Below are 263,833 nucleotides of genomic sequence, written 5' to 3'. Positions count from 1 at the left end.
CATCTGTAAAATGAGGGGGTTGAAGTTCAGATTGGGTAGTTCTATACTTTTAAATCCTTATTCACCCAAAGAGAGGAAATCTGACTGGCCAAAAATAGTTTCAGAAATAGTTTGTTGGGTGAGTGGTCATCACAAAACCACAAGCTCTTACAAGTTCAGTTCCCACCAAGTAGGAAGCCGTGGCTCTTCTCAGTCATACCAGAACCTGACAAGTTTGGAAGCTGCCTGAGCAGAAACAAAGCAAAAGCAAGCCCCCTACTCAGAGGGACCTTGGAAACTCTCCCTTCCCAGTCAGGGACTCCAGAGAGAGTCTGCAGACTCAGAACTCTGCATGAAACTCTGGGGTTGGGTGGCCAGATAAGAGTGAAGCTGTCAAAGAAACCCACTCTCCTTTCTCCTAATACCACAAAGATTTCTCAAATGCATCCCTCCCAACCAAAAGTCTTCTTGAACCTTGAGTATCTTGAATCCTTGTAATTCACAGATAATATCAGTTCTTTATCCATTTATATGCACATGGTAATATGATATGTAGGCCTTGCAGAGGAAACTTGGTTATGGAAGATAACTGGTTAACACTCCAAAAATAAACCTGGTCCATGTGATGGCTGCTGAGGGAGGAGGGCAGAGAGCTGGGGATTATCCAAGCTTCTTGGGAAGTTTCCTTGAATTTGGGTGTGGTGCAATTCCTTCTGCTGTTCCTAAGTGTGGTTTATCTAATCTTCCTTGAAACAACTCTGTTGACTGACTGCTTTGTCACTGATAAATTTGCTGAACCTCCTCCCTATAACTTTTGAAGTTGGGTCTGCCTTGTCTGAAGGTAATGTCATAGCAGAAAGATATAATAATATACAAGAATATTTCCCTGAGCATTGTTTAAAGGAGTGAACTATCAGTAAGAACCCCTCAGCAAAGGCACTGGCACATCCATATATTGTAATGGTAAGATTTGACATGCAGCAAAGCAAGTTGCTAAGTAGTATGTAAAACATAATCTCATTTTGGTAAAAATAAATGATCACGATAATAATGTTAATATACACAGGAACAAAATTGGAAGAACATATGTTAAGTGTCCAAGATGCTAACGATGATTACTTGAAGATAGAGTGAACTAGGATGGAATTAGGGGAGATTTTGCTATATGTGTTATGTATCTCTGCAATGTTTGAATTTTATATTTCTTTGTGTTACTTTTGGATCAGAAGGAAAAAAGAAGGGACGACAGAAGGCAGGATAGCCTTAAAAACATTTATTACTGGCTTCCAGGTACTGATGCTATATCCTCTCACCAACCAGCTTGAGGATTTGGTGCTGATTTGCATTCATGATCAAATGCCTTTTCTTGAGACACAGAGACATAGAGACATTTTCCAAAGTTGCAAGTTTTACTTCAAAATACACAATAGCAATTTATTGCCTTCATTCATTTGTAATGGCTCTGTTCTGAACAGGTCATGTTATACCTATAGGCATTTATATATTAAAATACTTGAGGCAGCTTAGTGTAGTACTTTTTAAAAAAATATTTATTTTTTTTAGTTGTAGTTGAACACAATAACTTTATTTTATTTATTTATTTTTTTGTGGTGCTGAGGATCAAACCCAGCGCCTCACACATGCTAGGCGAGCACTCTACTGCTGAGCCACAACCCCAGCCCCAGTGTAGTATTTTTTAAATATTTAAAAAAAATATATTTTCCCGTTGTCGATAGACCTTTATTTTATTTATTTACATGTGGTGCTAAGAATTAAACGCAGTGCCTCACACATGCTAGGCAAGTGCTCCACCACTGTGCCACAATCCCAGCCCCCTTAGTGTAGTACTTGATCACTGAATTAAAAAATTTATTTATATATCATTTTCAATTAAATTGATGAGCCATACTATTTTTTATGTTTTAGCATTTTTTAAAAAAATTACTCAATATGTGAGACTATTGCAACAGGAAGAATGAAGAGTTTCAAGATGCTGAGATTACAGTCTGATGCAGACTACCCATTTAAAACTTGAAGGTTCCTCTGGGTTTAAGTTTTAACATATCTACATATGTGCAACTGAAAATCTTGAACCCTAACACTGGTTTTCTGGATGTTTCTAGGGAGTGTATTTTCTTTAACTTTATATTTAGGGACCTAGACTTACTAATGGTATATTTTCATAGGATTTTGGGTTTGCAATTTATTTCATTCCCCCAGATTCAAAAAACACCATCATTAGTATTATCATCATTATATTAAAAAATAGCTTACAAATTAGTAGATATTGAGGCTGGGGCTGTAGCTCAGTGGTAGGGCACTTACCTTGCACATGTGCGGTACTGAGTTCGATCCTCAGCACCACATAAAAATAAATACATAAAAGATATTGTACAAACTACAATTACAAAAATATTTTTTAAAATAGTAGATATTTACTACTTACTTACAGTTATTACCAATTAACATTTAGTATTCACTGAATACAACTATTATTTAATTAAATGATTTCTTTTTAGTTGGCATTTTGAAGGATATGAAGATAACTTGGACCCTGAAGGCAAACAAATGATATCACTGTGTTCAAAAATCTGTATATGTGTGTGGTTGTGTGTTTGAGGGGGATGTTAGATAGTAGGCTATGTAGTTCTCTATCTGAATAAAGGATTTCCTGCCCAGAAAATTGAGGATGTTTCATGTGGGAGTTGGCATTATATTTAAGTCTTTAGAGAAATTCCAAGTAAAAGAAGGAAGGCAGAGATAGGAATGTTCAGGGTCCTGAATACATTGCTGCTGGAGTATGTGGTACCTAAAGGGAAGACACAAGAAAGTAGGCTATAGGGACAATGCCAAGAATGTTCCATTATAAGGACCAAGAGATTATCCCAACACCTTCATTTTACAATGAAGGTTCTAGGCTCCACAGAGAAAAGGAAGTTCTTCAGTGATGGGGATGGACTTAGACTACAATCTCTTCTTGCTCTAACAGTTGGGCTTTCAGGCAGGCTGAGACAGATCAAGGAATGCCCAGAATGCCAAGTTAGGGCAGTTGGCTCAGTGCACAGGAAAGACATTGGAAGTTTTGAGCAGGATGCAGGTAGCAAAGATGAGGCAGGGACTAAGATAATTTCAAGGTTCCTAGGAGAAATGATTGAGAAGGTAGAAATTATATTTTGGTTAACTAATTGCATATTGCATGGCTTGTGTTAACACACAGAATCAACTCTAGAAAAAAACACACTGATTAGTTTAATTTAAAAAAAAACAGGAGTTGGGGATTGAGCACAATGATACAGCTCATGCTTAGCATGCACTAGACCCTGGGTTAGATCCCCAGCAAAAACAAAAAAGAAAAAATATTAGTTGTTTTGAAAGTAACCATTTGATTGAATGTAATCTCTTAAGCAAGAGGTCTTCTGACATGGACTATAGTTTTAAAGAGTACATTCACTAATGTACTCTTTTTTTTTTTTTTAATATTTATTTATTTTTAGTTCTTGGCGGACACAACATCTTTGTTTGTTTGTGGTGCTGAGGATCGAACCCGGGCCGCATGCATGCCAGGCGAGCGCGCTACCGCTTGAGCCACATCCCCAGCCCCTACTAATGTACTCTTTAAAGGAAGTGAATAGTCTGTAATATGAATCAGATCCTCAGTTTGTCTTTTCTGAATATTTGTTTTTGCCCTCTAGAGACATAAGTCTTTATCACTTGAGTCCAAAACCCTTATATGACCTTGCATTTTCTTCATATTTTAATAAGAAAGTAATGAAATAATGACTCTTTTTTGAGTTCTTACTAGAGAATTGTTGTAGTTGCATTTTTTATACCTTTTTAAAAATTTATTTGTTTTTAATGTGGTGCTGAGGATTGAACCCAGGTCCTCAAATGTGCTAGGGAAGCGCTCTACGGCTGAGCCACAACTTTAGTCCCAAGTTGCATTTATTTTATTCTTACATTTACTTTCCTCACCAGCAGCATCTCTCAGCATACCTTTTAAAGATGTTACTTTTGGGGCTGGGGTTGTGGCTCAGAGGTAGAGTACTTGCCTAGCATGCATGTGGCACTGGATTTGATCCTCCACACCACATAAAAATAAAAATAAAGGTATTGTGTCCACCTACAACTAAAAAGTAAATGTTAAAAAAAAAAAAAAAGCTACCTTTGGTTACAGATATGGAAAGCGGACCAGTCAGCAGCACAAGTCCTATTGCCTTCATCTGTAGATTTTTAGGTCACAGAGTTATCACACAATTACTAGGTTCTCAAGGGAGGGGAAGACATGAGCAGAGAGAGTCTGAGTGTCTGGATTCCAATTCCGGCTTGGCCACTCTTGAGTTGTGAGATTGTAGGCAAGTCTCAAGGTGTTTCTGAAGCTGATTCTCTAAAATGGATAACTCATTCCGGGTTTGTGCTGGTTCTGAGAACTGACAGACGATGTGCCAACAGAGTTGACCACAACGGGCAGGCCCACAGTAAGCACCTTGATCAACTCTGCGTTTTGTGAATTGGTCCATTACAGAATGGCAGCGGGCACGCACGTGAAGTGCTGAGGCTTGAGCCCAGGGCCTCGCACGTGCTAGACAACCGCTGAGCTACATCCCCAGCCCTTTTAATTTTGAGACAAGAGTCTCACTAGATTGCCTAGACTGGCTTTAAATTTGTCATCTTCTGCTTCAGCCTCCTCTTTAGAGCAGTTGGGGTTACAAGTGTGCACCACAATGCCAGGGGAACAGCAGCATTTCTGAGTGGGACTGTCAATGTGCCCTTATTTCAGATGCTCTCTATAATTAAAAAAGCTGTAACAAAACACTTTCGTTTACTTCTCCAGGGTCAACTGTTACGAGAACATTATTAAAAGCCTTTAAGGAAGATGTGTATTTCCACATCTCTGATTTATGTAAAACTACCTGCCCCAAACCAAAACAGACCCTTTCTTTCTCGGTGTCTGGCTCGCTCCCCAGCTGTTCACATTCCCTCTGGGATTGTTAGGCAGCTCCACTCGCTCAGCAGGAGCCCGAGGAAAGTAAACATCTCCGCCAGGCAGGTGCCCCACCCACCATTTTATTTTGCTAAATCACTCCTTTAGCTAATATTTCACGGACAGACACGCGACGCATCTGGCTCCAGCCAAATATTTTCAGTCACAAGGTAAATATTTGCCAGTTCCACTGCAGTAACATAGGTAGCAAGAGAAACAGGAGACCATTCAGCAACTTTCAATCAGGGCCCAAGCAGCTGCCAGGACTGTGGCCCCGCCCCTTTCCCGTGAGCCCCTTTGCGGCCCCGCCCCCGCACTTCCGGTCTCGGTGTTGGGCTCGTGGGTCCGAGTTTCTCTGAGGCTAGTCCAGGCCCGGCCCAGTTTTGCTGAGTTGCAGGCTTGGCGAAACTGATATCTTTTACAGCAAGTGTTGCCTTTGTTCATGCTCCACAACTCCTCGAAAGGGTGTTGGTTGTAGCCATCTGGAGGTATCCCGACACACCAAGAGTTAGGAAGCCTCCAAGGACGCTTGGTGAGGTGTGATTTGAGGGGAAAGGCCTCTTTGAGATACTTCTCAGGGTTCCTGCCCATTACTTTAATTGCTGTTTGAGGAGACTTTCTTTGACTCAAGTGTTTTGAGGTGTAGTTAATAAGCAATGCCCTGGGCTTTGTGTCTTAAAAGGGTGCTTGCGCTTAAGTAGAAGTGAAAATACTAACCTTTTTAAGGTACGTTTTAGGTAGGAAGAAAAGGAAAAGGGGGTGAGGATATAGGGAAAGGGGAGCAGGTTGAGAACTAGTAAAAGCCAAGTTCCTGCCTCACTCTGGCAGTGGTTCCTTTATTTATGTATTTTTATTTTTTATAGTTGTAGATGGACAGCATGTAATTTTTTATGTGGTGCTAAGGATTGAACCCAGTGCCTCACATGCTTGGCAAGCGCTCTGTCACTGAGCTACAGCCCCAGCCCCCGTTATTTATTTTTTAAAAATATTTTTTCAATTGTAGTTGGACAGAATATATTTTTATGTGGTGCTGAGGATCAAACCCAGTACCTCATACATGTGAGACAAATGCTCTATCACTGAAGTACAACCCCAGCCCCTGTTGCAGTGGTTCTTAACCTTCTTGGAGTCCTTTCAGGAATTGGATAAAAACTAAGAACCATTTTCCTGGGAAAAAAATTTGTGAACAAAGCACTTTGCCTGTAATTAAAGGAACTCATTTACAGACTCCTGTGGGGGGGAGGACAAGGACCTTAGGTTAGGAAACTTCTGATGTTCTGTGCCTGAGATCCCAGAATTCCTTGTCTTGCCCAGAGGTAGGGCTAGGGTGAGGAGAATGAGTCATTTTCCTTGGAAGTACTTATGGGAGCATCTAAAAGTACAGAAATAAAAATATATTTCAAATAATCAAATCTGCAATGACAGGCTGTGGTCTGCCACCTTTTATTGTAAACAAAATTTTATTCAAACCGGGGCCAAGGGGCTGGGGTTGTGGCTCAGAGGTAGAGCGTTCACCTAGCGCCTGCCAGGCCCTGGGTTCGATCCTCAGCACCACATAAAAAAATAAAAACAAAGATATTGTGTCCAACTACAACTAAAAATAATAAATATTAAAAAAAAAAAGGCCAAGACTAAGGTGAGATGGGTGAGGCATTACTGTACAAGTGCAGAGGCAGATACTCTCCTTATTTAAATTTTTTATATTTTGTTCAGGGATTTTAAAAAGTTTTAAAATCATGCATTAGAGTATTTGTTTTGAATACTGAGTTTTTGCCCCTTCCCTGCTCCCCATTAGTGTTTGCCTTCTTGGTCTTGCCCTAATAGCTGATGGGATACTGTATGCTAGGCCCTGAGTCCCCACACTTCCATAAAGTGAGGGTGAGAGAGAAAATGTTTGAATTAGTCCTGGATCTGCCACTTTCTGGAGGCATAACCTCCAGACAGGCTGTTTAACCTTTCTGATCCTCTTTACCTTTTCAGTTCTGACAGTCTATGGTTCCGTGACTTTGGAAGAAGCATCTAAGTCATATTGTTCCCTTGAAAACAGAACTCTCAATGAGCACCCAGTTTTACTGAAGGTGGAATTAGATCATAGTTTTATTTAGCCTTCCAGGATTCTCTTTATTTGTCTCCTTGCTGGAGGGGCTTTGCATAATACAGCCTTTTATTTGTGTTAACATGAGGGCCTGAACTGCAAACTATCCCTTGAACTTGAGTGCTGATTGATAAACCCTTAAATATTTTGTGAACTGAAATGAGTAAAGTATGTAGAGATGATATTGTTTTAAGAAAAATGAGGTTCAGATAGATGAAGTCAGCCCAGGTATCAATGGTTATATATATATATTTTTTTCATTCATTCTTTAGTTGTAGTTGGATACAATACCTTTGTTTTATTTTTTTATTTGTTTTTATGTGTCGCTGCAGATCAAACCCAGGGCCTTGCCTGCGCTAGGCAAGTGTTCCACGCTGAGCCACAACCCCTGCCCCAATGGTGACATATTTAGAACCAAAACTCTAGTCTTTGACTCCCATTCATTGTGCTTTCTATCTCATCATGATGAGATATGATGCCTTCCTGCTTCCCTCAAGAGTTTCCTAGAAGTATTTGGTTTCTACCTTATGATGTTCCCTCCAATTCCTATATTTTTTCTAGTTTCCTTTTTATGACCCTATTCCCCAAACAGCTCTGCAATTGACTTAGTCCCAAAGAATTGGAAGTAGAGTTCTTGAGCATTTAAACTTTCATGGAATAAAACAAAACAAAAAACTGCTACAAAGCATATAGTCTCAGAAAACTAATTTCCTTATTTCTTTTGAAAAAATTTAAGTTTGTTTTTGGTGTTTGGGATTGTGCTGAGCATATGCTCTACCATTGAGCTCTCTTCTTGATGCCTTGAAAGTTACATGCAGAGAACAAATGATGGGTAACAACCCCATGAGGTCAGTGCTGTTATTACTGTTTACCAGTGAATAAACTGAGGCACAAAAATGTTAAGTAACTTTGCAAGTATTTTTTTTTTAAAGAGTGAGAAAATGAGAGAGAATTTAAAAAAAATACTTATTTTTCAGTTTTCGGTGCACACAACATCTTTATTTTATTTTATGTGGTGCTGAGGATCGAACCCAGTGCCCCGCGCATGCCAGGCAAACACGTTACCGCTTGAGCCACATCCCCAACCCTACTTTACAAGGTTTTAAATTTTAAAGGATCCTCATAATGGTTCTTACTCTCTGCTCTTGATGTTGGGGAGAGATTGTGGGTGGGGATTGGGAATTGGGAGGGGCAGTCTGAGATGAAAGTTTTACCTCTAACCTCCACCCCCCAAAGAAAAAGTGACTTGCTTAAGGTTTCCCAGCTGAGTATCAGAACCAGAATTCAAATCTAACATCCTTGGGCTGGGGATATAGCTCAGTGGTAGAGTGCTTGCCTAGCATGTTCAGGGCCATAGTTTTTGCAAAAGGGAAAAACAATCCAGGCATCCTGACTCCAGGGTCTGTTTCAACCAGAACACTATGTGGTCTTTCTTGTAGGCCATTTGGCTTCATCTTGAACAGTTCCAGCGATGGGATGCTGACTGTCTGAGAGGATTCCTGGCTCTGTTGCTGAATCATTTCATCAGTTAGAATGCCTTCCCTTCATTATTGGTTCATGCCATAGGCATGTCCAAAGTGTTTCCTATTGTTTAAATGAGAAGAGAGGTACAAAGGAGAGTGAAGACCACAAAGAAAAAAAATCCCTCAGTCTGTCCCTCCTCCATTAAACATTCTTAACCTACTTCTAGTTCTGTGGGCTTCCTGAAAAGACAAAGTTCTCTCTTTCAGTTTTACCTTTTCAAAGTAAAGTTCCAACTCTTTGTGTTCTAGGAAAGATTTAAGGTGGCCTGCATGAGTTATAAAATGTGATTAGCATAAATTAAAAGTATCTGACATGATCCAGTAGTTTCACTTTTAGATATTTGCCTACAGAAATAGTTATAGGAGGGGTTGGGGATTTAGCCCAGTGGCAGAGCGCTTGCCTAGCATGCGTAAGGCCCTGGGTTCGGTCCTCAGCCCTGTAAAAAACAATTACTAAAAAAAAAAAAATAGTTATAGGAGCTTACAAGGACAAATATTCAATATTTTTATTATATAATTTTTGAATTTGTATAAAACAGGCAATTTAAATGTCCATCATTAAGAAAGTGACTAAATAAATAATAAATAATGGAATACTTTCAATTTGCAATAAAAATGTAGCTCTTTATGTACTAACATGGAAAAATGTCAGTAACATCTAAATGTGGAATTTAGAAAGTAATTTTTATAATTATATTTGTAAAAAGAATATTATTGTATGCATTAAAAAAGATTTGGAAGCCTATGCTCCCGATTATTAATAATGATTACCCCTAGGGAGGGAGGTGGTGAAAGGAAAGGATGAGAGAAGAATTCTCAAACAGGGTCATCCCATTATATTTTAGATTTAAAGGGCAAGGGTTTCCTAGGTACCATGGCTCAGAGAGTATGGATCACATCTTCAGTATGTACTTGTAATTTAAACAATTGGTGCAGTAAACAATAATTTTAACAACAAATGAAGAAAAAACAATTCTAAATCAATCTCTCCCCAAAAGGTGTCAACATTGTTTCTTTGCTGTTCAGACTTCTTTTAGCTTACAATGCATAATATTAATATAAACTTGCCATAATTGCTCTAGAGAAAGATCATTGGCATTTTAAAAACTGGTGCTTGATGACATGTTATTTACATTGTCACTGCAGGGTGTTAGAGAATTTAACAGGGTGTGGTGGTACATGTATGTTCATAGTCTCAGCGACTGGGGAGGCTAAGGCAGGAGGATCTCAAGTTCAAAACTAGCCTCAGCAATTTAGCAAATTTAAGTTGTGTTCATTCAGCTTATCCTTCAAAAGTCACCCTGTTTTGGAAGCTTTAGGGACAACTCCTCACTCCTATTCTTTTAGGCCCCTTCACCCTAAGAGGTCTCTTTGTGCTATGTTACAACTGTCTCCTTCTCTAGGAGCTTTGTGAGGATGGGAATTGTGTCTTTGAGATATCTCATGGAGTTGTAGTGAACATCTTCCATTCCATTCACTGGTCAAATCATACCCTAATCTTCCTCTGGAGACCTTTCCACTGCCTTATTACTCTTTTTTTTTTTTTTTTTTTGGTACTGGGGATTGAACTCATAGGCACTTGACCACTGAGCCACATCCCCAGCCCTATTTTTTTTAATATTTATTTTTTAGTTGTAGTTGGACACAATACCTTTATTTTAGGTATTTATTTGTATGTGGTGCTGAGGATTAAACCCAGGGCCTCACACATAGGCGAGTACTCTACTGCTAAGCCACAACCCCAGCCCACCCCCGCCCTGTTTTTTATTTTATTTAGAGATAGGACCTCTCTGAGCTGTTTAGTGCTTCACCATTGCTGAGGCTGGCTTTGAACTTGTGAACCTCCTGCCTCAGCCTCCTGAGCCACTGGTATTACAGGTGTTCACCACCATGCCTGGCCACTGTTTTACTCTTGAGCTAGAGTTTTGGGTGGGACTGATCTAATTCCACCTTCAGGGATGGGTTCCTTCTGCTACTTACCCAGCTATAGTAAATAAGAAGAAAACACATTTTGGAAAGAAAAGCATCCTTTCTTTTTGTGGCAGCAATTAAAATAAATGTGATTCTCTTCCCCTACATGATGTAATGTGAAGATTTGAAGACTAGAATTGTTGATCCATTTTTATAGCACGAGGAGGTACCTGAGGGCTATCTGTGTGGAAGACGAAGCTGGTACCCCCAAAGACAGAACACAGACACAGAGCAAAACAGTTTATGTAAGTATTTACATATGTGGTGGTGTTATTTAACAGCTATTGTATGTTTCTTATATGTCAGGTGCTATTTTTAGTACTTTATAAATATTAACTCATTTAATCATCATATTAATCTTGAGAAGTGGTACTATTATCCCTATTTTACAGTAGGGAAAAGCAGTACAATAGACAGGCTAAATAGTTTGCCTGATGTCACAGAGCTCATAATTGGGGATTTTAAACTGGGTCTAACTGCCAATCTTGGGCTTTTGGGCTCTTTCCTTGCTCAGCCACACCAAAGAAGGGCTTAAAGGGCAGGACTTTCTGTGAAATCAGGTATTAATTCAATGTGTTATCCTCTCATCATTGTGTTTGAAATTTAGGTGACTGTAGGTCCTGTACCTGGGTGTGGATTTAGGGAGCCACTTAAGTAGGCCTTGTACTTTCTTTCCCATGGCTACTTGAACACATAACCTGTAATCTCTGAGCAAGCTTTTATATCAGAAAGCCAGATTTTTAAATGCTCCCCGCTCAAAAAAAAAAAGTTAGGCAAGAGCCTGTTTCTGTGGAGTTGATTGGATCATGGAATGCAGGGATTGGAAGGGGGCCCTTGAAGATGATACCCTCTGACCCTCTTATATACTAATGTGAAAACTGAGGCCAGTAAAGGAACTGTGGCTTGCTCAAGGTCAAACGGTTAGGGATGCATCAGCACTGTACCTTTCCTAGGATTCCTGGGTGTGGTATGTTTGCTATATTGGTGGTTTGTAACCCTTATCATTACAAGGCCAGGCTAAAAGGTTTGGGTCCTGTAGCACTGGGACTAGAAGAGAAAGGATGAAAGTCAGCACAGTCTCTCTCTTTTTTTTAAACGGTGCTGAGATGGACCCCAGGGCCTCAAACACATTAGGCAAGCCCTTTACCACTGAGCTACAACCCCTCCCCCCAGTGCCTGCCCTTCTTTCTTATGATCATTCTCAATGACACCTCCCAGGAAACCTGGAGGTCTTGATATGCATATCCAGATCACTTAGAATCTTTATCTTCCCTGACTACTCAGAAGTATCTGATACTGGTATTCCTTCCCTCTTCCAAGGCACCACAACCTCTTGATTTTCTTCCTACTCCTCTATCTATTCTTCTGTCACCTTCATGGGTTCTTCTACCTAATTTTAATGGTCAGTGTCCATCCCAGAACCTTACTTTTTCTCCCTTGTCATATTCTTCCTGTGTGAGGTCATCTGTCACAATAGTTTTAATGATGTAAATGCTGGTATTTGTCAGATTTATTTCTCCTTCTTGTCCCTCTCCAAAATCAGATTTTCATACTGAAGTTACTTGCTTAAGCACCTCCATTTGGTGTCCCTTGAGCACCTTAGCTCTCTATAGACAAAATAGGTCTTGCTGTTTCTCTACCTCTCTGGCCCTCCTAACCTAGTTCTGTTTTCCCTGATAGTCTCTTGTCTCCTAAACCATCTAATATGAAGTCTGAGCCCCAAAATAACCATCATTTACTCTCTTCCCTGCTTGAGACAATTGCAGCTATTCAACAGTGCCAAGAATCATGCTCTTCTAACATCCATTTTGATTTAAAATCTTTTATGTTTGAGATGGACTTTTCTCTGTTGACAATGGGCTGGGTTTGGCCAACTCATTAGGTGTGGTACTCCTGGCTTGTGGTAAATCCTGATTGGAAAACAATATAAACACATTTCCTGGTTAAGTGTATAAATGCACATGGATATTGGTTGTTCTCCTCCCTACCACTAACATACACTGAAGAAGAAGCAATCTGTAGCAATTCTGACATGCTCAGCATCTGGCCCTCATAAAAAAGCTTGGATGAGTCATAATTCTATGCCAATAGGAGAGGGCTTGTCTTGCTTGTGGAAAGAATTCTATATATCTCTCATTCTGTCTATGATACTTTCCATGGCTTTATGATGATCAGTCTGATTTGTGTACTAAGAGATAGGTAGGATAAGAATTTGGGGGAAGGGATCAGGTGCAGTCGCAACATGCCACATTATCAGCAACTTGGGAGTTGAGACAAGAGGATTGCAAGTTTGAGGCAAGCCTCAGCAAATTAGCAGGGCCCTGTCTCAAAAAATAAAAGGACTGGGGATGTAGCTCAGTGGTAAGTGAGCAACCTATTTTTGCCTTTGAGGAATCAACAACAACAAGTAGTGAAAAGAACTTTGACCCTCTTCTCCTAGTTGTAGGCTATTTAGTCTGTTGGCAACTCACTTTGCTTATCTGACAATTGGAACCAGGAATAACTTTTGCCAGGAGAACTTCTGGGTGCCAGTTCTAGAATGAACTCTTTAAATATGTCATCTCATTCAGTGCCCAAGATACCCCCAGAAGGAGGGGGCATTAACTATTCTTCATCTGAAGAAATTGAACCTTGAAAGGCTAAGAGGTCTGTCCAAGGGCACAGATCCTGTTAGGACTCAAAATCCTTGTCTATCAGGCTTCAAATCATGTATTTTCCCATTAATGTATACTGACATTGATGTCAAAGGGCACATTACAGTTTCCTCTGGGGAAGGGGATAAACAAAGCAGTTTCCCTGTTCCAAAGCCTGGAACATCTCTATGTCCTTGGTCTTGACAAAAGGCCCAATTCTGTTTCCCCAGAACCCTGCTATCTGCTGTGAGAACGGGCAGGTTATTAATCTGATAAACAGCTTCCTATTAAGGTGGAAGAGTGAGCTAAAGAGTCATATTCCCCTCCCTAATGATAGGTAGAAGACCCAGGGACTTTGCCCACAGAAGTACTATAGGACTGTGATCTGTAAAGATGAGGGCTTTGTGGTCAGTTAGCACTGGTCAATCACACTTCTTTTTTTTTTTTTATGGTGCTGGGGATTGAACCCATGGCCTTGTGCATATGAGGCAAGCATGCTATCAACTGAGCTATATCCCCAGCCCTAGTCACACTTATTGCTAGCAGTGTGACATTAAGTTGCCTGACCTTTATTTTCTTCATTGGTTAAATGTGAATAAGAATGCTTACTATAAGCCCAACGTGGCACACGTCTGTAATACCAATGAGTTATGAGTCTGAAGCAGGAGGATTGCAAGTTTGAGTCCAGTGTCAGCAACTTAGTGAGCCCTTAAGCAACTCAGTAGTGAGACCCTGTCTCAAGATTAAAAAAAAAAATTGCTTACTGTGAATGGTGGATGTTTTTTGAATATTAAATGAGATAATATGGGAAATCTACCCAGCACCATTATACACAATCAAGTAAAAGGCAGTTGTTTCCATGAAGGATGTCAGCATACCTCCAAGGAAACTGTCAAGATATTGAGTAGTTTTTGTGTACCATCTCCCAAATCTACATCATGGCTAGTCATTTATTCATTTGTTCAGGAAATGCATTCTAAATATTCACTGTGTTAGCTGTTAGGGACAAGTTCGTATGAGACAGTATACTTGCCTTTCTAGAGCTTATAGTTGAACTGGAACCACATAGCAGGTTAAATTAAATTACCCGTTAAAGTCACAGGTGATAGGGCCTGAGGATATAAGCCTGATGATCTTAGTGGAGCCTGGTAGAGAGTCTAGAATTTGAAAATCCAGGCCTCCTCTATAGAAGGTATAACAGGGGCTCCTGTTGTGGAGTTTGGGGTATACCTTCTTTCTTGGTAGAGGCAGGAAAGGCTAGGCTTACAAATTGCTGGGTGGAGGAAGAGGACAAAAAGAAGTTGTAGAGGATGGGTGGTGGGTGGTGGGTCTGGTGGCCCTGGAGGTGCTTTCCCATCTGGTGTTGGCAAAAACCCACCACCTTTGGCAGAGAAAGACTGATGCCTCCATTCAGAGTTTATAGGATAATTTACTTGTTGTCTGAGACATTTATAGAGTGTTAGGTGTTGCCATATTTTTCAGGGACAGTAAATGTGGCCAGGATCTGTTCCACCTCCTATCCCACTCACCAGTCACCTTGACATTGGTCAGGCCAGTAAAGACTCTTGTCTTCTCCTGGCTAGTAGTAAGATGGGTGCCTGAGTCCAGGCATAGAACTTGGAGAAAGGGCTTAAGGCCAGCTAGCTTGGAAGGAAGCCCAAGGTACCATTATCCTTGACATTAGGCAGGGAGAGGGTACAGTTTCACCTTTTTTGGGATTTTCAGATCTAACTCCCCATGATCTTGCTGGATTCTCAACAACCAATACCCTCACCAAAGCTAGCAGGCAAGTTCATCATGAGCTCCCAAATACACAGGAAGTTAATTTCAACCTTATTGATTGTTTGATACAGGATCTCAACTGTTTCACTTTTCCTTAGCCATAGTTGGTTCATCTCTCAAGACCAGCTTTCATTCTGCCTCCTCCAGGAAGCCACTGTTCTGCAGCACATGCTGATCTTTGTATTCTTGAATCTCCCTATTTTAGTCTCTTCATTAATAATCTCACTAATTCATTAAGTGCATCAGTATGTCTTACCTGTTCTATATGTAAATACTTAATAAGTGCATCAACTTCTCTTCATTTCCACTGATTGCCCCAGTTACCTCCTGCTTGGATTATTAAATACCCTTGTAAATAGTTTCTCTGCCTTTACTCTGCCTCTTTCTAACCTATCCATACTCTGAGTGTCCAGTGGTCTTTTTAAAAGATATTTAATCCCCTTTTACTCCCCTGTTTATAATTACTAGTAGCTTCCCAAACTCTTCATCACAGCCCACAAGGCTGTTGCCCTTGGCTGCATTTCCAGCCTCTTATCGATTCATTCATCTTGCTCTTTCTGTTTCAGGTACCTCAGCTGTTTCTCTGTTCTTCAAAAAGGCCAAGCCTTTATTACTGCTTCAGGGGTTTTGTGTTTATTGGACATTCTACGGAGAATGATCTTAGCTCCCCAGTGCCTGCCTCTGTCTCATCACTTAGTTTTCTATTCAACTGTCATCCACTCAACAAGGTCTTCCTGACTGTTATAGTCTGGATATGAAGTATCCCCATATCCATTTCTGCTTCTATGTTAATGCAGAAATGCTCAGAGGTAAATGATTAGATTATGAGAGCTGTAACCTAACCAGTCTACCCTAGTTTGAATGGACTAACTGGGTGGTAACTGTAGGTAAGTGGGGCATGGCTGGAGGATTTGTGTCTCTGGTACCCTGGAAGGGTGCATCTTCCCTGCCCCCACCCCACTTCCTAGTCAACCAGTCTTGAACTGAGAAGCACTCCTGTACCACACCCTTCTGCCATGTTCTGCCTCACCTTTGGCCCAGAGCAATGGAGTCAGCCAAATATGGACAAAATCTCTGAAACTGAGCCAAAATAAATGTTCCCACCTCTAAACTTTTTTTTTTTCATAGCAGGGTAAAGCTAACAAACTCTGACCATTTGAGTGGTTCCTGTCTTTCTCAAGTAACACTTGATCTCATCTTTCCTTTACATCATGAAGTTTTTCTAAACATTAACCTCTCTCCTTTTTTCTCTGCTTTTCCCCACTATAGAGGAATAGAAACAATGTCTCTTGATATATTCCCAGTTTAGAATAGTGCCTAACATATAAACAAAACCAAAAAAGTTGATTTAATAATTTGTTCCATGAGTATTAAATTCTTTCTATATATTGGGCACTGAAAATCAGAAATTACTCATTAGAGATAAAAACCCTGATCTTGGAACAGGGTTTCTCAAAGGTAGTCCTTAGAATTCTGGTGGTCTGTCACATGATGGTTTCAGAGGAAAAACTGATGGAAAAATTTTGTTCACATACACTTAACTAGTTTGAAATGTAAGGTTAGTTATAATTTCCTTAGAAGTTTTAGTACCTTTTTAATTTATGACATTTACTTCAAAGAATATGTTGGTCAGTTCATTGCAACAAATTTTGGTTATGGATTATAGATTATTTTGTATATGTTTTGTATTACGATAGTCTTAAAAATCTTAGTCATAAGAAATTTACTTTTTTTAGGGGCTGGAGTTGTAGCTCAGTGGCAGAGTGATTGCCTAGCACATGTGAGGCACTGGGTTCAATCCTTAGCACCACATAAAAATAAACAAATAAAATAAATGTATGCTGTCCATTAAAAAAAATAAGAAATTTACTTTTTTTTCTTCAGTACTGGTGATTGAACCAAGGGTTTTGTGCGTGCTAGACAAATGCTGTATCACTGAGCTACACCCCTAGCCACTACATTTTAAATATAATGATTATTTGTTTCATAGACATTATCATTTATTTTGATTCTTAGATTTTGATGTTTGAAAGTTTTAGCATAATTGTACTGTGAAAATATATTAAAAACTTTAATTAACCCTCCTTAATTGGTACATGTCAATTTTACAGAGTTACAGGTTCATTGTAGCATCTTCATATATGCATATAACATAACTTGATAAATTTCATTCCCCAACACTTCTCCTTACCCTTCCCTCCTCCCTCTCCCTGACTACTTTCTTTTTTTTTAATATTTATTTTTTAGTTGTAGTTGGACACAATACCTTTATTTCACTTATTTATTTTTATGTGGTGCCAAGGATTGAACCCAGGATCTCGCGTGTGCAAGGCGAGCGCTCTATCACTGAGCCATAAACCCAGCCCCTGACTACTTTCTTTTACATTAATGGTCTCTCTTCTGCTTTCATGAAATTTTCCTCCACACACACACTTTTTCTTTTCCCGCCTGTAGCTTTCACATATGAAAAAAATATACAACACTTGTCTTTCTGAGTCTGGCTTATTTTGCTTAATATGAAGCTTCCTGTTTCCATCCATTTTCCTGAAAATGTCATAGTTTCATTTTTTTATGGCTGAATAAAACTCTGTTGTGTGTGTGTATGTGTACTTCTTCCTCTTCCTCTTCTAATTTTATTAATTTGGGTCTTCTCTTCCTTTTAGTTAGTTTGGCTAAGGGTTTTTCAATGTTGTTTATCTTTTCAAAGACCTAATTCTTAGTTTCACTGATCCTTTGTATTATTTCTTGATTTCAGTTCTGATTTTTATTTTTTTTTCTTTTCCTAGTTTTGGGATTGGTTTGTTTGTATTTTTTTAAAACCTTGAGATTGTATCATTAGGTTATTTAGCTGAGATCTTTCAAAACTTTTTAAAATGTAGACACTCGTTGCTATAACCTTCCCTCTTAGAACTGCCTTCACTACCTCATAAGTTCTTTTTTAAAAAAATATGTTTTAGCTGTAGATGAACACAGCTATTTATTTATTTATTTATTTATTTATTTATTTATATGTGGTACTGAGGATCAAACCCAGTGCCTCATCCATGCTAGGCAAGTGCTCTACCACTGAGCTACAACAGTAGCCTCTCATAGGTTCTTATGTGTTGTAGTACTAGGGTTTGAATACTGGGAGCTCTTCATTGAGCCACATCTACATCTCTTTCTGTTTTTTATTTTGAGACATGTTTGTACCTAGGCTGGCCTGGAACTTGTGGTTCTCCTTCCTCAGCCTCCTTAGTAACTGGAATTATAGGCATGTGCTACTGCAGTTGACTGTATGTTGTATTTCTATTTTCATTTGATTCTAAAAACTTTTAAATTTCTCTTGATGTCTTTGATGACCTACTGATCATTTGAAAGGATATTATTCAATCTCCATGGCTGTATCATTTCTGTCATTTCCCTTGCTGTTGGCTTCTAATTTTATTCCATTATGATATGATTAGATGCAAGGAATTTTTTTCTGATTTTTTTGTATTTGTTAAGACTTGCTTTGTGGCGTAATATATAATCTGTGTTGGAGAACATTCCATGAGCAAATGAAAAGAAAGTCTGTCCAGTTATTGTTGAGTGAAATATTCTGTAATATCAAAATATTGTTTAATTCTGTATAGTATCTTTGTTGTTTCTTCTGTCTGGATGACCTATTAGTGACAGTGGTGTATTCAAGTCACTGACTATAACTATATTAGGACTGTCTTCCCTTTAAGTTAAGTAGTGTTTGTTTTATAAAATTTTTCAATGATGTGTGGGGCATAAATATTTACAGTCATTATATCTCCTTGGTGGATTGTTCTTTTGACCACTATGTAATGACCTTTGTCTCTTCTAATTTTGGCTTGAAATCTGCTTTGCTGGATATGAGAATAGCTACTCATAATTGCTTTCATATTCCATTTACATGAATATAATTTTCCACTTTTAGTCTTTGGTATCTTTGCTGATAATTCAGTTTGTCAGTCAGTATATTTTTTATAATATATATATATATATATATATATATATATATATATATATATTTAGTTGTTGATGGACTTTATTGTCTTCATTTTTATGTGGTGCTGAGTTTCGAACCCAGTGCTTTATGCATGCTAGTCGAGCACGCTACCACTGAGCCACAACACCAGCCCCTGGTCAGTATATTTTAATTAGAGATTATTTACATTTAATTTTATTATAGAAAAGTATGTATTATTTTCTCATTTTGTTTTATTTCTAATGTTTGATTCATTCTTAATTCTCATTTGCTTATCTACTCGTCTAATGAAGGCACTTTACTCTTTTTCTTATTCTTTCCTGTACTCTTTTGGATGTTTTTATCTTCTTCTGTGGGTAGTATCTTCTTCAGTGTTTGCTTAGTGATTATGATTTACTTGTTTATGTTTTTCTTGGAAGGTTTTTTATTTCTTTATCAATTCTAAAGGATAGGTTTTGGGGATACAGCAATGTAGGTTGGCAGTTCTTTTATTTTAGCGCTTGAAATACATTATTCTAAGCCTTTTTGGCCTTTAGAATTTCTGCTAAGAAATTTGCTGTTTTTTTTTTTTTTTTTTTTTAGTTGTCAATGGACCTTTTATTATTTATGTATATGCAGTGCTGAGAATGGAACCCAGTGCCTCACACATCCTAGGAAGGAGCTCTACCACTGAACCACCACCCCGGCCTCTTTGCTGTTGTTTTGATGGATTTGCCTTTTTAAGTGATATGATGTGTCTTATATGTTTAAATTTTTTTTTAATTTTAGATTTTTGGAATTGTAACTATAATGTGTTATGATCTTGTTATTTTTCCTTGTCTATTTGGGTTTGTGTACACCTTCAGAATCTGAATGTCCATCTCCTTCCTAAGGTTTGGGAAATTTTGTGCCATTATTTCACCAAATAGGTTATCTATACCATTAACATGTATCTCTACTCCTTTTTCAAGACCTATGAGTATTAAGTTAGTTTTCTTTATATTGTCCCAGAGTTCTTATATATTCTGATCATAGTTTCCTGGTTTTTTCTTCATTGATGTCTGGATGCTCAAGTTTAGTTACCTTATATTCAAGTTCTGAAATTCTGTCTTCTGCTTGATATAATCTATTTGTGACACTTTGAACAAGGTTTTTATTTGATTTTTGAGTTTTTCATTCCCAGAATTTGTTTGGTTCTTTTTCAGAATCTCTCTTTATTGAAATGCTCTTTCCTATCTTGAATTTTCTTCCTTAGTCCATTCCTTAGATTTTTAAAATACTCTGATCATTTTAAAAATAAACTTTTTGAATACTTTGTGTGACATTTCCTCTACTTTGATATCTACAGTTTCAGTTATTAGAGGATTGTGAACTTTTTAAAAAAATATTTTTATTAGTTATTGATGGACCTCTATTTTGTGTATTTGTTTACATGTGGTACTGGGAATCGAACCCAGTGCCTCACACATGCTAGGTGTGCTATCACTGAGCCACAACCTCAGTCCACAGGATTATGAACTTTTGGAAGTGTCTTACTACCTTGTTTTCTGTGATTCTATTGAGATTTTTAAATTTTCTGGGATGTATATCTCTTCTGCTGTTATATGAGTTTTTTTTTTTTAAACAGGCATTTTTGTTTTGTTTATTTAGGTGAACCCAGGGCCTCATGCATGCTAAGCATATGCTCTACCACTGACCTATACCACCTACCCTGTGAGGATCTTTTTAATGAGCTATTTTCTCTTACTATGTGCTCTTGGTGTGGGGAGAATGTCTCAGCATCAAAGCAGCCACTCAATGTGTTTGTTCACAGTGTTACGGTCAATCCCTAGCATCCTTTGATAGGACATAATGATCACTAGTAACTGTGACCATTTGTGAGTAAACTATGTACTAATAAACAATAAAAACTTATTATTTTCTCTACAACTTCACTAGTCCAGAAATAGAAAGGGGAGTACTACCCTATAACAGTCTGAAAAACTAGATATTAAAAAAGTAAAATTAACATTAAATGATAAGGGCATGAAAGAAGCAAAAAAAAAAGTTGGGGGAGGAAGGAGGGAAAAAAGGGAAGAGAGAAGAAGAAAAAGCAAAGAGAGAAAAGAGGGTGAGAGTATAAAAAGAGCAAGATTAAGAAGGTAGAATCAATAAATCCAGTTAACACATTTTACCATTAAAAAAAGAGGGGAAAAAAACCTCAACAGGGCGTGGGAAGGAAAGAGTATAAGTGATAAGGAAGAATGATAGAGAAAATAACTAATACATTGCAATGTTAAAAATACATAAAATTGGATTAAGATATGCAGTGTTAAATTGTGGGGGAAACCTATCAAATCAATACAGATGACAATGCCAGTAAAAAATTTTAAAAAGCTAATAGTAGCCAGACGTGGTACTGCATGCTATAATCCCAGCAACTCGGGAAGCTGAGGCAGGAGCCACCCTCAGCAACTTTGCAAGGCCCTACACAACTTAGTGAGACTCTGTCTCAAAGAAAAGAAAAAGAAAACAAACAAACGAAAAAAAAACAACAACGAATAGTAAAGAGTCTAAATACTTCTTGCCAAAATATTTGAGATGGAGAAATTTCTTACTAGGGTTTTCAGTTTTGGACTTTGCCAGATATTGGGAGTTATAGTAAATATTAAAGCTTTGACTACAGTGACCTCTGAATGTCTCTGGGTGTGGAGGTAGTAAGTACACCAGCTGTCTCTGTGTTGGATTGTAGAGCTGTGTATTTAGTTCTTCACCTGCCTAGATCAACCTTCTCCTTTATTTATAAGCTCCCCAGAACTCAGATTATTCTGCCTAACTAAATTGATTTTGACCCACCCACTTCTGGCATGAACCTATCTGGTTGTGGTGTGTCTATGGCATTTCCAAATACTTAAATGTTCTCAGGAGGATTTGAGGGAATACTTCAGTTGTCTGTACCCTGTGGCTAAATATCCCTGGTTAGGAGGGTAATTTGTGTGGCCTGTGGGAATCATTGCTTCTCTGTCTCTAAATGAACTACAAAAAAAAAAAAAAAAAAAAATAGGGCTGGGGATGTGGCTCAGTGGTTAAGTGTCCCTGAGTCCAATCCCTGGTATAAATAGATAGATAGATAAATAAATAACAAACTAACGTCCCTCATGAACATGGGCAAAACCTGTAACAAACTATTAAAATAAACACAACAGTATACAAAAAGGAAGCACATTGTGATCCAATGGGGCTTATACTAGAATGCAAGATTAATTTAACATCTAAATATCAATAAATGAAGAGGAAAAAAAGATCATCTCCATAGATACATTTAGAACTTTTAGCACCTGGGCATGGTGGCTCAGGCCTAGAATCACAGAGACTGAGGAGGCTAAGTCAGGAGGATTACAAGTTCAAGGCCAGCCTGGGCAATTTAGCAAGACCCTGTCTCAAAAAATAAAAAGGACTGGGGATGAAAACCAACCAACCCAAAACCTTTGGTAAAATTCAATGCTCATTATGATTTAAAAATACAAGATTCTTAGTAAACTGTGGATACCAGGGGACTTCAACCTGTTAAAGGAGCTGTATGAAAAGCATAGCTGACCTTATAGTTAATAGTGAAAGGTTGAATACTTTCCCTGTAAAATTAGGGAACAGGGAAGGATATCTGCTTTTACCACTTAATGTTCGGTATGGATCTATAGATCCTTGCAAGGGGAGTAAGACAAGATATAGAGACTGAGAAGTCGTACATAATCTTTATGTATGTAGAAAATCCTGAGGATTCTACAAAAAGTTGCTAGAATTAATAAGTAGTAGGGAAAGTATTCAGTCTTTCTAAAAATGTCCCAAACCTTTATTCTGTAGACATCTTGGCTTCTGTGACCAATATGAGTAACTGACCTTCTTGGTGTTATATTTCACAAAATAAATCAAGGCTTTAACCACAAAGAAAATGAGGTTGTGATAGAACCAGTTTTATTTGCTGGTTTTATTGAATTGGTTCATAGAGAAGTGTGTTAGAAAGGTTTTCATTAGTAGCTCTCTCCCCCATTTGGTAAATATTCCCTAGAGACTTTCCCTGAGAAACTCCTGAAATACATGAGTTCTTTTCCCAGACTCTGAAAAGCCCAAGGGGCTGCTCATTGGCTCCATGGTGCCATAACCTCTAACCAAGCTCAGAGGCTTGAAACAAAAACTCTGGGCCTTAAATCAAAGTGTACTCTGATTCAAACTAGGCCCCCCTCCATAAACTCAGCTTTCCTGTAGCAATGACCCTTGTTCTGAAAGGTTGTGGAGGTGGAGGAAGAGGCCTCTAAGTTTAGCGCATAGATAGGGTGGTTGCCCTAATCCCAGGTGGGTTTTGATTAGAAGAATCCTTTTTTTTTTTTTTTTTTTTGTTTTGGATAGGTGGATGGGTACTGGGGATAGAACTCAGGAACAATTCTCTAAGCTACATCCCCAAACCTTTTTAAAATATTTTAAATTTGGGGCTGGGGATGTGGCTCAAGTGGTAGCATGCTCGCCCTGCATGCGTGCGGCCCGGGTTTCGATCCTCAGCACCACATACAAACAAAGATGTTGTGTCCGCAGAAAACTAAAAAAAAAAAAAAATTAAAATTCTCTCTCTCTCTCTCTCTCTAAATTTATTTATTTATTTTTTTTAAATTTTGAGATGGGGTCTAAATTGCCCAGGCTGGTCTTGAATTTGTAATCCACCTGCCTCAGCCTCCTGAGTCACTAGAATTACAGATGTGAACTTCTGTAAGCTTTATTTTTAATTGATACATAAAAACATAAAAGCATGCATGTTGTTGGGATACTGTGTGATATTTTAAAATGTTATCTATTGTATGTTTAAGTTTCCGTTAAAATATCTATCTCCTCAAATACCATTTCTTCTTTATAAAAACATTCAAATTCCTCTTCCTAGTTTTTTGAGATACATAGTACATCATTGTTATCTAAAATCACCTCAGGACTCCATTATTTTTCTGATATTCCATTGTATATATGTACCACTTTATCTATTTATCCATCAACGGATATGTTGTTTCCATTTATTAGCTATTGTGAATAGTGCTCCAATTAACATGGGAGTGTCTTACTGATTTATTTCCTTTGGTTACATACCCGTTAGTGGATTGATGGATCAAATTGTAGTTTTATTTTAAATTTTTTGAGGCCCCCCATACTGTTTTCCATAGTGGCTGTATTAATTTCCATTCCCACCAATAGTGGGTTCCCTTTTCTCCATATTCTCACCAGTATTTATCATCCTTTGTCTTTTTGATAATAGCCATTCTTACTAGAGTGAGGTAGTATCTCATTGTAGTTTTAATTTGCATTTCCCTGAAAATTAGTGATGTTGAACATTTTTTCATATAGCTGTTCTGTTGGCCATTTGCATGTCTTTTTTTTTTTTTTTTAAAGATGGACACAATATCTTTATTTATTTATTTTTTAAGTGGTGCTGAGGATCAAACCCATTACCTCACAAGTATGAGGCAAGAGTCCTATGGCTGAGCTATAACCCCAGCCCCTTGCATGTCTTTTTTAAAATAATAATTGTTTTTTATTTATTTTTATGTGGTGCTAAGGATCCACCTTAGTGCCTCACACATGCTAGGCAAGTGCTCTGACACTGAGCCCCAGCTCCTATTTGTTTATTTATGCCTATTGCCCATTTTTTATTTGAGTTATTTTTAAAATTTACTTTTTGCTATTGAGTTTTTGGAGTTCCTTATATAAATATTCTAGATATTAACCCCTTGTCAGTCACATAATTTGCAATTTTTTGTTTTTTTTTAATTGATTTAAAAAAATAAATGACAGTGGAAGGCATTACAATTCTTATTACACATATATAGCACAATTTTTCATATCTCTGGTTGTATATAAAGTATGTTGACACCAATTTGTGTCTTTATACATGTACTTTGGATAATGATGTCTATCACACTCCACCGTACTTGCTAACCCCTGCCCCCTCCCTTTCTCTCCCATCCCTCTCCCCTATTTAGAGTTCATATTCCTCCCATGTTCCCCCTCCCTACCCCACTATGAATCAGCCTCCTTATATCAGAGAAAACATTCGGCAGTAGTTTTTCTGGGATTGGCTAACTTCACTTAGCATTATCTTTTCCAGTGCCATCCATTAACCTGCAAATGCCATGATTTTATTCTCTTTTATTGCTGAGTAAAATTCTGTTGTGTATATATGTCACATTTTTTTTTTTTATCCATTCATCTACTGAAGGGCATCTAGGTTGGCTCTACAGTTTAGTTATTGTGAATTGTGCTGCTATAAACATTGATGTGGCTGTGTCCCTGTAGTATGCTGATTTTAAGTCCTTTGGGTATAGACTGAAGAGAGGGTAGCTGGGTCAAATGGTGGTTCCATTCCCAGATTTCCAAGGGGTCTCCATACTGCTTTCCATAATGGCACACAAATTTGCAATCCCACCAGCAATGTATGAGTGTACCTTTTCCCCCACATCCTCGACAACACTTATTGTTGTTTGTCTTCATAATAGTTGCCATTCTGACTGGAGCGAGATGGTATCTTAGAGTAGTTTTGATTTGCATTTCTCTAATTGCTAGAGATGATGAACATTTTTTCATATTTTGTTGATTGATTGTATATCCTCTTCTGAGAAGTGTCTGTTCAGGTCCCTGGCCCATTTATTGATTGGGTTATTTGTTTTTTTAGGTGATTAGCTTTTTGAGTTTTTTATATACCCTAGAGATTAGTGTTCTATCTGATGTGAGAGGGGTAAAAATTTGCTCCCAAGATGTAGGCTCTCTGTTCACCTCACAGATTGTTTCTTTTGCTGAGAAGAAACTTTTTAGTTTGAATCCATCCCATTTGTTGATTTTTGATTTTAATTCTTGTACTATAGGTGTCTTATTAAGTTGGGGCCTAATCCTACATGATGAAGTTTAGGGCCTACTTTTTTTTCTATAAGATGCAGCGTCTCTGGTTTAATTCCTAAGTCCTTGATGCACTTTGAGTTCAGTTTTGTGCATGGTAAGAGATAGGGATTTAATTTCATTTTGTTGCATGTGGATTTCCAGTTTTCCCAGCACCTTTTGTTGAAGAGGCTGTCTTTTCTCCAACACGTGTGTTTGGCACCTTTGTCTAATATAAGATAATTGTAATTATGTGGGTTAGTCTCTGTGTCCTCTATTCTGTACCACTGATTTACCAGTTTGTTTTGGTGCCAATACCATGCTGTTTTTGTTACTGTTGCTCTGTAGTATACTTTAAGGTCTGATATAGTGATGCCACCTGCTTTATTCCTCCTGCTAAGGATTGCTTTAGCTATTCTGGATTTTTAATTTTTCCGGATGAATTTTGTTATTACTTTTTATATTTCTATGAGGAATGCCATTGGGATTTTGATTGGAATTGCATTAAATCTGTATAGTGCTTTTGGTAGTATGGTCCTTTTGATAATATTAATTCTGCCTATCCCAGAGCAAGGTAGATCTTTCCATCTTCTAAGGTCTTGTTTGATTTCTTTCTTTAGGGTTCTGTAGTTTTCATTGTATAAATCTTTCACCTTTTTTGTTGATTCCTAAGTATTTTAATTTTTTTGAGGTTTTTGCAAATGGGGTAGTTTTCCTCCCTTCTCAGAGGATTTGTCACTGATATACAGAGATGCCTTTGATTTACGGGTTTTGATTTTATATCCTGCTACTTTGCTGAATTCATTTACTAGTTCAAGAAGTTTTCTGGTAGAGCTTTTTGGGTCTTCTAGTAATAGAATCATATCATCAACAAATAGTGCTAATTTAAGTTCTTCTTTTCTTATATATTTAATTTCTTTAGTCTATCTAATTGCTCTGGCCAGTGTTTAAAGAACTATGTTGAAAAGAAGTGGTGAAAGAAGGACTGTGACTGTGGCTCAGTGGTAGAGTGCTCACCTGGCAAGTGTGAGGCCCTGGGTTCTATCCTTGGCACCACATAAAAATAAATAAATAAAATAGAGGTATTATGTCCAACTACAACTAAGAAAATTAAAAAAAAAAAAGAAATGGTGAAAGAGGGCATCCATGTCTTATTCCAGATTTTAGAGGGAATGCCTTTAATTTTTCTCCATTTAGAAGATGTTGGCTTAGTGTAGATAGCCTTTACGATGTTGAGATATGTTTCTATTATCCCTAGTTTTTCTAGTGTTTTGAACATGTAAATGTGTTGTATCTTGTCAGATGCTTTTTCTGCATCTATAGAGATGATCATATGATTCTCATCTTCGAGTCTATTGATGTGATGCATTACATTTATTGATTTCCGTATATTGAACCAACCTTGCATCCCTGGGATGAATCCCACTTGATATGTTCTTGTATTTAATTTGCAGGAATTTTATTGAGAATTTTTGCATCTATGTTCATTTGAGATATTTGTCTAAAGTTTTCTGTCTTTGATGTGTCTTTGCTTGGTTTTGGGATCAGGGTGATATTGGCCTCAAAGAATGAGTTTTGAAGTGCTGCCTCTTTTTCTATTTCCTGAAATAAATTGAAGAGTATTGGTATTAGTTCTTCTTTAAAGGTCTTGTAGAACTCGGCTGTGTATCCATCTGGTCCTAGACTTTTCTTGGTTGGTAAGCTTCTGATGGCATCTTCTATTTCATCACTTGATACTGGTCTGTTTAAATTGTGTATATCTTCCTGATTCAATATGGGCAATTTGTATGATTTAAGAAATTTGTTGATGCCTTCAACATCTTCTATTTTGTTGGAGTATAAGTTTTCAAAATAATTTCTAATTATCCTTTGTATTTCTGTAGTGTCTGTTGTGATATTACCTTTTTCATCAATGTGCTGTTAATTTGAGTTTTCTCTCTCCTCTTCATTAACGTAGCTAAGGGTCTGTCAATTTTATTTATTCTTTCAAAGAACTAACTTTTTGTTTTGTCATTTTTTTAATTGTTTCTTTTGTTTCAATTTCTAATTTTAATTATTTCTTGCCTTCTGCTTTTGCTGCTTATTTGTTCTTCTTTTTCTAGGGCTTTGAGATGTAATGTGAGGTCATTTATTTCTTGACTTTTTCTTCTTTTAAGGAATGAACTCCATGCAATGAACTTTACACTTAGTACTGCTTTCATAGTGTTCCCGAGATTTCGATATGTTGTGTCTATGTTCTCATTTACCTCTAAGAATTTTTAAATTTCCTCCTTGATATCTTCTGCAACCCATTGTTCATTTAGTAGCATATTATTTAGTCTCCAGGTGTTGGAGAATTTTTTTTTTTATTTTGTCATTGATTTCCAATTTTATTCCATTATGATATGATAAAATGCATGGTAGTATCTCTACTTTTTTGTATTTGTTAAGAGTCGCTTTGTGGCATATTATATGGTCTGTTTTAGAGAAGGATCCATGTGCTGCTGAGAAGAAAGTGTATCTGCTTGATGCAGGTTGAAATATTTTATATATGTCAATTAAGTATAAGTTACTGATTGTATTATTGAATTCTATAGTTTCTTTAGTCAACTTTTGTTTGGAAGATCTATCCAGTGGTAAAAGAGATGTGTTAAAGTCACCCAAGATTATTGTGTTGTAGTTAATTTGACTCTTGAACTTGAGAAGAATTTGTTTGATGAACACAGCTGTACCATTGTTTGGGGCATATATATTTATGATTGTTATGTCTTGTTGGTGTATGGTTCTCTTGAGCAGTATGTAGTGTTCTTCTTTATCCCTTTTGATTAACTTTGGCTTGAAGTCTATTTTATTTGATATGAGTATGGACACCCCTGCTTGCTTCCGAGGTCCATGTGAGTGGTATGATTTTTCCCAGCCTTTCACCTTCACCTTCAGTTTGTGTATAGCTTTTCCTATCAGATGAGTTTCCTGTAGGCAGCATATTGTTGGGTGTTTTTTTTTTTTTTTAATCCAGTCTGCTAGCCTATGTCTTTTGATTGGTGAGTTTAAGCCATTAACATTCAGGGTTATTATATGGTTTGTATTCCCAGCCATATTTGTTTATTTTTGTTGTTTAACTTAGACTTGATTTTCTTCTTTGATTAGTTTTTCTTTTAGTGTATTACCTCCCTCTGCTGATTTTCATTGTTTTTATTTGTTTCTTCGTCATGGAATATTTTGCCAAGGATGTTTGTAGTGCCAGTTTTCTAGCAATGAATTCTTTTAACTTTTGTTTATTGTGGAAGGTTTTTATTTCATCTTCAAATCTAAAGCTTAATTTTGCTGGATACAAGATTCTTGGTTGGCACACATTTTCTTTCAGAGCTTGATATATGTTTGTTGGAGGCTGCGATCAAGTCAAGATGGCACCTGGCAGTTTGCCAGGAGGAGTGGTTTGTGAGGCAATGCCACCGAGCCATCAAGATGGTGGGGACTCCTTATTGGCTGATTGCTGTATCTGTAGGGGAGCAATGCTGTGATTGGATGATGCTGATTGAGTCAAGCTGTATGTAATCAGATGCTGATTGAGTCAAGCTGTATACCTCTGCTGCTTTGCAATAAAGCAGTTCCCACTTCAACCTTCAAGTTGCTTTTCACCTCCCGGTTATTTTTCCCAGCCGGACTGCGGCAAGTGGTGGCCCATATGGGGAAATCCGGGACGCTCTGGGGTAAGTGACAAGGTAAGCTGCCCATCCCTAGAAATAGATAGGACGGGAGGAAAGCTGCTCGCCCCTGAGGAACAGATAGGGCGAGAGGACAGATGGCCATTTCAAGAAAATAGAAAAATTGATACAATGTGTTTTTGTTTCGTTTTTGTTTTGTGTTATCTTAGTGTGTTGTGTTGTCTTTGTTATGGAAATATGGGATCAGAAGTTAGTAAAAATCAAACTGAAAGGGTGTTAAGTAAATTGCTAAAGGAAGGAGGCACCCCAGTAAAACCAAGAATAGTTAGGGCATACGTTGATACGATACAAAAATGTAGTCCATGGTTCTTAAAGGAGGGGTGGTTAAATATACCACAATGGGACCATCATGGTGAAGATTTAAAAAAGATAGAAAAGAAAATCCCAGGAACTCTGCCAGTTGGCACATTACCATTGTGGACGTTGATACCATCTTGTTTGCTTAGTCCAAACTCTTCAGTTCAGACTATGGTAGAGGAAGGAGAAGACATCTTAGATCAAGTAAAAGAGGAAGTCTCTCCAGCTAGTCAGAAAGGGGAAGAAAGTTTAGAGGAGGAAGGGCTATCAGGGGAGGAGTTACAACAGGAGGCTGCTACTAACCCCTTTCTATCACCAGAGGGCATAAGCATTTGACCAACAGCTCCACCTATGTATATGGGGACAACATATGCTGGGTGGCCCCCACCCCCCAAAGTTGATAGATGGGATCCTGAGACAGGACCTTGAAGATTAGCATGCTCTGTACTTGAGGATGCGAGAGGGCAGTGATATCACCAGGCTTTGGATTTTAAAATTGTAAAGCAGTTAAAAGAAGCTGTAGCAGCCTATGGTCCTCAAGCCCCTTTTACCGTAAGCATGGTTGAATCCATTGCAAGTTTAAAGTTGACACCAGCAGATTGGGCTAGGAAGTGCAAAGCTGTGCTAAATGGAGGACAATATCAATTATGGAAAGTTACCATGTACAAATCTATTTGTTCATTTGATAACCAATTACCATCTAATCCTTTGTTGTCTTTTTGGTCCTCACATCCTGTAGTTTTTCCAAAAATGGTTTCCACAGGGAGAACAGCAGCCAATTTGGATTCCAGAGAGGCTAACTAAAGCAATTTCTACAGACCAAAAAGAAGATGATTTGGCTCAAATCCATAACAGCTGATATCCAGAACTCCAGTTTAGCTATCCTTACATCTGTGACAGTGGTTCTCCCACACCTGGAGGCTAATGAATAATGAGAACTATTGAGGCCTATTTCAAATGTAAAAAACCTTGAGGCTTAATTGTGGGAATACCTTCAAACCCATATGCAAGTTACAGGAAGAAGGATGGGATATCAAAAGAAGAGTCAAACCCAGATTGTAGCCAGGATGCTTTTTTCAATATCTATTTTATTATGCCCTCTCCCACGTCATGGAGTTCTATTTTATTTTTTGAGCTCATACAGACCTAGGTTAATGTTTTTCTGATCAGTTCTATTTTTTGATCAACTGTGGAGTTTTTAAACATTGCAATGGAGATTTCACCTGTGAAAAGCTACAAGGCGTTTACTATTGTGTTATGTGTGCACACTTGTGTTAATGTGTTGTATGTCTGTATGTGAGTATGTCCATATGTCATACATTTGATATGAAAATTGGCAGATATATGAGGAGCGCTCATGAAAAATAAAAAAAAAATGGATCCAAATATCTTTTATTCACATGATTTAAACAGTTTAATTTAAATTGGGTAAGCAAATGAAAGTAAAGATGTCTTTAAAATTAAGCTTACAAGTTTTTCTAGGTGTTAAAAAAAACTAATAAATGTTGATGTCTATGAAATAATCTACCTAAATTCATAAATTTACAAGGAATATTTTAAAATGTGAACAAAACTCCTGTTTGTTTACTTTCACCTTTCCTTTTCATTACATCTAATAATTCTGTTCAGGATAATGTACTAAATTGTTCAGAAAATTGTTTTCTTAGTGCCTTCTGGAATGCTACACAATTTTCTTTAGCCATCATTGCCAGAATTCCTACCTTCATCCCAGTGCCAGTGAAGACAAATATAGAAGAATTTCCAGTATTACTGAGAACCAAACGAGACTTCGGAATTATAGCTGCCATCATCACAGCTGTTTCTGTTTCTGCTGCTGCTGCTGCAGCTTCTGCGATAGGTATCACACAAACTGTACAAACTGCTGCATCAATAAATAATTTAACTCAACAAGTAGTACAAGCTTTACAAACACAAAACATTATTAATGATCATCTTAGAAATGGAATTCTGATGCTCAACCAAAGAGTTGATTTACTTCAAGAAGAAATAGACTTATTAATGGATTCCTCTGCTTTAAGCTGCTTACAGAACTTACCTGGACTGTGTATCACTTAATATTTCTCGAGCAGCAGATCTATCCAGACAACTAGGAGTCATGCTTAATGGCACATGGAATGTAAAGTTTCAAAATTTAACTAATCTATTGAGACAACAAATTGTAACTCTTAATAGTACCAGAGTGTCTTTGCCAACAGTGTCATCAGTGGTACAATTTTTCCAAGGGTTTCTCACTTGGAGCCGTCAATGGCTTGGAATTGTGGCATTTTGTATTCTCCTTCTGCTTGTGGCAGGTTGTTTATGGTGTTTGTGTAAATTACACAGACAACAAAAAGGAACAACTATGGTCGTTAAACAGGTCATGATGGCCCTAGAAACAGGGCAAGATCCACAAGTATGGCTAAATATATTGGGCCGGTAGTCAAAGATGGGTAAGATCCAATTACAACGGTACCAACCTAAGCCAGGAGGCTGACAATTTGAGGTCAGACCATCCAGTGATGGATAAGGACCATATGTAGTATTGGACTACCTAAGACAGACACGGTCCCTAAACCACATACTTGTTGTTTAATAAAACAAAAAGGGGGAGATGTTGGAATCCTCGATCAAGTCAAGATGGCACCTGGCAGTTTGCCAGGAGGAGTGGTTTGTGAGGCAATGCCACCGAGCCATCAAGATGGTGGGGACTCCTTATTGGCTGATTGCTGTATCTGTAGGGGAGCAATGCTATGATTGGATGATGCTGATTGAGTCAAGCTGTATGTAATCAGATATATATACCTCTGCTGTTTTGCAATAAAGCAGTTCCCGCTTCAACCTTCAAGTTGCTTGTCACCTCCTGGTTATTTTGCCCAGCCGGACTGTGGCATATGTTGTTCCAGGATCTTCTAGCTTTCAGGGTCTGTGTTGAAAAATCTGCCGTTATCCTAATTGGTTTCCCCTATATGTAATCTGATTCCTTTCTCTGGTGGCTTTTAAAATTCTCTCCTTATTCTGTAGGTTAGGCATTTTTATTATAATGAGCCTTGGTGTGGATCTAGTGTGATTTTGTACATTTGGCATCCTGTAGTCTTCTTGAATTTGGATTTCCAATTCATTTTTTATGTTTGGAAAGTTTTCTGATATATTTCAATGAATACATTGTTCATTCCTTTGGTTTGGACCTCTATGCCTTCCTCTATCCGAATAACTCTTCAGTTTGGTCTTTTTATGCTATCCCATATTTCTTGAATGTTCTGCTCATGGTTTCTTACCTTTATCACTGTGTGGTCTATGTTCTTTTCAAGATTATATATTTTATCTTCATTGTCTGATGTCCTCCTATCTTCCAAGTGGTCTACTCTGTTGATGATGCTTTTATTTGAGCTTTTAATTTGGTTTGTTGTTTCTTTCCTTTCAAGGATTTCTGGTTTTTGTTTTTTCAGAACCTCTATCTCCCTGTTGAGATCATCTTTTGCCTCCTGGATTTATTTATGTAGCTCCTTGTTGAAGTGATCTTTCACTGCTTATATTTGCTCTCTTATATCTTCCTTGAGTTCACAGAACACTTTAACAATGTATATCCTGAACTCTGGCTCTGTAATTTTTTCTACTGTGGCTGCCATCTAATGATGTAGTGTCTTGATTTGTTTGGGGTGCTTTCTTCCCATGTCTTTTCATGTTGCTTGTGTGTCTTCCTTTCCAGCTCTGTGGGTGTGGAGTGTTACTGTTTTTACCCTATAGGTTTGTAGTGCTCTTGTAGGGTTCCAAGATCCCTCCTTTGTGGGGAAGGACAATGTTAATTAACAGATCCCAATATCAACATATCATCTATGCACAATTTGTTGTTATTAAGACGTTTACAGTTTAGTCTCAATGTACAGAGAAGTTGGATTCAATTATTATCTAAAATATAATCAGTAGTTTTGTAAAAAGGTTTACAGTTTCTGACAGTGGACAATGAACTGGGCATGGGGCGTAGGACGTAGGAGGAAGAATGTAAGGATATAGAGTCAATATATCTTAGGAAATGTGAAGGAGAAATCTAATGAAGAGGGTTAGTAGCAAGAGAATAGACAGGAAGTAATTTAGGGTGGGCAAGTACGTGGTATGACAGTAGAGTACATATGTATTAAGAAAAATACAGGATGTTAAAATTTGGAGGGGGAAAGAAAAATGAAAGAAGAGGGGAAAAAAGGGCATATACAATACTTCTATATTATTTTATTCAGATGACTCAGTCCTCAAAATCCTGTTTCATGAATAGTTCTTGGTTTCCCATATGTTGATGAGGGCTGGAGGAGAGAGGGGTAGAAGAGAAAAAAAAAATACCTCGAAAGATGAAACCAGGGTTGTTGCTAGTTTTAGAGATCCGTATCTTTTCTGTTTCTCTTCTCATCCAGTAGGTGGGGTTATCTGTTTTAAGCTAGTGTCTCTGCCCTCAGGATGGTGTACGTAACCAGGGTGGGAAGACTGGTCCTGGTGTAGGGCATCTGGAAGCAGGGAGTGCCACCCGCCAGTCCCTGCAGAGAATTTGCGCTTCACGTCTCTTTTTGGGACTGCTTGTCTGACTTGAGCGCCCTGTATTATCTCCCTCTCTTGCCTAGAAATTTCCCAGTTCCTAGTCTCTCTGTTAGGCTCCAAACTTTAGTCCTGTCTCCCTCTCTCTTAGCAGTTCCCTACTGCAGGACCTCTCACACCAAGGCTCACACCAGGTGGGCGATGCCCTGATCACACTGCACACCTGCCCAACTAAGAACTTTTTTGTGTTGGGAGGTCACTGTACTGAGTTATCACCTGCTGGGGTGGGGGGTTTTTGGATACCTGGTACCTGACCAGATGGAGATCCGATCTGAGAGCTGCATCCTCCAAATATGGCGAGAAAGGTTATCCAAGATGGTGGCAGTCTGCTTCCAATGATAGAGTGTCTTGTGAGGTGGGGGGAGCCCCGCAATGCTGTTGTGCTTTGCGTAGGTAGTATCCGAGTGACCTGAATGGGAGCGGAGTACAGTCTGGAGGTTTGCAGAGGTGCTGATAGGTGATTCTTAGCAAGCTGTGTGTGGGCTAGAACTGCGGGTTTTGAGTTTAGGGAGCTAGGACTCCGGAGTCCTACTCAAATGCTGAGGCTCTGAGCCCTGCGTGGGGATCACAATGATGGTGATTTCTGTGGAAATCAGCTATATAGGGGTCCTCTTACACTCTCTGAGATGCAGTATTTCGACTAGGTGAGATCTGGGTCACAGATTGAAACAGAATGCTGCCTCCCTTTGGCCCACCATGTTGGAATCTTTCATGTGGCTTAGTTGATATGCACCCATGATTTCAGTGCCATTTCCTGGCTTTGGGTATGCTTAGTTTTCTCCCTATAATTTTTTTTCAGCTCCTGTGTAGTGCAGGAAACTGGGGCTCCTGATCTAGGACTGGGAACATAGAAATGGATCTGCAAATATTTAAAAAAATATTTTTTAGTTGTCAATGGACCTATTTATTTATATTTATTTATACAAGGTTCTCACACATGTCAGGCAAACATTCTACCACTAAGCCACAACTCCAGCTCCAATTTGCAAATATTTTCTACCATTCTGTGGATTGTCTCTTCATTCTGACAATTGTTTTCTTTGCTGCGTCACTGGGATTTTTTGCTGTTGCTTAATATGATAAATCATAAATGAGGAGTTTGAGAATTGGGTTCTAACAATTACTCTGCTTGAACTGGCTGACCTTATATCAGGAAAACTTCTCTAGGTCTTACATTGGTGGTTTTTTAAAGTGAGGGACTTAGATTAGCTTAGTAATTTTCAAACTTTTCGCAGTAGCAAGACTCTTTATTCAAAAGAAATCTTATTTGGATTGTGCAATATGGAAAAGACAGGTTAGAGCCATTCTGGTTGACTTTGAAGGTATATTCCTCCTTTCCTGCTCAATGTGGCCAGAGTGGATGAGGCTCTAAAATTGTGTGTTTAGTTTTCCCCCCAAAGATTGATAATGTGTTAATGGGGCAATGAGAGAATAAGAAAGAGGTAAGGATTTGGGAACAAGAAAGTTATCAGGTCATAGACTATGCTTTTCCATATATAAAAAAAAAGATACAAGGTATTATAGAAGTTATTAGTAAACTGTTTCTCTGAAAAGTCTTATACAATGTGACATGATTATATATAAAGTTATATGTGTGCCAACTTCAAAACATTACAGTACTTAAAGTGGACATTGCCTTGGATGTGATTCTAGCAGGCAGGGTTCTGATGGGTGTATCGGGGCCTGATTTTTCCTGCTCATCTAAATAATAACGTTTTCACTGCTGTTAACACTTCATTTTATTGCTATTTTCTGTCACAGGTCCTGTGTGCTTGGTTGAGCCAAAGGTCAGCCAGAAAAATAACCAGCTTCCACTTTCTATAATTATGCAAACTAGAGCTAGGTGACTGAGAATTTGCTTTTGGTCTGCAAGACATAGGGAGTTTTGCAAACCCTAAGGGAGTGCAGAATTTCCTGAAGATGTTGCAAGGTGGCTGGCTTTCTTCTGAAGTCAAGCAGCATTCTCCTTTGCTTTGGTTATGAGTGCAGAGGTGCTAGAAAACAAATTGAAAACTAGCAGTTTGGAGTGGGCTTTTCTCCATCAGACAGTTCATTCAGAGGGAAGTGTATTTTGATCCAGTGCCATTTCTCAGTTCTTTATCTGTAATCAGATTTTTTTGTTGTTTTTAAAGAGAGAGAGAAATTTCTTTTTAATGTTTATTTTTTAGTTTTTTTGGCGGACACAACATCTTTGTATGTGGTGTTGAGGATCGAACCCGGGCCGCACGCATGCCAGGCGAGCACGCCACCGCTTGAGCCACATCCCCAGCCCCTTGTAATCAGATTTCTAAAAGATAAGTATTTTACCTCAGGGAAAGAAGGCTTGAAAATTTAAGGATGGCCAAAGAGATTTTATGAAAGTTCATATTTTGCTAGTTTAATTTAGAAAAGGTTTACTGGGGAAATAACACATTTCATCAGAACATTTCTTCATGCACACAAGGCATTCTCCAGCAACACTGCCTCATATCTTATTTTCTCTAGGTTGTGCTGCATGAGAGAGGGGCTAGGATTCCCCACTGAGGCTTTGATGACTGCACACATACTGGTGTTTGCCTCCCGGCCCAGATGCCCAAAATTTCAGGAGCCAGTCCCAACCTCAGACTCAGACCTCATGAAGTGCATTTCAGATGAAAGTTACCCCTGCTCCCCTACCCACCATTAGTCCAGCAGAGGTGGGCCATTGCACATGACTTATAAACACAAGATGCTAAATGCCTTAAAGAGACTCCACTAAGTAGGTTAAGCCTAGTAGGTTTTTTTTTTTTTTTTTTTGAGACAGGGTCTCATTAAGTTGCTTAGGGTGCTGCTAAGTTGTTGAGGCTGGCCTCAAACTTATGATTTTCCTGCCTCAGCCTTCCAAGTTGCTGAGATTACAGGCACGTGCAACCACATCCAAGTCTAGCAGGGTTTTTAAGGTTTGAGAATCTCACAAGAATGGAAATAATCAAAGGGCAAGATTTTATTTTTCTTAAAGTCATTTTCTGACTATAACAGCAAATATCCTAGTTCCTGAAGTGTTTAAATGGAAAGTGAAAATCAGTTTACTTTCATAGTAAATGCTACTTAGAATTAAAATCTTCTTCCCTGAAAGAGCAAGAGAGTTTTTTTCAAAATATGTCTTCCCATTCTTTGAAACTTGGGAGTTCACAAGAAAACCTGGAGGTTATGCTTTATTGAAGGTAACACTACTTCAATAATGAAGAATGCCACATGGGTATCAGGACCTGGGGATCTGGAGAGGAGACAGTGCAGGCTCTGAGTCAGCAGAACACATGACTGAACCACAGACTGGGTCAGACACCCAGGGCCTCTGGAACCAGCTACTCAAGTCTTGTCAAGGTTGAGAACTTAGCAGAAGGCAGTATCAGTGTTAGAGGGCTCCACAATATCTTTTGAGAGCTTGGGTGAGCTTGTGCTCAGTGTATTTCAAGGTTCTAGAAAATGTATAGGAAAAGTTAGGGAGAGAATGTTAGTGGGGAAAAGAAAGGATCAAGAAAATTAACTTTGTACATTTTTTTTCTTTGGATACTGGAAATTGAACTCAGGCACACTTGAACACTGAACCACATCCCCATCCCTATTTGTATTTCATTTAGAGAGAGGGTCTCATTGAGTTACTTAGCGCCTTGCTTTTGCTGAGGCTAGCTTTGAACTCATGATTCTCCTGTCTCCTGCTGCACTCAGCTTGTACATTTTTTATTTAGAGTTTTGTACAGGCACTTTTACTCCTGTCTACTTGTAAACATATTATTGCCCAGAGTTCTAGTCTTCTTAGTTAGCTCCTAGCCCTAGTTGCCCGTCTTTTTAATTATGTTTACCACTGTTCTTTTTTTTCCCCCCCAAGTTTAGACTTTTGTCTTAAAAATACTACACCCTGTTACCTTTTCTGCCTTTGGATCTTTACTCTTGAGGATGCCCTACCTGGGCTGTACCCTTCCTTGTCCTCCTGTCTATTCCCACCTGATAACCTCTGACAAATCCTTCCATGCCTTCACAGAAGCCCCCTCCCATCTGACCACCAAAGCAAACTGTGGGCATTTGAGGTGGTGTGACTATATAGTTTGTTGTTCAAACCAGAATACTTTGGAAATAAAAGAGAGTGTTTTAAATTAATAGGTATAAATTAGGAAAATAGGTATAAATAAGGACTGTCCTGGGCATGACTGACTTTCTTGTCTTTGCCATTTCCTGTGGCCAGCCAGGTTTTCTTTCTTCTTTTTTTTTTTTTTTTCTTGCTTGAGCTTGAATCCAGGACCACCTCATGATTGGCAAGCGCTTTGTCTCTGAGCTATATCCCCAGCACTTTTTTTTTATACCTTTATTTATTTATTTTTATGTGGTGCTGAGGGTCAAATCCAGGACCTCGCATGTGCTAGGCGAGCGCTCCACTGCTGAGCCACAACCCCAGCCCCACTTTTTGTTTTTTTCAGTAATGGGGATTGAAACCAGGGGCTCATTACCACTGGGCTACAATCCCAGCCTCCGCCCCACCCCTTTTAAAATAACGTGGTTCCTTTCTCTCTCTCTTTTTTTAACCTTTATTTTATTTATTTTTATGTGGTGCTGAAAACCCAGTGCCTAACACATACTAGGCAAATGCTCTACCATTGAGCTACAACCCCAGCCCTTTTTAATATTTCGAGACATGGTCTTACAAGTTGCACAGGCTGACCTCAAACTTGCAGTCCTCCTGTGTCAGCCTCCCAACTAGCAGATATATACAACCTTGCCAGCTTTTTTTTTTTTTTTTTTTAATTTACAGGAAGTTCCAAAGATCTGTATACCCCTCACTCAATATTCCCCAAAACCAAGGAATGGTATTGGCTTATTACTACTGACAACACTTCTTTGGAATTTCACATTTTTTTCCATTAGTGTCTTTTTTCAGTCCCAACCCAACACCCTTCATACATTTCATTTACATGTCTCCCTAACCTGTGGCAAATTTTCAACCTTGTTTTTTATGATCTTGACAGTCTTGAGGAGTACTGACTAAGTACTGTATATGGAAATAGCCTTCAAAATGGATTTGTTGATTTTCTCATGATTAGACTAAAGTTATGGGTTTGGGGGAACAATTCCACAGAGGTGAAGTGCCCTTCTTATCATATACATCAAGGAGTACATGATAACATATGATATTTCTGGTGATTTAATCTTTATGGTAAAGTGTTTTTCCTTTCTCTGTTCATTGGAAGTAAGTCACTGACCTATCTACAAAGGGTGGACTAAGCCCTACCTCCTGGAAGGAGAAGTATCTACATGTATGATTTATTTAGGAAGGGATGATTCTTTCCCAACAGCATTTCTATTTTCCACTTAAGAGCCTGTGGGAAAGCAGCTTGAGCCACTCACTGGTCTTCCTACCCATCTAGAGGTGTGTGCAGTGGGAGGCTTAGACAAGTCCTTAGTGGCCAGTTGCATGCTTATTTTTAGTTAGGACCTACTGAAGAGGTGCAGAGTGCACCTGCACAACCTGTGACTCAGACTGAGTAGTAGTCAACTGAGAAGCTGGAGCAGTCTATTCTCTTTGAAATTCCCCATAGGCTACAGCCTTTTCAGCAGAGGCCTACTTTCCTTTTTCAGTCTTTTCAGGATCTCTAGAAGTAGAGATCAGGTATGACCTCCCATAGGTGCTCACCAGAGACCACATAGAACTTCTTAGACCAATGTGTCAATCAGTTTTCTATTGCTGTGACCAAAATACCCAAGAACAACAACTTAGGAGGAGAAGTTTATTTTGGCTCACAGTTTCAGAGGTTCAGTCCATGGACTACTGGCTCCACGGCTTTGGGCCTGAGGTGAGGCAGAACATCATGGTAGAAAGGTGTGATAGAGGAAAGCTCTTAGGTCTTGGTAGCCAAGGAACAGAGAGTGGCGAGGAGCCAGGGATAAAATATGTAATTTCCAAGGGTATGCCCCCAGTGACCACTTTCTTCTAGCCACACCCTGTCTTCGTATAGTTACCACCTAAGAAGCCATTCAAATTATTAATCCATTAAATGGATCAGTCCACTAATTAGGTTACAGCCTTTATAATTTATTTACTTTGTTTCTGAACATTCCTGCATTGTTTTATCACATGAACTTATTGGGGGACACCTCATATCCAAACCACAAGAGCCAGAATCTGATAATATCAGACCAATGGAGTGACTCTTTGTTGCTGCATGGATCAAAGTGCTCATGTGTCATGGAGCAGAATCTGTTAGAGCATGTTAGGCATGTTAATGTAAAACCTCAGAGAATGGTGATCAGGCCTGGGATTGGTAACCTCCAAAAGACATGGTTCCTACAAGGCTGCCTGAATTTGGCAAAGTTTTCCATCAACAGGAGTGACTCCAGTAGTATTAGCCAACTTCAGCACAGCCTACTGGCCAATATTCCCCGAAGATATGACATCAACATGAGTTTTCAGTGGTAACAATGGTCTGAGCCACTAGTAGAATTTTCTCCTAGGTCATCTTCAGATTTATGAGGTAGAAGCACTATTCCAGTTTCAAGTTAAGGTTGGTGCCATCTACATGAGTTCCTGTTGCAAGGAATTTGAAGACATCTATAGAACGCCACACTCCACAAAGCAGTTGGCCCTGCAGTGACATGGTACCAGTGGTATATCTGGCCATTGGATCATTTGAATTCCTGATGTTTCTATATAGAGGACATCAAGAATTCTAGATATTCTTTTCCTTTTTCCTTTTTGTAGTGCTGGGGAACAATCTTAGGGCCTCATGCATGCTAGGGGAGTGCTCTGTCATTAAACTATACTCCAGCCTTCAACTTTCCCTATATGATGAGAACCCAGAGCAAAACCATATAGACTCTCTTTCTGGTTAGTGTGGAAGACCCTGCATATATTATTTCAAGTTATTCTTTAAAGTTATGTCTCCTTTCCCTCATTTATTTATTCAGTCTTTTTATAAAATATTTTTTTTAGTTGTTGATGGACCTTTATTTTATTTATTTGTATGTGGTGCTGAGAATGAAACCCAGTGCCTCACGCATGCTAGGCAAGCACACTACCACTGAGCCACAACCCTGGCCCTATTCAGTCTTTTATATCAGTATGGATTCATGTATATTTTATATTTTGGGCATACTGTTATTTTGTTGCTAAAATCATTCCAGAATTGGCCACTGGGACTTCTTTCAGGTTGGCTCCCATGTTCCTTTGACATGATCCTATTCTTTCATATTTTTGGGTACTTTTTAATTTTCTTGTACTACAAGATACTCCAAGCTTATCTTGTAATTTTCCCTGCCCCAACCTTAAACCTAGGCATTTTTCCAAGGAGATTTTAAAAAATATTTAAAAACCAAGATCCAGAACATCACTTTGAACTGAATTCTGCTTTGTTTTCCCAGGCTAACAAACTTAACAGGAGTATGTGAGAGGCAGCTGCCACACTCCCCAAAGCAGCTGCCCCTGCAGTGACATGGTACAGTGGTATATCTGGCCATTGGATCATTTGAATTCCTGATGTTTCTATAGTGAACTACTGGCTTTTCACCTAAGACCCTGCAGGGTGTGGAAGACAAATGAAAAGGTATCTATGGGCACTAAGTTGGATACTTCTTACTACCTTTATCCCTCCTACCTCTGGTGGGTGTCACTAGTAGGTCAGAAAGAGAGGGGCTCTGTCATTATCTAATGATTTTTTGAATTATTTTATTTTTGCACTATTGGAGATTGAACCCAGAGGCTTTGTTCATGCTAGGCTTATACTTTACCACTGAGCTACATCCCCAGCACATAAATAGTATATTATAAAGGTATAGTTTACACATATAAAATTCCCCTGCTTCAAGTACATGTATCAGTTATTATTAATTTTTTGGTACTAGAGGTTAAACCCAGGGGTATTTTACCACTGAACTACACCTTAGTTCTTTTTTTTTTTTTTTTTTGAGACTATGTTCTGCTAAGTTCCTTAAGGCCTCGATAAGTTGTTGAGGCTGGCCTTGAATTTGTGATCCTCTTGCCTCAGCCTCCTGAGTTGTTGGGATTACAGGCATATGCCATGTATCTGGCCAATTGTCTTTTGATGTGTGAAAGTTTGATCCAATCTAGTAATATTTTTATGAATTGTGCTTTTGATGTCTTAAGGATTCTTTTCATAAACCAAAATCATATAAGTTTTCTCCTGTTTAAAAGTTTCCTAATTTTAGCTCTTACTTTTAAGTCTCTGATCCATTGTTTAAAAAACTATTTTTAGTTGTAGATGGACATAATACATTTATTTATTTTATTTATATGTGTTGCTGAGGATTGAACCCAGTGACTCACCTGTGTGAGGCAAATACTCCACCACTGAGCCACAATCCCAGCCCCTCTGGTCCATCTTGAGTTTATTTTTGTATATGGTGCTGTGGGTCTCGGTCGGTCGGTCGGTCTCTCTCTCTGATATCCAAATGCCCAAGTGCTATTTGCTGAAAAGATCTTCTTTTCTCATTGAATTGTCTTGGCATATTTGTTGAAAATCAGTTAACAATAAATGTGAGGGTTTATTCCTAGACTTACTTGTTTCACTAATCTGTCCTGCTATCTTTATATCAATATACACTATCTTGGTTAGAATAATTTCTAATAAGTTTTGAAATCAGGAAATGTTCATTTCCAGAATTGTTTTGATTATTGATTTGGATCCTTTGCATTTCCATATAAATTTTGAAATTAGGTTGTCCATTTTCCAAAAAAGCCTACTGTGACTTTTTTTCTCCCAAATCAGTAACTGCATGTTTACTTGCATTGTTACTTTTTAGTCTTATTCTTTTAATTATATAAATTTATAGAGTGCAGAATGAAACTGTGATACATACATAGAGCGTGCAAAGATCAAATCATAGTAATTACCACCCCCTCCTTTTTTGTTGGTACCCCAGAGATTGAATCCAGGGCCTCGTACATACCAGGCAAACACTCCACCACTTTATCTCCATTTTGAGACAAGGGTTTGCTAAGTTGCACAGGCTGGCCTTAGCCTTTTACAAGCATGCACCACCATGCCTGGTTCCTTAAATATTAAAAAAAAAATTATTATCCCAGTTAGCAGTCAGGTAAATGCAAACAAAATCACAATGAGCAGGCTGGGAAGTGGCAGAGCACTTGCTTAGCATGTGTGAGGTTTCAGGTTTGGTACTCAGCACCACATAGAAATAAATAAATAAATAAAGGCATTGTGTCCATCTACAATTAAAAAAAAAAACAACAATCACAATGAGCTAACATTTCACCCCAAATAGAATAGTTCAGTGGTAGAGTGCTTGCTTAGCATGCACAAGGCCTATTTTCAGTGCCGCAAACTAAACAAAACAAGTGCTGGTGAGGCTGAGGAGAAAAGGGACTCTTTCTTATACACTGCTGGTGGTAACGTGAAATAGTACAGTCATATGGAGAATCATTTGGAGTTTCTTTAAAAAAATAAGAACTACCACTTGATTCAGCTATCCCACTCCTAAGCTAAAGCCAAAGGATATGAAATCAGCATATCAAAGAGACACCTGCATGCCCATGTTTATTGTTACACTATTCATAATAACTAATATATTCAACATGACTGGATAAAGAAAATGTACGTAGTGGCATATTATTCATCCATTAAAAGGAATGATATCCTATCGTTTGCAGCAAAGTGGATGGAACTGGCGGCCATTTAATGTTAGGTGAAATAAGTCAGATACCAGAAAGCAAGTACTGCATGTTCTCACGCATATTTGAGTGTTTAAAAATGTTAATCTTGGGTCAGAGGTATGGTACAGTGGAGTATGGTACAGTGGTAGTGTACTTGCATGCCATGCATGAAGTCCTAGGTTCAAACCCCAGAACCACATATACAAAAAAAGTTTAGTCATTACTAGCAGCTGGAAGGATGCAGGTGATGGAGGATAGCAGGAGGTTGGATAAGGAGCACTAGATAGAGTAAGTTCTAGTGTTCGGTAGGATAGTTGGGTGCCCATAGTTCACAATAATATATATTTTGTGACTAACTAGAAGAGAGGAGTTCTTAGACTCCACAGAAGTAATGATAAGAATATGGTAATGCTTATTACCCTAATTTGATCAGTACCTATCAATATACTGAAATATCGTACTGCTGTGGTTTTCATAGGGACTGCATTGAATTTGTATATTAATTTGGGGAGAATCTATTAACAATACTGGATCTTCAAATTCATGAACATGAAATGCTTTTGTTTTCATTATTCAATCCTCACATTTCTTTAATTCCTTTGGATGTGAATGGAATTTGTTTTCATTTTTGGATTTTTCATTGCTGGTACAAAACAAGTGTTTTTTGTATATTGATCTTGTAATCTGTGAATCTGAACTTGATTAGTTCTAGTACACTGTAATTTTATGTTGTGGTTAGGTCCTCATCCAGTCAGAGGAGATTTTAAAAAAAGGTGCCCAAGAGGGGCTGGAGTTGTGCTCAGTGGTAGAGTGTTTGCCTAGCAGGCATGAGGCACTGGGTTTGATCCCCTGCCCCACCTAAAAATATGTAAATAAAATAAAATAAAGGTATTGTGTCCATCTGCAACTAAAAAAGATATTTAAAAATAATTAGAAATTACAACTTGAAAGGGGGAAACATTAAAAAAAAAAAAAGGTGCCCAAGACCAATGACAGGGTAGCAGCAGCCTATATTTGTGTGCAGAGTTTTAGTTTTTGCAGTCTTTTCAATAGAGACTGTATGGCCTATGGTCTTATTTCACAAAGAACAGAAATCTAGAAAGTTTACGTGACTTGGCTATAGAGCTTATTGGTAGAGCCAGGAAAAGAATTCATCTCTATCTCCTGGCCCTATTCATCTAAGGTGTTTATTGATCCCCTTCCATTGTTTGGCTTTAGTAGCTGTCATTTTCTCCAGTATCCAAGAGTATAGATATGATTATTATCTTTTTTCTTGGCCTTTTAGAAAAGCTCCCCAAACTTTCTGAGTCTTTTACCCAACTGCTGTTGAGGCCTAGCTAACTTCCAGAGCTGGGATTCTCCTGATTTGGACTTGAGAGTTTAACCAATTGGTCAGGACCATTTTACAGTAGAGTTAACTTTCAAAAAAGAATAATGACTAGATTTTTTTTGGTGTGTGTGTGTGTGTGTGTGTTTGGTGAACCCAGGGATCAAAACTTTATCATTGAGCTACATCCCAGTCCTTTTAATTTTTAAATTTTGAGATAGGGTCTCACTAAGTTGCTGAGAGTCTTGCTGAGTTGAGGTTGGCCCTGAACTTGTGATCCTCTTGTCTCAAGTCTCCTGATCACTGGAATTATGGGCATGTTCCACTGCATGCAGAATGACGGGATTTCTAAAAGGTTTCATCTTAGTATCTATATTGACTTAATTATTATTTGCTATTCTTTAATTGGGAGGTCCAAATGGTAACTTTCTCAAAAAATTTTTTTGTCAACTGATGATGATGGCTAGAATTATCTAGAGGCCTCTTTAATATTTATGTTTCACCTTGACTTCTATTTTCTTTTTCTTAAAAATATTTTCTTAGTTATCAATGGACTTTATTTATATGTGATGCTAAGAATCAAACCCAGTGCCTCACACATGCTAGGCAAGTACCGTACCACTTGAGTCACAACTCCAGCCCTATTATTTTTTTTTTTTTCAAATTAAAAAAAACCCAACTATCTCTTGTAGGTAGATTGCAAGGAGTTGGTTAGCCTTGTTGCAGTAATGGTTTCCTGTATCTGGGGAAGTTATCTTCTGCAGTTAGGGACAGGGAGGTGGGAGGTTGGGTGGGATGAAATCTGAGAAAGTAATGCTGTTTGTTAGAACAAAGCTAATTATCAGTCACCACCAACCATCACTATAACTCGAATTCCAGATACGGTAAGTAGAAGTTCATCTTCTAGTCTGTCTTCCTGAATTATACCTGTAAAGCCAAAAAAGATAATTTGAATAAAACACCTCAAGTATTTCACCAAGTATATTGATGCTGTGTTGCCTTCCCAATACACATTGTAATTATGTAGCAATAGTAGTTTGGGTGGAAGAGATCCAGCTATGTACTCAACCCAGGGGTAGCCCCTAACTGAACTACATCAGTTCGAAAATCCTGCTTCTCTCTCTCTCATGTCAGAATTACTGAGTTAGCCCATAGCATTCCCAAGGCCACAAGGATTAATTCAGGCATGTTCTTGATCAGTGTGAACTTCAAGACTCTCACTAGGACCATGTGGTTTGATATATATAAAACTAGGATCTACTGAACAATTTTGCCAACTTCTGGTAGTTTCTAAATTGGCCCTTGAAGATTGCTACCTACTGGTAATCATATCCTTATATAAGACTTTCATCTTGACCTTGGGCATGAGTTACCAAAAGACTGTGTCTTCCATCTTGGGTATCCTCTCATTTGCTTACTGTGAGGGAAGACACATACCATGCTATGAGGTAGGCTACAAAAGCCCACAAGGCAAGGTATTAAGTGGGGTCGTTGGATAACAGTCAGTGAGAAACTGAGGCCCTGGTTCATCAACCTGTGAGGAACTAAATACTGCCAATAGCCACACTAGTGAGCTTGAAAGGAGATCATCTTCTATCTGGGCTTTCACATGATATTGTAGCCACAGTAGACAGCTTAACTGCAACCTCATGAGAGAGCAAAGACTCCAAGCTCAACAGAGCCACTAAGTTTTGGAGTGATTTGTTAAGAAGCAAAAGATAAAACAACATCCTAACAAAAGCTAGTTGGAGCTAGATTCTTTCCCTAGTTATTTGTAACTGAAAGCATATTCACGCACACTAGCTAGCAGTAATCTTGAGGTTCCTAAACATTAAAATCTTTAGACTCAAATTTACCATGGTTTATAAAAATCATGAAAACAGAAAAAAAAAAGGAAAACTGTTCACCTACTTATAAGCATCTCCATTTCTCATATGAAAAATTATGCAATAAGGCCCCATTCATTCATGATCCTTTATAATAGTGCAAAGTTTATGCCAAAATATACCTTTTATTACTTCAGCAAATGAACAATGTAAATAAACAGTGCAGGAACTGTTAAATCCACTGTTGAAAGTCCTTAAAAAACCACTTTAACACCATCTGTTTACATATAAGTTTAAAATATGCTAATTAAAATAATTCTTAATTAGTATCCATTAATTAAAGTCAGTCTAGAAGGACTTCAATAGACTAGGGTGTCATGAACCATGATTAACTGAACTAGCATTCAATATAACAAAACATTACATACAACCTCATCATTCTTTAAAGGTCTTTGAATGCTATAAACTTATAAAAACCAATCTGAGCTTACTCCCTAAATAAAAGCTTTTGCTTTAGGGTCTTCAGGGTAGCAGGATTACTTGAAAAGGCCACTGGAGGCAGTTACAATGCTATTTCCTTATATTCTGTTTTCTAGCAAGTTCAATGAAGGGATGCTGGTCTTCCCTATTCCCCCTCCCCTTTTTTAAAAAGTGATGGGGATCAAACCCAGGGTTTTACACATCCTAAGCAAACACTTGAATACTTTACCACTGAGTTGCACCCCAGCCTCTGTTCTTTTTTACCTGCTAAGATACCTCTCTTAAATATTCTTTCTATGTATTAAAATCACTTCCTGAGAGGGTTTCACTTGTAATTTAGTATGAATTCTTTCAATTAAATTAAATCTAGATTTATCTGAGTACTTGGAAGCATGAGAAATAAGAAGGGTATGAAGAGTTAGGGGACATTCTGATGAGCAATTCTGAAAGAGGCAGGGACTTAGGAAAGGAAAGAGCTATCTATCTGGGAGCAGGATTAAGATTCATCAAAGCCAGACATGTAAATTCAATTGCTTATCTGTACATGAGATGACCAAGTTACTGGCTGGGTAGGGAGTGATTTCATTCAAAGGGGTAGCAGGATGAGGATGTTCACAGTGGATCACTGCAGTAGCTGGTTGAAGTAAATTGATACTTCCTGGGAAGGAACTTATCAGATGGGACATGTGGGATGGCCTGGGCTTTAGTAGTTGATAGTGGAATTTCCTGGAATGAAACAGAACTTCTATGGCCTAGAAAAGAGAAATGGCAATAGTTTGGGGCATAAGGTAAGAAAAGTAGATAGAAGTGACTGATGCAGCTGAAAACTAAGACATACCATGTCCTTCAGTAAGCATCTTGAGGTCTGTACTTGGTTTTTAAAATTTCCAAAATGGGGTTAGAGGAGTGGCTCAGTGGTAGAGCACTTGCCTAGCATGTGTGAGGCCTTGGATGTAATCTCCAACACCATAAAAAAAATTTTCCAATATAAAAAGAATCCACATAGGCAATAAATGAAAAAAAAAAAAAAAGGAAAATAAAACTCACCACTCTGGTTAACAGCTAGTTCTAAATATGATGGTTAAACTTTCAAGGTCTTCATTCTTTAATTGTAATTCTTCAAGCAGGGTGGCTATGAACTGTGTAAACACCACATTTTTTGGAGAATGCTTCTGAATGCCAAGAATTGGGGTCAATCTGAAACAACCAAAAATACTAAATGTATATGTATGAAATGAGAGGTATGAAGGGACTCCCATCTTCAACATAACAAGGAGGATTTTGAGAGGATAATGAGGTTACTCTGATTTAATAACATTCACACAGAGAGAAAAGATCAAACATTGTTAAGTACAGAAAGAAGTCTAAAAGTTTGAATCTACTAATGTCCTCCTGCTTTTCATAATTTAGCAAAAAATATTAAAATTCTGTTTAGGAAAGAAAATGGATTCCATCCATTTGGGGAAGACAGGTTGTGGAGAAGGGTTTAGAGTTGAGTAGGATTTTAAAAACAGTTTATACTGGATTATACCACCTAGAAAAAGGACAATAAATAACGAACAAGTTTACCTTTTGGATGAAACCTGAATATTTTAACTTTTTAAAAAATATATTCTTTTAGATGTAGATGGACACAATACTTTTATTTATTTATTTTCATGTAGTTTTGAGGATCAAACCCAGTGCCTCATACTTGTGAGGCAAGGGCTCTGCCACTGAGCCACAATCCCAGCCCATATTTTAACTTTTAAACATAAAATGGATTAGGTCCCACAAGGCATTTAATATCAACTTCATATGGAACAATATACTTTTTTATCTAACCATTTCTGGTAAATACCCCTAAAGATTGACTTATGTAATAGAATCTTTGAATTAATTTTCATTGCTATATGATCAATAATCAAGATTTTTTTTAAAAAAGCAAGCAATACATGAGATTCAAAATTGTTTGATATACCAGTTCTCATCCCTTCCTCCACAAAGAACCAAAGTAACAGGTGCATAGCTGCATTATGAGGTGAGTGACCATGGCAGAACACTAGAAATTGGTAAGAGACTGGAAGACTGAGAGAGCTGAGAAAACCACAGACTAAGAGAAATGAAATACCCTGGTATCTTCACAGCTGGGAGAGGGGGAGTCTCTTTTGCAGGAATAAGAGTATAAAAGGAACTTCCAGCAGACTGTTTCATTGTGGATGCTGGCAATCCTATGTACTGGAAAGTTTACAATTATCATAGGTTGGCAGCCCACTTAGATAAATAACCTGAAATCTGCCTAGTAGCCTTGCTTTGGAAAAGGATCTCACCTCATCTCCCAGTGATGTCACAGAATGCTGTAGGCAGGAGCCATATTGATTAAGTGAACTATGTCTGAGTCTGAACTGCTATAGGGGTTAGCAACCTCTGTACATTCCCATCCTTGGTGCACTGTTTGGGGCTGAGGGAGAAGGCAGTACTGCCTTGTGAATCCAGTGTGCCTTAACAGAGTGAGTGGGACCTAAGCCTGCTGGATGCTCTGTACTATAATAGAGGATGGGCGTTGTAATGCAGACAATGGAGGGTGCCACTTTTGAGAAGCAGATCCAGGTACTTGCCCTCTGAGACTAAGGGTGGAGTTAGCTGCGTGTGGAGTTGGTGTCTACTTTGTTCCTGCTGCTGCTCCCTACTGTATAACACTTAGATGCCTGTTACTGACAGGACGGGAAGGGAACCTTATGATTTCTACTTCTACCCTGCCCACAGGGGCATGCTGTTGCCCTACTGCCAGGGCACACATGGCAAAAAGGGCACCTGAGAGGAATTTTGCCCAGCTCCATCCACGATTCTGCTCCCTGGTAGGTGCTGTCACCGGAGTGAGTAGAACACCATACTACTGCCACCACCCCTCCTATGTAATTCTTGCCACTGCCCTGTCACCACACCTTATCTATCCATGCACTGTTGTAAGGTCTGGGTCTAAGTGCCACAGAGGGGGCACTGTAGTTCCCACCACTGAGAGGAAGCATCTGGACCTGTACCTATTTGTTGGAGGACAAGTGCTTTAGGCCCCTCACAACTGCTGGGGCTACCAGTGCCAGAGGCCCTTGCTAGCAGCAAACCCAGCATCAGTAGTGCCTGAAGAAACCTCCATCGTCTGATAGAAGCCATTCCCACTGTAGGAATAGACACATAGCACCCCACATCCACCTCTGTCTGCATACCTGCCTGAACTGCCAGAGTATCCCCACTTGCATGGCCAAAGAGACAATGGGTCTCTCTGACTCTGCTGCAGTACATGTTGTGCCCAATGTCATCAATCACAGTCGAGTAAGTTATAGGGACACTATACTATGGTGCCCAGACAAAATCAAAGACAACACTGTGTGACAGATAAACCAATACATATGTTCCAAAGAAAGCCCTTAACTAAGAAGGCTACCCCACAAAATGCTTGGAGATGTCTAATCTACTGTACACACAAATATCAACATAGGAGCATAATAGGAAAAAAACCAGAGTAATGTGACATATTTCAAAGAACCTAACTCTCTAGAAATAGAGCTCAAGAAATTAAAATGGATAAAATGCCTGGTAAAGAATTTAAAAGAGATTGATAGAAGTTGGTGGAATAGTGAAGGTTACTTTCCTAGCTGTTCCATGGCATGAAAACAAGAATGCAGATAGGCAGCTTCTCAGTAAGATGGGTAGGGGAAAATGATGAATCAGCAGAAAGAGAAATTAGGAAAACTATCCCATTCACCACAGCCTCACAAAAAGAAAAAATACTTGGGAATCAATCTAATAAAAGAAGTGAAAGACTTTACAATGAAAACTACATAACACTAAAGAAAGAAATTGAAGAAGACCTAAGAAGATGCAAAGATCTCCCATGTTCTTGGATAGACAGAATTAATATTGTTAAAATGGTCATACTACCAAAAGCATTATACAGATTTAATGCAATCAATCCCCTAATTTGGGGGAAGATACTGACGTTTATATACAGGAAGTTTATAGGACATGAAATAGACATGAACAAAAAGATCTTCACCATATTATAATCAAACTGAAAAAAGTGTAAGACAAATAATTTTAAAATCGGAAAGAGGAAAGTACCAAGTCATATCTAAGGATATCCCCCTTGTGCTAGTCAGCTTTCTTTTACTGTGACAAAATATCTGAGATAATCAATAATGGAAAAGATTTATTTTGACTCATAATTTCTCTTGCTTTGGGATTGTGTAGGTATAGTACATCATGATGGGAGTGCATGGCAGCAGAGGCCATCGTTGGTTGGGAAGCAAACATATGAAGGGCTAGGGGTCTTAATACCCCTTTGGTAATAAATCATTCTATAAAAAACTTAAAGTTAGGGTAATGATGTTGATCTCATTCCACTGTCATTATCCTAAGTACATGTATGAAGACATGGATGGTGTGAATATACTTTGTATACAGCAGAGATATGAAAAATTGTGCTCTACATGTGTAATATGAACTGTAATGCATTCTGCTGTCATATATAACAGATTAAAAAAATTCAAAGTTAAACTATACTATATGGAGAAATATTGGAATTAAATGATACTGTAAAGAAATGGACTTAATAGAACATTTCAGTCCATCTAATAGCTGCAGAATACATATTCTTTTCATTAGCACCTGGAACTTTTTCTAGACCATTTTGTTAGGCTGCAAAATAAGTCTTAACAAATAATAAAAAAAAATCACATCCTCTATCACAATGAAATAAAAAGTTTAACAAAAGAAATTTCAGAAAGTATACACATGCATGGAGAATGAACAATATAATTTTGAATGAACAGTGAGTAACTAAGGAAATCAAAGGGAAATTAAAAATATATATTAAAAAAAAAGGAAATGGAAAATGGAAACAACATACCAAAACTTATGAGGTGGAGCAAAAGCAGTACTAACAGGGAAAAGCTTATAGCAATAAGTGCTTAAAACAACAACAACAAAAGATTTCAAATAAACAACCTAATGATACATCTCAAGGATTTAGAAAAGCAAAACAAACGAAGAATAAAATAATAAAGATCAGAGCAGAAATGAGACTGAAAAACAATAAAACAGATCAATGGACACAAACAGTTGATTTTCTGCAAAGATAAACAGAATTGACAAAACACAACTGACAAACCTTTAAGTAGACTAGCCAAGGGGGAAAAAAAATCTCAAATACTATTAGTGATGAAAAAGGAGAAATTATAAGACATGCCACAGAAATAAGAATTATTATGAAAAATGATATGCTAGTAATCTGAAAAACCTAGAAGAAATGGACAAATTTCTGGACACACATGACTTATCAAAATTGAACCATAGGGCTGAGGTTGTGGCTCAGTGATAGAGCACTTGCCTCACACGTGTGGGGTACTGGGTCTGATCCTTAGCACCACATAAAAATAAATAAATAAAGATACTGTGTCCATCTACAACTAAAAACATATTAAAAAAAAAAACTCAACCATTGGCTGGGTTGTGGCTCAGCAATAGAGCGCTTGCCTAGCACATGCAAGTCCCTGGGTTCGATCCTCAGCACCACATATAAATAAAATAAAATAAAGGTATTGTATCCAACCACAACTAAAAAATAAATATTAAAAAAACTGAACCATAAGCACATATAGAACCTGAATAGATCAATAACACATAATAATATTAAATCAGTAACAAAAAGTCTCTCAACAAAGAGAAGCCCAGGATCAGACTGCTTCACTGCTGAATTTTGCCATAGTTCTTTTCAAACTATTCCATAGAATTGAAAGAGAGGAAACTCATTTTATGAGGTCAGCTTTAGGGTAGGGGTCAGGGATGAGAAATTAGGAAAACTATCCCATTCACCACAGCCTCACAAAAAGAAAAAATACTTGGGAATCAATCTAATAAAAGAAGTGAAAGACTTTACAATGAAAACTACAGAACACTTTTGGAAAGCAGTATGGAGATTCCTGGGAAAGCTGGGAATGGAACCACCATTGACCCAGCAATCGCCCTTCTCGGACTATTCCCTGAGGACCTTAAAAGAGTGTACTATAGGGATACTGCCACATCAATGATCATAGCAGCACAATTCACGATAACAAGATTGTGGAATCAGCCTAGATGCCCTTCAATAGATGAATGGATAAAAAAAATGTGGCATTTATACACAATGGAGTATTATGCAGCACTAAAAAATGACAAAATCATGGAATTTGCAGGGAAATGGATGGCATTAGAGCAGACTATGCTAAGTGAAGCTAGACAATCCTTAAAAAACAAATGCCAAATGTCTTCTTTGATATAAGGAGAGCAACTAAGAACAGAGCAGGGAGGAAGAGCATGAGGAAAAGATTAACATTAAACAGAGATGAGTGGTGGGAGGGAAAGGGAGAGAGAAGAGAAATTGAATGGAAATGGAAGGAGACCCTCATTGTTACACAAAATTACATATAAGAGGTTGTGAGGGGAAAGCGGGGGGGGGGGACAAGGGAGAGAATTGAACAACAGTAGATGGGGTAGAGAGGGAAGATGGGAGGGGAGGGGGGATAGTAGGGAATAGGAAAGGTAGCAGAATACAACTGTCACTAATATGGCATTATGTAAAAATGTATAACCGATGTGATTCTGCACTTTGTATTTGGGGTAAAAATGGGAGTTCATAACCCACTTGAATCAAATGTATGAAAGATGATATGTCATGAGCTTTGTAATGTTTTGAACAACCAATAAAACAAAATAAAATTAAAAAAAAGAATTTGAAGAAGACCTAAGAAGATGCAAAGATCTCCCATGTTCTTGGATAGACAGAATTAATATTGTTAAAATGGTCATACTACCAAAAGCATTATACAGATTTAATGCAATCAATTAAATCTGTATAAGAAAGAAAGAGAATACTATAGACCAGTCTCTGTGATGAACACAGATGCAAAAATTCTCAATGAAGTACTATCAATAGAATTCAGTAGCACATCAAAAAGATTGTTGTCCATGATCAAGTTGATTTCATCTTAGGGTGCAAGAATGGTTCAACATATGTAAATCTATAAATATTAATATATAGTCTTGCCAGAAAGAAAGATAAAAATCATGTGATCATCTCTCAATAGATGCAAAAAATAAGTTAAAAAAATAAAAGCACTTGATAAAATGCAGCATCCTTTCATGACAAAAGTCCTAAATAAATTAGGTACAGAAAGATCACACCTCAACATAAAAAAGGCTGTATATGATAAACTCATAGCCAACATTCATAACGAATGGGGGAAAACTGAAAGCATTTACTCTAAGATCAAGAACAAGATAAGGGTATTCATTCTCCCTGGTTCTTACATTCTATATAGTACTAGAAGTTTTAGCCAGAGCACTTAGGCAAGAAAAAAAAAATAAAAGGCTTACAAATAGGAGGGAAGAAGTCAAATTATCTCTGTTTGGAGATGATATTATTCTATATATGGAAAAACCTAAAGACTCCACCAAAAGATTATTAGAACTGATAAATTAATTCATTAAGGTAATAGGGTACAAAATCAATATACAAAAACTAATAGCTTTTTTATATACCAATAACAATTTTGTTAAGAAACATAAAGGTAATCCCATTTACAATAGCTACAAAAAATCCCAAGCCAAACCAAATCAAACCTAAAGCCTAGGAATAAATTTAACTAAGGACGTGAACGACCTATAAAATGAAAGCTGCAAAACACTGAAAAAAGAAATAAAAAACTAGAATGACCTATGTTCATGGATTGGAGAATTAATATTGTTAAAAATGTCCATACTACCAAAGAAATTCAATGCAATCCCTGTCAAATACACTGACATTATTTACAGAACTATTAAAAAAACAAAACAGCCATGAAGTTCATACAGTGGCACAACAGAACCCAAATAGCCAAATCAGTCTTCAGCAAAAAATAAACTTTGCAAAGCTGGAGGCATCATAATACCTGATTTCAAGACATATTACAGAGCCATAGTAATAACAGCTTGGCATTAGCATAAATAGAAACACATAGACCAATGGAACAGAATGAAGAGCCCAGAAATATACCCACCCATCTATAGCCAACTGATTTTTTGACAAAAGCATCAAAACCCAACACTGGAGAAAAGATAGCTTCTTCAAATGGTACTTGGAAAAACTGGATATCCATATGCAGAAGATTGAAAGTTGCCCTTAATTCTCATTCTGTACAAAAATCAACTCAAAATGGATCAAAGATTAGAAAAACAGGAGAAACATTTTAGTACTTCAGTATAGGCAAATATTTCTGGAAAGCTTTTGGGGAACAAATTCTTTTTTCAGAAAATGATTTAATATTTCAGATGCTTATTTAGCCTTGTTCACTGCCACTGGGCACATCAAATGTAAATAAAACTCAGATTTAAATCAATAAAGATCAAGAAATCAGAGTAGATCAGTTCTGCACTATTAAGTATAGAATTGGAAATGTTTCTAAGAAATAAAATTTCTTCTTTGTTTGGCAATTTTATATAGAAAGCAGAAGTAAAAGGAAAAAATTATTAGTATTATCCAAAAATGGCCAGACTTCCAGGGGAGGAGGTAAGATCTCCACATCTCTAAAAGTATCTTAGTAAGAAGAGGACAGTAAAGTAACTGATTCTTAATAGTCCAGTGAAACAGACTATTCTATTTGGGAAAACCCAGGTAGTGCCTGCCTTCTCTATTTCTCCTGTTTTTCTTTATGGCTAGGGGATGGAGTACCAAGTTCTCACACTTCATGAGCTTTGTATCCCCCACAAGTAGTTCATAATGGGAAATAGGACTCCCCTTTTTCTAATGCCCGGATTAAGACGGGTACTTAGGTGAACCTAGTAAACTGGCCAGCTTTTTCTGAGGCAAAAAGAAGCCAACTCTGACTACCCACACTTAGATTATATAAACAATTTAAAATGTAAATTGTAGCTTACCTACAATAAGACCTAAAATATTGGGGATAGGATAACATTGGCTAAAATAAAAACAAGAAGTCCAGAGCAGGCAGATCAAATGTGCCAGCTCTACAGAAAGTGAGCTTTTTTGTGTATTTAAAATGGTTTTTATTCATGGGCTGGAGTTATGGCTCAGTGGCAGAGTACTTGCCTAGCATATGTGAAGCACTGGGTTCGGTCCTTAGCACCACATAAAAATAAATAAATGTATTGTATATATCTACAACTAAAAAACTTAAAAAAATTATAGAGTTCCACAGCCTACAAAGAATGAAAGCTAGCATATTGGATAATAGCTTGGACATTTTGAGATACATTACTTAGGTTGAAAGTTCTGAACTGCTTCTGTCTTTGTGATCTTGGGGAAGTTACTTTAATTTTTTATACCTTTATTTCCTTGACAGGCATGTATTTACATGATACATCCAAAATAATTTCTTTCAAGTAGACTAGATTTAGCTCACATAAAAATTTCCCAATTACCTCTCAAAATGCCATTAGTACTTACCCCAATTTCCAAAATTAACCCTCAAACTAGAAATAAGAGATGATCACCTGACTTCTCAACCTGCATATCCGTTTTAAGAGCAAAAGAGAAGAGTTATAGAGAAAGCTTATAAGAGAACCCTCTGCCAAATTAGTAAACATTTTAGGTATAGTAACACTTCTTGGCAAACTTACAAGGCTGAAATGATTTTATAAATTAGTAAATTCATCATGAGATATATTCAAATTAACCTAAAAGTTTTGTTTATTAAGAAAAACTAGGGCTGGGCACTGTGGTATAGCCTATAATCCCAATGGCTTGGGAGGCGGACGCAGGAAGATTGCAAGTTCAAAGCCAGCCTCAGCAACTTTGCCATTCCTGTCTTAAAACAAAAGGGCTGGGGATGTGGCTCACTGGTAAAGCACCCCTAGGTTCAATCCCTGGTACAAAAAAAAAAAAAAGTTAATAAGAATCTTTACCTGATTTGGGGGTGGGGGTGCGGGAAGGAAAGCAACTATGTAATCCCACTCCAAACTCCTGAACAATTGGCTAACCCTGCTCATAAATCAAATACTCTTTTTTTTTTTAAATGAGCTTGGATCTGCATTGAGAATTCTGAAAACAGGATTCTCAGCAACCATTTCAATTCTTTAGATCTGGCTCCTGAGATGAAACCCCAGTCTAATGGCAGGCGCTAGGGAACTCTGAACACAAACTTTTTTTTTTTTGTTGTTGTTGTTTGTTTTTTATACTAGAGATTGAATTTAAGGGCAATTGACCACTGAGCTACATCCCCAGCCCTTTCTATTTTTTCAGACAGGGTCTTGTTAGGTTGCTTGCAGCTTTGCTAAGTTGCTGAGGCTGGCTTCAAACCTGTGATCCTCCTGCCTCTGGGTTAACAGGCATGTGTCATTATGCCTGGCATGTGCCATCATGCCCAGCAAACACAATTAGTTCTAATCCTTGCTCTGCCAGGGATGCTTGTATGATTTGGGGAAAGTTGAATCTCAAAATCTTAGGGTCTGTCTATAAAGTGGGTTAATAATACTTAAGTACCTTAAAATTATTATAAAATTCATATAGGTTACAGTAGATGATAACTTTCATTATGACAATGATTATAACACCAATGAACATTTGCCACACACTTCTTATTAGTACTTACCATGTATTATGTACTTGTTCTAAGCATCTTTAACTAGAGTGATGTGGAAGGATTTAGTTATGATGTCCATTTTATGTTAAGGAAATAAAGGTACAAAAATTAAAGTAACTTCCTCAAGATCACAAAGACAGTAGCAGTTCAGAACTTTCAGCCTAAGTGATGTATCTCAAAATGTCCAAGCTATTATCCAATATGCTAGCTTTTATTCTTTGTAGGCTATGGAACTCTATAATTTGATCTTCCAAGTCCTCAATGAACATGTAGAAGGAACAAAATGATTTAAATTTTCTTTAGAGAACTACAAATAAAAAACAATTGCAACTGGCTGGCAGGCAGAAGGAAGTGTTGTTAGATTAATTACACAGGTTTGATGTCTGTTGGAGACAGGAATATCAACTTGAGCCTGGAGATTTCTGCAGCAAGTCATCAAGCAGACAGACAGCAATCCTCAGGCATCTGGAACTAGGATTTCCTGAGTTCTAATATTCGAACTCTATGATTTGGATGTAAGGTATCCCCCCAAAAGCTCATGTGTAAGACAATACAAGAAGGTTTAGAGGATAAATGATTGGGTTATGAGAATCTTAACCCAATCAGTGAATTAATCCCCTAATAGGGATTAACTGAGTGGTAACTGGAGGTGGGTAAGGGTGTTGCTGGAGCAGGTGGGTCCCTGAAAGCATGCCTTTGGGATATATTTTATCTGGCAAGTGGAGTCTCTCTCTGCTTCCTGATCAACATGTGAACAGCTTCCCTCTGCTACACTCTTCTACCATGATGTACTATCTCACCTCAAGCCCCGAGGAATGAAGCCATCTATGAACTGAGACTTCTGAAACCATGAACCCCCAAATAAACTTCTTCCCTTAAAAGTGTTCTTTTTGTTCTTTTTTCACAGCAGTGAAAAAACTGACTAAAACACCTGGAAAGATAGGCAACGATATTTCCTTTCACTGTATTTATTCCCTTTATTTCCCTTTTACTGATAAGAATTCTTCCACACCCCTAGTCCTTAATATAGAATGTAAATGATTACAGAACTATATAAAAACTTGCTGAGAGTTATAAGCTAAGTTTAGGTATAAATGAATATATATATCCTCTATTAGTTCCTGTGTACTTCTTAAATGTTAATAATTCAGTGGGTTATTTTTGAAGTTACATAAAATTACACTTTGTTTAAAAAATTAGAAGCCAGGCTCATGAATATTAAAAATGGAGAATGTTTTGACAAGTTATAATCAAGAAAGATGCTGAGCCCTGAAAAAATTTATATATATATATATATATTTTAGTTTTAGGTTGACACAATATCTTTATTTTATATTTATGTGGTGCTGAGGATCGAACCCAGTGCCTCATATATACTAGGCGAGCACTCTATCACTGAGCCACAACCCTAGCCCCCCCTTGAAAATTTCTGAATTTTAAGGAGAATTTAATTATGATTTACAAAAGCACACCTTTTAAAAATTGGTGCATTATAATTATACATAAGTGGGATTCATTATGTCATATTTGCATATAACATAGTTTGATCAATTTCATTCCCTAATACCTACCCTTTCCCTCCTCTCCATGGATTTGCTTCTTTCCAAAGTAATTTACATTAACTTTTTTTTTTTTGTAATTGCAAATGGACAGCATGCCTTCATTTATTTATTTTTTATTTATTTATTTTTTTTTATTGGTCTTTTCATAACATTACATAGTTCTTAATACATCATATTACACGGTTGATTCACGTGGATTATGAACTCCCGCTTTTACCCCGTATACAAATTGCTGTATCACATCAGTTTCCCTTCCATTGATTGACATATTGCCTTTCTAGTGTCTGATGTATTCTGCTGTCTGTATTATTCTCTACTATCCCCCCTCCCCTCCCCTCCCCTCCCCTTTTCTCTCTCTACCCCTTCTACTGTAAATCATTTCTTCCATTTGTATTATCTTGTCTTGCCCCTCCTTTCCTCTTATATGACATTTTGTATAACCCTGAGGATCGCCTTCCATTTCCATGCAATTTCCCTTCTCACTCCCTTTCCCTCCCACCTCTCATCCCTGTTTAATGTAAATCTTCTTCTCAAGCTCTTCGTCCCTACCCTGTCCTTGTTTACTCCCCTTATATCAAAGGAGTCATTTGGTATTTGTTTTTTAAAGATTGACTAGCTTCACTTAGCATAATCTGCTCTAATGCCATCCATTTCCCTCCAAATTCTATGATTTTGTCATTTTTTAATGCAGAGTAATACTCCATAGTATATAAATGCCACATTTTTTTTTTTATCCATTCATCTATTGAAGGGCATCTAGGCTGGTTCCACAGTCTTGCTATCGTGAATTGAGCTGCTATGAACATCGATGTAGCAGTGTCCCTGTAGCATGCTCTTGTTAGGGCTTTAGGGAATAGACAGAGAAGGGGAATAGCTGGGTCAAATGGTGGTTCCATTCCCAGCTTTCCAAGAAATCTCCATACTGCTTTCCAAATTGGTTGCACCAATTTGCAGTCCCACCAGCAATGAACAAGAGTGCCCTTTTCCCCACATCCTCTCCAGCACTTATTGTTGTTTGACTTCCTAATGGCTGCCAGTCTTACTGGAGTGAGATGGTATCTTAGGGTAGTTTTGATTTGCATTTCTCTGACTGCTAGCGATGGTGAGCATTTTTTCATGTACTTGTTGATTGATTGTATGTCCTCCTCTGAGAAGTGTCTGTTCAGGTCCTTGGCCCATTTATTGATTGGGTTATTTGTTATCTTATTGTCTAATTTTTTGAGTTCTTTGTATATTCTGGTTATTAGGGCTCTATCTGAAGTGTGTGGAGTAAAGATTTGTTCCCAGGATGTAGGCTCCCTGTTTATCTCTCTTATTGTTTCTTTTGCTGAGAAAAAACTTTTTAGTTTGAGTAAGTCCCATTTGTTGATTCTATTTGTTAACTCTAGCGCTATGGGTGTCCTATTGAGGAATTTGGAGCCCAATCCCACAGCGTGTAGATCATAACCAACTTTTTCTTCTATCAGATGCCATGTCTCTGATTTAATATCAAGCTCCTTGATCCATTTTGAGTTAACTTTTGTGCACGGCGAGAGATAGGGATTCAGATTCATTTTGGTGCAAATGGATTTCCAGTTTTCCCAGCACCATTTGTTGAAGATGCTATCCTTCCTCCATTGCATGCTTTTAGCCCCTTTATCAAAAATAAGATAGTTGTAGTTTTGTGGATTGGTTACTGTGTCCTCTATTCTGTACCATTGGTCCACCCGCCTGTTTTGGTACCAGTACCATGCTGTTTTTGTTACTATTGCTCTGTAGTATAGTTTGAAGTCTGGTATCGCTATACCGCCTGATTCACACTTCCTGCTTAGTATTGTTTTTGCTATTCTGGGTCTTTTATTATTCCATATGAATTTCATGATTCTTTTATCGATTTCTACAAGATATGCTGTTGGGATTTTGATTGGCATTGCATTGAACTTATATAGGACTTTTGGTAATATCGCCATTTTGATGATGTTAGTTCTGCCTATCCATGAGCAGGGTATATTTTTCCATCTTCTAAGGTCTTCTTCTATGTCTTTCTTTAGGGTTCTGTAATTTTCATTGTATAAATCTTTCACCTCTTTTGTTAGGTTGATTCCCAAGTATTTTATTTTTCTGGGGGATATTGTGAATGGAGTAGTTGTCCTCATTTCCGTTTCAGAGGATTTGTCGCTGATATACAGGAATGCCTTTGATTTATGCGTGTTGATCTTATATCCTGCCACTTTGCTGAATTCATTTATTAGCTCTAATAGCTTCTTTGTAGACCCTTTTGGGTCTGCTAGGTATAGAATCATATCATCTGCAAATAGTGATAATTTAAGTTCTTCTTTTCCTATTTTTATGCCTTTAATTTCTTTCGTCTGCCTAATTGCTCTGGCCAGTGTTTCGAGGACTATGTTGAACAGAAGTGGTGAGAGAGGGCATCCCTGTCTTGTACCAGATCTTAGAGGGAATGCCTTCAATTTTTCTCCATTCAGAATGATGCTGGCCTGTGGCTTATCATAGATTGCTTTTACAATGTTGAGGTATGATCCAGTTATCCCTAATTTTTCTAGAGTTTTGAACATAAAGGGATGCTGTACTTTGTCGAAAGCTTTTTCTGCATCTATCGAGATGATCATATGGTTCTTATTTTTAAGTCTATTGATGTGGTGGATAACATTTATTGATTTCCGTATATTGAACCAACCTTGCATACCAGGGATGAATCCTACTTGATCATGATGTATAATTTTTTTGATATGTATTTGAATCCGATTCGCCAGAATTTTATTGAGGATTTTTGCATCAAGGTTCATTAGAGATATTGGTCTGTAGTTTTCTTTCTTTGAAGTGTCTTTGTCTGGTTTCGGAATCAGGGTGATGTTGGCCTCGTAGAACGAATTTGGAAGTTCTCCCTCTTTTTCTATTTCCTGAAATAGCTTGAAAAGTATTGGTGTTAGTTCCTCTTTAAAGGTTTTGTAAAACTCTGCTGTATACCCATCCGGTCCTGGGCTTTTCTTAGTTGGTAGTCTTTTGATGGTTTCTTCTATTTCCTCTATTGTTATTGGTCTGTTTAGGTTGTCTATATCCTCCTGGCTCAATCTGGGCAGATCATAAGACTCAAGGAATTTATCTATGCCTTCACTATCTTCTATTTTATTGGAGTATAAGGATTCAAAGTAATTTCTGATTATCTTCTGTATTTCTGAAGTGTCTGTTGTGATATTGCCTTTTTCATCCCGTATGCTAGTAATTTGGGTTCTCTCTCTTCTTCTCTTCGTTAGCATGGCTAAGGGTCTGTCAATTTTATTTATTTTTTTCAAAGAACCAGCTTTTAGTTTTGTCAATTTTTTCAATTGTTTCTTTTGTTTCAATTTCATTAATTTCAGCTCTGATTTTAATTATTTCTTGCCTTCTACTTCTTTTGCTGTTGTTTTGCTCTTCTTTTTCTAGGATTTTGAGATGAAGTAGGAGATCATTTATTTGTTGGTTTTTTCTTTTTTTGAGGAATGAACTCCAAGCAATGAATTTTCCTCTTAGAACTGCTTTCAATGTGTCCCATAGATTCCGATATGTTGTGTCTGTGTTTTCATTTAACTCTAGGAATTTTTTAATTTCCTCCTTGATGTCTTCTAAAACCCATTGATCACTCAGCAACCTATTGTTCATTCTCCAGGTGATGTTTGATTTTTCCTTTCTTCTTTTATCACTGATTTTCAGTTTCATTCCATTATGATCAGACAAGATGCATGGTATTATCTCTACCTCTTTGTATTGTCTAAGAGTTGCCCTGTGACATAGTATATGGTCTATTTTTGAGAAGGTTCCATGTGCTGCTGAGAAAAAAGTGTAGCTACTTGATGTTGGGTGGTATAGTCTATATATGTCAATTAGGTCTAGGTTGTTAATTGTGTTATTGAGTTCTATAGTTTCCTTATTTAACTTTTGTTTGGAAGATCTGTCCAGTGGTGAGAGAGGTGTGTTGAAGTCTCCCATGATTACTGTATGGTGGTCTATTAGACTCTTGAACTTGAGAAGAGTTTGCTTGATGAACACGGCTGCACCATTATTTGGGGCATATATATTTATGATTGTTATGTCTTGTTGGTGTATGGTTCCCTTGAGCAGTATGTAGTGTCCCTCTTTATCCCTTTTGATTAGCTTTGGCTTGAAATCTATTTTATTAGATATGAGTATGGACACTCCTGCTTGTTTCCGTGGTCCATATGAGTGATATGATTTTTCCCAACCTTTAACCTTCAGTCTATGTACATCTTTTCCTATCAAATGCGTCTCCTGTAGACAGCATATTGTTGGGTCTTGTTTTGTGATCCATTCTACTAGCCTGTGTCTCTTAATTGGTGAGTTTAAGCCATTAACATTTAGGGTTATTATTGAGATATGGTTTGTTCTTCTATCCATATTTGTTTATTGATGTTACTAAACCTGATTTGTTATCCTCTTTGACTACTTTCCCCCCTTTACTGTCCTACCTCCCATTGTTGGTTATCAATGTTATTTTCCATTTCCTCTTCCTGCAATGTTTTGCCAAGGATTTGTGAAGAGATGGTTTTCTAGCTGTGAATTCTTTTAACTTTTGTTTATCGTGGAAGGTTTTAATTTCATCTTCTAACCTGAAGCTTAATTTCGCCGGATACAAGATTCTTGGTTGGAATCCATTTTCTTTAAGCATTTGAAATATGTTATTCCAGGATCTTCTAGCTTTTAGAGTCTGTGTTGAGAGATCAGCTGTTATTCTGATTGGTTTACCCCTAAATGTAATCTGCTTCCTTTCCCTTGTAGCTTTTAAAATTCTCTCCTTATTCTGTATGTTGGACATCTTCATTATAATGTGTCTAGGTGTGGATCTCTTATGATTTTGCACATTCGGCGTCCTGTAGGCTTCTAGGATTTGGGATTCTGTCTCATTCTTCAAGTCTGGGAAGTTTTCTTGTATTATTTCACTGAATAGATTGCTTAATCCTTTGGTTTGGAGCTCTGTGCCTTCCTGTATCCCAATGACTCTTAAGTTTGGTCTTTTGATATTATCCCATAGCTCTTGAATGTTCTGCTCATGGTTTCTTAGTAGACTTGCTGAGCTATCTATGTTCTTTTCAATTTGAAATACTCTGTCTTCATTGTCTGATGTTCTATCTTCTAAGTGATCCACTCTGCTGGTAGTATTCTCAATTGAGTTTTTAAGTTGGTTTATTGTTTCCTGCATTTCTAGTATTTCTATTTGTTTGTTTTTTATTACCTCTATCTCCCTGTGAAATTGATCTTTTACTTCCTGGATTTGTTTGTCAATGTGATCTTTCATTGTCTGATTTTGCTGTCTCATGTCTTCCTTGAGACTCCAGATCATCTGAAGCATGTATGTCCTGAGCTCTCTATCTGACATTCCATCTGTTGCAGCTATTACCTCTTCTAAAGTTGAGTTGACCTGCATTGCCTGTGGTCCTTTCTTTCCTTGTCGTTTCATACTGCTGGCGTTTCTTTCTGCTTGGTGAAATTGTTGTGTCTTTGATATTTTCCCCCTCTATTTATTTATATTGCTCTTGTATAGTTGAAAAATCACCCTTGCAGGGCAGGTAGTGGCTGTAATCCTCCTCCAATTAGTGTGATCTGTCTACCATGCTGGCAGGCCCTAGGTCTGCTTTGCTGGTCGGTCAAAGGTCCACCTACCCAGCACGCGCCAGGGGCACCTGTGTCACTCCATAGGTTGCTGGGCCTAACCTCCCGATGGGTTGCAGGTTCGCCTAGCTTGCAGGCACTGGGGGAGGGGCCGGTTCCGCCCCTCAGCAGGCTTTGGGCCCGATCTGCTGGTGTTCACAGTCCCCCGCCTACCTGCAGACACTGGGGGAGGGGACGGGCCTAGCCCTCAGCCGTCCGCCGGACCTGTCCTAGTGGGTCCGGTCCGCGTTCCCCAACGGCGCGTGTAGCTGCAGTCACTTGGCTGGTTGCTGGGCCTGACCCGCCCGCCCGTGGCTTGCAGGTTGGCCTAGCTTGCAGGCACTCGCCTTCATTTATTTTTATGTAATGCTAAGGATCAAACCCAGTGCCTCATGCATGTTAGGCAAGCGCTCTGCCACTGAGCTACAGCCCCAGCACCCAAAGTAATTTATATTTGAAGTTAAATATGGATGATATATAATCTTTATGTCCAAATTCCTTGTCTCAACTACTTTAACATGTTTGTTTTATTAGTTAATAGCAAGTGTATACCTATGCCTCCAGCCTGGCTCCTTACTAGGCACCTTCTGAATTTTCGTGTCATTTTGGTAACAAAAGGCTGTCTGCTTGCATAGATAAATCAGAGGCAAGATCATAACATTTTAGCAGACCACTATGGTTTTGATTAATGATAAGGGTTAAATTGTAGTTATTTTCAAAGATGCTACTAATGAATTGATGGGATTCTTTTTTTAGGGCACCTGCAGTCCTAATGACAAGTGTTGTAGGACTGAATGGAGTTTGAGGATCTATCTAATGTGCAGGAATACTGCATTGAGCTTGGAAAATAGGGTTCTATCTAGAGTCTGCTTTTGTTAGCAGTAATCATGGAAGAGGGCTTTGTAAACCATAAAGAACTGAGGAACACAGTTTCTGTGTGTGCTTACCAGTCCCAATGACAAATGAACAAAGACTTATTACCAGAACTGTCAATAACAGTCTCCTAACTGCCACATCTAAAAGCCTTTTTTCCATTCTCTTCCCAATTTACTCTGTAGTATGTGATATTACTTCCTTTCTTCCTAGAATTCTCCTCCTTTTGGCTTTTGTGACACACTCAATTGTGACTTTCTTTCCACCTCTGATTCTTCATAATCTTTCCTATTTGCTTTTCTAACTAGCTCATTAATGATAGGCCTTAATTTTCATATTGACTCTCTTCTTTTTGCACTGAATTCCACCTCATGGCTTTGATTATTGATGATTCAAATCTCTAACTTCTGTTTTTTTCCTTCCCTTAGATGCCTAAAAGATACCTCAAATGCATTATGTTCAAACCTGAATTTCTGACTTCTTGTTTCCATCAAAGCATTCTGGTACTAGAAGTCTCAGTCATCTTTTTTTTTGTTTTCCTTTTACTTTTGGTTCTGGGGAGTGATCCCATGGCCTTGAACATGCTAACCTTAGTCATCTTTATCTCTTACCCTTTAATATTCTATGCTCAATCAGTCACCAAGTTTTGCTGACGGTCCTCTGAGGTGCTTCCTGATTCCATTTCATCCACTCTGTTCTCACTATCCTTGTCCTAATTCAGATGAATCATCTCTTGCTTGGACTCCTGCTACAGCCTCCCCAGTGGTCTCCCATTCCAGTACGTTCTTCACAGTTGCCATCACAGTCCTCTCTCATAGATGTGATCACATTACTCCCTTTTTAAAAAAGAGAAATTTTGTTTTCTTTGGGCCTTTTTTTTAATTGTTTCAATCATACGAATACATTGTTTATAGCCATTTTTATACATTTATGGAATGTATTTTTAGTTGTATAAATTTTGTCTAACTCACTAGGCTGGGAGAAGACTTGAGATCATATTTTATTTATCCATATTTTTTTTTCTGCACAGGCTTGTTTTCTTAATTGGATAAATGATTATAGAACTGCAATTGCTGCTTCCCCATATTAGCACTTTTTGTATCAGTCAGCTTTTTATCACTCTGACAAAATACCTGAGAAAAACTTGATTAAGAGAGGAAAAATTTATTTTGGCTCACAGTTTCAGAGGTTTCAGTCCAAGATCAACCAGCATCTTTGCTTTGGGTCTGAGGTGAGGCATCATGGTATACAGAGTGTGGTAGAGAAAAGCTGCTAACCTCATGGCAGCTAGAAGCACAGTAAGAGAGATGAAGGAACTGGGAACAATATATAGTCTCCAAGGGCACAGCCCCAAGGTCCAGTTCAATTATATCTGACCTCTTAAAGTCTACTATTCTTAAAAGTCCATTCAAATTATGAATACATCAATGGATTAAATCACTGATGAGGTTAGTGATTTAATAATTTGTAATCCAAATTTGTAATCCAATCATTTCTTAAAAGTCCTACCACTGTTGCTGTACTAGATAGAGATCAAGCCTTGAACACATGAGCCTTTCAAAGACATTCCAGATCCAAACTGTAACACTTCTCAATGTACAAGAACAAGTCAATGGACTAACTGGTCCATGATGGGCCAAATGCAGCTTGCTACTTATTTTTGTTAATGAAAGTTTTATTGGATTATAGCTATACCCATTTATTTACTTATCCTATGGCTGCTTTCATAGTACAACAGTAGAACTGAGTAGCTGTGAGGTGTAGAGTTAGCAAAGATAAAAATGTTTATGTTCTGTCCCTTTAAAAGTGTACCGACTCCTGAACTACAAGATCAACTATGCACCAATTTTAATTTAGAATGAATAACTCAGTTACTAATGATGTCTTATATACTATATAGCTCTGATAATGGCAATTATAACAGGAGATAAGAATTACAAATTTAACTATTTAGCTCTAAAATATTCAGGGTCTGACCTGGGAAAGAGCTTTTACAAACTGGATCACTAAAGAATGAAGAATGTTTAGACACCAAAAATATCTTGTAAAATCTTCCACCTGGAGACAGTGCTTTCCCTTACTCACTTCACTTCAGCAATACTGACCAATCCTGTCTCAACTGCACTTAGGTTAAGTTTATAACTATTTCAGGAGTTTGCTTGGGGATATTCTTTCCCCAGATCTCTGCCTGGTGGACTCCTTCAAGTGATTCATTTTTGTTTAAATGTCATTTCTCCCATTTGAAATCCAGCCTCACACTTCCTCTATCTCCTTATTTTATTTTCTCCATTGTCCTTACTAATTGTCTAATGATATTATTTGTTTATCTATCTCCCATCCAATTTATCTTGTTCAGTATATCCTTCATGCCTATCACATGCCAATGATCAATAATTACTTATTGAATGAAAACCATCTTGAGAGGCCACTTAACTTACTATGATTCTTGGAATGTTTTCTTCATAAAATTTTCCTTCTTTCATTTTTAGATAAAACAATAGAAGGCATATTGTAACTCTTTCCTTGATTGCATATAGCTGCATCTTCCTGCCAGAAATGTTTCAAAGCATCAACCAGTAAGGTGAGTGAGCTTAAATCTATAAGGCAGACCTAATACTACATCATGACTTTCTACTTATTCTGGTATTTTCCCTCTTCACATCCATTTGACTTGTGTCTTAGTACTTCCCAGACAACTCGGTATTGTCTGGGAAGTACTAAGACTGCCAAAAATGAATAGTGCTAAGTGCCACAGCTTTGGTTGGTAGCTTATAATTCACTTCCATTCCTGCAGAGGAAAATGTGGAGCAAAGAATTGGAGCACGGTGTGATTGCTTGGATCAGAAGTACTTAGTAGGTGAAACATAAAAGAGGAGGAAATTATCATTCTAAATGATATGAGATGTAGTTGGCCACAGTAGAATAATTTTGGATATAATCCTCTTTTTTTTTAGACACGGCATTGAACCCAGGGGTGCTTAACTACTGAGCCACATCTCACCCCCACCTTTCTTTTTAAATTTTGAGAGAGGGTCTTGATAAGTTGCTTAGGGCCTTGCTAAATTGCTGATGGTGGCCTTGAATTTGTCATCCTTCTGCCTCAGCCTCTCAAGTTGCTGGGTATAGGTGTGTGCCACCACACCTTTTTTTTTTTTTTGGTGGTGGTGGGGATTAAACCCAGGGTCTTGTATATCCTAGACAAGTGCTATATCACCCAGTTACAGTCCTAATCCTTGTATCTTATAATTTTATAATATCTATGGTGTACAATATATTTTAAAGTATGTGTACCTTGTGGAATGGCTGTATCAAACTAACCAACATATGTATTTCCTTGAGTACTTTTTTTGTGTCTCATAAGAACACTTAAAATATACTCTCAAGGGGCTGTGGCTATGGCTCAGTGGTAGAGTACCTGCCTCACATGTGTGAGGCCCTGGGTTCGATCCTCAGCAACACATAAAAATAAATAAAATATTGTGTCCAACTAAAACTAAAAAATAAATATCTTTAAAAAAATCTACTCAAGATTTTTGAGAACACATTGTTATTAACTATAGTTATGCTGTACAATAGAACTCTTCTTTTTTTTCTTTCTTTTTAAATTGGTTGTTCAAAACATTACAAAGCTCTTGACATATCATATTTCATACATTAGATTCAAGTTGGTTATGAACTCCCAATTTTACCCCAAATACAGATTGCAGAATCACATCGGTTACACATCCACATTTTTACATAATGCCCTATTAGTAACTGTTGTATTCTGCTACCTTTCCTATCCTCTACTATCCCCCTTCCCCTCTCCTCCCATCTTCTCTCTCTACCCCATCTACTGTAATTCATTTCTCTCCTTGTTTATTTTCCCATTCCCCTCACAACCTCTTATGTGTAATTTTGTATAACAATGAGGGTCTCCCTCCATTACCATGCAATTTCCCCTTTCTCTCCCTTTCCCTCCCACCTAATGTATCTGTTTAATGTTGAACTTTTCTTCCTGCTCTTCCTCCCTGCTCTGTTCTTAGTTGTTCTCATTATATCAAAGAAGACATTTGGTATTTGTTTTTTAGGCATTGGCTAGCTTCACTTAGCATAATCTGCTCTAGTGCCATCTATTTCCCTGCAAATTCCATGATTTTGTCATTTTTTAGTGCTGCGTAATACTCCATGGTGTATAAATGCCACATTTTTTTTATCCATTCATCTATTGAAGGGCATCTGGGTTGGTTCCACAGTCTAGCAATTGTGAATTGTGCTGCTATGAACATTGATGTGGCAGTATCCCTGTAGTATGCTCTTTTAAGGTCTTCAGGGAATAGTCCGAGATGGGCAACAGCTGGGTTGAATGGTGGTTCCATTCCCAGCTTTCCCAGGAATCTCCATACTGCTTTCCAAATTGGCCGCACCAATTTGCAGTCCCACCAGCAGTGTACAAGTGTACCCTTTTCCCCACATCCTCTCCAGCACTTATTGTTGTTCGACTTCATAATGGCTGCCAATCTTACTGGAGTAAGATGGTATCTTAGGGTGGTTTGATTTGCATTTCTCTGACTGCTAGAGATGGTGAGCATTTTTTCATGTACTTGTTGATTGATTGTATGTCCTCCTCTGAGAAGTGTCTGTTCAGGTCTTTGGCCCATTTGTTGATTGGGTTATTTGTTTTCTTATTGTTTAATTTTTTGAGTTCTTTGTATACTCTGGATATTAGGGCTCTGTGTTTTCGGCGGACACAACATCCTTGTTTGTATGTGGTGCTGAGGATCGAACCCGGGCTGCATACATGCCTGGCGAGCGCGCTACCGCTTGAGCCATATCCCCAGCCCAGAACTCTTATTTTCTTAACTGAAATTTTATATCCTTTGTCCAATATCTCCTGAATCCCCTTCTCTCCCTGACCACACATTCTTGGCAATCATCTCCATTCTACTCTCTTCTTCTATGAATCCAACATTTTTTTTTAGATTCCACATATAAGTGAGATCATGCAATATTTCTCTTTCATGGCTTTTTTTTCACTTAACATAGTATCCCCCAGATTCATCTATACTGTCAAAAATGACAAGATTTTTTTCCATTTGTCTAAAGATATTATCACATGTTCTTTCGATAGATACTTAGGTTGATTCCTAAGTATCTTAGCTATCTATTGTGAATAAACATTGCAATGAACATGTGAGTGCAGATGTGTTTTTGACATACCAATCTCATTTCCTGTGAATATAACCCCAGTAGCAGGACTGTTGGAGCATATGGTAACTGGAACATATGGCAGATCTACTTTTAATTTTTTAAGGAAACTCCATACTATTTTTCATAATGGCTATACTAATTTCCATACCAACAAAAGTGTGTAAAAGTTCCTTTTTCTCCTTATTCTTGCCAGCACATATTTTCTATGGGTCTTTATTTCTGTGTAATTCTGACTTACCATTTTTTCATGGGGTATATTTTTTATTTATTTTAAGTGAATGAAGAGAAGCAGAATGTAGTAGCAAAATGAGGACACATAATGAGTTTGGGATCCATACTCCTTTTCAGTCTACTTCTGTTGAGAATTAGCTATGTATGATGATGTCTGGATTATTCACACCTCTAGTCCAGCTACTTGGGAGGCTGAGGTGGTAGGGTCACTGGAACCCAAGGGTGCAAGACCAGCCTGAGCAACACAGCAAGATTTCATTGCAAAATGAATAATTAAGAAAAGATTCAAATTCTGCCTTTTGTTTTTTGAAGACTGGACTCCTGCTGTGTTGCTCAGGCTTGCCCCAAACTCCTGGGATTCAGATGATCTTCCCACTTTAGCCTCCAGTAGCTGGACTACAGGTATGTGCAACCAGATTCAAGACCCCTCCACCCCTTTTTTTTTGTGATAACTCAGGGCCTCATGCATGCCAGGCAAGTGCTCTACCACTGAGCACTTTTTTTAAATTATTTTTTTGAGACAGGATCTAGGTAAGTTGCTCAGGATAAGTGACCTTCCTGCGTCAGCCTCCCAAGTAGCTGGGATTTCAGGTGTGTGCTATCACACCAGCTAAGACCCTTTATTAAAGTAACGATTTGATCCCTTTTTACAAGACAGCTAATGAACTAGCTCTATGATCTCAAAGGATGGAGAGTTTACATTTCTATGTGAGCTTCTATAATGGTTAGCAAACCTTAAATTCTAGACACTATTTCTCACTTTATAAATCTCTCTTACAGAATTTTATTTTTTCCTTTGTGGAACTTTTAGGGGTTTTTGGTGGGCAAGCTTTTAAAGTTATTTCTTCATAGTTTAGAAAATGTTTCTCTTTAACTCCAAGTCCTTTTCATCTTTCCTCACAGGTGCCATACAACCACTCCTTATTGCTATTGGTGTTCTTTCCTATACTCCCTTCAAGCTTCTAGTTTCCCTAAAATGTAGTGACTCAGAATATAAATATTGTTCAAATCCATTACTTCAAAATATAAAAAGCACCTTTCACCTCACAAAAACGTATTATGAAATAAAATCTCCTAGTTATTTTTGGAGTATGATTGCAGGATCTTATCAAACACCTACACTTCTACCCTTTTTTGGTTAAAGGGACTCCTGAGATTCCTCTTTTTTCTTAATCCTTTATCTGTGTACTATTAATTATGATAAACTAATCATTTACCTGTTTAACCTTTTCATTAAAGAACAACCCCTGCCCTGTTATACAATAAAAGGGACTGAAACCTCTCTTTGAATCCTGAAACTTCTAATAGTGAATATCAAAGAACACTGTGGGCCCAGATAACTTTGCTTAATTAAAAAATAGTAATATAGCAGCGTTGATATTTAATAATGTTTTTTTAGAGAGAGAGAATTTTTTAATATTTAATTTTTTTTTTAGTTTTCAGTGGCTACAGTGGTGCTGAGGATCGAACCCAGCGCCCTGTGCATGCCAGGCAAGCATGCTACTGCTTGAGCCACATCCCCAGCCCCTTTATTACTGTGTTTTCTATAGGAAATACCTTTAAAATACTCAGCATAGAATGTGATTGGCAGTGGGTAAAAACAAAGTTTTTATACTTAAATTTCTTCCTTTTTTAAAAAGTTGATGATAGATGTTTATTTCATTTATTTATATGCAGTGCTGAGAATTGAATCCAGTGCCTCACACATGCCAGGCAAGTGCGCTACCGCTGAGCCCCAGCCCCAAATTTCATTTCTTTTAAGTATGCATAAAAACCTACACAGGTGACAGTAAAATAATGACTTAACACAGTCTATATGTTAGAGAAAATAATTTGAAAAAAACTATATGATAAAAGTTTGCAATGTATAAATCACAAACAAGAGAGGAATGTTCTCATGAAAATGCCACTGATTCAAATCTCAATTCTGAAAAGCCAGATAGCCTCCTACAACTAGTTCTTTACCATATGGTAAGTGTCATGACAACAAAAGCAAAATGCCAAGCCTCAAACAGCATCTTATTGATAAGACCTTTATTTAGCCGACCGCTCCACATATGCTACACATCAAAGAGACAGAACACAAAAGTCTGGTTAGGATAAGTCCCTCTATTTGTTGTTATTGGGCTATCATACAACATCTGGTTAACAGGTATTATTACACATGCAAGTAAGGAGTTTCTTAAGTTTGGGCATGAGAACTGAAATAAGAGATTTTAAATTAAAAGTTGGCAATTTTTATAAATCAGTATATTCAAGGATCTGAAGCTATACAAACTCTTGATTTAAGCCTCAGAAGTATGTTATCCATAAATCACTGGTTTGTAACAGAGAAAGTTATATAAAGAGTTAAAGTTGTGGTTTATTGAGCAACTAGAGCTAAATAACTGATTAAACTCTGTTATCCATTTTTTTTAATACAATAAAAATCAGTAATAAACTTGGATTTTTAAATGACCTTCCTCATTTTGGTCCCTATTTCCTTGTTCACTGTACTCTTATTGAACCTCAGTGGACTCCATACTGCAGCTCGTGGAACATTATTCATCATAGCACCATCTGAATGACTGAGTCCTGACCAATCCTGGGTGATATGTGTAAAGATCACATCAGGCTTCTATCTGAAATGATCAAGCACAGATATCTCTGAATCTGACCCTCACCCTCAAAACTGAAAGAAGCAATAACTCTTATAGGGAATTTTTTAAGAGTTCATATTGATTTCTGAATTCACAGAATCAAATTGGTAGGTTGTTGTAAAATGACACTGAATAATACTCTTCACATAGCATAATCTTACTGGAAGAAAGAGCTGTAAGAATGTCTATGCGAATAAATGTCACCAGAAAGCAAGCTTCACTATGGTTTGGGGTTAGAGGAAGGGACAGGAAGTGAAAAGCCACACACTTTTCTGTACCTATCAGATTTGAGAAATTACTGGGTTCATACAGAGTTCTGCTGCAGTAGGGAAACCTGTTCTGCTGATAACACACATAAAGGTGATAAAGGTGCAAAGACTGCTTAAAAGAAAAAAAAAAAAACAAACTTTCACACTTTCTCATACTCCAGAATTTAGATCTGGGAAGGAACAGGAATGAGAAATATTTTTGCTAAACAGAAATAGTTTCACTGTTTACGTGCACAAGCACTGTGTTTATCACTTTACCAGTTAAACTAAATGAACATTCTAATACCTGCATTTTGGGGGCTTAGAACCAAACAAAAGCAAAAGCCTGCTGAGATAGGTGAGATACTTTTATTAATAATGGCACAGGTAAATAAAAAACTTAAAAAGATGAGGGTTAAGTGTATGTAGTCTCTTTTTATGAGGTTATACTACCTAATTTTCTCAAGAGTGATTTAGTCTTAACCTATCGGATTTCCTTTTTTTCTTTCTTTCTTGGTGGTGCTGGGATTGAACCCAGGGCCTTGTGAATGCTAGGCAAGCATTCTACCACCTGAGCTATATCCCCAACCCCTTGGGTTTTCTTTTTTAAAATTTTTAAATATTTGGTTTTTAGTTATAGGTGAACACAATAACCTGTATTTTATTTTTATGTGGTGCTGAGGACTGAACCCAGAGCCTCATGTGTGCTAGGTAAGTATTCTACCACTGAGCCACAACCCCAGCGTTGGGTTTCCTTTTAAATAGGTGAAATTCTTGAGGCTTGAGAAAGGGTGAAGAATTTATTTGGAGTCATACTGGTAAGAAAAATGCTAAAAATAGATACCTTTTCCACAAAGGTATCTTGCTTATCTATCAAGTCCTGCGATTCCTTTCTTTTTACATGGCAATGACAATTATCACCTTACTCATATTGTGTCATCTTCTAAAAAATAAAGTGGGATTTTCCCTTCTCTACATGAACAATTCTAAATGATAAAGCATTAAACCAGAATAGCTCTGTCTGCCCAACCATACACTCAAAACTGAAACAAAGGGGTGCTGTGATCAGTAACACAAAGGGTCAAAATGTCATCTATTTTCAGAAAGTTGAGGGCTCACACAAACCCCATTTTGCAAAATGCTTCTCTTAGATACTGAAAATATTGAGGGATTCTTATCTGGCAAATAACTAGAATTTCATATTTAACATTAACTCTTTTTCTACATCATTTGTTTCTTCCTGAGGAAAAAGCAGAAGATTCATTTCCATTAGTGAGTCCTTGAAAACACTTGTCTGTGGCCTCTCTCTTCCTCTTCAAAATAAAATAACACCCACGTGGGCGCACAAAGAATGGACCAAAATTCACCCTGTTGAAGAGCTTTTCCTTTTCCATAAAATGATTGGGCTTGTACTGGGGTTAACTACTTCTGTGTACTTTTCTAAGTTTCTAAGTTTTGTTGTTAATATATTTTAAAAATATTTTTTAGTTGTAAGTGGACACAATACCTTTATTTTATTTTCATGTGGTGCTGAGGATCGAACCCAATGCCTCACATGTACTAGGTGAGCGTACAACCTCTGAGCCACAACCCCAGCCCTGTTGTTAATATTTTTAAGTAGAGTAAACATGGCTTCACCATCTATAAAGAAACAGATATCAAGAAGTCAGAGTTGAGTTTAAAATTCAGACACTTTAAAACTGGTGGTGGGTGACTTTCTAAATCTGAGTGGGATGAGTTTGTTTCCCTTAAAGATGCCAATTTTCTTTCCCAGTTGTTCCTCTTGTGGCCACTGATTCAAACATAAGAAATTACAGTGATTTCCAATTTTGTAAAAAAAAACCTTTGAGATTAATTTGTTGGTCTTTGGTCTTTCTGTGAAGCTGCAGCATGGGCTAGCTACAGGGTGAGGCTCAAGTGACTTTCTTAAGGTCATGTAAGTCAGTAAAGATGAGCAAATAACCCCACAAGTACTTCTACTAGTCTACACGTTTAACCACTAGACCACACTAGCTCACATGTCTGATTCATTTCAAGAGCTTAGCAGATCTTATGATTTTCAAAGGCCCACCTGTTTGTGCTTTTCAAATAAATTTTGAAATCTGTCATTACAAAACAACATGCTAATGAAAACTGACAAGTCTACTGCTTCTAATTCATTCTTTTTCTGTGATAGCCGAGAGGTACCTTCCAACATCAGTAACTAACAAAGACTTCAGAAGAAAGCTGCATACCTTTAATTAAGCAAATCCTGGTAGACATAGCTAAGTCAAATAACTTAGAAGCTTTCCACTTGGCACATCAAATAAGCACCAGAATTAAGACACTAGTTCCTAATTCTTTTTGTATAAATTATAATCACTTGAGGAAGTTAAAAAAACTACTATGGTGGCAGGGGTTGTAGCTCAGTGGTAGAATGCTTGCCTGGCATGTGGGGGGCACAGGGTTCGATTCTCAGCACTGCATATAAATAAATAAAGATCCATTGGCAACTAAAAAAAATATATCTAAAAAAATACTTATGGTTAGGACTCACCAAAAATCAGTTAACTAAAATTTTTGAATTAGCCATCAATATTTTTTAAAGGGCTGGGGATGTGGCTCAAGCAGTAGCATGCTCGCCTGGCATGCGTGCGGCCCGGGTTCGATCCTCAGCACCACATACAAACAAAGATGTTGTGTCCGCCAAAATCTAATAAAAAAAAAAATTAAAAAAATTCTCTCTCTTAAAAAAAATTAAAAAAAATATTTTTTAAAAACTCCCTATAGAATTCTAATGAATAGCAAGTATTAAGAACCCCTAAATTTGAAGGTCAGTTAAAAAATTTTTTTTGAGATGGAATCTTGCTAGGTTGCTCAGGCTGGCCTCAAACTCTTTCGCTCAAGTGATCCTCCTGCCTCAGCCTCCTGAATAGGTTGGGCTATAGGCACATGTCATCAGGCCCTAAACTTTTGATCTGAACAAACTTGTGAAGTTCTAATAATCTATAATAATTGTTACATTGTTGGAAGAATCTGAATAATAAAATATTTTTACATTTAACTATATAACAAAGCAGAAGGTAATTAATACTATTCAAAAGAGATGTCTTATTTGTGGAATTTAAACCAAATGTTTTTTATCTGGCATGGTGTCTTAAGGAAGACTTCTAAGAAGATCATGATGTTGAAGTGGGCCATGAAGGCTAGGTTAGAGAGATACAAAAAGGAATTTCAAGCACAGGCCACAGTGCTATCAAAGGTGACTGTAAGGGGAAACAGTGGACACAAACTAATGATAAATAAGAATAGGATAGGCAGGTTGGAACTACTTCAGAAGGGCCTTGTATTTTGGCAAAATTATGTGGTAGGAGCTGGGAAGGCCCAAGGATTTTTTTTTTTTTTTTGTACTAGGGATCAAACTCAGGGTGCTTAACCACTGAGATACATCCTTAGCCCACACCCCTTTTTTAAAAAAATTTTGAGATAGGGTCCTGCTAAGTTGCTGAGGGTGGCCTTGATCTTACATCCTCCTGAGCCTCCTGAGCCTCTGGGATTACAGGAGTATGCTACCATACCTGACCTGGCACTAGGATTTTGGATTGATTAGAGTTAAGCTTTAGTGAAAAGATTATTATAGCTGAAAGAAGAATGGACTAGTTGAGTGAAGAGAAACTTGGTAAGGAGATCTGTTTAGGAAGCTAATTCAGCAGTCTCAGAAAATAATGAAGGCTTGACGTGAATTAGTAGCAGTAGGAAGAGAGAAAAATGTTTAAAAGAAGTTATAAAGGCAGACTGATTATGGGAAATAAAAGGCAAGAGAAGCATAAGACAGTCAGATTTTAATTATAGGTAATTAGGAAGTTGCAAATGCCACCAAAAGGAATAGGGGGATATCTGAAAGAAAAGTTGAGTTCAATCTCAAATGCCTGAGGAATATCCAGATGGAGATACCCAGCAAAAAGAACAAAGTTTTTGGACCTATAAACTAGGAGAGATATCAGAGTTCAAGATACAATTTTGGGGGGCTGGGGTTGTGGCTCTGTGGTAGAGCACTTGCCTAGTGCGTGTGAGGCCCTGAGTTTGATCCTCAGCACCACATAAAAATAAATAAATAAAAAACAAACATATTGTGTCCAACTACAACTAAAAATAATAATAATAATAATTATTATTTTAAAAAAGGATATAATTCTGGGAAGAGGGGCACAAGAGACACTTGATTGAAATAACCAATTTTCTTCCTAAAGTAACTTCATTATCCTTTACCAATTATGTTTGTTATGATTTCTTGAACTAATCTCTTACATCACTCTTCTGAACCTTCTGCTTCCTTGTCTTAGTTATCCTACCCATCAAAACTACAACCTGAGGGGCTGAAGTTGTAGCTCAGAGGTAGAGTGCTTGACTTATACATGTGAGGCACGGTGTTTGATTCCCGGTACCACATATAAATAAGCAAATAAAAAATAAAGGTCCAGCAACAACTAAAAAAAAAATTATTAAAAACCTGAGATCAATGTTGCAACATACTTTTTTCTCACCTACAACAAGATGGCTGAAAACTACTGGGGTAGGTTTGTGGAAGGAAGAAAAGGAGATCAGGGAATCTATACTATTACTACTATAAACCCATGCTCACTAGCCTCATCTGGACACTTACTGTCATCTGTCAGTTTTTTCTTACCCTTGGTTACCTCCTTTTCTGAATCATCTCAATGACTACCACTATTTTCACTCTCCATACAAGCGTCACCTCTAGAACACAACCTCAAATTCCACTTCATTGAAAAATTAAGTTGTCAGGCATGGTTTAAAAAATTCTCCTCCTACTTCCAAGTGTATCTAATAGCCACACCATTCTTCACTTTTTTCCCCCCTCTGGTCTCGGAAGATGTACTATTTCTCTCCTATTCAAGTTACTTTACCTTCTGTGTCTGATCTCAGTTCTTTATGCACCCTTAGGACCTTGTTTTATTAGGTATTTGTACTCTCCATCCTACCATCAGCTTCAAATTATTTTTCTTTACTAGATCCTTCCCCATGCCCTACAAACATGCTTGTCTCTTTCTAGCCAAAACAAATTGTACTGTTTGATTTTTAACCTCATTACTCAAAAGAAGTCTGTATTCACTGATTCCTCTCCCTTATTTTAAACTGGGACAGGAGGGGGTCATATATATAAAAAGTCTTTCTTTATATACACTCCCCCCTGCCCTACCAGGAAAGACTTTTTTTTTTTTTTTGGGTACCAGGGATTGAACCCAGGGGTGCTTAACCACTGAGTCACATCCCTATCCCTTTTTAGGATGAGACGGGTCTCATTATGTTGCTGAGGCTGGCTTTGAATTTGTGATCCTCCTGCCTCAGTCTCCTGGTTTTTTGGGATCACGGCATGCACCTCTGTGCCCGGCCAAGGTACATATCTTAATGATTACTTTCAATGTATAACCACACAACTAAATGTATAGTAGTTGAAAATTAGTGGCATGGTAATTTTATAGGTTTGGAGAATCTGATTTTGGAGTATATGAAAATGGTTTTAAGTCTTAGTGTTTTAAATGAGCAACATTTTTCTCAGCATTGAAACCAGAGGAAAATAGTTATCACCTGGCAGTTGCTTTGTTCTCCCGAAACACTTTTGCTGTACAGTATGCTACGTTACAACAATTGAAAATCACTATATGAAAAACATAATGTGGGGTTTGAAAAAGTCATTGGAAAAAAAATCAGTAAATAAAATGAAGCTAAAATAGCCCAGAATATTCAGTTTTTATAATGTGATTGATTTCACCAATACAGATATTGTAGGTGTTCACCAAGCAGTCTGTACTAATTTCTCAAATGCTTTTGCTACACTGGGATTTTCAGTATTAAGCTTGTGTATTTTGACATCTCTCTCCTAACACACAATATACTTGATTTATACTAAAATGACAAATAGCTAACTCCCAAATTCTTCATTTAAAATGGCTGCTGGGACAACATAAAATAGTAATATTGAGAACCAGATAATTTCAAGCTTTGTCTTACCCTCTGGTTATTATAATCTGCTTTAAAACTTTGTAAAATTGTTTTAAAAAGGAGCAAAATGGAAGCATTTGCATTTTATCTCCAAGAACCCTATGACTTTACTATAAACTAGAATGATCAAAGTGGGGAAAGAGAAGTCAGAGACAGGAAGAATATTAAGAGGTGTCAAGTGTCTACGATATACAAATTAAATGGAAGTTGTTTTTTTTTTTTTTGGTGGTACTTAGGATTGAACCCAGAGGTTCTCTACCCCTGAGCCATACACCTCCAGCCCTTTTATATTTTGAGACATGGTCTCATTAAGTTGCCAATGCTGGCTTCAAAATCATGATCCTTCTGTCTCAGACTCCCAAGTTTCTCAGAATACAGGTGTGTGCTACCATGACAGCTAAAGGAAAGTGTTTAAAGACAACAAAGAAAGAATACACTTGGGCTGGGGATGTGGCTCAAGCGGTAACTCGCTCGCCTGGCATGCACGGGGCGCTGGGTTCGATCCTTAGCACCACATAAAAAAATAAAATGAAGATGTTGTGTCCATCGAAAAAACTGAAAAATAAACATTAACAAATTCTCTCTCTCTCTCTCTTCTCTCTCTCTTGAAAGAAAGGGTACACTAGATTCAGGATCTTGAATTTAACAAGCACTCTTAATATACTTGGGAATAATAATTTTTCCTCCTTATAACATCATTTAAGCTTCCAAGACTACTTAATAAAACACTTTTGATAAAATTAGTTAAAGAAGAGTTTGCTTCTAGACTGAAAATTTCCATTAGAACCCATTAATATTTGATAAATATTTCCAATTCAATGAACAAATATCAAAACGTAAAACATTTAAAGAATTCTCCAGGACTGTACCTGTGATCATCAGATATATGACTAAAAGATATAGTGCCACATCTATCTACTAGAGATGAATTCCTCTGTAAACAAATTTTTAGTTTATAGAGGCTTAAACAGCAAGTCCATGGAAGATAAAAGAAAAAACATTTGAAATGAAGTTTTTGGATGAAACAAATCTTTTTTTTTTTTAAATAAAAATGTTCATTTATTTAGTAATCACATGATTTAAAGATAATCTCACATTTACAGCTAACTTTGCCATTTGGTAATTTTAAACATTTCAGAAAGTTTTATTTGCAAGAAACAAACACAAAACCAAAACCAAAATGTTAGATATGGTTAAAAGCAGCAATTTTCTTTAGGCTAAATAGTCACTTCTTTATAAGATTACACCAACCCTGGAAAAATATAAATCAATATAGAGGTTGCTTCTGATTGTAATGAAAGTCCTTCCTTCTATTCATAATCATAAGCAGCTTTTTTTTTCTTTTTCACGTGCAATGTAATTTTGCCAGTGTCACCAAATCTTTGTTGAAGGATAATATCAACAATAATTTACCCAAGTTTTTCTCATCCATTCATTTGCTTTATTCCATTCATTTGCCTTATTCAGTGAACAATTACCAAATGCCAAATTGCATGTTTGGCATTAAGGAGATAAAAGTAAATAAGACAATGACCTTAATGCAGGGACATTATGTTTTTATAAGAAAACAATTTCAAATTCACTTTATTTACTATAGACATCTTTCTTCATTTAGCATTGTTTACACATTGTCAAAACACAATATTTGAATGAATGGGCAGTGTCTTATTGTCATATAGAGACATATATGTATATAATTTTTATTTTTGGCAAATGAATTACATGTTTATGTCCCTAAGACTGATTTGTTGGTCATGGAAAATGAAAAGGCCAGGAAGGTAAACATCACTAATGTAGAAAAAAAAATAAAAAGGTCACCAGAATTAAGCATAGAGGTTGTATAGCTCAAGCTTATGCTGCTCGAAATTAATTCTCCAGGGCTGATCATGGTGGTGTAAGGGGAAAGAATCAATCAGAGCCACTAATGAGGAATTAATATGGGTTTTTGGAAGCAGAAATATACAAGTTCTGTTTATTTGCTTATTTATTTATTTTCAGTATTGGGGATTGAACCCAAGGCCCTGTATGTGCAAGGCAAGTGCTCTACTGCCTATGCCACCAGCCTTAGTTCACTCACTTTTGAAATTAAGACTAGGAGGCAAAAATGTCACCAAACAACACTGACATTCAAGGCAAGCAGAGAGAAACATGGAGGAAGCAATGGGAAAAAGACATGGACAAAAGGCATTAAGGAAAAAAATATAAAAGGCATCTGATGACATTCCCAGTCTCTTCACAGGCCACATTCCACAGACACCTTTCACTCTTTTTACCCTGCCAGTCCAGTGTCTCCTTCCCCTCTGATACCAACAAACTCAAGCCTCCTCTATCTTGTGAAGTTTTCTGAAGGTTTATCGTATCCTTTCAGATTATAATCCTTCTCTTTCTTTCATCTTTTGCTAACCATATGAAAAGAGCAGTTAACATTTGCCATACTGTTATGATTAGGATATGAGGTATTCCCCCAAAGCTCATGTTAGACAATGTAGAATGTTCAGAGGTGAAAATGATAAGATTATGAGAGCTGTAACCTAACCAGTGGATCAATCTATTTGATGAATTAATAATTTGAAAGGACTACTGTACTGAGTGGTAACTGCAGGCAGGTAGGCTGTGGCTAGAGGAAGGCATCATTGAGGGTGTGCCTTTGGGGTTTATATTTTGTCCCTGGCACCTAGATCTCTTGTTTCCTGGTTGCCACAAGCTGAGCAGCTTTCCTCTACCATGCCATTCTGCCATGATGTTTTGTCTTACCTTAGGCCGAGAGCAAAGGGAGCTAGCGGACAATGGACTGAATCTCTGAAACCATGAGCTCAAGTAAACTTTTCCTCTTCCAAGTTGTTCTCATTAGGTATTTTGGTCACAGCAATGAAAAGCCAACTAACACATGTCTAGTATCTCAACACTTGTCTACTACAGCAGCCTTTGCAATCTGATTTCCATTATGGAAACTGTAGGTCAACCCACTACAGTTACTTACTTGCCAGAACCACTGTCTTTTTTTCTTTTTCTTTTCTTTTTTTTAAGATAGAGAGAGGAAAGAGAGAGGGAGAGAGAGAAATAATTTTTTAATATTTATTTTTCAGTTTTCAGTGGACACAACATCTTTATTCTATTTTTATGTGGTGCTGAGGATTGAACCCAGCGCCCTGCGCAGGCCAGGCAAGCACGTTACCGCTTGAGCCACATCCCCAGCCCAGAACCACTGTCTTTTGTCAGCCTTTATCCTTATTCAGAGGACAACTTCCTCAGAAAGACAGTTACTACCTTGAACCTCAAATGCACTTTAGATTCCTTGACAGTGTTCTGGTTATATACATTCCTTTCTAATTCACTCTGTGAAGTGATGTACTCATGTTTTGAAGTTAGAATTGAGCCTGTATTCTAGTTTTGACAAGCCTGGAAAAGGTGCTTGTCTTTTCAGAGTCTCTCTTCCTTTGGTAAGTGGAATGAACTGTGAGATATAAATGTAATAATCCACCACACAGTTAGTGTCAAAAAAAAATGTCTGTTTCTAATCTTCCTCCTTCCCCACTTTCTCTGTATTCTCTAGGCATCCCTAGCCTGTGTGTGGTTGTTCTACAAGATTCTGTTTTATCTTGACTCTGAACATTCTCTACCTAGCCATCTCACCCAACCCAATACTTAATCCAAGATCTAGATCTCTGGTTTTCCTTCCATTTGTCAGCTCTTTTTCCACATTTTAAAACTACTTATGGGGGTACCATTTAACTGTTTAATATGCCTGAATATTAAACTGAATGGGAAGAGTCTCAATACTTGCAGAACAGGTGTAACACCAACTGTAACATTTCCAATTAGTTCATCTAACCTACTTCCCTAAAGGCACTAATACCCCCCAGCCATCTACCTTTAATATCTTGAAGTTGTCTTTGATTCCTTCTCCATTGCTAAACCTTGTAGATTTTTAGAGCTATAATGTCTCTCTCCTCATTTCTTTCCCTTTTCTTTTTCGCTATAATTCCTTTAGTTCATCACCTCATTGTTTTTGTTTAACTAGATAATTACTAGCAGTGGCTTTGGGAAAATCAATTCCATAAATTGTGGGGAGAAAATGCAGAATGCAAGGGATTAATAAAAAGCACTGGAACCACTTAGAGCAGATGAGCGATTCTAGATATTTGAAAGGTAAGTAGATGATAGTCTGAGGTGACGGACAAAGGATAGGTGTGTTTATCTGTTTTGCTTTTTTAAAAATGTTTTTTAGTTGTACATGGACACAATATCTTTATTTATTTATTTATTTATTTATTTATTTATTTATTTATTTATTTATATTTGGTGTTGAGGATGGAACCAAGTGCCTCACACATTCGAGGCAAGTGCTCTACCACAGAGCTACAACCCCAGCCCTATCTGTTTTGATTTTTAAAGAGAATGAACACATATAGGCAGGTAGGAAAGAAGGAGTCAACAAAGAGCAAGAACTGATAGCTTCCAAACTATTCTCATCCATTTATTCACTCATTCTCTTTCAGATATTTTTGTAACTCGGTGATGTTCTAGGCAAAATGCTAAATATTAGGTTTATAATGGTGGGTAAAATCTGACATAGAACCAGCACCTAAAAATCTTTAAGTCAAGTGAAGTAGGCAAACATTAATCAAGTAATCACATGATTGAACAGAAATCAGAAAAACTGCTAGGAAGAAGTATATGGTGTTATGAGAGCCTCTTTATAGAGACAGTTGATCCAGTCAGGGAAGTAAGGAAGTTTCTTGAGGAGAAAGTTCCTTAAGTTCTGAATGATGAAAGGGAATTAATTAATGAAGGGAAGAGAGCAAAAAAAGAACTGAATTCATGTCCTATTCTGGGAGAATATGATGAGAAAATTATGAAAGAAGATCAGAGAGGCAGGAATGAGGAGAACGAGGTAGAGAGTCTGGAGAAATAAATAGGGCCTAGGCCAAGCAGGGCCATGTAGACCACAATAAGAGGTTTTACTTTAAGAGTAATTAAAAGTCTCTGAAGGCTGGTGCAATGTGGAAGAGAAGATCAATTTTGATTCCAGATCTCTGCAAGACTAATCTTCCTAAAGTACAAGTTTTATGATGTTACTTGCTCAAATTTAAATGATTTTTATTCCTCCTGAATTGAGTTTACCTGCCATTAAAAAAATCTTTCTCATAATAAACCCAACCTTTCTTTCTAGTTAACTTGTACTCTTGACTATATCTCTTTTTGCTTTTTTTGAGCTATAAGTGCTTCCTAGGATGCACTTATCTATTCATTCTACTTCTTGAAATCTTGTTTTTTGAATCCACAATAGCCCACTTCTATAAAATATTTTTATAATCTGAACTGAGATTTGAAGCCCCATAAGAATTTGTGCTTTTTTGGCATTTAACACATTCAATTTTTTATTGTAATGCTTGTGTACAAGTCAATCTCCTCCTTTACACAACCTCCAGGAAGCTATAAAGTCTATGAGGACAGAGGATTTGTGTAACCTCTGCATCCCTTATAGGATCTAAGATAGTCTAACCCATAGTGGTACTCAAAAGATATTTGTTGGCTATTTTTTTAGTCCGGTTTCTAAACATTTAAAAAATTTTCATCATTGTATAGGTGGCTGCTTCTACACTGATTTCCAGTTATGATGCTATAGCAAAGTATGAATTTCCTAATTTCAAGGTATACATGGGTTCTACTCACACTGGTTTTCATGCATGACATTAAAGACAAAAAAATGTACAAATAAACTCTTCAGAAGAAAAATCAGGGCTTCAAGTAATGTATCTATCTCTTCTTTTTATAGTACTATATCAGAGAAGAAACTCAGGTTACTTTAGAGTACCTGGATCAAAGAAGTTGTATCAGTGAACACTTAGCATCAGTGGGGCAGGGGGAAAGTAAGGAGTAAAAATGGGAAAAAAAAAAAAAAGAATAAATTGGAAGAGGTAAAAGGCTCACAGATATAGTGGGGATTCTGTAAGCAAAATGGAGTTTTAAAACACATTTTAACCTTTTAAAAAATCAACTTGCCACCTTTAGTATTATGTTGAAGTAACATACCACTCTACTATTTCCTTTTGCATTCAGAGAACATTCTCATCTTTGATACTGATAAAAATGTCATGTCAACTAAAGTCTTCAGTACAGACTAAAGGAATCTTGGGGATGTTCCTCTCATTTAATTAAAAGTGCACTATGTACTCCTTCTACAGAGTGAGCAGACATATCATTTAAATCTATTTTTTTTTTTTTGGTCAAGCTTATTAAGAAACCTAACAAAGTAAACACTTGGGCAATGTCACCATGAATTTCTATGACAAAATTAAACTGTTTCCTATGTTAAAAATACCCATTTTCATTATCCCTCTTGATATAGTGCATCAAAACTCTCTCTTAACTGGGTGCAATTATGAGCACCTGGGAGGATGAAGCAGGAGGATCACTTGAATCCAAGAGTTTAAGGCTAGCCTGGGCTACACACTGAGACTTTGTCTCATTAAAAAAAAAAAAAAGGAGAGAGAGAATAGTTTCTTACTTGGAACATCTTATAGTTGAATTTGCACTGCCAAGTTGACTTAATCTTGATTTAGTCCAATCCCTCACAATGCCAATGTAAAATATGAGGTTACATAATTTGTGCAAGGCTACACTGCTTGTTACAGATAAAAACAGGATATTATCCAGAATGAGTGTGAGTTTTAGGGTTTTATGAGATCCATATACAAGTTAAAGATTGTCTTTGGGGTAAGGAAATTAAATTTTTTAAAAACCCTCTGTTAAATAAAAATTAATTATACAAATGAAAATTGCCATTATTTTTATCATAGGCACAAAGCTAAAGACCCAAAATTTCAAAAACCAACAGGCATGTAAGGCTACTAAGGACTTCCATGAGAAACAAAGAAAGAAGACAAGAATATACACTGAAGAAGGATGTCATTATAGGTTTTCTAGTTCAGAACTATTATCTAGAAAACAAAGATAAAAACTTTGATTATGACAGCCAAATAAAATAAAATGTTTTTCTTATAACATATGGCTTATGCCCTGATTATGTTTGCATTTAATGCTTTAGGATTACCTATTAATAAGGAAGCAGGGATGCTTTCCATTGATATTTCTAATTCAAAGGAACAAGTTCTTTGTAAATCACTTTGTAGTGATATATTACATGTATGTTTATTTAAGGGGCTGGGTGGTAGTGACTTTAAAACTTTATATCTAAATCCTGTTTGTAACAAGTTTATAGAGCAGCTTCGTAGAGTATTGGAAAAAACTTTTCATAATTGTTGCTATGTGGCAGTTCTCTTAGAATAGTGGATCTAGTCCCTCTCAATCCCAAATGCTGTAAAATTTCAGCAGAATGAACTGGGGAGGTCCACACACAATGACTGTAACATTCTTACAGTGCCGTCAACAGTAACTGTAAATCTCATGCTTCCTAGCTTCTGGTGAGCTCAGTCATATGTAAAGATGGCACTGATAGATATACGGACTAGCCCCTGAAATTGAGGTCATCATTGGTGAGGGCTAACTGCTGTTGGCTGCTCTTATTACCTACCACTGCTGCAGCTGCTTGGGATGGACAAAATGGAGAGCACATCTTTTGGCTAGTGCAGAGGATGGAACCCCAGCTCTTGAACACTGGTGACTTTTAATATGGATTAAGGCTTGAGGGGACTCTCAACTATTTATGAATTAAAATAAAATGAACATTATACATTTTCCAGGGATAACAGGGGGAAAATCATTGTAGAAGGTAGGCTTTGATAAAAAATTAAAACTATTATTTCTTTAGAAAGCATCTGAGTCCTACCTACAAAGTGCTGCTGGTTGAAGGTAAAGATATTTCAGTTAAAAAAAAAGTGTTTTCTTATATAAACTCAGTAATTAGTTTGGGAGGGATATAGAAATATATAAGCAAACAAACAAAAAAGGCATTTTTTGGATACTGAGGAATCCAAAGGAAATACCACTAGGTACTGCTGAGATATTATTTATGTAGTCTTAAATTCAAAACTATGAGCTGGGGCATGGTGGCACATACCTGTAATCTCAGCAACTAGGCAGGCTGCCTCAGCAACTTAGCAAGGCTCTAAGCAACTTAGTAAGACCCTGTCTCAAAATAAAAAATAAAAAGGGTTGGGGATGTGGCTCTGTGGTTCAGCACTCCTGGGTTCAATTCGCAGTACTAAAATAGATAAATAACTTTAACACTATGACTTTTTTCTTTTTTTGGCTTAAAGGTACTCATTTTACATATGTTACAGAAACTTTTAGAACATAAGAAATTGATGAAGGTCTAAAATCAATTAGAAGAGAAATATTTAAGTTTGGGGAAAAGTGTATATATAAAACCCTAAAATCACAAGTGAGTGTAAGATGAGATGACTTTTACAGTTCAATCTCTGGAGTCCTAATACACAGCTTGTGGAAATGTAGAATGCTGAAGAAAACAGTTTGGTAGTTCCTCCAAATGTTAAATATAAATTGGGCACGTGGCACATGTCTGTAACCCCAGTGACTAGGGAGACTGAAGCAGAAGGATCTCAAATTCAAGGCCAGCCTGGGTAACTTAGTGAGATGGTGTCTTAAAAAAAAAAAAAATGGCAAGGGATATAGTTCATTGGTAAAGTGCCACTGGGGTATGGAGGTTGGTGTGTGTGTGTGTGTGTGTGTGTGTGTGTGACTAAATACAGAGTTATCATATGATCCAACAATTCCACACCAAGATAAATACCCTATATGATCTGAAAATATGTTCACAGAAAAAAATCTGAACACGAATGTTTTAACACCATTATCCATAACTGCCCCAAAGTGGAAATAACCCAAATGACCATCACTGATGAGTGGGTAAACCAATGTGGTATATCCATACAATGGAATATTATCTAGTCATAAAAAGAGATGAAGTACTATTATTTGCTATACTATGAACAAAAACCTTGGAAATGTGTTAAGTGAAAGAAGCCAGGCACAAAAGAGCATGGATTATAGAATTCCATTTATATAAAATGTTCAGAATAGGAAAGTCCACAGAGATAGAGAGTGAGTGGTAACTTGTCAGAGGATGGGAGAAAGGGAAACTGGAACTCATCTGATACAAAGATTCCTTTTGGAATGATAGAAAATGTTTTGTTATTAGATAGCACTGAATACACAATACAATGAATTTACTAAAAACCAGTTGAACCATATACAATAAAATGGTAAATTTTGTTTTAATAAAATTCAATTATGAGATTCCATAAATATAAGAAACTATAAAACATAATTTTAATTATCTTTTAGTATGGTCTCAAATACCCCAAATTAAATTTAGAATATTAAAAGAAAGACTTACGAAGACTCCTAAGAACCAATAAATTTCTAAGGAACCACCTCTTTATTTTTTCATGGTATGTTCACAAATTTTATGAGGAAATTAGTGATGGGCAGCCTTTAAAAAAATAGCATGCTGAAGTAAAAAGCCTTAGTCACATCTTTCCATTCATGCCTGGTAGCCCTAGGGAAGGGACTCTCCAGAGTATCTATCTGTATGATGGTTACCGAAAGTGGCTGTCCGTGTCCAGTGATGGCTTTTGTTTAGTGATCATGGTCAACTTGAGTTTGTTTAAATACCATTTCCCAGGACTTACATGCTACTCCCTGAACGACAGGAATACACAAAGCTTTTAGAGGGAATAAACTATTGCACGGTCTCTGCCTAGGAAGCAGGCCACAGTTCACTGGAAACAGCCAGTTCAGATAAATAAAATGAAAGCGGACATTTTTGGAGATAGTCTTGAAAGCTTTCCATTAGAGAGAATCAAGGGCATAAAAGTAGGAATAGATGTATCAATGTTAGACTACTACAAGTCACTTTCCCTCTATCTTTTCTGAGTAATACAAAATAAGTACTCATGTCTTTCATCAGATAATTTAAGTAATTCCCATAGAATGCAACACATCTCTCTCTCCATGGCCACCCATGCCAGAATCAAAAGTAGTAGTCTATTTATAAAGTTTCCATATTAAATTTAGGTGAAAAAAGTTACATTTTAATTACAAGTCCTCTTGAAGAAACTTGATTCCCATTTCTGGCACTCGAGCTACACACAGAGGAACTCAGGCAAGTCAATCTGCTTCTTGATGGCTTCTCTTTGGTTTTGGTCTGGACCTTTCCCTAGATTTTTCAGCACTGGCAATCTCCTCTTCTGTTAACGGCTCAAGAATAATGACAAAGGTCAAAGAACATTGAGGAAGAATAAAAGCAAAGGGAAAAAGGAAAGGAGAGATGGGGGCAGAACTGAGGGGAGGTATCCTGTAGCTATAAAGTCTTCTCAAAATAGCCTGTCAAAATCTCAAAGAAACTATTCTGAATACTGTGACCACAACAAAAAGTGCTTCTTTCCGATACTGTGGGTAAAATGGTAATTATGAGAAATATGAAAAAGAATATATGACACAGTATAACACCACATGATAAAATGCATTTTAGTGTAATTTGTTATTGCATTTTCTAATTTGGTACACAAACACTTCAAAATATACTTTAACAGGTTGTACATAGTATACAGTTACTTAAGTATTTATAGAAAATGATACAGACACACACATAAATACACATTTTAATTAAAAGGCATACATCCAAGACTGTGAAAAGAGCCTAGTATCTTATTAAGGCATATTTAATTGGAAAAACTGATTCAAGTTTGTATTATTTCAACATATTGGCCTTTTCCGGGAATAAAACCTGATATAAGAGTAAAGTATGATAAAGTTTAATTCAACAAAATTAATTGGTTCTTAATAAAAACAGGGTCAATCAATTTTCACTATTACAGATATTCTATTATGTATAATGAATTCTTGAAAATCCTTAATTGTAACATTTACTGAATAAGAATGAGGGAATCAAAAGGAAAGTAATTCCTTCATTGTAAAATAAATGTATACTGCTTAAACTATTTAAATGGTCTATGTATTCCTGGCTACTAGTTAGGGAATATATAGTATAAAGCTAGGGAATATATAGTATAAATATCAATAAATGTTGCAATCACAATAGCCATTCAGATCCCATATAACTAATAAGAAATCTAAATGAAGTGGGAATGAATAATTATGTATTTTCATACATAAATGCATTTCATTGAGCATTTTTTAAATTTATTTTTTAGTTTTTGGTGGACACAACATCTTTATTTTATTTTTATGTGGTGCTGAGGATTGAACCCAGCGCCCCACACATGCCACACGAGCACACTACCGCTTGAGCCACATCCCCAGCCCTTCACTGAGCATTTAATGATCAATTGTACATACTCTATTTGATCAAATTTCTGAGATTATAATGGTATAAAATTCCCACAATTTTACTCCCATAATTGTAATTTATTCTGATAAATTATTTGATGTGGGCCCAAAATTTTTAAAAGTTCATTATATCCCAGTGTCCCATATAGAGGAATAACAAAGTTGTTGTTGCTCAATTAAAGTGTTTATAGGTATACTATATATGGGACATTGGGGCATAATGGGTTTAATGTTAATACATCTGTGAAAGCATAGTGGAAGTCACTAGGAAAAGATGATGTGCTACAGAAATAGGTTATTTACTCTGAAGAAAATTCAGGCCCCAGCTTTTTCTGTTGCTTTGGACACTCATATTTTAGTCAGAATGTTGATCCATTGGCCCTCCACTAACAAGAGTCAGATTGAAACTACCAAAGCAACATACTGATTACATAGTGTGTGTATATGTATCCTTTTCTAAGTGGATTATATAAATTTTGAAAACAGCTTTCATGCATTAAACATGTTAGTAATCAAAATCTGCAATATGCATATATAAAGAATAATACCATTATTATAGTAGTACTTTTTATGTAAAGTAATTATGTATTCCTCTTCAGTGATTCACAACTACCATTCAATCTTTTTCTTAGGTACAAAGACTTACAAGAATTTTGGTGGGGGGTACTGGGGATTGAACTCAGGAGCACTGAGCCACACCCCCAGCCCTATGTTGTATGTATTTAGAGACAAGGTCTCACTGAGTTGCTTAGTACCTCGCTTTTGCTGAGTCTGGCTTTGTACTTGTGATCCTCCTGCCTCAGCCTCCCAAGCTGCTGGGATTACAGGTGTGCACCCCCACCCCCAAACACTTGGTTTTTAAATATGAATTTAAAAAATGCCTACAAGTTATGATAAAAAGGATTCCATTGGAAATTTACAAGTAGATATGAAGGTTTTCTGAATCATACTTTTTTTTTAAAGAGATATTCGTTTGTATGCTATATTCAGTCTTAGTGGCAATAAGTAAGGATAAAAAGGGTGAATCCTGCACAAATATATGTCTCTTTAGGTGTTTAAAGTCTCCATATTTTTCACCATCAGGCTTTTATCCAATGCTGGCCCTTATGCCTGCTTTTTCTTTTCCCAATGACAAATGTTACCTTCTCTAAAAAGTAAACTGTTGCTGGGGGTGTAGATTAGTGGTAGAATAGCATGTGTGAGGTCCTGGGTTTAATTCCCAGCATGGCAAAAAAAAAAAAAAAAAAGTGTTAACTGTTGGAAGAAAAGAAGGGTGGAAATATAAATTAATATGTTTTAATTTTTTCTCTAACTAGTATACCAATAGACACCACAAAAGAGTGATAAAAGGACAAAGTTGTGGATAACAAGAGCTATCAGCTGAACCATAGGTTCCCTGGAGGAAGGAAAAAATGAAGAGCTAAAAGGGACTTTCTGAAAAAATAAAAAATAAGAAATAAAACAATACGGGAAGGAGATAGAAGTCTTAGAAGCTGATGATCAAATAATAAAGAGATTCAGTTAGAATCTGAAGATACAAAATGTGCAAACATAGAACGAAAAGTAATTTTAAGGCGGGCGTGAGGTGTGAGAGAATTATGAGAAAAGAAGATTTCAAAAGCAAAAACCTAGGAAGTACCATCTGCTTTGGTACCTATAGTGACCAAAGATTTAAAAAGAAGTCATAAAGGCCTAAACTGGAAAGAATTTTAGTAGTCCAGGAATTAAAAGGCTCAATGATTAGGAAAAAAGTAGTTAGATCTCGCTGTAGGGGTTAGGATATATTAACGAAAGAGAAGGTGAATGACAAAACAGTGTTTAACTAATACTTCAGTATCTACTGCACACATAAAACAAGCAATAAACCTAAGATGTATACAGTTTGTTTCTTGAATTCAACTAAGCTGTTATTTTTTATGGGTCACTGACCCTTGAAATAAGAGGTTCCCTATTACATTAAAAGTTAGGGAAGTCAAATAGTGCATAAAAGGACTAGCAAAGCTTTTAATATTTTGTGCCACATGGTACCTCTATTAAAATCAAACATTGGAGGCTTATTTTTATACAGAATAATTATATGAATTTAATGTAGCTTTCATTATTTCATTTTCTTTACGTTTTTGTTCCTTGTTATACATTTTGGAGATGTGACAATAATTTTGTACAAAAAAAAGTAGGACCTATCATGTCCTTAGTAAGCAGCTGTTCATGAAGATAATATTTCCAGTCACTAGATTAGGAAGCAAGATTCTGAGATTACGGCTGGGCCTAAGCCTCTAACTTGTCAACCAAAAGTTACTTCCTCTTTAGTATAATGAATTGCAGAAGTACAGTTAAACAGTTGTCTATGAGGGTTTATGAGCAGGCATATGATATGGCTGGTAAGCAGAGATACTGGGATTTTCTCTGCCAGTGACCAAAATATTTACACATTTCATAAAGTAGAAAGAACTTTCTAAAAAATTAATAAGATCTGTTTCACAAATTACCAATTCAACTGGAACACTGAATAGTAGAAATGACAAAAGATTTGTTCTTATGGTTGATAAAAAATTTATATCGGGGCATTCAAGTAAAGTTATTTTCTGTGTTCTGATTTAATGAATCATGTGAGTTGTATCTGGTTGGGTGACACAGATTCTGGTTCACTGAAGCCTACTCTAATGCTTCCCAGCATAGCCTTTCTTGGGACAGTGAAGCCAGAATAACATGTCAGACTGAAGTAATATCAAAGAAAGAGAAAGCAGGGCTGGAAATGCTATGAGGTTGACTCATAACACTTCCTGACCTGTGAATGTCCAGTAAGTTTTTGATGTCCTATGGGCTTTGATGACCTAACAAGCACCAGGCAGCAACAGTAATGCAGTAATGAATGGTCCTCAAAAGATTTTTACAATTCAAGCTGAAAAACACTACACTTATTAGACGGTTTTAACTTGATTTAAAAACAGTCTTAGAAACCACAAGTGGCTTTCTAAAAGGTGAATGAGTATTAAATGTTTTATATATGCTGTATAGTAAGCATTTAGTTTCTTTAAATTTGTTAGATTTTAAAATACACATCAATTTGGGAAAAAAAAATCTTTTCTGATGCTATTAAAGTATGTTGAAATAGCATGAGATAAAAATACAGATGTAAAATCATGATGCTCATTCAGTATTAATAAAATGGATTATTGAAAATGAAACTAAAGAACTATTCTGTATTTATTCCACATGGATATGTTCTTCTTTCAAAAGATAATAGTATTTGTGAAGAACAGAGTCCTCAGAAGGAAAGATAAAAAGTATAAAGAGAATGATTATAGCTTATCAAAATATGGTATATCACTTTACATGAAAACTATTTTATCCTATAAGAAAAATAAGGCACAAAATAGAGATTTAACATTTTTCCAAGGCAGTTTATCAAATTAGTATATACCTTTGTTTTTCACTAATCAAAATTTATAGTTAAAATCTGAAAGAGTACTTACGATGACAGCAACACCACAGCAATTAAAGTCCATTCCACAGGTTTGTGTATTATATTTCTATTTGTTAATCTAAAAGACAGTAAGAAAAAATTTACTCAAATATTTTTATATTTAAATTCGTAAACCCTTTATTTCTGGATAAAATCAAACTTCTTATGTGTCAAAGAAGTACTTTTTCAGCATCTGATAATAACCATCTCAAAAAGAAGTGTTCTAGCCCACTTTTATATATTAATAACAACAATACTGTTAGACAATATGGGAATACAAGAACAATCATGGGAACTAAATTGCATGGTTTATTAAGATACACACACCCTGTAACAATATCTTCTATGCTTTCCCCCTATTGAACATTTTATTAAAGCTAAAAAGTAATTCCTCATTTAAATTTTAAGGTTTTGACAACCTTTCCATCTTGTATTAGTTTAGAGCTGGCAATTAATGCCGTAATTTAGAATTTACAGAAATGAGAGTTGGCTTAATAAACTGCAAGAATAGGTCTTAAAGAAAACTTAAGTTTTAAAAAATATTGAGTAAATTCTATCCTTGATGATAATAAAATATTAGTCTTTGTTAGTAATAAAATATTCTGGAGTCATCTTAGTTTCTCAGGAAACATTTAGATATATATCACTAAAAATTAAAAAATGATAACTGAAAATACTGAAGTTTGGTGAGGACAAGAAGAAATCGTACTTTTTTTTGGTAAATATTTATTTTTTAGTTGTAGTTGGACACAATACCTTTGTTTATTTATTTTTATGTGGTGTTGAGGATTGAACCCAGGGCCTTGCACGTGCTAGGCGAGCGCTCTACCACTGAGCCACAACCCCAGCACAAGAAATAGTACTTTTAATACACTATTGATATGAGAAATTGAATAATAACTTAGTAATATCTAATGAAGTTGAAAATGCATATAAATAGCCCAGATATAAAGCCTGAAATCTCTCTCTTATGCACAAAGAAACGTGTATCAAGAATGCTAATACAATACTGCTGTGAGAGGGGAAAAAAAACAAATTGAGGTATATTTATAGAATATTGACTTATTAAAACAAATGACATAGATTTACATGTTTCATTCATAAGTTTGAGTAAAAGAAAGCAAACATGGCATGATTGTTCATATGAATCAATAATTAACAATGCTAGTAGACACATTTAAATCTAGCAAAAAGTATAAAAACAAAGACTAGAATGTTGTATAGGTTGCTTCTAGGGAGGAAAGGAGAACGGATTGGGAAGGGGAACAAAGTAGACTTTGTTCTCCTTTGTGCCGTCTTTTCCATCTATCTGAAACTACCTTCACTCAGATAAATTTCCTTACATCATCTTTGCAGTAAGGTGTACCTGGACCATCCTATTACAACTTGCCCTCTACCTCCTAGCCCAGTACTCCAGATCCCCCTACCCTGCTATATGTATATATTTTTCTTTTCCCATACCAGTTACCACTTTATAATACATTATTTACAGTTTATTTTCTCTTGCTTGAAGGCAATAATTCCAAGTCCCCAGAATAAGAGCCTGGCAACCAGTAGGCATTCAGTTAATATTTTTTGAATGAGCGAATTAACTTATAATGTTTTCATTTAAAAGTACAAATCCAAATCAAATTTTAGAAACTATTAAAAATCTATTAACTCTGTGTGGAAGACGTTTTGTTACATTAATCTGAATTTTCTCCACAGCTTAAAGTGTTTCAGAATTATTCTTGTGAGGATTAAATGTACAAAAGACATACATGTTGTCAAATTCAACTGACATTTCTCAGTCTTCATCTTAATCTACCTGCAGCATTTTGACACAGCTGATGACTCCCTTTTTTATGGAAAGATTTCACCTAGTTTCTACTGTTTTGATTTTGTCCCTTCTTATTGACACTTATTCTCAGACCTTTTAATATTGGAATGCCCCATGAACTCTGCCCTTAGGTCTTTTCTCTCCTTTATAACACTCTTCCCTTTGGTGATATTGAACAATCTTATAGCGTTTCATGCTGACAACTCTCAAATTTATTTATCTCTAACTTGAACTTCTCCTAGAATTCTAGATTTCTGTATCTAATGGTCTACTTGACATCTCTATGTGGAGGTCTAATAGGCACTCAAAACAGTACAGGAAAAACTGAGTTCCTCAATATCCTCCTCCAAACATTCCCATTTCAGTTAGTTACAAGCTACCCTACCCTTCCAGAATCTAGTTGTTTTGTTTTTTTTTTTAATATTTATTTTTTAGTTTTCGGCGGACACAACATCTTTGTTGGTATGTGGTGCTGAGGATCGAACCCGGGCCGCACGCATGCAAGGCGAGCGCGCTACCACTGAGCCACATCCCCAGCCCCTCCAGAATCTAGTTGTTGAGGACAAAAAATCATGTGGTTAAATTTGACTCTTCACATCTTAAGAAAAAACAGTCATCAAATCCTGATGGTTCTGCCTTCAAAATAGAATCTTATTAGTTCTTAATACCTTCACTCCTTCCATCCATCCTTCCTTCCTTCCTAGTTCTTTTTTTTAAAGAGAGAGAGAGAGAGAGAGAGAGAGAGAGAGAGAGAGAGAGAGAGAGAGAGAATTTTTTAATATTTATTTTTTAGTTTTCGGCGGACACAACATCTTTGTTTGTATGTGGTGCTGAGGATCGAACCCAGTGCCATGCGCATGCCAGGCGAGCGTGCTACCGCTTGAGCCACACCCCCAGCCCTCTTTCTAGTTCTAAATACCTTCCTTCACTGCTTTCTTTCTTCTTTCTTTCTTATTAGTTCTTAATACCTTCACTTCTTCCTTTCTTTCTTTCTTTCTTTTCACACCATTTCTTGCCTGTGAAAAATAGCTTCCTAATTGGTCTCTCTGTCTCTATTTGTTGTAATTTTCAACTCAGCAGCAAGAGTGATGCTGTTAAAAATGTATATTAGAGCATGGGATGACCTTCTCTTTTCAAAACCCACCAACTGCTCTGTATCCCTCTCACAGTAAAAGCCAAAGAATTACAATGGCTACATGGTCTATACAATTTGTATCACACTTAATTTTTGTCCCACATTTCCCTCTTTTTCTATTCTTGCCGCTGTTCAATTCTCTAGCCTTACCAGCATCCTAAATATTTTGTTACTCCTTTTTTTGGGGGTGGGGGGAGGCACAGTTTCTACTTGCGATTCCTGTCTGATACATTTTCACAGTTGGCAACAGCTGGCTCATTTAGCTCCTAGTAGTTCTTTACACAAATGTCATCTTTTCCTAAGGCCTTCCATAAGCAGACTATTTAAAACTGCAACTTTCTCCCTCATCAGTACCATTCTGTTTCCCTATATCTAGGAAAATAGGAGAATGAACTGGGAAAGGGAAACAGATAATGCCACAGCATAATAATCAGAATAATAATATATTTATTATATTTAAAATTTTATATACTCTACTAGAATGTAAGTTCCATGAAAGAAGGGATGCTTCTACTTCTTTATTGTTGTATCTGTAAGAACTAAAACAGAATCTTCCTCTAGAAAGAGCTTAAAGAAAGTTAAGCATGGAAGAAAAGTGACAAAAATGATTGAATTTCCTTTTCTACTGTATACAAATCTTCCGGAGTTAATACAGATTTAAGATATCATTTCATGATTTAAGAATTTATGAAATAATTTAAGAATTCATTTACTCATTTGGCATAAAATTTACTGAGTGCCTTCTGTATCTCACTGTTCTAGGTACTGGGGTAAACACAAATAAAAGGGGTTGGTTTTACTTCAAAGTACTTCTATTAGCAGAATAGCAAAATTTATTTTCTTCTCATAGTTTTCCTTTTGCTACAGTCAAAATAATTTCCAGCATGAATGCTAAATGAATATACTTACCATTATTTGGATGATAATTTAAAAATAATGTTAGAAAACAGTTAAAAGAACATTTTCAAAATATACTAATTTGAAATCCAAACAGATTTACCAAAAAATATCTTGATTCAGTACCAATTTTATATATATATGTAGATGAACACAATATCTTTATTTTTATTTATTTATTTTTATGTGGTGCTGAGGATTGAACCCAGGGCCTCACAAGTGCGAGGCAAGCACTCTAGCACTGAGCTACAACCCCAGCCAAGTTCCAATTAAATTTAAAGAGGACTTTTGTGTCAAAATATAATTTTAATTCAAATATGAATAAAACACACATTGATTTAACATTGATTACCAAGCAGCTTGTAATGGAACTTGTTTTACACTGTCAGGAAAGCGATGTAACAATTCTAGATAACAAACTATTATGCAATTCAGTGGAAAGGACAGCTCTATCCACTAGGGAAAGATTCTTTAAGGAGTGCTAAAAAAGCTGCTTTATGTTTACATCTTAAAATAGGCTTTCAACTCTGGCTGACAATCATCTAGGGGGCTTTTAGAAATACTAATGCCTGAGCCCAACCCCAGTCAAAAGACAGTCAATCTCCAGGGGTGGAGCCAAGAATCTTAGTTGTTAAAAACTCCCTAGGTAATGCTGATGCACAAATGGGTTGAGAATCAGTGTTCTATGAGCTCCTATTATTGATTATCACTTCAGAGAAAAGGATACAGTTATTTATGTGAACTTTCCCACTGCAGTATTGACTGAAAGATTAAACATTACTCCTATTATCAATATGGCATTTTTTTCAAAGTTTACTTGGAAACTCTAGCTTACAATTACACTGTTCTGTTAAAATCTGGAGACTTCAAATATCATTCTGTATTCTAAACAAATGACATTTTTCTAAAAGGCAACGAAGCTAACTTAAGTAATTTTTATTAAAGCTATAGACTTTGATCCGCAGGTCCTAAAGAGTAAAGATTTTAAAAAATAATATTAAATTGTTTTGTAATATTCCCTACCATCATAATACATAAATTTAGGCATTATTTTCCCCAAACTTCTTATTAAATTTTAAGCATATGTAAATTAGAGCAGAATAAGTTCATATGTGCTCATAATTTTGAAAATGATTAAATTCTGCCCAATCATTTTTCATCTTCACAACTCCATCTTCAGCACTACCCCTACTAACCTGGATAATTCTGAAGCAAACCTCTGTTATGACATCAAGCACACACTCTACCACTGAGCCACATCCCTAGGTAAATGACATAAATATTTATTCTTCATGTCTTAATTTTAATATCGTTTTTTTCAGGGAGGGTATCCCTGACAATACAATACCTTCACCTGACAAGAGGAAATTTCCTGCTGTGAACTTCTATAACTCTTTGTATTATCACAGTCTAGCTTCATCTAATGAAAAACTGAAGTTTAGTATCATGTCTCTTCCATTCTTACCCCAAAGCTCAATTTGATTTAATTAAATTGCCTTGTTCCTCAACTTTTATAAAATTTACTAGAGGTCAAATTCATGTTTTATTGACAAAACATTTTTTTTTAAAGAGCTATACTATATCTGAACATTTTTACAGACAGTAGAATAGAGAGACAAACCTCAATGTAACAATACAGAAGATAAAACAGTGAGATTTTCTTCAAAGCTACTCTAGGGAATGGGGATGTATCTCAGGGGTAGAGTACATGCTTACCATGTGTGAGGCTCTGAGTTATCACCCACTTTAGCACTACTAGCACCATCAAAAAAAAGCTAGTTTAGATTTCCAGTTTAGAAGAAGTTTTATTTTCTTTTTTTGGTGCTGAGGATTAAACCTAGGGCCTTGTACTCTGTACCACTGAGATACACCCATGCCTCTAAAAGTAGTTTTAATTATCTATTATAGTAAGAAAGTGACCAGATAATAAATCAAGGACAGAGGACACTTTCTGTATCAAAGCAAGGGACTCTCACTGAAATATGAATAGACTGCTATAAAAATATGATTCTATACTACCTGCTATGATTAACTTTTCACCTACCATGAGAAGAGGTAACATTATGTGGTAAAAAGCAAGGGCTCTATAGTTAGACTTGGGGCCAAAACCCAACTACCAGTTGTATGATTTAAGAAAGGTTACTTAACCTTTCATCTGCTCTCTGTAAAATGAAAATACCATTATTTTTTCAAACTAAATAAAATACATAAATGCCAGTTACAGGTTGGCACACAGTGAAACCTGTACCGATTACATGTACTGACATGAATCAGACATTATTATCATGGCTGCACAAAAAAAACCCAGAAACACGCCAGGTAGTGGTTTCCAACATGAAACACCCAAATTTCTAGGGCATATCCAAGTAAAAATGGGGCAATTCTGCAGTTATTTAAAAAAGAAATTATTCTGATGACATACCTAAAGGAAAAAGAAAATTTATCCATAATGGGACAATCTATTGAAAGCATCAAGTTTCATTGTTTTTACTGAAATGATAACAACTGGATGTGATAACATTAGTTATGAAAGTGCTGAATATAAGTCCACATTGGCAGTTAAATGTATTTTTCATTAATAATTTTTTTCTTACAAAGGAAAATTAATTAGTCACTACTTAATAGATAATTTTGTGGTTTATGGTGGAAAACAAAGAGGTCTTTGGAAGTAGGAAGGAAAAATAACTGGGAGGAATCACTGCAATATAAATCTTACTATTATCATGTCCTTTGGTGAAGTTCTAAAATGACTGGCTGCAGAAGGGTCAGAGTAGGAGAACCAACGGACTGGAATGATTCGTAAGGTTTAGTCCCTATTTTTCTGCATTATGCTCTGGAGCAGTGGATTCCAAGAGAATCTCCATGTATGTATGATATGTCAAAGTACATTCTATTTGTATATAACTAAAAAGAACAAATTAAAAGAAAGTACTGCCACCTTGGTAGCCATATGCCAAACCAACTAAATGAAAATCCTTGGGAAGCTCTAGCACAGGTTTGCCTCTTTAGGCCAGAGACCATTGCGGGAGTCCAGGCCCAGCCCAGATCTGCCCACATCAACCTACTCGGGACCCAGGCTCACAGTAGGCCTGGGTCCATCCTGCCACTAGCAGACACCTGCCTGAGCTCAGGCTTTGGCACAGAACAGACTCTTTAGACCAGCAAACCACTGCGGGAGCCCAGGCCTGGCCCAGATCTGCCCACCAACATACATGGGACCCAGGACCAGGGTAGGTCGAGTTTGCCATCCACTCCCACCTGGGAGCCCAAACCCAACCCACTTCTATCTTGGGACACTGTAGACATCTCCATAGCCTTCCCCACGCAGAAGTCCCTACCTTTTTGAAAACAGACAGGGCCTAGAATCAACTGCATCTCAGAACAGGCAACCCAAAGACAGTGTAAGGCCCACCCTTTCAACCCCATCTTTGTAAGACTTTGTATCCATCTTAGGGTACCTCCACTATTATCTCGAGTTACCTGGGTTACTACTGCAACCATCTTTAGTAGCAGTAGCATACACTGAGGGACACCAGCAAGGTGTGGAAGCCTAACATCAAGGTGAGGTACAGACAATCTGCATGGGTAATACAAAAATATAAGGTAGAAACTATAATATCTCAGATTCACACTGCAAGAAAGGAAGACACACAGACAACATGAAAAAACAAGGGAGGAAAGTGCTCTCAAAAAACCAGGATACTACAATAACAGAAACCATGGGCAGCAAAGTTGATGAAATGTCAGAGAAGGAGTTCAGAAGGTTCATAATTAAAATGATCTGTGAATTGAAGAATGACCTAAATGAGCAAATACAGGCAAAAATTGATCACTCCAACAAAGAGATAAGAGAACAAACACAGGTAGCAAAAATTACTTCAAGAAAGAGACAGAGACTCTGAAAAAAAAAGTCAGAAATCTGTGAAATGAAGGAAACAATAAACCAAATAAAAAACTAAATAGAAAGCATAACCAACAGACTAGATCACTTGGAAGAAAGAATGTTAGATAATGTAGACAAAGTATACAATCTGGAAAAAAAAGGTGACCACCCAGTGAAGATAGTAAGAAACCATGAATAGAATATCCAAGAATTATGGGATAGCATCAAAAGACCAAATCTAAGAGTTACTGGGATAGAGAAAGGCACAGAGTTTCAAACCAAAGGAATGTACAATCTCTTCAATGAGATAATATCAGAAAATTTCCCAAGCATGAAGAATGAATTGGAAAACCAAATACTGGAGGCTTATAGGACACCAAATGTACGAAATTACAACAGATCTACACCAAGACACATTATAATAAAAATTCCTAGCATACAGAAAAAGGATAGAATCTTAAAAGTTGCAAGAGAGAGCAATCAGATCACGTACAGAGGAAGACCAATTTGTATCTCAGCAGATTTTTCAACCCAGACCCTTAAAGCCAGGAGATCATGGAACAATATATACCAAGCTCTGAAAGAAAATAGATGCCAACCAAGAATCTTATATCCAGCAAAATTAAGCTTTAGAATTGATGATGAAATAAAAACCTTCCATGATAAACAAAAGAATTTACAACTAGAAAGGCTACACTATAGAACATCCTCGGCAAAATATTCCATGAAGAGGAAATGAAAAACAATGATGAAAATCAGCAGAGGGAGGTATTACACTAAAGGAAAAACTAATCAGAGGAGAAATCAAGTTAAGTTAAATACCAAAAATAAACAAAAATGGCTAGGAATACAAATCAAATAATAACTCTGAATGTTAATAGCCTAAACTCACCAATCAATCAAAAGACATAGACCAGCAGACTGGATTAAAAAAAAAAAAGACCCAATAATTTGCTGCTTCCAAGAGACTCATCTCATAGGAAAAGACAAACAGAGACTGAAGGTAAAAGATTGGGAAAAATCATACCACTCACATGTACTGTGGAAGCAAGCAGGAGTTTCCATCCTCATATCAAATAAAGTAGACTTCAAGCTAAAGTTAATCAAAAGGGATAGAGAAGGACACTACATACTGCTCAAAGGAATCATATATCAACAGGACTTAACAATTATAAATACATATGCCCCAAACAATGAAGCATCTATGCTCATCAAACAAACTCTTCTCAAGTTCAATAGTCAAACAGACCACAACACAATAATTTTGGGTGACTTTAACACACCTCTTTCACCACTGGATAGATCTTGCAAACAAAAGCAGAACAAAGATTCAATAACAGAATCAATAACTTAGACTTAACTGACATATATAGAATATTTCATCCTTCAACAAGCGAATACACTTTCTTCTCAGCAGCACATAGATACTTCTCTAAAATAGACTATATTATGCCACAAAGCAACTCAGCAAATATAAAAAAAAGTTAAGGTACTATCCTGCATTCTATCAGATCATAATGGAATGAAATTAGAAATCAATGATAAAATAAGAAATAAAAGATACTCCAACACTTGGAGACTAAATAATATGCTACTGAATGAACAATGGGTTCAGAAAACATTCAGAAGGAGATTAAAAAATTTTTAGAGGTGAATGAGAAGACAGACACAACACATCAAAATCTCTAGGACACTATGAAGGTAGTTCTAAGAGGAAAGTTCACTGCATGGAGTTCATTCCTTCAAAGAACAAAAAGTCAACAGATAAATGATTTAACATTACATTTCAAATCCCTAGAAACAGAAGAACAAATCTGCACCAAAAGCAGAAGACAGGAAATAATTAAAATTAGAGCTGAAATCAATGAAATTGAAGCAAAAGAAACAATTAAAAAAATTGACAAAACAAAAAGTTGGTTCTTTGAAAAAACAAACAAAATTAGCAGACCCTTAGCCATGCTAATGAACAAAAGGAGGGAGAAAACTCAAATTACTAATGTCCATGAAGAAAAAAAAAAAAATCACAACAGACACTACAGAAATACAGAAGATAATTATAAATTATTTTGAAAACTTGTACTCCAATAAAATTTGAAAATACTGAAGGCATCAAGAATGCTTGGCGTTGACAATGAAAAAATAGGACATGGGTATCAATTATTTAAGGCTCCCCAGGCAAATATAATCAGCCCTCAAATTTGAGCAAAAGTCACTGATTAGAAGTATCTAAGGTAGTTTAACATTTTTTCCCTATGTGTTTCTGGTAAGTTCTGAGAACTTTGGAATACTTTTTTTCAAAAGATGCTATCCAATTAGATCTAAAGAAAAAATAAATCACTAGAAAATGTATGCTGTTATTCTTTCCTAAATAAGCAGGGCAAAACAAAAAAGAAAAGTGTAATTCAAGAGGACTCTAATATCTCTTCTGATGAGTCTTCAGTCACTTCACCAATTTGTCCAGCATAGTAATTATTACATTGTCTGCAGGAAGTTGAATGACAAGTCCTTTAAAAAAGGAAGGAAACAGGGGCTGGGGTTGTGGTTCAGCGGTAGAGCGCTCACCTTGCATGTGCAAGGCCCTGGGTTTGATCCTCAATACCACATAAAAATAAATAAATAAAATAAAGGAATTGTGTCCAACTACAGAAAATAAATATTTAAAAAAGGAAGAAAACAAAGAATAACTTCCCTGATCTTCATTTTTCCTCAGTTAAACTTCATGTTAGTGTAATATTCACTCCCTGATAAATCCTGAAGGAATCATAAACTTCAGTGTTTCCACACTGTATATATCTAGTCAAACTTTATCAAACTTTTACTTTTAGCACAGTTATTCCTTTTATTAGGATGCATGGTTCTGTGATAGGTATAAGACAGAATACCTAAAAAAATCTACTGACTTTCTTCATCACTAAGAAGGATGCAGAAAAGTTCCACTTTGACCATATTATTTGACTTAAACCCTCTTTTTGGCATTTAATCAGTCAATCTTAAGTATAGGCCAATAAGAGGATGATTACTGGCATCCCTGAGTTTGTGTGTTAAAAATTTTGAAATTGGATCGTTTCCACAATTCATGAGTAACAAAATCAGTAACTACTAGACAAATCATGTCAGACTTATTATTACCCACTCACTTTCAAATATAAACATCCTAGAAAAAATTAAATAAAATGACCGTATGTGCATGTTTTATCAACCAGAACTTCACAATTGATATAAATTCTCTAGTCTCCCTTTCTTTATAGTTCTAAGTACCTCAAGTCAGTTCTACTCAATACAATACTGTTACCCACTTTTATTGTTCACTGTACTCATCTTTCCTTCTCATAGGCAAGTTCTTCCCTGAGGGGGGGGCATTATGCTTCTTTTGCCCACAGTGCCTAGCACAGGGATGGTAATCTGATACATATTTACTATTCCTCTAAAATCAACAATGTTACTGGTTTTGTGTCATAGACAAAATTTTCCTTCTGGGAAGGGTTTGTGGCTGAGTGATGGGGCGCTTGCCTAGCACATGTGAGGCCCTAGGTTCGATCCTCAGCACCACATACAAATAAATAAAATAAATATATAAAAAATATATTTTTAAAAACTTTCCTTCTTAATTTTACATTATTCTTATCTAAAGTGAATATACCAAGATTTATACAAGTAAGGAGTTGCATTAAATAGACAACAAGAAGTAATGTTTAGATGAGAAGAAAACATGTCTTAGTCTAATGGATTCTGTAGTAATCAATCAAGTAAAAATAACTCAGAAGGAAAAATTAAAATAATAACACTAACCTGAAAGTTCGAATAAGATTTTTAAGTTGAGTATAAATATCTCCTAATGTAATCTGAAGAGGACCCAAAAGTCCAGGCAATCTGAAATGTAAAAAAAAAAGTTACATTTCTTTTATAATTTAATTTAATTATATAGAAACATACATTGGGTCATGTCTAACTCTGGATCTGCCGAAGGCAATAATGGAACTTAGGTGGAAGTGGTCATGATTTTAAACAGTTAAACTAGATTATGACTGGTAAGAAGTCAAAAGAAAACATTTCATAGTAACTCTATGCTCTACTTTGTAGTCTATGCTATAGTGTAAAGCACTAAAATGCAAAATCATTTTGGCCATCTGTATTTTGTCCTTAGTTTTTCTTACCCGAAGAGCAATTTGGCAATATTTCTTAACATTTTAATTGTGAATATTCTTTGAGTCAATAGTTTTATTATGACAAAAATTTATCCTAAGGAAATAATCAAATAAAAAAATGCTTGCTATAGAAATAATTTTAGTAGTGAAAAACCAGAAACAAGGTGATTGATTAAATAAATTATGACATACACATTTAATAAATTGTAACAAAACCCTGAAAATAATGTCAATCTATTGTTTTTTTTAAAAAAAATATTTATTTATTTATTTTGAGATAGGGTCTAAGCTGCCCAGGCTGACCTCAGACTTGCCATCCTACTGATTCAGCCTCCTGAGTAGTTAGAATAATAGGTGTGCACCACTGTACCTGGCTGTAGTGGTGTTTTACACCACTATGCTCTGTTTTTGAAAATGTGGAAAGATAAGATAAATGTTAAATTAAAAATGCATTCATAGTATTATCCCATTTTTATAAAAACATGTAATGCTTCTATATATAATACCTATTAAATATCAAACATTTCATTCTTTCTATGTTCCTACAACAGAGAAACCAAAGGGAATGAACATACATACACCATACATATAATATATATAAACATCAAAATATTAATAAAGGTTATCACCAAGTGGTGGGATTACAGGTGATTTGACTTTCATTTCCTCCTTTATACTATTTCTGTATTGCTAACTATTCTCCAACAAGCACTATCTTTTCAAAAAAGAATTATGAAAGTTTCAAAAATGTTCCAGAATAGAACAGTAATAATAACCTCATTATCTATTTCCAGATTCAACATTTCAATATTTTCCTATATTGGTTTCATTTTCCTTCCTTTTTTTTATAGTAATATTTTAAAGTAAACCAAATTCCTGACATCATGTCATTGGATTTCTATTTCTATTTGTTTCTCTAAACACAAACATAACTTCTTTGTATTTAAAATTATCATACTCAACCAAATAATTGCTTTATAACATCTAATATCCAGTACAAATTTATTTCCCTCTGGTTATTAAAAATGTCTTTTTACAATTGGTTTGTTCAAATCAGAGATCAAAAAAGGTGTTACTTTTATAATGAGAAAATGACAAACTGCTTTCATAAACTTGTAAATGACCTCAAAAACCCATGCCACCATAATTAGTTTTGTTTTCAATGCTCTTTGTGCTTTCTCTTAAGTGATTCCATCCCTTCTCAATTCAATTCTTGTGCCAGTATCAGTAATATGGATTTCTAGCAAAGTTCTTTCTGGCATCCTCTGTTTTAGCCAAAACCCAGGATGCGTAGACTGCTTCGATGACATGTCTGTATGGTCTCAAATTTAAAACTGTATATTCTAAAGTCTAGAAAACTATTTTTACATAAATTCTTATCTACTAAATACACAACAGTACGGATAATCTAACCCTACTTTCAAAATCTTTGTAACTAAAGTCTAATATCGTCTGTATTGTGAATAAGGTAGTCTTTTATACTGCTTTCTATATTAATATTTAACAGAAGCAAATAAAGAAGTATGAAGATCATATAAAAGGCAAAACTATTAATGGATTTATTGTATATGAAGGGCCTACCCACAGCAGATACTGCATAAATATTAAACATTTATTTATTTAAAAAAATTTTTTTAGATGTTGATGGACCTTTATTTTATTTATTTATATGTGGTGCTGAGAATTGAACCCAGTACCTCACATGTGCTAGGCAATGAGCTACAATCCCAGCCCCTAAACATTTATTTAAAATGTAAAAATTATAGTAGTTCCTCTTGATTCTGTTTTTTGTACATACCAAGTCACGATACAAAGCAAATAAAAAAGGATTTCAAGGGTGGTTTGAGAAGTACATACTTTAAAGCAAAATTATCTTACTTTCCATTATATCACAAGTAAACATTTTATATCTTAATTGCTCAAAACATTATGACATTTTTCTTATTTTCAAACTACTACAAAATTAAGACTTCTCTTTATTTACAAGTCCTGAAACAATGATTGACACACTTTCCCATGTTTTCTGCTAAAAAAAAAAAAAAAAAAAAAGTGCAGGCTGAAAAGTTCAAGACAGCCCTCACATCTCTGGAAAAAAAGATATTCAAGCCCCCTTTCACTGAGAAACCAAAATAGCAATTTTTGTGTCATTTATGATTGGGCTAATTATAAGAACAATCATTTCTGCTACAGGAAGCTTAAAGTGCAGAGTTGAGCTAAACAAAAAACGTTGCTGAGTGTGAAATGATTCTATGAATATGTAGGTAGAGTGAGTTAACAGACCTTTAAAACTTTAACAACCTCTTATTCACATATAAAACTAAGATGACACATTTACCACAAATCAGTATTTTTTTTTTAATATTTATTTTTTAGTTCTCGGCGGACACAACATCTTTTGTTGGTATGTGGTGCTGGGTTCCGCTTGAGCCACATCCCCAGCCCACACAAATCAGTATTTAAATGATCTAGCTTTGATAGTTTTCCCCTGACTTCACTGGATTATTAAGAGGGAGTGAGGTAGTTTAGAATCTCAACCTTCCTCTTTATGGTGGTGGTCTGTCTTCAACACAAAATTTAGTATCTCTGTGATACAGTAGCTTAACAATATAAAAATTTCAAGTGCAGACATTCATGTAAACTTTTCTTACTATTTTTCGAAATGTTTAAAATTAGGACTGGGGTTGTGGCTCAGTGGTAGAGCGCTTGCCTAGCACGTGTGAGGCTCTGGGTTCAATTCTCAGCACCGTATATAAATAAAATAAAGACCTATTGACAACTAAAAAAATATTAAAAGAAAAAAATTTTTAATGTTTAAAATTGAAGGGTAACATTTGCAAATTATGAAATCATAATATTGTTAATTTTAAAATATTACAAACTGGGATGACAATTACATACTTACACTTTGCTCAATTTTTCAAGAACGATGCGTTTTCTAATCTGGTTCTGGGAACTTGAATCTATCAGTGGAAAGGTGGGATCATGCTGGATCACATTTTTCAACAAAACAAAACAGAATAATGAATTTACATTCTTTTATAAGTAGAACAATAAACATTAAGCACAAAAGATTACACCTGTGATATAAAAGGAAATAAACCAGACTTGAGATTTAAAAGATTTAAATCTGAGTATCAGCTCAGCTTGAGTCATTGCTTACTTGAATCATCTAGTTTCTTTGAAAGTTTTCTGATCAGTATAATAGGGACATTAATACCTCCTATATTAAATAAGAAAATGTATACAAAAGGATTCTGTAAACTACTAAGTGCTATACAAATGTGGGGTTAAAAGACTAAAATTAGCAAATATTTTTATAATATTATAAAATATATTATGGAAAGTTTTGCTTCTAAAAATGGCAGACAATAGAAATCAAACCACATAAAAATAAAATAAAGGTTATTGTGTCCACCTACAACTAAAACAAATATTAAAAAAAAAAGGTTATCAGAGCTCAATCAAATTGATTTTATTATAAGACTGTAAGGTTGATTTAATAGTAAAAATAAATGCAATTAATTATAATAAAAATCTCTCAAATGATCATCTTAAAAGGCACATGAAATTAACCTATTAAAATCCAACATCCATTTGTGATAATAATTAGTGAATTAGAAATAGAAGGAAACATCTATGAGCAGATAAAGAGGAATCTATAAGAAAGTTTAAAACAAACATACTTAGTGGTAAAAATTTAAAGTGTTGCTTCTGAGACAGAGAAGAGACAAGGAAACCCAATGTTCTGGATGTCTAAGCCAGCAAAATAAGATACAGAAATACCAGGTTTTGTGTACAATGTGTCAAAATGCATTCTACTGTCATGTATAACTAGTTGGGAAAAATTTTTAAAAATTTTAAAAATGTGCTAAAGAGAAAAAAAAAAGAAAGAAATACTGGGAATAAGGGCTAGAATGCAGGAGGGAAAAAAGTACTGGGGATTGAACCTAGGGCTTCATGTATGGTATGAAAGCACTGTATTACTGAACTACATTCCAGCACTACAGATAAGTTATTAGAACTACTAATTATTATAAGTTATTAGAACTCATAATTTAAGTAGTCTAGCAAAGTTACTGGCTATAGGGTCAATACATGAAAATTGATTTTCTACATAAAAGTCAGGAAAAAAACTTTAAAAAAATATATTTTTTGCTTGTAGATGGACACAACACCTTCATTTTATTTACTTTTATGTGGCACTGAGACTCAAATCCAGGCCCTCACACATGCTAGGCAAGCACTCTAGGCAAGCAACAACTCAGCCCTTGGGAAAAATTTTTTTTTAATGATACCATTTACAATAGCTTATAGGAACCAGATACTTAGGAATAAATGAAATGCAACCTGTTTAAGACCCCTGTGCAAAAATCTATGATTACTGAACAATGTTAAAGCAGATTTAAAAAAATTTTCTTTAGTTGTAGTTGGACACAATACCTTTATTTTACTTATTTATTTTTATGTGGTGCTGAGGATCGAACCTAGTACCTCACATGTGCTAGGCGAGTGCTCTACTGCTGAGCCACAACCCCAAGCCCATTAAAGCAGATTTTTAAAAAAGGAAAGTCATACTACATTCACAAGTTGAAGTCTATAATGTAAAGATGTCAATTCTCTTCAAACTGATTTACATACAAATTAGATGTAACCCCGATAAAAGTCCTTAACAGTCCCCTTCCCAATCGGTACTATGGTAAACTGATTTTAAAATTTATAAGGAAAGAAAAAGAGAAGAATGGTCAGGGCAAACTTAATAAAGAATTAGATGGAGGGATTTATCATACAGATATCAAAACTTATTATACAGCTAACCTAATTAGCATGGTATTAGCTCAAGAAGAGAAACAGACCAATTTACCCACACATTTTAGAAACATTTTATTTTTGACAAGGTTCAAACTATAGCTGTAGAGAAGTGAGAACTCATTTCTTTAAAAACATTTTTTTTTTTTGTTGTAGGTGGACACATGGCTCTATTTTATTTTTATGTGGTGCTGAGAATTGAACCCAGTGCCTGATATGTGAGAGGCAAACACTCTACCACTGAACTACAACCCCAGCCCAGGAGACTCATTTTAATACATGCTACTGAATAAACTGGATATCCAAATGGGGAAAAAATGACATCTGATCCATACTTCTTAGTACAAAAACAAAGAAACAAACTCATTTCCAGATGAATTGCAGATCTAAATATAAAATGAAAAACAATAAAGCATCTAGAAGATAAACAATCTGGACTAAGATTTCATAAAGATGTTACTACTGAGGGGGCTAGGGTTGTGGCTCAACAGTAGAGCATTCACCTAGCAATTAAGAAAAAAAAATTTTAAAAAGATGTTACTACAGGGAACAATTAAAAAACTGGAGTCAAGAAATTGAAAGGGCAAGTTTCAGAGTGAAAAATATTTGTAATACACATAACTGATAAAGAAGTCCTACAAATCAATTTTTAAAAACTGAGACACTTTAATAGGTAAATGGAAAAAAGACTTCAACAGGTACTTCACAAACAACTCTCCAAATGGTCAAGCAATGAACATGAAAGTATTTGATTCGTTAATCAAATAAATGTACTATAACCATCAAGCGATAGTATGAGAATGGCTAAAAATAACAACAGCAAAGAAAAAAAGTAAAGGAACCCTCAAACAGCAGTAAATCAGTTTGAAAAACTGTCATTATCTAATGTAATTGCATATGTACATATTCTATGATCTAGTGACACATATCCTTCAGAACTGCATGCACATTAGAAGACATATATAAGAAATTTCATTACAGCACATTTCATAATAGTCCCAAACTAGAAACAGCCAAAATTTCCATTGATATAAAAAAAATTGTGGTAGTCCCCCTTATCCATGATGTCAGTTACCTGTGATCATTCATGGTCTAAAAATATTAAATGGAAATTTTCAGAAATAAAGAAATGGTAAGTTTTAAATTGTGCACTGTTCTAAGTAGTATGATTCTGCTCTATTCAGCATAGGATGTGAATTATCCCCCTTTCTGGCATATCCAGATTATATATGCTACCCTAGCCTCGTAGTCACTTGGTAGCCTCTTGGTTATGAAATCAACTGTGGTGGTACTGCAGTGTTGTCATCAAGTAACCATTATTTTACTTAATAATGATCCTAAAGTATAAGAGTAGTAACACTAGCAATTCAGTTTAAGACAGAGAGAAACTGCAAAGTACTTTTAAGTGAAAAGGTGAAAATTCTCAACTTAAAAAAAAAATTACTCTGTGCTGAAATTGCTAAGATCTATAATAAGAACAAATCTTATTTGCAAAATTACAAATAAAAAATGGAATTCACACTAGTTTTGCTGTCATACCACAAACTGCAAAAGGTACAGCCACAGAGCATATAACTGCTTAGTTAAGATGGAAAAGGCTTGTGATTAGAAGAAATAAACAGAAAATGTGTTCTTACTGAGAGCAATTTATTGTGCTATAGAGTATGCAGCCTATTCGATGATTTCAGCAAGGGATCTCCTAAAACAAATGAGACCAAGCCATTTACTATAAATAAAGGCTAGACAGATTCAAGAATAATTTGGATTAACAAATATAAAAGTTACTGGAGAGGGTGCATCTGTCAATGAAGAAATCTGCTGCCACATTTCCAGCAGAGCTGAAATAGTATCACCTTTGTGATCCTATTAAAAGCAAGTTTTAAATTGTTATGAAACAGGCCTCTTTTGAAAAAAGATGCCCAACAGAATCTACATTCATAAAAGCGCACAAGTCGCACCAGTGCATAAAACATGGAAGGACAAATAACTCTGGCACTATGTGGCAATGCTGCAGGGCATATAATAAAGCCAGGTTCAACGTATACAGCCAAGAACCTACCTACTCTCAAAAAGAAAGCAAAAGTTATCTGTCCTTGTTCTTGCAGCATAATCAGAAAGCATGGGTAGCAGACATCTTGTTTATGGGATGGTTTCATTGACACTTCATCTTAGAAGTTTAAAAAAAAAAGCTTGGAAAAGAACAGGTTGGAATTTTAAAATCCTATAAATAAAAGACAATGCACCTGATTATTCTGAATTTGTTTGCCATGGAAATGGAAATGTCACAGTTGTGTTTTTACCTCACTGTTTCAGGGCCTTCACTAAGGCATTATTTGGTTTCCCAAGGCTACAAACCCCCATCTGGTATTTGATCAGCAATTGATGCAGACTTTACTTTAGACATACTACAGTCCTGAGAATCATTTGCTATTGCTGATATTACAACATTCATCAAAGCTGTAATAAATGAGTAAAAGCCAGAAACTACCCGTTTGCTGGAAGAAATGATAGAGTGAAATTGTAAATGATTTTAAAGGCTTTTCAGGGATTGATGAAGAAGTTAGGAAAAGCATTCATGTGGTAAAGACAAGTTGGTGGAGAAGGATTTGTCAATGTGTTTGGTGAAAAAGTGGAAACAGTGAAGACTACGAAGAAGTATTAACAAATGAGGAAGAACCTGTTGAATCATCTACAAGAGGAAGAGGACGATGATGAAATGGAAGCAGAATCATCAATATGGCCATTACTGAAATTTGCTCAAGTGTTTCAAATTGCACAAACATTAAAGGACAAAATTAGGGATTATGATCCTTGGATGGATCACAGCATTAAAGTCACCTTTCTAAAGGACTGCAACCTCTGCAGTCACACTTTGACATAATTATGACTTGATGATCCATGATTACCCAAAACAGATGATTCTTTTGACATATTGTCAGAAGGTCAAATGTGTCTAGCACTAGTTCACTTCATCTCATCACATGGGCACTGTTATCATCTCTCAACATTACAAGAAAGGTAGTACGGTACAAGATACTTTGAGAGAGACTACATTCAAATGACTTTTATTACAACTTTATAACTTTTTATAATATAGTGTTTATGTTGTTTATAACTTTTTATTATAACTCTTATATTATTATAATTCTTTTATTTTATTGTTAGTTATTGTTGTTAATCTCTTCATGTGACAATTAGACTTTTTTGTTTGTTTTTGTGGTGGTGGGGATTGAATCCAATGCATTGTACATGCTAGGCAAGACCTCTACCACCGAGCCACATTCCCCCAATTAGACATTCTCATAAGTATGTATGTTTAGGAAAAAACATAGTGAATATAATATTTGGTTTCTGGCAACCACTGAAGGATGGGGGCGGGACTGAACACTGGATTTATATAACAGAGTACTATACAGCAATGAAAGAATGATCTACAGCTATGTGCAACAACATAAGTTGAATCACAATCATAATATTTTATAAAGTAAATGGGATACCAAGAAATACACATACTGTTCAAAAACTGGCAAAACTAATCTATGCTATAATAGCAACTACTAATTTTATAAAGAGGTAAGATTTGGAGCAGACATAAATGGAGTATCTAGTTTACTTATAATGAATTTGGTCTGTGTAGTGACTTCATGCATGTGTTCACATGTGAATAAATATTCCATAAGCTGTACAATTACTGTTTGCATTATAGGTCAATGAAAGTTTAAAAATGTTATGCAATAGAGGAAAATGCGAACCTTTCAGGTATCAGGTTTTTCTTTTTAAGGCTTACAAGCACAAAAATGATAAAACAAGTGATATACAACTTAAGAAAGACCAATACTTCTCTCAGTTTAATAAAAGTTTTTGATGCTGCCCAATAATACAGTTGATGCGCTTTCAAGTATGGTGCTAGACTAGGAGAAACATTTACAGAAAGAAATTTCTAAATTTTTACTATATTCCCATTTCTGCCCTCTTCCAAATATCCAAAAGTATTTTTAAAAAATATTATTTTTTAGTTGTAGCTGGACACAACTCCTTTATTTCACTTGTTTATTTTTGTATGTGGTGCTGAGGATCGAACCCAGGGTCTCGCACATGCGAGGCGAGCGTTCTACCGCTGAGCCACAACCGCAGCCCCTCCAAAAGTATTTTTAAACTTAGAGCTATATTTGCTCAGAAATCTTTAGTAACAAAGTTTGTGGTAAAAACATTACCTACTCCTCTTTATGCCAAATGACTTAATTTCTTAAACAAGACCTATGAACCAAAAATGGGTAACAGAAATACTAAAAGGTTCTTCCTAAACCTCGATAGATATATTCAATCTCTCTATATATCTATTTACTATGTACCAACTATATGTCACACACTGAGATAAATGTTTTACATACATTCCCTTTAAAACAACTGAGCAAGGGAAGTTATTATTAGTCCTATTTACAGATGAGCAAACAGACTCAAAAACTAAGTTTTTATAAAACTAGTAAATGACATAGCAGATATTCAAATCTAGGTCTTTCTGAATGTACTCTTCCCATTTTCCATATCCATTATTTTCCAAGAAGTCCCTTTATTATATTATTTTCATCTATAATATTTTAAATGGTGTGCTTGCCAAATATTTTATTATTCAACAACTAAGTTTATGCTACTGCATACAGTCTCAATGTAAATAAAACACAAATACCACATGGAGAGATCTCCAACACCACACACTAACAAAGAAAAAAGCTTCTTCAGAGGGTCTACTTAAAAAAAGAAATGGGCTTTTTTGTTGTTATCATTGTGAACTTTGGGCCTCATGCATGCTAGGCATGCCCTTCCACTGAACTAAATCCCCAGTTTGAAGAACCAGGTTTAAAAGAAAACTTTGTTTCACCTTTCTAGGCTCATTTTACATTATAGAGAAATATTACACAATTTATGAAAATTTATTAGGAGGAAACCAACTTATTTGTAAAATTGTAATGCCAATAGTAGAGAATGCATTTTAAAACAGAAGACAGACGCACTAAAGAAACTTTTAGTGGGCTGGGGATATAGTTCAATGGTTAAAACACTTGTTTAACATATGTAAGGCCCTGGGTTAAAAAAAAAACAACACCCCAAAATAATACTTATTGAAAATTTAACAAGAACTCTTTAATATTCTTCTTCCTGCTAAGATTCATTATGATGACTTTTCCAAATGTTAGCAGCCTGGAGAAACTCATTATTTTGACACTTATCATTAAGACATACCTCTTCCAAGTCTTGTGATTTGGTGGTTTCTTCATTCAAAACATATCGTCCTCTATAAAATTCCCTGATCCTTAGATTTAATGTTTCAGTTTCTTTTTTCAAGTTCTCATAACTTGGCAGTGGTTTAATGGCTGCATTTGAGCCCCTGAAAGGTAAAGATTCATCTAGGCTATTCTGAGATTCCACCAAAACAGGGGAATGGCTATCTGGGTGAGAGTTTATGTCATCTTCATCAAGTTCTTCATTAACCAGAGAGGCTGGAGAGGGTTTCAGACACACAGAAGCATAATTCTGGCCATACAAAAACTTCAAAGTTTCTTCTGTCTTCCATTCAATCAAAGTCTGTTTTAGAATTTTAAGTAAGTTTGTCTTTGCAACTTCAGGACACATCTGCATGGAACTAGAGGCTGACTTAGAAATTTGGTTTGATTTGGCAAATTTGGTCTTAAAATGCTCAGCACTTTTCTTACTTATGCCAACAAAAGTTATTTCTGACATGTATTTATTTTCAAAATTTCCTGAAGCTTTTAATCTTTCATGCAAAGGACCATATGAAGAAATCTGAGTATTTACTTTCTGTAAAGGAAATTCACAATCAGCAGCTTTCTCCTGACAATCCAATCTGCAACTGCCTAACTGCTCAGTGACATCTACTACTGTCTGTTCTTTGTCTCTGTGTTTGGAGTTAGCTTTTTCACCAACTTGCTTTTTCATTTTGCTTTTTTGGTGTAATTGTGGCCTTGTACACATTGCATTTGGTTTGTTTCCTGGTAGAATGGAGGAAACAAAGTCTTGCTCATTATCACTGGTACAATCACTACAAGTGCTAGAAGAACTAGATTCATATTGCTCTTCAAAATGACCAGGATTATCAATATCTGATGTTTTAATGGCTTTACTGCATAACTGTACTTCCTCTCCTGAATGGCCACTGTAAAAGGAAAGATAAACAAAATAATTATGACAGGAAAGTCCCATGATACTTTTACTTTGTAACTTTCAAGGTAGCAATTTTTATTCCTCAGGCATAACCTTACAGACACTGATATATTTATTTTAGAAGAAAGCCACATTTCTTTGTATCAATAAGTATTTGATAACAGCTCTCCTTCTACCTTTCTTCCTTTTGGCTGTTCCTCTTAATTTTGAGTTGTTAAAGGAGTCCAGGAAAATGAAAAAAAAAATTTAGTAAATCCATTCTACTGAATTATTTTGATTTTTACTTGATGTTTTTGTGACTGTTTTAGTAACTTTTAAAAAATAAGTTTTTCTGAAAATTTCATTATTGGGTTCTCAAAAAATATAATTACAGGAACTCGGTTAACTCTGATTAAAAAAAAGATGAGTAAATGTTTTCCAATGTTGTTATCATACAGAAAATTACATAAATAAACAAAAGAAAATCATAGCGGACCATAAATCTGAAAAATCAATAATTTCAATATAAGATAAAATTTGAAAATCAAGAGGTACAATGGAATGCTCACAATAAAAGATAATGGTTTTCCTTATTACTGCTTTCCAATTTTCAGAGTAGAGTTGAATAAGATAAAGAAATATGGGAAATGTAAAGGCAAAAGAGTAGTTTTGCTAATTCAACTTGAGACAAACAAGGATAGGTAAACAGTTGTTCTCAAGCAAACATACCTATTAGAACTTTTTAACACATTCAGATGAGGAAGTTTTTGGGTTAAGAAACACACCTGGGGGCCTGGGGTTGTAACTCAGTGGTAGAGTGCTTGCTTAGCATGTGTGAGGCACTGTGTTCAATTCTTAGCACTGCATATAAATAAATAAAATAAAGGTCTGTTGATAATTATTAAAAAAAAAAAAAACTTGAAACATACCTTGGAGATGTGTAAAAGAAAAAAAAGCTAAAAGCAAGATTATGGATAGGGGAAAAAATGGCAATTTTTTTCAATATTAGATGTAATGTTTAGGGCTGGGGATGTGGCTCAAGCGGTAATGCGCTCGCCTGGCATTCGAGTGGCGCTGGATTCAATCCTCAGCACCACATAAAATAAAATAAAGATGTTGTGTCTACCAAAAACTGAAAAATAAATATTAAAAAATTCTTTCTTTCTCTCTCTTTAAAAAAAAATAGATGTAATGTTTAGTTAAAATTTAATCTATATAACAAGGGGACCATCTCTTAGATAAGAAAAAAGTATAAGTTTCAAAAAACAGAACAAGTAAAAATCAACTTTCATATTATTTCATACTTTTTTGTGGAATTTTAAGGCAATTAAATTTTTTTTCTATATTAATTTGAAGTTATAAAGACATTCATCAATAAGTATCTTGTGCTCAACACTGTGTAGCTAAGGTTGTGGTTATTAACTAAGAACATTTATGCTGAGAGTTATAGGATATGTTTTGAGAGATGTCCATGGTTGGTCAAGCAATCCTATGAGGAGGGTTTAAGGGGAAAAAAAAAAAATCACAGCCTAGAAGTTATATTAGTGCTTTCAAATAATTAAATAACTGATAATTAATGTCTTGATCCTATAAGATCAAAAAATTCTTTCAACAAATGTAATTGGTACAATCTAGCTGACAAAGAAACCAAGTATCTGAGATGGAGGGTGTGTTTGTGTCATATTTCAACAGGTTCAATTAGACCTCCTCAGTAGGAACAGCTGTACAATAAATCAGAGATCAAACACATCATACACATTATCTTACCATCACTAAATAAAAAAGCTGAACATGTCAAATATTTCTTTGAGTGAGCTAAAATAGGACACTTAAAATGTATCAGCACAGGAAGTCCAAGCACTCATATCACCTGGTTCACTCCTAATGTTTCTATTAACATGAACACTATAGAGAATGTAAGTGATACTGATTCAACCATACCTTTGTCCTTCCTTCAGCAGCTGAAAATCGGGATGCCTATGACAAAAACAGAAAATTGAAGGCATTATTATAGAGTTTATTTTCAAGAGTTTATTATAAGTGCACTAGGTAAAAAATACAATAAGAAGAGTTCATTTAAAGATTCTAAGAAAAAAAAAGGACAAAGTACTATGAAACTCTTCAACAAGAAATCTGAGTTAGTCTCTTATCCAAAATTTTTTTTTTCAGTACTAAGTTCAAATTTCCTTGACTACCTGGACAAAAGCAAATCTCTTAATTCCAGAGTTATCATTGTCTGTACAATTAACACATCATATACTCCTTTATGGTCTACTACCAGAACTATTACCTATGTTTTGCTTTTCATATGTTTAATTCTGATTTCTTAACTAGGCTACAAGTTCCTTGAGGGCAGAGACTATGTTTATAATTCTCCTATATATCCCTTCTATAGTCATTAAGAACAGTGCCTCAATTTCTGAGAAAGCAGTTACATTGTACTATGGATATGAACTATATACATATCCGTAGTGTATATAGTGATTTAACTTTCAGGAAAAAGAAAAAAAGGACTATGCAACACGAGAAATCATATTTGGCTATCACAGTTATTAAAAACGGAGAAAGAAAGCTCTTAATAGGCCAAATATAAAGGAACCAACACAGCAAACAAATTCATGCATGAGGAAAGGAAACATCCATAAAATTACTTATGAAGTGACTCAGAAAACACTGCCTCTTTTCCCATGTATTTTAAAAAATATATATTTTTCAGTTTTTAAATTTTTTTCAGAGAGAGAGAGAGAGAGAGAGAGAGAGGGAGAGGGAGGGAGGGAGGGAGGGAATGAGAATTTCTTAATATTTATTATTTTTAGTTTTCGGTGGACACAACATTTTTATTTTATTTTATTTGGTGCTGAGGATCGAACCCAGCGCCCCGCGCATGCCAGGTGAGCGCGTTACCGCTTGAACCACATCCCCAGCCCCAAGTTTTCAAATTTTCATGTGGTGCTGAGGATTGAACCCAGTGCCTCACACATGCTAAGTGAGAGCTCTACCACTGAGCCACAACCCCAGCCCCCTCCATATTTTTTTATTGATGCTTCATAGTCATACATAATGCCAGGATTCGTTGTTACGTACTTGCACATGCTCACAAAATGATTTGGCTAATATTGTTCCCCAGAATTTCCTCTTTCTCTTTCATCCTCACTCATTCTGGTCCCTTTCCTCTCTTCCACTGATCTCCCTTTGATTTTCAGGAGACCTGACCCTGCACCTTTTCCCTTTTCTTCTCTAGTTTCTACAAATGAGAGAAAACATACAACTCTTGACCTTTTGAGTTTGGCTTATTTTGCTTAACATAATGGTTTTGAGTTCCATCCATTTCCTGCAAATGACATAATTTTATTTTATTTCTTTATGGCTGAATAAAACTCCATTGTATACATATGCCATATTTTCTTTATTCATTCTCTGATGGACAGTTTGGCTATTGTGAATTGTTCTGCTATAAACATGGGTATGCATGTATCACTATATAATATGCTGGCTTTAAGTCTTTAGGATAAAATACCAAGAAATGGTCATATGGGTCATATGTTGTTCCATTCCTAGTCTTTTGAAGAGCCTCCATACTGATTTCCATATTTATTTACAATCCCATGAAGAGTGTAAAAGTGTTCTTTCCCACATCCTCTCCAGCATTTATTCTTATTTGTATTATTTTTAAAAAACACTTTTAAAAATACCTTTAATTTTTTTAAATTTTATTTTTATGTGGTCCAGAGGATCAAACCCAGTGCCTCACACATGCTAGGCAAACACTCTACCACTGGACTACAACCAAAGGCCCCTCATTTGTATTCTTGATGACTGCCATTCTAACATAAAATCTCAATATAGTTTTGATTTGCATTTTCATAACTGCTAATGATGTTGAACATTTTTTCATATATTTGTCGGCCATTTGTATTTGTTCTGAGAAGTGTCTATTTAGTTCATTTGCCTATTTATTAACTGGGTTATTTGGTTTTTTTTTTTTGGTGTTAGGTTTTTTGAGTTCTTTATATATTCTAGATATTAATCCTCTCTCAGAAGAGTAGCTAGCAAAGATTTTCTCCCATTCTGTAGGTTCTCTCTTCACATACTTAATTGCTTCTTTTGCTGTGTAGAAGCTTTTTAATTTGATGCTGTTCCATTTATTAATTCTTGGCATTATTTCCTAGGCTTTAGGGGTCCTATTAAGAAAGTCATTGCCTATGCCTATATGTTAGAGTGTTCACTCTATGCTTTCTTCTAGGATATAAAGCCAGGGCCTTATGCATGCTAAGCAAGCTTTCTACCACTGATCAGCATCTCCATCTCCTCAAAGTACTGTCTAAAGACTGCAAAACAGGTTAAAAAAGAAACATCAGGGGTTTAGGGACACACTACAGAGAAGCTAAGAACCTTAGCATAAATCTCACTGAAAGGCTTAAAACAGAAGTGCATTAAAGATAGTGATATTACAAAATTTTCAATTAGAAAATCAAGTTAAATAAACAGATGGAATCAGAACTTTTTTTGGGGGGAAGGCAGAGGTGTAACCAGGGATTGAACTCAACCACTGAACCACATCCCCATCCCTATTTTGTATTTTATTTAAGACAGGGTCTCACTGAGTGCTTAGCATCTCACTTTTTTCTTTTTAGTATTTATTTTTAATTTTTTTTAAAAGAGAGCGCGCGAGAGAGAGCAAGAGAGAGCAAGAGTGAGAGAGAGAGTTTTTTTTTTTTAATATTTATTTTTTAGTTTTCAGTGGACACAACATCTTTGTTTGTATGTGGTGCTGAGGATCCAACCCGGGCCGCACCCATACCAGGCGAGCACACTACCGCTTGAGCCACATCCCCAGCCCAAAATTTATTTTTTAGGTTTAAGTGGACACAATATCTTTTATTTTACATTTATGTGGTGCTGAGAATCGAACCCAGTGCCTCATGCATGCTAGGCAAGTGCTCTACCACTGAACCACAATCCCAGCCCCAGCATCTCACTTTTGCTGAGGCTGGCTTTGAGCTTGCCATCCTCCTGCCTCAGCCTCCCAAGTTGCTGGGATTACAGGCACAGAACTCATTTGAATTAGGACATTTTGAGGCTGCCAGTCAGAAATATCAGAGTTGCAATATTTTTCTTCACAGTACCAACAATGTAACTATCACAAAGATAATTCATTCATCTTTTGTTCATTCCCCAAAATAGGCATTGCAGAGAATGGGCTCTCTTTGTCAATCTTCTCATTAGTTGTGAGAAGTACTGTAAATTAAGGGATTCTTCTCACTACATACATCAGGAGGCATACGGGATGAAGCCATTCCTGCTCTGGAGACTTTTTTTTTTTTTTTTTTTTTTTGCAGTTCAGGAATTCCTCAGACTACAATTAAAATTAAAACCAATGGGTACTGAGTTGCCTGAAAGTGATTGAGTTTTTCTTTTTCCTTTGCTCCTTAGCCAATAAAATTGGCAGATCTTTCCCCAAATATCCCATTTACCCTGTTAACTGCTTTCTACTCACAGAAATGCCTTAGACTTTGAGGCAACTCAAAGAAAAAAAAAAATGACACTGCTTGGATGGTGACTAGCCTTGACTACTACTGGGACCATTTATAACTTTCATTAAGGGTTTTTGGAGCCTAAATATTGTGCTAATATTCAAAACAGAGTGCTTTATTGCCTATTGACTACTTCTTCCCATTTCTATCCCCCATTCTCTTACTCTTTTTATCCCACATTATTATAGCCATTCTCACTGAAATTATTAAGGTTCGGCATCACCAAGCTATCTAGCAAGCACTTAGTCCTATACTGGAGTCTGAGTACCACTGTAGGTAAGAAAATATGTGTAAAAGCCAGGTACAGTGGTGCATGCGTATAATCCCAGGGATTGGGAGGCTGAGGCAGAAAGATTTCAAGTTCAAAGCTATCCTTATCAAGACCCTGCCTCAAAATAAAAAAAATTTAAAAAGGGCTGGGGATGTGACTCAGTGGTTAACTGCCCCTGGGTTCAATTCCTGGTATGGAAAAGGAAAGAAAAAAGAAAACATACAGTAATATTCAACTGGTTTCTCAAACCTCATAGCTAACTTACAAATAGAGAATTTTTTGAGATGGGGAACTCATTACATTACCCAGGCTGGCTTCAAACTTCTGACCCTCCTGCCTCAGTCTCCCAAACTGCTGCGATTACAGACACAAGTTACCATGCCCAGCACAGAGTATTCACCATTCAAAAAATTCCTTCCAAAATCAAATTCTGAACTATAAGTATAGACTATGTTGGGTATGCTAATAGAAATAGGTTCCTATTCCTAAGGATCTTATGATTTAGTAGGAGAAAATTACATGTTCTAAGAGCTTTACAATTATTAATCTTCATAATAAAGAGGCAGCTAGTACTATCGTCCTCATGTAAGAGAGAAGGAAACTAAGTATAAGAAAGAGTAAGTCATTTGTCCCAAATTACACAGCTATTAAATGATGATGCCAGGAATCAAACTCAGACAGTAGGACTCATAATAATTACACTGTTGACCATAAGTAAAGTTTAGCCTTTCAAGCTGAAAAATTAATAGAAAAGAATTTATAATTTAAATAAAACAGTGGCAGACATGTCCAAGGAATACTGTGGATATTTGATTCCTTAAGTTTTGTGATAGATAAATGTGTGAATATGGCAACTTGTAGGTAAGATAACAATATTGGAATGGTGGTAATTCAAGGAAATAGTATCAACTTACAAGAAGTTTTGGATGGAGTATAAATAATGGCTGTTCAGAGCAATCTATGTCCCTTCCCTAAAGGGCCTGTTTTTCTGTGTTAAAAACTGGATCATGTGTATTTTCATTTTAAACTTTTTGCTAAAATAAACCTTTGTAACAATCAAAAAAAATAACACTTTGATTATATAATTCAAGAGTATGAGAGATATATAAATTACTATAGGAAATTAGAGATGAAGGAAAAACTTCCTGTTGAGCCAATCCAGAAAGTTTTGTAGAGGAATCATATAAATTGGGCTTATAAAAATAAATACAGGGGCTGGACTTGTAGCTCAGCGGTAGGGTGCTTGCCTAACACATGTGATGCCCTGGGTTTGATTCTCAGCATGGCATATAAATAAGTAAATAAAATAAAGGCCCATCGACAACTTAAAAAAAAAAAAAAGATACAGATAATCCTACAGCTCTCGCTCAAGGGTATTATCCATATATCATTTTTTTCTTTTTAAAAACATGTAATTATGCTTATATCTACCCTAGCTCCTAAAAGACAAACAAAACTCAACCCTGTTTTTTAGTCATACAATCCACTAGCCTTTTTTTTTTTCTATAAAGGAGCTATTTACTTTGGTACATTTATGTATGTATATAACGTGATACTATTACATTGTTCTATGCCAGTAGCTTATTCATTATAAGCTTTCTTTATAGAAGTTTACACTCATCATTTTCAATTCCATTTCTCTTGTCTAGTAATCAACCGTTTGCCTCCTTAAGTCTGTTCTCATTACTCCCTTGAAATGGTTCTTGCTAAGATCACCAACTGATAATAGGATTGGATATTTTTCAGTTTCTTTTTTTAAAGTGAGGGGTGGGGTGGAATCAGTATGAAAGGAGATCTTAAAGGAGGAAAAATGGGAACAAATCATAAAGTGAAGTCTTGGAGAAAGAAATGAATCAGTAACAAAGAGGAGGGTACTATTAGCAATGAGGACATAGAGAAATGAGAGTGCATATGAAGACAATAAAGTTGAAAGAGATTCTGTTGGATGCCCTCAATTGTTTCGGTAAAGTAGTGCGTCAAATTAGGTTTATGGAAAGCAGGAAAGATTTGAATGCACCAGATAATCAATAAGAAATGAAGGGGAAAAAAATTTGAGCACACAGTTGTGAATAGGGTCAAAGGAAAGCAGGCTTTGGTGCTGGGAAGATAAAGGTTTAAATCCCAAATCTACATCGTATCAGCCATGAGTACTTGAGTGAATCACTATACTTCTGTGAGTCTCAGTTCTGCCATCCACAAAATGTGTAATTTAATTATATTTCCCTAGTGATGCTGTGAGGATATCGTTAAATGAAGTAACTTATCTGAAGTGTTACAGGTCTTAGTTGATAACTTTCCCCAATAACATTTAGCAACCTAAGTACTGAAAAAAAGAATGGCTACAGCTTGGGAAGTGGACATAGCAGGAGAAAGGAGAACCTGGGAATGTCTGAGAGAACAACGCTATATTTGTTAATTGTAGAGCTTAAGAAAACAAAAATAAAAAGGGCTTGCTAACCTAGAAGAATAGAGCCAGGGGAGACAGGAGGTCAAATTGAGGTTACAAAGCAGACTGATAGCTATAGAGGAGATAAAGGCTGTGGTCAGAGACGGAAAGCTCTTACTTCAAGATCATTAAGGCAGAACAGTTTCAAATAAGAATGAAGTCCAAGTGTGGCTGAATCAAGAAGTAATCAGCATGTAAACATTGCTGTAAGTCAGGAATACAATTTAAAATAATTTTATAAGAAATTCCCAGCGAAATAACTTTTTTTGGGGGGGAGGGGGAAAACAGGATCTTACTATGTTGATCAGGATGGCTTTGAAATCCTAGACTCAAGCAATTCTCTCTCTCAATCTTCCACTTGATATTTTTTCAGAACTAAAATTCAGTCTTAAAAGGCAAGAAAAATTTTAACACAGAGTTATATAGTTAATGCCTATTATATGCTAGGTGTTTTTTTTTTTTGTTTGTTTGTTTGTCCTTTTTAATTGTGGTAAACAGGCCAAGAGTATAACCCAGTGGTAGAGCATGTACCAGACCCTGGGTTCAATCTGCAGCATGCATGCACACATAACTTTAGTAAAAATATACATATGTTAAATTTACCATTTAGTATGTATTTGTGTGTGTGTGTATATATATGTGTGTGTACATATGTATACGCGTGTGTGTGTATATACATATTTTTTAGTGCGGGAGAACTTGGGATTGAACTCGGGGGCACTCAACCACATACCCCGCCCTATTTTGTATTTTATTTATAGACAGGGTCTTACTGAGTTGCTTAGCACCTCGCGGTTGCTGAGGTTGGCTTTGAACCCGTGATCCTCCTCCCTCAGCCTCCCAACCACTAGGATTACAGGTATATGTCCAGCAGTTTAGTATATTTTAGGTGTACAATTCAGTGTATTTACATGGTTTACAACTATTACCACCATCTATCTCCAGCACTTTTTCATGTTTCCAAACTGTCTCCTAGGTGGCTCAAACGTTATTTTATATAATTGTTACACTACTTACAACTTTTACAGATGAGGAAAAAGAAGATTTGAGAGGTTAACTGACTTCCTTAAGATCACAGAGCTTGGGCTGGGGTTGTGGCTCAGTGGCAGAGCGCTCGCCTAGATTGCATTAAGCACTGAGTTCAATCCTCAGCACCACATAAAAATGAAATAAAGATATTGTATGTCCACTTACAACTAAAAAACAAATAATAAAAAAAAATCACAGAGCTAATAGTAATATGTCTAAATTCAAACTTAGGCCTGATATCAACCCAAGTTCTTTTCACTGCATGTGAGATGCTGCTAATATCAGAAAAAAGACCACCCAAACATTTCAGGATACAACCTTTGTTTTTTATCCCTCTCACAGGAACTCATTATACTGACCTTTAAATTTTCTGACCTCAGGTAAAGAGAACTACAATCAACCTTGTCTCTAGATATAAACTGCTTTATGTGTGACATATTCTCTCATTCCTAATTATAAAATGAAGAATGATACCTGGCATTAAAATAAAGTAAATTTGAATTTATTCAGGTATAAGATGAAAGGTTCAATATAAAACTTTAGTTTGTTTTTGCTAAAAAAGTGCTATTTTAAAAAGAATGAAATAAGAAGTTACACTGCTTCATTTTTTTATTCTTTCTTGGGTAACATTCAAATTCTTTTTGTTTACTAAAATTGCTATTTCTCTTTATGCTAAGTATCTTCTATTCCCTTCTTTACAGTTTATTCTATCCTAGAGTCAGTTCTGAAAGCTAATTTGAAAAACAAAATAAGTAACCATCTTAGTTAAAGAATACATTCAAAATGATCTTCATAAATATTTTCATTAAGGTATAATTTAGATGATTAAACTTTAGCAAAGTAAACCTAAAATGATTTATGCTTTGTGTATATATGTACTTGTGTGTATGTGTATATAAAATTCAAAATATATTATATATATATATATAGAAACGAAGAGAAGAAACAAGCTATAATTCTCCCCTGAGGTGGTGGGAACTTTTCAGTTGTATTTTAGACACATTAAAATCTGTTCACAAAGCTTTTATTCTGCAAACTGAGCAAAAGAGGTGGCTGTTCAGGAAGAGGTTATAAAAGTTGTTCTGCAGAGGTTTTTGGCTTCCGCACCTCTGAGATTATACTGTTTATTGCCAAGAAATGGTGTGTGAAAATCCCCTACTCTGGGCCACATGATGGCGCCTTTAGCTCTGTCAGCATTAACTATTCACCCCAATTAGATCTTTAAAATTATAATTTGCTTTTCAAAATTTGTCATTTCTTCTTAGATTGTAGATTTTACATCATAATTCCCTCCTTCAAAGACTTGTTAGAGTCTATGTTTAACCTAAGAGGATTTATAAATGCAAGCATATGCCTGTCTAAATGAGCATACTCTCTCAGATCATCAAAACTATATGTGGTCTGTTTCTGGTCACCAAGTGGGTAAAAAATTTCGAACTCACAATGTGGGTCTCATTATACTGCATTATGACCCAAACCATTCTAGGTCAATGTTTTTTCCCTTTCGGGGAATCAGGAGACATTTTGTGAGACGGTGTTGTTCTCTGTGACTTAAGAGGTATACTCCATGTATGTTTTCATACCTTAAAACTAAGAATTAAAAAGACTCCAAGGCTCCTTTTGACTTCAAAGTCTTGATGAAAAGTGTGGTGCTAAAGTTTATGAATTTGTCTAAACCATTCTTAAATCATTTATACATCTCTATCCTTCAGATAGTGAATTTACTGTGGTATAAAGTAATACCTTATAAATTTTAAGGGATACTACTAGCTTTTAAATATTGTAAGATATATTAACTTAAATTAACATTCACTATAATGTAAGAAAAATCAAATTGATTTGATTTCCAAATGTAAAACTCGGGAGTCCCTAAAGAGGACAACTTCAAATTGTTCAGGACATACTCAAAAATATCTTTTTCCCCTCTATAATTTAAAAACTTTGATCCAATCCCTTATCACTCTGTTTTTATAAACTAAAGAGTACATATTACTAAAGCCGGTAACTTTGACATTAAATTTTTAAGTCAGACAGACTTTGTTACAAGATAGTAATAAAGTTTCTCTTATCCTGATAATTTTAATTTTCTTCACTTTTACAAATAAGACATTTCCTTACCTAGAAACCACTAATTATAGCAGCAGTAACTATAGACACACTGAAAAAAAAAAAAAGACATAACTGACTTAAAACTGTAAAGCATTAGAATTAAAAGGAACTAAGAAGCTAAATGCAACTTTCTACATTTACAAATGAGGAAACTGAGGTCTAGTGATAAGTTCCTTTCCTATATTAAACAACTAAAAATATAAGCTAGATATTATACAACAGGGTTCTTAAAGCTATATATCAGGACCAATCAATTAAATAAGCTGCTACCAGCATTTTACAAAAGTAAAAAAGTAGAAAATAACAGAGGTATTGCATAAATCTTTTTTTCACCTATATGCATATATTAGGCCATGATAAAAATGCATTTATTATAGTGATCTAAAAGTTTCCAATTCATTACAATAAGATATCTAATTCTTTGAATGGATTTAAAATTTTAAAATTGATTATTAAAATTACTACTATAATGCAGTTCTTATAATTATTATGACTCACTGTAAGTCAATAAAATATTTGCATTAAATAGTAAGTGCTACCATTTAAAAGAGATCACTTTTTCTCTTTAAAAAATTTATTCTGAACACTGTACCCCATACCATATGTGAAAAGACTTTAAATTATATCTTTTCTGTAAAACTTATGTGTGTAATAGCTATACAAGCTTTTAAAAATAACAAATTCTAGAACTCTGATACTTGGCACACATTTAAGAAAAAGAAAACAGTCTCTGAAAAAACAGTGACCTCTAGTGGATTCAAATGGATTCACTAAATAACACTGGCAGAATTCTTTCCCAGAATTCTTCACAAATTAAGGTAATGTTAATTCATCCAGATAGAAAAATACTGGTATGGTTATAAAACTGGTAAGTGCTATATGTAATTAAGGGCTATAGTTATACTATAAACAGTGGGAAAAATGTATAAGATTTCAATTCTTCTAATCAAGTGGAATATAATAAATATTCTTGGCCTCATTCAGAATCTGTCACTCGTAAGTATACTTAATCTTTCTGAGCTTGTTTAATGGAAGGTTGGATTAAATCTAAGGATCCTTTAGGATCTTTAAATATGGTTCTTATCTTGTATGCTAACCCAAGTTTAAGTTTTGCTCAAAAACATTAGATGGCTCCTGAGAGCTTGACTGTACTTGACTGAGGATATATTGCTTCTTACTACTTGCCTAATATTATGTTTTCTCCCAATACATAAGTAGTCCCCACTAACTGTGAAGAATTTATTCAAGTGCCCCACTCCCAGATGCATGAAACCATGAATAGCATCAAATCTTATATATACTGTGTTTTTTCCTGTATAGCTACGAAGTGACTAAGAGACCAGTAAGAAGTGTGTATGTATGAACAGTCTGGAAAAGGGATGCTTCATGTTCTGGGCAGAAAGGAACAAACTGGTGTGAGATTTTTATCATGCTAATCAGAATAGTGTGTATTTTAAAACTTATGAATTGTTTATTTCTGGAATTTTCCATGTAATATTTTCAGACTTCAATAGACCATAGGTAACTGAAACAACAGAAAGTGAAACCATGGATAAAAATTAAATTGAAAGAAATTAAAACAGGAAAAACGAGATCCAACATGGCGGTCGGCGAGGAAGCAGCGACTCCAACGTCTCCACTTTAACGGGATATGAAAGACTCATCGAAACAGCTGCAGCCTAGCTACGGAGGAACTTCTAGCATAACTTCCTTAAGAGGAGAGCTGCCGTGAACTGGTAGGTTTACTCGAAGTGACAGGTTGCCCCAGAGAAGTGGATCTTGGAAGACCACGCGGGCACAGAGGTCTAGTCCCCCAACCATCAGCCGCTCCGGCAGGCGGCTCCCCCTGGAGGCCTAGCTCTCGCCCTGGGAGAAGCGGCCCCACCCGCCCGCTTCCTAACCAGGCGGCCACAGCTACTCGGCGATAAAGGTGCCCACGTGGCGGGTGCAGAAGTTAAGTCCTGCAGACGCCAGCCACCTTTGCAACCCCCGGGAACCCTGAGTGGCTTGGCCCGCCCCGCCCGAACTGGCAGTCCTCCGCCATACGGGCTCCCCCGGGAGGCCTAGCTCTCGCCCTGGGAAAAGCGGCCCCACCCGCCCGGTTCCTAACCAGGCAGCCACAGCTACTCGGCAATAAAGGTGCCCACGTGGTGGGTGCAGAAGTTAAGTCCTGCAGACGCCAGCCGCCTTTGCAACCCGCGGGATCCCTGAGCTGCTTGGCCCGCCCCGCCCGAACCGGCAGTCCTCCGCCATACAGGCTCCCCCGGGAGGCCTAGCTCTCGCCCTGGGAGAAGCGGCCCCACCCGCCCGGTTTCTAACCAGGTGGCCTCAGCTACTTGGAGATAAAGGTGCCCTCGTGGCGGGTGCAGAAGTTAAGTCCTGCAGACGCCAGCCACCTTTGCAACCCGCGGGATCCCTGAGCGGCTTGGCCCGCCCCGCCGGAACCACCAGTCCTCCGCCATACAGGCTCCCCCGGGAGGCCTAGCTCTCGCCCTGGGAAAAGCGGCCCCACCCGCCCGGTTCCTAACCAGGCAGCCACAGCTACTAGGCAATAAAGGTGCCCACGTGGCGGGTGCAGAAGTTAAGTCCTGCAGACGCCAGCCGCCTTTCCAACCCGCGGGAACCCTGAGCGGCTTAGCCCGCCCCGCCCGAACCGGCGGCGGGTGCAGAAGTTAAGTCCTGCAGACTCCAACCACCTTTGCAACCCGCGGGATCCCTGGGCGGCTTGGCCCGCCCCGCCCGAACCGGCAGTCCTCCACCATACGGGCTCCCCCGGGAGGCCTAGCTCTCGCCCTGGGAAAAGCGGCCCCACCCACCCGGTTCCTAACCAGGCAGCCACAGCTACTCGGCAATAAAGGTGCCCACGTGGCGGGTGCAGAAGTTAAATCCTGCAGACGCCAGCCACCTTTGCAACCCGCGGGATCCCTGAGCGGCTTGGCCCGCCCCGCCGGAACCACCAGTCCTCCGCCATACAGGCTCCCCCGGGAGGCCTAGCTCTCGCCCTGGGAAAAGCGGCCCCACCCGCCCGGTTCCTAACCAGGCAGCCACAGCTACTCGACAATAAAGGTGCCCACGTGGCGGGTGCAGAAGTTAAGTCCTGCAGACGCCAGCCACCTTTGCAACTCGCGGGAACCCTGAGCGGCTTGGCCCGCCCCGCCCGAACCGGCAGCGGGTGCAGAAGTTAAGTCCTGCAGACGCCAGCCACCTTTGCAACCCGCGGGATCCCGGAGCGGCTTGGCCCGCCCCGCCTGAACCGGCAGTCCTCCGCCATCCGGGCTCCCCCGGGAGGCCCAGCTCTCGCCCTGGGAGAAGCGGCCCCACCCGCCCGGTTCCCAACCACGCGACCGCAGCTACTCGGCGATAAAGGTGCCCCCGCAGCGAGTGCAGGAGTTAAGTGCTGCTGATACCAGCCGCGTTTGCAAGCCGCCGGCACCCAGTGCGGCTTGGCCCGCCCCGCCTGAACCGGCAGTCGGCCTCCACCATCCGGGCTCCCCCGGGAGGCCTAGCTCTCGCTCCGGGAGCAGCCCCCTGCAAGCTAGGCGAACCTTCGACCCATCGGGAGGTTAGGCCCAGCAACCTGCGGAGTGATAGAGGTGCCCCTCGTGCCTGCTGGGTAGGCGGACCTTTGACCGACCAGCAGAGCAGACCTAGGGCCTGCCAGCGTGGTAGACGGATCACACCAATTGGAGGAGGATCACAGCCACTACATGCCCTGCAAGGGTGATTATTCAACTATACAAGAGCAATATAAATAAATAGAGGGAAAATTTCAAAACACAACAGTTTCACCAAGCAGAAAGAAACGCCAGCAGTATGAAAAGACAAGGAAAGAAAGGACCACAGGCAATGCAGGTCAACTCAACTTTAGAAGAGGTAATAGGTGCAACAGATGGAATGTCAGATAGAGAGATCAGGATATACATGCTTCAGATGATCTGGAGTCTCAAGGAAGACATGAGACAGCAAAATCAGATAATGAAAGATCACATTGACAAACAAATCCAGGAAGTAAAAGATCAATTTCACAGGGAGATAGAGGAAATAAAAAACAAACAAATAGAAATACTAGAAATGCAGGAAAAAATAAACCAACTTAAAAACTCAATTGAGAATACTACCAGCAGAGTAGATCACTTAGAAGAGAGAACATCAGACAATGAAGACAAAGTATTTCAACTGGAAAAGAACATAGACAGCTCAGCAAGTCTGCTAAGAAACCATGAACAGAACATCCAAGAAATATGGGACAATATCAAAAGACCAAATTTAAGAGTCATGGGGATACAGGAAGGCACAGAGCTCCACACCAGAGGAATACACAGCCTATTCAATGAAATAATACGAGAAAACTTCCCAGACTTGAAGAATGAGACAGAATCCCAAATCCTAGAAGTCTACAGGACGCCGAATGTACAAAACCATAAGAGATCCACACCTAGACACATTATAGTGAAGATGTCCAACATACAGAATAAGGAAAGAATTTTAAAAGCTACAAGGGAAAGGAAGCAGATTACATTTAGGGGTAAACCAATCAGGATAACAGCTGATCTCTCAACACAGACTCTGAAAGCTAGAAGATCCTGGAATAACATATTTCAAACACTGAAAGAAAATGGGTTCCAACCAAGAATCGTGTATCCGGCAAAATTAAGCTTCAGGTTAGAAGATGAAATTAAAACCTTCCATGATAAACAAAAGTTAAAAGAATTCGCAGCTAGAAAACCATCTCTTCAAAAAATCCTTGGCAAAACATTGCAGGAAGAGGAAATGGAAAATAACATTGAAAACCAACAATGGGAGGTAGGACAGTAAAGGGGGGAAAGTAGTCAAAGAGGATAACAAATCAGGTTTAGTAACATCAACAAACAAATATGGATAGAAGTACAAACCATATCTCAATAATAACCCTAAATGTCAATGGCTTAAACTCACCAATTAAGAGACACAGGCTAGTAGAATGGATCACAAAACAAGACCCAACAATATGCTGTCTACAGGAGACGCATCTGATAGAAAAAGATATCCATAGACTGAAGGTGAAAGGTTGGGAAAAATCATACCACTCATATGGACAGCGGAAACAAGCAGGCGTGTCCATACTCATATCTAATAAAATAGATTTCAAGCCAAAGCTAATCAAAAGGGATAAAGAAGGACACTTCATACTGCTCAAGGGAACCATAAACCAACAAGACATAACAATCATAAATATATATGCCCCAAATAATGGTGCAGCGGTGTTCATCAAGCAAACTCTTCTCAAGTTCAAGAGTCTGATAGACCACCATACAATCATCATGGGAGACTTCAACACACCTCTCTCACCACTGGACAGATCTTCCAAACAAAAGTTAAACAAGGAAACTATAGAACTCAACAACACAATTAATAACCTAGACTTAATTGACATATATAGACTTTACCACCCAACATCAAGTAGTTACACTTTTTTTTCAGCAGCACATGGAACCTTCTCAAAAATAGACCATATATTATGTCACAGGGCAACTCTTAGACAATATAAAGGGGTAGAGATAATACCATGCATCTTATCTGATCATAATGGAATGAAACTGAAAATCAATGATAAAAGAAGAAAGGAAAAATCAAGCATCACTTGGAGAATGAACAACAGGTTGCTGAATGACATATGGGTTATTGAAGACATCAAGGAGGAAATTAAAAAATTCCTAGAGTTAAATGAAAACACGGACACAACATATCGGAATCTATGGGACACATTGAAAGCAGTCCTAAGAGGAAAATTCATTGCTTGGAGTTCATTCCTCAAAAAAAGAAAAAACCAACAAATAAATGATCTCATACTTCATCTCAAAATCCTAGAAAAAGAGGAGCAAAACAACAGCAAAAGAAGTAGAAGGCAAGAAATAATCAAAATCAGAGCTGAAATTAATGAAATTGAAACAAAAGAAACAATTGAAAAAATTGACAAAACTAAAAGCTGGTTCTATGAAAAAATAAATAAAATTGACAGACCCTTAGCCATGCTAACGAAGAGAAGAAGAGAGAGAACCCAGATTACTAGCATACGGGATGAAAAAGGCAATATCACAACAGACACTTCAGAAATACAGAAGATAATCAGAGACTATTTTGAAGCCTTATACTCCAATAAAATAGAAGATAGTGAAGGCATAGATAAATTCCTTAAGTCTTACGATCTGCCCAGATTGAACCAGGAGGATATAGACAACCTAAACAGACCAATAACAATAGAAGAAATAGAAGAAACCATCAAAAGACTACCAACTAAGAAAAGCCCAGGACCGGATGGGTATACAGCAGAGTTTTACAAAACCTTTAAAGAGGAACTAACACCAATACTTTTCAAGCTATTTCAGGAAATAGAAAAAGAGGGAGAACTTCCAAATTCATTCTACGAGGCCAACATCACCCTGATTCCGAAACCAGACAAAGACACTTCAAAGAAAGAAAACTACAGACCAATATCTCTAATGAACCTTGACGCAAAAATCCTCAATAAAATTCTGGCGAACCGGATTCAAATACATATCAAAAAAATTATACACCATGATCAAGTAGGATTCATCCATGGGATGCAAGGCTGGTTCAATATACGGAAATCAATAAATGTTATCCACCACATCAATAGACTAAAAAATAAGAACCATATGATAGTCTCGATAGACGCAGAAAAAGCATTCGACAAAGTACAGCATCCCTTTATGTTCAAAACTCTAGAAAAATTAGGGATAACTGGATCATACCTCAACATTGTAAAAGCAATCTATGATAAGCCACAGGCCAGCATCATTCTGAATGGAGAAAAATTGAAGGCATTCCCTCTAAGATCTGGTACAAGACAGGGATGCCCTCTCTCACCACTTCTGTTCAACATAGTCCTCGAAACACTGGCCAGAGCAATTAGGCAGACGAAAGAAATTAAAGGGATAAAAATTGGAAAAGAAGAACTTAAATTATCACTATTTGCAGATGATATGATTCTATACCTAGCAGACCCAAAAGGGTCTACAGAGAAGCTATTAGAGCTAATAAATGAATTCAGCAAAGTGGCAGGATATAAGATCAACACGCATAAATCAAAGGCATTCCTGTATATCAGCGACAAATCCTCTGAAACGGAAATGAGGACAACTACTCCATTCACAATATCCCCCAAAAAAATAAAATACTTGGGAATCAACCTAACAAAAGAGGTGAAAGATTTATACAATGAAAATTACAGAACCCTAAAGAAAGACATAGAAGAAGACCTTAGAAGATGGAAAAATATACCCTGCTCATGGATAGGCAGATCCAACATCATCAAAATGGCGATATTACCAAAAGTTCTCTATAAGTTCAATGCAATGCCAATCAAAATCCCAGCTGCATTTCTTGTAGAAATAGATAAAAGAATCATGAAATTCATATGGAATAATAAAAGACCCAGAATAGCAAAAACAATACTAAGCAGGAAGTGTGAATCAGGCGGTATAGCGATACCAGACTTCAAACTATACTACAGAGCAATAGTAACGAAAACAGCATGGTACTGGTACCAAAACAGGCGGGTGGACCAATGGTACAGAATAGAGGACACAGTAACCAATCCACAAAACTACAACTATCTTATATTTGATAAAGGGGCTAAAAGCATGCAATGGAGGAAGGATAGCATCTTCAACAAATGGTGCTGGGAAAACTGGAAATCCATTTGCATCAAAATGAATCTGAACCCCTATCTCTCGCCTTGCACAAAAGTTAACTCAAAATGGATCAAGGAGCTTGATATTAAATCAGAGACACGGCATCTGATAGAAGAAAAAGTTGGTTATGATCTACATACTGTGGGAGCAGGCTCCAAATTCCTCAATAGGACACCCATAGCGCAAGAGTTAACAACTAGAATCAACAAATGGGACTTACTCAAACTAAAAAGTTTTTTCTCAGCAAAAGAAACAATAAGAGAGATAAACAGGGAGCCTACATCCTGGGAACAAATCTTTACTCCACACACTTCAGATAGAGCCCTAATAACCAGAATATATAAAGAACTCAAAAAATTAGACAATAAGACAACAAGTAACCCAATCAATAAATGGGCAAAGGACCTGAACAGACACTTCTCAGAAGAGGACATACAATCAATCAATAAGTACATGAAAAAATGCTCACCATCGCTAGCAGTCAGAGAAATGCAAATCAAAACTACCCTAAGATACCATCTCACTCCAGTAAGATTGGCAGCCATTAGGAAGTCAAACAACAATAAGTGCTGGAGAGGATGTGGGGAAAAGGGCACTCTTGTTCATTGCTGGTGGGACTGCAAATTGGTGCAGCCAATTTGGAAAGCAGTATGGAGATTTCTTGGAATGCTGGGAATGGAACCACCATTTGACCCAGCTATTCCCCTTCTCGGTCTATTCCCTAAAGACCTAATAAGAGCATGCTACAGGGACACTGCTACATCGATGTTCATAGCAGCACAATTCACGATAGCAAGATTGTGGAATCAGCCTAGATGCCCTTCAATAGATGAATGGATTAAAAAAATGTGGCATTTATACACAATGGAGTATTACTCTGCATTAAAAAATGACAAAATCATAGAATTTGGAGGGAAATGGATGGCATTAGAGCAGATTATGCTAAGTGAAGCTAGTCAATCTTTAAAAAACAAATACCAAATGACTCCTCTGATATAAGGGGAGGAAACAAGGACAGGGTAGGGACGAAGAGCTTAAGACGAAGATTTTCATTAACAGGGTTGAGAGGTGGGAGGGAAAGGAAACGAGAAGGGGAATCGCATGGAAATGGAAGGCGATCCTCAGGGTTATACAAAATGACATATAAGAGGAAAGGAGGGGTAAGACAAGATAATTCAAATGGAAGAAGTGATTTACAGTAGAAGGGGTAGAGAGAGAAAAGGGGAGGGGAGGGGAGGGGAGGGGGGATAGTAGAGAATAATACAGACAGCAGAATACATCAGACACTAGAAAGGCAATATGTCAATCAATGGAAGGGTAACTGATGTGATACAGCAATCTGTATACGGGATAAAATTGGGAGTTCATAACTCATTTGAATCAAACTGTGAAATATGATGTATGAGGAACTATGTAATGTTTTGAACGACCAACAATAAAAAAAAAAAAAAAAAAAAACAGGAAAAACAATGACGTGTATATTCCTTAGTTCAAGTGAGCCAATGTTCAATATTCCAAGCCACTCTGATGAGGTTTTTCCCAATTTACAGTTTCTCATTAAGCAATGTCCTAACCTTGCTAATTTAGATTACATGTTCCCATTAAAGTTAGTAAAAACGTGTTTCAATCGTGTGTTTGTTCTGTCCTCTCAATTACTGTTAAAATTCTCAAGTTGGGTTTATCTTTGTCTGCGTGGCCTGCCAGGTACAAGGCTCATACTGCACATTTTTAATGTAATTTGATTACTTTATGTTAGGGAAAATAAAAGACCATTTTCATCTTTCTTTTTTAGTGATGTGGGGAAAGGAGAACAAGTTAGGATTTCTAGAATCACAAATATAAAGTGAAAAAATAGACCTTTGAACATAGAATGGTAAGATTTTAAGAAAAGGTTAGAAGAAAACCTTTTAAATTAGCTTACACAAGTACCAATAACTATGTTTGAAAAAAATAGACATGGTGGTTTGGTAAATGGCTTTGAAGCAAACATAAGGATAACACAGAGGGTTAAATTTAATAAGAAGAAAAGGACTGTTTGAAAAGAAAGGATAATTTAAGAAACAGATCTTAGTGGGGAATGGAATATGTGCCATTGTAGGGCTGAGGTGGTAATAAGCTTCTTTAGTGAAAGACATAATTAAAATGGGAAAAAGTAATGAAAAACAAAGTGCTTTTCTAGTTACCCTGGACAATACCACAATGTTTTATCCTCTAAACAAAGCTGAAGATTGGTGATGAAATGATGAATAATTCAGTCTTCATTATATACAATTCAGTTAAGGTCAAAAAGTGTTATGTTTTACATATTCTAAGTCACAGAGTATTGGATTGGAAGGCAAAGGTGTCTGTCACTAAAGATACAGTTGTAACTATAAATGATGCTGGTTGAATTTAGAGTGGTGTCATGTCAGCTTCATCAGATGAGACTTTAAGGATGAGACATTAAGGATTTTCTCTTTGGGAGGAGGGACAAAACTCTTTTAATTAACTGCATCTCATTATATTTAATGTATTTATTAGCATAGATCTTTACTGTCTTATCACAAATTATACTCTCTTTGACTGTTGCAACATTCTTTTCCAAATATAAATTATTTGGAATATTATTTATCTCTTTGAGCCTTTGTTTGGACTTTCTAGATAACATAATTTAATTATTATGATATTTTTGTTACCTCTGTTACATTATCATGGCATTTCACTCTCAATATTCATTACCTAGCAAAATATTGCAAGTGTCTAAGTATTTATCAAGTGGTAAGACTCTTGCATTGACCATAAACTTCCTTGCAAAAATGACTTTAATAAACTTTCTTTAAATTTATGATACAATATACTAATTTTGACAAAGATTAAATGAGTTTTCAAAAAAATTTGAACCTTAGTACATAGTTTCCTAACAACAAAACCTAGTATCTTCTGAAAAAATTTAATATTCTTAATTCAGGATTATTATAGTAACAAGATTCATAGACATTTCTGGCACGGCAGGAAGCCAGTTGAAGTTCTAGTTTTGTGATTAAAGCTAAAATAGCAAACAAAACAAGTAAATAACATCTGCATGTGTAAATTTTCTGATTTTAAGTATAAAATCCTTAATAACTATGCTCAAAATATAACCATTTCATCACAATTAAAGCATGTAAAATCTTAACACTCTAGAGAAAACCAGATCTACTTTCAGCTTATCTCAAAGAGCAGAAATTAGTACATACATGAACAAATGTGCATATATAATGATTTAAATTACCTCTCTTCTTCTCTAACCCATACTGGAGTTTTGGGAATTTGTGCTTCAAAAAACTTGGATGCTTTATAACAAAAATCGCTGCAAAAAGACTGAAAAAGACATTTTAAAACTAGTTATTTTCCTTATTATGAAATGTAACCTATATACAATAGAGTATAAAACATAAATGTGCAGTTTAAAGACTAAAACAAAACCCCACTTAATCTTTGAACACCAACCTAAGGTAAGAAATAAGGTAAAGTGCCTTTGAAGGCTTCTATGGGCTCCACCCCATGGCCCCCTACATTCCCTAAAAGTAAAAACTATCCTAATTTGATGTTAATCATTCCCTGTTTTTCTCTAATTTTTTAAAAATATTTATTTTTTAGGTATAGATGGACACAACACAATGCCTTTATTTTTATGTGGTGCTGAGGATCGAACCCAGGCCCCGCCGGTGCTAAGCAAGCACACTACTGCTGAGCCACAATTCCAGCCCCTTTCTCTAGTTTTTACCACCTACATCCATATCCCCATAAAGCATATTCAGTTTTGCCTCTTCTTAAACTTTAAGTGGAATAATGCTGTTACATATTCTCGTCTTCAGTTCAAAATCATGTTTCTAAGACTTATTCATGTAATTATAACATCCCATCTTTGCTAAATTTGGGATTCCATTGTGTTAATATATTAAATTTTATTGTTTATAGACAATTGTTTCTAATTTTTTGCAATTATTTCAATGTTAATCTCAACATTTTTATAATAAAAATTTTTAACTGTAATAAAATACAATGTAAAATCTGCCATCTTATCCATTTTGTGTAGTTCATATTGTCATACAACCATCGCCAGCATTAAGTTTTTTCATCTTACAAAACTGAACTCTATATGCATCAAATACTAATTCCCCATTTATTTTTTATTGATTTTTAAAAAATAAATGACAGTGGAATACATTCCCCCCCCACCCCCTCTGCTCTATCTAGAGTTCGTCTATTACGCCCATGCCTCCCCTCCCTACCGGCATTTGTTTTTTTGGGATTGGCTAACTTCATTTAGCATTATCTTCTCCAACTCCATCCACTTACCTGCAATTGCCATGATTTTATTCTCTTTTACTGCTGAGTAATATTCTACTATGTATATATACCACATTTTTTAATTAATTCATCTACTAAAGGGCATCTAGGTTGGTTCCACAGTCTAGCTATTGTGAATTGTCCTGCTATAAACATTGATGTAGCTGTGTCCCTGTAGTAAATCCTTTGGGCATAGACCAAAAAGAGAAATAGCTGGGTCAAATGGTGGTTCCATTCCTAGTTTTCCAAGGAATCTCCATACTGCTTTCCATACTGGTTGCACCAATTTGCAGTCCCACCAGCAATGTACGAGTGTACCTTTTTCCCTACATCCTCACCAACACTTATTGTCTGTCTTCATAATAGCCGCCATACTGACTGGAGTGAGATGATATCTTAGAGTAGTTTTGATTTGCATTTCTCTAATTGCGAGAGATGATGAAAATTTTTCAACATTTGTTGATTTATAGTATATCCTTTTCTGAGAAGTGTCTGTTCAGGTCCTTGACCCATTTATTGGTTGGGTTATTTGTTTTTTTGGTGCTTAGCTTTTTGAGTTCTTTATATACCTTAGGAATTAGTGTTCTATCTGATGTATGAGTGGTAATAATTTGCTCCCAAGATGTAGGCTCTCTATTCACCTCACAGATTATTTCTTTTGCTGAGAAGAAACTTTTTAGTTTGAATCCATCCCATTTATTGATTCTTGGTTTTAATTCTTATGCTATAGGAGTCTTATTAAGGAAGTTGGGGCTTAATCCCACATGACGAAAATTAGGGCCTACTTTTTCTTCTATTAGACACAGAATCTCTGGTTTAATTCCTAGGTCCTTGATCCACTTTGAGTTCAGTTTTGTGCATGGTGAGAGATAGGGGTTTAATATCATTTTGTTGCATATGGATTTCTAGTTTTCACAGTACCATTTGTTGAAGAGGCTATCCTTTCTCCAATGCATGTTTTTTTGTGCATAAGATAATTGTAATTTTGTGGGTTAGTCTCCGTGTCCTCTATACTGTACCATTGGTCTACCAGTCTGTTTTGGTGCCAATACCATGCTGGTTTTATTACTATTGCTCTGTAGTATAGTTCAAGGTCTGGTATAGTGATGCCACCTGCTTCACTCTTCCTGCTAAGGATTTCTTTAGTTATTCTGAGTGTCTTATTTTTCCAGATGAATTTCATGATTGCTTTTTATATTTCTATAAGAAATGCCATTGGGATTTTGATTGGAATTGCATTAAATCTGTATAGTGCTTTTGGTAGTATGGTCATTTTGATAATATTAATTCTGCCTATCCAAGAGCAAGGTAAATCTTTCCATCTTCTAAGGTCTTCTTTGATTTCTTTCTGTAGGGTTCTATAGTTTTCATTGTACAGATTTTCACCTTTTTCATTAAGTTGATTCAGAAGCATTTTATTTTTCTTTAGGCTATTGTAAATGGGGTAGTTTTCCTCATGGGGTATTTTTCCCTTTCAGAGGATTTGTCACTGATATACAGAAATGCCTTTGATTTATGGGTGTTAATTTTATATCCTGCTACCTTGCTGAACTAATTCCTCATTTATCGATCACCATTCTGCTTCCTGTCTCTTGAATTTCATTACTCTAGATACCTAAGTGGAATCATAATATTTCCTTTTGTGCAGGCTTATTTCACTTAGCATAACATCCTCAAGGTTTATCCATATTATAGTATGCATCAAACTTTACTTCCTTTTTAAAGCTGAATAATATTCCATAATACGCATATGCCACATTTTGTTTTTCCCATTGTGAACATTCTTATACATATATATTATTACTAGTGCATATGAACAAAAACTTCTTTAAAGTATGTACAAAGGAATAGAAAGACTTGGTCATAAACAAAGTGCAAAGCTGGTAGGGATATAGCTTAGGGGTGAGTGCTTGTCTAGCATGCATGAGGTCCTGGGGATGCTATAGTAAAGTCAACTTTACCAGATAAATACCAAATTTTTATTACTACAAGCAACATAAAGAATTTCAAATATTATCAGATTTTTAAAATTTTGCTACTTTTGGGATTGAAAAATGTAATTTGATGTGTTGCTATTTGCTATTTCCCTGATAACTAAAAAGACTGAGCAAGATCTTTTTATATGTTCAATAGTCATTCAAGTTAATTGTACAAAAGTCTTCCATTAATTTTGCTCTCTTTTTCTCATAGCTTATATATTCTCAGTGTGAATCTGTGGTCAGATTATATGTAGAAAATATAACTTCTTATTTGTGGCTTATCTTTTCACTTTTTGGAAATCCCTGATGGAAAAAATGTATGTCTGCCTTTCATATTTAAGTCTTTATTTCACCTGGTTTGTATATATTTTTCATTTTTTATCTAGATAACTGTTAGTGCTATTTATGGAAAAAGCCGTCATTCCTTCACTGAACTATAATACTCCCACTGTCACATATCAAGTATCCACATTTGTGTTGAGTGTACTGGTTCTCTATTCTATGATTTACTTACCTTGAATTGTGCTACTATGTAGTTTCATTGTACACAATCTATATATAATTTGTGCCAATATATATTTAAGTCTTAATTAAAGCTTAAGCAAGGAATTGTTTTTAGTGCCTTGGTTGAAATATTTACAAATAAACTTTTAACATGGTCATTTTCTAACAGGCAAGATGATAAAGTTATTTTTAAATTCTAGTTTATATCATAATAAGAATTAACTACCACATTGAAAATAGCTATTGAACTTACCTTTCTTTCAGTAATATCATAGACTTTATTTGTTTTGGTAGAAATTTTATACTTCTGTTTTGGTACCTAAAGAAAAGAAAGCACAGCTTACAAAAAAAATTAACATGAACTTCTATTACAAATTTAAGTCATCTACCTATCATATTTTTGACTAAGCCATGACATCAGTTCATTACCTCAGGTTTCACTTTCTTTTCTTTCCATTGAGCATTTTGCTAAAAATCAGACAAAGGCTATAATTTTAAAACAGTTACTTACAATTCCCAGCTTCTTTTGACACAAAGGATAACCACAGAGTTTGATAATAGAACGCTCATCCACGACATCACTGTAGTGAGCAGGTGTGATGAACTTCCCCTGTAATGAAACCAGAGAGGCATTTTCTTCCAGATTAATGGAAAAGAAATTGATCTTTACTCATCAATCTAATCTAAAAATACAGGAGCAACAATAGTACGTACCTAATAAGTCTAAAATTAGAATTAGAGGAGAAAATAAAAAGTACTCAAAAGTGTTGATTTATAGTAAACGATCAAAAAATGTTAGTTATTATTAAAAAACAAAAACTTCCACCACTACAAAGTGTAGGCATCTTTGTAGATTATACAGTTGATAAAATTATTTTGAGGCAGCAGGAAGAAGTGGTGCTATACCAACACTAAATGATAGTATCTTTTAAGCAAGTACTTTTTAAAAAAATAAACCACATGAAGTACTAGAACTATGTAATTTTATCTATTTTTAAGATAGGTAAAATATGTTAACTCCTGCACAAATTTTTGTGCAAATGTTCCTGCTTTCGAAAAAATATTCAATATAGAATGGTTAATAAGTTAACACCAAATATATTCATGCATAAATAATTTTAATTCTTGTTTTTAACTTTGAAAAAAAATTTTTCAGAAGTAGGGATTGAAGTCAGGAGTGCTCTCTACCACTGAGCTACATCCCCTGTCCCCTGCTTTTTTAATTTTGAGACTAGGTCTCAAATGGTTTTTATAGGGATTGAAATAGTCTTGACTGAGAGTGACATGTTTTTTGTCTCAAATGAAGCATTTCTGGTTTGTCTTTATTTTGTTCAGCATCATCATATATGCAGATTTTGATGTAGTTACCTATATTAATTTAAATATTGTCATGTTCATATTTTTGTTTTGGAAAAATCCCTGAACTACAATAAAAATTACTTTTGTAATAGAAACTAGATTATGAGGATTTAAAGGAATTTCCATTAAAAGTTTTAATAAAGCTTTTTAAAAATTTAATGCAAATTATTTTGTTTTAAGTCATAAATGATCTATATTTCAGGTCTTAAAGATATCAAAATGAATTACATTCACAAAAAATAATCTGTTACTTAAAATAGTACAATACACAGAATATCAGAAAATTGATATTGTGATCATTAGTCAAAGGGAAGAAAAAAATCAAGTTATATCAGCAGACTGATTAAAAGAACTATAACTAAGGGTCAAAATGTACTTTTTTTCCCTAAATGTTTTATTTTTAATTGACATAGTAATTATACATACTCATAGGATACAAATGTTTTAGAGCACATACACATTGTGGAATGAACAAATCAGGTTATAACACATCCATCATCTCACATAAGTCTTTGTAATGAGAAAATTTCAAATTCACTCTTTCAGCAACTTTAAGATATACATTAGTTTAACTATAGTAATCTTGCTATATACTTGCTATTTTTCATTAATGCATTTTAAAATCATTATATAATAATATTAGGATAGCTGGTTATTTAAAAATGCATGAATTATAAAAGCACATTACGTGTATGTAATGACTGACATCAGATTTAAAGATTTCAACAATGCAAAGAAGTTTCATTTTGTATAGATTTGAAGATATTATACTATAAAACTAATAATTTGTTCACTTAACACATACACATTCCATTAGGAATTCGTCTGTAATATTCTCTTCTAAAAGTTGTTCAACAATATGTAGAGCTCTTCTCTCAAACTCAATCTTCTTTTTCACAGCTGCTTCTAGTTCTGTTTTCCTAAAAAATTAATGAGGTTAATCTCATAAAAAGTTTTTGCATGCTTATAATATTTCATGTTTTAAAATCCAACACTAACCTATTTTACCAGTTTACATTTTTTAATGCTGTTACTTTTCAAAAAAGAAACAAACTATTTGTTGTACCATGTACACAGAAGTCAGCCATAATGACTATTTCCCTGATAAAGAGCAAAAAAGAAGCACTTTAGAGACTCCTAAAGAAAATAATGTGAATTTTTTCTGCCTGCTAGTTTATACTCTACCAATTTTAAGGTACACTCTATCCCACAGATACCTTTAAAAAAAAAAGGATTTTTCTCTGATAAAGAGCCAAATATCAGAAGACACTAGAAAGTAGATAATTTCTAAGTAGAAATTTGTGTTTTTGTTAAGTCTCAAAAATTAACTGATGGACCGCCCAACTTGAAAGAACAGTCACATCTGCAAAAAACTACTTATTCTTGTTGTGAGGTCTTGTTAAATAATTGTATTGATAGGAATGTATGGCTTAGGTAAAGAAAAGTCTTCCTGGGAGGGCTTGTTCTTGCTATCAGCAGGGCTCTGTCAGCCTTTGTTTGCCCCCACATATTACAGAACTCAAAAAACACAGACTATCTAATCAAAAGATAGACCTATCAACAGTGATTCTCAGTCCCAGCTCCACATTAGGATTGTCTGTGGAGATTTTTTAAAACAAGATACTAAAATGCTGCTCAGTTCCCACTGTAAGGTAATTAAATCAGAATCCCTGAGAATGGGCCCTGATTATTACTTTTCAACAGGGTTGAATCACTGCCATAGAACCAAGGAGATCAACCTTCCTAGTGACTCATTTGTTCCTTTCTTGCACTGGTTTCTACTTACCTATCAGAACTACCTTTGCTGGCCTCCTGGTCCTTAATTCTTACAACTGGACCCAGAATGTCTTCATCCATTCTACTTTCATTGACTTCCAAGACTTTTAGACTTTCATTTCCAGCAAGGTTTTCCAGAAACAATCTGACAGTTTTGTCAACAACTTACTTTGTCAAATATGGACATTAAAACAAGAATTTTGTGACAACACCAATTCACATATCATTTCATAAAGATAATTTTTTCTTTTTTTGTTACCAAAGATTAAACCCAAGCGTGCTTAGCCACTGAGCCACATTCCAGATCATTTTATTTTGAGACAGGGTCTCACTAAGTTGTGTAGGGCCCTGCTAGGTTGCTGAGACTGGCTTTGAACTTGTAATCCTCCTGCCTCAGTTTCCCAAATCTCTGAGATTATAGGCATGTACCACTACGCCTTGCAACATTTTTTTTATATTAAATAAGTACAAAAAATTAAATGACAGATATCTTTTATTGAACACATTTAGTTTCATGAAAAACTTATTTTAAAAAATTTTTCTCATTTTGCTGCCTACCAACAAAAGCCACATCACGTACTAAGATCAGTATACATATAACCTGCATTAAGGAATTTCTGACTCAAGTCATAACCACCTCCACCTGAGCCATACTCCTCTTAATTGACAGATATCTAGAGCTGTTTCCTGTCTTATTGTGACCTTCTGTCACAAATGATAGGCAGTGTGGTGTGTAGAAGCAGATCTCAAACTTTTTGGTCTAAGAACTCCTTTACACTATTAAAATTAGAACTTTTGCATACATGCATTTTATGTGTCAACATTTACCACATTAGGATTCAAACTGAAAAAACTTAAAAGTATTTATTTATTAATTCCTTTATCAACCTATTACATGTTAACATTTTTAAATGAAAAATTTTGTGAGATGAGTAGAACTGTTATATTTTTGCAAACCTCTTCAATGTCTGTCTTAATGGTATTTAGCTGGTTGAATGTAGAAGAATTTTTAAGTTGGAATAAGTTTATTGAGGGGCACTCCTCTCAATGATTTGGTTATTCCCATGAATGCTTGTTTCATAACCCTGAGTGACCTACTCAAAATACATTTCAGCTGGGGCTGGGGATGTAGCTCATCAGTAGAATATTTGTCTGTCATGCAAGAGGCCCTGAGTTTGATCCACAGTACTGCATCACAACAAAACAACCCAAAAAACATTTTGGCTTACCTATATTCTTCAAATTGTAAGGTCTGTGGTCAGATCAATGTTGAGAAGAGTTGCAATTCACCACCATAATCAATATTAATTAAATTTTACTCTTGTAATGTTTCCTAAAGCCCAGTTAATATGGTGCTACTCTGCAGGGAACTATTTTCCAAAACAGATTTTGAATCCATCTAGTTTCTCCATTCTTAGATGATTCTCAGCCTATTGTCTTCAACATTTACTTCATTAAGTTTTCCCATCTGCAACTAGACAACCTAATTTCTCACCATGACCTACCAGGTACTATGTGAAGAATTTTGCCTCTAACCTTTTCCTATGCTCCTTTTTTCCCTTGCCCAAATGCACACATTATCCCAGATCATCCCAGGCATCTTTTTTTTTTTTTGGTACTGAGGACTGAACTCAGGGGCACTCAACCACTGAGCCACATCCCCAGACACATTTTGTATTTTATTTAGAGACAGGGCCTTACCCAGTTGCTTAGCGCCTTGCTTTTGCTGAGTCTGGCTTTCAACTTGAAGTCCTCCTGCCTCAGCCTTCCGAGCAAGCGAGCCACTAGGACTATAGGCATGCACCACTGAGCCCTGTGCCCCAGGCATCTTTTTTTGAAGTGGCTACTCTGTATGGTTAATGCAAGCTTAGCCTTCAGGTCTCAGTTTAATTATTACTTCCTCAGAGAGCTTTTCCTTGAAAACCCACAGCTAATCCCCATCTAAATTGAACTTCTGTAATTAGTTTCTCCTCATAACATTAATCTTTCTCTTCATAGCACATATCAAAATTTGTAATTATATATTTATTTGTATTAGCTTAACTGATATTTCTCTGTTCAAGTGGTTACAAGAACTGTGTCTATTTTGTTCAACACCATATCCTCAGGACCTAATCCAAGACTGGAATATCTTACAATCAGCAAATAACTTTAGGAAAAAAAAAATGAGTAAATTAAGATAAAAGTCAATACAGATTAGTGAGTTTTTATAAAGTGGTAAGTCATAGATATACATCTTATCTCCATCATAGACTACTCCTATTCTAGAAATATTTTTGTGACATGAGCCTGAGATACTATCTGGCCTTTTTTTTCCCCCCACAGGGTGGTGGGGGGAACACACTGGGGACTGAATTCAGGGGCACTTGATCACTGAGCCACATCCCCAGACCTATTTTGTATTTTATATGGAGACAATGTCTCACTGAGTTGCTTATTGCCTTGTTTTTGCTGAGGCTGGCTTTGAACTCAAAATCCTTCTGCCTTACGACTCCCCAGCTGCTGTGATTACAGGTGGGAGCCCCAGTCCCAGCACTGTCCTATCTTTTTAGGAGTCAAAAGACAGTACAGGACAGCTTTTTGATGAAAATATGGACTTGATATAATTTTTAAAAAAAAGTTTCTTGGAGTGATAATGAGAGAAACTTCGACATTGAGTTTCTGGCTTATATACCAGTAAAAACAGACCTGAAGGGCTAGGGGTGTGGGTCAGCAGTAGAGGCCCTTGCACTGCGAGGCCCTGGATCCAATCCTCAGCATTACATAAAAATAAATAAATAAAATAAAGGTATTGTGTCCAACCACAACTAAAAAATAAACATAAAAAAGAGACCCGAAGAGGTGGGAAAGGAGTATCTGTAAATTCAAGAACACTGTTCCCACAACATCTTTGTACAAATACACCTGTCTCAGAATGCCGGCAGTCTCCAGTTTGGTTTTCTTAAAACTTAGAGTAGAGGGATGTAACAGCCTATAAGAGTTTATAGTGCTTACCAGATCTTCCTCTTCCCTCTCATGACACTTTTCTCCAAAATAAGTAGCTATTATTGTTTTTAAAATTGGTTCAATTAATATAACAGGTAATATAATAGTGAATGCTCTTGTCCAAATAGTACTCACCTTTTAAACGCATCTTCTTGTTTCAAAACACTTGTCTCTTTAGTACCTACAATTAAAAAATAGGTCGCCTTTTTTTGTGTGTGTGTATGTTGGGGATTGAACCCAAGAATGCTTTACCATTAACCTATATCTCCAGTCATTTTATTTATTCTTTTAAATTTTGAAATAGGGTCTCATTAAATTGCCCAGGCTGGCCTCAAACTTGTGATCCCCCTGCCTCAGACTCTTGAGTCGCTGGAATTACAGCGCATCACACAGGTCAAGTCTACACAAACGGTAGGTAGAGATTCCTGTCCAAATAACAAACTATAGACATCTTTTCTTCTTGTCCACATATTTCATTTCCAATGCTGTGTGTAAATCAAAATGAAATAGGGAGTACAATTTGTTTTTGTGCATTACTTTCCAATTTTTCTTTGTTAAAATGTATCTCTTTAGAGATTGAATTTTCTTATGTATCACAGTTGCTTCGTTAATTAAGTGCTCCCCCAAATTCGAGAACTGAGTACTTTAAGAGAGAAACATCTTCACTTCCCAAAAGTTTACTACTGGTGTAGCAGGGGAGTGAGTCCCTTACTCCCTGGAACTGGGCATGAAAGCTGTCTGAAAGGTCCAGTAGAGAGATCAGGGCCAGCCGCACTGCCTGACAATGCTGAGGCTGCCCAGGTCATTTACTTGCTCCCTGGGGTTCCCCAACACCTCCCCGCACTTCCCCCCCAGCGGGAAGTGGCCACAGCGCACGCTGGGAGAAATCCTGAAACATCTGCCAAGGGGCAAGGGGATCCCGGCGGGAAGTCGAAAAGACCGCGGTGGGAAGCTCTCGGCTTTCTCAACTCCAAGGTCCACCCCACCTTCCCTGGAGCGGCCTTTCGAGAGCGTTCTGCACGCCTCTGCCTGGAGCCAGGCCAGGGACCAGCTCTCAGGAACCAAACATGGGAAGGGAGCCTTCTTCCTACCTGCAGCTTTCCGGGAGGCGCGGGGACCCCGGGCCTTCTGGCCGGCTGAGCGCGGCCGACCCCAGTCAGCCATGGGGAAGCTTCGTCAGAAGGTCAGGGGCCGCCTCCGGCGTCCCCCGCCAAGCTCCGCCTCCACACGCGTCGCACGGGCCGGGGCGGGCCCGGGGGCGGGGCCGGAGCGCGGCCTGCGGGGTCGAAAGTGGTGGCTGCTGCCTAAGCGCGCCGCGAGGTCCGGCGGGTAAGTGACCACACCGGGAGGTCTGGGGGCGGGTGTGTGCCTGGCTAGCTGTGCGCGGCGAGCGGTGGGGGAAGCGGCGCGGTGTGTGACTAGGCCCCGCGAGGTGGTGGGACCAGAACGCCTAGTACAGCAGGAGTCGGGAGAAATGGCTTCCTCTGGATGCCGCCTACAAGCGCGCTAGGGTGTTATCCTCCTTAGAGGACCGGCAGAGCCCACTTATTGCCGCAGACTGGGGCCGAGCCTTCTCGCCTCGAGAAACCGGTGTTCGGCGGGAGCCGGATGGTGTTCTCCTGAGGACCGCCAATTGCCTTGTCTCGGTGTGATATGGCGGTTTCACTGACTGGAGTGATTTACTTTGGGGGAGTGCAGCTCCTACAGTGAAATGGGGTGGAGGGCGTTTGAACTTTCAGCCCCCTTTGGGTGACTTGTATTGAATTCCAGTTTTTGTCGTGGGACACTAAAAAATAAAAATTTCCCCAGTGATTACAATTTTCATTTTAGGCCCAACTTGAGGAAATTTTTTTTTTTTCAGGGAAGAAATACTTTGCCTTTTAAAAGCATATTTGACTGTCTTCTAGGGAATGCTCCAAAGGGTTCTTTCTTTCAAAACTATGCTCTTAAAAAGATGCAATAGAGTTTTTTGTTTTTTTTCCAAAGCAAAATTACTTTCTTAAGTGAACATACTAACATTCACTAATAGTAAAACCTTACGTTTTCCTTATAATGTTTTCTAATAATTGAACAAAATGAAACAATATCAGTTAACTTTTTATATTAATTCATTTCAGCATCAAAACTAGAAATAATAATTAGGAATGGCTGTGGAGGAACTTCAGTCCATAATTAAAAGATGTGTAAGTATTTTTTTTCTTTTGTGTAAAATTTCTTTTAAAATATGGGAAGGACATCATTTTTAATTACTTTTGTGGTTACTCAGATTACTTATCTTCTTTAATCCTTGCTTTTTTTGGCTGGTAAATAAATAGCATGAGGACAGGACAGCAGATTGGATTATTTGTACAGATGATATCCTTATCTAAATAACCTCTTTAATTTTGATGCTGATCCTTTTCATAGGATTCTTTGATATGTAGTAGATTTCAAAATCACTTAGTAATTATTATAATCCTAAATTTCAAACAATTTATCTAGGATTTAAACATTTCCCTTCTTACAAAGAAAGAAAATAAATTAAGAAGTTGTCATACTGAATTTTTATTTGCATATGCTTATTCTTTTGTTTATTTTGTTTTTTCAGCAAATTCTAGAAGAGCATGACTTTAAAGAAGAAGATTTTGGCCTGTTTCAGTTAGCAGGCCAGAGATGTATAGAAGAAGGGCACACGGACCAACTAATAGCAATTATTCAAAATGAAAAGAATAAAGTAAGTACAATCTTTGTGTTTACTTTTCAGATTCTACTTGAGAAGAGAATAATCACATGTTATTATTCATCCCTTTATCCATCAAACATTTAAGAATAAACTTAATAACAAACTTAAATTTTCACTGTAGAAAATGGAAAAAGGGAACTAGGAATACTAATATACTTTAAGGTACTTACAGCCTGTTGGAAGAGATAAACAAAAAAACAACAACTAGCAATCAGGAGGCAGAATAAATGAAGCAAGTGCTGAAATATAAAGAACTTTAAAAGGAACAGTTTTAGATGTTCAAAAAGTAACATTTGAATCATTAATTTACATTGAGAAATATAAATATCAAGCAAACTAGATACTCATATTTTGTGATCATCCTATTCCCCTTTGTGTCAGATGTGCATAAAAAATCAAATTGTAAGTAAAATATTCCTGATCCACAAACAAGGTCCTTTCCCATTGTAGAGAATGATTTCTCAAACTATTAACAGTTAGGACTGGGGTTGTGGCTCAGTGGTAGAGGGCTTCATGTGTTTTAAATCTTTGTGATATTTTTTTTCCCAATTGCATTCTCAGAAGATAACCTTTGAGAGTACTTAACTTAGCTGCTAACAATAAAATCAGTAACAACTAATATTTAAGCTTGCTATTTTCCAGATGCTATCTATATACTTGACATCTATTAATTTATTAAGCTTCTTTGTAAATCCCCAAAGATAGGTACTACTATTAAATTCATTTTTTATATGTGTAGACTTGGGAGGCTAAGGTAGGAGGATCACTTGAGTGCCAAATTTAAGGGCAACCTGGGCAACATAGTGAGACCCTCATCTTAAAAAAATATTCATTTTATAAATAAGAAACAATTAACTGAAAGATCAAATGACATGCCTCAAACTAACTCAGCTTTTTTGTGACATTAGGATTCGTATCTATTATGGTTTTGGAGCTCTTAACCACTCTGCTTTACCTCTGGTTAACTATATAAGTACTTATGAGAAAATTTTAGGTAGAATAGAAGGTATTGAGTGATTATGGGAGTGAGGGAGATTGAGGCAGCAAGGATGACACATTTCTAGCTTCTGAAAGGACAATTCAGTGTATGATATCCTGAACAAAAAAAGGCAACCTAAGTAAAGGAGAAAGTTTCCTGAAGGAAGTGAGTTGACTTTTGGAAATTTTAAGATGTAGCAGGCAATTGGAAAGTAAGGTTTTGAGCTCAGTAAAGAAACAGATTTAGTTATTGTTTAAAGATTAGGTAATTGAGGGGAGGGGAAGTATTTGCCTTAGACCACAGAAAAGTGGCAGAAGAAAAGAGGCCCAAGGAGCCCATCTTAAGGAACTTAAGGAACTGAGGAAGAGGCCTGCTAAAGAGGTGAGGATCAACATTCCATCAGTGAGGCAGAGGGAGAAGGGAATTTGTAACTGTCAATACATGCCTGAGTGATTGGATGTTTTTTTGTTTTTTTCTCCTTTCCCTGCTTCCTCACTCCCTTTGGTTCCTTTTCTCTATTAATCTCCCTTTTATTTTCATGAGATTCCCACCCCTCAGTGGTTTATTTTTAATGTACTTCTGAATGGTTAATGGGATAGATTCAAGCATAGTGAAGCTTAGTCTTAATAGTTTGAGAATCACAGAGATTCAGATTTTGACAAGATAATGTTTAAAACTGACTACAACTTAATATTTTTGCAAGATGACACTATAAGGAATTCGTCAAGATTTATTATTAGCTGTAATCTTAGAAGGCTGAGGCAGGAGGATCCCAAGTTTGAGGCCATCCTAAGCAACTTGGCAAGACTCTGTTGTAAAATAAAAAGAACTAGAGATGTGTAGCTCAGTGGTAAAGTGTCCCCTGGGCTCAATGCCCAGTACAAAAAAGAAAAAGATTTACTATTAATCTGTGTTAAATATTTAAAAAAAAAAAAAAACAGATAAATATAAATAGGGAAGTGGTCCTAAGAAACTATAGTTTAGAATTTTACCATTATTGACATTTTGAACAGGATTGTTCTCTATTTTGAGGGATTCTCTTGTGTATTGCAAAATGTTTGGCACAACCCTAGGCTGCCTGTGAGATACCAGTAGCTTCCCTACCCACCTCCTTCAGTAATGACAATCAAAAAGTGTCTGCAAATCTTGTCAAATGTCCCCTGGGAGGTATGGTGCAAAATTGCCCACAGTGGAGAACTAGCAGTATAGGAGGAAATGCATAAGCTTGGGACCTGTAGAATTGTCTGATATTGGGTCTGTCATTAATGTCTAAACTTTGGCATTCTCATTTAAATTAGGAGTCAGTCTTATTCCGTATGATTGTTACTACTAAATTAAACAAAGAGTAGTATACGTTAACCACAGTCAGAATTTAGTCCAATTCCTTATAATTATTTACCATCTTTCCTTACCCCTAACTAAAGCCATGAGACATTATTTAGTGACTGGGTTATCCTGTAGCTAATAGAATATTTATAAAATATTTTAAGAAAATTTTTCAACCCTGATATACAAAATATTATTCAAAGCTGTCATTTCTCTTGTAGTTGATGATTATTCAGAGGATCTCTTATAGAGAGTAAGTACACCTTTGTAAAGGGAATGAAATGCTTTGGAAAAGTAGAATCTTACAGGAACTAATTAGGTTTTTAAAAATAAGTATGGGTTTATTTAATAAGTAATGGAAAAATATTGAGTAATTTTTTAAAAATTTAGTTATTGATTTGCAACAAATTCCTGATTAGTAAAATGCTAAATATTAAAAGTGAAGCCACACGAAAAATGAGAGAAAACAAAATATCAAATCTCTGGAGGAGAGGCTAGGGTTGTAGTTCAGTGATAGAGTGCTTGTCTAGTACATGTGAGGCACTGGGTTCTATCCTCAGCATCACATAAAAAATAAATAAAACAGGGCTGGAGATGTGGCTCAGCGGTAGCGCGCTCGCCTGGCATGCGTGCGGCCCGGGTTCGATCCTCAGCACCACATACCAACAAAGATGTTGTGTCCGCCGAGAACTAAAAAATAAATATTAAAAATTCTCTCTCTCTCTCTCTCTCTCTCTCTCTCTCTCTCTCTCTCTCTCTCTCCCCTCTCTCACTCTCTCTTTAAAAAAAAAAAAAATAAATAAATAAATAAAACAAAGGTATTGTGTCCATCTACAACTAAAAAATTAAAAAAAAAAACCTTTGGAGGAAGGATTCTTTTACACTTATAAGTAACAGACATATTCAAAGAGATCAACTGAACTATCTTATTAAGTTAGAAAAAAAAAGTATGATTGTTTTATTCTTTGTTAAAATTCCTAACATTTCATTAAATATAAAGAAAGGTGAAATATACATTTTAAAAAATTTTAAATGAATGCTTATTAATCTCTAGGGGTGAATCCATTTTAGGCTAAAAGCAGTAAAAAAGGGACAAAAACAAACAAAATTATTATACTCGGCTACATAAAAATAAAGACAATGTTGTCTGCTATGGTTGCGTGTGCCTGAAGTCCTACTTGTTTGAGAGGCTGAGGCTGGAGGATTGCTTGAGGCTAGGAGTTCAAGACCATAGCAAGGGTAGCATAGCAAGTCCATGTCTCAAAAGTAAAACCTAACAATTTTTTGCCATAAATATAACTATCTTAATATTAACATATAGAGAACACATGAAAGTTGATATAACAAACTCTAAAATGTATAGTTGATAAATGAGCAAAGATATGAATAGATAGTATTTCCTCTTTTGCAAAATTTGTGTTCACATACCCTAACATACTCTGCTGACAGTTCTCCAAGACTTGTTAAGCCTTATACCTTTACACATTGCTATTTCAGAGCCTTGAATGTTTTTTCCACCTATCTGTGCCTGACAGACCTATTTTTCCTAAAAGGCTTAGCTTTTGGAAGGCCTATCCTGTCTTTCCTACTTTGAGATGGATATTCTCTTTCTATTCTTCATACTCTCCCTGTATTATATTGTAAAATGGATGGGGTCAGAAGGAGGTATTATATGTGCTATTTCCTCTTCTTCATATATGCCATTGTCCAGCTGGGCAAAATAACTGGGAGATGACAAGCAACTTGAGGGTTGAAGCGGGAACTACTTTATTGCAAGTGAACTCAGAGGGAACTCAAAGTAACGGGTACCCTAGGAAGCAGGCACCGCCTCTCTGCCGGACTGCAGAGATACATATACCCAACTAATTACACACAGCTTAACTTAATTAACATAAACTAGATACAACAGTCAGTCATTAAGGAATCCTTATCATCTTAATGGCTTGCTGGCATTGGCTCAGAAACCACTCCTCCTAGCCTACTGCCAGCACCATCTTAACTTGGTTGTGGCCCTCATCATCTCCCCCTTTGGTTTAATATAAACAACAAGTATGTGGATTAGGGACTGTGCTTGTCTTAGGTTGTCCAATTCTACATATGGTCCTTACCTGTCATCGGATGAGCTGACCTCAAGGCGTCAGCCTCCTGTCTTAGGTTGGTACCATTGCAATTGGATCTTACCCATCATTGACTACCGGCCTAGCATTATTAGCCATACTTGTGGATAACCTGCTACAAGCAGAAGGGGGAAGATACAAAACGCCAATTTACGGCTCCTTTTGGAAAAATTGTACCACCGATGACACCATCAGCAAAGATACCCTGATACTAATTACAATTTGTTGTATCAGTTCGTAATGCATGTAAATGATACATAGTCCAGGTAAGTTCCGAAAGCAGCTTAAAGCAGAGGAATCCATTAATATGTCTATTTCTTCTTGAAGTAAATATTAATGCATCAGTTTGTACAGTTTGTGTGACAGCCATCGCAGAAGCTGTAGTAGCTGCAGCAGAAACGGCAACAGTTGTGATGATGGTAGCTGTAATTCTGAAGTCCCATTTGGTTTTTCAGTAATACTGGAAATTCTTCTACCTTTGTCTTCACTGGCACTGGGATAAAGATAGGAATTCTGGCAGTGATGACTAAAAAAAAAAATTGTATAACATTCCAGCAGGCACTAAGAATTATTCTGAACAGAATTAGATATAATGAAAAAGAAAGGTGAAAGTAAACAAACAGATCTGTTAATCTCCTATTTTTGTTACCTAATTTAAATTAAACTGTTTAAATCACATGAATTAGAAAAAGATATTGGGATCCATTTTTTCATGAGCACTCCTCATATAATATATATGGACATATGCACATACAGACATACAACACATAACACAAGTATGCACACACAACACAACAGTAAAGGCCTTATAGTTTTTCACAGGTAAAATCTCCATTGCAATGTTTAAAAACTCCACAGTTAATCCAAAAATAGAACTGATCAGAAAAACATTAGCCTAGGTCTGTATGAGCTCAAAAAATGAAATAGAACTCCATGACATGGGAGAGGACATAATAAAATAGATATTGAAAAAAGCATCCTAGTTACCACCTAGGTTTGACTCTTCTTTTGATAGCTCATCCTTTTTTTTTTTTTTATTGGTTGATCCTGCAATCTCATCCTCCTTGTAATTTGCATATGGGTTTGATGGTATTTCCACAAGTAAGTCTCAAGGCCCTTATGATGCTCATCACTCATTAGACTCCAGGTGTGGGAGAACCATTGTCAAAGATGTAAGGATAGCTAAACTGGAGTTCTGGATATCAGCTGTTATGGACTTTGAGCCAAATCATCTTCTTTTTGGTCTGTAGAAATCGCTTTAGTTAGTCTCTCTGGAATCCAAATCGGCTGCTGTTTTCCCTGTGAAAACACACAAACAGATCCCCGACTCCTGACAATCGCTGGGTCAGGACCTTTCCATTGTCCTGTTAGAATATCCTTCCAAAGTGCCTTAGGCTTATGTACATTTTTTGGACACATGTGCCTTTCCACAGCACTAAGCCCTGATGAATCCAAATTTTAAAAGTTTAATGTGAAAGTTTATCTTTGGGGGATATATACCCCTTCCCAATTCCGTCTTTCTGTTTTAATAAATACATTTTAATAGTTTGATGAGCTCTTTCAACTATGCCTTGTCCCTGTGGATTATACGGGATTCCTGTTATGTGAGTAATGCCAAATGATGAGCAAAATTGCTTAAAAGAAGTAGAGGTATAGCCAGGGCCATTATCTGTTTTTAACTGTTTTGGAATGCCCACAGTGGCAAAATTTTGTAAACAATGAGCTATAATATCTTTAGTTTTTTCTCCAGTATGAAGGGAGCCCATCAAAAATCCGGAAGAAGTATCAACTGTAACATGTAAATATTTTAATTTTCCAAATTGTGGCAAACGTGTGACGTCCATCTGCCAAATATGAGTCCTCTAAGATTGATTCCAAGATTAACTTGTGGTAAAAAGGTCACACAATTTTGACATTGTTTTATTATTTGTCTTGCTTGTTCCTTGGTTATTTTAAAACGTTTTTGTAAAGTTTTAGCATTGACATGGAAGGATTTATGAAAATTTGTAGCTTCTTCTAATGTCAAAAAAAAATGTATGTCATATGTAGTTTTATCTGCTAAATCATTGCCCAAACTAAGGGCTCCAGGCAGTCCTGTATGTGCCCTGATATGTCCTATAAAGAATGGATCTTTTCTATCCCAAATTAAACTTTGTATAGTGGAAAACAAAGAGGAAATAGTAGAGGAGGGGGAAATCCTACCAGCATCTTCAAGGGATATAATAGCATTAACTATATATTGACTATTGGAAAATAAATTAAATACAGAATCTTTATACATCACAAAAGCTTGTAATACTGCATTAAGCTCTACCTTTTGAGCTGATTGTTTGGGTACTAAAAATGTAAAAGCTTGATCAGGGGTAACTACTGCTGCTGTACCGTTACTTGACCCATCAGTAAATATATTTGGAGCATTCATGATAGGTGTTTTTCTTGTCATTTTTGGAAAAACTACAGGATGCGAAGACCAAAAAGATAACAAAGGATTAGATGGTAAGTGATTATCAAATAAACAATTAGATTTGCACACGATTATTGCCCAAGTATTTAACTCATTAGCTAACTCATCAATTTGATCCATAGTATATGGGGTGATAATTTTATTAGGAGAAATTCCAAATACTCCCTTTGCTGCTTTTATTCCTTTGAGTATTAATTGTCCTACAGCCTCAGGATACCTAGTAAGAATAGTGTTAGGAGAGTAAGATAAATGTATCCATAATAATGACCTTCTTGCCAAAATACTCCTGTAGGAATATTTTTTGTTGGTAGTACAATAAATAATAAAGGCAAACTTTTATCAGTTCTATGCAAATGCATATTTTCCAATGAGTTTTAATGTCTTTCTTGCTTTAGGCATTAACATGCAGGGTGAATTTGGATCTGATGGACCTTTTAGAATATCAAATAAAGGTCCCAATTCTCCTGTTGGTATGCCTAGATAAGGCCTTATCCAAATTATGTCTCCCAACAACTTTTGAAAGTCATTAAGTTTTTTAAGTTGATCTACTCGTGTTTGAATTTTTGGTGGGTGGACCATGGTTGAGGATAATAGAACTCCTAAATAATTTATTGGATAATTTAATTGTACTTTATCTATTGCTATCTCTAGATTATAATTTCTTAATAAATTTGTAAGTATGGCATAACATTCTAACAATATGTTTTTATCTTTGTGTGCTAATAATACATTGTCCATATAGTGAAATATTTGTAGTTCAGGATTTTGATTTCTAAGCGGCTGGGTTGCTTTGTTAACATAAATTTGACACATAGTTGGGCTGTTAGCCATCCCTTGAGGGAATACTTTCCATTCATATCTCTGATCAGGACCTTCATGATTCAGTGCAGGGACAGTTAATGCAAAACTCGGACTATCCTCAGGATGAATTGGAATTGAAAAAAAAACAATCTTTAATATCTATAACTAAAACATACCAGGTTTTTGGCAAAGCAGACAATTGGGGAGTCCCTGATTGAGCAGGTCCCATGATAACCATCTCGTTATTAATAGCTCTTAAATCTTGCAATAATCTCCATTTGCCAGATTTCTTTTTTGATGACAAAAATGGGAGTATTACGGGGAGATATAGAAGGTTGTATATGTCCTTCCGCTAATTGTTGTTTGACCAGGTCATGGGCTGCTTGTATCTTTTCTTTAGTCAGGGGCCACTGAGAAACCCATACTGGCCTTTCTGATTTCCAAGTAATTTTTATTTTCTCAGTGACCCCTTCTGAAAACCCAATCCATGTCTATCTGTTTTTTGATCTATTTGAATTGGTGCCACTATACCTTGTTCTTGTTCTCCTAATCCTTTTCCTTTCTTAAAACCTTGTCTAGCCATAATAGTGGGCACATTTGAATTGTTGTTGTTTGTTAATATTAACCCTAATTGACCTAGAACATCTCGTCCCCATAAATTTATAGGAAGATGATCTAGAACATATGGCTGTATAGTTCCTTCACATCCTTCAGGATCTTTCCAATGTAATACCATTGCATTTCTATGGGGATTTGTCACTATTCCTAGGCCTTGAAGCGTTTGAGTGGCTTGTTTTAATGGCCACTGTTTTGGCCATTCCTGGTGGGAGATAATGCTAAGGTCTGCACCTGTATCCAGTAGCCCATTAAATTCATGTCCTTGAATATTTAGTTTTAGCATGGGCCGAGAATCTAAATTTAAAGAAAGCATAGCTCAATCTATACCTGTAGAGCCTAATCCCCTGGAACCTCTTTCTACTGAACGACTGGAAAATTTTTCAAGCAGGCTGAGTATTATCAACAATTGTGCGATTCTGTGTCCTCATGAAGTTACTGATATACCCGTAGGAGAACTGGCTATACTTTTTATTTCACCTTCGTAATCAGGGTCAATTACTCCAGGACTTAATCATAAGTCCTTTTAGAGTAGAAGAACTGCGTCCTAACAACAAGACTACTGTTCCTTGGGGAAGAGGTCTTTTTACCCCTGTGGGAATGATTTGAACTCCCATCTCTGGAGTTAGTACTGCTCTGGCAGAGGCGCAGATGTCCAACCCTGCGCTCCCTCTGGTTTGTCTAATGAGGGATCTAATGGATAATGTGTCCTGGGCACTACCCTGATGGTATTGTTGGGTTTCTCCAATGTCCCGTATATTTGTGGTCGTGGGCCCTGGAGCATTGGGTCCCCCTGTCCGTTTTTTGGCAGTGGAGTCCAATGTTTTCTTCCACGATATCGTGGGTAAATACCTGGTCCTTGTTCGTTTCTTTCTTTCTTTTTTTTTTAGAGAGAATTTTTTTAATATTTATATTTCAGTTCTCGGTGGACACAACATCTTTTTTTTTATGTGGTGCTGAGGATCGAACCCGGCCCGCACGCATGCCAGGCGAGAGCACTACCACTTGAGCCACATCCCCTGCCCCCTTGTTCGTTTCTTGACAATGGAGCAGTAGTCTGAGAATGGCACTCAGAAGCCCAGTGTCTCCCTCGTTGGCATCGTGGGCAAATATCTGGTATTCTACCTCTTTGTTACCTAGTTTTGTTAAAACCTTCTCCTATGGGGCAACTCCTTCTAAAATGTCCTGTTTGTCCACAATTGTAGCATGGTTTTGGCCTGGCTCCTAATGCCTTTGTACTGCAGCTGCCATGATTTGCCCCTATTCATTAATGTCTCTACATAGTTTAATATATGTGTTTACATCTGTATTTCTCCATGGTCTAATGGCCTCCCTGCACCATTTATTTGCTTGTTCATACGCTAGCTGTTTTACTAATGGCATTGCTTGTTCTGCATCCCCAAAAACTTTGGTAGCTGTTTGCAAAAGTCTGTCTACAAATTCCGCATAAGGCTCATTTGTCCCCTGTATTACTTTGGATAGTTGACCTTGCAAATCTCCATGCCCTTGTAAAGTTTTCCATGCCTTAACCGCAGCTGAAGCGATTTGTGAATAAATGGCAGGATTGTATTGAATTTGTTGTTGCTGGCCCTTATAAGGTCCCTCTCCTAATAGCATCTCTAAATTTCTCTGAGGATAACCGGCTGCTTCATTCCGCCTAGCTGTTTCCATACAAAATTCTTGATTGGCAGTCTTCCACAGTAAAAATTGTCCTCCATTTAGCACAGCTCTACACATACTGGCTCAATCTGCTGGCGTCAAGTTCAAGTTGGTAATAGATTCGACCATACTTACAGTGAAAGGTGCTTGAGGACCATAGGTTGTTACAGCCTCTTTCAGCTGCTTCACTGTTTTGAAATCTTAAGAATGGTGAATTCGCTGCCCTCCTTCCTCCTGAAATACAGGGCATGCTAATCTTTGAGGTCCCGTCTCAGGATCCCATCTATCAATTATGTGGGTTGGGGGCCACCCAGCATATGTTGTTTCCATAGGTGGAGCTGTTGGTTGAATACTTACACCCTCTGGTGATAGAAAGGGGTTAGTAGCAACCTCCTGTTGTAACTTCTCCCCTAATAGCCCTTTCTCCTCTAAACTTTTTTCCCTTGTCTGACTAACTAAGATGTCTTCTTCTAGACTAAGCAAACAGGATTGTACCAATGTCCATAATGGTAATGTGCCAACTGACAGAGTTCTGGGCTTTCCTTTTCTATCCTTTTTATATCTTCTCCATGATGGTTCCATTGTGATGTATTTAACAACCCCTCTTTAATGAACCAGGGGCAGTACCTTTGTATCGTCTTAATGTATGCCCTGACTGTTCTTGATTTTACTGAGATGCCTCCTTCCTCTAGTAATTTACTTAACGCCCTTTTGGTTTGGTTCTTAATAATTTTTAATTCCATTTTTTCGTGACAAAGATACCCCTCACTAAGATAATGCAAAATAAAACTGAGACAAAATGAAACAAAAATAGAACAAAAATTCATTATATCAGCCTTTCTATCCTCCTGAAATGTCCATCTCCCTGTCTGTTCCTTAGACACAAATAGTTTTCCCTCAGATGTGAGCGGTTTTTCTTCTGTCCCACCCATCTCCAGGGACAGGCAACTTAAAACAAAAGTGAAAGAAGAATCTTTAAATGGTTACCCATCCTCTCGCACTGTCCTCAGGGGTGAGCAGTTTACCTTATCACTTATCCTTAGGCGTTCCCTGTACGGGCTACCATATGCCGTTGTGGTGAAATAACTGGGAGATGACAAGCAACTTGAAGGTTGAAGCGGGAACTACTTTATTGCGAGTGAACTCAGCGGGAACTGAGCGGGAACTCAAAGTAGCAGGTACCCTAGGTAGCAGGCACCCCCCCTCTGCCAGACTGCAGAGGTACATAAACCCAACCTAATTACCCACAGCTTAACTTAATTAACATAAACTAGATACAGCAGTCAGTCATTAAGGAATCCTTATCATCTTAATGGCTCGCTGGCATTGGCTCAGAAACCACTCCTCCTAGCCTATTGCCAGGTGCCATCTTAACTTGGTTGTGGCCCTCATCACATATATATTGTTTTGTTTTTGTTTTAATTGATTTTTTTTTAATGTGGTGTCAAGGATAGAATCCAGTGCCTCACACATGCTAGGCAAGGCACTCTACCACTGAGCCACAACCCCATCCCTTGTTGTTTTTAAAGAATCACCCTAGAATGTGAACTGTGGTGATACAGATCTTATTTGATCAATTTCTCGATTTGTTTTTGGCACCCAGAATATTATGTATTATATACTTGGTAAATATTGATGAGTTGCAGTACAAAGCAGGCTAGAGGATTGAAGGATATTGTTTGTAATTTTGAAAATCAGTGACTAATAATGAATGCCAGTCACTAATGGTAAAGCATTCTGAAATGTCTTTGCAGAAAGAAGCAGAGAAAATTAATGAAGTCACAGCCTTTCATTTTATATAAATTACAATGATTATATTCAGGGATTCTCCAAGGAACTTTTAAAGGTTCACAAGCATTGACTGTATTTCTTTGACTCAGGAGAGCAAAAATTCTCTGTGGAAGTTAAGTACTTGCTCTTCTCAAGCATTAATTAAATAGAGGAACTATTTAAATCCTGAGAAAAACCAAGTTCCCTGATAGTAAGTAAAGACCCTTTTGCCTTATCTCAGTGAAAAGCTTAACAGTTATTTTTAAATGTTGATATCTGTTGACATCCAACCCTAGGAAGTAGTTGGCTGTGGGCCTCACTTGTCTCATTTTTCCTATTTCAAAGTAAATTCTAAGCTAAGCCAAGTTAGAAAAGCATACTATGAGAATCCTGTAGATGGCAGTGTTTGCTTTACTCTGAAAAATTTTTTTTTTTTAGGTCATCATTAAGACTATGGGCTGGAATCTTGTTGGTCCTGTTGTTCGGTGCCTTTTATGGAATGATAAAGATGATAAAAGAAAAGATTATTTTCTGATGCTGGATTTATTGGTAAAGGTATGTTAATAACCAGGTTCTCTTTGTCAAAACACACAGCAGTATTATTATTATTTTTAATGTCTAATTCTTATTTGATAAGAAAATTTTTAGTTCATCAAGATATATAAGAAGAAAATTCTGGAGAGAAGCCCAGTCTTTTTGTTGTTGTTTGCTCTTTTTAGATTACATGACAATAAGGTATAATTCACATATTATACATGCGTGGAGAAGGAGAAGCCCAAACTTAATTGGATGGGCAGTTCCATTTCCTAGGAAGTTGTATTTTAATAAGTACCCTTATTATATAGATGTATTTTACAGAAATAATGCAAGACAACATTGATTTTTTTTTTTTTTGCAATATTGAAACAAAATCAAATATCAGTGCTCTTTTCTCTATGGAAATTCCTTTCATATCCTCTTTTTTGTTGTTGTTGTTGATGGACCTTTATTTTATTTATTTATATGTGATGATGAAAATCAAACCCAGTGCCTCACATATGCTAGGCAAGTGCTCTACCACTGAGCCACCATCCCAGCCCTCATATCCTCTTAAAAATATGAAAAACCTAGACTGTAAGTGATCACAATAGAAGTATGAATAGGAAGTAGAACACAGATCAGTTGTGACTCACAATTTTTAGAGACCATTGGTAAAAGGCTAGTTGAGTTATAAGTCAATGTACAGCTTTTTTAAAAAATATTTATTTCCTAGGTATAGATGGACACAACACAATGCCTTTATTTTTATGTGGTGCTAAGGATTGAACCCAGGTCCTACTCGCGCTAGGTGAGCACTCTACCACTGAGCCACAATCCCAGCTCTCAGTGTACAACTTTTAAGAAAGAATAAATTCTGAGTTAAAAAAGACATTATAAGAAGCTACTTGGAGATCAGTGCAGGTATATACAAATATGTATTTGGAAAAAGAAGACTATGAGAGTTTTTTTTTTTTTGTCTTTTTTTTTTTATTGTTGGTCGTTCAAAACATTACATAGTTCTTAATACATCATATTTCACAGTTTGATTCAAGTGGGTTATGAACTCCCAATTTTACCCCGTATACAGATTGCTGTATCACATCAGTTACCCTTCCATTGATTGACAAATTGCCTTTCCAGTGTCTGATGTATTCTGTTGTCTGTCCTATTCTCTACTATCCCCCCTCCCCTCCCCTCCCCTCCCCTTTTCTCTCTCTACCCCTTCTACTGTAAATCATTTCTTCGATTTGTATTATCTTGTCTTACCCCTCCACTATGAGAGTTTTTTAAAAAATACAAGACAAATAGGCTGGAGATATAGCTCAGTGGTAGGAGTGCTTGCCTAGCATGTGTGAGGCCTTGGGTTTGATTCATAACACTGCAAAAACATAAACAACACTCCCCACTAAAACAAAACAAAACAAAAAAACAACGAGTCAATCAAGGTGATAAAATATGGCCATTCAGAAAGCAATGCAAAATTTTATCTGTCCAGGAAGTAAAAAGGAAACTCTAAGGTAGTCTAAATACCCAGCAACATGGAATAGGAAGCTCAAGCTTCCTATGTGGGAAGCTCAAGCAATCTAAAGCAGCATACTGAAGCTCAAAGGAAACCTGAGCTCTGGTGATTCACTACTTTTTTAATTGTATGAAGCATTTTACTGTTAAGCAAAAATAATTGTGTTTTCTCAGTATATGCTTTCTTTAAAATAGTAATCATGTGGCTTTAAATGCAACTTGTATTAAACAGGTTCAATTGTGAATATTTTTATAGTTATGTAATCCAAAGGAATTATTGTTGGGTTTGCTTGAACTGATTGAAGAGCCCTCTGGAAAACAGATATCCCAAATTATTCTTCTTTTACTTCAACCTTTACAAACAGGTAATTATCATTTTGTTATCAAAGTAGTTCTTGTTTTATTTGTGTAAGTACCTTGATGTTTGCCCCCAAATGTCAATGCTACACCAAAGTAAAATTTATGACAAATTATTGAGTGTTCTGCTTACACTAATAAAAGCAAATGCCAATTTGAATCTTGCTGTTGTGTGTTACCCAGTAAACACTTTGTTGAAGGTCATACTATTTGTTCATGTGCTATATTACAACCTGTAACTTTCTGGTTAATCTTACCTGTGGTTTATATCTAGAATTTTCCTTTGAAGCAAATTTAAAGGGTTACTCTGATGTCTGCAGTACTCAGTCTGACAGTATTGTGGTAGTTTTGTATCTTGGTTAAGAATAGTATCAAGCAGGCTGTTCAGCCTCTATTTTAGAAGGTTGGGATTAAGAATAGCAAAGGTATGACTGAAGAGTGAAACTAGGAGGCACATGGAATGATAAGACTCCATAGCTAAGTGGAATAGTAGAATTGATAAGTAATGGCTCTTAGCAACCAAGACAGTATTTATCCATAAGAAGAGGTTATTTTTCATTTTAGGAAATATGTATATCTCAGAGTCTGATAGTGACCTAGCATCAGAAATTAGAGTAAATTCAATTTAAAAATGAATGTTCCTGAGTTTTATACTACTTAAAACACTCAATCTTCTTGGGGAAAAAAAATACTAGCTCCCATTTGTACACTACTGTATAGCTTACCACTCATGGAAAGAATGTGTTTCTGTTTTAAGTATGTAACCTGTTACAAACACACCTAAACAATATTTCATGGCATCAGTTTTAAGATGCTTCATTAATTTCTGTATCACCAAGGGAAAAAAAAGCACTCCCAATTAAGCTTAGGATATTTTATCTTGATGTCAGAGTTGTTAAAATGTGAGGAAAGAAAGTATTTATAATTGTACATATTGAATTTCTTGTCCTTTGTTTAGCATACTTGATGAGGCTATCTCAAGTAACAACCTGGTCTCTATTGTAGTGATCCAGAAACTTCGAAACAATAAGGCATATTCAGTTGGGTTAGCATTGTCTACCCTTTGGAGTCAATTATCTCTTCTTCCTGTTCCATACTCAAAAGAACAAATACAAACAGATGACTATGGCCTTTGTCAATGTTGCAAGGCCTTAATAGAGTTCACTAAACCTTTTGTGGAAGAAGTTATTAATGACAAAGAAAACAAGGAAAATGAAAAATTAAAGGATGAATTACTGAAATTGTAAGTATATATTTAAAAAACAGCTCACAATAAATTTACTTTGTTAAGTTATTTTATATTTGTCATGCAACTATAAATCTAGTTTTAGATTTGAATTTTAAGAGACTAAACTGTTATATCTTAAGCTGATATAACATGACATTTAATGAGTCATTCATATTTTTTAAAAAAATATAGGCATTGTGGTGCATGTCTGTAATCCCAGTGGTTCAAGAGGAGGGGGCAGGAGGATTGCAAGTTCAAAGATAACCTGAACAATTTACCAAGTCCCTATACAATTTAGTGAGACCCTATCTCAAAAAATAAAAAGTACTATGGACGTAGCTCAGTGGTTAAGTATCCCTGGGTTCAATTTACCAGTACCAAAAAATAAAATAAATAAATAAAACCAAGTCTATTCATTTAATTTATTTCATATTCTTTTATGTGCTGCTTTTATTCATCGTAGTATAGTGAATAATGAAAGTGGAGAAGTAGATACATATAACTCAAAGAATCTACACTGTGAGGAAATTGTGTTTTTATTGTCCCTGTGAAAACAGCAGAAGGACCAGCAGACAGTTAGACATTCAGCTCTCCATGAAAACAACAAAGTATTCACACAATAGTATCTACTCGGGGTTACTATGGACTAAACATGCAGTGTTCAATGTGGCTATCAAAATACTTGACATATAGTTGGTCCAAATTAAGATGTGCTCTAAGTATAACATATCCTGTGGACTTCAAAGATTTGATATTCTCCTTTTTTTTTTTTTTTTTTTTTTTTTTTTAGTTGTCAATGGGTCTTTGTTTTATTTATATATGGTGCTTGGGATCGAACATAGTGCCTCACACATGCTAGGCTTGTGCTCTACTACTGAGCCACAACTCCAGCCCCAGATTTGATATTCTTTAAAAACATAGTATAATACTTCAGTGATTTTTTTTATATTGATTTGTGTTGAAATATTTTAGACATATTTGGTTAAATTATTAAAATTAATTTCTCCTATTATTTTTCATGTGACTACTAAGAAATCTTAAAAATGGAGCTTGCATTATATTTATAGGACAGCACTAAACTAGATTATTTACTTACATAGACTAATAACATTTTTTTTAATCTTGGAGAATTTAGCTAGTGTTAGCTTTCTATTTTTGTCGGATTAGGACATTAAAAAAATTTTTTTAACCACTTATGAAACCCATTACTTTACGAAAGAAAAGATTTTAGGGAAATAAGAAAGGCTTAATCACAGAATAAAATTTGATTTTCTAAGTAAAAGAAATATAACTTTATGAAAACATGAACTAATGAATAAAACATCTTGGACTAGCACCGGTTAGTTCTCAAACATTCAGAATCCACTGGAACAGTCTATACATAGAAATGAATTTCACTATGTTGGGTCTAGCAAGGTATTTTTCATGTTCTCTCAATTACTAATAAGATAATTCATCAGCCATTTTATAGGCATTGAATTATTGGTGCTTAGTCCATTTGTGCTGTTGTAATAGAATATCTGAGACTGGGTAATTTATAGTTAATAGAAATACACTGACTCTGAGTTCAGCAGGCTGGGAAATTGAAGATCAAGGCACCAACATCTGATGAAGGCCTTGAGGTGTCTTCTCAGAAGGGTGGAGAGACACGGGGGGGCTGAATTTACCCTTTTATAATAACACTAATTCCTCCCTTAAGTGTGGAGCCCTGGACTAATCACCTATCAAAGATCCTATCTCTTAATAATGTTGGAATGGCAATTACATTTCAACATGAGATTTGGAGGGGATAAGCATTCAGACCATAGCAGTGCTTATTTTACTTTTCATGTAAAACTAACTTAAATATGAAGAATTGGCATTTTATACTAGGCAAGTGTTGATTTCTTAATTAACCTATTTCTCATGCCTTAGTTGTTTCAAAAGCTTGAAATGCCCTTTGCTGACAGCACAATTCCTTGAACAATCTGAAGAAGCTGGAAGTGATCCTTTTAGATGTTTTGCATCTGAGATAATAGTAAGTACAGCTAATTTAATCTACAAAATGTGCTATAAACTTAAATGTTATCCTTTTATGTTCTCATATACTATATGTGTGTATGTAAATTGATTATTTTTTAAATATATTTTTTAGTTGTAGACGGACACAATAAATACCTTAATTTTATGTTTGTTTGTTTTTTTATTTTTATGTGGTGCTGAGGATCAAATCCAGTACCTCACACATCCCAGGTGACCGAGCCACAACCCTAGTCCTTGATAATTTATTAATAAAGAAATACATAGTTTTGTAGAATATAGGTAAGTAAAAAAGATGAAAAATAGAACAGTAATAATTTCACTACAGAAAGACAAATACTATTAACGCCTTCCAGAATTTTTCTGCCTATATACTCATAAATGTATTCTTATATAAGAAAATGTACATACATATTGTTACTGTCTAGAGGTGATGGATTCGTTGTCTCCATTCAGTGAAGAATTGAAGAACAGGACACAGAGATAGCAAGCAGGAAGTAGTTTTATTGCAAAAGCAACAGAAATACAGAGATAGACTTCTCTGAAGAGACAGGGCCCCAGAGCTGGGACTCTGTGGGGGAGTTTTGGCTTGTTCTTTTTAAGGTCTCTGGAATTTCCTCCTTTCCTTGTCTCCTCCCCCACCCACAGTCTTCTCACTATTAGTGATTGGTGCCTCCTCTATCCACGTGTTTATCTCTTGGGTCCCCCTCTTAGGAGCACAAATGTGAAAGTATCTGTCTGATTGGGTCCCCTGCTTGTGTCCAAAACCACTTTTATCAAGCAGGAAGTTGACCTCATCAGAAGACCGTCTTCATGCTCCCTGCTCTGGACATCCTCAATATCTTGTCCTGGCTGCCTGTGTCCTTGTACATCTCCCTCAATATATACATTTCTTAAAGACTATCATATTTGCCAGGCTTGGTAGCATACGCCTGTAATTCTTTCTTAGCCAAGACAAGAGATGGACATCATTTCCCTAGTACACGTATGAAGACATGAATGGTTGACTCTAGTTTGTGTACAATCAGAGAAATGAAAAATTGTGTTCCATTTGTGTATTATGAATTGAAATGCATTCTGCTGTCATGATAACAAATTAGAACAGATAATTAAATTAATTAATTTTTTTTTAAAAAAAGAGGTCTGGGGATAGGCCCTGGGTTCAATCCCCAGCACCAGGAAGGAAGGAAGGAAGGAAGGAAGGAAGGAGAGGGAGGGAGGGAGGGAGGGAGGGAGGGAGGGAGGGAGGGAAAGAGAAAGAAAGAAAGGGAGGAAGGGAGAGAGAGAGAGAGAGAGAGAGAGAGACTGACTCAAAAAGAGAGAGAGAGACTCAAAAAGAGAGAGAGAGAGAGAGAGACTCAAAATAAAAAGGGCTGTGGTGGCTCAATGGGTTTAATTCCCAGTGCCATGTACACATATTTATACACACACACACATACACACATTTTTGTGATCTATTTTTTCTCTTAATATTATTTTTCCATTGGCTTTAGTATTATATGATGTGGATTTAATATATTTATTTAATCTGAATCATGAAGTCACATTTAAATTATTTTCAGTTTTTCATTATTATGAACAATTCCAACTTTCTTTTTTTTAACAGTTAAGTCTGTGATAAGTATTCTTATAACTAAATCTTTGCATACTTGAAATTCTGAAATGGTTTTCTGTGTTCCTCAAATTCCTCATTTTTAAAGGTCATGAAAAATGTTATCAGAGTAGCTCCAGAAATAAGTTTTATTGTAAAACAATTTGGCTTCATGTGTCCAACAGTATTTTAAGCTGTGCAAAGATTCTGTATCAGAGAAATGATTTGAAATATAGAAAAATGTGTACTTAAATCTAATAGTCATGAATTTCAAGAGAGCCATCATTGGCCCTGTGGCTTTTTTCAGTCATGTTTGGTTGTGCAGGTGTAGCATTGGAGAAAAGTTAGATTTAATTAGATTGGGGTTTTGAGAACTAGTGAGTTCTACAAAGCAAGAGAAGGGCAAGGGGTTGAGCAAAGTGATCACTTTAATTACAATGGAATTTAACTCCTGGGTAAGAGGGAAGTGAGGACATAAATTGAGCACAGTGAATGCAGTATTAGTTGAAGATAGTGATGTGGATGACCAATTGTTGGAATTACTAATTGGAGTAAATTGAAAAGTTAAAGTTAAAGTAAAAAAAGGAAAAAGTTAAAGAACAGGATACTTGAATTAGTATTATTTTTTAAAAATATTTTTTAGGGGCTGGGGTTGTGTCTGAAGTGGTCGAGTGCTCGCCTAACGCGTGTGAGGCACTGGGTTCGATCCTCAGCACCACATAAAAATAAAATAAAGATATTGTATCTGCCTAAAACTAAAAAATATTTTTAAGAAAATATTTTTTAGTTGTAGACAGACACAATACTTTTATTTATTTTTATGTGGTGTTGAGGATCGAACCCAGTGCCTCACACGGGCCACACAAGTGGTCGTTCACCACTGAGCCATAAGCCCAGCCCTAAAATTAGTATTATTAAGGACAAGTTGTAGTTACTAATAACAATGTTTGGGGTATGGCTATAAAAGTGGGTTTTCTAAAGGAGAGGTTAGAGCCAGTTGTGGTGGTGCACACCTGTAGTTCCAACGACTAGGGAGGCTGAGGTAGGAGGATCTCAAGTTCAGAGCCAACCTCAGCAACTTAGTGAGACCCTGTTTTAAAATAAAAAAGGATGGGATGTATCTTAATAGTAAAGTACCTCTGGGTTCAATTTCTAGTACCAAAAATAAAAAAGGAATGATTTTGGCTAATTTATATTGTTATATTGTGTGCATGTGTGAATATATAACAACAAATCCCATTATCATGTACAACTATTATATACCAATAAAAAATGTGGAAAATAAAATAAGGAGAGGGTAGAGGCCAAGATTACTGGACTAGACAAAAATAAAATATCTAAGATTCACCTTAGAACATCTTTGATTATAAGAGAATAGAAATTCAGTGGAGTAGAAAAAGGAATGAAGAGAAAGGAGGGAGATCAGAAAAAGAAAGAGTGGAGGGCTGGGGTTGTGGCTCAGCAGGAGAGTGCTCACCTTGCACATAGGAGACCCTGGGTTTGATCCTCAGCACCACATAAAAAATAAAATAAGGGGGCTGGGATTGTGGCTCAGAGGTAGAGCGCTCGCCTAGCATGGGCGGGACCCGGGTTCAATTCTCAGCACCACATAAAAATAAAGGCATTGTGTTGTGTTCATCTACACCTAAAAAAAATATTAAAAAAATAAAATAAGTGAAATAAAGGTATTATGTTCAACTACAACTAAAAAATAAATATTAAAAAAAAGGAAAGATGTAACTTTCCTATGTACATATATGAATAAACCACAGTGAATCTTATCATCATATACATCCATAAGAAATTAATTTAAAAAATACAGCTATGGGAACTATGGGTAAATGGCAAAAAGATCAATAGAAGGAAGGAACAAGGAGGTGGGGGAAGAGAAAAGGAGAGGACTGGGATCTGAATTAGAACAACATACATTCCATGCTTTTATAATTGTATCAAAATGGATTCTACTGTCATGTATAACTAAAAAGAACACCCCAAAAAAGTGGTATTGAAAAGCCAGTCAAAGAAGTGACCTTGAGGTCTAATGACTACAACAAGGAGCCGGAGAGGTAAAGTCACAAGAAAGGAGTTTTAAAGCTGAGGGATTTTAGAGAGGATGGAAAAGAATGGTCTAGAGGCAACAAGGAGAGCAGGTATACTTTCATGCCTAGTTGTACAGTGGGTATGGATTAAAAAAAATAGCAACCATTTAAGAGAGTTGTAGAGAAAACAGTTTCAGCAGAGAACCAGATTTGGAAAATAGGTAGGAAGACCATTTAGAGAATAATTGATTTTGCCAATAATTGTAAGATCCAGAAGCCATGATTTAAGGGTTTCTGAAATTTGAGCAGAATTGAGAAAAGGAATCAGAGGAGGAGGGGATCCCAGAAAATTATGGAAACTACATTCTGAGGATGAGAAATAACTTTGTGACTCATGTAACTAGGGGTACATAGTTTAATATGGTTAATGATGATGCTCAAGATAGTAGTGAAGAAGCTGTGAGTGATGAAGGATTTTTCTAAGGAGCATATGAAATCTGGGGCCTTTTCATTGTTGCCATGCTGCACTACAGTATAATGTTCTGGATATAGTGTAAGTACCACCATATATGGTAGGTATATTCTATTTTGAGAAGTTGGCTGTGAAAGTTAGAAACTGTTAAAGGGTATTAAACCTGGGAATAATACAAAGAAATTCTTTGGGATTCATCATTTTAATAGAAGATAAATTTAACTGGGATAAGATGGAAGTAGAAAGCCTCGTCAGGTATTCATTGAGAATTGAGAGACATGATAAGAGCCTAAGTGTGTATAATGGTAAAGAAGAAGAGGAGCAGGCAGATTTGAGAACTTTGAGATCATATTTGCAGAATTTGATCACTGATCCTGTGTGGAACAGTAAAAGGGGTGTCATGAATGAAGTTTTTTGTAGGGTTACAGAACATATGAGGGTGCCAATAACTGAGATAGAGAATACAGAGCAAGAACATGTGTCTTGTGATTTAAAACTATAGAAATTCAAAATGTTTAGAAAACTAGAATTAGAACATTATATCCTCATGTACCAATCGCTGAGCTTTAGCAATTTGACATTTTGCCAATTTTATTTCATCTATCCTCCCTGTTTTCATGCTGTAGTATTTTATAGCAAGTTCTAGACATATGACACCTGACAAGATTTATACATATGTATGTGTATACACACACACACACATATTGGTAGTAGGGATTGAATCTGGGGCACTTTACCAATGAGCTACATCCCCAGTCCCGTTTAGTTTTTACTTTGAAACTGAGTCTTGCTAAATTGCTGAGGCTGGCCTCAAACTTGTGATCCTCTTGCTTCACCCTCCCAAGTTGCTGGAATTACAAGTGTTTACCACTGCATCCAGGTAGCATTAATTTCTTAATATATAATTGCTTCTTGACTTACTGTGGGGTTTTACAGCAATAAACCCATCAAAAGTTGAAAATATATTAAGTTGAAAATGTATTTAGTACACCTGACCTACTGAACATTATAGCTTAGCAACACAGTATACTATAGAGTATCATTTGTTTACTTTCATAATTATATGACTGATCAGGAGCTGTGGCTCCCTGCCACTGCCCAACATTGCAGGAGAATATGATACAGCATATCACCAGCCTAGGAAAAGGTCAAAATTCAATGTTTGATTTCTACTCAGTGTGTGCCACTTTCACAACACCATAAAGTTAAAAATTTTCAAGTTGGGGATCGTCAATGTGTCTAATACCCAAAAAAAGGTTTTTAAGGAGAAGTGTTTTAATAAAGGTGGGTGAGATCACCTCCCCCCACAAAAAAAATTATATATATAGTTCAGCCTAAGAAAAGGGCTTGAAACTACACCCTAAAGACTATTACCACTTCAGAGGAACCCACCAAAGAGATCAAAAGGAAAATTGATAGAAATATCACAGAAACTGGGGTAGTGGGGTTTCAGGAAGAACAAAGTAATCAATACTATTAAATGTAGCAGAGAAATCCTGTAGGAGTTGGAAAGCATCCATTGGATTAGAAAGTAAGATTGCATTGATAATCTTAGCAAGAACAGTTTTTCGAGTATAGTGCTAAAGACAAAAATCAGAGTGGAATGAGTAAAAGAATAAAAAAAAATAAGAAAAAGGAGATGTACTATTTAAAAGAGTCTGAATGAATAAGGAAGGGAAGAGGCATTAGCTAGAAAACTTGGGCCAATGGCAGCAAAGTGACAGGAGGTGGGAAGGTTTGAGCATGTTTATAGACAAATAAGGTACAAATCATCAGAGGAGAAAAGAGAGGTGTTTATTGGGATAACTGAAAAGACATGGCCCAAGAGCAGGCATCTGGGCACAGGATCAAGGAATAAGAGGATGCTTGAAGAGGAGGAGATAAAAATGGATATGTATGTCAAGAAATTTGTAGCAGAAATGGGATATTATAATTTAGGGAAATCAAACTCTCTAGCCTTGAATTTCTAGGGGAAAGAGATGATCTCTTCAAGAATGAGGGCATAATCAAGAATCTAGGAATTAAACCAGAGACCCTGTGCCTAATAGAGGAAAATGTAGGCCCAAATCTCCATCATGTTGGATTAGACCTTGACTTTCTTAATATGACTTTTATAGCACAAGAATTAAAATCAAGAATTAATAAATGGGATGGATTCAAACTAAAAAGCTTCTTCTTAGCAAAAGAAACAATCAGTGAGGTGAATAGATAGCCTACAGAATGGGAGCAAATTTTTACCTCGCACACATCAGATAGAGCACTAATCTTTTAAGATATATGAAGAACTCAAAAAGCTAAACACCAAAAAAATAAATAAATAACCCAATCAATAAGTGGGCCGAGGACCTGAACAGACACTTCTCAGAAGAGGATATACAATCAACAAATATATTTTAAAATGTTCAACATCTCTAGCAATTAGAGAAATGCAAATCAAAACTATTCATTTCATCTCACTCCAGTCAGACCAATAAGTGTTGGTGAGGGAAAAGGGTACACTCATACATTGCTGGTGGGACTGCAAATAGGTGCAGCCAATATGGAAAGCAGTATGGAGATTTCTTGGAAAACTGGGAATGGAACTACCATTTGACCCAGCTATTCCACTCCTTGGTTTATACCCAAAGGACTTAAAAACAGCATACTGCAGTGAGGCAGCCACATCAATGTTTATAGCAGCACAATTCACAATAGCTAAATTGTGAAACCAACCTAGATGCCCTTCAGTAGATAAACAGAAAAAAAAAATGTGGTTTGTATACACAATTTGGAATATTACTCAGCATTAAAAGGGAATAAAATCATGGTGTTTGCTGGTAATTGGATAGTATTGGAGAATATTATGCTAAGTGAAGTTAGCCAATCCTGAAAAACCAAATGCTGAATGTTTTTCTGATATGAGGATGCTGATCCATAATGGGGATGGATGGGGGAGCATGGAAGGAATGAATGAACTTTAGATAGGGCAAAGGGGAAGGTAAGAGGCATGGGGGTAGTAAAGACAGTAGAATGAGATGGACATCATTTCCCTAAGAACATGTATGAAGACGTGAATGGTGTGATTCTACTTTGTGTACAACAAGAGACATGAAAAATTGTGCTTTATATGTGTAATATGAATTGAAATGAGTTCTCATATATAACAAACAAGAATAAATAAATTTTAAAATGAGGGCATAGAAATGAGGATTGAATAAAAAGCTACAGGAAACCAGTCAAAGGTTTGGAGTACTTGAGGGGAGACGAAGAGATGGTAGAAAACCATGCAAGTGTTGTTGGAGACCACAACTATAAGGGTAACAGTCTGTATTTTTGTGTGATTTCTATAGTAGTACTCACTTACCTGGGTGTTTACGTAGAAAAGGTGGATTGTAGTTATTTTTAAGTTGACCTTTTACTGCATAGGTGCAGATGAAGGAGTTACAGGGTGCAGATCAAGGATGGTTAGGGAAAGAAGTAGGAGATAGAATAAAAGTGGATGGATAAGTAGGTTAAAATGAAGGGATCACTGGGTTAGAGAAGTTAGGCTGAAAAGCAGACTGGTAGACAGAGAATAAGAGGGTTTGGTCAGAAAATGAGATCATGAAGTTTAAGGTATTTGGTGTGAAACAACTCCAAATGTTAGCAGAGATTCAGAATAGGATTAGGTGCTGAAATGGATTAGAACTTGGAAGATGATTAGTATTTAGAAATGAGGTTGGCTTCTTATAAAGAGTTACCTACATGAACATTCAACTTTCCCAGCATCATAACAGGAATTGGATAGAGAAAAAATTGTAAGCAAATGCCATAATCTTCAGTGAATGTGAGTAAATGATCAGGAAGTCAACACATGACAGAGAAAAGGACAGTACAGCTTCTGCATCAGAGGAAAACATTTTTTGCTGAAGAGTACAGAAAGAGCCAAGATAATACTAACGTACCTATTTGTGTCTCCCAGGGCTGCCTTCCTGGCCCTGTTGTATAAAAGGTGTGAGAGAATGAGCAGTTCTTCCCACCAGAAATGACATCAATTTAATTCATGCAATAAGGCAGAGCAAGTGTTCCATGAAGAGGTTTAGGGTATAGAAGAGTAATCCTCAGATCTCAGAGGGAGGAGCAGTTCAAATAGAAAGGGCCAGGAGTGAGGAAACACAAAGCAGTCAAGAAGTAGAGGTGAGATGAGGTAGGAAATGAAATGTTTCATTTGTTGTTTGCTGGAGAAGTACTGGTAAGTGTGGTGTGACTACATTGACTGACCTCAGCAATCCTTACTTGGGCACAGTTTTTTTTGTTGGTATAGAACTGAATGAATGTCCCAAAGGCTGCCATATAGGAATATTCCTCATAGGGTAGACTGGGGGCTCAGTTGTAGCTCAGTGGTAGAGTGCTTACCTAGAATATGTGAGGCACTGAGTCCAATCCACAGCATTACATTAAAATAAATAAAATAAAGGTATCAAGTCCATCTTTAACTAAAAAAAAAAAAAAAAAAGTGAGACCGGGCTTTGTGGCACAAACCGGGCTTGGGAAGCTGAGACAGGAGGATTGCTAGTTCAAAGCCAGCCTCAGCAATGGTGAGGTCCTTAGCAATTCGGTGAGACCCTGTCTCTAAATAAAATACAAAATAGGCCTGGGGATATGGCTCAGTGGTTGAGTGCCCCTGAATTCAATCCCCAGTACCCTCCCCCAAAAAAGACAATGAGAATCTGAATGTAATAAACTTTTTATCTTGTAGCTATAACAAGAATGTGTGGCTTTGAAAAATCAGTACAGCAATCTATATTTAGCATCTGTTAGCTAAATAACAGTCTCTTATGACTGAAGATGATTTTTCATGGTTCTTTTTTTTTTTTTTTTTTTTTTAAAGAAAGAGTGAGAGAGGAGGGAGAGAGAGAATTTTTTTAATATTTATTTTTTAGTTCTTGGCGGACACAACATCTTTGTTGGTATGTGGTGCTGAGGATCGAACCCGGGCCGCACGCATGCCAGGCGAGCGCGCTACCGCTTGAGCCACATCCCCAGCCCCTTCATGGTTCTTTTTTATGTTCTGAAATGACTAATGGAACCATCTGGAATTGACAGATTTTAATTTCCCCAAAGGCCGGCAAAGTCTTATTTAGCTTTGTAATTCTTTACAATGTTAGGCTCAGTGCCTGGCACTGAATAAAAGAGTGAATAGAGTAAATATATAGAATTTTGGAATATATAGAAGGTCAGTATTCATTCTGCTTTAACTGTTATTGTCATTCATTCCCTTTTAACTTCTGTATGTTAGTTTTGTGTGACCTTAAGTTTCTTAAACTTTGTTTTGGAGATGCTCAGTAAATATTTAACATAGGTATTATGTTATTTCTTACATAAGCAAGTGGAAGTTTAGAGAGGTTAAGTAACTCACCCAGTGTTACATAGCCAGTAAATAGTACAGTCAAAATCAATTCCAGTGAACCAAGCATGGTGGCATGCACCTGTAAAACACCAGCTAATCTGGAAATTGAGGCAGAAGAATCCCCAAATTCTATGCCGGCATGGGCAGTATAGTAAGACTCCATCTTAAAAAAAAGAAGAAAGAAACTAGTCAATCAATTCTAATGGATTTTGAAGGTCAAGTGCTTTTCAGATACTAGACTTAGAAATAGTTTTAAGAGCATAGAGCTGATTTTGTGTTTCTTGAGCATAAAGCTTTAAAGCTGTGGTCCTATACTCTAATGCAAAGATGTGTCTTTTATGACTTGAGAATTTATATGACCTGAGATGTTAGCATGGATTTCTCAAGCCTTGCTGGCACTGATGTGTGTTCTTCTGGACCACTTTGTATTTAGGTAGATAGGATTATATCTTCCCACCCAAAACCGTTACCAAGTACACACTGACTTCTCCTTCTCTCTTTCCCTCATTGCATGGCAACCACTGTTCTGCTTTCTGTCTTTGTGTATAAAACACTTAATTGTTATTAGAATGTGAAATGATTTTCTTTTGTTCACTTAAGAGCCTTTCATCTGGGCTAGGGTTATAGCTTAGTGGTAGAGTGCTTACCCAGCAATCTGTCAGGCACTGGGTTCGATCCTTAGCACCACATAAAAAAACAAGTAAATAAATAAAATAAAGGTACTGTGTCCATCTACAACTAAAAACACTATTTTAAAAAAAGAGCTGCTAGGGCTGAGGCTCAGTGGTAGCGCACTTGCCTGGCATGTGTGAGGCACTGGGTTCTATTTTCAGCATCACATATAAATAAATAAAATAAATGTCTATCAGCAACTGAAAAAAAATTTAAAAAGAGCCCTTCAGGGCTGGGGTTGTGGCTCAGCAGTGGAGCGCTTGCCTCACACGTGCGAGACCCTGGGTTCGATCCTCAGCACCATATACAAAAATAAACAAGTGAAATAAAAGTATTGTGTCCACCTACAACTAAAAAATATTTTTTTAAAAAAAGAGCCCTTCATCTGGCAATCATATCATTGACAACTCATTTGTGTGTGTGCCTTTAATTATGATTATGAATTAATTTAGAAACCATATAAATGCTTATGTAAAATGATTTTGTTGTTGGCTTCTGTATTTCCTACTGTTGTGTAACAAATTCCCACAAACTTAGCAGTTTAAAACAACAGACATTATCAGGTTTTTTTGTTTTTTGTTTTTGTTTTTGTTTTTGGGTCAAGAATCTACAGCTTGGATTTTCTGCTCAGCTTCTCAGGTTGTAGGCCAGTTGTTGGCTGGGCTTGCATTGTTATCAGGAGCTTCAGTGGGAAAAGATAAATTTCCAAGTTTCCTCAGGTTTTTGGTAGAATTCATCTCATTAAAGCTGTAGGATTGAGATCCCCATTTCTTGCTGGCCATTGGCCAGGGACTGCTTTCCAGCCTCTAGAGGTTACCTGTAGTCCTCTTGCCACAAAACCCTCTCCATAGATACTCCTGTAATATGTAGCTCAGTTTTTTAAAGCCAGCAGGGAGAATTTCTGACTCTGGGAGGCTAGGCCTAGACCTCAACTGATTAGGGAACCTTAATCATGTCTACAAAAATCCTTTCATTTTTGACATATGACCTAATCATGGGAGTGACATCCATATTATCTTGGTTAAAACAAGTCTTACAGGACCTACCCATCCTCAAGAGGAGGAGATTATACAGTGTGTGTAAATGGGATAAAAGGGTATCTTCGAGTCTTGCCTGCTATAGCTTCCTTTTTTAACCTATTTCACAGGGGTTTTTATCAGCTATTGGACACCCTTTCCCCAAAATTATTTTTAATCATGGAAGGAAAAAGAGGACTTGGGATTACCTTGAAGTTGAGGAAGAAGAAGACAAACAATTAGCAGACTCTATGGCTTCTCTGGCATATCTAGTATTTGTTCAGGGCATCAGTATTGATCAGCTTCCAATGGTCTTAAGGTAAGAGTTAGTATTTGGTTTATTCATGTATTCTAAAAGTATCAAACTCTCATTTATCTAATGTCCAGTATATACATATTAACATACAAGTACATTTAAAATAAAGTATAAACAAAGGCTGTTTTTATTCTAAATGATACTGGCTATAATGTTAAAGCCAGGTACTAGGAAAGTGCTCCAACACTGAGCTACAATCCTAGCCCAGATGAAATGTTAAAATAAAAAGAGGTGAATATTAAAATCTGTATAAGGAAATGGTGGGCACAAGAGTCAAAAGTGTTAAACTGGTCTTGGTTTTGAAGCTTTTGGTGCCTCCCAGAACTATAAGCAGGGCAGGTGGCTAGGTACTACTCATGGTTACTTTTAAGTATCATATTCTATCATATTACAATAACTTATGAAATATGCATATTTGTTAAGGCTGCTAAAGTAAAGTACCACAAACTAGATGTTTAAAATAACAGAAATGTATTATCTTATAGTTCTAGAACCTTAGAAGTCTGAGATTAACGTGTCTCAGAAGGTTGTTTCTTTCCAAGGGCTGTGAAGGAGAGCCTCGTTCATGCCTCTGCCTCTAGCTTCTAGTGGTTTGCTCCCAGTCTTTGGTGTTCTTTGGCTTATAGATCTGTTACCCTGTTCTCTGCCTTCATGTTCATTTGGTAGTCTCCCTGTGTACATGTCTGTCCAAATTTCCCTTTTTAATAGAAACCAGTCATAATTGGATTCAGGCCTACCCAAAGACCTCGATTTACCCCAAATAAGGTCATATTCTGAGTACTACAAGTTATGACTCCAACATATCTTTTTGAGGGAGAATATATTTTATTCAACCTATAAATTTTGAGGGAGAATATATTTTATTCAACCTATAACTGTATATTAAAATTTATAAATATGTGTGTATACATCATTTTTTTTTCTATTTTAGCCCATCATACCTTTTGCAGTTTAATATGGGGCATATTGAAGTCTTTTTGCAAAGGTAAGATCATTTATATAGTATCTCAGGATTAAATAGTAGTGTTTAAATAAACCTTGTCAAGATCAGGGAGATGGCCTTCTCTTCACAAGGCCCTAATTAATTCATTATTTTATAAAACAGTGAAGTGAATATTTATTAAGTCTTTTTCTTAATAAGGGATTTTCCAGTTATCTAAGGTTTTTAACCTTACTTCAAAAGATGGTAATTTTTTACCCCACTGCAGGTTTCTCCATCTAAGGAGGGTCAGTCAATACCAGAAGTTCATCTTTTTGCTTCATGGATGCAATGTAAACTATATCAAAAGGAAGTAGACTTCTTAACCTCACAGTTTTTAACTTTGATCATTGGCAGTGATATTCAGTTATAGTTTTTCTCATTTGAGGTGCTAAGATCAATTACACCTTTTCTCATTTGGGGTGCTAAGAAAGAGGACTTTCTTTTTTTTATAAAAAAGGAAGAAGAAATTACAGGGTAACAGGTATGCATAATTTCTACAGACAGAAAATTTAAGCATTTTGCACAACTCTAAATGGTTTCTCTCCCTATAACAAGTTAAATTATTTCTTAAGATCAGTCAGGGCCTTGCAATGCTCTCCTCTATTAACACTAGTGACAGTTTATCAATTCCATCTCTTCCCAGGTGAAGCAAGATTTGTAATATGGCAAATGTCCAAAGCCTTAGCCTCTAAGGCATGAATTTCAAGGGTCTCCTGGCACAAGTAGTTATAGACTCTATACATTTTCTGTATTATATAAGCCCTAATGATTTTATATTTATTTCATGTAGATTCTGTTATTCATACAATGAAAATATGTATCGTTTTGAATCTTTGTATTTTTTGGTACCAAGGATTGAACCCAGGGATGTTAACCACTGAATTTCATCCCTAGCCCTTATTATTTTTTTATTTTGAGACAGGCTCTAAGTTGCTTAGGGTATCACTAAGTTGCTGAGGCTGGCTTTGAACTTATGATCCTCCTACCTCAGCTGCCCAAGTCACTGGGATTATAGGCATGTGCTACTGTGTCTGGCTTAAGTTCTGTATTGATATTTCCAAACAATTTAGTCATTAACCAAAAACATAACCCTTCTAACTACTTGCATGGCTAGAATAAGAACCTGGAGCCTGAAATTGGTTTTCCAAAGATCTTAAATATTTAGTTAATAATGATTAATTATTTAAAAAGTATTATCCCAAGAGGAATATTTAATTCTTTTTTGTATAAAAATAATTGAAAAAAATTATAGAACAGCCAACTGGAATATATCAGTTATAATTTATTTCTTAGCACTTGCTATTGAAAATCTGTTGATTTGCTATCAATAAATAGACTCTGAGCAGGTAGTTTTGGTCAGATTTGGACCCAAATCAAAAGAGATATTAAAGGAGATGAAGAATTTTCACTAATTCTTCAACAAAATTTATCCTTAATGATATACATTTGTTTTTCTTAAAGATTCATTTGAAAACAATTTATAAAACCATATTGACAAATTTTAATATTCTCTTTCAGAACAGAAGAGTCTGTTTTCTCCAAAGGATTGGTAAGATTTGTTCGTTTTATACACACACACACACAGAGATACTTGTGTGTGAATGTATACTTTTTTGTTTGTGTTTTGGTGGTGCTGGGTATTGAACTCAGGGCCTAGCACTCTACCACTGAGCCACATCCTTAACCTCTTCCATTATAATTTAAATACAAATCTTGTCAACACAGCTATTGATTTCACCTTGCATATATTTTAATCTGTAGGAACTGCTGGAGAATGGTTTATTGAGACTAGAAGACAACAGTATACTTTACCAGTACTTAGAAATCAAGAGTTTTCTTACTGTACCTCAGGTAAATAAAACATATACTGTAACTTGAAAATAACTCCTTACATTCCTAAACTTTAGTAAGGTAAAGATTCCTCCAATTCCTCCTCTGCCACTTTCTTTACCTCTGAAAACTCAAGTGTATTGCCATTCAATAGAACCTTCTATAATGATGGAAATGTAATTATCTGTATCATACAGTAGAAAAGCCAAGAGCCTTATTGAATGCTTGAAATGTGGCTAATGGGACTCAGGAATTTTAAATTTAATTTAAATTAATTTGAAATTAAATATCTATTAGTGGCTATCATAGTTGATATCATAACATCTAGTGAAAATGTATTAACTTTCTTGTTGAATACTTTTTGTTTCTATAGGGTTCTTGAAAATGAAATTCCTTTAACTTTTCTGAAGCATCTGAAGCATTTACTGACTCACTACTAGAAAAACATTTTGTTTTTCCCTCCTTGCATTTATTTTGCCTAGTACTCTTTGTTGGTTGTAATATCCAAATAAGTCCTTAGCTGTAGACATTTCTTAACATTTAAATAGAAAATCATGACTTTTGTTAATATATTAAGATGGAATATATCAGTTATAACAAGTTAAATAATAACAAGTTAAATTATTTCTTAAGATCAGTCAGGGCCTTGCAATGTACTCCATTTCTTGTACTCCATTTCTTCTACATGCTTGATTTCATTTTCTTGCCACTCTATAGATATATTTGAAAACTACCATTTACTTTTTTGGGGGGTTGGTTATCAGGGATTAAACTTAGGGGGCACTCACCACTGAGCCACATCCCCATCCCTATTTTGTATTTTATTTAGAAACAGGGTCTCACTGAGTTGCTTTTAGCACCTCACTTGTGCTGAGGCTCAAAATCCTCCTGCCTCAGCCTCCTGAGCCACTGAGATTATAGGCTTGCAACACCATGCCCGGTTTATCATTCACTTTTAAAAACACACTTTGTAACATCTTATTCTGTTAATTACAAAATCAATTATAGTTAAGTTTCCTTATAGAAATAGTAGTGGAATGAAAGGAAAAAAAATAATTTACTTTACTTATAAATCTACCCTCACTTCTTTGAATTTTTAGTATTCACTATTGGTAATGTATTTGTTTGCAGTCACTATAACCTATTTACATCAAAATTAAATTTTTTTTTTTTTAAATTTCCAGGGCTTAGTCAAAGTGATGACACTTTGTCCCATTGAGACATTGGTATGTACATTTGGGGGACTAATGAGTTATAATAAGAAATTTTGATAATTTTATTTTTATTCATTTTATGTAACAATTTTATTTGTTCCATTTTAGAGGAAAAAGAGTTTAGCTATGCTTCAACTGTATATTAACAAGTTGGATTCACAAGGCAAATATACTTTATTTAGGTATGTATCAGGCATGGCTAATTGTTAAGTATTATGGTTGATTAAAAGTCAAGTTAATACTATGTAATTATTATAGGATATACTATTTCAGTATGTTTTACACATAATTCAACTCTAATTAAAAGCCATATTATAATTGTCTAATCTGTGACAAGTAGAGGTTTATCAAATATTTTGGATACATATATATCCATATATATAATATATACTTCAGTTCAATTAATTGGAGTACTCCAAACTTAAAATAGGTTTTAAAAAGATTAAACTGAGGTTGAAACACTCCTGCTAGAACTTTACAATTTTAATAATCTCCACTATTCACAGTTGAGAATAGCTCTAGATGTATAATTTCAAAACACTAGAACTTTATAATTTTGGAAATATCCAGTTATAAATAGAGTTTACTAGTTAGTAAGAACAGTAACTATTACAAGTGGCTTTGTAATTGCTTGATCTCTCTTGCTTATTACCTTCACTATGGATTTTATATCCCTAGAAATAAAACATGGCCCATTTGAATTTGCAAAACTTTCATCATCATTTAGTTGTAGTTCAGAATAATTTCATACGTTGTAATTTTTGCTTTCAAGGTGCTTATTGAATACAAGTAATCACTCAGGTGTGGAGGCCTTTATTATTCAAAATATCAAAAATCAGATTGACTTGTCATTTAAGGTAAGAACATAGATAAGGTGTCAGTTTCCAATTAATTTATTAATATTGGGAATATATCAATGTGGGGTTTTGCCCTAGTCTTTTTCTTTCTTTAGTATTCTTTCCCTATTTCTATTCTTAAAAAAAAAAAAACACTTAATTTTGAAGTTTTGTTAACTCTAAATTTAAATTGTATTAATTTTTTGAGCTAAAATTATGACATTTTGTTTTGTCATATGCTTCTGAAAAGTAAATGGAAACTTGTCTCATGTATTAGTGAATATACAATATTTTCCATATAGCAAACAGAAAACACCAATATTCTCAAATGAGCAGTGTTTGTTTCAGGTGTTTGGAAAGTGAATAGAAGTATCAAAAGTTAAAGTTAAAAAAAATATAGATATACATTTTAAATGTGTTAATAGTTTATTCTTACAGCATCAGGGTATTAGAAAAACACAATTTATCATGCTATTATTTAAACCTTTCCCAATTTTTCTTTTGCTTTTCAGAAAACAAAAAACAAATGGTTTACAGGACCACAGCTGATTTCTCTTTTAGATTTGGTACTGTTTCTCCCAGAGGGTGCTGAAACAGATTTACTGCAAAACTCAGATAGGTGAGATGACCATTACTAAGGTTCAAATAGTAAACTACCTAAACTAATAAAATATATTTTCCTGTGATTTTATGATCTGGGTTAAGTAAAGATTTTTGTATTTAAGTTATTTGATGTGTAAAAACAATATAATCTCTTTTAAGAATGACCAATACTCTACTTTTATACCTTTAACGTATCCAGCATTCCATAGAGATTTGCAACTAATGTTTGTGACTAAAAATTAAGAACCTCGTGTATATAATTTATAAAAAGTTTATGTATTTTGATTTTGATGTTTTTTTCATATAAATCATGTAGTTTCACTTTTGATATACTAGCTGTTGAGAAATGTTTTTAAGCATTTACAAACAAGAGGAATGTTTTTTCTTTTTTAGTATTTTCAGTTGTGGATGGACACAATATCTTTTATTTATTTATTTGTTTGTTTGTGTGAATGTGGTGCTGAGGATCAAACCTAGTGCCTCACACATGCTAGGCAAGTGCTCCACCACTGAGCTACAACCCCAGCCCAAACAAAAGGAATCTTAAAATCCAGAAATCAAGACAGTGCTTTCAAGTATTAAAGATAACAATGTTCTAGAAGTATTTGTCTAGCATGCATGAGGTCCTGTGTTTGATCCCTGGTACACACCTGCCCCCCCCAAAAAACCTCACAGAAAATAGTAATTTTCACAGTTGCATTGGTGTGAGCTTAAATGCAAATCGAGTAATAAGTTAGTCCTTCTCCAAAAGATATGATGGTAATAGTTTTTAATGACAACCATAGTTATAAAAACATTCTCAAGATGTTTAACTTGTTTTGTGCATTGAAATTGCTGTTGATTATATAAAATTATACTGTAAGTAACAAATTATATTTTTAATTAACAGGATTATGGCTTCATTAAATTTATTGAGATATTTAGTTATCAAAGATAATGAAAATAACAGTCAGGTAAGTGAATTATTTGAAAAAGAAATAATGTATTAAAAATTCATAAGGAATGTTTCAGATTTTCTTAATTAGTATCTACTTAAGCCAATGTTTAATATCTTAGCCCCTACAGAGTTTGGGATAAAGTGCCAACAATTTATTCTGCCACCTGCAGTTAATTCCCAGGAGCATTTACCACTGCACATCCAAGTTAACTTTCCCTTTGCTTTTCCTTTTGTGCCTCTGCTCTTTTCCAAATGCACTCAGGTCTGTTGGGTAGATAAGTTGCAGATCCTAAGTTAACTGTAACCTTGTGGAACTCAACTTATATTTGGGTGACTTGTTCAGTTTCCTCTACCTTATAGGTCATGATTTAAGCCTGAACCATATAAAATTATGGTATTTTAAAAAGATACATGATAAAGTGAAGTATTTTCAGCACTAAAACTAAATTTGTTAATAGCACTTTTTGGATAATGTGTAGGAAGTTGGATTTTTTTAAAAAATACCATTTCATTTGAAGTATTCAATAAGTAGAAGACTATTTGAGGAAGATGTGTCATAGAAAAGTTATATTTGCTTTTACCTTTTCCTTCCCTTCTACTTACCCTATTCTAATAATTGCTTTCCCTATATGTGTCACTTCTGTTAACTATAACCATCTTAATTATGTGTTGTTAATCTATTTTTTTAAAAAAAAAAGTATAGGGAGAATGAAAAAATTGATTTTATGTAAAGATGCCTGAGAGTTTAACAAATACATAGATTAATTTATCCAAACCCATATCAGAGAACATTTAATCATCACAAGAAGTTCCCTTATGCTCCTTCCCAGGTAATTCTGACCTCATTGCTCCACCTATCCTATCCCTGCCACAGGCAGCCACTATTCTGGCCAGGTGCTATGCAACACTTATTCTTTACTTTTCCCTCTTCAGTGATAATATAGGTACAGGAAGAATCACTAACTTGCACAAGGATACACATCTAGAAAATGTAGAAATGGCTAAGACTCCAGTGGCCAGAAGTTTTGAAATCACAAAAATCTTGGCTCCTAAAGGAACTTGTGGTAAAAACAGAAAAGTTACAGCATAAGATTCAGCAGCAGTGAAGAGACCCTAAGGTTTCAGGAAGGTGTCCATAATTAGGGTAAGGTATGAGTTTTTACCTTTTTAGTTATCAGGAAAGATTGTTAACCTATGTAAGAGATGATTTAATTTGCGTAACAGTAAAAAAAAATGAATCTTTTTTTTTTTTTTTTTTTTTTTTTTTTTTTTTTTTTGGTACTGGGGGATTTAACTTGGGTATTTTACCACTGAGCCGCATCCACAGCTGTGCTAAATTGCAGAGACTGGCTTTGAACTTACAATCCTCCTGTCTCAGCTTCCCAAGCTGCTGGCATTATAGGCATGGGCCACTGTACCCATCGAAAATGAATCTTGGTGATTATGACACACAGATTATTAGGTGTGATATACAGTATAATACAGAGGCAGCAAATAGGTTCTTACCTAAAAAAGACTTAAGAGTAGCTTAGCATTGAACAATGTCTGCTTTGATATCCACAGATAATACTCACTTTGATTTGGCTTGAACGTTTCATGGTGAAAAAAAAGATAACAACCAGTTTATATATCTGACTTCTTATTTAATGGTTTAAATTTTTTTTCCCTTAGGGATGAAATATTATAAATTTTGGCCACATAAGTTACATAATTATCATACCAGGGAAATTGGCAAAAAAAAAAAAAAAAAAAAAAAAACCTAATCCAAGATGGCAATCTGATGTCTTTGAGGCAGCTTAAGAGCTTGTGCATTATGGCAATGTTTCTCCTATGTACAATTATAATACATCATATATATAAAATGAGAAGCAAATCTGTCTCCTGTGGTTAATCAAAAAAATGACAGCTTCTGTAGCTGTGGGTTAGCTCAGTGGTAGAGTACATGTTTAGCATTTGCAAAGCTCTGGATTCAATCCCCAATAACCAAAAAAAAAAAAAAAAAAAAGCAGTTTCTTAATTTTTAAGAAGTTTTGGATAAAGGAAAAACAAAATTATATTCTTGTCATACTAAATAATGGGGCATTTTATTCAGAAGGACTCCTCCCAGTTCCTATTTTTGATAGGATATTTGTCAAGAGGCTAATAGTCAGATGAAAAATTTAAAAGTATCAGAAAGATATACAAGAAATTTAAATAAGAACAGAATCATTCAAAGACAACAAAGTGATTCATAATTGAATAATAATCCATTTCTTTTCCTGTCATTTCGAGTTATTGTCCACTAATTTACTCTTTGACATTCCCTTCCTCACCCTACTATTTCATGACTGTCTCCCTATATTGTGTCAAGAACTTTATCCCATACCTCAGTTTCATACATCTTTTCTTGAATCTTACAGCATAAGTCATGCTCCATGTCTAATATAAAAACCTACTTAATTTTTATACCAAATATTCCTTATTGGGCAGTATCTTTAAATAGTTATTACTTGTTATGAATTATAATAATTCCAATGCACATCCATAATTATGCTATACCTTACCTTTTGTCTACTCATATTTTTACCCATCTACTTGCTTGCCCATTGTTTCCTACATAACTTCTGATTGTAATGTGTACAGTAAAAGCAGGGTCAAAAGAAATGAGATTTCAAAAATCATAAGTAGCAGGAATTTTTAAAAATTCAATTGTGTAATGTATGTATACATATATTCTTTTTACTTAGGAAAAAAGTACAGATATCTCACATAATAATACATATATAATTCTATATAATCTATTCTTTCCTCAAGATTAAAACATATCCTGGTGCTGAGCATGTTGCTCAACATTAGAGCACTTGCCTAGCATGTGGGAGGCTCTGGGTTCAATTCCCCATACTGCAAAAATAATAAGTAAATGAATAAATAAATACAAATATATCCCATGTGAGGTATCTGCAGTGCCAAATGATTTCAGGTGATAAAAGTTCAATAATATTACAAGTAGCAGAAGTTCTGCAGTATTACTTTATAAATAAGAAGACATATACAAGTAAGAGAAGGGGGAAAGCTGGTTCTTGATGATGTCCTTTTTTTTTTTTTTCCTCTTCATTATTATGGTTGACTGTATTCTTTCCAAGTTCCCTGTCTGTTCTGGAAATAAATTTAATTGTGGTATAGAAATACCTTCTCTTCCTTTTGTAAAAGAGTCTGCAGTAGATTTTGGAATGTACAGTTAAGGCTTAGAACTGAAAAGATTTCAGAACTATTACATCAATTGCAAGTTACTTTTTTTCCTAGACATTTAAGATATATACACAATGGAATTTTACTTAGCATTAAAAAAGAACAAAACCATGGCATTTGCAGGTAAATGGATGGCGCTGGAGAAGATAATGCTAAGTGAAGTCAGCCAATCCCCAAAAAACAGATACTGAATGTTTTCTCTGTTATAAGGAGGTTGTAGTGGGATTGGGAGGGAGAGCATGGGAGGAATAGATGAATTCTAAATAGGGAAAAGGGGTGGGGAGGGAAAGGAACGGGGCAGGGGATTAGCAAGGATGGTGGAATGAGATGGATGTCATTATATAAAGTACATGTACGAAGACTTGAATTGGGTGTCAACATACTTTATATACAGAGATACCAAAATTGGGATATATATGTGTATTAAGAATTGTAATGCAAAAAAAAAGCGCATTACCTTAGAATAGATAGAGGGAAGTAAAAGGAGGGGAAGGCAGGGGATGTGGGGATAAATAAGAAAGATAGTAGAATGAAACAGACTTTATTACTTTATGCATGTATGTGACTGTATGACCAATGTGATTCTACAATATGTATACTCAGAAAAATGAGAAATTACATCCCATCTATGTGTGATATATCAAAGTATATAAGTGCAATTCTACTGTCATATATAACTAATTAAAATAGATAAAAATTTAAAAAAAATAATTTCAACAGAAAAATGAAAAATGGTGACACAAAGACCCACATTAAATGCTAGAGGTAAAAATAAATAAAAACGAAGGATACTGAAATGAAGAATTCTTATGGGATGATAAGTATAGCATTAAACTGGGATGCAGAGGAAAAAGTAAGTGAGCTTGAAAATGTAGTGTAGAAATTCTATAGTTATCCTATATTTAGACAAAGGCGCCAAAAACATACATTGGAGAAAAGATAGCCTCTTCAACAAAATGGTGCTAGGAAAATCCACATGTAACAAAATGAAATTAAAACTCTCTCTCTCACCATGCACAAAACTCAACTCACAGTGGATCAAGGACCTAGGAATTAAACCAAAGACCTTGAGCCTAATGGAAGAAAAACTAGACCCAAATCTCCATCATGCCAGATTAGGCCCAACTTCCTTAATAAGACTCCTATAGTGCAAGAATTAAAACCAAGAATCAATAAATGGGGTAGATTCAAACTAAAAAGCTGCTTCTCAGCAAAAGAAATAACCAGTGAGGTGGATAGATACAGAATGGGAGCAAATCTTTACCACAAGCACATCAGATAGAGCACTAATCTCTAGGATATATAAAACACTCAAAAACCTTAACACCAAAAAACAAATAACCCAGTCAATAAATGGGCCAACGAACTGAACAGATACTTCTCAGAAGAGGATATGCATAAAAGAAATGTTGTTCAACATCTCTAGCAATTAGAGAAATGCGAATCAAAACTACTCTTAAGATTTTCTCACTCCAGTCAGAATGGCAACTATCAAGAATACAAACAACATAAGTATTGGTGAGGATGTGGGGGGAAAGGCGCACTCATACATTGCTGGTGGGACTGCAAATTAGTGCAGCCAATGTGGAAAGCAGTATGGAGATTTCCTTGGAAAACTTGGATGGAACCACCATTTGACCCAGCTATCCCACTCTTTGGTTTATACCCAAAGGATTTAAAAACAGCATACTACAGGGGGCTGGGGATGTGGCTCAAGCGGTGGTGTGCTTGCCTGGCATGCATGCGGCTGGGGTTCAATCCTCAGCACCACATACAAATAAAGATGTTGTTTCCGCCCAAAACTAAAAAATAAATATTAAAAATTCTCTCTCTCTCTCTCTCTCTCTCTCTCTCTCTCTCTCTCTCTCTCTCTCAAAAAAAAATAGCATACTGCAGGGACACAGCCATATCAATGTTTATAGCAGCACAATTCACAATAGCTAAATTGTGGAACCAACCCAGATGCCCTTAAGTAGATGAATGGATAGGGAAACTTTGGTAGATATACACAATGGAACATTACTCAGTATTACAAGAGAATAAAATCATGGCATTTGCAGGTAAATGGATCGAGTTGTAGAATATAATGCTAAGGAAAGTAAGCCAATCCCCAAAAACCAAAGGCCGAATGTTTTCTTTGAGGATACTGACTTATAATGGCAATGGAGGGGGGAGCATGGGAAGAATGGAGGAACTTTAGATAGGGTAAAGGGGAGGAAAAGGTAGGGAGGGAGCAAGGGGGTAGGAAAGAGGTAGAATGAGTTAGACATCATTACCCTAAGTACATGTGTGAAGACATGAATGGTGTGAAAATACTTTGTGTACAATCAGTGACTTGAAAAATTGTGCTCTATATGTATAATACGAAAAGAATTGCATTCTACCATTGTGTATAACAAATTAGAATAAATAATGGAATTTTAAAAATTAAAAAAGAAATTATAAAATTCAAATACAGAAGGAAAAGAGATTTTTAAAATGGAACATAACATCTGAGCTCTATGAGTACAAGTGACTTATGGCAAGAGTAATCAGTGTCTCAGAAGGAAAAGAGAAATATTCCAAAACATAATGGCCAGGTATTTTTCAAAATCAAGGACAGACATTAACTTACAAATCCAGTAAATCTCCAGCAGAAACACCACACTGAGAACCTTTGTTATCAAACTAAAAATTACAGATGAAGAGAAAAACATGTAAAGAATCTAGAGGAAAAAATGACACATTACAGAAGAACAATAAGAATGATGTCTTATTTGAAGCAAAAGAAGCTAAAAGACAAAATTACCATTCTGAGATAAGACAAAAAACCCAATATGAATCTGTGGTTTTGTAGCCCTTTAAACTGATTTTCAAGAATGAAGGATAAATAAAACATTTTCTTAAAGGAAAAAGAATTTTTTAAATTTTTTATTTTTTTATTTATATATGACAGAATGCATTTACTCATCTAGGGCACAGATTTTCATAACTCTGGTTGTATACAAAATATATTCACATCCGTTCTTGTCTTCATACATGTACTTTGGATAATGATGATCACCACATTCCACCATCATTTCTGACCCCATGTCCCCTCCTTTCCCCTCCAACCCCTCTGCCCTATCTTGGGTTCATCTATTCCTCCCATGTTCCCTCTCCCTATCCCACAATGAATGAGCCTCCTTATATCAAATAAAATATTCAGCATTTGGTTATTTGATATTGGCTAACTTCACTTAGCATTGTCTTCTCTAACTCAATCCATTTATCTTTTTTTAATAGTGTTTTCTTAATATTCTATTTTCCTTTGTTTTTTTCCTCTTTCCACGTTTTTTTAAATATATTTTTTTAGTTGTAGATGGACACAGCATCTTTATTTTTGCTTATTTTTTTAATGTGGTGCTGAGGATCGAACCCAGGGTCTCACCACATGCGAGGCAAGTGTTCTACCACTGAGCTACAACCTCAGCCCCTCTTTCCACATTTTTTATTGGTGCATTATAGTTGTACATAATGATGGAATTTGTTACATATTCATTCGTACATGCACTCAATATAACATTATAATTTGGCCAACATCACTTCCTAGGACTTCCTCCCTCCCTCCTCTCCTCTCCCCCTGGGATCCCTTTCCACTTCTGATCTCCCTCTGATTTTCATGAGATCCCTGCCTCCACATCTTTACTTTTTTCTCTCCAGCTTCCACGTGAGAGAAACATATTACCCTTGACCTTTTGAGACTGACTTATTTCACTTAACATAATGGTCTCAAGTTCCATCCATTTATAGTGTTTTTTTTTTTAAGAGATACAGTAACCTAATGTAAGATAGAAAATATTCTTATTTTCGTAGCTTCTTCACTCCTACGTGCTTCTAAAAATATTACAGTTCATCATAGGGAAGATTTGTAAAATTATACTGAACAGAATATGTAACAAATTTTCTTTAACCTAATTCTGGTATGTGTTTTTATTACCTGAAGTTTTATGGTTATGGGCTGTGTATTAAGACAAATTATCACCATTGAAAACAAGGTTTTAATATTAAAAACCTTTTAGATTTGCATTGTTCATTACAGTAGACAATAGCCATTGTGGTTATTGAAATTTTAAGTGGTATTGGATACTGCCATTTTAGATCACTATTTCTCAGCATACGATCCTAATCAAAATCATCTGGGTTTTTTGGTAAATTTCTGGATTCAGCTCCGTATCTATTCAGTGAAAACCTCTGAGTAAAGCAAGACATCTATATTTTTAACTAACAGTGAAATTTGAGAACTTTCACATATTATGCATGAAAATATTTTTATGAGGTATCATTTGCAAGTAATAGATGGTAATATTAACTAAAACTAAATAAAAACTGTGGAATGCAGCTGCATTGGTAGAGAAAAATTCCAGTTTAAAATGCTTATATTAGAAAAGGATTATTAAATGAATTTTCTGGTGTGATTGTTTAAAGTTGCATGAAGATATAATCTGTTGATTAAAAAGGGACTATAAGTACAAACACAGAAAAATAAAAAATTATAGGACAACGTATAAGTACATTTGAAAGCTTTAGTGAAATGGAATTTTTTAGATAGCACCATCTACTAAAAAAAATAAAACCTAAGATCAGATAATTTTATCACACTTTCAAGAAACAGATAACTCAAATCTTATATGTTTCAAAGAGTAGAAAAAGAATTGTCATAACTGCTACTGTGAGTCTATTTGGGAAGATAGGTCCTAAATACCAAAACAAATAATATAGTAGTCCCCCGTTACCCACCATCTTGCTTCCTTCAGCTCCAGTTTACCCATAATCAAGCTCAGTCCAAAAATACTAAATACAAAATTCCAAAAATAAATAGTTTGTAAGTTTTAAATTATACAATGTTCTGACTAGCCCCAAATTATCCTTTGTCCAGCATATCTGTACTGCATATGTTACCTATTTGGAGGGGTCCTTTCTAAGAAATATTTGCTTAGCCCAAGATTGTCCCAGAAATGATTTAATTTTAAGTTTTATATTAGGTCTGCGATCCATTACAAATAAATTATTTATATGGTATAAAGTATGAATTAAAAGAATTTTCTTTTGACTTCAGCACTATTTGTTAAGAAGACTGTTTCTCAAACTAGTTGGATTATGTTGATACCTTTGTCAAAAATGAATTGAGTTATATTTTGGACTCTGTTCTGTTCAATCCTCATATGTCTTATTTTTTTTAATCAGTACCACATAGTCTTGACTACTGTGGTTTAATAGTATTTCTGTTTGTTTTGGTACTGGGCACATTGAGTCCAGGACCTCATGCATTAAGCACAAAATCTACCATTGAATTATACATACCCTCATCCGTACTAAGTCTTGAACTCAAGTAATGCAAGTCTGCCAAGTTTTTTCTTTTTCAGAAATGTTTTGGCTATTATAGGTCCTTTATTTTGTCATATAAATTTTAGAATCATCTTTGTCAATCATCCCTACTCACAAAGGGCTAATTTAAGATTCCATTTATGTGATATTCTGGAAAAGGCAAAAATTACAAAAACAAAAATCAGTGGCTGCTGGGGGTAGGGAAAAATAAGAAAAGGACACAAACTTCTGGGATCATGGAAATTCATGGTGGTGGTTATATGACGTACATTTATTTTGAACTACATAGCTAAAAAGAGTATATTTTAATGTAAATAAGTGATACCTAAATAAACCTGGCTTTAAAAAACAATAGAACAAGATTAGGCTCGATATTGCACTAGGCTAGAACTCCCCATGAATAAGCAAGTGCACCCATTAAATAAAAATCTGCTGTAATGTTTATTTTTGAATGATAGTTTTTTTCTGCATTATATTTATATATTAATAAAATTATATCAGTGTTACATATAAGAAAGTTTTTTGGTAGATTTTTATTTCAACTGTATAAATAAAAGTGTTCTGAATTGTGATGTGAAACATCACAACTGTGGGTCATAGTAGAAGTATTTTGAAAAATACTACTGTAGAAAAACTTTTATCCTATATGAAAAAGAAAACAGCAGTTTCAGTGCTGCATTGTTTGAAATATTGAAAAATTAGTATCAGGCTGGGTGCAGTGGTGCATACCTGAAATCCCAGCAGCTTATGTGGCTGAGGCAGGCAGATCTCGAGTTCAAAGCCAGCCTCTACAATTTAGTGAGGCCCTAAGCAGCTTAGCAAGACCTTGTCTCAAAATACAAAAAATGCTGGAGATGTTGCTCAGTGTTTAAGTACCCCTGGGTTTAATCCCCAATACAAAAAAAAAAAAAAAGTAGTAGCAGAATAAATTATATACCAGGATTCCTATATGCCAATTAAAATTTAAAAATTAGAGATACAGCATAATTCAAAAGTACAACATAAACAAAAAAAGGAAACTGAAGCAAGATTATTCACAGTATTGTATAAAAATTGTATATGAAAACCTGTCATGTATTTTTAAGTGATACAAACATTAGGAAGATGCAAGTTTGGATAATAACTACCTCTTGAATAAAAGGGAATTCAACCATATCTAGTGTTTTTATTTTATTTAAATATGAGAAAATGTTTCATTTTGATAAAGATAAATGTGGATTCCAAGGGTGTGTAATCTACATACTTCGTATTTGAATGTCATCAGTAACCTACCTAGAAGTGAAATCCATCGGTGGTAGTGTGTTCCACCTGTAAGCTTAGAGGTGAAGGCAAAAGATAAGGTTAAAGGGAAGGAGGTAGACAGAGAAGTTCTTTAAAGGAAAAAGCAGGGGCGGGGGGGGGGGTGGTGGCTGGATGAAGAGAGGTCAAAATAGGAGACAAGAGCAGTGGGTACATGTGATACATTAATACGCTTATTCTGTGGGACTGCAGTGGTTGAAGAAAATCCAGCTATAATACTGTATAAGTCATGTTTTCTATAAAAAAGTTAAGGAAAGTTTGTGTTGATGGAAATTTAGAAGTATATTTAAAATAATTTTTAAATTACACCACTAAAAACAGGTTTGTGGCTTTAAAAAAGACAGAATAATTAAGGTGGGAATATGGCTCAATAAGTGGTAGACTACTTGCCTAGAATCGGTGAGGCCCCAGGTTTGATCCCCAGTACTGGGGGGAAAACAAATAGGATAATTAAGTAAAAAGCAGTAATCAAAATTCCATCAAACATTGTTGATATTATAGCTATATGCCCTTCTAGACTCTCTGCTGGCACATCTATACATTTATAAAAATGAAGTCATACTCTAGGAATTATATTGCTATATAACCTTTTCCTCATTTACCAATATGTACTGAAGAACAGTGTTTTAATGGCTGTGTAGTTATCCATTATGTAAATGTACCAGAACTTACCATTCTGCTGTGAAATGTTTTCATGAATTTCAAGTTTCACTATTTAAACATTATTTTTTTAAAAAAAGCCATCTCTGCAGTAAAATCATTAGAACATACATCTTCTTTAATTATTTCCCCAAGATAAATTTGTAGATGTTAAATGAAATAATAGGCATGTTTCTGAGGTTTTGAATTTTTTTAGTTCTTCCCTAGAACTCTACTTTTCTTAGCAGTGTACACACAGGCAAATGAAAAGAACAGATTTAGATGAAAAGGAAATGTGACAGTTACTAATGTTACCAATTGTGTAATGTAAGTAAGTGTGATAGATTTTATCTGGAGGACTATAAGTAAAATTTTATATATGCTTGGCTCAAAATAAGTTCATTTAAAAATATTTTTTCAAGTGGTCCATTTCATTTTTATAGTTAGGGTAACTGGGTTGCTCTTTTACCTAAGATATTTTCCAGTATAAAGAGTACTTAGAAACTTAATAATGCCAGTGGATTTTCATTCTTTTTCTTCTTCATCCCCTTCTTTTAAAAATAAAGACTTTGTTAATATCCTCCTTTAGTACTGTATCTGGAAATGATCTTGAAATGTAAACTTCTCAGATATGAGACAACATAACCCTAAGCTGCCAAATTATTTTTTTAAAGTGTCCATCAATAGGAAAGAAAACAAATCATCTTGATCTGTAGCAAGGATATAAATTGAAGAGCCCAGGGTTGAATATTTAGGATAGAGTCATCATGGAATGGTTTGTATGGGAAGAGAAATGTTTCAAACCATGTAAAATTAGCATCAGATAATTTTCTCATTGGATAAAAATTAGAGCTCTCAAAAGTAGGAGCTAGCCAAAGGCAGCCACAATGATAATGAGCATAGGGCCCTATGTATATTTTTGTTTCAACTGTTATTCATATAACATAATCAGCTGTGGTATATTCATATAACATAATCAGCTGTGGTATAAAAGTGTTAAACAAATTATCTTGAAAAGCAAGGATCATGTTTCATTAATTTTTGTTTCTCCCACTCTTGAGTACATGTTTAGTAATAGGAAACAGGTAAGTATTAAATCAAATTACTAATTCTTTTATTAATTCTTCCTAACAGACTGGATTATGGACAGAACTTGGAAAGATTGAGAATAATTTCTTAAAGCCACTTCATACAGGACTTAATATGTCAAAAGCACATTATGAAGCAGAAATTAAAAATAGCCAAGAAAACAGCCAAGGTTAGTAATATGCAATTTTATTTTCATTAAGTTTCTCAAATTCTGGAACTACCAAACTCAAAAAGAACACTTTTTTGTACATTAACTTATGCCAAACAAGGGACCACAACAGCTGTGATTTTATTTTTAATTAAAATGATTCTTAGTTGATCTGTAAGCCAATTACTATTGAAATTGGGTTAGTGAAAATTTAAACCAAGTTGAAGCATATTTTGTTTTAAAGCTCAAGTTCTGATTTAGTGTGGTTGTACTACAAGTATTACCCTTTGAGTGCTATCATACTTTATTCTATATTGCTAGGTCAGTTCCCCCATCTCACTCCTGAGTAAATCTGAACAAATTATGAGAAAGAATCTTAGATCCAAAATTACTTTGTCAGAAATTCTGCTATAATAATCTTGTGATCTCTTCCATATATCTATGGTGATATTTTTAGAGGCATTACTAGAAATTTTCTCTTTTTCAGGTTTATAATGACTGTAATTCAGATTATACTCTAAAGAAAAGTTCATCCTATACATGACAAAATAATGTTTATCTAAAGTATTAATTCACATGTTACAGAATTGATACTTTTATTTGCTTATAACTCTATATAAATATTCTTAAAGCTGATGTTAAGATTCAATAATTTACACAAATAACTTGCACATTTTTTAATGATGAAGGTAGCTTATAAATGTGTTATTAAAATCTGAGAGTTGTTTTACTTATTTATTTTGTGGGGGGTACTAAGGATTGAACCCAGGCCCAGGGAAGCTTTACCACTGAGCTATATCCCCTGCCCTTTTTATTTTAATTTTGAGACCAGGCCTTACAAAGTTGCTGAGGCTGGCCTGAAATTTGCAATCCTCCTGCCTCAGCCTCTTGAGTTGCTAAGAATACAGGCGTGCACCATTGCACCTAGCTCTTGAAAGTTATTTTAATGGCTAAGTATGACATGAGTTTTTGTTTTTTTTTTTTTTTTTTTTTTTTTCCTTACAGCAGTCCAAAAGTCTAAGGATCTTTGTTCTGTAACTGTCGGTGGAGAAGAGATCCCTAATATGCCCCCTGAAATGCAACTTAAGGTGATTTGAAAATTTTTAAAGCTATATCAAGATGAAATCTTTTGTTTTGTTGTAAAGGCAGCATGAGCAACACTAATTTTCTTGGCATTACAGGTCCTACATTCAGCTCTTTTCACGTTTGATTTGATTGAAAGCGTTCTGGCTCGAGTAGAAGAACTCATTGAAATAAAAACAAAGTCTACCTCTGAAGAAAATGTTGGGATAAAGTAAAAGTGTTACTTTCTAAATAAAAACTAATAAAGTACATTATGCTTTATTTAATACCTTTTATAAAAACAGTTTTACTAGAAAAAATATTAGCTTTTCTCAGTTGTCTATTTCTATAATGACACATTATAGATTAGTATTCTTTGGTTTTAAAAAACCAAAATATTGCTTTTGAAAATCCAATACAAACTAATAATTTTGTTGTACATTTCATAAAATGTTAAAATGCTTTATTCATTTATGTAGGGAGTTTGTAAAAACAGATTCACTTTCTGCTTAGTAGGTGTCTGTAACATTTAGAACTCCTAGTGTCAAGTTGGATACCATACCACTGTAAAAGTGTAGTAAGAAATTTTGAGTTCAGAACATTTGATTGTTTCTCTTAGTTTCCCTCTTTCCGGGCTCAGAAGCAGTCTTAAGGAAGAGTTCCATCACCAACTCTCTAGCAGTTAGTGTGAAAGCACCTGCAAATATTAATTTTAGAATAACAGTTGCCCTTGTGAAAAACCTAAAAAATATACACAAATCTTCCTTTAGTCCAAGGAACTAATTAGAAAAACCTATATTTTTTCCTACATGTTTGCACGTACAACTTAATTTGTATTAAGAAATTGCATGGGTTTTGTTTTTGTTTTGTGGTTCAACCCAAGGCCTTGTACATGGTAGGAAAGTGCTCTACCACTGACCCAGCCCCATAAGTTTTATAAGTATGTACCAATGACTTTCTATATAATAATTAAAGGAATCATTCAACAAAACTCCTAAAGTAAAATTACTTTTAATTGTATACATGTTATTATTTTAAATCAATATAAACATCTTTAAAGAATATATTTCAACATTATAATTTAACAGGTAAAATTTTTGTGATAGTCTTCCAAAATGACCTTACAATTGGTACTTTAATTTGGGTTAATTGTATCTCCACCCAGTTTTATCTTTTGAAGCATTTTCCAAACAGGACTTTGTTCTATGATGTAAGCTTTAGTTGTTATCATTCTATAGCAGATGCTATCTATGTATGGTTTGGAGGTAGTCTGGAAGAAGATATAAACATGCAGCATTACTTACAGAAACCCAGCTATCTTTTTCAGTCACATAAAAAAATACCTAAATGTAATTCATTCAGCAAGTATCTCTGAATCACCTATAATTTAAAAAATATATGTGTTATTAGAGTAATAGGAAAAATACCTGATTTCCATCTTCAGCAAATTTCAAATATAGCTGAAAAGCAGAATAGGATAGGGGATACATTCCAAATTTAAGACTAAGGAAGACCTGGGCTGGGGCTGGGGCTCAGTGGTAGTGCACTTGCCTGGCATGTGAAGGCACTGGATTTGATTTTCAGCACTACATATAAATAAATAAAAATAAAGACCTATCAACAACTAAAAAAATATATTTAAAAGAAAAAAAAAAGGAAGACTTAACTTTGCCTAAGGGAGTTCTGTGTATCTGGGTACACATACGAAAAGAAAGTGGGCAACTATGGAGAACATTCCATAAAACAATGTTTGTATTCAATTCATGACTGCAATCTAGGCAGTATATATATTTCAGAGTTTGAAGGAAGATGATACATATACAGCTAAATGTTCTTTTGATCCAAACATTCACAAATGGATAGTAGCTACCACAAAAGATGAGGAGAAGCTGAGTTCAGGCTTGGGAAAGAGCTTTAAGCATGAAATAGCAAATTCTCTGAGTAAACAGAAGCTGAGTAGTTGTCAATCCTGCTTAAAAGGGCGTGTAATTTGAAGTTAAAAACCTAAAAGTATACTACTATTTGTATGTAAACATGTCTTCTTTCCCATGTGACTTACCTTGGCAATAGTGCACATAAGAGTAATAGCATTTGCTGTGTTGTGTACTGGAAGTATCCGTAAGTTACTTCCCAGGAATCTGAAAAAAAAAAATTGGTATTTTACAGAGATCTTATAACTTACTGGCATTTGCTCTCTTAAACAGGTGTAAAGAGGACATGAATCTCAATTGTAAAGTGTTTATTCATTATGTGTTTATTTCCAACTAATGCCATGGGATTTGAAGTGGCAATATACCCAGAATTTAACTTAATTTAAAAAGGGCTCACTTTTGGTTTAGTCTTGCAGAAGAAGCCCAGAAGTCCTTCCCAAAGCCCATAAGTCTTTCCCAAAAAGAGCCCATAAAGTTTGTCTTGTAGCAAAACAAAACTCAGGCCTCCCTTTAAGAATTGCTAACTGAAGTAAACAATACAGTGTAAAAAAGAAAAAGGAAAAAAAGCAAAAAAAAAAAAAAAAATCCTGTAGTGCTGTTTTTCATACCTCTGCTGAATCCTGAACATCAGTTTCCATTCTTCAGGCCCATGGAGGGCAGCAAACAAAACCAAAAAACTATTTTTGTGAATATTAATAAACTTCTCAATTTTGTTTATAAATATTTCTTCAGCTGACATAATGCATTCTTTAGCATCCATTAATAAAAATGCAACTCCTAGGAAAGGTAAAAGTCAATCTGTCATATAGAGCAAAATTTGTAAACTCAAGAAAATAAAAAATAGCTATAACAAAATATCCAGACCCTAAACTCATAAGGAGTAGAAATTATAACAATTCTTAACAAAAATGATTTAGGTAGTTCTTTGAAGTACTCTAGTAAAATAATAATTTGCATAGCAGTGTTTTCCAGATAAGGCACTGTCCATATGAGGGTAATGCCTAATTTTAGTTAAAAGCTTGACTGTATTTTAAAAGTTAATCCTTTATGTTACTTAAAAAAAATTTTTTTTTAAATGGCTTATTAGAATGTACATTCAAAAGATACAGGTAAGCAGCCAGATGGAAAAGACACACAGCAAAGTATCTCAGATGAGATCTCATGGAATTTCACTGCCCTCTCTGGGCCCACCACTTTCCAGGCACCTTCATGTGTTCGGCAATTCAGAATCTCTTCTGACTTTTATTTATTTTTAAGATTTTTTTTAAGTTGTTGATAGACTTCTACTTTATTTATTTCTATGCAGTGCTGAGAATCAAACCTAGTACCTCACACATGCCAGGCAAGTATGCCACCTCTGAGCCACAACCCCAGCCCTCCTGTGACTTTTAAAAGCTAGAAATCAACTAAAGAAAGGGTAGTCTTAAGCAAATATTCAATCATTTCTTGTTGGAGAAACCTTTCTACCAGAGCTTAAGTACTTATATAAATTAATATACTCAACAGATATCTTGGATCTCTGAAATAGTATGAGGCACATAAGAATAATCCTGGGGGGAAAACTTGATTGAATTATTGTTCTTTAAAAGATGTGGTAAAGACAATCTGTGGAAATGACTTCATGATTATATAAAAACTTGATGAGCTTGAGCAAACTTATATAACCTCTGAACATATATTTCCTCCTCTGTAACATTGGAATAATAACCCTTTGTTAGGCCTGTCAAAAGGATTAAATAACGTATACAAAGGGCAAGAACATATAGTATGTCACCAAAAACACTTTACTTCTACCTGGAGGAGACTATTCAATCAGGAGGAATGAATTTGAGACTGGAACACTTTCAGCCTGGAGGTCTTATTTTTAAGAGCTTTTGAAAGCACCAGTTTTCCAAAACCTCTGCTATAGTAAAGGTCTGTTTACAGCCTTCTTGATAAAATCCTTTATCTCCATCTCTTTAATCACTTCTGTTATTTCCCAAGCACAAGTGAAGCTGTCTCTTCCCATCTCTCCAATCTTTTATCCTAATTCCTGTACTTTGCCCATGACTCATGGTTATACAGTTTTAAGATTTCGGGAATATTTATTTGTCCCCATACAATTCTTTAATATTTACTTATAACCTATTGAGTAAATTCTCATACAAAATCATGACAAAATATCTCATTTTGGTTTTGCATTCAAATTTGGACCATTGATGCCATGTTGGCCTCTTGTTAATACAGTTCATACTTTAATATTATTGATTGATTATTGGGAGAGTGGCATTTCTATTTTCATCTTAGTTCCAAGGTGAGTATTTTTTCCCATCCTCCATCAGACTCTCTTCGTTCTTTTTTTTTTTTAAGAGAGAGGAGAAAGAGAGATCTTTTTAATATTTTTTATTTTTCAGTTTTCTGTGGACACATCTTTATTTTATTTTTACGTGGTGCTGAGAATCAAACCCAGCACCCCACGCATGCCAGGCGTGCGCGTTACCGCTTGAGCCACATCCCCAGCCCTCTTGGTTCTTTTTTTAAAAAAATATTTCTTTAGTTATAGGTAGACACAATGCCTTTATTTTAATTTTTTATGTGGTGCTGAGGATCAAACCCAATGCCTCACCCACACTAGGTGAGCACTCTACCACTGAGCCACAACCCCAGCCCCCTTGCTTCAGTTTTAACAACTGTAACCTAAAAAGGAATGTATTCTGTAATTGACCATCTGTGCTTCTTTGCAGCAACAACAGTTTAACACATTCACCTCTCACTAAAGGTAATATGTTAATTATTACATGACTACTGACTTACAAAAATTATTAGAATTTATATCAAGGCAGTTAGCAAATATACTATACCAGAAAGAGAAAATATGATTGATCCATTTTCCACTGTATCTGAATACCGAATCTTGTGGCTTTGATTTTCTAGGGCAGTTGCAATTTCATAAGTCTTTAAAAGAATTTTTAAAAATACAAACTTAAAGATATGCTTACAATACTTTTATTATAGTTAATGAAAAAACATTTAAAGTTTAATACTTTATTTTATAATGTCACTTGTAAAGATTTGTTCATCAAAAGAGAAAATCTGTTCTCTATGGAGAAAAACACTTTTAAGAACAAAAATATTTAATCCTACTTAAACAATGATTGTATGTTTGGAAATGAGTTAATGTACTATAGATATGTTATTTGGGAGCAGAAATTAACAACAATATTGAAGAACTAACCCATGACAATCACAGAAATGAAAACTTTAAAAAAGACTACTTGGAAATGAATTATGACATGTATTAATGTATAACTCTGGAAAATGGATGATAATGTATTTCTTAAGTGGTTGACAGAACCACAAAATGCCAGAAACATAGATGACCGCACAGGAGACAACCAATTCTCCAATTCATCAGTTTTCGTTAATTATTTTAATGTACTCTTAAGAAGGCGAGTCAGAAAACATATGAAGACAGCATTACTATCTTCTGGCTTAAATACTATTTCAAAATTACCTCAATTCAGGACTGGGGCTGTAGTTCAGTGGCAGAGCACTTGCTTTGCACACGTGTGGCACTGGGTTTGATCCTCAGTATCACATTAAAAATAAATAAAGGCATGCTATCCATCTACAACCACACACACACACACAAAAAAAAAACTTTATCACTTAAAAAAAAAGTTACCTCATTCCCATTGTACCAAGAAATTCGATCATGTTAACCAAAATACTAAAATCCTAGCAGTTAGGGCTGGGGTTGTAGCTCAGTGGTAGATCGCTTGCCCAGCATGTGTGAGGCATGGGTTTCAATCCTCAGCAACACGTAAAAATAAATAAAATAAAGGTACTGTGTCCATCTACAAAATATATATATATATATATATATATATATATATATATTTATATAAATATATATATATTCATTTATTTATTTTAAAATCCTAGTGGTTAATAGTGTTTCCTAACTGGTTAAAACTCAAGCTTGTGAGTCTCCAAATGGATAAAAATATCTTAGATAGATTAATTTTACATTTTCCTTCAGAACATGTATATTTTAAGCACACAGTCTAAAATTAAGTATAAAATATATGCTTCTCTTCCTTCCTAAGAGAGTATTTTTTGTGCTACTTATATCCTGACCTACAGTTCAACTATGGCCCTTTCTTCTGAGGTTTTAAAACTGTACATTGCTTTCAGCAATGACAGATTAAGTAATTTAGGTCAACTCTCCTGCTGAAGGCAACTTGAAAAACTGGACAATTAAAAAAATCTGCTTGAATGCATCAGAGAGCTAGCAAGATAGTTAAAACCTATAAGGTGAAGTTCTATACAAAAATTCAAAGATATAACCCTAGCATTTAGGCCACATCTTCCCTGAGGGCATCTGACAATTCAGAAAGAGGCAGAAGAAAAGCTAAACGAAGTTTTTGACAAAAGTAGAACAGCTCTCACTGGGAATGAAGCCTAACTTCAAACCATTTAAATCCCAGAAATTATATTAAGATGATACTGAATTACTAGTACTCCCAAGCACCTTCCAGAAGCATTCCCTAGAGCAACATTTCTCAATCAGTCTTCTCTATCAGTTTTCTCTTTCTTCTTTATAGAACAAAGAAAACTATTTGAGTGACTATTTTTTTAATTCTCCCATAACTAATGCCATTCTACATGCATAGGAGATAAAGTTAATTCATCATATACAATAAGCAACTGATGGCTAGGGTTGCCAGATTTAGCAAATAAAAATGCAAAATATTGGGCTGGGGATGTGGCTCAAGCGGTAGCGCGCTCGCCTGCCATGCGTGCGGTCCAGGTTTGATCCTCAGCGCCACATACAAACAAAGATGTGTGTCCACCAAGAACTAAAAAATAAATATTAAAAAAATTATCTCTCTCTTAAAAAAATGCAAAATATCCAGTTAAATTTGAATCATAATTATTTATTATGTAATTTTTAGTGTAGATATAACTCATGCAATATTTTGGACAAACCTACATTAAATGCATTGCTCATCTGAAATTCAAATTCTGTTTAACCTGGCAAATAAGGAATTAGTGGTTCATTCTCTCACAGAATTAAGACTTCTTTAGAGAAATCCAATATTACTTTAGGCCTCCAATTGCTTCTACAATCTTTTAAATAAAAATTCCAACACAATAAAAAATAATCAGACAGGTCTGGGGCTGTAGCTCAGTGGTAAAGCGCTTGCCTCACTGGGTTTGATCTTCAGCACCACATAAAATGAATAAAATAAAATAAAGATATTGTGTCCATTTACAGATAAAAGATTTTTTTAAAAAAATTTAAAGGTGAGAAGAGCATAGATAGAATAACAGGAAAAGGAATGCAGACTTGAAAGTATGATTCTTAACTGATGAGTATGAAAGGTACACATGAATCAGTTATTGGTAACAGTGTTAAGAATAACTTAAGGCAGATTATGAGGACCTATATATGCTATGCTGAAGAATTTGAATCATATCTTACTGGAGGGCCAACTAAAAGTGATAATAAAAAGGAAATAAGAAAGGTAAAATAAAGAAGTAATGAATTGAGAGAAATAAGTTTAAGAGCTGATATATTGGGCTGGGCGTGTAACTCAGAGGTAGAACATTTGCCTAGCATGTGCTAGACTCCAGTTTTAATCCCATTACTGGAAAAAAAATACAGATTTTTCAAAATAAATGGGAAATTAAGATTAGATTTTCTAAAATATGTTTCACAGATTATTAATCCCATGAAATAGTCCCATAAAATGTTCCTTAGTCATAAAATTAGAAAACAAGAAATATTATTTTGTCTCCTTTGGGGAGTTTCACAATACGTTTAAACATATTAAAGCCTCTGAAGAGGAGTACAGAAAAAAAAAAAAAACCTTGTTCAACTTTGTTTATACCAGTATTCCAAATAAAATCCGTACAATAATCCTTCCTGAATATATAATATCTATTAATGTCCTTTAAAACTAGTATTAGGAGCTGGGGCTATAGCTCAGTGAGAGTGCTTGCCTAGCACAGGTGAGGCACTGGGTTCCATTCTCAGCACCACATAAAAAAAAAGTAAATAAAATTATTTAAAAATATATTTTAAAAAACTAGTATTATATCTAGAAAATCTACTCATATGAAAGTAAATATAAATTTAAACAGAGATGAAAAAGGGCACTTAATAACTAGTAGTTCACAATAGAATTAAAAGAATGCCAATAGGAAAATTTTCACCACAGAAATGGCAAATTTCATTAAATTCAGCTTAATAAATTTAACAGCTCTTATTAAATGGGTATTTGCAAAATTATAACTTATATACTCAGAATAAAGTATAAAAACCTAGTAGAGAAAAAAATCCACATTTTTTAAAAGATTATGAACACAGAAATTGAGTAAGAACCCAATTCCTCCTCCCCCCTTTTTTTAACATTGGGAATCCAACATAGGACCTTGTTTGTGATAGGTCAGTGGTCTATCACTGAATTATATCCATAGCCCAGGAAAATCCTTTAATAACTTCAGGTACAAATAATTTCCAAACTACATAAACTGTTAGGCACATAAGGAATTTGGAGTAGCACTGAGGAGGAAAACTATCCTAATTCCTATGAAAATAACATTAAAAAGAAAACTACAGATCATCAATCTTTGATAAATAATGATTAAAAAAATAGCAAACCAAATTTCAAAAGAATAGAAGAAAAATCCACAACTACCAGTTTCTTTAATTAAGAAATGCAAAGATTAGTTATTTAGGTTCTTATCAACAGATAACACTAAGCACGTATTTTAAAAATAATGCACTTATTTCTGATTAAGAGGAAAGACAGCATAAATTAAGCTGAGATGAATATTTTTTGACAATTGGTAAAATCATATATAATAAAACACTGGAGATATTCCCATTAAAATGAGCAATTGTTTTGGTTGCTCTGGTCATAGCAAAAATAAAAATAAGAGATATCTATCAGAAATTCTCATTAATTACAAATTTTCACTAACTACCTTGAAAACTCAACAGAATCAGCTAATAACATATTATGAAAAGTCAGTGCAGAGATTAAATATAAAACAGAATACCACAAATTAAATTTTCCCCATATATGTAGATTGAAAACATTGGTGGGAGAGAGTATATTGGACTTTACAAGATTAACAAAACTTCAATATTCTAGGTACTTAATAAGAAACAGGAACAATCTGAAAAAAACACTTTAACAGAAATTAAGACTTTCTTTGATGGGCTTATTAGTAGAGTGAACGTGAATAGGAAAAAAATCAACAGGAACCTCCAAAACTAAAAAGCAAAGAGATCAAAAAGCAGCTGAGGGTAGGGGGCATATCCAGGAACTAACTATAAAAAGTGTAACATGAATATGGAACTATCAGAAAGAGGAAAAAAAAGTGAAAGGCACTAAAAACAAAATTGAAGAAATAACTGACAATTTCCTCAAATTAATGTCAGACACCAAATCATATAATCATATATCCAGGAAGCTCAAGGAACATTAAGCAATAAAAATTCCAAAAAGGTATACTTAGGCACAACTGTTGAAAAAATTCTGGAAAGAAACCGGAGGAAGAAAACAGCTGACTCTAAGAGGAGCAAAGATAAAAATTACATGACTTTCCCTCACAAGCTAGAGCTGCAAGAGATTGGTATGAGATGTTTAAACTGGTGAAAAAAACACTGATCTAAATTTGGAAGAATAAAAGACCCAAGATAGCCAATGCAATATTGAGCATGAAGACTGATGTAGGAGTAGAGAGAAAGAGGAAATACTGAAGAACAATACTGTCCAAATTGTATTGCTATATCGTGTGCTCATATAGAGATGTAAACAATGAATCCCATTATATATAATTATAATGCACAACAAAAAACATGGGGAAAAAACTGAAGGAGAGAACGAAGGATTAGAGGAACTCAGAATTTTACCTAGTGTTCCAAGAGACTGAATCAAAACACAAGGTGTGCTGTCACATGTTAATGTAGTGGGGCCACAGAAAAGCACTGAAGTACAATTCTAGGGAGACAGTAACCAGGTAAAACCCAGAAATACTGGTTTTCAGAATAATAAGAAAAATAATAAGAGAAATGGAACGCATAAACACTGAGTGCCATATAGCTCAGTAGGGAGAAGAAGCACCCCCTTTGACAGGCTGAAACAGACTCTTAGCAAACTTTAGGGGGCAGAGTTTTCCAACAAGCAAATTATACAGTCTGAGCAGATCACAATCATGAACTAGTGTGGGAAAAGAGGTTCCCTGCACTTCCCAGCAGATTTGGATAGTGCTGTAATAGGGAGCCACCTTAAGAAGAGTTCCATGGTCGAGCTTACTGCATGGGAGATCCCAAACCACTGCATTTCTTAAATCTCCCAAGACTCAACAGCCTCTTCTCTTCACTGGCTTAGTGGGTGTCCATTCCAAGAAAGTCAAAGAGACATAAATCCACTGAAAACTCCTAGAAATGGGATATGTGGTCTGAGAGGCAGAAGGAAGCAGAAGATACTTCTATTTAAAATTGGCAGATTGAGGGCTGGGGATGTGGCTCAAGTGGTAGCGTGCTCGCCTGGCATGCCTGTGGCGCTGGGTTAGATCCTCAGCACCACATACAAATAAAGATATTGTGTCTGCCGAAACTAAAAAATAAATATTAAAAAATTCTCTCTCTCTCTCTCTCTCTCTCTCTCTCTCTCTCTCAAAAAAAAAAAAAATTGGCAGATTGACCTCTGTGACAAGTAACAAGACAGCTGTGTGTGGATTTGCAAGGGGGCTGGGTCTGGGAGAGGTACAGGTGGGTTTGGCAGACTGCTTAGGGCTCCCTACCTTAGTTCAAAACCCACTGGCTTGGTAGCTTCCCTCATGCACAGAGGTATTCAGAGAATAGCCACCACAATTTGGTCATTTGCCACAACCCCAAGCACATGAGATGCACAATCTGGATTGGTCCACAGGCTTGATGGGTGAGAGGGTTTGGCCAGCAACTCAGATTGATACTGAGCCACTCACAGAGGCCTCAGGCCCTGCTTAGGACAACTTTGCCTTAGTCTGCACTGGTGGAAAAAGAGGGGCAGGGTTCAGCCTACAGATGTCCTAATTGGTCTGACCTGTTTAGGCTGGGACTAAGAACCAACAAACAAGACTGCACCTATAAGCTACAACCCCTAGATACCTGGTAGATTCCAAAGTTAGAGACTTCTGAAAGAACTGTCTTGCCAAGCACAGTGGTGCACGCCTGTAATACCAGTGTCTCAGGAGGTTGAGACAAGAGAATCCTGAGGTCAAAGTCAGCCTCAGTGAGAGTGAGGTGCTAAGCCACACAGGGAGACCCTGTCTCTAAATAAAATACAAAATAGGGCTGGTGATATGGCTCAGTGGGTCGAGTGCCCCTGAGTTCAATCCTTTGTACAAAAAAAGCAAAAAACCAAAACAAAAACAAAACTGTCTCCATTTTAAATTCTTGGCAAGGAGGAATCATTCTTTATTCTGTCATTCTAGTTAGTTTTCCCTATTTTATACTATTATCTAATTTTATGTATTTTTTAACTCTAGATTTTTCTCTCCTTTCTCATTTTTATTCCATTATCTTTTTTTCTTTCTCTCATCATTTCTTACTCTTTCTACCCCTTATAATGTACCTTTATATTAATTTTACCTTTATTAATGCCTATCTTCTCTTTGGCTAGTGGAGTTGTAGAAGTTATTTTCAACAGGTTTTTATTTTATGATGATATCTGGTTTTCTTTTTAAGTTCTTGCTATCACTGGTGGTTATTTTCTCCTCTCAAAGTAGTGCTAGGGCTTGAACCCAGCACTTTGAAAATGTTGGGTGGGTGCTTTGATGCTAAGATATACCTCTAACCCGGTTGAGAGAAATTGTACCTTACCCCATCTAAGACCTAATCCTACTCAACCCTTGATGCACCCATAAACTTAAATAGAGGAGACAAAATCACCCTGCTGATGACCCAGCCCCAAATGTGAGGAGAGCCTAAAGATTGACTACTGAATATTCACCTTACCTCCACCCCCAGAAACACCTCACCCATGAGGAGCCTAGTACAGGTCACTCCCAAACCTTCTCAGATTACAAAGTGCAAACAAGTCAGGAGGAGTAATATGGGGTGTATACCTCACATAGTCAAATATCTACATCATACCTTCCTGAACTAGCAGAGGGTCCCCACTTATACAAGTCCAACAGAGAAAGTAGGTGTTCCCCCGCCCCAGGTTCCAACAGAGTATACACAGAGTCATTGAAACATAATAAGAATAGCCTAAGAAGCTATAGGGAAACCACAATATAAAATCCAAATGAAATTAATCTCAACACTACACAACAAATCAATGTTCCAAGGTACACTATAAAGAGAAGACTGCATCCCAACAGATGCACAATCTCAACACAGATGAGAAATAAGAGAAAAACAAGGCAACATGATGCCTCCAAAAGTTCAAAACTCCCCAATAAATGAATCCACGGGTAACAAAATGGATGAAATACCAAAGAATTTTTTTAAATGATTGTTGAAGCAATCAATGAACTCAAAAAAGATACAAATAAACAACCAAAAGAATTAAGGAAGACAATGCAGAATATGAAAGAGCATTTTTATAGAAATCCTGAAAAAGAACCAAACAGAAATCTTTGGAATGATAAGCTTAATACATCAAATAAAAAGCTCAGTTGAAAATCTCACCAATAGACTAGATCCAGCAGAAAGAATATCAGGGCTTGAAGACAAGGTAAGATGAGTAATAAAAATAAGAAACTATGAATAGAATGTACAACTTCTCTGGGACAACATTAAGACCAAATTTAAGACTCATAGGTCATGGTTTAGATATGATGTGTCCCCCAAAAGCTCATTTGTGGGACAATATAAGAACATTTAGAGGTGAAATGATTGGATTAGGAACACTTTAACTTAATAAGTATACCAATCCACTGATAGAGCTGAACTTAGTGGTATATATCTTATGTATGAGTGTGTATATATGTATGTTTATAAGTAAAGTGGATCACAACAATGATACAAGGAACAGGAGGAGGAATTAGGACTATTTTATTATTATAAAATAATAAAATATATCTATATCATACCTACCTGAACTACTCACACTGACTATGAAATAGTATAGTGTAATTTGAAAGTAGATTCATGTTAGTTATAAGTGTGTAATGCAAATTTTACAGTAACCAGTAGAAGTAGTAGTACTATTATGCTAAGAAAGGGAAAAAAAAATGGGATGATATTCTCAGGCAAAACTACAAAAGGCAAAAAGAATGCAAGAACAAAACAGAAATAAAGAACAAAATCAACAAATTGAGAGCAATATTAAATAAAGTAGATTTAATATAAATATATCAATAATTGATGGCCCATGGGAGTTCTTGAATGTCCTCCACGGCTACTTCTGAGTTGGATACATCTACTGAGAACACAGAAGACATTTCATCATCTGAATCAAATCCAAAGAACATCTGATATTTCTTTTGTGCAAAGACAAATAATCACTTTAGCATTAAAAAAAGAAAGAAACTTCTGCATTTCTACAGGGGAGCATGTTAGAGCATTCATAAAAATAAGACCATTACTGCAATTTTATACCTGGATTAGAGGAAATGTGGAGAGTATTATAAAAATGTTTTTGTTATTTTTAATGCTGATTAATATGAGGTTTTGCTCTAAAATTATTGTAGTAAATAGGGTTTAGGGGCTGGGATTGTGGCTCAGAGTGGTAGAGCGCTTGCCTAGCACGTGCAAAGACCTAGGTTTGATCCTCAGCACCACATTAGAAAAGATAAACAAAATAAATGTATTGTGTACAAATAAAAAATTTTAAAAATAGGGTTTAAAGTCTTCTGTTAAAGTGGTACCGTTAGCCAGGTGTGGTGGCACAAGCCAGGTGTGGTGGTGCATGCCTGTAATCCCAGCAACTCGGGAGGCTGAGGCAGGAGGATCATGAGTTCAAAGCCAGCCTCAACAATGGTGAGGCACTAAGCAACTCAGTGAATCCCTGTCTCTAAATAAAATATATATTTTTTTAAAAAAGGACTAGAAATGTGGCCCAGTGGTCGAATTCCTGAGTTCAATCCCTGGTACCAAAAAAAAAAAAAAAAGTACTGTACTCAGAACAGTAGAGGACACACATTGAGTGAACGTATTAATACCTGGATATTCACCTAGCCTGGGACTCTTTTTTTTTTTTTAAGGGAGAATTTTTTAATCTTTATTTTGTTTATTTATTTTTATGTGGTACTGAAGATCGAACCTGGGTCTCACACATGCAAGGCGAGTGCTCTACCACTGAGTCACAACCCCAGCCTGCCTGGGACTCTTAAGAGAAAGAAGGTCACCAAATAGTTCTTGCATAAAAGTAGAAGTAATAAAGATCCCAGCAGATGGATAAAAACAAAAGCATTATGAAAATTCAGGGGAACAAACCACCCAAAGGGCCCAAAACACTTCAAACAAATGATCCCATTGACACCACAGTGGAAGAAATATTGAAAATTTAGAAAGTTCATAGTGAAAATTTTCCATAAGCTAGATGAAAATGTAAATAATTAACTTAGAAAACACAGGAGGTGAAAGATCATTTCAATAAAGAGATTCTGAAAAAGAGTCAAACAGAAATCCTTAGAAATGAAAGACTCAATAAATCAAATTCAAAATTCAATGAAACATATCACCAATAGATTAGATCATTTTGAAAATAGATTCTCAGTCTTAAAGACAAAATGCATAATTTTGAAAATAAAGTTGACAATAAAGAAAAGATGTTAAGAGTCCATGATCAAAATATTTAAGAAATCTAGGATAACAGTAAGGCACCAAATCTAAGAATCATTTGCATAGAAGAAGGCTCCAATGAATACACAATGAAATAGTATAAGAAAAATCTTCCAAATCTCAGAAACAAGATGGAAATCCAATTATAAGAACCTAGAGAACCCCAAATAGTCAAGATCAAAAAAGATCCTCTCCAAGACACATTATAAAGAAAATGCCTAATATATAGACTAAAGATAGAATTTTTAAAGCTGCAAGAAAAAAATAGCAGGTCACATTTGGGGGTAGCCAATTCAGATTTCAACTGATTTTTCAACTCAGAACCTAAAAGGCAGGAGGATTTGAAATAATATATATATATATATATATATATATATATATATATATATATTTGAAATAATATATATATATTTGAAATAATATATATATTTGAAATAATATATATATTTGAAATAATATATATATATTTGAAATAATATATATATTTGAAATTATATATATATTTGAAATTATATATATATATATATATATATATATATATATATATATATCAAGGCCGGAAAGAAAATGGTGCCAACCAAGATTGCTATAAGCAGCAGAACTATCCTTCTGAACAGAAGATAAAATAAAAACCTTCCAGGATAAGTATAAACTAAAATAATTCAAAACTACTAAGCCTATACTACAAAATACTCAATGAAACATTTCATGCAAAAGAAATAAAAAATAAAAATAAAAACCAGCATAGAGATGAATCATACTAGAATATTTAATTAAAGGATAATCAAGTTTAAATTAAGCATTAGAAACAAATCAAAATCATAGGAAATGAAAATTATCTCTCTATAATAACAATGAATGTAAATGAGCTTAACAATCCAAACAAAAGACACACACTGGCAAACTGGATTAAAAAACAAAGAGACTTGCCTTACAGGCAAATACATCCATAGACTAAACATAAATGAATGGAAAAAAAATATAATGCAAATGAAAAATGAAAGCAAGCAAGGGTAGTTATTCTCCTATTGACAAAGTAGACTTCAAGTCAAAATTAATCAGAAGAGAAAAGATGGTTACTTCATAGTAGGCAAGGGAATCATCCAACAACAAGATAAAATTATTATAAATATTTATGTCCTAACCAACAGTGCACTTATGTACATAAAACAAACCCTACTCAATGTAAAGAATCATACAGACCACAATATAATAATATTAGATAATTTCAACACACTTCTCTCACCATTACATAGGTCGTCCATACATAAACTAAGTAAAGACTCCTTAAAACAAAAAAATACTATTAATCAAATAAGACAACTGAATTCACTTTCTTCTCAGGGGCACATGGACCTTTCTCTAAAATAGATACTATTTTAGGTCACAAAGCAGATCTTAGAAAATACAAAAACAAAATAAAAATAATTCTTTGCATCCTATCAGATCATAATGGAATGAAATTAGAAATCAATGATGAGATAAAAAACAGAAAGCACTCTAACATTCGGAGATTAAATAATACTCTTTTGAATGATGTATGGACAGCAGAAGAAATTAGGGAGAAATAAAAAAATCTTAGAAACAAATGAGAAAAGAGATACAATATATCAAAATCACTGGAAAGTATTAAGGCAGTTCTAAGAGGAAAGTTTATAGTATTGAGTTCCTACATTAAAAATAGAAGCCAGGTGTGGTGGCACATACCAGTAATTCCAGCGACTTAGGAGTCTAAGTCAGGAGTCTCAGCAATTTAATGAGGCCCTAAGCAACTTAGCAAGACTTATTGCTTGGATGTGAGGTCTTCCTCAGAAGCTCACTTGTGAGACAATGCAAGAAGGTTCAGAGAAGAAATGATTGGGTTATGAGAACCTTAACCTAATCAGTTAATTTATCCCCAATGGGATTAACTGAGTGGTAACTAAAGGCAGACAGGATGTGGCTAGAAGAGGCGGGCATTGGGGGAATGACTTTGCGGTATATATTTTGTATCTGGCAAGTGGAGTCTCTCTCTGCTTCCTAATCACCATGTGAGTTGATTCCTAGGCCACATGCTTCCAATATGATGTCTGGCCTCACCTCAAGCCCAAGGAATGGAGCTGGCTATCTGTGGACTGAGACCTCTGAAACCATGAGCCCAAAATAAACTTTTCCTTCTCTACAAGTATTCTGGTTGGGTCTTTCAGTCACAGTAGCAAAAAAAAAAAAAAAAAAAAAAGAAAAAAAAGAAAAAAAAAAGCTAACTAAAATAGTGACACTGTCACAAAATAAAAAAAATAAAAGGCTGGGGATAAAGCTCACTGGTAAGCACCCCTTGGGTTCAATCCCTGGTACAAAAAACAAATCTTTGCAACAATGAAAAATCCAGGACCAAAAGGGTTTTCAGTCAAGTTCCACCAAACCTTTAAAGCAAAATTAATGCCATCTCCTTCAAATTATTCCATAAACTAGAAAAGGAGGGAACACTGCCAAATTAATTCATAAGGCCAGCATTACCCTGATATAAAAACCAGATAAAGACACATCAAGAAAAGAAAACTTCATCCCTAATGACACAGATACAAAAATCCTTAAAAAAAAAAAATGGCAAGCCACATTCAAAAACACATGAAGAAGACAGTACATCAAATGAGTTCATTTCAGGAATGCAAAGTTTGTTCAACATACACAAATCAATAAATGTAACATACCACATAAGTAGAGTTAAGGATAAGAATCACATAATTATCTCAATAGATACATAAAAAGCATTTGACAAAGTCCAGAACCCATTCATATTTAAAACACTAGAGAAACAGGGATAGAAGGAACTTACCTCAACATTGTGACAAATCCAAGGCCAAATCATACTGAATGGAGAAAAACTGAAAACTTTTCTTCTAAAATCAGAAACAAGACAAGGATGTCCATTCTCACCACTCCTATTGAATGTAGTTCTCAAAACTCTAGCCAGAGCAATCAGGCAAGAGAAGGAAATTAAAGGGATACAAATGGGAAAAGAAAAAGCCAAATTATCTCCATTTGCTAATGACATGATTCTACATCTAGAAGACACAAAGACTCCACCAGGAGACTTCTAAAGGTTATAAACAAAATTAGTGAAGTAGGAGGCACAAGATCAACATACATAAATTGATCACTTTCTCATATTCCAATAATAAATCTGCTGAGAAAGAATTCAGGAAAACTATCACATTCATAATAACCTTAAAAAAAAAAAACAACTTGGAAGTAAATCTAACCAAGAAGGTGGAAGTCCTATACAATGAAAACTACAGCACACTGAAAATAAGAAACTGAAGACCTTAGAGGATGGAAAGACCTCCCATGTTCCTGGACAGGCAGAATTAACATTGTCAAAATGGCCACATTACCATTAGTGTTATCTAGATTCAATGCAATCCCCATCAAAATACTAATGAGAATCTTCACAGAACTAGAAAAAAAGTCCTGAAATTCATTTAGAAGAATAAAAGACCCAGGATAGCCAATGCAATATTGAGCATGAAGACCACAATACCTAACCTCAAATTATAATAAAGAGCTATAGTAAGGGCTGGGGATGTGGCTCAAGCGGTAGTGCACTCGCCTGCCATGCGTGCGGCACGGGTTCGAACCTCAGCACCACATACAAAGATGTTGTATCCACGGAGAACTAAAAAATAAATATAAAAATTTTAAAAAAAGAACTATAGTAGAATAAATAACATGGTACTGGTATCAAAATAGATATAAAGACCAACAGAATAGAATACAAGACATAATAGAAGGCACAGACATAAGCCCAAAGAGTTACAGTCATCTGATACTTGACAAAAGTGCCAAAAATATATGTTGGAGAAAAGATAGCCTTTTTAACAAATGGTTGGGAAAAATGGATATCCATATGTAGAAGAATGAAACTAAATCCCTATCCCTCACTCTGTACAAAAGTCAAATTAAAGTGGATCAAAGACCTAGGAATTAGACTAGAAATTTTTTAACTGCTAGAAGAAAACACAGGCTTCTCCAACATATAAGATTAAGAAATAAAAATTAAGAATCAATAAATGGGATGTCATCAAATTTAAAAGTTTCATCACAGTTAAAAAAAAATTAAGAGCATGAAGAAAGCCTACAGAATGGGAGAAAATCTTTGCAAGTTCATCCTCTGGCAGGGGATTAATATCCAGAATGTATAAGAACACACACACACAAAAAAAAAAAAAAAAAAAAAAACTTGACACCAAAACAAGTAACCCAATAAATAAATAGGCAAAATAACTAGATACTTCAAAAGAAGAAATAAAAATGGTCAATATATGAAAAAATGTTCAACATCCCTGACAATAAGGGCAATGTAAATCAAAACTACACTGAGATCCATCTCACTCCAGTTAGAAGGGCAATCATCAAGAACACAAATAATAATAAATGTTGGCTAGGTGTGAGGAGAAAGGTACACTCATACATTGTTGGTGGGACTGCAAATTAGTACAACCACTTTGGAAAGCGGTATCCATATTCCTCAAAAGACTTAGAATAGAACCACCATATGACCCAGTTATCCTACTCCTCAGTATTTATCCAAAAGAACTAAAATCAGAATACTCTAGTGATGCAGCCACATAAATATTCATAGCAGCACAATTCACAGTAGCCATGCTATGGGACCAGTCCAGATGCCTGTCAGCAGATGAATAGTTAAAGAAAATGTGGTATATATGCAAATTGGAGTTTTACCCAGCCATAAACATGAATGAAATTATGGCATTTGCCAGTAAATGAATGAAACTGGAGAACATCATGCTAAGTGAAATAAGCCACACGCAGAAAGTCAAGGGTTGAATATCTTCTCTCATATGCAGAAGCTAGAACAAAGTAAGGGAGAAAAAGGGGACAGTAGACCTCACAAAGATAAAGGGAATACCAGTGGAGTAGAAGGAAACTGAGGCGGAGGGATGAACAACTGGAAAAGGGAAGAAATGTGGGATGAATTTGACAAAATTATGCTGAGTACAGATATGGATATGCCACAGTGAATTCCACCTTTATATAGATCTATAAAGGACCAGTTTAAAAAAATGATAAATAAATAGAAGGAAGACCACTAGAGTAGTGGAAGGGGAACAGTAGAAAGGAGAATAGAAGGGAAAGAGGAAGCACAAAAGACTGAAATGAAGTAAATTAAATTCCATGTATGTATGATTATGTCAAAATGAACCCCACTATTATATATTACTATAATGCACTAACAAAAGCATTAAAAAAAGGACAGGGCTGGGGTTGTGACTCAGCTGTAGCGCACTCACCTAGCACATGCGAGGCCCTGGGTTCGATCCTCAGCACCACATAAAAATAAATAAATAAAATAAAGGTATTGTGTCCAACTACAACTAAAAAAATAAATATTTAAAAAACAAACAAACAAACAAAAACACAGACTTCCACTGCTTTTGAGGACATTTTTAAAAGTTGTGCTTGATAACTTTTGACTCCTCCAGGAAAGAATGTTTTTTCTGGGCATGATGCTTGTATATGAATCATCATTAATAAAGTTAGGTGATAGATATGTCTCTTGCATGAAGACTAGATATTAGTATTGAATCCATTTAACTGTGTGACTAAAATTTAAATAAATATGGAAATTATGGTTATAGAAAAATTATGTCATAAACATTTTATGTAATTAAAAGTTATAAATATTTAATGTAATTAGTATTTGATCATTGATATAATTAATTAAAGTCCTAACAGGAAAGGGAAATTGGTAATGTTCTATTTCATGGCCTGATTAGCTTATATGGGTATTACATTTATAATAAATGTGTTTAATGATTCTATATATTTTATGAATTTTCTCTATGTATATTTTACAATTCGAAAAAAGAAAGACAAAATAAACAACAACAAAATCCCTGAATGGAGGTTTGAGTTTAAGAGGAGTAAAAAGAGAATTATTGCCATGGAAGATAGAACTGATGATAATATCCCCAAAACAGAAAATATGAGAGGTCAAAATACATGGAGGATATTATGAGAAGATCTAACACAGATCTAATAGAAGTTCAGAGTAGAAGGAGGGAAAGCACAGGACAGAGGCATTATTAAAGATGATGAATGAGAACCTGATAAGTGACATAATTTCACAGATTCATGAAGCCTTAAAAGATTTTTTTAATCTTCACATTAAATCTATAGAATTCTAAAATGTAAAAAGCAGACAGACAGGAAAGACAGGAATTTTCAAAGGAGTGACCATTAAACGGACTGTTCTCTTATTAACACGGAAGCTAGAATCAATAAAATAAGATCTTCAATATGCTGAAAGAAAATAGCTATAAAACCAGTAAAAAATATCTTTCAGTTTGGAGCAACTGGAATTCTCATACATTATTGATGGGAGTATAAAAGACTGTGAACTGACTGACTCCCCCCAGGTATTCAACTTCCCATCCCCTTCCTCTACAAACTACAGAGATAGCAGCCTTCCAATGCTGCTAAGACTATAAAGATCAATTTCTGTCTCAAAAATCCTTACATATATATACATATATATAAACACACACATATACACATACAAACATGTATATGTATATATACATACACACATATACAGATGTAAGTATCTAGGTGTATATATATGTATGTACATGCCTTACTGTTTCTAGATATATTAACATGTCTATTAGAGCAAGCTTAGAGAGAAAAAAACATGAGAAAATTTCCAGCCTTAAAAGACTTAGGATGTTGAACATGGATGCAAGAAGTTTATACTTTAGATTTAAAATACATTTAGTTTATTATGTACTTTGTACTCTCCAAAACTAATTGTGGACACTTAAATGAAGGATCTTTTAAAATATGGTTTTATGTGAAAATTAGTTTCAATTGTTAAATTTAAGATTAATGTCTCAGTGAGCCCCTTTACCTTAAGAGACGAGCTAATAATAACTGTAGTCGTCCATTTTATTTCTTCTTTCCCACCACTTTCAGCCATCGTACGTCCTTAGATCAGCCCAGCTTCCAATGGTATCACAATCTAAGAAAATTAAGAACAACAACAACAAAAAGCCATATATAAATGTCTGTTTTATGAGCAAACCAATGAAAGAAAGAAACAAACTTAAGAGTAATGTGAACATTTTTGGGGGCTGGGGATGTGGCTCAAGCGGTAGTGCGCTCGCCTGGCATGCGCAGGGCACTGGGTTTGATCCTCAGCACCACATAAAAATAAAATAGAGATGTGTGTCCACCGAAAACTAAAAAATAAATATTAAAAAATTCTCTCTCTCTCTCAATAAAAGAGTAATGTGAACATTTTAAAGCATAAATGTATCTGTCTTTTATATACCTTTAGTTTATTCAACACTATGCTTTAACAATTAGAAGGAATGGCTCTCAATTCAGAGCATTACCTTAAAGAAAGAGGACTTATGCCAAGAACTGTGAAAAGTCTTAAGGTTTTATTCTACCTGCAAGCTAAAAAGTTAACCTGCCAGATTTGCTGGTAAATGGATGGAAATGGAAACTATCATGCCAAGTAAAATAAGCCAATCCCCCAAAAAACAAAGGCCAAATGTTCTCTCAGATATGTGGATGCTAAAACACAATGAGGGTGGGGAGTGGAAGTTCACCAGATTAGGAACAATTAGTTATCTATATATTTTCAAATGAACTTAGAGGTCATACCCTACACCATATACAAAATTTAACTCAGAGGAAGGGGACAGGGTGGGGGGAGTGAGGGGAAGGGAATGGGAAAGACAGTAGAATGAATCATACATAAGTATCTTATGTCCATATATAAATACACAACCAGTGTAATTCCACTGTGGGGAGCCACTCTGAATGATTTGCATCATGGAGCGGAGAGGCTTTGACCGTCACTATATCATATCTCATAGTGACTTGGACATTGCCCTGGTCCAGAAAGTTTGAGGACATGATTTCAGATGTCGCCCTACAGCCCTTGGGTCAAACTATACTCAAATGCTTGTAACTCCACCCCTTAACTTTTTAGATGGAACTTTCTAAGAATGAGGGTCCTCCCAATAAAAGCCCATTTCTAAACATGCTCGCTCTCTCTCGCCAGCCTCTTGTGACTATCCCTCGCTCTTCCATTTGGGGAGCTTGAGGCTGAGAGCGGAGGAACCATACTGAAGCTTGTTTAAAGGTAAAGTGTGTATCTGTGTTTTATTTGGTGTCCCTGGAAATTCACACCAGCAACCTTAAGTTCAGCTGCCCTCGCAGGTGGAGAGCTGCACTCCACATGATGTACAACCACAAAAATGGGAAGTTATACTCCATGTATGTAAGATATGTCAAAATATATTCTACTGTCAGGTGTAACTAAAAAGAATAAAAATATTTAAAAACATATTTTTAAGAAAGCTAACCTTCCACTGTTTCATGGATAACTAGATCCAAAACTCAGCGACAAAGGCAATTTTTTTAAGACTGATGTGATTTTTTTATACCTTTATTTTATTTATTTATATGTGGTGCTGAAGATCGAACCCAGCACCTTGCACATGCTAGGCAAGCGCTCTACCCCTGAGCCCCAGCCCCAGCCCCCAAAGGCAATTTTTTTTTACTCACAACAATAGCAGTTACATCTAGAGTATCATTGTTTTCTTGCACCAGGTCCCATAGGGTAATGAATTATAGTATTGGAAAGGAACCAGAGTATAGGAAACCAGTCTTTTATAAGCAATTCTGCTTTCTACTCTGGAGGGAAATACTATATCTTACAAAGCTACTTGTCATACAAATATCCAGGAATAGGGCCTGAATATATGCAGTTCCAACAAGGGCACAGGTGATGCTGATGATGCTGGTCTGAGAATATCACTGCACTAAGAGAAGGAAGACCATTCTGGAAAACAAATACTATACAATATAAAAACACTATACAACGGAAACCAGCCTTAAGGAGAATTTCAGTAAATTCAGTGTGCTAAAATTTATGACATATGTTTTTGAGATGGTTGGGAAGAAAACAAAAAAAAATTATTGCAAATCTAGAAGCATAAAATTGAATTTCAATGTACTCTAAATTTGTCTTTTCTGATTACATTAAGGCTTAACACATTTAAGCCATGTTTCTACCTCTGTGAAATGCTTGTGTCTTTCCTCATTTTTCAATTAGAGATTCCTTTTCTTTTTCTCGTTTGTTGGTAGGATTTCTTTCTTCTTTTCCTTTCCTTTCCTTTTTCTTTTTGTAACCAGGGGAAAGTGCAAGTGCAGTCCTTCACTATCACAAATTATGCAGCCATGTTTCCCACATTTGGGGAAATCACAGGGCTCAGCACATCTGGTAGTGCAGTGAAAAAGTCTTACCTTGGGAGGACCATCTTCATAATCATGATGTCTTCTCTGCTAGGTGAACATGAATTTCTGTTCTAGATCAATTCTTTATCAGCAAGATATGTTTTTTCCCACCTTGTGAATTGGCTTTTCCCCTTCTTCAGGTAATATTTGATACATGCAAATTATTATTTCAATACAGTCATATTTATCAAACTTTTCATTTAGTTAGTACTTTTTGTTTCTTATTCAAGAAATCCTTGGGGCTGGGGTTGTAGCTCAGTAGTAGCCTAGCACAAGTGAGGCATTGGGTTCGATCCTCAACCCCACATAAAAATAAATAAAGGTATTGTATGGGGCTGTGGCTTTGGCTCAGCAGTAGCACACTTGCCTGGCATGTGTGAGGCATTGGGTTCAATACTCAGCATGGCATATAAATAAATGAAATAAAGGTCTATCAACAACTAAAAGAGTATTTAAAAAATAAAAATAAAGGTATTGTGCCCATCTACAACTAAAAAAAAAGAAAGAAAGAAAAGAAAAAGAAATCCTTCCTAAGCCAGGCATGGTGGCACACACCTGTGATCCCAGTGGCTCAGGATCATAGATTCGAAGCCAGCCTCAGCAACTTTGTGAGGCCCTAAACAACTTAGCAAGACCCTGTATCTAAATTAAAATATAAAAAAGGGCTGGAGATGTGGCTCAGTGGTTAAGCACCCCTGGTACGAAAAAAAACAAAACCAAAAATCCTTTCTGCCTTATAATTGTAAATATTATTTTTAATGTTTTCTAGATTTTTAGCTTGCCCTCCCATATTTGTCTTCAATCTATCATCTTTTTTAGTTTTAACGTAGTCTGAAGGACAGATATAATTTTACTTTTTAAAAATATGGCTGCCTAAGCTGGGGGTATGGTTCAGTGGTAGAGCCCTTGCCTACTAGCCTTGGAAGGCCTCAATCCTAGCACTCCCCCCCCCCAAAAAAAAAGTACGAAAATAAAATATGGCTATCTACTTGTCTCAAAATTATGTATTCAGCAGTCCCTCCATCCCCATGTTATTTGCAATGCCACCTGAGCCTCATATTGTTTCCATGTATGCATAAGTCTATCTTAGGGTTCTCAACTTACCATAGTTTTATGAAAAGTCTATTTACATGGGAAGTCCCTTACTTTATTTTTCAATTTCAACAGTGCTGTAGCCATTTCTAGATCCTTTTTCTTTACTAGAAATTCTAAAAACATCGTTAGTTGTTGTTTTTGGAAAAAGCCACCAGAGAACTTCTTCTTTTTTTTTTTTTTTAAAGAGAGAGTGAGAGAGGAGAGAGAGAGAGAGAATTTTTAATATTTATTTTTTAGTTCTCGGCGGACACAACATCTTTGTTGGTATGTGGTGCTGAGGATCGAACCCAGGCCGCACGCATGCCAGGCGAGCGCGCTACTGCTTGAGCCACATCCCCAGCCCACCACCAGAGAACTTCTTAAAATTAAAATTGCGTTTAATCTATAAGACAATTTGAAAAAAGTAAACTCCATGTAATTAAGATTTTCCATCTCTGAATATGGTAGTTCTCTCCATATATTTAGGGCTTACATGTGGAGAGCGGTGACAGTGATTGGAAGACCAGTGTCTGAGACTGGGGTCCCTGATGACTTCAAGACTGTGGCAGACTTAGTGCCAAGGAAAGTTTCTGTGCAAAGGTGCAGGATGCCCAGTTGCTATGGTAATACCTTCTATGGGGAGGCTCTGTGCTGAGTCTTACCAGCCTCGACCTTGCTCCAGGCACATAGCTCTTAGGAATGAAGGAATTCTCTTGCTAAGACAACCACAATGTTTCACCAGCTCTGCGCTGGTCCTGAACTTGCCGCATAATAGTAACTTTAAACAATGGACTTTCTTGAGAGCTATACAATATGCCTAACATTGCAACTGTAGAATGTAACTGAGGAATAAGCTGCATAATGTTACTAACTCTGTAACTTTCATGGATATAAAGAATAATGCTGGGCTGGGGTTGTGGCTCAGCGGTAGAGCGCTCGCCTTGCACGTGTGAGACCCTGGGTTCGAACCTCAACACCACATAAAAAAGAAATAAATAAACAAAATAAAAATACTAAAAAAAAAGAATAATGCTTACATAGACTTTAATCTGATTAATGAGGCATATCTAATAAAGATTGCTGGTGTTATTCTTCAGACCTGCTTCTCCATCAGAGAGCAGCACTCCACCCAATCCCAGCTGTTTATTTCATAATCTACATGTGAGTCTTATTTCTTCCAATCTCCCATCGCCTCTCGAGGGAACCTGCTGATTTGGCCGTGCTGGACACGACACAGGTAATGTTTAAAGAATACTCCTTATATATTTTTCAAAAATATATAATGGTTACTTAACTTTCTGTTGTGTGGGTATACACATTGTTTAATCACCATCATTGGTATAGTAATTTACACTGGACATTTGATCTAGTCTCCAAATTTTCCAATTATTAATGATTTTGAAATAGTATGGAATTATTCATTGAAATCACAAATATCGTACTGTCCCCTTATAAAAATGAGGGAAAATTCCTCAACATACTAAAAGGCACCTATAAAAAACCAACAGCCAACATTATAGTTAATGGTAAAAACTTGAACTCTTTCTCACTAGGATATAAATAAGGCAAGCCAGGCACAGTGGCACACACCTGCAATCTCAGCAGCTCCAGGGGCTGAGGCAGGAGGATTACAAGTTCAAAGCCAGCCTTAGCAACAGCAATGTGTTAATCAACTCAGTGAGACCCTGTCTCTAAATAAAATACAAAATAGGGCTGGGGATGTGGCTCAGTGGTTGAATGCCCCTGAGTTCAATCCTTGTTACCCTGCTTACCCCCCACCCCCAAAAATAAATAAGGCAAAGATGTCTGCTCAGGCCATTTCATTTATATCTAGAACAAAGTTTGAAAGCAAAGAAACTATCTTTATAGATAGTATGATCTTGTTGCAGAAATCCTAACACAGACACACACAAACTACTAGAATGAAAAAGCAAGCTTAACAAGGTTACAAGATAATAAGATCAATATCAATATGCAAAACAACCACATTTCCCGTGTAATACTAGCAATGAGCAATATAAAACTAAAATTAAGGTAACAACTGCATTGACAATTGTATCAAAAATAAGAAAACAATTCAAAATAAATTTAGCAAAAGAAGTGTATAAACATACAGTGTTCCCCCTCCTTTTCCCTCTTTCCTCCCTTCTCTCCTCTTTTCTCCCCACTCTGTTATTATTTTTTATTTTGAGACAGGGTCTTGCTAAGTTGCTTACTAGTTTGTTAAATTGTTGAGGTTAGCTTTAAATTTATGATCCTCCTGCATTGGAAGGGTTATAGGCATGCACCACCATGACTGACTCCAAAATCAATACAAAATCTCTATCAAAATCCTAGCAGATTTGTTTTGTTTTCCTGAGAATTTAACAAGCTCATCCTAAAATTTATATGGAAATTCAAAGAATCTAGAGTAGTCCAAACAATTCTGGAAAAGCAAAACCAAGTTAAAAGACTTAAGACTACCCAGTTTAAAAACTTGCTATAGGGTTGGGGTTGTAGCTCAGTGGTAGAGTGCTTGCCTAGCACCAGTGAGTCCCTGGTGCTGATACTCAGCACCACATAAAGATAAATTAAACAAAACAAAGGTATTGTGTCCATTTACAACTAAAAAAAAAAACTTGCTATAAAGTCACAGTAAACAAAGCCACATAGTATCAGCACAAGGATAAATATAGCAGTGGAACAGAATAGAGGACAGAAATAAGCTCTTATATTTGTGATTAACTAAGATGCCAAAGAAACTGAATGGAGAAAGAACAGTCTTTTCAACAAAAGGTGTTGGAACAATTAGTTATCTATATATTTTCAAATGAACTTAGAGGTCACACCCTACACCATATACAAAATTTAACTCAGAGTAAATCATGGACCTACATGTAAACATAAAACTATAAGTATCATTGTGACCTTGAGGAAAAAATCTTTAGATATCAAATCAAAAGCATATTTCTTCAAAGTTAAAATCTTCTCCCCTTTAACAGATACTGTTAGAAGAATAAAACTATAAGATGCAGAGTGGAAGAAAATATTTATAAAACATATATCTGGTAAATCACTGTATCTAGAATATATTTTTAAAGACTCAATAATAAAACAACAAACCTATTTTTAAAATAGTCAAAAAAACTGGATTCTTTACCAAAGACAAATAAATGGCAAATAAAAATACGAAAGATACTCAACTAATCTTTAGGGAAATACAAATTAAAACTACATGAGATACTTCTAGTAACTTATTACAATGGCTCAAATTAAAAAGATTAATCACATTAAGTGTTGGTGAGGATGCAGGGAATTAGAACTCTCATATACTACTAGTTGAAAGTATGTGGTACAAACTCTTTGGAAAGAAGTTTTTCAACTTCATAAAGTTAATAATATATCCATATGATCCAGCCATTTCACTCCTAAGTATTTTGCCAAAGGAGGGGGAAGCATACATCTATACAAAGTCTTATATATAAGGGATTTATTTGTAATAGCCCAAAATTAGAAATATTGCACATGATTCTCCACAGGTGTTTGGATATATCTATCCATTCAATGGACAAAACTGCATAAAATTCATACAATGGCACACAAACCAGCAATAAAAAAGAATTAACTTTTTAATTTTATTTTTTGTTTTGCAATGCTGAGGATCAAATTTGTGACCTTATGCATGCTAATTATAAGCTCTGCCTCTGAATTACATCCCCAGCCTAGGGAGTGAATTAGAGATATGCATAACAACCTGGACCAATCTCAAAAGTTATTATGCTGAATGAAAGAAGCCAGATCTCCTCTTTTCCTTCAAAAATACATAGGGTACAATTCCTTTTATATAAAACTCTAAAAATGAAAATTAATCCACACTGACAAAAAATTAAAACTAAACTAAACAAAAAAGGGGGGTAATAGAATATATATAGAATTATATATTCTTTATATATATTCTATATTATATATAGAATTATGGGATATAAAAAGACAGGAGGAGACTTTTGAGGATGTTGGGTATTTTTTAATATTTATTTTTTAGTTATAGGTGGACACAATATCTTTATTTTATATTTATGTGTTGCTGAGGATCGAACCCAGTGCCTCATGCATATTAGGTGAGCACTCTATCTCTGAGCCACAACCCCAGCCCCAGAGCTGGGTATGTTAATCATTGATTGTGATATTGGTTTTACAGGTGTATACATGTGTCAAAACATCACTTTATGCACTACAATTTATCATATATCAATAATACAATTATACCTCACTCTACACCCCCCCCACACACACATGCACATGTGTTAATCAATCTCTGTCAGTTTTCAAAACAGCTATAAAACTGTTTAGTAATAATGAGTATATGATTTTCTTTTCTCTTTTCTTATGGGGTGCTAAGAATGTCCAAGATCTCACACATCCCAAGCATGCACTCTACCACTAAGCCCCAGCCCAAGTGTGCCTTTTTCATATTAGCAAATTCTACTGTATCAGAAAGTAAGTTCTGAAATCTACAGCAATTTGGGCTACTCCATTACCAGTTTCTTACTCTTGCTGCTATGGAAACCAAAATTTATGCCAGGTAGTTGAAGTCAAGCAAAGAAAGCAAAACTAATTCTCTGTTATGCAAAGTAAAAAGAACCTTTTTGAATCACTTTGATATTCACTGGGAAAAAAAGTTAAAGTTAGAAATTCCTGTGTCCCAATTATTTTCCAAAAAGAAAAACACCTTCAGTTTTTACATATAATAACCTACTCTGCTTATAAGACAAAAAAATAAATACCATTTTGCTCTTACAGCATTTTCTTTCAGTGGTAAGACCTTTTAAAACAGTGTGAAACAGAGGATTTCTGACTAGTAAAGCAGAGATTTTCTATATTTTTTTGTAAGAAATTGCTATTTTTTTATTATCTCAAAGCACAGAAATCACCTAGATGGGTTATATTAATAAACTTCTGGAGAGCAGAAGAGGGCAGCACTGCTTAAGCTGTTTTCTTGTTTCTTTTTCTTGAGACAGTATCTCACTATATTGCCCAGTCTGTCTTCAAATTTAGGCTAATGAGATCCTCCCACCTCAGCTTACAGAGTAGTTTAGACTACTGGTATGCTACAACACTTGCAACATGACCTGAGTTTTTAAAGGAGGAAGAGAAGTTCCTTTTAAGTAAGACTTTTTGGACTGGGAATTGAGGAAAATTTAGGAGAGGACAAGATTTAAAGAGCTACCCAGTATGACTTTGGCAACTACAGATATTGGGAATTCTCAAATATTAGATTAAAACCTAAAGTAAATGTGATCAAGAGTTATTTAGATTTTTAAAAGACTAAAATATACAGTATTTAAAATTATGTTATAAAGACTCTCTAGTCAGCATCAGAGAAATTTAACATAATGGTTAAGAGCATAAATTTGGGGTGGTACTGCCTAGATTAAAATTCCAGTTGTCACTCACTAGTTATGTACATTTGGCAATCACCACATCATGCTCTCTAAAACGTAGGTATCCCACTTGTTAATTGCAGACAACAGTGCCTCTTTTACAGCACTCTGTGAGGATTAAATGAGATAATAAAAATAATATTCATTAAGGGGTTGGGGTATAGCTCAGTAGAGGAGGACTTACCCAGCATTCCCAAAGTTCTGGGTTTTATCCCTCGCAACATCCAAAAAAAAAAAAAAAAAAAAAAAGCTAAGAGCATGAGCTCTAGAGACAAACTGCCTGATTTGAATCCTTGGCTCTACTACCTACTAGCTGTAAATGATCTGACCTTGGGCAAATCACATAGTTTCATTATCCCTCAGTTTCTTCATCAGTAAAAGGGATAATAGTACTCCTACCTCATAGGGGTATTAAGAAGGTTCATGCTGGGTGTGGTAGCACATGCCTGTAATCCCAGCTACTCAGGAGGCTGAGGCAGGATGATTGCAATATTGAGGTTAGCATGGGCAACTTAATGAGACCCTGTTTCAAAATAAAATTTTAAAAAGGATTGGGGATACTTTTACACTGCTGATCAGATTGTAAATTACTACAACCACTATGGAAATCAGTATGAAAGTTCTTCAAAAGGCCAGACATGGAACCCTCATGTGACCCAACTATACCTCTCCTTCGTATTTATACTAAAGAATTAAAGTCAACATACTATAGTGACACATGCAGACCCATGTATATAGCAGCACAACTCACAGTAGCCAAACTATGGAACCAGCCTAGGTGTCCATTAACAGACAAATGGATAAAGAAAATGTGGTTTATGTACACAATGGAGTTTTATTCAGCCATAAAAAAGTGAAATTATGTCACTTGCAGGAAAATGGATGGCACTTGAGACTATTAAGCAAATAAGCCAAACTGAGAAAGTCAAGGGTCATATGTTTTCTCTCATATGTAGAAGCTAGGGAGAAAAAAGGAAAAGAAAGGTGGTGAGGGTGATCACATGAAAATCAAAGGGAGGTCACTAGAATAGAGGACCAGGGGATGCAGGGGACGGGGAAGTGCTGGGGAGGAATATGGGCAAAATTATATTGTTATATTATGGGCATATATTAATATGCAACAACAAATCTCACCATTGTGTACAACTATAATGTACCAATAAAAATATGGAGGAAGGGGCTGGGGTGGTGGCTCAGTGGTAGAGCACTTGCCTAGTATGTGTAAGGAACTGGGTTCAATTCTCAGCACCACATCTAAATAAATAAAGGTCCATTGACAACTCAAAAACATATTTTAAAGAAAAAATATGGAGGAGGGGCTGGGGTTGTGGCTCAGTGGTAGAGCACTCATCTAGCACATGCCCTGGGTTCGATCCTCAGCACCACATAAAAATAAATAAATAAAATAAAGGTATTGTATCCAACAACTAAAAAATAAATATTAAAAAAATATGGAGGATAAAAACAAGGGCTGGGGATGTAGCTCAGCACTAGAGCACTTGCTTAGCATCTGTAAGGCCCTGTGTTCAATGTCAGTATAGCTAAAAAGAGAGAGAAGACAAGATTCATGTATCTATATACAAAAAGCACTTGAAACAGTGGGGCACATAGTAAATGAAGTAGCAGCCATTATTAAAATGTACTTTCACAAGCTGGACATAGTAAGGCATGCTCATGGTCCCAACTACTCAAGAAGTAGGGGCAGGAGGATCACTTGAACCCAGAAGTTCAAAAATAGCGTGGGTTGTTTTCAGACGCCATCTCAAAAGCAAAATATATGCTTTGTAAATACTACTATTAAGAAATACACACAATGGGGATGGGATTGTGGCTCAGCAGTAGAGCACTTGCTTAGCACATGCAAGGCGTTGGGTTTGATGCTCAGCACCACATAAAATAAATGAAATAAAGGTATTGTGTCTAACTACAACTAAAAAATATTTTTTTTAAAAAATAGACACAATGTTCACAAGGCGTTTGTTCTTTTGGTGGTAGGGATCAAACTCAGGGCTTCACGTATACTATAAAAAATTATTTCTTGGGCTGGGGATGTGGCTCAAGCAGTAGCGCGCTCGCCTGGCATGCGTGCAGCCCGGGTTCGATCCTCAGCACCACATACCAACAAAGATGTTGTGTCTGCCGATAACTAAAAAATAAATATTAAAAAAATTTTTAAAAAAATTATTTCTATTATATATTTTTTTCTGCTTAAGAGAATGCTTTTTTCCCCTTGAGTGTTCAAAGTACTAAAAGGTGTTGGGAGCCGGCGACTGCACCCTGAAAATGGCGCTGGCTTCCTGCTTCTGACTCAGCGGTTAGAGTTGTTAAACAACTCATTGTTAGGCTGTGGGCTGGGCTCTGGCCTGCTTCCGGTGCACTGCACCTACTAGACTCCTTCACGTGGTGCTAGTTGATTGGCAAGGCTGGGTACTTAATCTAGGGCAGACCGACCGAGCGCGCTCTTTCTTCTCTTGTTCCTGTCTTCTCATCATGATTCAAAGGTCCTGAGTAAACTGCTGAAAGAAGAATCCTGTGTCGTTTTTTCCCTTGCCGGCGAGGGGTCGCGACAAAAAGGAAACGTGGCCTTTGTTTTATAACAGAATTACATGTCTGTTACTACTCTCTTCTTAGAATGTTCAAATCTCAAGATTATTTTGTAGTTTAGATTTGTAATCTAGATTATGTCTTAACATTTCCATGGAGCCTTCCCTGAGGATATTTCAATTTTGGGTCTCATTCCATACAAAACCTCAATATTCAATAAGCATTAAGAAAAACCAGGCTGTGAGCTGCTCTGTGCTCTATATTAAAAAAAAAAAATCTAACTCATTAAGTCCACACCATCTTACATACCTTTCATGCTCACCATTTACAAATTTTTCTTTCAAAGAAGCCTGACAATTATCAAGAATACAAGTAACAATAAATGTGGGTAAGGATGTGGGGAAAAGGTACACTCATACATTGCTATTGGGACTTCAAATTGGTGCAACCACTCTGGAAAGCAGTGGAATAGAACTAGCATTTGACTCAGTTATCCCACTCCTTGGCATATACCCAAATGACTTAAAATCAGCATACTATAGTGACACAGCCACATCAATGTTTATAGCAAGTCAATTTACAATAGCTAAGCTATGGAATCAACCTTCAACAGATGAATGGATCAAGAAAATGTAGTACATATACCCAGTGGAATATTACTCAGCCATAAAGAAGAATGAAATTATGGCATTTGCCAGTAAATGAACAGAACTGGAGACTATCATGCTAAGTGAAAAAACCAAAGGCCAAATGTTGTCTCTGATATGCAGATGTTAAAACACAATAATGCAGGTAGGGAGGGAAGAATAGAAGTTCACTGGACTAGACAAAGGGGAATGAAGGGAAGGGTAGGGGGATGGGGAAAAGAAAAGACTGTAGAATGAACTGGACTTAACTTTTCTGTGTTCATACATGAATAGACAATCAGTGTAACATGTACAACCACAAAAAATGGGAAGTTATTCTCCATGTATGCATAATATGTCAAAATACATTCTACTGGGCTGGGGTCATAGCTCAGTAGCAGAGTGCCTAGCACATGTGAGGCACTGGGTTCAATCCTCAGAACCACATAAAATAAAGGCATTGTGTCCATCTATAACTAAAAATATTTTATGTATATGGTTCTGGGGTTGTAGCTCAGTGGTAGAGCACTTGCTTAGCACACATGAGGCACTGGGTTCGATCCTCAGCACCACATAAAAATAAAATAAAGGTATTGTGTACATCTACAACTAAAAAATAAATATTTTTTAAAAAATTTAGTGTCATGTATATCTAAAAATAACAAATAAAAAATCTAATTAAAAAGAAGCCTGAGACCAAAACAAGCATGTCTCACTCTCCAGTGCCCACATTTCCTCTCTCTTTGAGTGTATATCCTTCTCTATTATTTACTTTTCTGAAAAAAATCTCTGCTTGTGCCTCATTTAACTTGATCTGAAATTCTTGTCTGTGGCATAAGTCAAGAATCTGCCAAGGCCAAGTTGAAGTCCCTTTCTCTCTTCTGAGGACCTCCTCAGCTCCTATCTGGTGAAAGGGAGACAAGAGGAGAGAAAGAACACTGAAATTACTCAAACTTGGTTATAAAGTTAAAGACTGTTCAGAGGAATCATAACTATCAATACACACACAAATATGTACATATGTATTTACACACACATACATACGTATGCATACACAGAATATCCCTATTCAAAATGTTTAGGACCAGAAGTGATTTAGATTTTGGATTTTTTTTTCTGTTTTTCAAATATTTTTATATATTTCATTAGATAACTTGGGGATGAGACCCAAGCCTAAACAGAAAATTCATTTATGCTTCACATACATCTTATAGCCTTAAGATAATTTTATAATAATATATTTTTAGTGCACCTGTATTTTGACTGTGCTCATCGCATGAAGATGTGTGGAATTTTCTACTTATGGTATCATGTTGATGCTCAAAGTTTCAGGTTTTGAAGCATTTGGATTTTCATATTTTCAGGTTAGGGATGCTCAACCTGTATGTATATTCTTATAATGTGAGTAATGCCCAAAAGAGAACACAAGAAACCTGAGCACCAAAATTCAGTGTGGGCTAAGTTTTGAACAACAAATGTAGAAAGTAATATCATCTAATTTACCTTTAGAGAAATTCAGACTAAAAGGATGTAACAAAGGTCATATATAAAAGTGAATGGCAGATCTATTCCTTTTTACTCACCTTTCTTCAATTAGCACCATCTTTGTTATCACCTCTATTCCTTTTTACTCACCTTTCTTCAATTAGCACCATCTTTGTTGTCTCTTAGGTGAGGCTGCACATTGTAATTTTCTCCCAAAGAGTACAGTATGGAAGTGTGTTGGGGACAGGTAATCTAACATTGGAAAAACACAACAAACCCAATCTCAGCTAGGTGGTCATAAACCACATTCATAGTATGTACATTTGATACAATAGGTTTTCTCCTGATAAACCACAATTCCTGTCCTATTTTGAGAAAAACATCAAAAGAGTTCCAATAGAAGGGCAACTTTGAAATTATTTAAACATCCTCCTCAAAGCAGTCCAGGTTATCAAAATAAAGAAAGTCTAAAACAAACTCCCACAAACAAACAAACAAAAACCTAAGAAGATATTACAAATAAATGTAATGTGCTATCTTGGTTGTGATCCTGGATGTAAGTTCACTAGATTAGACAAAGGGGAATGACAGGAAGAGTGATGAGATGGAGAAAAGAAAGACAATAGAATGAATTGGGCATAAATTTTCTGTGTTCATATGTGAATACACAATCAGTGTATCATAGCAATATTGGTTCACCAATTCTAACAGATGTACCATGCTAAAATGTTAATAACAGGGGAAACTACGTCCAAGATGTTCATAATAAACTGGATGTGGAGTATGTGGAAACACTCTGCACTATGTTCTCAATTTTTGTGTAATCTAAAACTGTTCTAACAGTCTATTTTTTTAAAAAAATCTTACTTTTCTTTCAAAACCCATTCAAAATCTTATCTCCTTCAAGAAACTATCCCTGATTCCTTCAAACTAAATGAGACCTCCTTAGTTAGAATCTGCCTTATATTTCTGTTGAGTACTTAACAGTTTTTGCCCAACGTGATTGTTTATAAATGTACCTCATTTCATCTACTAAATCATAAGCTTCATGTTAACTAAATTTATATTCTCCATGTTAATACAAAAGTAGTTCAAAGCAAAATTTAGAAACTAATCCAAATGAAAGTCACTTTCAGTGATAGTGAGTTAATATCTCCCAAGGCAATTTCATCCTACTTCTGAACAACTCTAATAATGAGGAAGCCCTTCCTGCTGGGTTGAAACCAGCTGCTCTATAATTGCCTCATTTATTGCATGAATGAAAGAATGACAAGTTAACTAGCTCCATGAGTGCAGAGACACCTTCCGGTTTACCTAATCCAGCACTTGGCACACAGCAGACACTCAAAAAACTATTTTTGAGTGATCAAATGAGTTGGCTGGGGGAAGGACTGCAGCTCTTATTTATTGCTGCCACCCTTCCTCCACATATAATTTAATTGTCTAGCTAATGACAGTGTTGGGTGTATGATAATATACCCACTTAATTGCATATATGCAAAGGTGACAGTTCCTTTTTTGAGCACTTACTGCTTTTTATGTATATCAGTAAAGTCATACAATAAAAGTTCATTTAAATCTCCACACCTTAAAACACAGATATTATAAACAATTTAATTTAACTAAAGCCAAGAGAATTGGTTTTGTGCACTTGTAAGAAAGGAAATTGGGGTCAACAGATCCCCAAGAGTGTGCTGTTAAGGATCAGGAAGGAATCAGAAAACTACGGCTGGGCAGCAAGGCTTCCTCAAATTCCTAGACCCACTGCCAAGATGAGGACTCATCCACTCCAGAGCTATGCAACTGTGGGCAAATTACTTGGCCTCCAGTTGGCCGGCTTCCTCATCTGAACAGAAAGCTTGGACCCAGTGGACTCTCTTTAAGCATTTGCCAGTTCTAAGGCCCTCCAATTCTGGGCTTTGTTGTTCTGGCTTTTTCTCAAAATCTAGAGTGTTTTCAAATTTAAATAAAGTACAACACTGCAAAATATTCTCCAGTAAATCACTTTGCCTGCTCAGTCCCTTCCCTCATCACGTGAGCCTCCTGAGCCGGCCGCGATCTTCTTGGCGTCTTTTAATGATGGACTTTTAGTTGACCAGCAAAGCCTAAAGCAAACAAATTATAAAATCACAGGCTGGATGACAGGCCTTCTTAAAAGCAGCAGTTCAACAATCTTGCATGAAAACTCTGAGGTAAACCCTTTCCAGACTCAGGCGAAGAGTGGGGAGGGTCCTCCGTCACCCCATCAAAACCCCGGGATAGACTTTATCTCGCCAAGTCCAAGTCCGAGAAAAAGACACTGGCAGAGGAGGAAGAAAGAAAAACACGAAAAGGCACATCACTAGTGACCTCTCTCCTACGGCTGAGAACACACACCTGAGCACTGGGTCCTCAAAACCCCGCTCAGCTAGCAGCTCCCAAACTTCCAGAACGTTCCACGAGGTGTGCGAGGTGTGCGGCCTAGGACGCCTACCACTCCCCTCAGGCGCTACAGCCGGGAAACACCTACCGGGCTTGTGCGCAGCTGCAGGCCCTCCTAGCCACGCCCCCACGTCCCCGCCTTTTGGGGGGGGCAGGTTTGCGCCAACAGTGAAGTGGTTAGGGAGAAGCCAGGGTTTTCTTTTTCTTTTTGATTTTGATCTTGGGCACAGTTGTCTGGAATTGATTTTTCACAATTTTCTAAAATTAGGCTTGGTTCTTGCACTGCGATTATTATATAAAATCAAAGTGACTTCCCGTTCATTCAAATCATGAAAGACTCCGATTTTCCTTAATGGCTATAAACTAACATATAGGGTTCTCTGTGTTTGAGTTTTTACCACTTCATTGTTTCCATCCCTAACTGAAGCTTACTTAGCAAGGTATTAAGCACTGGTGTTCAGAATGATAAAATTTTAAAAGAAAGGAAAACCATTACTTGTTTACGGCCTAATGGTTAGAATACAAAATTATTTATGTGTCTTACTTGTAAAACAAGAATTCCTAGCCGGGCATGGTGGTGCAAGCCTGTAATCCCAGCCGCTCAGGAGGCTGAGATAGGAGAATCACGGGATTGAAGCCTCCCTCAGCAATTTAGCACAACTATAAACAACGTAGCAAGACCAAAAAAAAAAAAAAAAAAAAAAAAACCTGAGAATGTGGCTCAGTGGTTAAGATCCCTTTGCTTCAATTCCCCATACCAAAAATAAGAAAGAAAGAAAGAAAGAAAGAATTCCTGGGGGGGGTGCTCCTGGAAAAATATTTTGGAGAATGCTTATTTTTTCTATGAGTTAACTATTTTGTGAGTTTAGCATTTAATGTAACTAATATTAAAATTAGGTGTACTCTTTTGCCGTTCCTGTTGAACAGTATCAAGGCAGGACAGGACACACTGAAGAACCTGCTTTAGCCACACCTACCAGGTTTAAGAACTCATGATTTCATGTGATTTCATTAATCTTTGCCAGAAATGCCGTGAGGTATATGTTTTTCTACAAACGTGAGAATCCTGGGGCTTTGTGATATTAAGCTATTAAGTTAGGATAATAGAGCTTGTGAGAAAAGAGCTAGGATTTAAACCTAAGTTTATCAGATGTCTAGGCCGCATCCCTACTCCTATAGCTCCTCTTCCACATATGGACCCACTTATAAGATCTGAATGGGATCAGTGCTCTTATGAAAGAGGCCCATGGGACCTTGTTTGCCCTTTTTGCCCTTTGAGGACATAGTTAAAAGTTGTCATCTATGAGGAAGGGGCCTCACAAGACACTGAATCTACTGGTATCTTGATCTTGGACTTCACTGCCTTCAAAACTGTGAGCAATCAATTTCTATTCTTTATAAATTATACAGTGTAAGACATTTTGTTATAGCAGCCCTATGGACTAAGACATCTCTCTTGAAGTCTCCAGAACTCCTTCCTCATCTTCACTTTCAGCAAGTAAAATATTAACTATTAGTATTTCATGATTTAGTTTTAGTAGTATTTAAATATTAAATACTGCTTAAATGAGATGTATAAAAAAATCTGCAAGGGAACTTCCACAGATGCCCATCAGCACATCCATCCACCTACCATCATCTGTACTCTCAGATTCTGATTTTCTTCCAATAGTAGTGGATGAACTGTGCATGATCCTATGTAAGGCCACCCATCCAAGTGAACTTCTTTCTTACCAAAGAAAATCATTCCAACAATTCTCCCTCTCTTACATCATCAATTTTGTCCTCTCCACTGAATTATTCTCCATAGTAAATAAATAGCCTATTACCATCTTAAAATTTTCTGATCGTATTTCCTACTCCAGATAATCATCTCATTTATCTGCTCTCCTTTACAGCAAAATTCAAAAGTGTTTATAGTTTGCTTCTAATGCCTCTTCTCCCATTCTTTTTTTTTTTTTTTTTTTTTTTTTTTTTTTTTGTGGAGGAGGTACCAGGGATTGAACTCAGGGGCACTTGACCACTGAGACCCCAGCCCTATTTGTATTTTATTTAGAGACAGGGTCTCACTGAGTTGCTTAGTGCCTCGATGTTGCTGAGGCTGGTTTTGAACTCTCAATCTCCCTGCCTCAGCCTCTTGAGCAGCTGGAATTACAGGTGTGCACCACTGCGCCTGGCACCCCTTCTTAAACTTACTCCACTAAGGCTGTTTCACTTCCACCATACTGTTACCACTGTTGACCAATGACGAGTCCTTGCTTCCCCAATGTTGAAGAATAACACCAGAGAAGCACACTGAGGCAAGGTCAGAGTGGAAAGTAGAGGCTTTATTAAAGGACAGCAGAAAAGACTTCTCCCGGAGGAAGAAGGGGACCCAAGAGATGGAATCTGTGGAAGTGCAGTTGTTTCCCCTTTTTATAGTCCTTTCAGTGATGGAATGTAGGTGGGAAGGCCCAAAGGGTGGGGCACAGGTGGGGCAAAGAAGTAATCTTCATTAACCTTTCTTCCTGGTGGGCTCTGGGCCTTGGGCTTTTCCAGGACTTCATTAACATTCCAAGAGTTGTTCTGCCTTTCCTGGAATTCATTCTTAACCTGGCCTCCATTTTGGATCTTACTCAATATTAGACCCTATTTACCTACACTGACTACCTAACTTTAAATCTGGCTTCAATACCACAGAAATTGCTGTTGTCAAGGTCATTGCTAAATCCAGGAGACAACTGTCATTACTAATTTTACTTGACCAATCAGCACCATTTGTTACCATTGACCATTTCCTCTTCTAGAAACACATTCCATACCCTCATAGTTTTCTTCTAACCTCACTGGCCACTTTTCAGCATCTTTTAATGGTTCTTGATCAGAACCCAACCTCTTAATCTTTTTTTTTAATATTCTTTTTTAGTTGTAGATGGACACGATACTTTTATTTTATTTATTTATTTTCATGTGGTGCTGAGGATTGAATCCAGTGCCTCACATGTGCAAGGCAAGCGCTGTGCCACTGAGCCACAACCCCAGCCCCCAACCTCTTAATCTTGAAGTGTTCTAAATTCAGTCCTTGTGAAAGGGTAAAGTTTCTAAGCTGGAAAGCTTGAATGTAAAAGATTAGGTATTATTAAGTTCCTCTGTTACACCCAGAACTTGGAATTCCTGAGATAGTTAAAACAACGCCCTACTGGCCATTTAGCCTAGGGCCCTGTGCAGTTCGTCACAGGGCCCGAACCAATCAGTTTGAATGTGTAACCCACTTACGAATGACCAATCACCCCCGCCCGACCTGTTCCCGCCAATCACGTCTCAGAGTTGTTGTTCAATTTCCCCGCGCCTCGTGATGATTTGTTCTGATGTATGCAAAGCCCACCACCCTCTCCAAAAAGTGTACTTAAGCTCCACCTGACCTCCGTTCTGGGCTCTGGGCTGCTCTCCCTTCTTGAGTAAGCACGGAGCCCCAGCACGCTGGAATGGATCCCCAATAAATCCCCTTTTGCCAATTGCATGGAGTAAGTCTCTTGTGTGGTCTCTCCCTCCGACGCTCCGCCGGACCCCCCCCTTACACTTGGAGCTCTTTTCTTTGCTAGCTATATTCACTCTTTTGGTGATCTCATCAACTCATAGCTGTACATATCATTCCTGAAACCCCAAATTTCCATCTCTAGCCCTGAGATTTTTCCCTGAACCCCATATATATATATAACCAACTGCCAGTGTCATATTCCACTAATGGACAGCTCAAATTTCACATGTCCAAAACTGAACTTCTAATTCCACCCTCTAAACCTGTATCAACCCACAGTCTTCTCTATATAAGTTATAACTCGCATTTTTCTTGTTATTAAGGTTAAATTCCTTGATTATTCTACATACCCCTTCTAGTGTATCAGGAAATAGTATTGCCTATACTTTCAAAATATACCTACAGTCTGAACAACCTCTTTGGTCTAACCTATCATCAACTTCACCTGGATTATTGCAAGAGCCTCCTAATAGATCTCCCACTTTATGCCTTGTCCTTTAAGGTCCCTTTTTCAACATAAAAACCAGGATAATCTGATTAAAATGGAAGTCAGATAATGTTTCTTCTTTGCTTAAAATGCTCTAATGGCTCTCAACTCTCTCAGAGATAACGCTAAACTTCTTTCAATGGCCTACAAAACCCTAGATAATCCAGTTCCCTTGTTGGACTCTTCTATTACTGTCTCTTCCACTTGCTGTTTCTGTTCTGGCCACACTGGCCCCCTCCCTGTTTTCTATACCTCCAGGCATGCTCCTGCCTCAAGGCCTTGGCACTAGTCTTTCTGTCTGAAGTGTACCCCACCCCCTTAGCTCACTATCTCTCCTTTAAATCCTAGCTCAAATACCACCTCCAATAAAGCCCACCCTGTTGGAAAATGCCCAGTTGGAAAATGTGAAGCACTCTTTATCCCTCTTAACAGTCTTATTTTTTCATAGCACTTGTCACCTAATATATTATACAATTTACATATTTATTAGCTCATTGTTTATTTCATATGACCTTTTCCTTCTCCCTGGAAGGTAAAGTCCATGAAAACAAGGATTTTTGTTTGTTTTGAAAGACACCCCGTTTTTGAAAGACCCCCGTTACCCTGTCCAAGGAGAATCACACGAAACACTGGCTGCAAAAGCACGAGGTGGTTTATTGAGACACAGGCACCTGCGGGTGCCCAGCAGAACCTCAGCCGGAGCTTTGGTGAACTGGCACACCGGGCTTGGGGATACAGAGATACCTGCGCGGGAAGCAACAGGTTTCTTATTGGTTTGTTTAAATCTAGCATATAGGCCACCTAGGGGGTACAGGTCTGCATTCCAAAAACCACAGGTCTGCATTCCAAAAACCACAGGTCTGCATTCTATTCTTTCTGTTCCTGCTTATCTGTTCCTGTTTATTCATTCATGCCTCAGGATGCGGGTGCTCTGTACTTTCTCAATCGGTTATGTGGAAAGCACATCCGGCACCTGAGCCTGTTTATGACAAGCCCGGTATCTTGATTTCATATCTTGGCCTTAGGTAACTGGGCTAACTTGGGCTAGGGTCTTTCAGTTTAATTTAAGGATAACTCTCTAGCACCCAGAATGTGTCTGATATCTATTAAACAATAATATATATAGACAAATATTGAATGTTTCAGTGATAACATATCAGACTGCTTAACATGTTAGTAGCTTTATGATGCATAGTACCAATGGGGGCTTCTATTTTTATTGAAATTCTTAGCCTTATTATTTTCAGGCTTGAACTATTTATTCAAGCTTTGCTCTTCTGGGTCCAAATTAATTAATCTTCCTGAAAGGTGTTTGCTAGAAATAAATGTTTAACAACTAACTCTCCTAACAATTTTCATTCAGGACATTTATATATTGCTGCAAGTCATTTGTTACTAGAACAAACAAGGCTGTTTGAGTTGTGCTTTTAAAGGTGCCTATGTGATTCAGCTCCAAGTATATTGAAATTGAATACACAAATATATTTGGCAACTCTATAATGGCTGAACTCCATGATTCACTGCTCCCTAGAATTCTTAGAACTATATTCAATTTACATTTCTACTTAAAGTCAGAACATTCTCAATTCAGCAGCTGTGAGAAAGTTATAATAAAAAATTAACTCCATAAATTATTGATTTCTTGGATTGAAAATGTATACCTCAACTTGAAAGCCTAGAATCAATAAAAAATACATATTTCATAAACTTTGCAATGCCATATTTCCGTATTAGTTGCAGGTTGATGAGCTGTTATGAACCCTGCAAAGAATAGCTGTTTTTTTTTTTTTCTGGGATGCCCAATTCATAAGCAGCAACAAACTCTCTACCCTAGCTAGTGGTTTGAATGTTTTGATAGACATATGATAATGCACATACTCAATATTTTCCTTTTTAGTCAATTGCAAATGTTGAATAAGCATTTTCCTTTGAGATGCTACTACATGTTCTCTTTGTTTTTCCTTCATTCCTGATGTTATTGACCTGACATTGTAACCCTGTCCAAGGTAAAACACAGACAGACTGAAGGGGACTGTAGAAAAAAGCTGATGAAAGAAAGTGCCTATTTTCAGATCTAGCCTCTTTGATACAGGACACTGACACAATGCTATATTCTCAGCCCAATTATATATTTGTGTTAGTCAACTTTCTGATGCTATAACTGAAAGGGTAAAGTTTCTAAGCTGGAAAGCTTGAATTAAAATGTAAAAGATTAGGTATTATTAAGTTCCTCTGTTACACCCAGATTCCTGAGATAGTTAAGACAACGCCCTACTGGCCATTTAGCCTAGGGCCCTGTGCAGTTTGCCACAGGGCCCGAACCAATCAGTTTGAATGTGTATCCTGCTTAGGAGTGACCAATCACCCCCGCCCGACCTGTTCCCGCCAATGAATGAGCCAATCACGTCTCAGAGTTGTTGTTCAATTTTCCCGCGCCTCATGATGATTTGTTCTGATGTATGCAAAGCCCACAGCCCTCTCCAGAAAGTGTACTTAAGCTCTGCTTGACCTCTGCTCTGGGCTCTGGGCCGCTCTCCCTTCCTGAGTGAGCCTTGAGCCTCAGCACGCTGAATTAGGATCCTCTTCAATAAACTCCCTCCTGCCCATTGCATGAAGCTGGTCTCTTGTGGTCTCTTTCTCCAATGATTCGCCGGACCCTTACATATCCAAACACCTGAAATAATCAACTTAAAAAGAGGAATGGTTTATTTTGTCTTAACAGATTGGGAAGTTTCAGTTTCTTGGCTCCTGTTTCTTTGGGCCTGTGGTTAGAATATCACAGTGGAAACATATAGTGTAGTAGGCCTGTTTGCTTCCTGAATGAAAATAGGAAGTGGCCAGGATCCCAATACCACCTTCAAGAGCATGCCTCCAAGGACCTAATTTCCTTCTCCTAGGCCCTGCCTCATAAAAGTTTCACAACCTCTTGATAATGCCATCAGCTGGGGACTAAGCCTTCCTCATAGGGCCTTTGGGAGACATTCATGATCCAAACAATCATAGTATATAAATAATTCTTATTCTTATTCTTTCTTCTTTCTTCTTCTTCCTAAGTGCCTCACTAATCTGCTGAGGCTGGCTTTGAACTCCAGATCCTTCTGTGCCTCAGCCTCCTGAGTTGCTAGGATTACAGATGTGTGCCACCACACCCGGCTACAAATTCTTATTTTTAAATGGTTGGTTGAATATAAACAACTATTATTTTGAAAACAAGAGGCTTAGTTTAATCAAACCATTGGCTATTTTAAAAATAGTTGGTTGTTTGGCCTTAGTAGCTTTTATATTTTCAAAGAGATCTGAGTATGTATGAATATGGCTTAGATAATTAAAGCAAAACATTTTGGGTTTTCTCTTAAAGCACCAACAGTGATTATTTGCACATTCCCACCTCACCGGCACTGTTCAGTGTCTTTGACTTGACTCTTCTGGTCCTTAGCTGACTCTCATGATAATACCAGGAGCTTTAGTTACTAGTAGCATAATTTGATTACTAAGCATAACTATAATTCAATGGAGAATTCCTAAAATTTTAGACATTTTCACAGATTCAAAGGGACACTACCTACATGAATGTCTCCCAAAGGCCCTGTGAGGAAGGCTTAGTCCTCAGCTGATGGCATTATCAAGAGGTTGTGAAACTTTTATGAGGCAGGGCCTAGGAGAAGGAAGTTAGGTCCTTGGAGGCATGTCCTTGAAGGTGGTATTGGGATCCTGGCCACTTCCTATTTCTGTCATTCAGGAAGCAAACAGGCCTACTACACTATATGTTTCCACTGTGATATTCTGTGCCACCACAGGCCCACAAAAACAGGAGCCAAGAAACTGAAACCTCTTAATCTGTTCAAAACAACTATGATAGGAACTGAGGTGTGAGGCACTGGGTTCGATCCTCAACACCACATATGAATAAATAAAAAATAAAGGTATTGATCCACCTACAACTAAAAAATAAAAACTGAGATAAAAATGCAACATACCAATAAGCAACTAAGTCTGAGAACTAAAATTCCTAAATTTAAGGCATACTGAACTAGATAAAGAATCCACCTAGGTTTTAGTTCAAAACTAGTCAAGTTTTACCATATGAATCAAATGCTGTCCTAAAAGTAATAAGTCATACTACTTCTTTATCCCTGACTTCAAATCAAGGATCTGTACCAGCTAGAAAATTTATAGTCATCATTTTATCTGGTAGGTCCAGTTTTTTGAGGCAGCCAAGTTATATTAGTTACCTCTTCTTCTTTTCTTTCCTCTACCTGTGTTATCCTTCTCCTATTGTTCTATATACATAGGAATGAGAGCTCCAAGAAAATAGGTGAAACAGAACCAGGGAGCAGACTGAATGTTGAGAAATGTAGGTGAAAAACCAGCCTCTACCTCAGAGCAAAGCCTGTCCAAGGAAGGGACATGACCTTAGTCCTTGGAAAAACCCACAGAGCACTCCTAAGCACATTCCCACCCTGCTAAGTTGTTTATCTACAAATAACAGGAGAGATCTGCTGTGCCAGGTGTCCCTGACTCAGTCAGGCTAGGTGGGGATCCATAGCAGCCCCCTAGCAGCCACCAATCAGCATGAGACAGGGAAATACCTGGGATGCCAGATAACCCTCCCAGTAGTTTATGGTGGTTGATAACATGTTGGGAAACCATGTAGTTCAGCACGGACACCCTCTTGGCTTAAACCAATCAGTTCAAATGAATACCACTTTTGTACTGACCAATCACCCCTACGCAACTTGTTCCCCCCAGTGAATGTGCTAATCATGTTTTAGAGTTGTTATTTGATTTTCCCGCAGTGTGTGATGATTTGCTATGATGTATGTGAAGTCCCTGCCCTCTCCAAAGAATGTATAAAACTGCTGCAAACCCTGGGCTCGGGGCCTCTCAGCGTCACCAGTTGCTTTGTGTGCATGCGGAGGACCGAGTTAGCTCGCAATAAACACCTCTTTGCTGCTTGCATCGATCTTGGGTCTCTGGTGGTCTTTGGGGGTCCTGAATTCGAGCATAACATAGGCAGGGAATAAGACAAAGATTAAGTCCAAGAGCAATGAGAGCTGGAAAATTATAGTTTTTCATGTGATTTATCAATTCAGAGTAACGGATGATCAGACAATGATGTAGGAAAATCCAGCCAAGAAAAACTACAGTAATACTGAGTGCCCTGTATACACAGAAATTAAAATAAGAACTGGCTTATATGCAAATGAATAGGCAGCAGGACCAAGAAAAACTTAAACATTCCATCTGTTGATAAATTCTAGATCTGTGGCCTCCTACTTATAGGAAGGTGAATAAAAGACTAAAACAGCCAACACAGAGCCTGTGAAAAAATATCTCAGAACAAGGAAAAGGAAATGGCAGCATAAAGACTCAAAGGAAAGACAAAAATCATCTGTTGTATCCCAAAGAAAGTCCAAGAAACTATTTAAAACATTGATAGATTTTAAATAGCCATGCCTGTTGTACAAACATGCATCTGGGAAGTATAAGAAGAAGCATAGGGTACAATGGAAAGTCAGTATAAAATATTGTGACTGAAATAAAGGACAGGAGGGGCTAGGGTTACACCTCAGTGGTAGAGCACTTGCCTTTCAGGTGTGAGGCATTGGGTTTGTTTCTCATACCACATAAATATAAATAAACAAAATTAAACTATTGTGTCCATCTACAACTAAAAAAAATATTTTAAAAAAGGACAGGAACCCAGGAAAGATACAAAAATGCAACCTGCATGTTTACATTCCACATTGGCAACAAAGAAAGACCCGATTCTGGAAGAATATTGAGTCAGTAATGAAGATTACTGAGACACGCCAGAATAAAGAGAAAAAGGTTAGAAATAGATGATAATTAGTGCTCATGAATTAGTGACAAAAACAAGGTGGGGGGAATCCCATAACAGCAGACCGAAAGGAATAGCTATGTTTTTTAGCAAAATAAATGACAAAGACCTTCATCTAGATGTGCCCTGACAAAGTTTTTTAAGTTATAGAAGGTGACCTTCAAACACCCATGAAGGAAATAAATGATGTTACTTAGAAAGAACAAAAATATCTCATTAACCTTAGACTTCTTTGCTGCCATACTAAATTGCAGGAAGTAATTATTTGAAGCTATTTTTCTGCCAACTGAGAGAGAGTAAGAACTGGCAGTGAGCATTGAAACAAATGGAGATATAAATCTAAAGAATTATAAATATGACCACAATTCTAAATAGAGATATACTGCACTTATCTATTCACCTCTTCAGATCCTTCTGACTCCTCAGGTCTAAGCACTTGCTCTGCTTCCAAGCCCAAGTCACCTTACCAAAAGTTCATGGCATTCCTGCAATAAATACTACTTAGTGCTTCAACTGCTATTTTGTCTCCTCACACCATCAGCTGAATCAGGCTTTCCATGTGAATTTAAAGGCTAGTGTGGGCATTGACTCCAGCATACATGCTATGGTGTGCGCTGAGTGGTTCAGTGGGATGCAGAGGGGCTCTGGATCTTCCAGTAGCTGCCGGGGGGGTTCCATAGCACAATCAGGAAATATAACAGAATTAAATCCCATGGGGCAAACTTCATGCAATGAGTGAAAGGGAGGAGTGAACAGATGAATTGTTCACGCTTCCTCCTTGATAGACTTCCAAGATTTAAAGTTTCCCTTAACCTTTCCAGAGATGTCCTATGAGAATAAGAAGCCAGTTTTTAAAATTTATATATGCAGTGGAATGTATTATAATTCTTATTACACATACAGAGCACAATTTTTATATCTCTGGTTGTATACAAAGTATATTCACACCAATTCATGACTTTATACCTGTACTTTGGATAATAATGATCATCACATTCCACCATCATTAATAACCCCCTGTCCCTTCCCTTCCTCTCCAACCCCTCTACCCTATCTGGAGTTCGTCTATTCCCCCCATGCTCCCTCTCCCTATCCCACTATGAATCAGTCTCCTTATATCAAAGAAAACTTTCAGCACTTGATTTTTTGGGATTGGAAGAAGTCAGTTTATTATAGTGAAGTTGGGGGCAACTCAGTCACTTACCACCCTGCATTTACTTCCCTCATTCCTGTTTTACTTTTTCCCCTCATTGTTGCTTTCTTGAGATTGAACTCTCCAAAAAAAATTAGTTCTGCAAGCTTTGCCTTAAGCTTTGTTTTTTGGGGAACCTGGCTAATACAAAAGTCAAAATTACTCATATAAGAGGACATACATACAAGCCAGGTATAGTGGCACACGCCTAGAGTCCCAGCTACTCGGGAGGCTGAGGCAAGAAGATCACAAGTTTGTGACCAGCATCAGCAATTTTGAAAAATGGGCTTTTAATGTTACTTTATCTCTAAATCCATTCATTTTCTCATATCCTAGACAATTGTTTCATACTTTCTACTTAAAACTCCACCAATAAGACTGTTAGAACTAATAAACATTTTCAGTAAAGTAACAGGACACAACATCAACATACAAATATCAATAGCTTTTCTATAGATCAATAATGAATTTGCTTGGTAAAGAAATCAGGAAAGTAATCCCATAGAAAGACAGACAGACACACACACACACACACACACACACACACACACACAGAACTCTTAGAAATAAACTAAGGATTTGAAAGTAATCTACAATGAAAATTATAGAACACTGATGAAAGATATTGTAGAAGACACCAAAAAGTAGAAAGACCTCCCATATTCATGAATTGGGAGAACTGATGTTGCTAAAATGTCCATAATATCCAAAGTTATTTATAGTTTCTATGTAATTCCTATCAAAATTCCAACATCATTCTTTACAGAACTTAAACAAAAAGATCCTAAAAGTCATATGTAATCACTAAAGACCCCCCAAAACCAAAGCAATTTTGCCCAAAAGGGGCAAAGACAGAGGCATCATAATATCTGGTTTCAAGACATACTCCAGGAGCTGGGGTTGTGACTAAATGGTAAAGTGTTTAGCTGGCATGTGTGAGGCACTGGATTAAATTCTCATCACCACATATAAATAAATAAAAAATAAAGGCCCATAGAAACTTAAAAAAAAAAAAGACATACAACAGATACACAGTAACAAAAACAGTATGGTAGTGGCATGGACAGCAAAGAAAGCAATTGACAGACTAAAGAGACAACATACAAAATGGGAGAAAATCTTTGCCAGTTATTCGTTTGACAATGGATTCATATCCACAATATATAAATAACTCAAAAAACTTAAAAACCAAAAAAAGTGAGCAGAGCCGCTGCCCATGCCTGCAATGTAGGCAGACCTGCTACGTACCGGGAGAACAGGCCCAGTGGCCCACCAGCGTGGTAGACACATCACCCTAATTAGACGAAGGGCCCAGCTGCCGCCCGCAAGGTAGGCAGATCGCGCGTCCCAGAGAAGGGGCCCAGCGGCCAGCCGGCATAGTTGAAAGATCACCCCAGTTGGAGGAGGGGCACAGCCGCCGCCCGCGCCTGCAAGGTAGGCAGACCTGCAACCTGGAGAACAGGCCCAGTGGCCCGCCAGCGTGGTAGACAGATCACCCCTATTGGAGGAGGGGCCCAGCTGTTGCCCGCAAGGTAGGCAGACCACGTGACCTGGAGAAGGGGCCCAGCGGCCCACCAGTGTAATAGACAGATCACCCCAATTGGAGGAGGAGCACAGCCACTGCCCGCCCTTGCAAGGGAGACTTTACAACTATACAAGAGCAATATAAATATATAGGGGGAAAATTCAATAACACAACAGTTTCACCAAGCAGAAAGAAACGCGAGCAGTATGAAAAGACAAGGAAAGAAAGGACCACAAGCAATGCAGGTCAACTCAACTTTAGAAGAGGTAATAGCTGCAGCAGATGGAATGTCAGATAAATAATTCAGTATTTACATGTTTCAGATGATCTGGAGTCTCAAGGAAGACATTAGACAGCAAAATCAGACAATGAAAGATCACTTCGACAATGAATTACATAAACAAATCCAAGAAGCAAAAGATCAACTATACACGGAGATAGAGGTTATAAAAAACAAACAAACAGAAATCCTAGAAATGCAGGGAGCAATAAACCAACTTAAAAACTCAAATGAGAATACTACCAGCAGAGTAGAACACTTAGAAGATAGAACATCAGACAATGAAGACAAAGTATTTCAACTTGAAAAGAATATAGACAGCTCAGCGAGACTCTTAAGAAACCATGAGCAGAACATCCAAGAAATATGGGATAACATAAAGAGACCAAACTTAAGAGTCATTGGGATACAGGAAGGTATAGAGGTCCAAACCAAAGGAATGAACAATCTGTTCAACGAAATAATACGAGAAAATTTTCCAGACTTGAATAATGAGACAGAATCCCAAATCCTAGAAGCCTACAGGACGCCGAATGTGCTAAATCATAAGAGATCCACACCTAGACACATTATAATGAAGATGCCCAACATACAGAATGAGGAGAGAATTTTAAAAGCTTCAAGAGAAAGGAAGCAGATTTTATTTAGGGGTAAACCAATCAGGATAACAGCTGATCTTTCAACACAGACTCTGAAAGCTAGAAGATCCTGGAACAACATATTTCAAACACTGAAAGAAAATGGGTTCCAACCAAGAATTGTGTATCCTGCGAAATTAAGCTTCAGGATGGAAAATGAAATTAAAACCTTCCACGATAAACAAAAGTTAAAAGAATTTGCAGCTAGAAAACCATCTCTTCAAAACATCCTCGGCAAAACACGACAGGAAGAGGAAATGGAAAATAACAATGAAAACCAACAGTGGGAGGTAGTATAGTAAAGGGAAAAAATAATCAAAGAGGAAAAACAAACCATGTTAAGTAACATAAATAAACAAATATGGCTGGAAGAACAATCCATATCTCAATAATAACCCTAAATGTTAATGGCTTAAACTCACCAATTAAGAGACACAAGCTAGTAGAATGGATCAAGAAAAAAGATCCAACAATATGCTGCCTAGAGGAGATGCATTTGATAGGAAAAGACATACATAGACTGAAGGTGAAAGGTTGGGAAAAATCATATCACACATATGGACTTTGGAAACAAGCAGAAGTGTCCATACTCATATCAAATAAAATAGATTTCAAGCCAAAGTTAATCAAAAGGGATAAAGAGGGACACTACAGACTGCTCAAGGGAACCATACACCAACAAGACATAACAATCATAAATATATATGCTCCAAACAATGGTGCAGCTATGTTCATCAAACAAACTCTTCTCAAGTTCAAGAGTCTAATAGACCACCATACAATAATTATGGGAGACTTCAACACACCTCTCTCACCACTGGGCAGATCTTCCAAACAAAGGTTGAATAAAGAAACTATAGAACTCAATAATACAATTAATAACCTAGACTTAATTGACATATATAGAATATACCACCCAACATCAAGCAGTTACACTTTTTTCTCAGCAGCACATGGATCCTTCTCAAAAATAGAACATATATTATGTCACTGGGAAACTCTTAGACAATATAAAGGAGTAGAGATAATACCATGCATCTTGTCTGATCATAATGGAATGAAACTGGAAATCAACGATAAAAGAAGGAAGGAAAAATCATGCATCACTTGGAGAATGAACAATAGGTTACTGAATGATCAATGGGTTTTAGAAGACATCAAGGAGGAAATTAAAAAATTCCTAGAGTTAAATGAAAACACAGACACAACATATCGGAATCTATGGGACACAATGAAAGCAGTTCTAAGAGGAAAATTCATTGCCTGGAGTTCATTCCTTAAAAAAAGAAAAAAACAGCAAATAAATGATCTCACACTTCATCTCAAAATCCTAGAAAAAGAAGTGCAAAACAACAGCAAAAGAAGTAGAAGGCAAGAAATAATTAAAATCAGAGCTGAAATTAATGAAATCGAAGCAAAATAAACAATTGAAAAAATTGACAAAACTAAAAGTTGGTTCTTTGAAAAAATAAATAAGATCGACAGACCCTTAGCCATGCTAATGAAGAGAAGAAGAGAGAGAACTAAAATTACTAGCATATGGGATGAAAAAGGCAATATCACAACAGACACTTCAGAAATACAGAAGATAATTAGAAATTATTTTGAATCCTTATCCTCCAATAAAATAGAAGATAGTGAAGGCATCAATAAATTTCTTAAGTCATATGATCTGCCCAGATTGAGTCAGGAGGATATAGACAACCTAAACAGACCAATATCAATTGAGGAAATAGAAGAAGCCATCAAAAGACTACCAACTAAGAAAAGCCCAGGACTGGATGGGTATACAGCAGAGTTTTACAAAACCTTTAAAGAAGAACTAATACCAATACTTTTCAAGCTATTTCAGGAAATAGAAAAAGAGGGAGAACTTCCAAATTCATTCTACGAGGCCAACATCACCCTGATTCCTAAACCAGACAAAGACACTTCAAAGAAAGAACACTACAGACCAATATCTCTAATGAACCTAGATGCAAAAATCCTCAATAAAATTCTGGCGAATCAGATACAAAAACATATCAAAAAAATTGTGCACCATGATCAAGTAGGATTCATCCCTGGGATGCAAGCCTGGTTCAATATTCGGAAATCAATAAATGTTATTCACCACATCAATAGACTTAAAGATAAGAACCATATGATCATCTTGATAGATGCAGAAAAAGCATTCAACAAAGTACAGCATCCCTTTATATTCAAAACTCTAGAAAAACTAGGGATAACAGGAACATACCTCAATATTGTAAAAGCTATCTATGCTAAGCCTCAGGCTAGCATCATTCTGAATGGAGGAAAATTGAAGGCATTGCCTCTAAAATCTGGAACAAGACAGGGATGCCCTCTCTCACCACTTCTGTTCCACATAGTTCTCAAAACACTGGCCAGAGCAATTAGACAGACGAAAGAAATTAAAGGCATAAAAATAGGAAAAGAAGAACTGAAATTATCACTATTTGCATGATTCTATACCTAGCAGACTCAAAAGGGTCTACAAAGAAACTATTAGAGCTAATAAATGAATTCAGCAAAGTGGCAGGATATAAAATCAACACGCATAAATCAAAGGCATTCCTGTATATCAGGGACAAATCCTCTGAAATGGAAATGAGGGCAACCACTCCATTCACAATATCCTCAAAAAAAAAAAAGAATACTTGGGAATCAACCTAACAAAAGAGCTGAAAGACTTATACAATGAAAACTACAGAACCCTAAAGAGAGAAATAGAAGAAGATCTTAGAAGATGGAAAAATATACCTTGTTCATGGAGAGGCAGAACTAACATCATCAAAATGGCTATATTACCAAAAGTTCTCTATAGGTTTAATGCAATGCCAATCAAAATCCCAATGGCATTTCTTGTAGAAATAGATAAAGCAATCATGAAATTCATATGGAAAAATAAAAGACCCAGAATAGCAAAAACAACTCTAAGCAGGAAGTGTGAATCAGGCGGTATAGCGATACCAGACCTCAAACTATACTACAGAGCAATAGTAACAAAAACAGCATGGTACTGGTACCAAAACAGGCGGGTGGACCAAAGGTACAAAATAGAGGACACAGAAACCAATCCACAAAATTACAACTATCTTATATTTTATAAAGGGGCTAAAAGCATGCAATGGAGGAAGGATAGCATCTTCAACAAATGGTGTTGGGAAAACTGGAAATCCATATGCAACAAAATGAAACTGAATCCCTTTCTCTCGCCATGCACAAAAGTTAACTCAAAATGGATCAAGGAGCTTGATATCAATTCAGAGACATGGCGTCTGATAGAAAAAAAGTTGGCTACGATCTACATACTGTGGGGTCGGGCTCCAAATTCCTCAATAGGACACCCATAGCACAAGAGTTAATAACTAGAATCAAGAAATGGGACTTACTCAAACTAAAAAGTTTTTTTCTCAGCAAAAGAAACAATAAGAGAGGTAAATAGGGAGCCTACATCCTGGGAACAAATTTTTACTCCTCACACTTCAGATAGAGCCCTAATATCCAGAGTATACAAAGAACTCAAAAAATTAAACAATAAGAAAACAATAACCCAATCAACAAATGGGCCAAGGACCTGAACAGACACTTCTCAGAGGAGGACATACAATCAATCAACAAGTACATGAAAAAATGCTCACCATTTCTAGCAGTCAGAGAAATGCAAATCAAAACCACCCTAAGATACCATCTCACTCCAGTAAGATTGGCAGCCATTAAGAAGTCAAACAACAACAAGTGCTGGCGAGGATGTGGGGAAAAGGGTACACTTGTACATTGCTGGTGGGACTGCAAATTGGTGCGGCCAATGTGGAAAGCAGTATGGAGATTTCTTGGAAAGTTGGGAATGGAACCACCATTTGACCCAGCTATTCCCCTTCTCGGTCTATTCCCTAAAGACCTGAAAAGAGCATGCTACAGGGACACTGCTACATCGATGTTCATAGCAGCACAATTCACAATAGCAAGACTGTGGAACCAACCTAGATGCCCTTCAATAGACAAATGGATTAAAAAAATGTGGCATTTATACACAATGGAGTATTACTCTGCATTAAAAAATGACAAAATCATAGAATTTGCAGGGAAATGGATGGCATTAGAGCAGATTATGCTAAGTGAAGCTAGCCAATCCCTAAAAAACAAATGCCAAATGTCTTCTTTGATATAAGGAGAGTAACTAAGAACAGAGTAGGGAGGAAGAGCATGAGAAGAAGATTAACATTAAACAGGGACGAGAGGTGGCAGGGTAAAGGAGAGAGATGAGAAATTGCATGGAAATGGAAGGAGACCCTCAGGGTTATACAAAATTACATACAAGAGGAAGTGAGGGGTAAGGGAAAAAAAACAAGGGAGAGAAATGAATTACAGTAGATGGGGTAGAGAGAGAAGAGAAGAGGGGAGGGGAGGGGAGGGGATGGGGGATAGTAGAGGATAGGAAAGGCAGCAGAATACAACAGACACTAGTATAGCAATATGTAAATCAGTGGATGTGTAACCGATGTGATTCTGCAATCTGTATACGGGGTAAAAATGGGAGTTCATAAGCCATTTGAATCAAAGTGTGAAATATGATATATCAAGAACTATGCAATGTTTTGAACAACCAACAATAAAAATTAAAAAAAAAAGAAAATTAAAAAACCAAAAAACCCCAAGTAACCAAATTATAATGGACAGATGCTCTGAATAGACACTTTTCAAAAGAAGGCGGTGAAATAGTCAATAATACGTGAGAAAATGCTCAATGTTTTTAGCCATCAAGGAAATGCAAATCAAAACTACAATGAGATTTGTTTTAGTCAGCTTTTCATCACTGTGACCAAAATACCCAGAAAATAACTGAGAGGAAGAAAAGTTTATTTTTGGCTCATAGTTTCAGAAGCCTCAGTGTGAAGATGGCTGACTCCATTCTCTGGGCCCAACGTGAGGCAGCATATCATGAGGGAAGCGCCCAGCAGAGGAAAACTGCTCACCTTATGGTGGGTCAGGAAGCAGAGAAAGAGAGGGAGGGGGAAGGGGCCAAAGGGGAAAAGGCACCTTTCCAGGGCATGTCCCCAGTGACCCACTTCCTCCAGCTATGCACTACCTACCTACAGTTTCCACCAAATTTGTCCATTCAAACTAGGATGAACTGATTAAATTACAACTTTCATAACCTAATATTTTACCTTTGAATATTCTTGCATTAACAGGAGATTTTGGGGGACACTTCATATCCAAACTATAACAACATTCCATCTTATCCCAATTAGTATGTCTATTATCAAAAAATTTTTAAAAATGCTGGCACAGATGTGGAGAACCTTTAAAAACCATTGGTGGAAATGCAAATGTGCACACCTCTCTGGCCTCCTCAAATAACTAAAATTAGAACTTCCATACAATTCAGCTGTCCCAATTTTGTGTATATATCTGAAGGAAATTAAGTCAGCATACAAAATGATATCTGCATATCCATGTTTATTATAGCACTCTTCACAATAGCCAAGATACGGAGTCAGCCTTGGTATCCATCAACAGATGACAGAAAACAGGGTTGTATATATACAATAAAGCATTATTCAGCCATAATGAATAATGAAATCCTGTTATTTTCAGGAAAATGGGTAGAATTGGAGGACAAATTTTAAGACTCACCATCATGCAAATGGCAAAGTCAGCCATGCTTCTCACACTGGATGGCAAAGGCTTGCTCAGCTTTGCATTATCTGAAGGCCCTGGATTGAAGACTAAGGTCTTGAAATGCCAAATTTTTGTGGCTCCATGGATATCAGTAGTATAAAATTTGCCACAATCTTGCATGCATGTCTGCATCACAAATAGACTGAGTGATCCTTTTCTGGTACAGCATACCCAAGGCTGTATTGCAGTTCTCAGTCATGGCCTTCTTGTGCATGTTGGGCTTCATTCTCTGTTTTGCAATGTCTAGCTTGAAGAAAAAGGTCGAGCATCACGGTCATTGTAGTTAAGGAGCACTGGACAACAGTCATGGCTAGCAGCTACAACATAGTCTTGGAAAGAATACACTCCGTAGTGGCAACAACTCATTTTTCAGAGTTGAGACCTGCACACTTTTTTGAGGCATTGGCAACAGACTCAGTGCTGTCCTGCCTGATCTAGGCCAGGGGGCTCCCACCAGTTGAGAAGCTGACCTTGTGGACCCAGCTACCATTCTTTGCCACCAAAATCTGACATCCGCTCACCAAAAGGCATCTTGCTGCCCCAGAGCATACTGGCTAGCTTTTCATCTATTTCATCAATGTAGGCAGAAAACACTCTGCATTTAAAGTCACAGGATCATGTTCCCTGAAAAACAGTGTTGGGATCCAATCCAAGCTGAGGACTGTGGAGTGAATTGACTTTGTAATGTGTTTGCCTACCCACCATTTTTGGACTTGAAATAACAGAAATGAGTCGTGCTACACTTCCCACAGCAAATTTGTTCTCTAAAGGGGACCACTTCACAAAAAGGTTGTGTGATTAATCCTTAGGATCACCAGGATGGCTTTCAGACTCCATAAGTAGGCATTGCAGTCTGCCCCTAAAGTGACAGATGAAGTGATTGCTCTTGGGAGCCCTGTCAGCACCTTTACTGTCTCCCTTGTGCTCCTAGGGTTCATCTTCTTTTGTTCACTGGCTCCCCATCTTCTTCTTCCTTCTTCTTCCTTCTTCTTCCTTCTTCTTCCTTCTTCTTCCTTCTTCTTCCTTCTTCTTCTTCTTCCTTTTAAAGAGGGAGAGAGAGAGAGAGATTTTTTTTTAATATTTATTTTTCAGTTTTCGGCGGACACAACATCTTTGTATGTGGCGCTGAGGATCGAACCTGGGCCGCACGCATGCCAGGCGAGCGCGCTACCGCTTGAGCCATATCCCCAGCCCTCCCCATCTTTTTATAGATACGCACTTGATGATTATTAGCTAAGGTTAATTTGGGTACAACCCCTCTTCCAGGCATGGCAGGTGATTGACTCTAGTAAAAATTGATGCAGGGACATTATTCTCAGTGTTTTCAAATAATAGAAAGCTGAGGTCCTGGTGGTCTGGAGGGGATTGGAGCAGAGAATTTTCACACTGGACTACAGGCTCCCATGGATGCTGGCAGAGGAACTGACACTCCATTCTTAAGGTGATTTTTCAGCTTCTCCAGGAAACTACAGCTTCTCTCTCTCTCTCTCTCTCTCTCTCTCTCTCTCTCTCTCTCTCTCTGTCTCTCTCTCTCTTTCCAGGGGATAAAACCCAGGGCAATTTACCATTGAACTACATCTCCATCCCTTTTTGAGAAAGGCTCTTGCAAAATTGCTGACACAGTCCTGGAACTTAGAATCTTCCTGCCTCAGCCTCCTTAGTGTGTGTAATCAAACCTGACTCCAGGAGTCTTTGTTCTTAAAGCCTTTTACTGATTGAATGAGGCCCACCCACATTATGGAAGGCAATTTCTTTTCTAAAAGTCAAAGGATTCTAGAGATTGGACACATCTAAAAAAAAATTCTCCACAGTAACACCTAGTTTTTTTTTTTTAAATTAAATCACTGGATGTTATAGTTCAGCCAAATTGACACAAAAGACTATCACAGCAGTTTTTATTATAAATATGTTACATTACATATATATACATTAATACATAACTTCATTTTTTGTGAACATTCCCCCAAATCATCAAATATTCTTATCAAACATGAAATTTACTGAGTGGTTTAATATAAAAATAAAAGGGGTTGAGGATATAGCTCCTTGACAGAGCACTTGCCTAACATGCCTGAGGCTGTGGGTTCTATCCTCTGAAATGCAAACAAAATCAAATAATTTCCATATTTCAGTACTTTAAACCATATTACATATATTCAAGTATATATTTCAACTATTGCTGATTACTCATTAAGTTACTAAAAGTGACATTACCAAGTAAATGATTATAACAATTTTAAGATCCTTATTCCTATTGCTAAAGAGTGTTTCAGAAAGTTTGCACCCATTTACACTTATAGGGGAAATATATGAATTCAATGGCAATATTACTATACTCTAGCCAACACTGGGTTTTATAGTTTAATTTTTGTTAGTTAAATTATTAAGCATATTTGACTTTGTACTTCTTTAATAACTAGCATATAGCTATCTTATTATTTACTGTATTTTGACCATTTCTATTTTTTCTTTTGATAATTTTATTCTTTGCCTAGTTTTTTTATGGCTGTTAACCATTCTAATTAATATATATGTTATTTGTATATTATAAAGTAAATCTTTGTCATATTTCTTACAAATATATTCCTAATTTGCTTTCCTTCTTTTTTCTTATTAAAAGGACTTCAGTATATAAATCAAAGAAAGAATCTATACATACTTCAACCTTCCCTTAGGGTAAACAGCCAAAATTAATAAAGATATGTTGTTGGTGGCTAAAAGGGAACTGAAATATGAAAATGAGATTATTTTCATAGACAAATGATGCATCACTCCCCCGGATGACTCAGGTAACCACTTATATCTTTCCAAAAAAATCACTTGGGGAAATGCAATAATTTTTTTTCCCTAAGAATTCCCTCATTTAGAATATTACTAACTTTAGAATCTATGGTCAAATTTTCATTTCTAACAAGATATCAAGTCAACATCACATACAAATAGATGATAAATGACCAGTAATTTTTAAGGAAAATATTATGGGAGAATGAACTAATTTTATGATTTTTCCTGCTTCTAAGGAAATTAAAAAATTAAAAAGCAGCAGATAAGAGTGGTAAATCTGTGATGGCATTAAAAGCTGCATGATGCGGATGTGCTGCAAATAAATCTGCGTGGTAATATAAATTGACTCAGGCATTTGTGCTACATATGACAGTCCAAAGTGTTTTCATTTCCTCCTTAGTAATTTTTAGATTTTCTTATTTCATTGACTATGAAAAGCACAATCATCCCACACACTGTTCTTGGACTGAGTTATAATGTAATCTGCCCAGAATTTTAGCTTGATTTTGAAAAGTAGAAAAAAAATTGAGTTTCAAGCAAGGTATCTGACTTGACCAATAATTTAAACATGTATGGTATAATAAAATATAGAATTAGTTTTCTACTTTAATATACGTCAGTTGGTTAGTTAAGTCTGATTTGCTCCTTTTTTAAAAATAAAGTCAACAAAGTATCTGACTTTTCATTTGTAATTCCTAATAAAAATGGACTAGCATACATTCTTTTTTTTACTTACCATACATAGTCTTATATTAAATGTATTATTACTTACTGAATTGATTCATATTTTCAAAAAGGCTTCCTCTTTTTGTTCTTTTTTTTTAATGCTTTTTAAAGCATGAGTCTGGTGAAGATTTTTTTTTAATTGTTTACTGGCTGATTGCAATTTAATTTTTGTTAAAAGAAAAAAGATTCCCCCAATTTATCTTGTTGTCTTTTCATTCCATTTATATTTTGATTATATCTTAGTTCTAAATTTAAAAAAATCTTCTTTTAGTTGTAGGTGAACACAATGCCCTTATTTTATTTATCTTTTTATGTGGTGCTGAAGATGGAACCCAGAGCCTCACACATGCTAGGAAAGTGCTCTACCTATGAGTCACAACCCCACCCACTAAATTCTAAATTTTAAATGGCCAAATTATCAATCTTATTTTTTATTATTTCAAAGTTCCATGTATTTTCTTGTTTTTATGTGCTTTCTTTCTTTTTAAAATATTTTAATTGTGGATGGACACAATACTTTTATTTTTATGTGGTGCTGAGGATTGAACCAAATGTCTCACATGGGCTAGGCAAGCACTTTACCACTGAGCTACATCCCCAGCTCCTTTATGTGCTTTCTTACTGCAAGAGTTTATTAAAATATCACTCATGTTTTCTTAAAGTACATTTGATGTCATTGTTTCAAGTTAAATTTTGACATCTATTGAGATTTTTTTGTTGTTGTTGTTTGGGTGTACTATATGAAAAGTCTTCCAATATTCAATCACCTTGTATTTTTTAAATTGCCATGTATTATTTTAATATACTATTGGATCATTTTAGTATTTTGCAATGATTATCATAAGTGATATAATTCTATAATTTTCTCTTTTATGCTTTGTTCAGATTTTAGTAATCACATTATGATGTCTTCTTAAATTCCATGTGATGGTTTTTCTTCTTTCTTCATATTCTAAAATGACTTAGTGAACCAGCTAGCACTTTTTTCAACTAGCAGGTTTTCAACTGTGATGATGTGTAGCTATTATATATAGTTTGTTATTTCCTTATTAATAGTTTCTATTTATTCTTTCCTCTCCATTAAGCCAGTGTGAGTTTGGTTTTAGTAAACAGCTCTTAGAGTCTGTCAGTTCTACTCTTTTTCTGACTTCTAGTTAATTCCCACTATTATATTCTTTCCTTCCACTTTCTTTTGATTCAATGGATGCTATTTTATTGAATATGTTCTCTATAATTCACATTAAATCAAAAAACTCGAAGATATTGTTTTACTTTCTTAAAAGTTGTTAAAGGAACTTAAAATTAAATTTAAAAAACTACTTTTATAAGAAAAGTTGTTAAACGAAGAACTTCTGACATTTTTAGATTTAGCAGAGATATTTGAGTAAAGAACGATTCATGAATTGGAAAGAACTCAGAACCAGAAAAGGTTCAGTCAATTCTGCTCTGCAGCAGCAGGCATTATTTATAGACAGAAAAGGAAGTACAAAAATAACTCCATTGGTGATAGCTCCACCTATTGCCTTATTTGGACATGGTCTGATCAGTTGGCAGACTGAGATTGGCTAAAGTCTTGACAGATTATGGTTGACTGAGACTTAGATGTTTTCCTACTTATATTTTCAGTGTGTTGCATACTAAGTTATGTTGCAGTTCTTAAAAAAAAATAGGTTGCAGTTCTTTATGTGTGAACTCAAAGTATGGCTATACATTCAAGCTAATGAACTCCTGCTTGTTTAATTTAACAAGAGTTGATTGTTTGTATTTTTGAGAGATGCGTGGAACTAATAGTATAATTAGTGGTGTAGACATATTCTTTCCTAAAACATGTGATTGTGTAAATGAAGGTATATTTCAATTGCAATTTTTCAAAATTAAGCTGTCTTGCTGGGCTGAACCAGAGCTTAAAATGGAAAGAAAACATAAAACTCAGCATATTTTATATGAGAGCCCTTTTGGGGGAAAATGTTATATCATTGCATGCAAATATTTTTTTTTATGTTCTTGATTTAGAAATTCAATGTTTAGCTGATCAGGGTGCAACGTTATTATAAACATGCAGTCAGGGGCTGTGTTGTGGCCTAGTGGTAGAGTGCTTACCTAGTGTGAGGCACTGGGTTTGATCCTCAGCATCACATAAAAATAAATGAATAAAATAAAGGTCCATCGACAACTTAAAAAAAATTAAATACAGTCCAGTAGAATTGAAATTCTCATATTAGAATTAAAATTATTATGCTAATATTGGCTAAGTTTGAAAGTAATTAAGGAACAATTGTATGAAAGGTGAATCATGGATCTAAAAGTAACTTCTGCAATAATAACTGATAAAAACTTATAATATCTAGCTAAGTGAGATTCAAAGTATTCTTTTATCAGAATTTAAAATATAAAAAGAATATATCACTAGAGAAGAATGTGTAGATAATTCCAACTTCAAAATAGCTCTAGCAATAGATTATATTAAACCAAGCCAAAGTCCTCATTTCTACCCACTACACTTCAAAAAACAACCAGGAAATGGAGTGAACATGTGTAAAGGTCATGGATTGTTGGGTTTCTTAGTTTTG

General features: G+C 36.2%; 3 protein-coding genes, 1 non-coding gene and 1 pseudogene across 13 annotated transcripts; 1 reads left to right on the top strand and 4 right to left on the bottom strand.

Annotated features, from left to right (window-relative positions):
* Positions 1-37,375: 37,375 nt before the first annotated feature.
* Positions 37,376-151,406, bottom strand: Rpap2 (RNA polymerase II associated protein 2). Of its 6 annotated transcripts, XR_003302065.2 has the most exons (14): positions 151,310-151,406; positions 150,354-150,399; positions 146,263-146,377; positions 144,610-144,708; positions 144,352-144,417; positions 140,555-140,643; positions 120,163-120,198; positions 117,304-118,234; positions 110,159-110,241; positions 106,901-106,981; positions 95,388-95,456; positions 48,701-48,850; positions 46,204-46,274; positions 37,376-37,823 (listed from the first exon to the last, which is right to left on the bottom strand). XR_003302065.2 is itself a non-coding variant. In XM_026403085.2 (13 exons), exons 1-12 carry the CDS (start codon positions 151,380-151,382, stop codon positions 48,709-48,711), a joined length of 1,830 nt encoding a protein of 609 aa, XP_026258870.2. In that variant the 5' UTR covers positions 151,383-151,406; the 3' UTR covers positions 45,978-46,274; positions 48,701-48,708. The 6 variants fall into 6 exon arrangements, 5 of the variants coding, with proteins under 5 accessions (XP_026258870.2, XP_077659806.1, XP_077659805.1 ...); XM_026403085.2 differs by lacking the exon at positions 37,376-37,823 and having other exon boundaries at positions 45,978-46,274; XM_077803680.1 differs by lacking the exons at positions 37,376-37,823; positions 150,354-150,399 and having other exon boundaries at positions 45,978-46,274; positions 151,310-151,372.
* A 75-nt stretch (positions 151,407-151,481) lies between these two features.
* On the top strand, positions 151,482-201,238 carry Glmn (glomulin, FKBP associated protein). 5 transcript variants are annotated; one of them, XM_026403090.2, is made up of 19 exons: positions 151,482-151,547; positions 152,336-152,401; positions 152,806-152,931; positions 165,110-165,226; positions 166,965-167,073; positions 168,071-168,308; positions 170,208-170,310; positions 181,602-181,789; positions 182,718-182,771; positions 184,287-184,317; positions 184,530-184,619; positions 185,783-185,824; positions 185,921-185,994; positions 186,585-186,669; positions 187,161-187,267; positions 188,141-188,204; positions 199,835-199,958; positions 200,943-201,025; positions 201,119-201,238. In XM_026403090.2, exons 2-19 carry the CDS (start codon positions 152,363-152,365, stop codon positions 201,233-201,235), a joined length of 1,791 nt encoding a protein of 596 aa, XP_026258875.2. In that variant the 5' UTR covers positions 151,482-151,547; positions 152,336-152,362; the 3' UTR covers positions 201,236-201,238. The 5 variants fall into 5 exon arrangements, with proteins under 5 accessions (XP_026258875.2, XP_077647319.1, XP_077647321.1 ...); XM_077791193.1 differs by lacking the exon at positions 151,482-151,547 and adding an exon at positions 151,609-151,628; XM_077791195.1 differs by lacking the exons at positions 151,482-151,547; positions 152,336-152,401 and adding an exon at positions 159,823-159,858 and having other exon boundaries at positions 152,885-152,931.
* An 896-nt stretch (positions 201,239-202,134) lies between these two features.
* On the bottom strand, positions 202,135-222,681 carry C11H1orf146 (chromosome 11 C1orf146 homolog). Its single transcript, XM_026403113.2, has 5 exons — positions 222,613-222,681; positions 205,771-205,864; positions 203,539-203,707; positions 203,059-203,137; positions 202,135-202,269 (listed from the first exon to the last, which is right to left on the bottom strand). Exons 1-5 carry the CDS (start codon positions 222,679-222,681, stop codon positions 202,135-202,137), a joined length of 546 nt encoding a protein of 181 aa, XP_026258898.2.
* A 2,228-nt stretch (positions 222,682-224,909) lies between these two features.
* On the bottom strand, positions 224,910-225,074 carry LOC113192871 (U1 spliceosomal RNA). The gene has a single exon (XR_003302069.2). It is a non-coding gene; the product is annotated as a U1 spliceosomal RNA (small nuclear RNA).
* A 32,631-nt stretch (positions 225,075-257,705) lies between these two features.
* Positions 257,706-259,063, bottom strand: LOC113192863 (actin-related protein 2/3 complex subunit 1A pseudogene; annotated as a pseudogene).
* Positions 259,064-263,833: the final 4,770 nt, after the last annotated feature.

Source organism: Urocitellus parryii, chromosome 11, assembly GCF_045843805.1.
Source record: "Urocitellus parryii isolate mUroPar1 chromosome 11, mUroPar1.hap1, whole genome shotgun sequence".
In the NCBI taxonomy this organism is placed as follows: domain Eukaryota; kingdom Metazoa; phylum Chordata; class Mammalia; order Rodentia; family Sciuridae; genus Urocitellus; species Urocitellus parryii.
This window is presented reverse-complemented; position numbering and strand designations above follow the sequence as displayed.

Excerpts from the sequence above, each read along its gene's own strand:
- C11H1orf146 (XM_026403113.2), bottom strand. The coding sequence starts at position 222,681 with ATGGCTGAAAGTGGTGGGAAAGAAGAAATAAAATGGACGACTACAGTT. Across the intron at positions 203,138-203,538 it reads ATGTTCAGGATTCAGCAGAG|ATTCCTGGGAAGTAACTTAC; the intron begins GTATGAAAAACA and ends TTTTTTTTTCAG. Across the intron at positions 202,270-203,058 it reads TTATGTGCACTATTGCCAAG|ACTACCTCCAAACCATACAT; the intron begins GTAAGTCACATG and ends ATCTTCTTCCAG.
- Rpap2 (XM_026403085.2), bottom strand. The coding sequence starts at position 151,382 with ATGGCTGACTGGGGTCGGCCGCGCTCAGCCGGCCAGAAGGCCCGGGGT. Across the intron at positions 106,982-110,158 it reads CTTGAAAAATTGAGCAAAGT|ATTGCCTGGACTTTTGGGTC; the intron begins GTAAGTATGTAA and ends TTTACATTTCAG. Across the intron at positions 48,851-95,387 it reads GCTGTGGTGTTGCTGTCATC|ATTGACCCCAATTCTTGGCA; the intron begins GTAAGTACTCTT and ends TGGTTGTTTCAG.
- Glmn (XM_026403090.2), top strand. The coding sequence starts at position 152,363 with ATGGCTGTGGAGGAACTTCAGTCCATAATTAAAAGATGT. Across the intron at positions 167,074-168,070 it reads ACTTCAACCTTTACAAACAG|TGATCCAGAAACTTCGAAAC; the intron begins GTAATTATCATT and ends TCTCTATTGTAG. Across the intron at positions 199,959-200,942 it reads TAGCCAAGAAAACAGCCAAG|CAGTCCAAAAGTCTAAGGAT; the intron begins GTTAGTAATATG and ends TTTTCCTTACAG.